The sequence below is a fragment of the Talpa occidentalis genome, unplaced genomic scaffold (assembly GCF_014898055.3).
Source record: "Talpa occidentalis isolate TD23 unplaced genomic scaffold, MPIMG_talOcc4v2.1 talOcc4.2, whole genome shotgun sequence".
Lineage (NCBI taxonomy): Eukaryota > Metazoa > Chordata > Mammalia > Eulipotyphla > Talpidae > Talpa > Talpa occidentalis.
The window spans coordinates 73555880-73844237 of record NW_023602073.1 but is presented as its reverse complement, the minus strand read 5'-3'; the positions used below and the strand labels follow the sequence as shown (position 1 = coordinate 73844237).

The following is a 288358-nucleotide window of genomic DNA, read 5'->3' as shown; positions in this document are numbered from 1 at the left end:
TCATTCCACACAGATAACTACTATATATCTCAGTTTTTAAAGTGATGAAACTGAAGAACAGAGAACTTAAGTAACTTGTTGAAACTTATGTATTTAGGAATCAGCAGGAAGAGAGTTGGACACAGATCTAGTCAACTCTGCAACTCATATTCTAAACCACTTGTTCACTGTGCAACCCCATGGGTTGAGGAGAGAAATAAGGGAATATATCAGACCAAGCCTATGCCAAATCCACAAAAGTTTCTACCTATTGTAGGCAAATTATATACACCATAAACAACTGCACAGTGTTTGTAGTAGGTACTTTACACTTATTATTTTACTTAATCTCCAAAGAACCTCTCAAACTGAACTCTATTATGCACTACTTTTACAGATGAGAAGCAGAGAGGTTAAGGCACAGGTTTAAGGCTACACAGTTTGAAAGTAACCGCAAGGTTGCCACTTACCCTACATGGTTCCACCCATCAACAAATAACACTGACACAATCAAACATGCCTTATTCTTAAACATGATCATATATTCAGAATTTAAAGAAATAGTTCATTATGAAAACAAGTAAACAAAAATGATATGATCAAAGAGACTGAAGAAAATTTTTAACAGTATCTGTAAAAATCATATTGGAAAAATAAGAGGTGTCTTCTATATGAAAAACAAATGGGCTACTAGAGGGGGAGAGGGCTTCTGTGGGGCACAGACTGGGGAGGTGTCTAATTTACTAAGGTGGAGGTCTGTGTGTGCCTTGGTGGTATATGTGGTATGGTAAAATACATCTAAAGAGGTGTGAACATAGTCTTCAATCATATACAGTATTGTCAACTCAATATTGCAGCCCACCAGGGAGAATCCCAATATGTCAACTCAATATTGCAGCCCACCAGGGAGAATCCCATATGGCGCGCAGACCTCTTCTGCCTCACCCACTGCTTCCCTTAGCAGTGTATTTCAGTCAGTCTGCCTGTTCTGCACCCCACTCTCTCTCTGCTGAATCCTCTCACACACCCCCCCCAGCATCTCTTGCCTGTACCCCAGTTCTTGTATGCATAAATAAATCTTTTTTTAAAAAAAGTCACCCCCCCAAAAAAAAGTGTGAAGGTTCAAGAGCTGACTCTGCCATGAGATCGCCTGTGTTTAAATCCAAATTTATTATAACCTGCATGACTTTGGGTAAATGATTTAACCTTCCTGTATTTTGTTATAAAATGGGATAACTGACTTGATTATTGTAAGAAAAAAGTAACATAACCCATGGGGATAAAAAGAAAAATGGGATAATTTTTAAAAGGAGGAGCATTCAAAGCACAAGAAATAGGTTTTGAAAAACAATAGTATGAGAGCACAAAAACTCCAAAGAAATAGAGAAAACAACAGTATTAAAAAATACATGGCAATAATAGAAAGTGATAGTCATTTGAAAAGTCTTAAGGACTCAACATGTAGTGAGAAGTGCCAGAAATTATCAAATAAATAAGTAAAAATATTTTCTCAGAATCCAATGATATGTTTCCAAAATGAATGAGGCCCACTGAGCAACCGGCACATTGAACGCAAAAGAATCCACAGGAGTAAATGTTATCATTAATATGAACAAAGCTAGGTAAAGAAAGAACTGAAAAAAGTCCAGAGAAAGGAAAAAAAATAAGTTCATATTTAAAATACTTTATACCAGAACAACTTCTGACTTCTCAGTGACATCAGAAACCCCAAAACAACAGAACAAGGTATTCTTTATTTTTGTACCTGAATATAAATTCTCAGAGTAGTGAGTATGAAAATTCTAGTGGATTTTCATATGGTTAGTTTTTCTTTATATATCTAACAATCTTGCCTTGATCCTATTTTCTTTGTTATGTAAAGTTTTATCTGTAATTCCTTCTTGGTTTATTGTACTTTTTCCCAATAAACTCTGTGTCCCTTTTTAATCACCACATATTGAATTCTACTTTATTATTAGTAAGGTCACCTCTGTTCTGCATTTTTGTACATTTATCTTCTAGAGATTTTGCCACCTCATGATTTTCAACAGTCTGGTTATTTCATTTTAGAAATGTGTCTTCTGAATACTGAAGAGATTTAAATATATCTGACCATACACATTTCTATCATTAACAAAAATTTAAGTATACATGATTTTTCACATACTATCCCCAACTTTCACTGTGAAATAGATGAGGAATTTAATTTTAAATTTCATAATAAAGTGTTCCCATTACATTATTATTATTTTTTTTTTTAAAGAAAAGTGTCCTTGGAAAATTTTTCAGCAGGTAAGAAAAGGTTCCCAGAATTGTTTCAGAATAATGATTCTGGAATTAATGAGGATACATTGTACATCTGAGAATTGTGATTATAGGGTGTGGCAATTCTTGCAAAGGAGCTATTGTAATAGTTTAAAGGAGAGATGATAATTTCCTGATCTAAGGCAGTTGGAGTATGGATTGAGAGATGATTAATTGGATGAAAGGTCCAAGGAGGTAAAGGTAGGAGGCTCTCCAAGATGGTCAGATTTCTATCTTGGGGAAAGATAAAAAATAAATTAAAAAAAATAATGACAAATGAGTAAGTCAAGTAAAAATTTGCCTTAGTTCTCCCTTCATCCAGTACCTGGATTCTATATAATTAGACTTTCCCCTGACTGATCCTATTACTCTGGACCCATCTTGTGATCCAACACCTCTTAGGTTTTTCTCTAATTCTCAAGTCTGAGATACTTCCTCCATTTCCTACAGTCCACTGAAAATCATGTTACCTATTAATCCCCTTATCTTAACTCCTCATTTCTATGGCTCTCTTGTTATCTCCTGCCTTGTAAGTTGACACTCTTACATGCAAAAGACAGCCCGAAACATTGGCCAACTTAGTAAGTGAAGTAATAATAACAGTCCCCCCAAAAAACACAATAGAAAAATCACAAAACCAGGTTTAGAAAAAAGTTTGACCCTAAGAAACCTGGACAGTGAGATTTGCAACACAACACCAAGTAAACAGTCAAGATTCAGTTTCTGGTGCTGCTACCATGATACTGCAGGATATGGAGACCACCACTCCAGATTTTGATGCCACTGCTGCAATTGTGAATGATATCTAAACTAATGAACATCTTTCCCTCTAGGTTAGAATTCCCTGTCAGCAGTGTTTTATTGGCTATGCCTAGGTCACCTGTGCATGTGTTGATGTCAGGCATGGAAGCAGAGACCACTACTCCCCTTTGGCTTCATTAGCAAGGGAAAGCATTATGTCCCATCTAATTATTCACAAATGCTATGATTGTATACCATGCACAGATTCTAGGCACTGTGGTACAGAAGTGAACACAATAATCAAAAATCCTTGTCCTCAAAAACTTGGAAGGCAAGGGAGCAGGAAAGCTTTAGTATGCCTTTGTCTGAAGTTTGTTTGTTTTTTTTTTTCCCCCTCCCTGATCTGTTATGAATTACTTTTGCAAAGATCCAAACTCTAGACAAAAAATGATTGACTGATTTTCTGAAATCTTCGTTACTTTAAAAATTTAGGTCAGTTTCAGCGTTAATGATACTATCTAATAAAAGATGAGTTCTAAAAGCTTGGAATGCCTGCAAGGCAGCTTAACCCCCATTTAATTCTTCAGCTCTGTACTTACCACAAGCTTAGCCTCTTCAACTCCCTACTCCATTTCTCCCTTTGATCTCATGCATTTTTTTAACTTACATAACTAAAATTTGAACCAGCCAGGGTTCTTACTCTAGGACCTTGACAGTGTTTTGCTTCTAATTTTATATGCACAGTCAAGTCCTCAAAAATTATAAAACCAGCTAAACTTTATCTATATATGTTCAAATCTAGTCTTCCCAAAGACAAATCTCCCACCTGCGAACATTTTTCATCTACTCTCTCAGTTGGGAAAAACTATATAACTGGTTTGTTAATTCAGACTAGCCAGTATTCATCACACAGACATAAAAGATGTTTTATGCAAAGGTTTCTAATATTAGCCACCTAAGTCCAAATAGGAGAAGCAAAAGAGATGGATCCTGAAGTCTATAATTAGCAACAAAATATTCCACAAAAGCAACATAATGAATTGGTCAAGTGTAAGTTAAAATGGAGCATTTCAGGTACCTAAGTGTTAGACAGTTTCTGGACTGGGCCACTCACTTGATCACCATGGATACCTTACCTATGGAGAGGCAAGTATTCCAACTCTAAAACAACTCAATTCACAAATGAATTTTGGAAAGGCAATATTTTATAATGCCACCATTTTTTTTTGTTTTAAGACTGGTTTTAATAAACTTCCCCACCCTCACTTTGCTTATGATTATTTCCAGCACATTTTAAGATTCACAAGATTTATTGAGACAACATTGAAAAATTTAATCAATGTTGATATAATTTTTTTTTTAAGTGTTAGCGTTCGTTGGTTCCTCTCAGTAAAGAGAGACTTGACTATCAAACACTTCAAAAGGAGAAAATAAGAGTTTCCCAGGTTTAGATGTCAAAATGACAGCAAAGGCTCAAACTGTGATTCAACCATGTTGCTGAAGAAAATATGAGTCTCCTAGGAAACCTACATGAACTGCAATTGTAGCACTCTTTAACTGTCAAAGATGTTTCTATACAACTCACAAATTTTTACTTTGTGGTAAAATATTACTTTGAAAATCTTTATAAGTTATTGAAAATTAAGGTAAAATGCAAAGCTAATTCATTGATTTATTCAACAAATATTCACAGAGCACCAACTTTAGATTAGGAACTCTTCTACTAGCTGAGCGTATAACAGTATAAAACCTAACCAAGTCCTTCTTCTCTGGGGGTGATTATTTTATGGGGAACAATTATTAAAGGAAAAATAAAGGATTTAGCTTATAATATCATATACTCAGGTCTGTGGAAGAAAAAATTATCATTCAAACTTTAAGGATTACCAGTCATGAGTTGGGGTGGCACATTATGTAGGATGGACTTAAAGGTGCCTCAGAGGAGGTAAACATCAGTTTAATTCCTGGAGCAGACATCCGTGCATGAAGGAGAGAGTGAGAGAGTATTAACTAGTTATCTATGAGGGAGAGGGAGTAGGACATATGTCAGCTTCATGGCAGTGACATGTTTGGCTGGTAACCCTCATAGGTACTGAGAGCCAGCTGGTAGGTGGCGTTCCAATAGAGAGGAAGAGCAGCAGGCGAGAGGCAGAAGCTTCAGCTGGAGAGGTCAGCATTCAGGACTGTGTAGGCCACAAGAAGGACTTGAATTTCTTCTACGTGAGTTCTCTCTCGCATGCGTTCTCTCTCCCTCTCTCTTTCTCCCCCCTCCACTCCCCCTTCCACCTCCCAATGGACAGGAAAGCCTGGCTTTGACTAGACTTCCTGCAATAACACAGCGCCTCAATAGAAAAGATCCAACCCAGAAAAGTCGAACTGAAAAACTGAGATAAAACCGATCTTGGTGTTACTACTTGAAACGCTACAACTAAAGTCAGTCTTTCTTTTTCTGACTTTATGTGAGCCATAAAACTCATTTTCTTTAACCTAGACTGGGCTGGGTTTTCTGTTACTTGCAACAAAAAATGTGGCAATGGATATATACTAAGTACAAAAATCTTGAAACACATATGCACATTAAATTCAATAATATATAATTTTATGTATTCAAATGTTATTCTCCTAGATAGTATACAACATGTCTTCTTACTTTGTGAATGAAGAACTATACATTAAATATATATAAAATTAAATTAACAAGTTACATCCAAAATCATGGAGAAATAGGAGCTTAGAGACAGTCTTAGGGTAGAGTATTGAAACCAGAGCTGGACATAGTGGTGACATGGGTTTATAGACTGACAGGGACTTTAGGACACAGAGTTATTGGGAAATCTGAAAGTTAGAGCCAAGCACAGTTCAACAGAAACGTGAAGTCACAAGGGCCAGATGGTAAGTCAGAATAAAATCAACAGGCAAAGGATCATAAAGACCCTCAAACCAGTGCAAGAAGGTCTAAATATGGTGCTAAGAGGGCCAGAACCAAGGGAGTGTCTAAGTGGGGGATTTGCTGCAGTGCTTTTTATAGGTCACTTTACAGTCAGCATAGGTGGAGAGGGAATTATTGAAGATACTGAATAGACATGAATACACTTGACAAAATAAAATATTCAATTATGTATCCAGGCCAAGTAAAATATTCAGAATTCAGTAGACCTTCAAATCCCCAAGGCAATATTACTTTAAAAGGAGGAATATCTTCATGTAGAAAAATACTCCCTATTGATGAAATGGTAATTCTCTATGACTGACCTGCATCTGACTCACTAAAAGCAATAAAAGTACAAGATGAAAGCTGTATTTTGACTTCTTTCCTACCTCCCCATTCCTATCCTAACAGAATGTGGTTAGCTTTGACTGCTTCACAATAAAAATAAAGATATGACATAAACTTACTTATAAATGTGTGTGGCATTATGGGAAAAGACAATATTTTAAAGGGATTGCTACCAAGAGAAATTGGAGAGCCCATTTGCCCCACAGCTACAAGTCAAGCTAGACCCAAGCCAAGTTGAGAGTCAAAAGTCCCTACCCCAGCCCTTCTCAAAGTACATGCCTGCACAGCAACAGCAGTGGCAGTCTTATTTCCACATCTCCATTGCTATGGTTCACTTTACTTTTCATGGACTTCGGCCACAAGTGGTTATAACTTTGTGTCTGCTTCAGAATCACTGCTATTTTAGCATTTTTAATAAACTTCTTGACACTAACATTTTCTTTCTTGAAACCATATTTTAGTGCAACAGTCATCTAGGATCATTTTAAAATATGGCACACTTATCATACACAAAATTTTCAAATAAATGAAAATTTATTCCACTAGCAATAACACTTTAAAAGGAATAGGATACATTTTTACAGCCTGAAAGGAGAAGGCCTCTTTTAAAAATTTTGGGGTACAGAACTGATCATGGGGGAGTAGGTGGACCAAATTGCTTAAGGCATTTTGAAAGGGAAGAGTCCAAGACAGTTAAGTCATGCTTCATACGATTCAGTAGTGAATGAGAACTGAGTGTACTATGCATGTATTCATTCATTCATTCACTCATGTATTAAGAACCAAGCAGAGATCTAGGTTCCAGGGACACAGCAGAAAACAATGCCCCTACCACATCAGCTCGCAGGTCTCCGAAAAGATAACTTGAATAGCAGCAATTCTGGCACTATTAGGACCAAACTACAGAGGAGGAGAGATGATATTAACACTCTGACCTTCCTGGCATAAGGGCTGTGTTTTGTGGTGTGATAACAGCACAGGAGTATGAATAAAAGAGTTTTAATTCTGGTACTCATTGTGGAACAACTTCATAGTGCTGGCAGGTGTTGGCCAGCAGGAATATTCCTGCTGCTACAGAAAAGCATCATCTCACTCACATGCCATGTCATCCATCCGCTTCCATGCTGCTTGAGAGCAAGGGACTAATGGCAACAGTGGATCAATTATTTTTCTGTCTGCATAGTATCTGAAAATAGTACTAACCTCCTTTTGAACTGAAGAAGCTCCTGGATTTTTTTTATTATTATTATTGTGAGTTGGTGGGCAGATGTCTGAGGAGAGAGATAATGGACTTACTGCAAATAAATAGGCCAAGGATTAAAAAGCAAACTGAAAAACTTTTAAGTGGTTATATACTTATAAAAGCAAGTGAGTTACTCAGGTTGATCCTAGAGGTTATTACTACAACATCAACTTGTGCTGTGTCGGCCACTGTATGATGAGCTACATACACATTATTTCTAACCCTCGCAGCAAGTCTGTGTGCTAGACCATGCTTTTCTTTATTTAATAACTTATATAACACACAGAGGTCTAACAGGAACAAAATGACCTTTTAAATCACTATTTCTATATCTTCCTCTTAATAAACCATTTATACTGTACATTCTTCAGCCATATAAAATAAACTATGCAAGATAAATAAAAACCTTTTTTTTAATTTTTATTGAAAAAAGATTTGGGTCTTCATTGTGAAAACTATGACTGTTAGAGTGGCATAATATAATCACATGAAGTTCAAATGTTCTTTTTTTTGCCATCATCAAAGATTTCTACCTCTGTCTATATTTTCTCTTGTGCAAGTGCCACCTTGTTTCAATCCACTTTTCATGCCCTCCAGACAAATTAACATCTTTACTTAATATAGGGTACTATCTCAATTTCAAAACATTTTAGGCAAGTCCCTCAGGTGGCTGGCTTCATATTTTCTCTGCACAATAAACGTTATGGGCAATGTGGCAGCTACTTATTTTTTTCCATCTATTTCTGAGGACATTGGTTGAAATTTTTCTAAATTCCAACCATCAATTAGATGATGTGTTATAAGGTATATTATGACACTATATATTGAGACCAATTCCAGTGAAAACACTATATATGAGGAACTGTTAAACAAGACCACTCAGAAATCAGACACTGACATCCTTACAGACAAGTTTTATATCCATATATTCTTAGAGGACTGAGACTAGCTAATCTAACTGAAATGTTACCCCAACTTAATAGATTTAGAAGATTCCATCTGAGTTTTATTTTAAAAGTTGTTTAACAAGTATATTTTAAGAATTCTCCCTGGTGGCACAAGGGGCTAAGTTTCAGCACTATGAAGCTATCTGCAGCCACCACAGCAAGAGTTTGATTCCCTGCCAAGTTGTTAACCCACATGGCAAAGCAGACCTCTCCTGTCTTGCCCGCTGCTCCCCTCAGCAGTGTATTTCAGTCAGTCTGCCTGTTCTGTTCCCCACTCTGTCTCTGTGAATCCTCTCACTCCCCACCCTGCACCTGCAGCCTGTACCCCAGTTCTTGTATGCATAAATAAATCAATCTTAAAAAAAGTATAATTTAAGATGTTATGTTTATATGCAGAGATACTAATTCTTCTGTAATATACTAGTGTAACAAATAGATTTTTTTTTATTCTCTCCATATACATTTGTGGAAAACAGTGTAATTTCAGACATTATTTATAGTTTGAGGGTATAGGTTAAACAAAGGCAATGCTCTTGATCTCAAGAAATTTACACTCTTGAGAGGAAAAAACCAATAAAATAACTTTAAAAGCTTATATTGTGATGAGGTCTATGAAGAAAATGAAAAAAAAAAAAAAAAGAGAAACTATAAAAAAAGAATTAGACCTGAGAGTTAGTAGGGAAGGCCTCTCTGACAAAGTGCACTTTAGCTCAGAACTGATTTAATTTTAAACTTTACATGTTAAACTATCACTTGATGTGAACTAAAAACTAAAAAAGGCAAATAAAAAGAATTTAAAAGACATTTGGGGGTCCTCCCTTGTGGCGCAAGGGGTTAAGTCATAGCACTATGAAGCTATTGGCAACCACTGCAGCACTTGTTCAATCCCTGGCCAAGGAGGTGACCCACTGGCACAGCAAACCTCTCCTGTTTCACCCCTTGCTCCCCTCAGCAGTATATTTTCAATAGATCTGCCTGTTCTGCTCCCCACTCTGTCTCTGGTGAATCCTCTCACTGCCCTCACCTCTGGCCTGCACCCCGGCACTTGTATGCATAAATAAATCTTAAAAGACATTTAGGTTATGAAGTAATGAAAGTTCAGGATTTACTTTTTTAAAGCAGACTTCATTGTGTTGATAAGAATTCACTGGGCATGACTGAAGAGCTCTAGTAAGTTATTACAAGAAGATACACTCTCTGCACATTAAAATGATAGAAGGGAGATAAAACACAGAAGTCTTATTAAAAATCACCTATCTATATTTTTGCCCAGGATGACCCATAGTTTCTGTTCAAAGCACCCACATATGGGAAAATAGGATTTGCCACGCTGGATTAGAACATTGCTCTATTACATGTGTAATGCTGATTCCACAAGACTCAAATTGTTCTTGCATCAGATGAAAGCAAAAACTTCTAAAACAGGTTATCATACTTGCTCTGCCTTCAACACCAGCCAAAATTCCAAATGGAGCTACACTTCAATCATTGGACTCCCATTTCCAATAGGTGATATTTTATTCATAAACTTTAAGACACCTATTCTATGAAAGTCTCTATCAGTGTTTGTAATTGTCACATCTTCCAGCTTCCCTTTTCCACCTCTAATATAATTGTCTTTTATTCAACATTTTTCTCAAATTGGGTGTCATAGAAAGTAGGGGATGCTTGGAGATAAGGAGCTAGAGAGTTTCATGAGGTGCAGTAGAAGCGACAGCTCTGCTCATTTTTTAGGCATCTCTTTACAGATTTTGTTTTTCTTTCAAAAAACCTTCTTGATATTTACTCTATTCTATTTTACAGATATTTATTTTATAGAGTGGATTTATAATGGTGTGATCACACATAGTGTGATTTGCTGTGACATTTCAGTCCATTCAGCTCCATTATCTCTTTTTTATTTAATCAAAATGATATTTAATAAAACTAGGTTTTTAGATAGTTAATTTTGTTTATAAAGCTCAAATTTTTCCAGATCCATAAACTTTAACTGATTTGTTGAGATTAAAAACTTTTGTTAACTCACAGATTAGTTGTTACTTTTTCACCGGGTACTGATTTTGCATTTTTCAGTTACATTTTTTATTAACTTATTTTTACTGATTTTTCAGTTCTTTACATAGCTATATAAATTCGGGATTACATTTTCACACATCCATACATACATATGCATCATTCACCCTCCACCAAACTTCCTGTGTCAATGTCCATTCCCCTTCATTGCCCTTTCATATCTTCCTCCACCCCCACTCCCTACCCCACTTCCCTCTGGTATCCAGAATATTCTTCACAGGGCCTAAGAATTATTATTTTTGCTGTGCTTTGCCAGTGTGTGTTCTTTGGTTATTTATACTCCATAAGTAAGTGGACAGATACCATTTGTTATCTGTCTTTTACTTTCTGATTTATTTCCCTTAGCATATTTAAAACCTTCTCTGACTGAAATGGCGTAAGAGTCTTGGTGGCCCTTACGCATGATGTCCGGAGCATGTGCAGTGTTGCGCAACACGTGCCATCAATTAAGTTTCGCTTTACCGTTTCGCCTGCTGAGAAACCAGAGGTTTTTCCTGTTAATCAAATGAGACTGGGAGGTGTGATGGGAGGAGCTACCAGGATATAAGAAGAGAACCACGAGAAGGTCAGGAGGTTACTGCGAGAGGAGCAGAGAGGAGGTCAGGGAAGGTAGAAAGACAGGGAAAAGCAAGAGAAGGTAAAGGAAAAATAAAGAAGCAACCGCCAGCATCAAGTTGCCTCAAGCCCCTCATTTCAATCCTCAGTCCTTCTCTTTTCGTGCCTACGAATCCCGCGGGTCGGGACACATATAAAGAGACAGTTGGCTATGGATAGAATCTTTCCATGCCTCATGTAGGGCCTGTATCTTTTACACCTCTCTACATCCCAACTATGTTTGCTTTACCTTCCATATTCCCTTGCACATTGTCATTGCTCAATACACATTCTTTACAGCAGTCGGTCAAATGTGACTTTTCAATTAAAGTGTTTAGAGTGTTTACATTTGTTAAAATAACCAATGTTTTTGGGTTTGTCATGTCATTTTATGTTGTACTTCTTACTTTCCTGCTTTTACTATGTCACTTTTCATTTCTATTTGCATTTATCTGCTTTGATTTTTATTACTTTTTCCCTTTTGCAGGTTTGTAAGTTATAAACTATATTTTATGTTTTAGTGCTAATTTAGAAATGTTCATATGTACATTATTAACAAATGTAAACCTAGTCAACACTTTTAGCTACAATCCAAATAATTTATGGGAACGGCAACGCTTTAACCCCTACCACTCATTCCCCCTTATATTCTAATAATTGTCATCTTAGAATTATCGTAAGTTAACTTCATAAATCAGGCATGATTATCAATTTTAACAATCAAATTTTCCTTATATTTACTCACATAGAAACCAGACTCTGCCCCCCATGCCTTCTTGTGTTTTTGGCCTTCCTTCTGGGATAATTTTCATTCTTCCTAATGTACAACTTTTAGTGTTCCCTTTAGAAATATATGTAGGTAACAAACTCATTTTTTTTTGTCTGAAAATCTTCATTTTACCGCCATTTAAAAAGTGTTTCATCCACATCTTCTTGATCCAGTCATCTATTTTTGGGCATTTGGGTTGTTTCCAAAGCTTAGCTATTGTAAATAGTGTTGCTAGAAACATAGGGTTGCAGTACTCTTTGGAATTAATGTTTCGGTGTCCTTTGGGTAAATACCTAGGAGTGGAATTGCTGGATCATATGGAAGCTCTATCTTTAGTAGGTTGAGGAATCTCCACACAGCTTTACATAGTGGTTGGACCAGTTTGCACTCCCACCAGCAGTGCAGGAGAGTTCCTTTTTCTCCACATCCTCGCTAACATTTGTTGTTGCTAGTTTTTTTATTATGTGCCATTCTCACCAGTGTGAGATGGTATCTCATGGTAGTTTTGATTTGCATTTCCCTGATTGCAAGTGATGCTGAACATTTGTTCATATGTCTGGTGGCCATTTGTATTTCCTCTTTGGAGAAGTTTCTTTTTAGCCTTTCTGCCCATTTTTTGACTAGATTATTTTCTTTGTTTTTGTTGAGTCTCATCAGCTCTTTGTAGATTTTTGTGATCAGTCCTTTATCATTAGTGTTGGGTGCAAAAATTTTCTCCCAGTTGGTGGGGTTTCTCTCCCAGTTGGTTACTGTCTCTTTTGCTGTGCAGAAGCTCTTTAATTTGATGTAGTCCCAGCTGTTTATCTTTGCCTTCACTATCACTGCATCAAGAAAATGTGGTTCATATACACAATGGAATATTACTCAGCATTCAAAAAAGATAAACACATGCAATTTGCAGCAACATGGATGGAGCTGGAAGGGATCATGTTCAGCGAAATAAGACAGAAAGAAAAAGAAAAAGAAAAATACCAGGGCCTCCCTGGTGGCACAGCGGTTGAGCGCTGGGTTGCGAAGCTGCCTGCAGCCTCTGCAGCACCGGTTTGATCCCTGGCTGCTCCCCGACCACCAGAGGAGGGTCCCACATGGCGTGCAGACCTCTCCTGCTGCGCCTGCTGCTCCCCTCAGCAGTGTACTTTGGTCCTTCTGCCTGCTCTGCCCCCCGCTCTGGCTCTGGTGAATTCTCTTACCCTCCCGTGCTTCTGACTGTGCCCAGTGCTTGTATAAATAAATAAATAAATAAACAAACAAATAAATAAATAAATCTTTAAAAAAATTAATTAAAAAAAGAGAAAAAAAAAAAGAAAGAAAAATACCGGATGGTCTCACTTATTACAGGAATCTAGAAAACCTAAATAAGGGACCGGGAAAAAGAATAACTATAAGAAAGAAAAAAATCAAAATCAACAAACAACTATGAACCAGAGACACACTTTGGGGAGGTGGTGGGGAAAGGAGTGTTGGGGTCAAAATCAGGGGTTTGCAATTGTATGGTGAATATAAAAATAAAAAAATAAATTAAAAAAAAAGTATTTCATCCAGGGCCTCCCCTGGTGGTGCAGGCGGTTGAGAGCCATGTTATGAAGCTGTCCACAGCCTCTGCAGCACTGGTTCGATCCTGGCCGGCTGGCAAGGGTCCCACATGGCACAATAGACCTCTCCTGTCTAGCCCGCTGCTCCCCTCAGCAGTGTATTTCAGTCAGTCTGCCTGTTCTGTCCCCCCTCTGTCTCTGGTGAATCCTCTCACCCTCCTGTGCATCTGTCCTGTACCCTGGTTGTTGTACAAATAAATAAATCTTTAAAAAATAAATAAAAAAGAAAAAATATTTCATCCATTATAGAACTCTAGCTTACAGGTGGTTTCTCCCAGTGTCTTAAAGTTATCATCCTCTATCTAGTCTTTAGCTTCTATTGTTTTGTAAACAGGACCCCCATCAATCTAGTTGTCTGCCCTTTGTAGGTAATCTCTCTTTTCTTTCTGTCAGCCCTTAAGATTTTTTAGTATTTGATATTCTGCAGGCTCACTCTGATGTATCTTTAGTTGGATTTCTTTGTATATCTCTTGATTGGAATTTCTTAGACTTCCTGAATTTATGGTTAGGCCTATTTAATCAATTCAGATATTTTTTTAATCATTGTCCATTTGGATATCATTTGTTCTAAATCTCTCCATTTGCTTTTTCTGGCACATGTATTAAATGACTATCAAAACTTATTATTCATGTCATTTAACTTTTTTTACTATCCTACCTCTTCAGATTTTTCCCAATATATTAATACCTTCTTCAATTGTGTTTAACATGTTATTTAACTTGTCCACGTTTTTAATCATAATTATTTAATTTTTTGTTAATTAATTCTCAAAAAAGTCAAGCTTGATCACCTCTTGTAACTTCATTATATATTTAACATTCACCTTTATGTCTTTAAATATTGTAAACATACTTATTTCTGACTTATTATTTTCCAACAGAAAATTATCTAAATTTTCTGATTTTTATTAACTTCTTGAATTTTGGGGGATAGATTCTCTAATTGCTACAGAAAGGGCTAGATTCTACAATTTGCTGCTTCTGACCACTCCTGTTCATTTGGATTTGTGCAGCTTGTGCTTTGCAACTCAAAAGGGGAGTCTCATCTGAAAAAATCATCTTGTGGCAGCTCTCCTCCCTGCCTGGCTATGACTATGCAGGTGTCTTTTTATTTCCATTTTCTAATAAACCTATCCTTTTAAATGAAAAAAAAAAATATCTAGTGAATGTGTAGGTAATAATACAGCCAAAAATTCAAGAAGTTATATGTAGATTTTTGGAGGTCACTCATATCATTCATTCATCTGTTTCTCTGTCTTGCAAATTCCAACAGGCCCATCTGCTCCAACTGCATATTCTGTCTCCTCATCTCAACAAGAGGTAAGTGGTCTGCTTGAATTCTTGAATTCAGTTCAAACACACACACACACACACACACTCTGCCATATTCCTAAAATTGCTTCCAGACAGGAAGTTAAATTATGTTGTCTCAATGTCTGAAATTAACTGGTATGTACGTATGTATGTGTGTATATGTACATACATATATGTATACATAAAACAAGTAAAGCACTGGAGATGTAGCTTTCAATCTATCTATATTTCCAATACTTTCCTTATTTAGGGCAAAAGGCAATGGTTTTCTTGCTAATTAGCCACTTTTCTAAAGTTTTATATATATATATGTTTTATATATATAAAGAGAGAGAGAGAGAGAGTCCAAGTCCATATATTTTCCACTACAAGTACTAGCCAATAAGTTAGGCATATTAACAGACAGACTCTACTACAGAGTGAAGGGACAAGATTGTCAGTTACCAGGCTAAGGGCTCCTAAAACACAATGATCAAAGAATTGTATTTAAGCCAAATTTTCACCCAAATGATTTTACATTTTTTGACTCTCATTTTTATTGTTTAACCACACTTTAATTAATCACTTTATTTTTTAGCCTCACTTCTCCCTCCTTCTGATCTGATCCCTAGCACATGGAAATTACTGTTTTATACATTGCTGGCTTGTATTTGTTCAAAAGTTTTTTATAATGTATTATTCGCAACAACTAGTTAAAACTGTTTCACTGGAGAGTATAATCCCAAATCTAGTAATTTTTTAAATCTCCCATTCATTGATGATACTTGGCTTATTCCCTTTGCCTTTAAGAGTTTATTTCTTTTTACTTATCTATTGGGCCAGATAGGATCAGTGAAGAGGAAAATGTTTTAGCCAAAACATCTTGTGAGGTGCTCTCATTACATATTTACTTAATTTTTTTTTATTATGAACTCATCTGCTTATTGCTTTGGTAAGTGCATTATTTGTTATAAATCTGCTTTGTTATCAAGGATGGTTATGTATCTTATGGGTATTTGTTAGAAACATACCTAGCTACAAAGAAAACATTTTATCCATATTCCTTAAATACTATATTCCTAATTTTTATACACTATGACAACACAAATCATTTTTTCTAGGTTAAATTCTCTCTAAAAATCTTTACATTTTCTAAATATCAGAAAATCTTATATTATTATCTAGTGATATGGATGTGGTAGGTCATAAATAGTTGTTTCTGGTAGTTTGTTGCTTTGCCTTTCCATTTTGAAGCTTTTGTGCAAAACTTGAACTTATTTTTTTTTTGTAAAAAAATTACTGTGCATGGGCTTAAATATCTATACTATGAATATAGAGAAGTTTTTCATGAAATTTGACAGGAAGGAAAGGTGAGAAGAAAGAAAATTAAGTGGAAGGGAATATGGAATCAATAGGGATTACTTTTTCAGAATGATATATATTTGAGCATGTTAAAATACTGACAGTAGTTTGCCATTAGAGAGGGAGAAATTGAAGATGCAAAAGAAACTGTGATAACAAGTAGAACATTTCCCAGAAAAAGCTGAAGAAAATGAGATATAGAGCATAAATGAAAGGATAAAACTTAGATTGCAAAACAATTAAGCAAAGGCAATTTTAAAAGACAAAGACTGGCTAGCTAACTTTAGCTTTTTTGATGGCCAACCCAGTGTTCTCTTCTGATATTCCTAGAAGCAAGAAGCTGGAAGAATCTATCTGTTATTGCTGAATTTGTGAGCAAAACTCCTCAGCAATAACCAACCAGGCAAAAGACGTCTGCTTTTCTTGCATATGTAACCTATTTCAGACACGTGAAAAATAGCCACTATTAAAGCTTTCAAATTAGTAGTTTAAAAACTCTGAAAGATGGGCCTCCCTGGTGGTGCAAGGGGTTAAGTCTCAGCACTATGAAGCTATCCGCAGCCACTGCAGCACAAATTCAATCCTGGCCAGGGAGCTGACACACATGGCACAACAGACCCCTCTGTTTCTCCCACTGCTTCCCTCAGCAGTATATTTCAGTGGATCTATCTGTTCTGTTCCCCACTCTGTCTCTGGTGAGTCCATTCACCCTCCTGCATCTCTGGCCTACACTCCAGTTCTTGTATGAATAAATAAATCTTTAAAAAATCTCTAAAAGTTTACTTAACAACTTCAATCAGCAATTTGACTTATCAAAATAATAAAAATCCATTTACTCACATAGTAAATTATTTTAAGTTATTTATATAGAAATTTCTATAAAAGAATCAGTGATATATGGGACTTTTATCCTGGCCTCAAGAGAGTTTACAAAAGAATATGGAAATGATATATACATGTCAATTACCATAAAATCAGACAGAATATGATTAGAAATGATGTATAGCAGAGGAAGCGATCAAGTGTGCATAGGTAAACAGGAAGCAGTTGCTTTGGGAAGTGATACTGATGATGGGTTTTGTCACATAAGCAGATTTCATTAGGTAAAAATAGAAGGGAATCTGGGAATGGCATTTAAACAAAATAGGGATGACCTGGAAAAGGTGGGGCAATATAAGATATTTTTGAAGAATGATCAGCATAATATTGTCTGAACTGTTCTACATGAGGTAATAGACTATATAATATGACAAAATTATGTAATTATTTACCAAACTATGGTTTACCTTAAAACATCATGATTTTATGGTGAGTCTTAATAATTAAAACTAATATTCTGATCTGAAATTTTTATAGCAGGGAAATTAAATCTTTACTTGGACATGTATTATAATTTTACTTACGAAGTTTTACTAAAATGCTCTGAATCACTATTGATGCTGTGTGTATAAGCAACCAGAAATATCGAATCACTGTCTTCCCACAAGTGCTACATTCCTACCAGGTATTTCCAAACTGTGGAAGCTTCCAATTTCTTTATAAATGTGCTCAAATTAGAAAATTTTCAAAGACAGCAACATATTTATCATGGATAAGTGAACATGATTCCATGTATATTCTACCTTCAAACTCCTCAAAACAAGTATTTATCTTGATTATCAAGGATCAAATTTTGCTTCCATTTTTATGATGAAATACCCATATTACACTTTGACATTAAAGGGAAAAAATTATCAGGGATAGTTTCTAGTCATCAAATGATCAAAACCTAATTTAGGCCTGAACTGTCTAGGCAATTCCATTGTATTTCCATAGGCATGTATGGAATACATGTATTTCCATAGGCAAATACATTCTGGCTGATGGCCACCTCTCCCCACCTAGCACCATGGGGAGGGGGCAGCCCTGGATCCCACCCCACCTCCTGGCTCCTTCCTTCCTTTATCACCAAGTTGACGAATCTGGGCTCCCTACTTCAACACTCAACATTCCCCCATTCCATTCTTCCTCCCTTCCTCTAAGATAATGAGGATAATCACACAGCCCTCAGAAGCCTGAGTCACTCCTTCAAAATAAAAATGCCTTAGTCCTCAAGTTCAGCTTTTCCTACAATAGGCCCCTCAGGTCTACTCAGGAAATCCATGAACACCTTCCTAGAATAACATTTTTGAGTGCACATGGTACATTTCTGAGTACCACGAGGAAACTAGTTATAATGAGAGTCTCTTATTAAAACAGAAGCATGGTATAATGAAATTAGGTTTACCCTGCTGTCTAGAAGAAGAAAGTTCCCAGGATAACTTCCTTTTTTAAAATTTTTATTTATTAATGCATACAAGAGCTGGCTACAGGCCAGAGATGCAAGGGGTGAGAGGATTCACCAGAAAGAGAGTGGGGAACAGAACAGGCAGACTGACTGAAATACACTGCTGAGGAAAGCAGTGGGAGAGTCAGAAGAGGTCTGCTGCGCCATGTGGGTTGCTCCCTGGCCAGCCAGGGATTGAACTCGTGCTTCAGAGGCTGCGGATTGCTTCATAGTGCTGTGATTAACCCCGTGCGCCACCAGAGAGGCCCAACCCCAGGATAACTCTCAACAGCAGAAGTGGCGTAAAGCAGAAGCAATTGCACTGGTATGTACGGGAAAATTTTTGTGTTCCCATTCCCCCATGTAGGGTAAGGTAGAGAGTATCAGGCTTTTCTGCCCTCCCACCATCAGGATAGATGATGGAACCCTACGGTCCTGAATGCATGCCTGATGGCGGGCACCTGGAATAGGGTGTGGGCATAGGTAGATGGGATTCACCTGTGCTAAGACTGGGCTTTTTAAGGGCGGTGTCATGGGGACGCCAGCAGGAGCAGAGAGAATGCCAGAGAAGGCCGGAGAGCCCATATAGAGTGAAGACTTGCTGGGGGCTGGGAGGCCTGCCATCCTCCCGGCCCCCCAGCACCCCCACCTGCTATATACCTGGTAAATCCCAATAAAAGCCTGAAAAGCCACCAAGTGCTCCAGGACTCAGACTCCTCCTTTACCTGGTCTGCTGGATCAAAAAACCTGCCCTGTGTCCATTCATTCCTGGCCTTACACCCCAACATAACCTACAGTATAATGCCAAATAGCATGTAAAACCTAAAATAACACTAACACATAGTAGGATCAGGATGTAGGATGCTTACCTTGTGTGCACAAAGCAGTTTCCAGGAAGGAGCTCAGTGGGGCGGCGCTTGCTGCTCTGGACGCAGTCGCTTCTTAAAAGGCTGCTGCTAAGGGACGCAGAGCGTGAGTTTTGCTTTTCGACTTGTGTCATAAAAGAGAAAATCCTTAGTTTTCTTTGGGCGGGGAAAAGAGGTACTAATGTAAGTCTTCAAAAATGTGAAGTACCCTAACATGAACTTTTGAAAAACTCTTGTGTATGTGTCTATGTTTCTTTATTATTAACCTTTTGAGTAGTAATATCCAGTAAGCAGTCTAATTATACCCTTTTTTTCAAAGTAATGAGGAGCGTAAATGATATTTTTTAAATACTGCAGTGACTTCAATGTATCATCAAAGTATCTACACTGCTTCTGGAGATAAAGTCACAGATATTGCTCATTCTGATTTGTTGCCTAGATTCAAAATTTATGAAACCGCTACATTTGAATCAGGTGTTGGTGAAGGGTAGATGTGCTGTTTTTCCTGACCCACATTCCTAGAATCTTAATTCACTGTGCACCCAGGTTAACCATTGCCTTAATCAAGTAAAAAGAGGAATTCCTGTGCTGTGACGGCTAAGCAGCCACAAAGTGTCTTAGGAGGAACACAAGTTTTGTAATCAGTTATATAATCAGAAACCCAAATTTCATATGGATATGGTACTTGACTAGTCCTAAATTAAGCAGGTTACTTAAATTTCCAGTCCACATTCCTACGAAGTGCAAATAAGAATAACTGCCTTCCAGGGCTACTGATTAAAGGGCTTGTTGCCTAGAACTTGCTCCTTGTAGTCAAGCCAACTTCTAGACATAGAATTGGGGTTTGCCTGGATTTCTTAAATCTCTTTAGTAGTCTGATGTCAACCACAATGACTTTTAGAACTATCCCACCACAGTATGCATAATATTACTTTCTTTTGTGCTCTCTTATTATAGTAGTTTATTTATCTCTCTCCTTTGAAACTCACCAATTCTGAAGTCAGATTGTTGCTTAAAATGTAAACAAAGGGCCTCCCTGGTAGCACAGGGGTTAAAGTCTCAGCACTATCAAGCTATTGCCAGCCACTGTGGCCTGAGTTTGATCCCTGGTCAGGGAGTCACACACATGGCACAGCAGGCTTCTCCTGTCTCCAGCTGCTCCCCTCAGCAGTGTACTTCAGTAGATCTGCCCATTCTGCTCCGAACTCTGTCTCTGGTGAACCCTCCCTCTTATCTGCTGCACCTCTGGCCGGCACTGCAGTTCTCATGTGCATAAATAAATAAAAATATATTTTTTAAAAAACAAAATGTAAAAAAAAAGTTGGAACATTTGTTATTCCATAGACAGTGTATAGTCTAGTACACCACTTTCAAAACTTTTGTGGGCATAGTCTCTACAGTTACCTCTGCCCCATCTTAATTGTTAGTAAACTTTTAATCCCACGTATGTTTCAGCTTCTTTTCCTCTCTTCACTTCTAACCCAAAAATAGAAGTTGGTCTCTTTTCTATTCTATTCTACTTTCCTGGAAAAGAATATCAATAAATCACACAGCGCATTTTGTAAGCAGGCCTGGTCAATGCTTTAGGAGGGGCTTCCTCCCCATGTCATCCTCTCCTCCCAATTCTATCTTCACGGACCTCAGAAGATTTAGGCTCTGCTAAAAATTCATTCCTGTTCTTGTGCTCAACAATTTAGCTCTTTATCACCTAATTTGTGCAAAGTTTACTTTTGTAGATCCAAAGACTCATGACTGTCTTCTCTCCCGAGAGGCCATCTCTTCCTTTAACAGCAATGAATCAGCAGAGATATTTCTGTTCCCCTTCTATGTCAGTCTCTGGAGAGTAAAGAGAAAATCAGGGAGATTATATTCTCACTGATTCAAATTTTTCAGCCCATTTTAGAAGACAGTAGAGTAAGTTTTAGTTTTAAATAATGTATTTTACTCTTACACTTGCATGACAATATAAATAATGTGGATCCTGTCTTTCTTTTGGCAGTCTTCACTCCTTGAGGAGAGTTAGGGACTTTGCAGCACTCAACTTCCTCACTGCATAGCAAGGCTCATTCCACATAGTATTTCTTGAAGAAGTGAATGATTGGCTGATTAAGGAGAGAGGATTTTCAATATTGCATAATCTCCACATATACTTAACTGATTAGTGGTCTGTGTGAGTAGTTTGTTGGATGTATAAAGTCCAAAGTAATTTACATTTCAGTATTGTGAGCTATATGAGCTCTTCAGTGAAATCATCTCTTAATATATTTAAAAGGTAAGTATGTATAGAGAACTTTAAGGGGAAACAATGAAGATATAAAATACATCACATCTTCATAGAAAGGAAAACTTACTATCCAATGTAGTATAGCAAGTGATTAAGTATATGGGATTCAGAATACAGCAAACCTAAGTGCAAATCCTAGTCCGTCACATACAAGCTGTGCAATTTTGACAAGTTACTAAGTCTCATTTTTCTCATCATTAAAATATTTATTATTTAAAAGATTTTGTAAAAATTAAGAGAAAGTTGGGATATGTAAAGCCCTTAATTTGCTCACCATGTTTGTTATATAATGAGGAAAATAATAATTTTATGTTATTTTATAACTGCCATATAATATTATTGTTATCTCAAAAAAAGTAACAATAACTAGACCACTTGTTGTTGAGGAATATTCTGGACATTAATCTAAAGTTTTCCTTAGTTTCAATTTGCAGAATCTGTTAATCCTTCTGGTAATCCTTAAAGTCAAATGAAATTTTTTATTTGCACCTCATTTCAACTACTTGAACTGTGTTCAGGTATACAAACTAAGGCCTATGGGGCATCTGTTGTTCAATGAAATAAAAAGAAAAAATGCAAAATATTCCATTATGGTATTAGGTAAAAAGGTTGTCAGAGCAATCCTAATGTAATCTAATCCATAGAGTATTTCTACACATTTTATTCTAAGTCATGAAGAGAAAATAGTTGGATTATTCATTAAGGCTATTTTCCCACCATTGGAAAATGTATAAGAAATTATTTCAATGATTCATTTGTTTTAAAATCATATCAGAAATATGTGGGAAATTTAACATTGTTATGTGAAAAAGGAGTTGATTCACTGAGTGGGTTGTGCCTTGATAACATGCTGTCCAAAATCTATCACTGCCTTTCAACATTGCTGGGATGATTTTAACTGGGACTCAGTCATCTTTTCTTTTTCAATGTTTGTGATTTCCAAGGCCATGGTGATTAGTATTTGTGAGCCTGATTGAGGTTTTTCTCATCTGCAGGATGTTAACCACCTCCACATTGTCACTTTGTACTGAAGAACTTATCAACAACTGTGTAGACCTTTTAGCTCCATATAAATTCTGAGTCTTATGAGAAATAGAACTTCATCAAAGGGCAAACAGGATTCCATGCTGTTCTCTCTCCTGACATTTATGGGTAATCAATGTCCATTTAGTTGTGTTCTCCAGTGCATGGTGTCTGCCCCATTACATAAAATGAAGAATATTTTATATGTGTGTTGATAGCATTTAGTGAGCAATTTCTGTTTTGTAAAGTTATAAGGACAATTTTTAAATACAAAAAGAGTAAAATTTGTACTTACCAATACATGTCATCCTTTCATATCAGGAACATATAAACATTCTATATTTTTAAAGAAATACAGTCTTAAGTGTCAAGTCCTTAGGATATCTCTATCAGAGTTGAAGTATAGAGGAGATGAAAGATAGGAAGGAAACTGCATTTGGAAAGTAGGAGAAAAAGCTCTGTAGGAAGCAGCTACTCCTTGTTAATAGGAGTAACTTTCTCTCTACACTTGTAGGGAGAAATGTCTGTTTTTTTTTTTTCCTCTGGAAAAACAACATTGAATTTGATTCTTATCTAGCCCAGTAGATGTCCCTAAGCCCAATAGATTCAAGTACAGAAATTCAGACAAGAATTAAAGTGCAGATTGTAAAGAATATGTGAAGAAATCTGCCTAACAACTAAATATAGAAGAAATTGATATTCCATCATGGTCCACTAACAGATAAAATATAAAACAGAGAGAGAAAACTAATGTGAGTTCACATCTCTTCACATGTTTTTTCCATAAAGTATGCACATCTTCATGTGAGTATCCAAGATATGGCAAGTGAGAATACATGAAGCTATATGTGTTAACATATGTTACGTAGTAGCCAATAGAGTTATATTTGATAATATGTAACATATTAATGAATATACCACATTACTTTGGTTTATTAATATAGTTTTATAACAGACCAGATCATTTCACATGGGATTGCTAGAATTAAATCTCCAATGGCTGCTTACAGAGTTCCTATGCACACCATCCCCACACCACCTCTCTAAAAATTATTATCTAAATATTTAGATGAAGTGCTTGGGGGGTAGAGTGATAAGAATCGGTGCATCGTGGGAATAGAAACAGGTTCAATTACAAATATTTAATTCTGTAGTCACCCGTAAATTTCATTTGGAATTGGCAAAATATAGTCATTAAAAAAGGTAAAGTCACAGAAATGAGTAGAGGTGAGTGTGTAGAGGCAAGAATAGTCAATTTATCTGTTGTTTTTATTTGTATAATATTTTATGGAGGTAACATTGTTTTACAATACTATGATTCAGAGTTGTAGGTTCACACACCTTCAGATGTATTACCACACCATATCTACCACCATGGCACCCTAGTCCTCCTCATAATTCATTGCACCTCCTCCCACATTTGCTCTTCCCCTCCAGTAACTTCAAGTCTGCAGTCAGAACCTAGAGTGTGGTTTGGGTTGGTTTTGTCCGTTTCTTCATTTTGTTTCTTTATATTCCACTCTTTAGTGAAATCATATGGTATTCATTTATTTCTTCTACATTTTGCTCAGCACAATCCCCTCCAGTTTCATCCATGTTGTTGCAATATCAAGATTTAATCTTTCTTCATATCTCAGTTGTATTCCATTATGTATTCCATTCTTCATCTGTTAATCTGCCGGTTAGGTTGTCTCCATAATTTGGTTATTATAAATAACGCTGCAATAAAATTAGAACCTCATGTATCCCTTCAAAGAAGTTCTCTGAGTAGATATCTAGAAGTTCTGAGAAAACTCCATAGTGTTGTGCACAGGGTCTATACCAGTGGACTTCCCCACCAACAGTGAAAGGAATTTCCTTTTTCTCCACATCCTGGTCAACACTTGTTTCTGGTCTTTTTTGATATAGGCCATTTTCACATTACCTGTTCTTTTAACTCTTCTCTCTGCACATTCCTCATTTACTTGTTTCTCATTCTTTCTCAATTTGAGGAATTTCCACTTTTCTAACATTGCTCATTGCAGTTTAAAGGGTAATCATTTTATTCTCTATGAACACAGGAATTCTATTCATGTTTTAAATACTTACAGTGAAAATTTGTATTTTTAATGTCCATCTTTAACTTTACCAGGACATTGTACCTGGTAATTAGCATGGAGTATTCATTTGAGAAAACTGTTGAATAAAATGAATAAAAAGCAGTGGAAGGACCTGTAGCTGAGAATCAGAAAATTTGAGATATTACTCACCTCCTCCCATTGACTTATCATTTTTTTTCCACTTCCGTTTCCTCATCTTTAGTCCACTCCTTGTCTATTTTCTTTATTTATTTTGTCATATTTCATTTTTCTTCTTATCTCAATACCTTCTTTCTCTTTTGTTTCTCCTATAGTTTCTCATTTTTTATGAGGTCTAGAAACCTTGACTCTTAAATTTACTAATAAAATTAAACTTTCTCCTTGTTCTTAAAATTTTAAGGATTGTAGAGGAATGAGTTTTGTATTTCTTTTTTCTTTTCCCTCTTCCCCAATTCACTCCATATTCCTAAGACTTACAATAAAGTATAACTAAATTGATCTCTATTTTTAAATGTAGCCACCTTGTGATTTCATTGATGAGAAAGTGATCATGAAAACTATTCCTGCTTGGTGTGCAGGAATAGTTATTGTTAGGATGTAAGGATACTCTCAATCTTGGAGGATTCCTATTCATTATAAACTAATTGTATTCCTAAACAGAAGAACTTGCCCGGAGCCAGTATAATCCTGAAGATATTTTATCTTTATAAATCAGCAAAGATCACTGATTGACAGATTTTATTTTAGCTCAAGACCTCAAAACTGAAATCAAATAGGAGTATTTAAAGAACTCCCAGGGTTGTTGTTTTCTCCCTTGCATAGACTAATTGATTTTGCTCTAATTAGTTGTTACATTCAAGTGCATGTAAAATATTTTTTTTCTTATTTGAAATAGAAAATGTTCCCTAGCCTTCATAAAAATTATTTACATTTCAAAACACAATATGGGGAATTTGTACTTTTCTATTTTAACAATCTATTTTCTTAGAGAAATAAAATTTTGTTTGATAGAGGATGCATAGCTCAAACAAAAGGAAAATTTACTTTAGATTTTGGGTCTATATACTTCAGAAAACCATTTCTCACCATAATTTCTCTATATGTTAATAACAATGAATTATATTTCTAATTTCAGAGAAAACCACACTAAATACCAGAGAGGCTGAGGATTTAACCAAGGGCAGGGAATAGAATATAGAAATTCATGATTCCTCAACATTTCTGAAAATTTTATTTATGAAATTTTATTCTTAATTCATAAAGACAATATTAAACAAGTACACCACCTTGGTGGAGGAGAGGTAAATTCCTTGTAGAGGACACATTGAAGAACACAAATCACCTTGGCATCACAATTAATGTTTACATGTAAAATCAATCCAGTTAACTGAAGAGTTAAAGAAAATTCATATTACAGTTAAACAAGTAACTGTATTTCAGAATAACAAAATTATTCGTATTGTTCAGGTTTTAGTTTTTACCGCCAGAATCCACCTTAGCTAGTTTTATCAGAAGGAGATTATAGAGTCATATTCAAGTTCAAAGAATCATTGATTTTGATATTCATTTGCTACAAACTGGCCTGAAAAGATTGTCCCAGAGTCTAATGATACCAGAACAACTTTGGCTTTGTTATTATTGAGATTCTTACTTTGCTATGAAGTCACATTATGCATTGCTAGTCCCAGAAGCACCATCCTGAACTGGCGTGATTAGGAATGTGTCACTCTTGTCAACCCCAGAATCAAGAGCCTCTGTACTACCCATGACAGCACAGTGCATTTCCCACACTGAGTCTGTTTTCTTCATTTATCTTAATTTTGAACCAAAGTTCACAAGGTTTTGTCATCACTGAAGGAAACTAGATTATCTGTCTGACCCTTTTGTGAAGGAAAGGCCAGGAAGACAGTTTTATGCACTTTATTTTGGAAAAGTGGCTGGGTTGGGAATGTTGGAAATAAATGTGGAGGGAATTCTTAGAAGTCTTTGAACATATCTGAATGATATTACCAGTAGACAACTAAAGTAATAGAAGGAAAAATTGAATACTCACCATTGATTAAGTTTTTCATGCAGATTTCCCATAGTCCATTGGTCCAAGGTGTTTGCTTGGGAAGAAGTTCTGAAGCAAACTTTATTTAAAATTGTAAAATTAGAGGCCTCCCTGGTGGTGCAAGGGTTAAAGTCTCAGCCCTAACAAGCTATCCCCAGTCACTGCAGCCTGAGTTTGATTCCCCAGCCAGGGAGTTAACCCACATGGCACAGCAGACCTCTCCTGTCTTGCTCGCTGCTCCCCTCAGCAAAGTGTTTCAGTATATCAGCCTGTTTTGCTCCCCACTGTTTCTGGTGAATCCTCTCACCTCTCCTCCCCACCTCCCACACACACCTCTGGCCTACATCCCAGTTCTTGTATGCATAAAAATAAATCTTTAAAAAAATATAATTGTAAGGTTGAAGTTGTTCCCATATTTTGGTTATAGCTGTCCTTCAAAGATTTAAAGTGGAATTAGCCGAAACAAATATTTGACAGTGATAGGATTAATAGTGCTTACTGTTTTCTTGCACTTTCTAGTTGAAATTTTGTTAGATTTAAAGAACAACACTAAACTTTATTTGCTTTACTTTAATATATAATATAGACTTATAAGCTTTTCCTTCTTTTGGTAAAACTTTATAAAGTGTTGTACTTTCCAGGTAGCTTGATTTAGAAGATATTCCTCATCAACGGATACTATTTCCTCTTGGCTAATTAATCTGATCTGTAATCTCTCCTGCTTTTTCCCTTTACTACATATTTGTTTGACTATATAAAGTTAAATAACCAGGTGAATGAGGAGAACATTTCCATCCAGAAATTTCCAATCATGGGACCATACCAACAAAATTTTGTTTTGCTTGGAGTTCTGTCCCATTTGACCAGCAAAGTTTATTTCCGAGCTTGCCTATTTGTATACTTGTGGACTATTTTGACTCTACCCTTATATTAATAAACTTGGATAAATCATTTAAACTTTATATGTTGTATTTTTCCACAGTAATAAAAATGTAAAGCTAAGAATACATAAATCTTGCCCCCTAAGAATGTTGATAGCATTTCCAAGCTAGAGCACTAGAAAGATGCTTATAAATGAAAACTGTTGCCCCTATAATGACATAATTTGAACCCTGCTGCTGAACTCTCCTTACCCAGTAAAGAATGATGTGCAAAGAGAAGGCTGTGTGGAATGATCATCTTTAATTGTAATTTACAATAACTATAGAATAAATAGCATCTGTACATGTTCTGTGTTCAAGAAATATGACATAAATATTAAACTGTACTTATTTTTGAGTTGGAGAAGACCCATTTTTGTTTCCATTAACTCTGCATCTTTTGTCCATATTTTAGATAACAGTACTCTCATTTGGGGGTTAGCCTCTTCCCCTGCTTCACCGGCGATTCTGGAGGGACTGCTAATCATTATCGCATTCCCCCAGAAAGCAGTGTGAAAATTTATTCCAAACCTAACTCATTACAGCTTTCTTCTTCTTTGTGTATAGTTATCCACCCAAGAGTTTAAGACATAATTGAAGCCAAGCCAGTAAGCATACTTCCTGAGATACATGCATGCTAAAATTGCCTTTCTTTCCCCTTGGGTAATGGTCCTCTTAAATTTGCGCATACATCAGAATCACCTGAAGGTGCACAGATTGAGAATGGGAAGACTAGGTTCAGTTTTTGAGTGAGTAGGTCTGGGGTATGACTCTAGTATTTGCCCTTCTAACAAGTTTCTGGATGTTTCTGATGCTGCTTATTCAGGGACCATAGTTTAAGAACTACTCCTCTGAAGTCATTAAGATGGAGCATAACTAAAACTACCAGGGATGACTTGCCTTGCTATGATGATAAAGTCTGCTCATTATTTTATGCTATGTAATGGGGTCAAAGTTTAAAGAAATGGAAAAATGGCAATATAGACTACAGATAAAACGCGATAGTGATGTCACCACTTAAGCTCTGGATCCGCTTAACCCTTTGTCTGGTTTGGACTCTACTATTCCCAATTATATAAATCAATAAATTCCTACCTAGATTATTTTAATATCTTTCTATTTTTTGAAAATTAAATAAAATCATATTCCGTTTCCAAGATATCAGGGAAATTTAATTTGATAGCATTGTTTAATGACCTAAGTTTTATTAAAGAAAGGTCCCAGAAAAATGTATCCTACTGGTTCTGTGTTTGATTCTATTGGAAGATGTTCTGGCATCTTTACATATAACAATATTTTAAAACAAATAAGTATTTCATATAGGTTTACCATTTTCATGTGTCACACATTGGAATATATTAGATAGTATAGCAAATCAGTGCATTGCTGACAGTTTTGCTGACAGTTTTTTTAATAGACACATAATTATTATGAATGACAATTAAAGGTGATACTTAATTTCATCAGGTTTTTCTTTGCCTGTCATTCTCAACTGGGCTGTGAAAGAGTTCATCAGCAGGATCCAGATTATGATACTATAGGGGCAGCATATTTCATTTACAAGCATACTTTCAGTGCTCTAGCTTAGAAAATATTCACAGTAAGGGAAGAATCTATCATTTAGTGTGCATTTGCTTTATCTGTGTTACTAATTCCTGAGTGACTCCAATCACAGAACCTATTCAGAAGTTAAAATTCATTTCCAGAAATAAAAGTGGAAGGACATAAGAGAGTGGTGTGGGGGAAGGGACAGAAGAATTTTGATGATCCTGCTAGGTAATTAACACAATAAGTAATGCCTTCTTTGCATAAATTCTCAATTCCCCTAAGGAGCCAAAATCAAAGTCGTTTTATCTTTTATTTTACCCCCATTTCTAAGGATCTTTTCTTTACACTTTACTGAAAAGTCCTTCATTTCTCATTAATGCTTTAAGTACAAAGCTAGTTCTGGTGATGATATAATTTTCCCCAACTCCAAATTAGGTTTCATACAGAGCATTACAAAGTCAAAAGGCAGAGCTCATGCTGTTCTTCTATTTTACTTAGTGTTTATATGAGTGAAGATGCATGCAGTTTCAAAAGTTTGTTTTTACTTTTTCCAGTTTTTAAATCAAACTTTTATAATGGACTTAGCATTTGTTGCACCAAAAATAGCAGAAGTGGTCACTTTTCATTATTTCTATCATTAGGCTTTTGAATCATGCCCAGACTTTAAAAGAATGCAGTGTTTCACTTAATAGAGAAGCTTTGTGTACACAGCCAAAGAAATTTAAGGAAAAATTCTCTGCATATTTGCATCCTACAAGGAGCTTTCAAACTCAACTTCCTGGTGCTCTGAAAAACCAGAGCATTGGTTGGTTGTTTTCCTGGGATTTTGATTAAGCAGAATCACTGTAGTTCCTGAAATAATATTGTTTGTTGAGTGTTGTTTCAACATATTAATGAGGAAAAAAGGACTCCAGCCAGTGAGGAGATAACATTATTAGAGGATATACATTTCATTCCACAGGCATTAATGATAACTAAATTTGGCCAAACATTGGAATACTCATCAAAACTTTTGATCAATTCATTAATATTGTCTGTGCTTTAAAATTGTGGTTATTCACCAGCAAATGCACATTTAGTATTTGTCTGGAACAGGCATTCCATTAAGCACAACTAAGGACACAAAAATTTCCTCTAAAGAAAATTTCAATCAGTAGTAAGAATATACACACACTATGTATACATATATATATGTGTCTCCATCCACACTCGTATACACATACAAACATATGATTTTGAGTATATTTATAAAGTGGTCTCATTTATAAGTTTCCACAAAATATGATAGGCAAGTATTCAATTAACCAATTCTTGGCAAAAATAGACCTCAACAAATTTCTATTTAAGAATCTTCCCAATTTAGAATGCAAGACTCCTACTTCTGAAGTTCCAAAAAGACTGTGTGTGCATGTGCTTATATATGAGCACATGTGTGCTGTATGTACATGTATATGATCTCACCATAGAAGACATCAGATCATTAAAACCACTGGCAACAAAAGAATTATGAGTCCCTCCTTCCCTCGGCAAAGTCTTGAGGATCCTGGAATATGTCACTTTCAATCCAAAAATTAGGTTATAAGTATTTGCTTCCTGAATCTGTCTGGCAATTAGGAACCCTTCTCCTTCCCTGACCCCTAGTAGTCAATGGAGAACAGCATGAAAACTAGAGAAGTTTCCATTTTATGCCTTTAGAGATGTCAATGCTCACAATATCTATGGTTCTAGATTTTCCAGAGCAGTCATAATGTCAAATAGATTGTCTCATTGCCTCCCAAGTACAGCTGTAGATATCTGAGCAGGCATTTTGATGCTTGGTTCAGAAAATAAGGACCCTGATTTTACAAAGAACCACTTTGAGGGCAAGCTACTTTCTTTGAGCTTCTGGTAGGACTGAATCTTGGAGAGTGAGAAAAGAGCTTCTAAGATTTGTTCATAAGATCTGTATTCTCTTCCCTCTGCCTTCACTGTTCCTAGCTCCACCAGGGTGGGGAGAAAGGTACTGTTATTAAACATTATCTTCTTCAACTGCATTCAAACCATCTCTTAAGCGAAAGACTATACTGGCAGCACATATCAAATTACTACAGCAAAAGTTCAATTAATGTTAGTATGAGTAATAGGTTAGTAGAGCATGAACAATGAAACAATGTAAGTTTAGTAACTTATTGGAGGTCTTAAAACTACTTTACCTGAAAATTCAATATCCATAATGAGGGTTGAGGCTTAGTTTTACTGTATTGCACAGAAACCTTCAACACTATATTTCACTACATTAAAATAGGAAAAATGCTATTCTGTTTCAACTATGTCATCATCTAAATCATTCTATGTTTTTAAGCACCTCTCATGCACATGTAAATAAAATATGCTAATAAACAAAAGGGCATCTTTTCTATGATGAAGTTATTTCAATTTTAAGTTAATAATTGTTTCTGAGGAAAGATATCTCAAGACATGTTAATTCATGAATCCAAAGCATAAATTAGAGTTGGCGAAATGCTAAAGTAATTTCAAATAGAAGTTATCAATGGTAATTTCAATAAGAACAAAGTTTAGCTCCTTTGAGATATATCTCTCTACTGTGAACGAAACTGTGAATTCAACATATCTACTAAAATATGTTAAAGAGAACTATACTGCAAAAGTTGAAAGTTTTAAATGCCAAAGCCACTTATAGCTTGACTTTTTGCTACCTTACTTTTTTGTCTCTGTAGGAAACTAGTAGGCTAAGAAAAGAATGGTCTATAGCCCATGGATTTCAAAAGAGAATGCTATCATCTGAAATGATAAAATAACAATGACCTGGTTGAAGAGTGTCTCTCCCTTGAAACAGTTTTCCTGAGTAAAGGCATCTAGGAACTAGCCTGTGGTGAATTTTCCAATTTCAAATATATTTTAGCGAGCTGCATGATGAAACATGCTTTTTACAACACAAAGTATATCAGTGCAGTCAGTTATTAAATCACATAGTTTGTATTTTGTGCTTTTCAATAATTTTTGCATTTTATTTGCAAATTTACTTAGTAGAGATGACCTAAGAGTACATGATATATAAGATATGACTTGAATTGATGCAACTTTTATCCTCTGATAAGTTTGGCTATTTGGAAAATGTGTTTTCTCTAAAAATTGAGTAATTATAATTACGAACAACCAACAGAAGCAATGATGACACTGAGGGGCAACATTTAGAAAGTACCCTACATAAAAGTGCTAAAATTAGAACATGAGAAAAGCTCAAAATTATTTTGAGTTAAGGTTCCAAATTAAGAAGTTGAATGAATAATATGTGATATCCTGGGATATTCTAGAAGGAAAGGGGCTGTTGTCATATTTGGGCACATTGTATATGATTGTGTATGTTACTCATCACAGAAGGATTGCTGGCCAAGGTGAGGATTGGCATTCAGGTAGTAGTTTTCCAGAATTTACTGCAGGACATCTCTGTAGACCATTTGTGGATTCTGACATGTTTAAATGGTGGACATAATACATTATATATGTTAGATTATATATAACTAGATTCTTATCCCCCTTATAATATCAGAAGAAACACAACATTGAGCCCCTGACTTTACAGGATATAAATATTACAGAGAAAGGACTACTAATGAAATGAAGAGGTATTGCCAATCTTTTTCTAACTAATGAACCTCTTACTGGCAGCATCTCTAAGGAAAAATCTCACTTTATTGTTTAAATGATATTTTAAACATTTTTATCATGTATACCAGCAAAATAATACATAACAGTGTTCAAGGTTGAAGACAGAGAACTTTTTCCCTTTTCTTTAATCACCCCCATGCTTGATGGTGTCAGATTCCTCCCTCCTTTATTGCCTTCTCTGGAAAGTAATGTTTTTGTGTTCTTTAGGAGTCCTCCTTCTGATGCAATGTCACCTGATGGTTCCTCAATTAAAACACTTCATTAAACAGTAATGTGTGAGATACTACTCTTTTTCTTCCATTTTTTTTTCTTTTGAAAGGAATAAACTTCCACCTAAAGAAAAATTAATGTCCTGAGATCAGATCATCAGAATACTCCTGAGAAGGGAATGATGGCAAAACATCATACAAAGTTCTTAGACACTACTATGAAGAAAGTGGGGCCCTCCCTGGTGGCTCCCTGGCCAGGGAGCTACCCACATGGCACAGCAGACCTCTCCTGACTTGCCCACTGCTCCCCTAAGCAGTGTATTTCAGTCAGTCTTCCTATTCTGTTCCCCACTGTCTCTGGTGAATCATCTCAACCCCCACACCTCTGGTCTGTACCCCAATTCTTGTATGTATAAATAAATCTTTTTTAAAAAAGTGGGGAAAAACCTTTCTCCACATAGATTTCCTACAGGTCAAAAGAGTTTAACAAAAATACATGACTGAATAATTGAACTTAAGACACGTTTGCCAGCCAAAAAACTGAGTTTAGGAACTAATTAATAATTGAGAAATTTCTATTTAATTACTTATTTATTTATTATTTTTATTTATAGAAGAGCCAGGGTACAGGCCAGATGTGTGGGAGGGTGAGAGGATTCACCAGAGAAAAGAGCCAGCAACAGAACAGGCAAATTGATGAAACACACTGCTGAGGGGAGCAGAGGACAAGACAGGAGAGGTCTGCTGGCTATGTGTGTTGCTCCAAGGCCGGCAGGGGTAGAACCGGCACTGCAGAGGCTGCGGACAGCTTCACAGCGCTGCACTCTACTGCCTGCGCTACCAGGGAGGCCCAAGAAATTATTCCTTTATGTAATCTTAATTTCCATTATCTACATGGAATAAAGCAAAACCATAATTTTTATGTCTACCCTTGTAGTTATCCCTTGCCCTAATTTTACTCCCCTCTTTATCTGGTAAAGGGACCCTTTCAGCTTAATTCCATAAGCTCCTCTATCAGTTGCCTTTTGGCAGAATCAGCCAATGAGAGGGATCAGGAAGGTGCAAGGAAGGGAGAATCCTCAGTGCCTCCCACTTCAGGAGGCAAACGTGGTGGCACTATTGTCTCCAACTCCTCCCAGTCAGTCATATTTCCACCTATGGCCAGGAACACAGAGTTATCACTCACCTCTTCACTTTGTGCCTTCTGTGGTAAGATGATGGCAGCTCCTGAGAGTTTCTCATCTCTGGACTGATTCCCTCTCCCTATTCCCTTCTCAGCCCTTCCACAAATTCTAGGTAGATTCAACCTTATTTACAGCAAGTATTTTCACCACAGATATTTTTATTGTATAACTAGCTGGCATTAAGCAATACTGTCATAAAAGACAACATCACAAAAGCAGACATTAATTAAATTTCTTTTTTGCTATCATCTCGCCTTTCATTAAGAAAGGTATCAGTTTCCAAACAATCTTGCATATTTGTTTTGTTTGTTTGCACACTGAACTGGAAAAGGGGGTTATCATACACAGCATGCCACAGCCTTGCTGTACTTACTGCCTTAGAACATTACTGCTTTAAAAAAAGAGAAAAACAACAATAAAAAAAAAATCCACCGGGCCTCCCCGGTGGCGCAGCGGTTGAGCGCTGGGTTGTGAAGCTGCCCGCGGCCTCTGCCGCGCCGGTTCGATCCCCGGCTGCTCCCCGGCCACTGGAGGAGGGTCCCACATGGTGCGCAGACCTCTCCTGCCGCCCGCTGCTCCCTTCAGCAGTGTACTTCGGTCCTTCTGCCTGCTCTGCTCCCGGCTCTGGCTCTGGTGAATTCTCTCACCCTCCCGCGCTTCTGACTGTACCCAGTGCTTGTATAAATAAATAAATAAATCTTTAAAAAAAAAAAAAAATCCACCACTATCCATTATATCCCCTCCATCCTTACTCTCTCTTACCCCAGCCCTTTACCTTTGATAACCTCAGTTTGGTTATCAAAATCCACTTATTTTTATTTTGTTTCATCTGTTCATCTGCTGTTTCTTAATATTACTTAGATAGGTGAAATCATCCAGTGTGTCTTTTTCCTTCTGACATACTGTGCTTTGCATAACCCTCTCAAGTTCCTTCCATTTTATTGCAAAAGGTAAAATATCATCTTTGCTTTTAGCTGAATGGTATTTCATTTTGCATATAAACCACATCTTTGTCTCATCATCTTAGGTTGCTTTCATAAGATGCATGGTTGTAACTAAGCTTTTTATTGCACTGTGAAAATCATGTACAGTTGTGTGACAGATGTTGTCAGGTGCTACTATTTCTTATTATTGTATGAATCCTGTGTAACTGTTTGTATATATCTGGACTATATTTAAATGTTCCATCACAATACCATGCTCACTAATTCACCATACCCTTAAGTCATATTTCCTGCTAAATCCCAAAATTCTGTATACAACATGTTCTCCACTATCAAATAGCAAAAAGAAGTCACCATTTTCAAGAGATTCAGGATTCACATAACCATTTCTTTTGATGGAGATAGAAAAAGTTTGATACTTTTTTAGCCTCTAACTTCAAATACTGTGTGATAAATTTGATAAGGACAGCTCAAAAGAACCAGCAGTTGTAACTATTAATAAATTAGCTAAATATTTGGTAACTAATGCTTTGAAGATGATTGTCAATTACTAGCTGCCTCTTTTATATCTGCCATAGGTTGGTAAACATTAGTTTTCATGGTTAGGAGGGATCACTGTGTTCACCAAAGCATGTGCAAAATGCCATCATCATTTCCTACTATAGTAAGTAAACTGGCTTTACATATATGTTCTCTTCTCACACTTTCAGTTAAGTTTTATCACTGTATTTATATCAAATTATTATATATAGTTATTACCCACTATTTTAAGACTGCAATGTCTACTTGTCACTGTACAGCCAAACTTGAAACCAAACTGTCCAACCCAACAGTCAACCAGTCATTTTATCTTTCATGACAAAAATGCCTTTTGGCCCATTAGCTATGCTGCAAAAATGTTTTTGGCAAAGAACATAGACAAAATCTGACATACCTCCATTAAAAATATAACTATTTCATTTTACTATATTCCTTCTGTTAGAAATATTTAGTTTTTTCCTAGTTGAATGGCAACTATCAAATTTCATGCATTTTAAGACAATTTGTGAGTGTGCATTTAAAGAACCTGGGGACATTTTGTCGTTGTTTAGAACAAAATGAGGTTACACACAAACATTGGGAAGCAGACAAGGTCATCAACCAATTTTCAGGTCTTTCCCACCTCTTTCTTACATATACATCCTAATGAAACCTGAAGAAAGAAGCATTATTCAACTAAATGGAATGACCAAGATTTAATCTAATGTCCAATATTGGGAATATTTCTTATTTTTTCCAAGAAAAGCTCTACACAGTAGCCAATTTAAACGAGACTCACAAAAAAGCACATAAATGGCATATACTTCTAAGTGAACAGGAAAAAAAGGAGACCTTAGTGCTCATGCTCATAGTAGTATCATTATGATAAACAGTGTCTTGGCTGAGTTTTTTTATGGTCAACTTTCCTCTCATATACTCTTAACATAAAATAGTAAGACCCGTGGCCTCCCCTGGTGGCGCAGCAGTTGAGCGCTAGGCTGCGAAGCTGCCCACAGTCTCTGCAGCGCTGGTTCAATCCCTGGCTGCCAGCGAGAGTCCCACATGGCACAACAGACCTCTCTTGCCATGCCTGCTGCTCCCCTCAGCAGTGTATTTCAGTCAATCTGCCTCTTCTGTTCCCCACTTTGGCTCTGGTGAATTCTCTCACCCTCCCGCACTACTGACTATACCCAATGCTTGCATAAATAAATAATCTTTAAAAAAAAATACTAAGATTCCCATACATGCAAATGAACAGGAACTCTAAAGACATGTGTACCAACTATATGATCCTCCTCATTGCTCAGTTCACGCTCAGTCTAGGAAGGACACACCTGAAGGTTGGGAAAGTCCACAGTGTAGAAGAGACCATGCTGTCATGAGTGTAGTCAATTCTATAAACATCTCATCCCTAAAGTGAGCAACGGACTAAAATGATCACTATTTTATGAAAGTTAATTCAGGCAGGAACTTTGGATGACAAGTAGAACCAAACATGTTCTTTAAAGTTGTAAATGAGAACCATCACTCAGGGGAAGCACTAACTCAGCATACCTCAGGAACATTTTTCTATTTCCATGAGTATATGTCTGGCCCAGCCAGTCTGTCTCCTTTTTAGCTTACAGTCTGTACTTATTGGACAAATACATCTTCCACCTTCCTGTGGGTTCCTATGATTTTTTTTTCATTTTTCCTCATCTTCTGGGTCCATTTCCTCATTGGCTGAGGTCATTAGAATGGTTTAAATGTATAACAACAATAAGATTGGATCAACCTAGTATCATAAGTATTTTTAAAAGTGATTTTAGTCACCTGGCACTTTAAGGCATTATCATCTATTACTTTGTTAGTCTGCAGCATGAAAGGGTTATTTTAACTTCATTTTGATACCTGTGGCAGTGACACTGTTGTTTTCCAACCCACAGCACCCCAACTGTATCATTTCAGTGGACATTAGCCTGACCTCCAACTACTAGAATCTGTTTTTCTTTGTATATTTTTCTTGATACTAGAAATGACTTCCCACCCTCATGCCAGTTCAAAGCAATCACAGAATTCACAACCCCCAAGAGCAGACTTCAACCAAAAACATCTTTCTGGAGTGCACATATCTGAGGAATGTGTGGACAGTCTCCAGTGGGATAAGAGCTTGTTGCCTGTGTGGTGCTCAGCTCAGTAAAGCTCCACCCCTCTGCCCCAACTGTCCTATATATTGTCCCACTCCCTTTTCAACATTCCCTTCTGTGTCCAAACTATTTGTACTCAAAACCTTGTCTCAGAGGCTGCTGGTAGAGAATCCTAACTGAGTCAAAACCAAATCTTTTTTTCAGTCCACTTGGGGGGACATTGGCAGGTACTAACAAGGTGAATCTCCCTCGTGTATATTTTCTAGGGGAAAACTGTGTGAACAGATGCTTCTTCTGATTAACAGAGAAAGCAATTTTAGCAACACTCCATGTTCTGTGCTCTGAAGCCTCACATTTTCAGCATGTCTGACTTATCTATTCAGGGCACCTTTGGACACAACAACATAAAAAAGTTCCACACTGAAAATTAAGATGAGAGAGTGCCCAGAAATTAAGAACATGCAAAGCCTGCCAGTGTAATTATATCTGACCATGTTCACTTAATGCTCAGCTTGCCTCTTTATTCACTGGTTCACCACTAAAGATGCCAGTGAATTATTAAAACGTTATTATATCCTTTCCCAACCATTATGATGATGCTATTTTTGTTTCTCTGACTATAGAAAACTAAAATAAAAATTAGATGCAAATTAATGCCAATTTAGCTACTTTTTAGAATCTCAAGCTGTGAACTGTGAATTGGTTGTGATAAAAGTGTATTTATTCTTTCTGACTCACAGCATCATGTTGCTGTTTTCAGGAGTAAATATGTTATCTTTCCAAATACAATTTTGCAATTGATTTTAATAGACTTTACACAAAGTATACTGTATTCCAAAAATAGGAGTGTGTGTAAATGTCAGGACTATACTCTTATAGTTAGCTGCTAAGCTTTGCCCGTTGCTTAACATTCCACATCACAGGTCTTTACACAGTATCCTAACAAGCAGTTATTTCCTATGGAGAGTTGCTTTCCTTTTGTGTTCAGATCAAGTCACCTCTAGACAAATGAAAAGAAACAAAATGTCAGGTTATCGAAAAAAGCAATTAATCTATTACCATTGCTTTTGGCAAAACAGAAGTAATGTCTGAATAAAGAAAGCATTAATTGGCTGGACAAAATCATACAGATGGTAATTTGGTGAGTTTCCATCACTTTTTGTTATCCAGAGTTCTCATTGGTCAAGGAGAAAAACAGTGATTTCCAGAAATGTTATGACCTTTTAAGATAAGTACCATCACATTGGTTGTGAACTCTCAAAGTAAAAAAAGACATTGTCATGAGAGAAAGATGAAGACATTTGGAGATCTTGAGAGGTATTTACCCACTCTACCGCCTTCTATTTGTGTTTCTATATACTCAGTAATATGAAGCAGAAACATAGAGCTTGGGGTAAAACCAGAAAACAGACACATCATAATAACAAGGTGAAGAGAAAAAGATCCCACTGTCACAGAGCACCTTACATTGCTGAATTTTAACTTAAGGGGTTAAATGCATAGTGTTGAAGAAATTTAATGGTATGCTATGGTTCATCTAAACTCATCATTTGGCCCCAAGCTGCAATAATCAACTTTTCAATGTCAGATTCATTTACTCCTCGAAGAATCCTGAAATAGCCATTCTCGCCCCATGACTTTCCCCAGGAGTTGGCAGCAATCTGTAGAAAGGGGGGGAAAAATGAGTATCATACTTAAATATTTTTTAACCCAGTATGTAAAAAACATGGTGCTTATAAGTAGCATTAAATGTCTTTGACTTACTATAAATTGTAATTATTAAGAAATTAAATATCTTCTAAATAAGAATAAAACAATTATATTATTCACTTTTTAGGTTAACACACATGAACACACATGCTGGCAACAGCCAGAATTGGAATGATACTTCTGAGTCCTCCAGAGTACAATGGTAACTTATGCATGAGGGTTTAAAGTGCCATATCAGAAGATGGCGCACAAGCTACAGTTAAAGTTACGGTGTCTTCTTTGTGAATGACTCACTTGGCCCTGGAGGGAATAAGGTAAATGGCACACTGTCCTATGTTTAGGGAGCTTATGGTCAAATGAAGATGACCAACAAAAGGCAAGCACTAAGGTGGAAATATGTACAGGGTGCAACTGAAATCAGTGGGGGGCATCTCCTTTTTGTGGATGATTCAAAGAAGTTGTGGGTGAAGTGCCACATGACATGCATAGTAAATCCTGAGCAAAAATTGACCAGGTGACAAAAGAGGGAGGGGAGATTAAGAAAAAAGGGAAACAATAAAAAGTATAAACACCAAATTATGAAACAAATTGTTATAATTAGGTCATAAAACTGAAGGAGGTTGGTAGGTTGTGAGGCCAGATGGGGAGGTAGGACATCCATACTGAGAAAATAATAGTAAAAGTGACAGCATGTTGTTGAATTGCTGCCAGCAGGAGCACTGCTAACATTATTCTGTATGGAAAGAGAAGCATGGATTGAAGGCTAAAATGACTCCCAAGATTCCAAGTGTCTCTGCTCTGTATAATCTCCTGATGCTTGTATACTTGCCTGTCATAATTGTCTCTACTTGACTGTGAGCAGGAGCTGAGAACATGCTATGTTGTGTGAATGGTCTATGTTATATGACAAAGTTGAAGAGATTTTGAAGACATGATTCAAATCTATAATCAACTGACTGTGAATTTATCAAGAGGGAGATAATTCTGCCAAACCCCATCGGGGAGTCCTTTAAAAGAGGGTCCAGAAGTCAGATGCTGTTTCTAATGGTCTTGTGGGAGAGAATCTGTGAGAACGCTATGAGGAAGTAAGCAACTGCCACTGCCTCTAGGACCTAAGAGTGGCCCCCAGTTGACAGCCAGCAAGAAAATGGGAACATGGTTCCACAATCACAAGAAATTAATTTGGATAACAACCATGTGAGCTTGGAAGACTTGGATCTCCAGAAGGAACCTTGCCCAGAAAATATTTTGATTGTATCATTGTGAGATTTGAGCAGAGAGAGAGAATCCATGTAAGTTGACTGGACTTCTGAGCCACAGAAACTGAGATAATAAAGGTATGTTGTTTTAAGCTGCCAAGTTGTTGAGCAACAACGGAATATTCATTCAGGCGCAGAATTTTATTACTGCATTTTCTGTTATTAAGATAATCATGGGTTTTCCCCTTCCTTTACTCTGATAATGTGGTAACATTGATTGATTATAATATTTAAAATAAATTTTGTAATCCTGGGATAAACCTCACATGATCATGATGAAGTATCCTTTAATATATTTCTTGATTAAAATATGTTGCTTAGAATTTTATTTATGTACATGAGAGATATAAACTTGTAATTTTCCTTTCTTGTATTACCCTTGTCAAATGTTGATATTGGTGTTTTGGTGGTTTATAAAATAAGCTGGGACTGTTTTTATTTCTCAATCCCCTAAAAGAGTTTGAGGTAAAGTTGGTTTTATTTGTTCTTTAAATATCTGAAAGAATTCACAGTGAAAGTTATTTGAGCCTACCATTTCTTTGTGAGAATGTTTTTAATACAGAGTCAACTTTTCAAAGAGTATCATAACTATTCTGATTGTCTGTTTTCATCTTGTGTGAATTTTGATAAGTTTTGTATCCCAAGTGTAGTATCTTGGGAAACATCTATATTATCAAACATATTTGATATAATGTTTTCATAAAATCCTCTATTACCTACTCAGTATCAACTGAAACTCTGCTAATGTCCTCCTCTTTCATTTCTATTCATCTCTTATTCAGAAAATATAAACACAAGCAAAATACAATTACAGTTTGCTTTTGTCCCACCTGTCTGTACACACAATTTTAGATCATATTTTCCTCTGTATACTATAATTTAGATTAAATGAATTTTAATGAATTTTAATTTTAATGAATTTTTTTAAGATCATTTATTCTCTTTGCTATTTAACCAATATGTGAGCTCTTAATTTTGGACATTGCATCACAAGTTCATGAATTTATTTTTTAATATATCAAAATCCTTGTTTGAAATTTTGCATCTTTTCATCCATATTTTAAATATGTGATCTATAATGGTGAAAACCCACATAAAGTATCATCTGTTGTTCCTATTATTAGTTTTTTTTCCTTTGGTTATTGCTCACATTTTTCTGCTTCATGTATCTCATAATTTTTAAATGGATGCTGGATATCTTGGCGTAATAATTATAGAGACTGATGCTGGGGTCATTTTTCAAAGAAATATAACCCTTTCTTCTCCCAGACAGATACAGTGACAGACTTATCACCTCCGTTTAGTCAGGAACTGAATTAGGTCAGGACTGTAGAGAAGATTTTATCAAACTTATTCCATACTTGGTTTCAAAAATACCAATGACAGTAGCTATCAAGAGTTGTCTCAGCTATTCATCTGTTGAATTCCTTCCCCAGTTTCTGCACTGCCACAGAAGATTTCATTTTGCCTTTACATCTTCCCTCCTCAGTTACTCACACTACTCCACGATTCAGTAGATATTCCTCAGGAAGAACTGTTTGAAGTTCCTCTAAATTCCACTCCACTGAGGTGTTCTTTTACGTAGAGGTGTCTCTCTGCCTATTGCAAATCCACTATGTCCAAACCTTTCAAAGACTCCCAGGACAGACAATTTTCTCCAGATTTGGCTCTCTTGTTTCTTAAAAAACATAAGCTTAGGAACTTAATTCTGTTATAGTTTGGATTTATTTTGTGGACGGAATTTATCCTTTGCTTCTATAACATTTTGGTAGTGGAAAGCATCCATTTATCTTTTTATAATAATTTACTACATCAGGGCCTCCCCAGTGGTGCAGCAGTTGAACGCTGGATTGCGAAGCTGCCCGCAGTCTCTGCAGCACCAATTCGATCCCCAGCTGCCGGGCGAGGGTCCCACATGACGCGCCGACCTCTCTTGCCACCCACTGCTCCCCTCAGCAGTGTACTTGTCAGTCTGACTGTTCTGCTCTCCACTCTGGCTCTGGTGAATTCTCTCACCCTCCCGTGCTTCTGACTGTACCCAGTGCTTGTATAAATAAATAAATAAATCTCTTTTAAAAAATAAATAATTTACTACATCATAGGACTATTTGGAAATATTTGAAAACATTCGCATTAATTGTGTGAAATAAAATGTCCATGAAATTCTCAATATTCTTGTAAAACAATCTTAGTCCCCCAACACGCAAAAAGTATAAAAGTTCTAAACACAGGGAACTTTTGTTTTCACTTCTTCCAGAAATATTCTCAATATTCTTCTAAAAAATCTTAGTTCCAAATACACAAAAAAGTATAAAAGGTCTAAAATCAGGGAACGTTTACTTTTACTTCTTCCAGAAATACTTTATCTTCATATAGAATGAGAATTAGATCTGTGGCCATTTGTCTAATTGATCTGATCCAAAATGATAATAAAATTTCTCTTATATCACCAAGAAGATTAAAGAATTAGGGGCCAGTAAGGGCCCTAAATTAAGGCCCAGGGTGCCAGGAGTACAGGAACATTCTCTCCCACCATGGTATTTACAAATCAAAAGGAATAAAATCTAGCTTCTGGAGATAGTATGTGGTGTTTATCTAGTCCTTGGAAAGATATATTTATATTCCTAGGAGTTAGGGTAAGAACAAAGGATATTTTTCAGTTTATCTTAATAGAACATTTTTTTTTCTCTTCTTCTAGGAAAGCTGGCGATTGTCTACCTTTTTTCCTGAATATAAACAGAGATATACCTTTGTTTTCTGCCTCTATAGAGAAATTCTATTGCCTATCACATCACTGCAAGACTGATGTTTGGGGAAACAATGCTGTGACATCTGGCTGTTAATTTAATTATATCAATTTACAACTCCTTTCCTTTGATTCAGGTGTCTTAATACAGGTAGCATTCCATCTCAGACCCTTCACAATTCTGATAAACAGTAAAATAGCACTTAAAATTTCATTTTAATTCAACCAATATTGTTTTATATAAAATTAAAACTTTTAATGACTAATTCTTCATGAATGCATGGATTAATAGAATTAATTTACTCAAAAAATATTTTTTAGGGCCTCCCTGTTGGTGCAGGCTGTTGAGCGCTACACTGTGAAGCTGTCCATAGACTCTGCAGCATGGATTCGATCCTGGCCGGCCAGGGAGAATCCCAAGTGGCGAAGCAGACCTCTCCTGTCTCTCCTGCTGCTCCCCCTCAGCAGTGTATTTCGTCAGTCTGCCTGTTCTGTTCCCCGCTCTGTCTCTGGTAAATCTTCTCACCCTCCCGTGCATCTGGCCTGTACCCTGGTTCTTGTATAAAAATAAATAAATCTTTAAAAAAATATATTGTTTACTCCAAATTGGTTGGAATACATTTCCAAGTTGGAATGCCTTTTGGATCTATGGGTAAGTAAGGTAGATGTGATACTGGTCGAAGATGAATATACAGTTTATTGGAGAAAAATCAACCCAAATACTGAACTTAATAAATGTACCAAATGCTCATACAATTCCTATATTCCTACCCCTTATACTAAATTATTTACCTGAAAGGGACAATAGGAATAAATCCTTTTCCTTTACCCATAGAATTGAAACTTTTCAATGAGTAGTAAGTTCAGAATAATAGTACCTAGAGAGAAAGAAATTTCGAGGACAGTGTGCATGTATGTGGTGAGTATGAGTGAATGTTTGTGTGTTATGTATATATATGTGTGTACGTATACTAAATGTGTGTGTGTGAATTTGTATGGGGCTATACTGGGAATGATGATATTGAGGGTGAAAGGATCACAGAAAGTTTTTATTTGAACTTAATATGTTCATATTCAGTTAATATGTTAAATCATAGCTTAAACATGCTACATGCTAAAAACTGCTATGTTAAATAGATTAAACAAAGAATTTGGTTTTTTTCTCTAAATATTTTATTATGAAATTGAATCACACTTCAAATTCATTTAATAAAAATTCCACGCAGAAACTTACCTGCAGGAATTCAAACAACATATCATCTTTCACACATTATAAATTTTAACTATTGAAAATTAACATTAATATTGGAAATTTTGAGCTTCATTTTAATGAGGAAGATTTTAAAATATTTAAATATGGAGAAACATCATTTTACTTAAAAATATAGTATTTCCATGTATAATCACGACAAAAGGAGTGACCCATGAATCACTCTAATGTGTACAAGTCCTAATACTTAGTGTTTTATAAATTATGGTATACTCTCTACTATGCACATTAAAATTCTATGATGAATATCATAACCTAGACTTTATTCTATTTCTGAAAAACAAGATAATATGTAAATATGTATATAAGAATATGGGACAACTTATCACTTATTTTAATCAATTGAATACTTGAAATAATATATTCTAATCTTCTCCAAACTCTTTTGTAACTTTCTATTATTTTTTTAAACTAGACATTGGTTCTTTCTCAGTAAATAAATATATAGATTGTAACTGGCAAAAGGAAAAGCTATTCCTGAGGTAAACAGATACAAAAACAATTCTTTGATTAACATATTTAATCCATAACAGCTCTTACTTAGCATATAACACTGAATAATTTTTGCTGAGTAAATATATCTATACCTAGGTAGAAATACAGATATCTAGGTTTAGATATAGATATATTATTAATTACAAAGAAATAATCTAGAGCAAAAATAATATAAAATGCAATATTGATCTACAAATACCAGAGAAGTCTAAGCATTAGTTTAAATTTAATATACATGATGCTAGAGCAAAAAGAGTTTCTGTTGATTCTTTGTAAAAATAAATACTGACTCATTTTTTTTTCACAATTTGAAATAAGAGGAAGTGAGAGAAAACTCTCATGATGATATAATTTTAAATTTTATACTGGATAAAATACTGATATTGCAATTAATAAAGCCAATATTACAGTGACTTAACGTGACCAAATAACGCAAAGCAGGGACTAGGAAAGGAGTAGAATAAGACAGTAGCATATTCACTTCACAGTAGTAATTCAGGTGCAGAGTTACATACCCAAAATTTTTCTTTCTGTCCTTGTGCTCCTCTCAGTGTGCCCCATCTACAAATAATAAAAATAATGAAAATGTTTGATTTGTATCTTGGTAAAATTATTGTCTGTATGTATTTTCTATTTTTGTTTTGCCCCCTGTTTTACTATGGAATTGTCATTATTGCCCTATAGAAATGTGGTTTCTTTTTAACTGTAGCATTATTCACTTAGAATATAATCATTTATATCCACATGGCTTGAAGTCAAACTCATTGAATGGAGATAAGTCATAAGGCTACCGGAATGTAGAGGTTTTAGGGTATGTAAGGATTCTTCTCCTCTTTATTTCTAACTCTCTGAAACTCTACCCTAAGTGGCAGAAAATGAAAATCTCTGAGGTTATGATAAGAAACCATGATGTAAATATATACAATAGTTGTGGATATGAGTTTATGTAAAATCGTCATAGATATATATTAACTTATAAAGTGGCTATGCCCTAATGTGGAATTGGTTTATAGAAATATATACATGGAAATCAAATCCCATATTACACATACTGGTCCATTTTCACTGCAGCATAAAACAGTTCATAAAGAGGTCAAAACTAAACCATCTCATTTTATCCTCTTGACTATACCCAATAAGGTAGGTATTATCATGTTCTATTATGAAAGAATAAGGCATGTTCAAGATCACAGAAGAGGAAATGATGAAGTAAGACTCCAAATACTATGCCCTCCTTAAAATGTTATATTGCTTCTTTTATCATATATTGTCCCAACTACAGTGTGTCTTGAACAGCATCAGTGTATACTGAGAAAGCATATTAACTACCACTTTCATGTGATTTGACAGATTGCAAAAACTATTCTGTCCCCTTATAATCCCATCGATCCATTCCTAACATTCTGAGTCCCAACATCAGAGTTCTTTCAAACTACATCATGGCATGTAATCACATAATGAGCATTCCTGGAGGAAGTACATATATTTTGAACATGCAGAAATTTATCTTTAACAGGGTTCAGAGCAGAATGATGGCACCATAGCATGGAAGTGTGTCTAAAAGATAAAGATTTACAGCAAAGACCTAGGGACACTCAAAGAAATATATTAACACATTTGGATCCCTTAAGATGAGAATGGGGATGGAAAAAACTGCCATCTTTCAGGTCTCTTCTGCACACAGGAAACTAGAATACTTTGTTTCAATTATTCTGAGCCGTTTAACATGTATGTTCAAACTGATGTAATTTTCAAAATTATTTAACAGTTTTATAAATGCATTGTAGCCTTGTTAAAAAACCATACCCATGTTCTCAAATACCATTATCATTCAAAAAATTTGCCAATTATAATATGTTTCCCCAAATCTTGAAAGGTCATTATGTACTTAAAATAACAGATCACATCTGAAACCTCAACCCACTAATTTTCTGCTCACTTTTCATAGCTATCATAACAACTTAAAAAAAATCTTTATTACTCAAACTTCTTTTCACTTATTCTAACTACTAGTTACTTCAGCAATTTACACAAGATCCAAAACCCAAGTCTAAATCAGAAGAAGAATCACTTAACTCCAAAATTATGCAGGTAAGAGAGAGGAAACCAAATTGAGATTCCACCACTTATAGTAAGAATGTGTGGCATGTCTTGCTTGCAGCACTAAAGAGTTTCCTAATTAAGAACTTTCAATCAAGGAAGAGGTATCCAGACATGACCAAGTTGACCCAGAAACAAAGCTTTAATGAAAAGGGAGGAGTAATTGAAAGCATAACTTGTTCCATGTCACTCAATTCCATGGAAGCTCAGCTCTCACAATTCTGGCTAAATTTGGAATTGGAGCAGGGGCAAGTCAGACTTATTAAACTGAAATTTGCAAAAAAAAATCCTGCATATTCTATAAAACAGATAAACAAAGTATAATACTAAAAATGAATAAAGATTTCTTTCCTACTTGGTAAAAATCTTACTAAGTTCTTTAACATTATAATACATAAAAGAATGAGGTAAGATTTTGTATTTCTAAGGTTATGAGTATCTTTATGTAAGTGCCTTTTGGAAAGGATGTTATTCCTCTCAGGTAACTGTACTAGACAATATCAGACTTCTTAAAACTGCGATTTTAAACTATGTCTACATAGAAAACACATTGAAACTGAATACTATTTTGCATAAGATTTTAAAGGAATATGTTTACTTTTTTCTCTTTTGGTTTTGGATGATTTTGACTTTAAGGTCCATACACCCACTGGTGATCAGATTAGACTCAGAGAATAGGATACAGTTGAAAGTACACCTTTCTTAAAGTAATATCCATGTTACCCAAACCATTATTTTAAGAAATAGCACAGAAATTCTTGGGTGCCTCATCCATTTATCTTTGCCATTAGTCAATAAAGTTATTGTTCTGTACAAAGAAGAAATATGTGTACCTTTGAGAAGCAGACGATCTAATAGGAATAAAGTTGTGGAATCAAAATCAAGGTCAAAAGTAATTTGAATTTTATAATTGTTAGCTTTATAAAAGCATGCTTTAAAAAATTTCTGTGTTACAGATGAAGAAATTAACAGTCTACACAGGGCAAATATGACTTCCTTTACAAAGTTGAGTAGGAATACTTTAAGTAGAAATGGGTGTATAGAATTTTCAGCAAAATGATAAGTGTAAAGTCATAAGAGTACCATGAAAACCTCATCTCAGTCTATTCTAGAGTAGCAGTTGGTCCAGTGTCACTGAGAACAACGAGATAAAAAGTAGGAGATAAGGTTAGAAAAGCAGATTTGGCTCACAGCTACTAAAATTGGCACTTGCAAAGTTGATGATAAAGAGTATCCAAATACAAGATATAAATGATCCAGATAGTCTGTCAGAAGGACAACTGTGCCATTAGTGTAGGGGATAAAATCCACAGAGAGGAAGTTGAAAGCTTAAGATGAGTATTATACTTAAAGCAAGAAATAATGAAATTGCAATAAGCATGCAATGTCCTTAAGGAAAATATTGTTTATTCTTTTAATAGCTGCTTCTCCAATTTCTAGAACAGTGACTATCAAGTAATTGGCCCTAAATATATATGTGTTGAGTTAGTGACTTGAATTTCACTGGCAGTGAGAATGAACAGGAGGGCAGAGATTAGAGAGCTATTTAGAGATAAAAGTGGTGGAATTTGTTGGCCAATTTATATTGACAAAAGGGGAGAAGAAAGAGTCAAGGTTAACTCCCAAATTACAAGAATGAATGACTAGTGCATGAAATGTGGTGTGACTTGAGGTGCACTTCACATTGCACAGAGATGTCTTCCTGGAGATTGGGTTGATTTATCATCACATAAGACTGTAATTACAGTATTGCTTCATCTTTTGAGTTCTTTTTACTGATGGTGGTTCTGAATATTAACCTCTAAATTTATGGCTTTTCAGGGTTTCTGACAGGTAAAACAGTATAAAAATCAAGGGAAACCAATTACTTAAAGAAATTATGAAGCAGACTTTCTGCAGAGTGAATGATTCTTCTGTGGTGAGAATTATTATTTTCTAACCGATGTCAAGAATGCATTTGCTTAGGAATTGAGTTTCTTAAACTATGTCTCATATCCATCTAAAATTCTGAAGCTGCAAGAATAAAAAATGATATATTTTATACTGATGGTAGGTTCACTACATGCTAGCAGAATTATCTAGACCAAAATGTCGCAATGCTTCTGATGATTTGTTATGTCTGACGACCCAGCATGTGCCCAATAGACTGACAACAGGGATTGAAACCTGTTTTCTTGGCAGACCAATTCTGAATTAGTAAATAAAGATCCAGACAGATAAAACAACAGCAAAGTTTCTAAACAGTAGACATGTAAAGAAATCTTATGCAGTACAGCTTACTTGCACAGGAAATTTTGGAGGAAAGCAGGGAACAAATACATAAGAAAGTCTGATATGGAACTCCAACTCTTCTTACTAAGGAAATGAAAATCAGATAGGATACAAGGGTAAAGAAATCACCAGATGAGCCTCAAGTCAATAACAATGACAAGACTTCTCTGGATATAGGAGTTTGCTTTTAAAGGTGAGACTACAAATAGACACTCAGCTCCCCTTAGACAAAAAGTTGAAACATACCAAATACCATCTTTTTCAAATACTAAATATGGTATTTTTCAATACCATATTAAAAATGGTATTCAAATGAATATATGAAGGCTTTTGTTGCCTCTCTCTCTCTCTCTCTCTCTCTCTCTATATATATATATATATATATATATATATCATATATAAAGGCTTTTGTTGCCTTATAAATGTCTACCAGACTTACTTAGTAACTTCAGTCAAAAAAAATCATGCATACTGAGTGTGGCATTGTTGAATATGATAGAGAGCTATCAGAAGGTGCTAACTAATACTAAATAAAAATGAATAAAAATAAACTCTATGGGAGAAAAAAAGAAGCCCATTTACCATCCAGCCTTCATTTTTGACTTAAACAAAATGTAAATCAAATCTGGCCTCATTGAATCTAAGACTGGTTACTTTTATTGATCTATTCTGCCAAGAAGGTACAATTTTTATCACAGACTATAGAAGCAAAAGGATATATAAAAGATTATTTTTTACATAAAAGTAGCACAAAAGATTGTGTTCCCAATTTTATTACTCATCCAACCAACACTATTTGTTGAGTTTCTCTACCATATAATTTACTCCACCCTACCCTGATGACAAGATTGTGACCCATTCATGCTCTGGTCAGAAATTTCTGCTGCAGAAATGAAGTATCTCTTTGCATTTACTTTGTCAACAGAATATACACTACCATGTGAAATGTGCTGGGGAGAGAGTAAGGCCAGTGTTATCCATCATCATCAATAACAATTAACTAGGGTAATATCTCATGAAGATATAGTGTGAGGACAAACTTCGGCCTTCTGAAGTTAGACACAGAAATGACTTTTTATCTTCTCATAAAATTTTAGCACTCAAAGGAGACTAAAAGGTTATAGTATACTGCAGGGATTGGTCAACTATCACTCATGGGCTAAATCTGGCTGACTGCCTATTTTTGTAAATAAAGTTTTATGGGATAATCAAGTTTGTTCATTTACATATTACCTATGTCTGCTAATGGCAGAGTTGAGTGATAAAGACTATGTGGCTCATCAAATTAATTTGACTCTAATCCAATTTCTTTGCTTCATAGATAAGGCAATGGAGGCCCAAATAGGTTAAGTAACATTTCAAAACTGTGTAAGTGGCTAACTTGGCACTAATATCTAAGAGACAATATAATGTAAGGTAAGAAGACAGAAGTGGGTGGAATCATTTCCACCTGTGATAAGGGAAGGCATGAGAGGCCTTGAATATTTTATAGATGATGCCAAGTAGAAAGGAGGAGAGAAGAACATGTTATCATACCAGGAGCAATCCTTGTGTATTCACAGAGAAATCATAAAAGGTTTGGATGGAAGATAGCCTCAGAAAGATAAAGCTGGTGATGGTGAATAAGATGGACTAAAATAGAAAAGTGTGGGGTTGACAGCAGGAAGAACAGTTTGGTCATTATCACAATATTCCAATCAGGGTTGTATTCATCACATCTAAACATCTCATGGGTATCAGAAGCGTAATGGATATAATTATTACAATGATGTGAAAAGAAAAGATTTAATGCATTTATTTTGGGGATTGAAATAAATCAATGTTGTCACTTACTATTATAAGTGGTATTCATTCTTCATATGAAATATTCATTTTTCTGCAACTGTTCCTTTTTTATTGTAACATAGACTTGGCCTGACCCCCTTTTTGGACATATTAAACTACAGTTGTAGTTTAACAATGTAGAGACTAAGAGCATTGATCCCCACACAATCAAAAATCTGAGTATAACATGTGACTGACTCAAATTTAACCACTAATAGCCTGCTACTGACTTGATACTTCACTGATAACAGTCAAATAATGGAAACTTTGTATATTATATGTAATATACACTGCATTCTATAATACTCTACGCTACAGAAAACATTAAGAAAATCATAAAGAGCAAATACATAAATATACTGTACTATATTTATTGATGCTATAAAATTACAACATCTGTTTATAACATTAATTATCTCTCAGGACCTATATCAACATTGTCTTAAATGATATAAAACACTGTGAATGTTATACATGTTACTGACACTAAATAGCAAAAATGAAAAGATACTGTGAAAAGGGCATTTATTCACAAGTATTCATTCATCTACTGATAATTTATGTATATATGTATATTGATGATGATATTTATTGAAAAATATTCACATGTAAGTGGGCCTATGCAATTTGAGCTTGGGTTGTTCAAGTGTCAACTGTACTCAGTAATACCCTACATATTTCTGCTCAGAGAAGACATTTAATGTTTCCATAGCAACACATAACTTTTAACAAAATCTCCAGTTCTTTCCTAAGAATTACATTTTTCTTATTTCTGGAGCATAGGACAAAAAGCCCTATCCTAGAGTCTGAAATAGGAAGGTTGCAGTGTATGTTTTCTAAAAATGTACTTGTAAAGTACTCTCTCTCAAGGTATAAACAATCCTGCACAGCCTGACAGAAGAAGTCAAAAGTTAGTGAACTTCCTACTCCTGATGTCTCCTTCACCCACCACACATCTCTGGAAATTCTTAAGCATGCACTTCATCAACCCTCCACATGAATTCTATCATATTTGGAGTTTTGAGGTCAACAGCAGTAGACTTTAGATTATAAAATAAAACTTCCAGAGAATTTATTAAGTTAAGTTTGAAATGCAGATTATAGCAGAGGTAAGAAAATTCCTTTATATAGCCTCCAAAATATGAAGTATAGACAAACATTAAAACTCACTCAGCAAGAAGGTAAAGTATACTTGGTCATCACAATTTAATATAGACAGAAGTCAAATTATGATGTTGTGCATCTGAAAGCCATATGCCATATTAAACTGATATTACTGCAATGAAAAAAATCACATCTTAGCAAAAAGGTAAAACATAATTTCCCAAATAATTGAAAGCTCTTCCTTGTTATAACACATGTCCCCATTTTTTTTAATCTAAGGAATTTTCTATAATCATCTTCCTCAACTGGATTATTTATTCATCTTTCTTGAATCTTTAATTACTAAGAAATTATGATTTACAACCACAACGACTTTACAGTTAAAGTGTATGTGACCAAATAAACATACTACTTATATGGCTTCCTTGGCAAGTAGAACCACACCACCTAAAGTTTGGAAAATTTTATCAAATTTATCAAAGAAATTGTTTCCTCCAGTAGCCAAATTTCTCTTTCCCTTCTCATCCTCATTAATCCACTTGCCTTCTCAAAGTAAAATGGGTTAAAATGTTAAATATAAAATAAATTGAAATAAGTATAAGAGTACATAATATTATAGTTAAGTACTGATGAATGCCATTAAAATGAATTAGAATCAGCTCCAAATTATAATTTTTAACATAATGCTGAGAATAGGTTCACAGAATAATGGAAAAGTTAAAGTATGAATTTTTAAAAATTAAGGTGTAAAAATGAGTAACCTTTATATAGCAGACATATATCCTTTAAGCCACACAAGACTAGTAGGAAACTATTTGTATCCCAATGAAATAGATGATAAACCAGGGATAAAAGAGATTAAATTACCTGCCTGATACCACCTAGGGAGAAGGACAGAATTATCATTCCAACCTAAGCCTAACTCCCAGACCCAATTTCTTTATGCTCTACAGAATTGCCTCAATAATCAAGATTAGTCTTTCATGATTCTATAGCAAAAAAGTGTCTTAGAGACCTTTCAAGTATCTATGTGTATACTTTGCATGTGTATGTATATACATACAAATATATGTACATATATGTTTCATGTGTATGTATATACATACAAATATATGTACACATATGTTTCATAAGCCATATATTTTTAAGAATGTCAAGAGTTTTTTAAAAATTCTTTTTTAACCAACACTCCCACCATGCTTTCACTTAAATAAAAATAAAGCTTTCCCTTTTTTCTACTATTGTTTTGTTTCACAAAAGGCCAGTTTGCAGCAATAGCAGTTATAAAGTAGAATGGACCTGGTCAGTATTTGAGATGACAAATCAATGAAAGACCAATGTCAAACAAGAGAAACAAATGGAACACAAACTGTCCTGTCAATTTGATTCAGTACTGACAGACAGGGCAGCATGATTCAATCAGCACTGAAAATAGCAGAAAAATAAAGGCCATTTATCAGAGTTTCACTGTACCTAGGTGCCTCCTCACCTCCAGTCTTCTGTGAGTTCAGCTCAAATGATCCTGAGTCTGTAGAACCTCCCAATGATTGATAGCTTTCCATCACTGCACCAGATCAGTGGCTTTTATTTTATTCATTGATGTTCTCCATATTATTTACCTCAGTATCCCCAGAACTTACCACGGTGCCTAGCACACCATCACTACTCAATAAAATTTGTTGAAATTTTAAGTCGAGGATCAGTTTAAGAGGTATCTAATTGCATTTTTTCACTTTCTAATCTGGCTCAAATATTTCGGGAAGTGAGTCAATATAATAGCCAAAAAATTCTCCTAGCTTTCATATAATTTTAACTAGTTAGGTTTATTCTCATCAAATTTAATACACAATATAAAAATATATAAATGCCAGATAAATTCACATTAGAGAAATTAATTTGACAGGACTTAAGTGGAGATACAAGATCATCCTACTGTAGTTTGCATCCACAATTATAACAGATACAACTACAAAGATTCAACAAGAAGAATCAGCTACCATTTATTCTTTCTTTTCCTGAAGACTTCAATATTGCCAAGTCCATTTTTCATTTGCTGTTTTATGTGAACTTTCAACATTTTGCACTGTTAACCTTTCCTATCTTTGTAAAACTCCCCCTCACCCAGGTCTGTGTGATTCCCTATCTGACCTCTTCTGTTTTCTTAATCAGCCTCTCCTTTATTTGAACTTTAAATGTTGGGGTCCTTCAGGTTTTGATCTATAGCCCTCCTTTCACTTCTAAGTCTTTGGTTACTATTGAAGTGCTGATCACTTTCAAATTGTTTCTCTTTGGACTCACAAAAATCTGTAGTTTCACTCTAAAAAATATGTATTTATATTTTGACATTTCTATCTGGGTATCTCCACAAATCTCAAGCACAATATATCTAAATTGAACACTTGGTTGTCCTTCTACTTCCATCTGCTCCTCTTCCATTATTCTCCATATTAGTAAATAGAATATCTATGTTACTCATGGGAGATACTTGGGATTTAGAATTGACACCATCCTTTTCAACTGCCATCCCTTCAACAAATTACAGAGTCCTATCAATTCAACAAAAATACATACTTAATATTCATTTATTCATATTGAAAACTACCAACCAAGTCCAAAGTGGTGTTATCTTGACCATGGCTTCTGATATTTCTATATTACTTTAGTATTTTCTATTCCATCTTTAATACTGTAGTTTGACTGTCTAAGCATGACAGTGATTTTTTTTAAATAAATACAAATAATGTAATTTTACTCTTGAAATTCCTTGAAAATAACTTCCCTAAAGCTTGGGAAGAGGTTCAAAATTCACCATAACTGACAAAGTTCTGCAGGCTTTGCCCTATGCCTACTTCATCACTTGTCTTTTTGTTACATTATCCATAGGTCTGTTAAAACTCTCCTAGTAACTCCCAGAAAACATCATCTCAGTGACCAAGAGGAGATAGTGAAGGAACATGTGTACATTTGTAACAACATAATATTTAAAGGAAAGTGCAAAATACTTATCTGTGGAACAGGATTCATATAGTAGTGACAAAGGCTGACTAGCTCTTAGCATCATGTTATAAGTCAAAGAGTAGAACTTGAGTAGATGTGTAAATATAGCACAGAAATGGAGCTAGGAGTTGTATACATCAATACAAAATTTAGTTCAGGATTCAGACTGGGGATTGCACAAAAATCGAGGAGATAGTGACTGAGGCTAAGAATGATCTACAACCCTATTTATTGGCAACAACAGAGTCTGGATAGGTTTCTTCTTGTTCATGAAGGATTAGAGAAATACTTCACAGAAAATGAATTTATGTATGTATATACATATGTCAAGAGATACAAAGCATCATCCAGGATACTGATCCTGTGCTTTTGGAATAAGATATAACTTCAGGAAATTATTTACTATAAGGACAGCAGAACCCTGGTTTTGAATTTGCTTCTTTGTGGATTGAAAGAAAGCTTGTCTTTCAAACTTGAGGACATGAGTAGAAAACCGATTGAGACATATGGGTAACAAGATAACAAGATACACAGCAAGTCATTATAAACAAATTGAAATGAAACCTAATGAGACAAAGTAAATTTTAATATGAGATTTCATGCCTGCATGTAAGGTTACTATTAATCAAAATCATCCTTCGGGGAAACTAAAACAAAGATAGGGCTAATTTGATAATGTTCCACAGTACCATGAAACAAGGTATCAGAAGTCTGGTGACTGACATTGTCTTCTTTAGAAAGTATTTTATGGCAATTTTCCTGTCATTTATTACACTTCCATTTTATATACAATTTATAGTTACAGATTACTTTTTAGAAGATTAATATTTTGCTGTGTTAACTTTTAAAAAAATTAGTTTTGATTTCACACTTTCAGAAACTGGATAACTCAATTTATTCTTTCACATATTCATGTATTTATTACATTTTTGCCTCCACCAAACTATACCCCTACTTCCTTCCTCCCCTGTCTCTTTCCTTGTTGTTGGATTGTGTAAATACTAATTCAATTTTAGAGATTAACCCTTTGTCAGATGTGTGGTATGTAAGCATTTTTTGCTCATCCTGTCCGTTGTCTTTTTGTTTTTGTAATGGGTTCTTTTGAAGTACAAAAGTTTTCAAGTTTATAGAGTCCCACTCACATAGTTTTGCTTTTGTTTCCCTTGCTGTTTGGGGTTCTACTTCCAAGTACATATTTGTGGGATATATCCTGTAATGTGTCTCCTATATTTTTTTTCAAGTGCTTTATGGTTTTGGTTCTTTTATCCAAGTTTTCAATCCATTTTGAGTGAATATTCATATATCATGTTAAATTTATTCATTTATTTATTTTTGATAATATTTAGCTTGTTTAGCAAGTAAAATTATTTCCATTTGCTAATGGGGCATATTTATTTTAATGAATTGATGCATTTATTAATTTAATGCAATTATTACAATCAATTTAATTAATAATTATTATTCAACATAATATATTAATTTCTTCAAATTTAGGTGTTTATATAATTTTAAATTCTTTTTAATCTGGTTTTTGGTTTCTCAGTTAAGTCATCAATAGTTAATGTTATTTTTTATATTTTGAAACTCATTTTTAAGAAGAGCTTTTGAAAAAAAATAATTTTATGTTTCCAAAACCCAATAATCTTGTTATTAATAATATGCTAACAATTCCAAATATCTTAATATCCAGTTTGGTATTTTTAAAAGTCAACCTAGTTGATATTATGAAATTATCATAAACTGCTATCAAATTCTAAAAATAATAAACTTTACTAGATCCCTTTAAAAGTAATGTTGTAAAACTTAAAATGTTCACAAATCATGTGTATTGGTGTATAAAGTCCTTGAGCCTTCACAATAGTTAATTCCAGAAATCTAAGTAGTATTACTGCTAAGAAATCCATTGACAGTAAATAACAGATCTATCAAAAAGCATTTGTTCATCTCAGCATGTATTAAAATTTTCTGATAAGTTTTTAATAGTGACTATGATAAAAACTTTTCAAAAACGCAAAATTAGGAGGATCTTCCTGAAATATTTTAAAGATAACCTATCTTGATTCAAGGACCAAAACAGAGTTAAATATTAAACACTGGATATATTAAGCTTAAAGGGGAGATAGAACAATCCATCCTTTATCTCAGTGAGTTCCAGATGTTCTGGACAGTTTAATTAGAATAAAATAAGCTTTCTCTTCAGTTGATACAATAGAATTCAGCTTCTGTATGTATAAATATATATAAGGTAATTACATTTCAAATTTCATTATTTTCCTCCATTACATAATATCATCTTGATTCCCCATAAAAATTCTTTTTTTTTATTCCAAGAGTGTTACTACATACAGAAATACAAATTGAGAGAAATTCATGAGGTACTAATTTCATGAGGTGCAATTATATTAAATGACCTATTTGCAAATACTAACACTATGGCTCAAGATTCAAATTTGAGTTTTAGAAATGTGACATATTGCGATAATTCTTGAATTTGTTGTCTATTTTACAGACCATAAAAAGTAACATTAAAGAATGTCAATATCCACTTTATTACCTTTGTAATCATAAAATAGTAAACATCATTTTAAAATACATATCTGAATATATTTATGTACAATATGTATTTACATATGAATTTAGCTATAAATATGTATTGAAAAAGTTTTATGAAGTTTCAACAAATTTAAATCTATCCAGATTTCCCCCAAGAAAATTAAGGAATGGTATTAATTAAACATTTGCATTAACTATCCAAAAAGCTCTTCCAATTATACTTCCAACACATAAAAGTTATTTTGTACTACAAACTTTTCTATAAATCTGTACTAGTTTGTTATAGTCCACTTTTAAGTGTTTATGGAAGTATAAGTATTTTAAGACCTGAATAGTATCACTGAAACTAAAATGTTCTACTAAGTTCTTCCAAACTTTAGATGATATCAAATTATGGAATGTAATTCTGTATTCCTTTCTTGGCAAAATTCATTCTGAAGTCAACAATTCACAGCAATAGTGGCTTTGCTTAACAAATTGTGAAATAAAATCGCACACTATTATATCTACATTTTAATGTACACATTGTAAATCTTCAAACTTATTAGAAAAGAAACTGATTGAATTACTAAGAATTATTCAGATGCTATCACTTGCTTATTATGACCACAATGGTTTTATTTCTACATAATCAGTTCAATTTTCTCAGGTCAGAAGTTCAGCTTTTATTCATACAGAAGTCTGAAAAACATCTATTATTTGAGAATGTCATTAAAAACATGATTCTACTTTAAAATGTCAGATATGGGGGAGATATGGTCAAATTTAAAAATTGGTCAAGTGTTTTAATTAAATAGCAGCAAATGATTCCCATTATTTTTATATTATTACTACCGATAATTAACATTTAAAGCTCCCATATATTAAGAATGGAATACCAGGTCTGTATGATCTCATTTATTTCTAACAAACACCCTTTTTTTTCCCCTTAGCTTACAAAATCTAAACAGCTAAATAAATGGCAGGAATAAGTTTTTGGCATACAGTAGGTATGTCTGGCTTCAACACAATACACTTAATACAGTGTTGTGTCTGAGTCTTATTAGGCAATATTACTATTGAAGTGACTTAAATTGAGTTTGGGTTCTACAACTAACCAGTATGTACTCTCTAGCAAATCTTTATCACTGTCCTTCTCTTCTATAGAGGCTTATTGCAGAGATAAAGTCCATGATCCTTTAAATATCTTAGACAAAGTATTTTAAATTAAAAGCACAATAAATTAAATTATTTTAATACTTGCTTTGTTTTAAATTTTTTTTTTTTACTATTTAAGCATTTTAACAAGTAAAAAAAGTGAAACAATAGTCAAATAGCTTCATCTCTGAGAGAAAAATAAATGCATGGTACTTAATTCTTTAAAAGTAAAGGAAAAAGAAATTTATGCTATTTTCTTTATAAATAAAACATATGTGGTCCAGCTTAAGTTTCTGTGAGGTTTCTTTAAATATCATTGAGAAAAATAACTGGAATAAATATTGAAAAAAAGGAAGCAATGAAACAATCTGAACACTACCTGGCATTAAAGTGGTAGGAGTTGAATAATAGATGGCAAGCACTTTAAACAGGATATTCCAGAATCAAATCATAACTAATTAATATAAGAATTTAAGGGTCTCCCTGGTGGTGCAAGGGGTTAAGACACAACCTATGAAGCTATCCGCAGCCACTGCAGCACGAGTTTGATCCTTGGACAGCGAGCAACCCACATGGCGCAGTGGACCTCTTCTGACTCACCGGCTGCTCCCCTCAGCAGTGTATTTCAGTCGATCTGCCCACTCTGTTTCCCACGCTGTCTCTAGTAAATCCTCTCACCCCTCACACCTCTGGCCTGTACCCCCAGTTCTTGGATGCATAAATAAATCTTTAAAAACAGAATTTAATAAGCAATTAAAATGCATGCTAAAGCATAAGAAAAATATGGATTATTCATTGTGTAGCTCTGGGGCTTTTAGTTCAGAGTCTAGAGGGGGAAAAAATAGATTTTCAGCCACATCACTCACCTAAATTTCTTCCAGTTATATTTTTTTTACTTAATTACTTTAAAAAGATATAACTTTGAAAATCAAGATAAAAGTACTGTCTAGGTTCCAAACCATTAAAAAGAAATTCACAAAAGCCAACTGGGGTTTAGTCAGTATTATAAAATGGTTAATGCTGCTAATGTATTATGTGGTCATGTACATCAAGATATTTAAAAACTAAAGCTCTTCTGAGGGGGCGGAGCAACATGGCAGCGAGGAGACGCTGCGAGTAAGATCTCCCATTAAAAAAAGTTAATAGGGAGGAAAAGCGGCAGGTCCCAGTGAGAACCGGGACACGGAAGATAAACGGGTGACGCCAGCAAACTACCCGAAGAAGAAAGTGGCCATAAAAGAGGACTAGAAGGGAGGGAAGCGCAGAACCCTGCTCCCCTCCCCCGCCCACAGAGGCGGCACTCTCCGACCTACAGAGAGGAGGAAACAACAAACCAAAACGGCCCACAAGAACAAACGACGCAGCAAGCGGGACTGTGCGTGGAAAGGAACTATTGCAGCCACCACAGCCCGTGAACGGGAGCTGAGGCGAACCCTGCAGGATCCGCCTCAGCGGTGAGGGAACGGCTCCGGGCGCCATTAGAGAAGAACAAAGACCCCAGGAGACGCGCACACAGCCCGGGCTGCCGGTAAGCTGGCGCTGAAAAGTGGCGCACTTGGCGCGCTTGAAAAGCAAGTGCAGACCGGGATCGCAGCTGCCCAGGTCCCCGCGCCTGCGACCTAGGCTTGCGGGGAGACGACCTAGGCTTGCGGGGAGACGCGCGGAGGTCCTCACTGACGTGAAGGTCCCTCCCTGAGTGAGCAGGAACCAGGCGCCCAGGCACGGGAGCGGTGCAAAAGGCGCCATTCCCGCGCCACTGAACTGGGCTACAGCCCGCGTCCTGGAACTGAGGGCTTTGAACTGAGACCCGGGGCACGAAAATTCGGGGCGTGGGTTCTCCAGGACGGTGGGGCACAAGGCAGACACAGCACCCCAAAGCTGTTGAGGTGTACCCTACCATTCCCGCTCTGTTCCCTGTCCCACGGGGTGGGGGGAGGCGAAAAACAGCCCCCCAAGGACAATAGGAGAGATCTCTGGCGCCACCTAGCGACCAGGGAAAAAAAAGTCACTAACACCCCATAGAACAGGAAATTTCTTAAGACTGCTTGAAAAGGGCAGAAGGCTTCTGTAGGACCCAGTGGCCAGCCAGGAAGTTATTCCACGCCAGGCCCCTTCCGACCAGCAGTCTGAGCCCACAGAGGGAGCAGGCACCCACGTCCGGGGCAGACCGGGTGCGCAGAAGAGTGTGCCTGAAACCGGAGGCACAGGGACTGCATCCCGCTTCACCATTTGAGAACAGGGACATTTCTTCAGTAAAAACTGCCTAAAACCAGCAGAAAGCTCCCCCAGAAGACAGAGATGGCTCCTGGAAGAGCCAGAGGGGAGCGGAGAAGTTCACCCAAGATGTCAGTCAGTCCGAGCAACACAGTGTCCCAACGCATACGACAAATTAGAAAACAGACAGTAGGGAGTAGAAGAACCACACGCAACCTAAAAACTCCTCAGGAAAGAAGCACACCACAAAAAGAAAACCACTCCCCAGATTGCAACGACAGCAACTTGGAAGAACTTCTGAGCCTTCCAGAAAGAGAATTTAAAATTGCCATGATTAAAAAAGTGATAGATCAGAAGAAGGAAATTGAGTCCCTAAAGAGGGAAGTAAAAGAAATGCAGGAGATCAAAGAATTATTGGAGGAACTAAAGAACTCCGGGAAAAGCAAGGAAAGCAGAATAGATGAAATGGAAGAACGAATAAGTTCTCTTGAAGACACAGAAATAAAAAGAACCAAAACAGAAAAGGAAAGAGAAGTACGAAGAAAAAGAATGAAGAAGGACTTCGGGAACTATCTGACTCCATGAGGAAAGGAAATATAAGAGTTATAGGAATCCCAGAAGGAGAGGAGAGAGATGTAGGAACAGAGAAAATATTCCAGGAGATAATTGAAGAGAACTTCCCAAATGCGAAGAAGGAGCTGAAAATTGATATACAAGAAGCAAGAAGAACACCAAACTTCCACGACGAAAGGAAAAGCACAGCAAGACACATAATAGTAAAGCTCCCAAGAATCCAGGACAAGGAAAAAATAATGAAGCTGACAAGAGGGAAGAAACAGATAACATTCAAAGGAAAACCAATCAGGCTGACATCAGACTTCTCTGAAGAAACACTACGGGCAAGGAGAGAGTGGAGGGACATAGTCAACAGACTCCAAGAAAACAGTTGCCAACCAAGAATACTCTATCCCGCAAAGCTCTCTTTCCTCCATGAAGAAAGAATATGGACCTTCCCAGACAAAGAGAAACTCCGGAATTTCATTACGAATAAACCCCCACTCCAAAAAATAATACAAGGAATCCTAAAGCCAGAACCTCAGAGGGACGAATAACAACGAAAGAAGACCAAAAAAAAAAAAAGTTATTAAAAGAATAAATAAAATCAAAGGAAAGACAAACATAATGGCAAATACAGATGCTAACATATCAATATTAACTCTAAATGTAAATGGACTAAACTCTTCAATAAAAAGACACAGAGTTGCAGCCTGGATTAAGAAACAAAACCCAACCTTTTGCTGTCTCCAGGAAACACATTTAGCTACAAAAGATAAAAATAGGCTCAAAGTCAAAGGATGGAAAACAATCCTACAAGCAAATGGGCCAAAAAAGAAAGCAGGAACAGCTATACTTATATCAGATAAAACAGACTTCAAACTCAAAAAAATAAAAAGAGACCCCAATGGTCACTACATTATGATTAAGGGACAATACTTCAAGAAGAAATAACACTCATTAACATATACTCACCAAACGAAAGAGCACCAAAATATATCAGACAACTGTTGTCCTCTCTGAAAACAGACATCAGAGAAAACACATACGTAGTGGGAGACTTCAACACACCACTATCAACAATGGATAGATCAACAAGACAAAAAATAAGTAAAGAAACTAAAGCTCTAAATAAGGACCTAGAGCATTTGGGCTTAACAGACATCTATAGAACACTAAACCCAAAAAAAACGGAGTACACATTTTTCTCAAGTGCACACGGATCATTCTCCAGGATCGATCACATACTGGGCACAAGACAAACATCAACAGATACACCAAGATTGAAATCATACCAACCATCTTTTCTGACCACGAAGGCATCAAACTAGAAATAAATCATAAAAAGAAGGCAAGGAACTATCCTACCTCATGGAGATTAAAAGCCACACTACTGGAAGACCACTGGACTAACGAGGAGATCAAAGAAGAAATTAAAAAATTCTTTGAATTGAATGACAAGGAGGACACCAATATCCTAAATGTATGGGATGCAGCAAAAGCAGTAATAAGAGGAAAATATATAGCAATAGAAGCTCACATCAAAAAACAAGAAAGAACTCAAAGAAACAACCTAATCTCGAAGCTCAAAGATCTAGAAAAAGAACAACAAAAAAACCCCAAAACCAGTAGAAGAAAAGAAATAATAAAAACCAAAGCAGAAATAAATGAAATTGAAACTAAAAAAACAATCCAAAAGATCAATGAAACCAAGAGCTGGTTCTTTGAAAAAATAAATAAAATAGACAAACCCCTAGCCAGGCTCACAAAGGAAAAAGGGAGAAAGCACAAATACACAGGATCATAAATGAAAGAGGAGAAATCACAACGGACACAGCAGAAATCAAAAGAATAATCAGTAACTACTATGTTTTTTTTTTTTTTTTTTTAATAGAGGCATGATTTTATTTATTTATTTATTTATTTTATTTGTTTGTTTTGTTTATACATGCACTGGGTACAGTCAGAAGCGCGGGAGGGTGAGAGAATTCACCAGAGCCAGAGTGGGGAGCAGAGTAGGCAGAAGGACTGAAGTACACTGCTGAGGGGAGCAGCGGGTGGCAGGAGAGGTCTGCGCACCATGTGGGATCCTCCTCCGGTGGCCGGGGAGCAGCCGGGGATCGAACCGGCGCTGCAAGAGGCCGCGGGCAGCTTCGCAACCCAGCGCTCAACCGCTGCGCCACCGGGGAGGCCCAGTAACTACTATGAACAGTTATATGGAAACAAGTTCAACAATCTAGAGGAGATGGACAAATTCCTACAACTCTACAATCACCCAAAGCTAGATAAAGAAGAAATAGAACACCTAAACAGACCAATTACAAGCAGCGAAATTGAAATGGTAATCAAAAACCTCCCCAAAAACAAAAGCCCAGGGCCTGATGGATTTACAAATGAATTCTACCAAACATTCAGAGACGAATTAGTGCCTATCCTTCACAAACTCTTCCAAAAAATTGAGAAGGAAGGGACAATACCAAACACGTTCTATGAAGCCAATATTACACTAATACCAAAACCGAATAAGGACAACACAAAAAAGGAAAACTACAGGCCAATCTCCCTAATGAACACTGATGCAAAAATCCTCAATAAAATTTTAGCTATCAGAATCCAACAATGTATCCATAAGATAATTCACCACGACCAAGTTGGATTCATTCCAGGGGCACAAGGATGGTTTAACATCCGAAAATCAATCAACGTTATCCAACACATCAACAAAAAGAAATATAAAAACCATATGATAATATCAATAGATGCTGAGAAAGCTTTCGACAAAGTGCAACACCCATTCATGATAAAAGCCCTTGAAATTCTTGGGATACAAGGAACATATCTCAACATCATAAAGGCTATCTATGACAAGCCAACAGCCAGTATCATTCTCAATGGTGAAAAGCTGAAAGCAATTCCATTAAGATCTGGAACAAGACAAGGATGTCCACTCTCACCACTGCTTTTCAATATAATACTGGACGTCCTAGCCAGAGCAATAAGACAAGAGAAAGACATCCAAGGAATCCAAATAGGAAAAGAAGAAGTCAAACTATCACTATTTGCAGATGATATGATAATATACATAGAGAACCCCAAAATCTCCACAGAAAAACTAATTCAACTCATCAATCAATTCAGTAAAGTGGCAGGATACAAAATCAACACGCAAAAGTCAGTAGCCTTCCTATACACAAACAATAAATCTGAAGAAGAAGAAATCAAAAAAACCACCCCTTTTATTATTGAAACAAAAAAAATCAAATATTTGGGAATAAATCTAACAAAAGAGGTAAAGGACCTATACAAAGAAAACTATAAAACACTGTTAAAAGAAATAGAAGAAGACACAAAGAAATGGAAAGACATCCCCTGCTCATGGATTGGAAGAATAAACATTATTAAAATGGCCATCCTACCAAAAGCAATATACAGATTCAATGCTATTCCAATCAAAATCTCAATGGCATTCTTCAAAGAAATAGAACAATTATTGATGAAATTCATATGGAATCACCAAAAACCCCGAATAGCCAAAGCTCTACTGAAAAAAAAAGAAGGAAATGGAGGCATCACACTCCCAGACTTCAAACTATACTACAAAGCCATAATCATCAAAACTGCATGGTATTGGAACAAGAACAGACATACAGACCAATGGAATCGAATAGAAAATCCAGAAATAAACCCACAGATTTATGGTCAACTAATCTTTGACAAAGGAGCAAAGACTATGCATTGGAGCAAAGAAAGTTTGTTCAATAAATGGTGCTGGGAAAACTGGGTCGCTACATGCAAAAGAATGAAGCTTGACCACTACCTCACACCATACACAAAAATCAACTCAAAATGGATTAAAGAACTAGACATAAGACCTGAAACCATAAAATACATAGAAGGAAATATAGGCGAAACACTACGGGATTTGCACATCAAAGACATCTTTACAGACACATCACCCAAAGCAGTGATAGTGAAGAGAAAGATAAACAGCTGGGACTACATCAAATTAAAGAGCTTCTGCACAGCAAAAGAGACAATAACAAAAACAAAGAGAAACCCCACCAACTGGGAGAACATTTTTGCACCCAACACTAATGATAAAGGACTGATCACAAAAATCTGCAAAGAGCTGATGAGACTCAGCAACAACAAAGAAAATAATCCAGTCAAAAAATGGGCAGAAGAGCTAAAAAGAAACTTCTCTGAAGAGGAAATGCAAATGGCCAACAGGCATATGAAAAAATGTTCAACATCACTTGTAATCAGGGAAATGCAAATCAAAACTACCATGAGATACCATCTCACACCAGTGAGAATGGCACATATTAAAAAAACTAGCAACAACAAATGTTGGCGAGGGTGTGGAGAAAAAGGAACTCTTCTGCACTGTTGGTGGGAGTGCAAACTGGTCCAACCACTATGGAGAGCTGTGTGGAGATTTCTGGACCTACTAAACATAGAGCTTCCATATGATCCAGCAATTCCACTCCTAGGTATTTACCCAAAGGACACAGAAACATCAATTCCAAAGAGCACCTGCACCCCTATGTTTATAGCAGCACTGTTTACAATAGCTAAGCTTTGGAAACAACCCAAATGCCCAAAAATAGATGACTGGATCAAGAAGATGTGGTACATATATACCATGGAATATTACTCAGCATTCAAAAAAGATAAACACATGCAATTTGCAGCAACATGGATGGCGCTGGAAGGGATCATGCTCAGTGAAATAAGCCAAAAAGAAAAAGAAAAATACCGGATGGTCTCACTCATAGCAGGAATCTAGAAAACTTAAATAAGGGACCAGGAAAATGAATATAAGAAAGTGAAAATCAAAATCAACAAAAAACTATGAACCAGAGACACTTTTTGGGGGGCGGGAGGGGAAGGATTGGGGTCAGAATGGGGTGTTTGCAATTGTATGGGGGAATATAAAAATAAAATTTAATATTAAAAAAAAAAAAAAAAAAAAAAAAAAACTAAAGCTCTTCTAAAAAGAGAAAGGATAGGAATAAGAATATACAGTAAAGGAAATGCAAAGTAATAATATGTTCACCTTTATTCTAGGTTAACTCCACTCTACTCTTCAATTGTACCAACCCTATTGCACTGTATACTCAAATGAGGTCTTCCTCCCCTGTGTTTCCAAACAGTTATCTCCCATACATTGAAAAAAAAAAAACAACAACAATGCACTTGCAACAAAATACATTTATGGAACTGTACCCATTACAGATTGTACACACTTCAAGGCCAGGTAAATAAATGTATGCATGTATTTCCCAGAACTCAGATATGCTACAGTGTGCCAGAGAAAGAAATATTTCTTTTTAAATGTTTCTCAATTTCTACTACCTTCTGCTACAAGGGAACAGAAATTGAGTAAGGAATCCAGTTTTGGAATTTCACTTCTTCAGTGGAACTTTCTTATCTCAGATTTGTTTTATCTCAAAGTAGAATGACCAGGAACTAGGATGCTGAATTGAACTATCTGCAAAGGTTTACATTGGATTCTTTGTTGAGAATATCACTTCACAAGACACAGGGCAGAGGAATGAAATGTCACATGGACATTTCTTGGAACTTATACTGTAAACTAAATGGCACTGCTGCATGTCTTATAAATTAATATAAAGATAATGAAAGAATGTGAAGCAAACTCAGAGACAGTGAAATAATCAGAGCCAGGTTGGACTCTACAAGAAGCAAAAAATGTACCACTTAATAGCACTAGAAATGATTCATACTCTTAGAATAATTTTATATTATTTATAGTATAAAATACTATAATCATATTATACTATTTATAATATATAAAGAATAAAATGAAAAGATTCTTTAGAAATTTAACTCTGAAGTCTTTTTATACAGTCTTGATGCAAGTTTCCTCAGCTAGCTAAAAAGATGATAGATGATATAGATAATAGGTAAGTAGGTTGACAGACACATAGATGCATAGAAGATATAGATACAGATAAATATGATAGGTAAAAGAGATCAAAGTTAATGACTACAAGTTAACAACCAGTATCACAACATAATTAGGCACTAACAGAAAAGCATGGATTTCAGTATAACACTGTATTCTTTATATGTAAAATTTGCTTCCTTATCATTACATGATTACTCTCTTTCTCATAAAGGTAAATGGGTCTAACAAGAAAATGGAACTAGAAAATCATTGCAATTAGAATTATTACAGACTTTAGTCCAAGGATCTTCCTACTTTCTTCAAATCCATTATTCTCCTTTTATCACTCTTAATAACCTTTCTGCCATTTTAGTAATACAGTAATATTCATATCGTAAACCCCTTGCTTTTCTGATTCTTCTTGCACCCATATGGAAAACCATCAGGATTGAATGAATTCAACTATCTACTCTTCTTTTACCCAACTGACTGATTACAAGTGCAGAAATTACCCACAAGAGGGCAAAATGGTACCACTACCGATATGTGGCTTTCTCTTTGTTTCTGGCAACTCACTTTCCTCAAATTCTAGATAACCATTGCAAACCATTTTATTCTCCTCAAATTTCTGATAATGCATTCCCTCCTGCTGCTTCTTTCCTCTACAGCTAACCTTACCTTCTACTTCTTGAAGATTTTTTAAAATAAAATTGATAGGAATTTTTCTTAACTCATCAGCCCCTTAAATGTTGAAACATATTTATGTACTGCTATCCCGTCTGCCTTCTCTCCTAATAATACCAATCTCCACCTACTCTGGTTCCTAACTTTTACAGCTTTCTAGATTTTTAGAAATCTTACACTAGCAACATTTTTGTTTCAAATTATGTTCTTGAGATAAAAAGGATTTATACCACTGTATCTGCTTTTGAGTTTATAGGTTTAAACCTTTACAGGTGTATGTTTTCACACTATACTACTACCAGTGCCCCAGTATCCTCCACCAACTCTGATTGAGCCCCCTCTGTCCCCACTCCTACCTTCCCTGTCTGGTTGCCTCAGTTTTGCAGTCATATGCCATGGGTTTATTATTGTTTAGTTTTTACTGACCCTTTGTTTTGTTTCTCTATATTCCACATATGTGTAAGACTATCCAGTATTTGTATTTATTCTTCTGTCCATATTGTCATAAATGGTAAGTGTTCATCTATTTTTATAGTTAGTATTATTCCATTGTGCATACAAACACACACAATTTTTGTGACCCATTCCTCAGTACTTGATAATTAGGCCATTACCATAACTCAGCTATTATAAATATGGCTGCAATGAACATAGGAGTGTGTCCTTCAAGTTAGTGTTTTTGTATTCTTCAGGTCAGTATATACCTGGGAGTAGAATTGCTAGGTCACATGATAGGTATTTTTAAAAATTTTTTGAAGCACTTCAAATTGTTTCCCAAAGGGGCAGGAACAGTCTAGAATCCCAAGTGTACAAATGTTCTTTTTCGCCACGTTCTCACCAACATTTGTTGTTTTTGGTCTTTTTGATATGTGCCATTCTCAAGGGTATGGATGGCATTTCATTGTGGTTTTGATTTGTATTTTCCTGATAAGTGATGCATTTTTTTCATGTTTCTCTGGCTATCTGAATATCTATATATCTTCTTTGAAGAAATGTCTATTTAGTTCTTCTGCCCATTTTTATTGGGTTGTTTTCTAAGAGTTCATTATATAATTTGGATATGAGCCCTTTGCCAAATTATATGCAAATATTTTCTTCTATTTAGTAGGGTATCTTTTTGTTTTACTGATTCTTTCACTGTCTAGAAATGTTTTAGTTCAGTGTGATCCCTTTGTTCATATGTGCTTTTGCTTATCTTGCCATTGGAGATGAATTCCTAAAGACATATCTGAAGCCAATGTTGTAGAGTATTTTGTTGGTTTTTTCTTCAATGCATTTTATAGTTTTGGGCCTCATATCCATGATTTTAATCCAATTTGAGTTAATATTCCTTTGTCATAGATAAACAGTACATCGATATACAAGCTTATGTCCAGGCTCTCAATTTTAGTATCATACTCTTTTGATGCCTATCCCTTTGAATTATAGTTTGAAGTCTGGAAAAGTGATAGCGCTATTCTTCCTCTTTTTTGTCAGGATTGTTTTGGCTATTCAGGGTCTTTTGTGGTTCCATATGAATTTTAGCATCATTTGCTCTATTTCTTTAAAGAATGTCATGACTCTCTTTTCATAGAGTCATTCTTCCCTATCAGTCATTAAATATTATATTTTCTCATGACTTAATTTCAGCCAGTCTTTTCTTATTCTGTTCAGTTTCATTCATCTTAATTCTTTTCTCTCCCATCTGCTTGAGATCAATATATCTGTCTTCTCTGACATCTATATGCATATTTAAGTCTCAAAGAGACCTTACAATTTCTATATCAGATAATGAACCTTTTCCCATTGCTGATTTTCTATTCAAAATGTACATCATGACTGCCAGATTTTCTCCTGAATATTTCTTGATCCACTCATTTCCCCCCAAGTCTTCCACCATATTATCAGGTAAGACTAATATCTTTTACTTAGATTGCTAGAATTTGTCTTTCTATATCACAATCTTTATGATTAGTGCAATGTTTTAAAAATGCAAATAAAGATCATGCCACCTTTTTATTTGAAACACTTCCATGTTTTATCTTTGTTCTTAAGATCTTTAACCAAATATTTAACATTCCTGACTAGTTTTTTTTTTTTTTTTTAACGGCCTATAAGTCCCTGCCTTCTAAAATTCAGCTAACACAATCTTTGTGTTCTTACAGTGTTTTGTATCATTCTGACCTGAGCATGCAGGGCTTTTCCATAAGCTGTCCTTTTGTTTTATTACTAATTAACCCATAAACGTCAGCTCAGACTTTTCTTCTTCCAGGACATTTTTCAGCTCTTTAAGACTATTGTATGCTTTCTTTCCATTTTCTTCCCTGCTTTTGTAAATGTAACATAGCTTTAAATTTTCATGTGTTTTTGTTTAATATCTAGTTGTAGTCTGAGGGCAAGGAATGTTTATTTTTTTCATCATGTCTATTCTCAGCACAATAACAGGAACACGATAGGTCCTCTTTTAATATTTGTTGAATATATAAAACAGAAACTTAGAAATATTTGTAATTGTCCTCAGTTATAGGTCATAAAATGTTACATCAAAATTTACAGAAATCTCCGTCATGTAATATAATCATCTCCGATGATTCACTCAAACCAGATGTCTTCACAGTCATTTATTGAATACATGCCTAATATCTGTTACTTCACAGGATTTTTAAAATGAATTGTAGGGTTATTCACTTTAATTTTTAAAAACTCTGCAAATTATCATTCACAATTGACTTGAAAAAATTCTTAATCTTTAATCTTTCCTTGGATATATAATGCTTTGTTTTCCTTTTAGCTTCCATTCGCAGTAGTGTTTCTCCGCTCCAAGTTATTATTCAATATTTATTTATGAAAATGTTGATACTGTTGACTCCAGATACACATAAAAAAAGTATAGAACCAAAATTCTGGTCTTTTAAAAATTTCATCAAATCTACCTTGACCAGGTACATATCCTAATAGCTATAAGCCAAATCGTAGAATTTTGATAAGTGCAAGCATGTAGTTTATCCATTAAATATCCCCATTACCTAAGATAATACCTGGTACCTGTTAGTACTCAAAAAAATCCTGTTAAATAAATGAACTTACAATAAAACATTATTCACAATGACAAAAATACATCCTAAAATTATCTTGTGTGTTATTATTTTTAAAATTATTTCTTATTATTCTATATCAATAAAATTATGTTCCATAAACAGGGAAGATAAAGTCAATGTTTATTGCAATCATTTCCTTTAATTTTCAAAAGCTTTTACTGCTCTATTTTTTTTTTTATTTGAGTTCTAGTGGTGAGTCCTGAAAATTAGATGCAGAATTAAATAGTATTAATGAACTACTTTATCAACTTTGAAGTGAAGAATTAAAGAAAGCTCAGAACCTTTGGCAGACAGGGACAAGGGATGAACTGTGATAGATAAGTAAATATCGAATAAGATCAGTATAGAAAGCATTACCCAAGATGAAATCTCAAATAGCATACTTTTTTATGGTAAGACACAATCACCAAAATCCTTGAATTTAACATCTCTAAATTTGAGATTCATCTTATAGACAATGGAGCTTCTTAGTTTGATGAGTAAAATATTTTCTTATCATTATTGGTATATAAAATAATGCATTACCTTAAAATATAAGGCACTTTTTATTCAATTAATGCTTTTGTAACTATACTACATACAGTAGGGATGAACAAAAGTTTTGGAAAGAGAAAAGAAATGAAATAATATTAAGAGGAAAGAGAGACATACATTTTAACTACCTATCACAATTCTACACTTTAGAGAGGGAAATATATAGTTTTAACACTTTGTGCTAAAATCACAGGTGAATGTATCTGCCTCATTACCTGAACTCCTAAACAGCAAGACTATATATTTTTTGTTTTCCTTTTTATATTCCTCAGTGCTGGTCACTTGATAGAATTTTAAATTCATTTGTTCAATCTAATTAAATATAGTAAGTGTGTCTTCTACTAGAAGGGCAGCAAACAGAATTTGTTATAATAAATTTATTAAGGTACTTCATAGAGTATATTCAGCTCTTCCATAAGGAACAATAAGTTACTTGGACTAGTTGATTACTCTCTAATTCACTGATGCACTAATTTCTAACTGCAGTAATTACCAAATCAGGAAATACTAATGAAAAAATGATTAACATCCACTGCTCCAGAGCACCTAACAATGCCCTGGTGACCTAAACTATTTCTGAAAAATAAACATTCTCAAAAGCAATTTGCCAATCAGCAGAATTAGCTCTGGTAATAGTCACACATAAAAGTTAAATTTATAAAGGTCCCAATTTTCTAGGAGTTTATATAAGTGAACACAGCCCTGCAGCTGACATACTTGAGTATGGGAAATACACAAACTCTGGCAGAATGACTAAAACTAAAGTCATTTATAACTTGTTCAAGCCTGGTATAAAAAATGTAGGATTAACATGACCAGCAAGGCTAACAGATAGTAGAGATGCTATGTGACCAGCCCAAGTGTATCAAGGAAGGCACCACAACAATGTTGGCAATTTTAGAGTTCTTGGAATGATAGTAAAAATTATTTAAATTACTGAGTGTCTGGTAGGAAAAGTTTTCCAAATCAATGTCAGCACCAGAGAACACAAAAATTGACAATGAAACATACGTATATAGGAAGAAGTTTAGAAGGAATGGGATTTTCAACCTGAAGGGAAACAGAATGAAGTGGAACTGAATTTCTAGTTACAATAGAATATAAAAAGCATTTTATTACACTGCCTTCCTGAAAAGTCACTAAGAAATTTAAAAGAGTAGAACAAAATGAAACAAAAATCTAAAATCTCAGTATCTTCTGTTTATCTTTAGTGAACCAAGTAAACAGCTATAATACAATGCAATGTAATATAACATAATATAATCCCAAATAACATCTTTGACTAATAATGGACAATTGTCCTTTGTTTTTCACCAAAGGATGAGTATGTGAATACTGAGAAACAACACTTGCCATAACATGAATAGGAAACTTTTGATAATTTTGGTAATTTTTTTCTTTTGATAAAGTAATAAAATGAAGCAAGCAAGGACAGAGTCAAGTATGTGAGTGATTGCAATGATGATCATAGAATTTTAACTAAATAAAGAAGTATAGGCTTCAAGGATAAGTGGGACAATTACATAGTGGTGGAATTGAATGAAAGAATTCACTGGCAAATTTTATGGGATGGCAAGACCCTTGACCCCAAAGTAGCAGAGGAAGTAGACTGGAAAGAGGACACGATAGAGAGTGAAATGCATAGATTTGAGATTAAATTTTTATAAAAGACAGGACAAAGACATATTTACTAGATACAGCTCTAAAGGAATTAGTCAAGGATGTTGGTAAAGTCTGACATAGACTCAAAGAAATCATACACATGGATTCTCTAAATACAGTTCAAAAAAAGACCTAAAGAAAGAAAAGAGAAAAAAATTAACATGTTTCTAGAGGTGAGAACCATTGGAGAATGAAAACCAAGTACAATATAATTGTTCAGAAATAGATGGGATAAAGAAAACTCATGCACTGAAATGATCAACATTTATAAATATTATTTAATAGACTATAGGAGACATAGAAGATCCAGCATATGTATATCATTTAAATAGTAAATATATTTAATTCAAGCATTGAAAAAGATTCACATGAATATTCAAGTAGAACAAGTCATGTCACTTGCAACCAAAAAAAAAGATATAGGAGAATATGAAGGAGCCTCAACACCAGAAGCCATGGAACAACGTCTGCATAGTTCTAAAGGTACTAAAATCCTAGGATTTTATAGCCAATTAACTTATTCTTCAATATATAGAAAACATATAATTTTCAAATATGCAGTACCAAATGATGAAGAATAAGAATAGACCAAAAAACCTGAAAAGGAGGTGTGCCACAAGACCAGAAATCTGGCTCACACAAGGAGGTGGGGGTAGAAGAGATTAGCATAGCCATCGACACAGTTATGGAAACCAAGATCCTTAGTCGCAGACAACACAGTTAAGAAAACTAAGATCCTTAAGCACCAAGGACACAGTTGCGGAAACTAGGATCCTTAGGCAGAGCTGGGATGCCTAGCTTACAAAGCATAACATCCAAGCAGTTATCTGAGGGCTAGGGTGCATACAAAGGTAAAGATATGGAGATTGAGCCCATTGTGGACTCTCCAGTTCCTTTCAAATTCTACATAGTTATCCAAAATTAGCAACCAAATTCTACATAGTTATCCAAAATTAGCAACCAGCTCACAATGAGTGAGCCCTCCCAAACAGAAGGCTATATCAGTGCAGTCTCTGCACAGACTCAGGCAGCAATTCCACTGCCCACCTGTGACTATGTAGGAGCTTCCTTTCACCAACTCTCTCCTCTGCAGGGCAGCAGCCTCCTGCCTGCCTGTGACCTGTCAAGACTGCCTGCCTGCAACCATGCAGGCCTCTCTTAGCAAACCTGTCCCTTCTGGGGGAGCTCTTCCTGCCCTATCATGACTATACAAGTGTCCTTTATTCTTCTGTCCCTTTCCCTAATAAACCTGCTCTTTAAATATAACATCTCCATCTGTGGAGAAACTCGCCTGGGAAACTCGCTGCGTGCCACTGAAACGGGAGCTCTGGTGACACCTTTCCCAGAGTGAACCTGAGGACCCCGCACTCCAAACCCACAGACTCCAAAAATCACAGAACCAAAGACCATCTATCTTAAGAGACTCTTTTGATAAAAGAAATTACTGAAAAATAAAACCCATCCAATAAAATAATGAAATTAAATGAAAAAAACAGAAAGGATGTTTATTTATAATTGACTCAGTATATACTAACATATGAACTATGGATATTATGATTTCAGAGCTGACTACAAATTGTATTATCATTTAAATGTAAAATATTAATATAACAAATATGTATGAGGAGAGAAAAGGAGCATAATGATGATAATTTTTCTCATCTTGTCTAACAAATTAATAATCTGAAGTTAAAATATAGTGTTAAAATAATTCATTTTTTAATGAATTTAGTGTTAAAATAATTCATTTTAGTGTTAAATTAATTTTTTTTCCTCAAGTGTAAAGGGTTCTTTTTGGGATCTAGACTTTCATGTTGATATTTCAAAATTCGTTTCCTTATATTAAATCATTTCATTAAATTCAGGTAAAATAACCTGAATTTTAGAATTTTTAAACATTATTATATTTTCCTTCGATTTTTGTCATCAACAGAGAGACAGAAAAAGATTTATCTGACAAGGTTTCATCTGTTAAATATAGAAGAAACAAGACCAAACCCAATTCTTTCCTGCCAGGACTCACCAAGACCCACTATCTAGCCTAAGTGCAGTTTCATCTTCTCCCAAAGGTGGAGTTCTAAATCTATCAATCTGGAACTCTGTGTACCCCTGAGGAAAGGTGGATTTGCCTGAAGTAATCTTTCTTTTGTTAATAACCTCGTTCCACCTCTTTCTAAATACAAAATCCTTCCATTTTGTACAAACCTTGCAAAGCCTCTCTACTAGCTGCCTTGGGATGCTGCCTGATTCATGATTTAATGAAGTCAAATAGATCACTAAACGTATTGGGATGAATTTTGGTTTTTTAAGATACCAAATTTTATTATAATAGAATGATTTTGCTTGGGTAGTATGATTTGAAATGACATTTTTAATATCTTCTTTTTAAGTCTAACTTTTGAAGTGAGCCTATATGCCTCTTATTAAAAAATGAGACTTGACCAAATTAAGACAAGCAAACCAAAAACTTAGAGTAATAAGACACTAACATAGTCTCTAAGGAGGAGTGAGGCTGCAGAAACCATACAGAATCTATCAAAATAGAAAACACCAGTGTTTGAAAGAATACTGAGAAACTGGTATTCTTATACATGTACACTGTAAGCTTCTGACAGCTTTTTTGCTTTTAATGTAAGTGTTTGACTTTAAACTTTTGGTTGACAAGGAATTAACTTCAAAGACATCCATCTGAATAACCATATTGTCAGCTACTGAGAGCCAGGTCACCCACCCACAAAGCTCTCTCTTTTAAAAGGGCTTTGGTTGTATTAGATAATTGACCATTTCATTTGACCACCTGCTTTCTGTTCTGTGCTTTAATTACCTTTCTTATGGCCTAAACTGACCAATAAATAGCTAACCTGACAAAGTGTAGGCACCTCATCCCTGAACCACATCAAAAGCAGAACCCCTGGTATTCATTCTCTCTCTCTCTCTCTCTCTCTCTCTCTCTCTCTCTCTCTCTCTCTCTCTCTCTCTCCTCTCTCTCTCTCTCTCTCTCTCCTCTCTCCCCTCTTTCTTTGTGATTCCTGACATACAGTATATGGTCCAGATCCTGTTAGTAATAAAACTTGTAAGGGCACATGTGAGTGTCCAGGTATTTCTCCCTAGTGGCATCACTACCCATAAACTAAGACTGACCAAAATAAGACTGCTAATGAAAACTTTAGCAAGTTTTCTTGTCACAAAAATTTTAAAACTATAACATTTCATTATCCTATGACATTATCTAGTATCTGTCTAGTCGTCATTCTCTATAGCTATATACCTAGAAATATATAAGTATACTCTGAAAGTTTGAGGGGTAATCTCTGGATGATGAAATTATCTTAACATTATTTCCTATCTGTAGATTTTCAATATCCTACATTAACATGAAATACCATCTATTTCAACTCTTACTTGCACATATTTTCACATGCCTTCAATCAAGTCATAAAATCAGTAGTTATCTAAGATAAAATGAAATGTGTCAACTACACAATTGAAATATTGAAGTATTTAAAATAAAGGAGGAGTGACTATTAAAGAGGCATCAGAGAATAATATGTTTATATACCTTAGAATACATTCAGAGTTTCAAATATTAGAAAAGAGAAGACAATTTGGTTTTAGGTGAGATGGTTTTTGTGCAGACTCAATAAAATTAAAAGAAATGCATATTCAACAGGAATGAAGTTACTGACAATATGAGAAAGTTGGAGTTTAGAATGGAAAATTGAAAAATAAGTTACCATACTGTAGGGTAAATGGTTTTTCAGGCTTTTCTGCCCTCCCATCCTTAGCATTGCCCTGCCTGATGGGGCACCCTCAGTTGTTATATAGTTGCAAACTCTCTTGTTTACTTCTGTGGGCCATGGGAGGAATACTGAGATAGTCACCTAGCCAAGCAGAAGCAGAGAAGAGGCAGGTGAGAGAAGGGGAGACAGAAGCCAGAGAATCCCAAAATGAAGACTTGCGGGGGGCTTGGAGGCCTGCCAGCCTCCTGGTCCGCCCAGCACCCCTGCCTGCCGTGTACCTGTTTGCTGCTCTACATGTAATAGCTCAATAAAAGCCTGAGAAAGCCACTGAGGGCTCCAAGACTCTCCTTTACCGGTCTGGCAGTACTTTATCTGTACTGCCCCTACAGATACCAATTTGAATTAGAGTAAGACATTTTGAGAAAAAGTTTGAAGATTAGGCAGAGCCACAATATGATCAAGAAGGCAATGGGGAAAGGTGTCTTTGGGGACCACACTAACTTTCTAAATAGGGTCTATTTGAGAAATTGCTTAATCTGGAAATGTAACCAAATTTTGAGTATGTTTCTTGCCCTTGCAGAGATAAATGCATTTTACTAACAAATTTGATCAATGTAATTGCCACAACTCTCACATAAATATAAAAAATAATCTTACATTGAATGAAAGGTGCCCCTACCCTCTCTGTACTTTATTGACTGCATTTGCAATTCCATTCAAAATCATTTCCCCAAATTGGAATACCCTCCCCTTGATTGTGCCATGTATATGAGATATTCCATAATACAATCCCCTTGCCCTTTAGATAGATACTAAGAATGCATTCACAAATAAGTGAGAGGGGATATGATCATCTTACATAATATGTTAACCTTTTTATTAGACTTTAAAGTGACCAAATAGAGTTAAGACTTAGGTAATTTTTAATTTGTATCAGAATCCCTCACATAAAGGAAAATTCTGGTACCTAAATGTACTAAACACACTTATTTTCAGATATGATTTCCAAAGACATTAAATGAAGAATTTTAATCTTACCCAGTGAGTTTGACTGCATGTGTCCGAAGCTTTCGATATTTTTCTGATTCTCCATTTGTACTGGTAATGTGTCTATATATCCCTGTCTTATAATGGAAGAAATCCTCATGGACCTTCATTATGGCTAAAATAAAATCCAATCAATTAAATGATATGATTTAAAAAATTATCTTTAAAATAATCTCCAGAAATTCTCACCAAATAATCTCTGAGTAAATTGTACAGTGTTAAGAAGGGATTTTAGAAGAGTGCATACAGTGTTATTTATTTAGCATTCTATTGCCTTCCACATTCTTTTGTAAGAGAGCTAGGGAAAAAACTGTGAAATTCTGCATGTTAGCCCAGGCAACAATTAGAAAACTACATTGCATCTACATCAAGTTAATCCATACATCATTCAAAAAATGTGAAGATGTTGCTAGTGGCTTTTCTTTTCTATAGAACCACTCACTTTATAAACTCTTCTCAACTCTAAGGACCGGGAATCAGACATCCTCATAATTGCTAAAAACACTGCCAGCTAAAGAAATATGGATGAGAGGCCATAGCAATCACCTTGAAAGTAGCTCCCTCCTTTGGTTTATGACTCCAAAACAGATGACATGAACTCACAAATATATAGCATCCTATAAATTAATGTAGTGTAATTTTACTTTTGGAAAACTGCAGCACACTTATTATACAGAATTATAACATGCATGAGGGCTTAACTGCTTGCTCTATGTCTTACTCCTGGCTCAGACTGGCAGAAGATAGGTTCTCAACACTTGTTAAATGAAAGCTGAATAATATGCATTTCAAATTTCTTAGTTAGAAATTTTCTTTGTTTTTGATTCATGATGTTAAATTCATAAACATTTTTTTTAAATAATAAATTTTATTTTTATATTCCCCATACAATTGCAGCCCCCCCCATTCTGACCCCAATCCCTCCCCTCCCGCCCCCGCCCCCCTAAAAGTGTCTCTGGTTCATAGTTTTTTGTTGATTTTGATTTTCACTTTCTTATAGTTATTCATTTTCCTGGTCCCTTATTTAAGTTTTCTAGATTCCTGCTATGAGTGAGACCATCCGGTATTTTTCTTTTTCTTTCTGGCTTATTTCGCTGAGCATGATCCCTTCACATGCTAAATTCATAAACATTTATGTCTATGACCATAAAATAAATCTAAGGTGTTCTCAATTTTAATCATTATGATCTAAATTTCTTTTGGCTAGTTAAAAGGAAGACAGAGCAAATCTGAAACAGTAGTAAAATTACTTGAAGATTCAGAGAGGATAAGTAAATTGCCCAATTGCCCATTGTTGCTTTTAAATATTTGTAAAGCAAATGTCCAAAAACTGGGTTTGAATTCAACCTTAATTTTAGATTCCTGTGCTTCTTCAAGGTTGTCATACAAACTTAATCAGTGTATGTTGATTCCCCACTCATGTTGTTGAGTCAACAGTTAAAAACTATACAACTGTAGACAAAGGATATTGTCCTCTTTTGTTTGAGGTTTTCTGTAAGATCTCTTTTTTTTAATTAAATTCAGAACATGTATAGAGTAAGTTTTGGTTTCTCAATAAAATATATGTGGTGATAAGGATCAATAATCTTCAAACACAATTTAAAAATGCATTGTTGCTATTAAATATTGAATCACTACTAGTTAGTTCAACATTCAAAAAAGCAAAACAAAAACTAGTCAATAGTTCATATGTATCAAATGTTCAAAATTTAATTTTAATTTATTTTATATTCCATGACATACATACTATGGGATTTCAGTTTTTACAACCTGAATGTCCATTTTAGGTCTCAGTTAATTTATTTTCCCATACACTTCAAGGCAATATTTAGTACAGGTAATGTAATGATATGCATTTATTCTCATATACTATGCCATTGGTATTTAACAAAATTTAATAGGTATACATATGTACTATGTATTTGAAGTTATATCTCAAAAATTAATGTCAAAGTATTGTAAGTCACTGTACTATTTTCTTATTTACTATTAGTTTGCTATTCATATCACATTTTTAAAATTGATAGTAGAAATACTTTTCTAAAACAAAAATCATACTGATTTATTTGATTGTTATATGATCAATAAAGGAAGTATAGAATGTCTCTACTAGTAAACCTTAAATTATTTTGTAATACATTGAGTAATCCATTTAAGCTGTATGTGACAAAATTTGAAACATTATGCATGATTCTTAAATATGACTGTACAATTAAAGTAGATACCACGGAATTTCAAGTTTCAATGTCCATTTGGTCCACAATCATATTGGAAAGAAAGCATTCCTTCATCAGAACATGTCATTAATATTTAAGAATTCATCTTATAAATGAAACTATTTTTTAAATAAAATGACAAGTTATATCTCTTAAAATTATACTGATCTTAGAACTATTAAACTTTCATAAATGCTAAAAGTAAACATTTTCCTTCTTTTATTATTTTTACTTGAACTAAAATGAAGTTGTTTATTAAAGGAATAAACATGACATATTTTACCCAAGCTTACCTTGAACTGGTCCATTTTGCAAGATTTCCTTCATTATCTCAGTTACCTGGAAGAAAATTGTTAATGAGCATCATTACTATAATAGCATACTGAACGTATTGTTTGGGGTGTGCTATTTCAGCACAACCAATGTAGTAGTCATACAATAAATTGTGCCTTGACCACTTACAATTTACTCCTGATCATACTTTGAAATACTCACATGTAAATTGCCACGTTGACAAGTTGCTAAAGACAAGAAGTATCCATTTGCTTTACTGATTTTTACCACTGACAGTAATCGTGGAATGGGGCGGAAATGTAGTAACTTGTTATAGCCATACACACAGGAGAAAGTAAGTTAAAATAATGTTTCATCAGTGGAGATTAGTGTCCATTTTTCTGATGACATGAGTGATCCAGATAAATGTTTTAGTGAGATTCTTCCATGTTACCTTACTATATATTACTAACCAATGTTTAAATAGCCCTCCTTTAGTAAGGAAGCTAGTTGCTGATTGAGTAATTCACTCATTCTTTCATCTGCAACTTGATCACAGAATATGTACTGGAAACTAGGATAGAAACAAATACTAATCCTGCTCCTATTTTCAAGGTATTTACATTTTCGGTGGACTAGACAGTAACACAACCAATTGCATTAGAAGACAATTAGTTCTATTATAGAGACAAGTACAAAGGGATATAATTAAGAAAGGGAAATCAAGCCCATGTAAGAGACAAGAAAACTTTGCAGAGTAAATGATGGTTTGACCTGAGTCTTGGTACATCTGTGGGAAATCTTCAGATGGAAATTGGTGGGATTAAAAATTTGGATCAGAGGAATCATCACCTGGCTAAAAGAGAAGAATGAGAGAACATGATTTATCCAGAGAGGAGACAGTAGTCCTGTATATCAGGACCCTGTGGGCAGGTGGTGGGTTAGATATTGATTAGAAATAGTCTATAAAAGCAGGTCAGAATCAAATCATGGAAGACTTGTATGTTGTGTTAATCAAGGACTATATTCTGGAAGTCACTGATGATACAGATATTCTGAAAGTGGGAAGGTATAGGTAACACCGATGCAATGGAAGACAAGTTGCCTAGGCTGTTGGCATAAAGAAATGAAATTTAAGGGAGGTTTTTATCCCGTTTTGGCTATGTCCACTTCAATTATATTGTGGAGGAAGGCAAAGAATTGATCTAATAAGCTACTGCCACAAAAAATAAAATCAGTGAAAAAATTTTATTTTAGCATTTATTTGTCAAGTAGCTAAATAATATATATGGAATAAAACATAATTTTAAAGCTCTATTTCCATGGGCATTTTAAAATTTGAACCATTCATTTATACTGTTACATTACAGAGATCAGCAATCATTCTTTATTGGAAAGTTTGAAACTCTTTCATAGATTCTTTAGGAATATCAAAGATTACACCTGAAAATATAGCATTCTTTTTAAAAGTTTTAAAAACAACAGAGCCATATATTTTTTAATTTTTTTTACAATGTTTGCTTTTTCTCAGGTGTAGCCCTCGCAGAATTTCCACCAATTCACCCGTGCACCATCACAAGGTTACTTGTGTGCTTCCTGCCCTCGCCCTGATCTCTTTCCTTCTCACTCCCCTACAGAATGTCTGATTTGTAGTTGTCTTTTTATTGTTGTGGTTTTTTTTTTTTTTGGTTATTATTATTATTTTACCCTTGGTCCCTCACTGTGTTCTCCTATATTCCTCCTATAACTGAAACCATCTGGCATTTTTCTTTTTTCATTCTTTTTTTTTTTTTAAAGATTTATTTTTATTTATTTATACAAGCACTGGGTACAGTCAGAAGCGCGGGAGGGTGAGAGAATTCACCAGAGCCAGATTAGGGAGCAGAGCAGGCAGAAGGACCGAAGTACACTGCTGAGGGGAGCAGCAGGCGGCAGGAGAGGTCTGCGAGCCATGTGGGACCCTCCTCCGGTGGCCGGGGAGCAGCCGGGAATCGAACCGGCGCTGCAGAGGCTGTGGGCAGCTTCGAAACCCAGCACTCAACCGCTGCACCACCAGGGAGGCCCTCTTTTTTCATTCTGACTTATATCACTGAGCATAATCCCTTCTAGCTCCATCCATGTTATTGCCAATGGCATAGTTTATCTTTTTTGATTGCTGCATAGTATTCCATTGTGTGTATATACCTTCTTGATCCAGTCATCTATTTTTGGGCATGCGGGTTGTTTTCATGGTTTGCCTATTATAAATAATGCTGCAATAAACATAGGGGTACAAGTATCCTTTTCTTTTTTTTTTACCCTAACAAGATTAATCAACTTTTAATATGAAATTGTATTGTTGATTTCAATGTATATGTATTTTTTATTTTATATATTTTTACATCATTCTTCATTTTTGTACAATGCATGCTTTCTCATGTCAGTTATAGACCCTGTGAAATTCCCACTACCAATTGACTCATAGTCCCTTGTGCTCTTCCCAAAGTAAGTATCCTTTTGAATTAATGTTTTTGTGACCTTTATGTATTTGAGAAAGGTAGCCATTGTAATTATTGCCATTTAGACTTACATTGGATGAGACTCTGTACGGAGGAGAACATTGGTAGATCCTATTTGATTTCTCAATGTTGTTGGGACATGGCTTTGTGGCGTGCCGTTTTCCCCGTCCATCAGATCTACTTGCCATGGCACAGCCACTGTTGGCAGCATTTTGGTCCTTGAAAAGTGGATAACATGCATGGGATACCAGTCTATGGGGAATAAGCAAAAAAAGTAAAAGTAATACTTAGGAAAGTGTCACAGTAGTCTATCCATATACAGTTTTATAATTGAACATTTATAAATTATTCTGGCTACTTACATATGTAGCCAAACTGATTACAACACAGCAATTCAATAGTGTTATACTTTTCCCTACTCTACCCTATTTCTTCATCATACGTTTTAAAATATTGCTGTGATCCATTTTAATAAGCAGTACAATCTATAGAATAGAATTTCCTGAAGTTGAAAAATGACCATTAATAAATCCTGTGGTATTATTAACAGGGGAAAAACTCTTCATTTTGCATCTATAATTATAGTGTTTGTAAGAGACAAATTTAATGTGAAAAAGATAATGAATTTTTATTATAAAGATGGACTATTCTAAATTATGTTAGATTGAGAATTAAGTTTGATTTTGTATTTACATTTTTTTAAAGTTATAGATATCATAACATAAAACTTCAATTATTATCTGTTTGCAGTTCTTGACACTTTGGGAGAAAGCATATACTATTACTTAAAGTTTAAGTATAAATTAGATTACACATTATATAGAAGATAAAATAATTTTGCTTTATGATTTTGAAACTGAAGAAAAGTACAAATGATTTTACTCCAAATCTAATGAAATTTATTGACTACAAAAGCAGATGCTAAGGAAAACAAAATAATGTAATAGGTTTAATAGATATTTGATGCTGAATTGGTGACAGATGTATCCAGTAGGATTGATTCAAGAAAATTCAATAGTATTCGAATGAGTAAGAGAATCTGAATAAGGAGCATGATGAAAACAGTCATTAGAAAGATTAAATAAGTCAAAAAAAAAATGGCATTAGCAGTGCTATGGATTCAAGGTCTCCCACAAATTTTTATGTTGAAGACTTAACTGCAAATGTCAGGTGATGGTATTTGGAGATGAGGCCTCTGGGCAACTAGCTTTAATAGGGTCATGAGGGGCCTCATGCTGGAATTAGTGCCTCTAAGAAAAGGATGAGACACTGACCACACTCTCTCTACCATGTGAGGACACAGTGAAGAGGCATACTAGGAAGATTGCTATCACCAAGAATTGAATCACCTGATACCTCCATCTTGGGCTTCTCAGCCTCCAAAACTGGGAAAATAAATGCCTGTTTCAAAACACCCAGCCTGTAGTATTTTTGTTATGCTAACCTGAGTAGACTGATGATGAAATTTAGTTGGGACTCAATAACAATTTATATTTTTAAGCTCCTAAAATACTTTAATATAAAACAGAAGTCAATTAAGTATTATCATTCCAGGAAGGTATCAATACAACTTGTCCATTCTGAGCACCACTTTATTAGGCGAAACATATGGAAAAAATTTAAGAAATTTATTGTTATCTTTTAATACTGACACTCTTTCATAGCACCTAACCATAATACTTTACGGCACATCTAGAGTACTCAGTTGTAAGAAGATGTGGTAGTACATATGTGTACTGCTAAGTTTCAGGTACAGTTTCCTTAGCTGAATAACTCAATTCCTAAATAGAAAAGCTGTTATAGTAGACATGAGGATGTTTTGAAGCTATCAGTCCAATGAAAGAAAAAATATAACCTGACTTTTCTCATCAAATGGGATAGTGACAATCCATGAGCTGAGGCAACTATAAATTAGTTATTTTAGTCATCTGATTACTACTTTAACCTATACCTGGTATTATCTATTCATCTACTTGGGTAACTGAAAGGCTCAGCAGAGATATCAGTAATCTCAATTACTCTATTCCTTCCATGGGGATTCATTAGAACCATTTAGCTCAGAACAATAAGACAATGCTTGCTTGAGCCTTCCTATGAACTCAGTTAAGTGCATACACATTTTTTAAATATTTTTCCAGTAGTTTAAAATTTCAGAAGATTCCAAAGATGACACGTATTTACATATAATACACATATTTATATAGATGCAGCGCATTTAATTTTAGAGTATTTTTGTAAAAACCTTTAAATATATTTTTCCTTATTCTAATCCCAAGCAGAACTCATAAGAATCCTAGAAACACATGTTGGGCAGCTATTTACCCACGTTTTCTCAGGTACCACCAAGCCCTATCAATGCTTCCACTGTTGCATCCATGACGGTTCTTGGCGCAGCAAGAGATCAAATTCTGAGGGGACAGGTTGGCTGTATATCGACCCTTGGACTGAATTGCTATTCGGTCAGCTGCCACACCTGTTTCAAATAGAATATTGATTACCATTCAAATGGTACCTGTTATTTTTAAGAGTTTACATAACCCCCTTTTATTGACCCTAAACAAGTCTTCAAAACCTGTAGTTAAAATTAAGGCCAAGTGACATTAGTATATGTAGTTAAAATTAAGGCCAAGTGACATTACTATATCGATGTATTACAAGTTTAACTTCATATTTTTGGTCACATTTTTTGGTACAATTTTGGTATTGTTCAATTGGCTTATCAACTTCAAGGATTTTCTACCTTTCAATTCCTTTCAAGTTCATGTACTTCTGAATCACTCATTAAGAAATATTTTTTAAAGATTTAATTTATGCATACAAGAGCTGGGTACAGGCCAGAGAGATGCAGGGGTGGTAAGAGGATTCACCAGAGACAGAGTGGGGAACAGAACAGGCAGATTGAAGTACACTCCTGAGGAGAGCAGTAAGCAAGTCAGGAGAGGTCTGCTGAGCCATATGGGTTGCTCCCTCACTGGCCAGGGATTGAACCCATGCTGCAGAGGCTGCGGATTGCTTCATAGTGTGGTGCTTAACTCCTTGCGCCACCAGGGAGGCCCTCATTAAGAAAATTTGTCAAGTGAAATTCCTTAAAGGCAAAGCCTTATCTTACATTTATGCCTCCATCATCTAGAACAGTACCTTGGTAATATATATAGTCATATCCATGACATGCACTCCATGACATGTATTAATGGATAAGTATTCTTTTTTGAAATGAATGTAAAGAAACTAAGGAAATGAGAACTAATCATGACAATATTGGAAATTCATCCATCTTTATCTGACATGTTAGAATAAATCAAGTCCTTAGTTTTAAACTGGTATCTAATTTAACTACCCAGAGGCTAATTCTTAAGCTAATCTAGATAATAAGATGCTCTCTTATAAAATATTTAGAAGCCATATAAGGTACTGTTAGGTTCATAATATTCTTGAAACCCAAAATCATAATCTTATTTCCATAGACAAAGAATTCACCTTATTCACCTTGATAGACAGATAAACTGATTTGTAAATTATTGTCTTTGAAAAACCTTAAAATATATTTCTCCTTAGCTTCATCCCAAGAAGCACTCAAATGTATCCTAGAGTAAGAACACTAGAATAAGAGAAATAATTATATATAATAATTATATATCTACTAACTCCCTATCAGCATTTGTATCATCATTTATAATTGAATCATCTTTCTGTTATAAATAATTCCCTGCCATGGTTATTAATCAGTCCATGCCTTTTCTTACTAAGCACAATGATGAACAAAAGAAGCAGCATAGTTCTATGCCCATAAAATAAACTAGTGAAACTAATCAACCAATAGGAGAAAGCTATATAAGCCATCCCACTATTCTGATAAAACAACAGTGATAAAAACATGAGAAAATTGGGTTATACCATCTTAAATATATTTATTTTTATTAACATTATAATTTTATTTGTAAAAATGTAGTTAAACTCAGGGAATGATCAAGGGTCATTTCATGTATAAAAGTGGATGCTTACAGTATGAGAACCACAGTAAAGGTGCTAAAACATGTCCAGCAAGATGATACATTATATGTTGCATGATTTTCATTAAGAAAAAATTGGTAGTTTTATGATTTTATATGCTAACTTATCAAATATGCTTCTAACTAAAGGAAACTTTGAACAGGTATTGAAAAATATTACATGTCTGATGATTGGAAAAATCTCCATGCTTTGGATTCTCACTCCATAACTCCAAGACTCATTTATCCTTCTTTACCACTTGCTCTCAGTCCTGATGCTGATGATACATTCATTGTCTTTCTGGGACCTCTGACCCTGAACACTCACATAGCACAGTTGGTAAGTCTGCTGTGACATGCATGACGTGCTAGAAGTTATCTGTTCAGAAAAGAGTTAACTCAGTAAGTTGAGGGTGTTCAAAGTCTGCACATTCCAAAGGAAATAACTGGACTTTGACCAGCTTCTGGGAGATAAACTCTGACTCTTGGAATATCCTCCTGAGAAGACTGACATGGTATACTTAGGACCTGGAGCCACACCAGATAACTCATGCTAACACTGAGGAGAGGTGAATGTCTGCTTTTATTTTCCTGGTGTCCTGGGCCAGGTTACATCAATTTCACCTCTGAAGGGGGCTGGAGACTGAATAGTTAAGATGATTCATGTCAGCATTCCATGCATATATTACAATCCCCCACAAATTAATTTGGATGCCAAGATTTAGGGAGTTTCTCTGGTTGGCATTATCTCAGATGTGTTTGACAAAGCTCTTAAGAATGGGAACAATAATTGTATGCAGGTCATGGGTTGTTATGATGACTAAATGAGATAATGTACCATATTCTCAGAACAGTGACTGATACTATCTAACAATAAAGTCTATGTAATAATAAAGTCTATGTAAGGCCTTGTTAAATAAAACTGAGGGAAAAATCAGAGTTTTAAACCTGAGAACATATATCAAGCATCAGTCTTGGCATGATAAGGTTAAAGCAAACAACTAACAGAGATGTGGAACAAAAAGAAACACACACACACACACACACACAAGATATGGAGCAGGTTGAGAGAAATTGGTTTGCTTTAGGATATAGACTTATTAAAAGTGCTACCAGTCTATCTTGTTGGGTTCTGACTTAGGGAGAAATAGGATTAAAAGTAAATGCTTACTGCCACATTCTTACACTTTATTTTGCAGATACAAAATTTATGAAACAATGGCAGAATACATGTGGCTTTGATATGGATAAAATGTTGTCCTTGTGAAATGCCTATGAGATCTATATAAATATAATAATCAAGTTATAAAAAAGCATCTTCAAAGAAGGCTCCTGTTTTTCTGCTCTGCTCTCATCTTTCCCAAACCCTCTCTCCTTGTATGATTCTGGAGCTGCCACCATTTTGGAATGAGGTGACAAGACAGTACCTAAATATTTTGTAGACCTTATTTTATAATTACTACTGATGCTGAAACATCACCGTTTCATAATTTAAGGAAAACATCGTTTCTTTTTCAGAATTATTAAGATAGTTAACAACTCTCAAAGCCATTCTGAGTGTAAGAAATTGCTATACAAAATTTTCCTCTGATTCTTGGATATCGTTATCTTATTGGCTAGCAGCTATGGCCATTTCACAGGGCATAGAATTTTATTGTTGTTGGATACCTGGTACAGTATTGTTCTTGATGTTTAATCTTTTAATTTTATATAAAGCAACAAAGTTATAACCTTTTTCTACCCATTCAATTTTCTCAAAAGTTATACTTTTTGCTCATTAAAATATCTCTACACTGGAACCCTTCAAGGTAATAATTTAGAATAATTCTGAAATGATTCATTTTAAAATAATTCATTTGCATATGCATTCTATATACATTTTTTACAGCTTTAGCATATGTAGAATTCTGTAGTGCAATTGCTTGCATATTTTAGATGTTCTACATGTGTTGAATCTGTAACTTCCCACCTCCTTCTCAGCTCCCATCTATTATTGTGCTAGAATATGTTTCATAGGAGCAAAAGACATTATACTACCTCTACTATTCTTGAGAAAATAATTCCCTATTTCATGAAAGAAAATAGAAATTATTTGTTGCTTTGACTCTCGGTGCAAGAGTTCAAAATCAAATGTGTTTTAAATGTTAGTGTCACTCTTTAAAATTTTTTTTATAATATGGTGAAAATTGTAGTCAGATTCAGAAGTCTGGGATCCAGGGTCATTTCTAAAGCTACTCAGACTTTGGGTTTAGGTAAGTTACTTCACCTATTTGCCTCTTTTATAAAACCGAAAGACTTGAATAAGGTGACCTCTAAGTTTGTTCCAGCCCCACGCATCTGTAGATTTCATCTAAATGTAAATGTTTTACATTCTAATGGCATACAATATGTCACTCTTACACAGACAGTTCTAAATCTCAGTGAAGGTTTAATCCAAATTCACTTGAAATACTTAGAAAAGGTCAAAAGTTTTAAGAACAATTCAATTCAATAAATTGTTTTCCATTCTCTTTTGGAAAACATTTATTGGATTTTACCTCTGAGACATGCTCTATTTTACTTCCTTGTTTTATTCTATCTCCAAATTTGCTGTACATCATGTATCATTCCTACCACTGCAAAATCCTTCACTTCTTCAGCTTTTAACAACTTGCCTGAATTTATTTGGCTACAAAACTATTTCCTTATATGTGTGTTTACTGCTAATTGTCTTACTCCATTTTATAGACTTTTAGCTTCATTAAAAGATAATTATTCTTATTTTCACAACTACTACCTAACATACTTTTCTAGGTCTTTAAGAGAACCTAGTTCATTCTTTTCTTAATATACTCAAAAGAATAACATCAGCCTGATTTGTCATACTGAATCCACAGGACACAAAACTATGTCTTCTGAAACCACTAAAGTGTTGTGAACCCTCTCTCCAGTGTTTTGATGAATTAGGTAGGATAGGACAAAGCTAGACTTAGTCCTGTGCCAAGGCCATCTATGAACTTTGACCTGAGGACACCAGAATGCACAATCCAAATCAGCTAGATATTCTATTTCACCACCAATGTATTTCCTAAGACATTTTCAGGAATACCAGTCTTACTTACATTTAAAGCAAAAATATTCTCACCTTGGAGGTGTGCATTAACTACATCAAGTGACATGTAATTTATCTGAGTAAATCCCCTCCCAATCATCTGAAACAGCTCAGAGATCCCCCAACACACTGAGGATATATACCAAATAGCCAAAGCAGGCAGTAGTACAAACAGATCATCACTTTAGAGGTTAGCTTAGCCAACATTATGATTCTCCAAAGGCATCATTTCTAGAATAAACTAACTGATACTATGAAGTAAAGAGATTTAAACAAAGATAGCCCCTGTCCCAAGGAGTGTCATCATTCAGAGTTGACTTTTCTAAGAGTCAATGAACTTATTTCAGAATGCTGAAATAAGTGTTTAGCCAGTTTTTGAGTACACTTTTGGAATTACCTACAAAATTCCAAGCATGGTTGAGATACTTGGTTGGCTGTTATCAAAATGTAGCCAATAACATTATATTAGGTTTTATTTAATTGCTGGAATGTATCCAACACTGCTTCAGCAGAGTTTGGAGAACAAATCAGATTTAACCCAGATATTCATTTACTGAAATTCTGAATTTATATCAACCTAATTATAAAAAAAGTATTCCTTATACTTTTGAAGTAAAGACAACACAATTTGGGAAACCACTCATATTAAAAGATCAGTTATATATTACTTTTGAGTCAGAATCTATACACTTACTTTTATCTAAAATGAGAAAAACTCAGTCTTATATTAACTCCACAATCTTATTCACATCAAATTACTTTACTAGTTAAACATACATGTGCAAGCCTTATAAGATATATAAGAATATAAAGATATATAAGAATCGTGTGTGTGTGCTCACATATTAGGATTACAGATAACATTATGAATGAGAAGGAACCTCATAATCTTCCTATTATCTGGCCTTAACTATCATACAATAAAATTTGGCATGTTTTCTTTGTTGCTCTCTTGATTCACTTTCTACTGAAAAGTAGACCCTAAAGGGCCTCCCTGGTGGTGCAAGGGGTTTAGCACAGCACTGTGAAGTTATCTGCAGCCTCTGAAGCACGAGTTTGAATGCCGGCTGGCCAGGCAGCAGCAGACCTCTCTTGTCTCGCCTTTTGCTCCCCTCAGCAGTGCATTTCAATCAGTCTGCCTGTTCTGTTCCCCATTCTCTCTGTGAATCCTCTCACCACCGGCACCTCTGACCTGTACCCCAGTTCTTGTATGCATAAATAAAATAAATCTTAAAAAAGAGTAGACCCTAAAAATAAAGACAAATTTTCAGACTGCAAATGGATTTTTCTATAATTTCAACGTTGCTGTTTTCAATTAGAATAAGATTTCTATTGACCAAATGTTAATATTTAAATATTTCAAATTTAAAGATCTTCTAATTACTGTCCCAGACTCTAGAGTTAAAGGGAGAATTTATAAGAAAGTAATTAAAATGACTTTATTACTTGCAGTAGAAAATGCCCATGATGCAGCACAATTTTTTTGATCCAGTGGGCCATGAGTCCATCCAGGCCATTTATATGAAGCAACAAAAAACTCTGGAAGATCAGTCCCTTCAGGCAAAGAAGACTAAAGAAAAAGAAGAGGCAGCTGTGTCAGCTTTTTCATACATATCCCAATCACTACTATAAGAAAATGACATACTTTTTTATACTTATAATTGCTTTTAAATAATTTTGTACATTCACTTTTTCTGAATGACATCCCAGAAAAGTATTAGCTATGTAAGATTTTTATTTCACACTGTGTTTAAAAATGACAGTTCAATGTGGGAAATCATAACATCATACAAAATTATAAGAATGACACTCAGAAAGCTCTCCTGAGTTATCACACTGCAATGATTTCAGTCAATTTTTCTGTCATCTTGAATCATATTTTTGGTCAACTATATGAAAGACCACATGGTATTATTTAAATGTGAATTCATAAATAATGTTTATTTTTATGTTCCTCCCATTTGAAAAGATATCAACTCTTCAATAGGAATTATGGCAACCATGCATCAACACACATGGTGCCCCACGGAACACCAATTTTATACCAACAATTGGGAAACAAAACTAGGATGGACTATTGATAAAACCCTGAGAACTTCAGAAAGTGTACAATGCCAAATGCACATTATCATCATGTCTTAAGGGCCCATGTTGAAGTTCTGAGTCAATTTCAGCTGCTGTCTTTTCAGGAAAGTGAATTAAATGTTAAAAACCTTGTTCTGTTCTTATTACTCAAAAAACAAATCTAAAAGACAATATACTCTGCTTTTCTCCAAACTTTTCTAATAAGTGGCAACTTTTGCTTGCATAAATAGCCAGGACTCCAACCAAATAAAGGATTGTTCTTTTTTTTTTTTTTTAAATCATTTATACATTGACACATCCACACACACACTTTTTTGAGAAAGTTTACAAAGAGTTCTAATACTCAGTGTTTCCTTTTATCCTCTCAACAGTTATATATAATATAATCATGGGAAATGTTATTCATTCTATTTTACAAATGATGAAATAAATTTCTGTAAGTTAAATGAAACCTGAATGCCCAACACCCAATTACAATTCTAGTGCAGGATTACCCACACCTCCAGATTTGTTCATGAGAGATCAATTTCTTTGTCATTTAAACCACTATGATTTTGGATATTTCCTACTCTTAGGTGAGCCTAATCATAATTAACACAGCACAATTAATAATTGACGTTAAAGTTGCTGGAAAAATACCAGGTAGAGCCAGTATACCATCAAGTATAAGAAGCATCCAATTTCAGAGGCATAAAAACCTGGAAAAAAAGTGCGTCTAGAAATTGAACTATGAAATTTCCTAAAATGAGTTTCTTAGCAACCTATTTCTGGGGAATTTAATAGGTAATTACAAGTGATGATTAATCAAACAGTTCTGAGAAACACTGGTTTTGAAAATTAAATAATTTCAGTGCTCAAAATAATCTACTTTGTAAACTACGTATCATGAGGCTCTAAGAAATGAAAATAATGCTCATAATTTTAAGTATTCATGACCCAAGGTATTTTATTTCATATAAGGTATTTTATTTCATATTATATCATTTTTATCGTGAAGCATCAGAGAACTAGTTTTTCATGGAAGATACTTTGGGAAGAAACATATAAACTAGATAGAACCAGGTTCAGAGGCCAGAAAATAGAAAGTAGGCCTCTTACATCAACACACCCTGTCACCTCAGGAATCTACTTTCAACAGTCTCAAATATTTTCTCATAGAAGAAAAAAATACATCTTCACATTTCTTTTTCAATATTATTCCTGCAGTGATCAATTCAGCCCATGATGTTGTTCAAGTCATATTCAATTATATTGTGGTGTTATGCATCAGACTGTGACGAGTTCAGAAAAATGAAGCTGAAAACTCCAAAACTTATTTGAGAGATGAGATATTCAGTCTGCCATAAAGTCAACTGAATAAAAAGTGAGGCCATTATATATTTTCCAAAGTTTACTGAAGGGTTTGGTGTAGAATTCTGAGAAGGAAGGAAAGAAACAAAAAGAAAAGAGAAGGCTGAAGAAACATAAGTAAATGTTTTGATGCCTTAATTGAGAGACAGCAAGAATAACTGGCATCCTATTCTGTGCCTGTTTTTTTTTTCCTACATAGATGAGAAGATTCTAAGATGACTTGAGGAAAATCTAGACTACACCATGACATCTGTTTTTCCTCACTGCTGCAGTAGTATCTCCTATTGTATTTTGAAAACCTGATGCAATGTGCCTTGTGTGCAAGCATGTGGAAACTGTTATCTTTGTTCAATATTATATAAAGAACATACCTATATAACTGTGTTATTCACTTTTCTAGTCAGTGTTTTGGTATCTACAGGAGCTTGTGTCTATAAAGGAGACATGGGTTATTATAATCAATCATTATTCAAATAGGATTATTCCTAATCAAATAAAAAATTCCAATAAGCTATAGAGATTGAAAGCTAGTTTAAAAAGCACTGTGATTTTTTTTTCCAAAGGATATTTCAGAAAGGAAAACCAAATTTTTCCTATTTTAACTAATAACTAGAGAAATCAATCCAGTCAGTCAAATACTATGTGTTATCTAGACAATGATAAAATATCTGAATGACTAAATAAATTTGCATTCTCACCTTTGTGATGAGTGGTTTTATGGTTATTATATAATAATATACACAAAATATTGTTATACTTTCACTTCCATAAAACCATAGGGTAAGACATTTTTCTTTGTTACTAAAGCCAATATAACACTAAAATCCTTTACACTGGGTGACTAAAGATCTTGTATTAGTAAATTATGCCGTTAACTCAAGGAAATTTTAGAACATTTTAACATACATTAATCTGGTATTATATAATACAGTATATCTAAAGGTTTTAAATGTTGTATCAGGCTTCTTAATATCTTAATAGTTTCCATATAACACCACCTTAGATGTGATGCCTATCTGTGATAACTTTTGTAATTTTATTATTCTCCATGGGGAATCAACAAGAAATATAAAATCACTTTTTAAGTAGGTCAACTACAAAAATGAACTCTTAATTGCCCAATTTCTGTTTGAAAATAATATTTTCTGTTCAAAATATTTGTAATATAATGGATATTACACAGTGTTGCTTCTTGAAGTGATTTCCAAAATACAAAAGTACTGGAAAAACCATCAGGTAGAGTTTATGATTTGATTAAATTGGATTGGATATTATTTGGAAGCATAGTAGAAGGACTTCAGATTTACCAGAAATATGTAAATTCCATTAGGCCAATAAGTCCGGAGCTACCCCTTACTTTATGTAATGAAGTGTTCCAAATGATGAAGCTTTAGGTAATTTAATCTTTACTCAAATACCTAGAATTCTGCTATTTTCCAAAGGATAATACAAGTGAGAAGAAACTTTGTCTATTACATTATATAATAACATTTGTCTAATTATCTCCAAAAGTCTAAGTTTTGTGCTAAACACTTCTCATTTACTATTTCAAGGAACTCTTCCAACTCTAATGAGGTAAGTATGATTGCTCTCAGCATTTCAGAGCAGGAAACTGAGGCAATAGGTAGTCAGGTTGAGACACAAGCCCACTGACTCCACAGCCGATGTGAAATGGTTCCTCCTGGGTGAATGCACTGCCCCAAACAAGTATCTGAACAGACTTCCACAGTGGTGTTTCTGCTGGCTTAAATGGACCTCAGTCAAAATCACTTTTTATACATCATGATAATTGGCAGTCTCCATTGTTTTCTTTCTGAGACACTGAGAAAGTTCTATTTTATCCCTGAATACACTTCTATTCCTTTCAGCACACTTTTCTCAATGTTTTGACTTGTGTTGGTGTTTCCTAAAGTGTATTCTGAGTAGTCTAAGTCCTGGAGAATGTTAGCAATCATTAAAAATGGGGAAAAAAAAATGTTACTCTGATCTCATGAATTTAGGAAACAGTAGGTCAACAAAAAGTAACTTCAAACTACTAATAACAGTATAAATCTTCAAAAGGAAGATATAATGCATCAATTTGACCCTGCTTGATTCCCAGTCTTGCAAGATTGGCAATCCATGGAACAAATGTTGAGAAATATTGGGGGAAAGAAAGGTTTAAATCATGTCACAACCTGTTTTGTACCAAGGAGACAAAAGGATCAATAAGTAGAATTTAAAGTTCCTTTGGGGAGCTACAATTCTTCTGAAGACTGACTCTTAATCAGTCCCATTGTGAGTCTATCCATACAACATATAAAGTTTCAATGGGTTGTCAGAAAATGGTTGATTCATCTAAGGGCTCTTAACATTTGTAGTGTAGAACAATTTGGAACAGAACTATCCAATCAAGAAATTACTTTGAACAATTTCAAGATAACACCTTCAGGGAATAATTAGCATGGATTGATCAGGCAGCATTGTTGACATAATTCTAAAGCAGGAGAAGTGAGTTTTTGTATGTCTATAAGAAAATGCATGGTGTAGTCAGGGCTCCCCAGCTTGCTTTCGTTCCTTTTTCCTTTTTTTTTTTTTTTCCCCTCTCATCAAATCTACTTATACTTAGAAAAAAATTTTGCTTAAACCCAGTCAGGAACAACCCCAAAAGCCTCAAATTATCTCTTTCTAAATCTCCACTATCAATGTATTTCTATTCCTCACTGATACTAATCACCTTCTACAAAAATTTGTCTGAACTGAACTAACCCATGTAGATTAAACAGATTGTTCATATTTACATGATCATGGAACTCTTTGTACAATACCTAATGATGTTCCTCTAAGTCCCACTTAGCAGGCACACATTCTGGGAATAATAACTTTAAGTAATGAAGCCAGGGAACCAATTAAGAAGGAGATGAGTTTTTTCAAGAAATTCAATCTGTCTTTCCCACCCAGGATAAAGAATTTCATTAATTCTAACTTTCACTCAGGAAATAAAATCCAGTAAAGAAATCTTTTGTGAAGATACAGCGAATTTTCTCAGCAAAATCACCCACACTGTTGGCATCAATATTAACTGCACATATTCACAGCACTCTGTGTTGAAAATAATATTTTAATAAAACAATTGTGAAAAAAAGAAGTTATCCAGAAGCATAGCCACAAAAGAATATTCATTTTCTCTGCACTCAGAGGCAATTTGATGTAGTGGGTTTTTTTCTTTGTAGTCATCAGGCTAAGAATTTACCTATTTTTAGCTCTTCCTATAGTTACCAATTCAGAACAGTTGATATTGAGTTCATGTTCATCCTAAAGACACATGTTTTAATTCTTTTTTTGTTATATGTAACCAGATATGAGGATAACTCCAACACTTAGAACCTTTTTGAACCCTTAGTCCTCGAGCTACTGGGACCCAGAAATAAGTCATTTCTTTGTCTTACCTCCTAAGTCGGTCATGGAACTTTTACGTATTAGCCGAATTTTCCTGATTACTTTTCTGGAAATACTTGGCAACTGTTTTATATTAATTATAGCACTAGGTAATTTAAATTCTCCCAAATCACTAATTATTAAGATTTTTCATTTAAATATCACCACAGTAACTTTTATGCAAACAAATCCTCAGCAGCCAATAAATGATTTAGAATTAGACATTCTTTTCCATGCTATGGGAACTGCTAACTTGGGGAAGAAATTGTACTCCATTTTCTCCTGAATATAAAACATTACAAGTCGCAAAACATTAAAACTTATAAAACAAATGTTGGACATAATCTGGAAGCAATGTATACAGACTTTCAAGTGAGTATTTCGCTGATTGGGGCACTTAATAGCAACAGAAAGAGCAATCTTTATAAAGAGGTGATTTATTTTTGTCTTGAACAGTGTTGCTTTTTTTTAATAGATGAGGACAAAAATGAAAGAAAACTGCCAGGAAAAAAAAAAAAAAGACAAAACACCGGTCAATTATACAGTTAAGGCACTACAAATCATGAATCTGAACCACACCTCTAAATATTTTATATCTTACTGAATGTAGGAAAGATCCAGCTTAGATATAAACTGATGTTTTTATTTTTTTAATAATAAATTTTATTTTTATATTCCCCATACAATTGCAGCCCCCCCATTCTGACCCCAATCCCTCCCCTCCCGCCCCCCAAAAAGTGTCTCTGGTTCATAGTTTTTTGTTGATTTTGATTTTCACTTTCTTATAGTTATTCATTTTCCTGGTCCCTTATTTAAGTTTTCTAGATTCCTGCTATGAGTGAGACCATCTGGTATCTTTCTTTTTCTTTCTGGCTTATTTCGCTGAGCATGATCCCTTCCAGCACCATCCATGTTGCTGCAAATTGCATGTGTTTATCTTTTTTGAATGCTGAGTAATATTCCATGGTATATATGTACCACATCTTCTTGATCCAGTCATCCATTTTTGGGCATTTGGGTTGTTTCCAAAGCTTAGCTATTGTAAACAGTGCTGCTATAAACATAGGGGTGCAGGTGCTCTTTGGAATTGATGTTTCTGTGTCCTTTGGGTAAATACCTAGGAGTGGAATTGCTGGATCATATGGAAGCTCTATGTTTAGTAGGTCCAGAAATCTCCACACAGCTCTCCATAGCGGTTGGATCATAAACTGATGTTTTTAGAAAATTCGTTCTACTTAAAAGATTAAAAGGATTTTTCCTATTTTGATCCTGAATTGGCCAGAACTAACTGATTCTACTGATTGTAGGGACTATTTGGGCCTGGAGGCAGCTCTTTTAAGATGTATTGGCTTTGCAATTTAAGTAATTGTGTAGTGACTTTTCACTTCTCTCAATCTCTGTGTGACTTAACCCCTCTCAAATTCAATCATCTTATCTTTAAAATATGGATAATAATAGTACCCATGCATCAAGCTGTTATGGATATTAAATGAGATAATGTATTAGAACAGCTTGTAAGAATGCTTAACACACAACTACACAATAAAGGTAGCTATTATTAACTTTTCTGATACTCCTATAATTTCGCAGGTCCTATTATCAGAATTTGAGTTGTAATAATAAATCAGGGGATTATATCTCTCAAAAGCAAAGCACATTAAACATCTAATGAGAGACCTGAGAATTTCTAACTCACCCAAGAGCAAACAACAGTCCCGCTTGCTTAAGAAGCTGAGAGCATCCAGGCAGCCAGGACCTGATGACTTCATTGCAGAGGGAAGCTGGGGAACAACTTACTCAGCCCCAGGTAATCTAATAGGTCTCGACTATCACTGTCTCAACTACAAGGTGTGTGCGCCTGAGAGACAACACATACCAGATGGTAAAGCTGCAATCCTAAGTGTAAGAAGTTTGTGATAACTGGCAGTTAGAATGCTCTTCAAGACTATTATTGGCAGATGCTGACACCTCTTTAAAATGAGGGAAAACTAATAAAATAGTACAAAGCAAAGATGTGAGGAAATTTCACAAAGGAGTTTGCTAGGTAATCAGGCAAAATTCAAAGATATCCTTTTAAGGGAAATTTTGAGGATTTTTGAGGACAAACCTTACTAATTATAGTGCACATATCTACTATTATTGGCATTTATTTCATCACCATGTGATAATAGTCAAGGAAACATTAAAAATTATTTGATGACTCATAAAATTACTAAAAATACCTAGTTAGTTGCTTAAACCCTGAGTCACCGAATTATCAATAATCTAAACATATTTCATGAAATCATTAGCAATGTAAATGAACACACATATAGACTACATCTAAATGATAATAGTGAACTTTCAAATTCTACATGAAACTTTTGAGGGCTGTAACCATTTCGGAAAATGATTTTTTTTATTTATATAAAAAAAGTTATCACTGAAAGCTCAAAACTCATTATTTCAGTTATTTTAAATTTATAAGCACATAAGCACACATTTATACATACAAACACACACACACACACACATGCCAGAGAGAGAGAGAGAGAGAATGCTTACTTTCATTTCATTCATGCTCAGAAGTGTGGGACTGGGTGGCAAAGTTCCAAGGCGATACTTGAAACCTTCTTCTAAAGTCATTCCCCAGAATTGGCTATAATTCTGGGCTGTCCATCTGCCTTACAAATGAAAGAGAAAAATATGTACAGGTTATGTAATCACTTTTACAAATGCATGTCCATGTATATAAAGTTAAGCAGAGGCAAATCTCAAATACTGGGAACTATAACTTAAGCTAGATATTTTTGTAAATCATATTTTAGTGATTTTTCTAATAGCAAAGCATATGAGACAGTTTTCCTAAATCAGGTCCATTTCGTTATTTTAATGAATCATATGAGAAATTTAAGACTATATCGATATAGACTAAATTTCAGAATATATAATCTTTACATACTCTAAAGTGGCAATAAGTCAATACATGCAATTCTTTTAAATGTTATTAAAATGCATTTTTGAAAGAAGTTTAAATGCACAGGAGTGAGGCCTCCCTGGTGGCACAAGGGGTACAAGACACAGCACTATGAAGCTATCCACAGCATGAGTTCAATCCCTCGCCAGGGGGTGATCCACATGGCACAGCAGACCTCTCCTGATTCGCCCACTGCTCCCCTCAGCAGTGTATTTCAGTATATCTGCCTATTCTGTTCCCCACTCTGTCACTGGTGAATCCTCTTACCCCCCACACCTCTGACCTGTACCCCAGTTCTTGTATGAATAAATAAATCTCTAAAAAATGTACAGGAGTGTACTTGCAGATTAAAAAGGGTAATATCTTATTTAGAACTTATATTTGAAAAGATGACTATGCTGTCACCATGAAAAAAGATGACTGTATCAGTACTAATTCATTTTATTGAAACATTTTTAAAAATATTCTATATTGAGTTAAGTGCATATATTAAATGAGTTAAGTGCTCAATAATCTGTCATTAATATAAAAAACAAAAAGTACATGTTTATCTAGAGACCAATTCTGTGTCCTTATATATAAAATGAGAAACTTTGTTTTCAAAATTTAATTTTAAAATTTGAGGGAAACCAAAATTCTCTAAGAGATGATGGGAGATGAAAAATGATAAAGATAAAACTAATTTAATCATTGCTTGTTCAAATTATCTACAATTTGAGGGCAATATATTTTCAGAATTTAAGTCACTTCTAAACTTTATCCTGTTGTGTTTATCACCAAAATTGTTTATGTGATAGGCTCTTATGAATGATTTAAGATATGATTTGATTTGCAATAATATGCCTAGCGAGTAATGCTTTTCTTTTACATGATCTGTTAGTTCATAAAACCTTAAGCAACTTTGAGTTACAATTTTAAAGTGTTATCACAGTCACTCAAGGAATTACAATAAGGAAAGCTTGAATATATTATATATTGCAGTATTATTTAAGTAAACCCCAACATTGAAATAAATTTATCCTCAAGGAACTCATACCCTACAAAGAATACAAAGATAGATCTGGCCTCAGTATGTGTCATGCATTAGCACTAAGTTAAAGAATGATCAGGGTAAAAAATTGAAACTTAACATTGCCTGAAGGAATTGTTACTTTTTGGTATAGAAAGTGATTTCTGGGGCTTTCCTGGTGGTGCAAGGGGTTAAGATGCAACCTATGAAGCTATCCGCAGCCACTGCAGCACAAGTTTGATCCCCGGCCAGGGAGCTACCCACATGGTGCAGCAGACCTCTCCTGACTTGCCCACTGCTCCCCTAAGCAGTGTATTTCAGTCAATCTGCCTGTTCTTTTCCTCACTCTGTCTCTGATTAATCCTTTCACCCCCCTGCACCTCTATCTGTACCCCAGCTCTTGTATGCATAAAAATAAAATAAATCTTTAAAAAAAAAAGTGATTTCTGTGCTCAAACTGGAAGAGAATGAGTTGAGTGGCCAGATATGGAAGAAGAAAGTGTTTATTCTAAATAATGTCAGCTGTGGGAAAAAAATGAAAGATTTGAAATTGGGTAGCACATTTAGGGAATAGCAGATAAATTAAATGCTTAAAATATGAGAGGAACCAGAAACTGCAAAGAATGTAAAAGATAAGGAAGTAAATAAGCACTTGGACTAGATTGCTTCTTAGTCTAAAGAGTATAATTCCATTTTATATGCAGTGGAGTATCATTGAGAATTTTTAATAACATGAGTGGAAGAATCAAAGCTTTGTTATAGAAGGATAACCATAAAAATATGACAGATTGAAGTTTAGTCAGACTGGAAAAGACAAAAACCACAGGTTTCAAAGTAAGCTTAATAAAGAAATGCACTAGCATAGAGCAAAGGAATGGAGGAAATGTCTTAAAAAATCTTTGAATGTGAGAATTACAAGATAATAGTGACTGAAAACAAAAAGAAAAGAATCTAATTCACTTTACATCTTCTGGTTTGGTTGACAGGATGGATGGAGGATGCCAGTAACCAAGAATAGGTCAAAAAAATAATCATTTCTGCTTGGGGTATGCTGATTTTGAGAAATGAGGTTAAAATCAAGGTCAACTTGGACCTCCCCTGGTGGCACAGGTGGTTGAGCTCCGCGCTGTGAAGCTCTCTGCAGCCTCTGCAGTGCTGGTTCGATCCCGGCCGGCTGGGGATGGTCCAACATGGCACAGCAGATCTCTCCTGTCACGCCCGCTGCTCCCCTCAATAGTGTATTCCATCAGTCTGCCTGTTCTGTTCTCTGCTCTGTCTCTGGTGAATCCTCTCACCCTCCCACACATCTGGACTGTACCCTGATTCTTGTATAAATAAATAAATAAATCTTTAAAAAATCAAGATCAACTTATCTGGTAAACTATTTTGGGGGGTTCATAAAAATCCAGTTTAGAAATGTGTTCTAGATTAAAAATGGCCACAAATGATTTGCATCAAGAGGGGCTTTATTTCCCCAACCTTAGCATGTGGCTGTCCTAGAGCTGAGTTACACCCAATAGAAATCAGTAGAATTGATGCCACATAACTTTAAAGCATAGGCCTCAAAAGAAGCCTTTGTGCAACTTCCACTCTTGCCCCATCAGAACACATCATTATGTGAAGAAGCTGAGGCTCCTCACTGGAGACCTGTTGCCCCACCAACAACCAGCCCCCAACTCCAGACATGGAAGTGAGGCCATCTTAGATAATTCAACCCCAGCTGAGGATCAAGCTGTCTGCAGACAGAGTATTCCCAGGAGAGCTGTAAAGGTCTCAGCTGAGTTCATCCCAAATTGCTGATGTGAATAACTGGAAAATGCGTGGTATTAACTTACAAAATTTTGAAGTAGTTTGCCACATAGCACACATAACTAAAATAGTTTATCTCCCTTTGTTTCATTAACTTACTGGCTATTACTTGTGCTATTAATTGGGCACTTATCGTGTGCCTTATCATTAGAAATCTTGTACAAAGTTATCACATGTTAACATCTCAGGTTGATGGTAAATTCCTTTAAGACAGATATTTACTTACGTGTATCATCACAAGTGCCATAGTAAAACATGTATTTTGTTAATTTCAATTGATTGCATTAAAATAATGCATAATGCAGGGAATAAATAAGCACTGAAATAGGTTATATAGAAAGAATAAACACTTAGATCTAAAATACTACCAACATGAGAGAAAAAAATGCTTTAAAGAAAAGAACATATATTTGTATGTAGGCTATTTTAAAAAGCACTTAATAAATAATGAATTGTATGATTCTATTTTCAAATACTTTAAACTTAAGGAACAGAATCTGAGAATTAGACCTTTATGTAAAATTCAAGGACTTCCTCTCTCCTTTCTCTGATATATAATTTTAGTTTTGTTCCATTTCTTCATAGTTTGCTTCTTACTTTGTTCTCATTTGTGTGTGTTTCCTTTAGCTCCAATGATACTTCACTTTTTTTTTTTTTTGTGGGACCCTCACCAGTGGCCGGGGATCGAACTGGCATTGCAGATGCTGCGGGCAGCCTCGCAACCCAGTGCTCAACCGCTGTGCCACCAGGGGAGGCCCGATACTTCACTTTTTATGACTTTAACATCATCTCATGTCTGCTACTAAAAGGCAAAGTCCATGCCTCCTAAATAGTCTTGAAGAGCTCTCAAAATAAACAATGAAAATTCTCCATTTCATGAAAGGCAACATTCCCAACAGCTCCTGTACTCTCACATATGCTTGCTTTCCACACTGCTTCAGATATGTTTTGTGATGGATACTGTGACAATGGAAATGTAGTTTGTTTTATTATGGCTTCTTGAAATTGTGTGCTTGTTAGGTTAAGCATTTGAAGTCTTTCAGGAACCTGATTCAGATAATGTCTCATGATGACACATACTCTTATTTTCTTTAAAAGATTTAAATATCACTTAACCACAGAGAATTGTAATTGGCTTTCCCTAGAAATAGTTAAAATGTCATCATATTATCACATAAAATATTGGTTAAACACAGGAATTGAGAAGGGCTTGAGACTATTAATATCAATAAATGTGACTTTCTATATTCCTGTCTTCCAAGAAAATGCTTTGGGTACATTGAAATTCACTGTCCCCATGGTGCTGGGAAACATACATCTCATGTAATGTAAAAAATACATTTCAGGATTATCTCACTTTTATAGTTGGTTGGCAAGAAAGCTTCTGTGAAGTCCTTTCTAGAATGTGGAAAATGCTATCAAAATCATATAGAGATTGATCAATGGTAGCAAAAAAATCCTTAGGCAGACATAGTCAGCCTATCCTTCTTCATTTCAGTTCAGTAAAGAAAATCAGTGTTAGCACCTACATCTTTATTCTTTGTGCAAGTGGAGAAGTCACTTAATTTATTAATCTGTAGAGGAGGATTAGAGTTATTTTCAATGTTTAAATGTCAGTCATCCCTATCTTTAGTTTATCAGCAAAATGGTTTGCCCTGTCTTGATTCAAGGATAAATGAAACTGGTTAGATATCAGTCATATCAGTGAAACTGTCTAGAAGGACTGGTTATTTGGGAGATTATCAAGATAAAATGCCATCCTCTTAAGGTCAGATTCTACCCAGTACAGCAGAGCATGTGATGTACTGTCAGGGCAGCAGCAGAGGGAAAAATGGTAAAAGTTAATAAATCAATTTATTTGCTTCCTAATTACATCTGAATACTTATCTAAAGTATAACTCCCTTTACTACTTATTCACACTGACACTGCTCTTCTCCAATTTAAAACCATGCTCTATATTTCTTCTTTCTTATTTTTAATTTAAAATTTTAATTGTTTAATGTTCACCTTGTGCATTCCAATCGTACATACCTTTCTCCCTTCTTGCACATTTCCCTCTTACACATTTTTTTTTAATAATGACCATTTTCAGAAGTAAATTTTGGAAATACATTATTTAAAATCTGAGGAGTAAATGGGAGTGCCACAAAGCCTAAAAACACAAGATGTCACTCACCCATAGTCTCCTTTATTGACCTGTTCAATTAATTCTGGTCGAACAAGGCACTCATGCTGGGAACACTTCCACTGCTGTCCTGAGCATTTGCTGCAGATATGAAAACACAAAGGTGATCAGCCTTGATGGAGTACATTTACAAAATAATTAATCAGACTTGCACATTGGTAAGGCACAGAATATTTTAGTATATACTTTTGATTAAGGTGAGTTGTATGATTATCTGATTCAATGAATCATAACCACTAGATATGCTCTTATCTTCTGCTCAAGGAAATCAAAATTGAAATGACCATGTATTTATTGAAGTTTGAAAATGTAAGATCATTTAGAAAGTAGATACAATTTTTTTTGCATTTTAAAACTTTCTGCAGGATAATTCTTTCATGGCAGGCTATTGTTATATGTGGATTTTGTGTTCATTTGCCTGTAGTATACAGAATGTTTATACTTTAGAAGTACATTTAAAACAGTTCTGCTGTGTGATGAAAGCTTATTGTCATGCACATAAGACTCAAACATTAAAAAATATGTATGTGATACTATGTTTCAATATTCACTAGACTGGAATGCACTTTTAAAAATCTACTAATATGTGATAAAAACCTATGGTTCTGTCTATATTTAAATATAATGTCAAACAAATATGCCCTTTATTTGAAAAATACACAAATGTTAAAATTCACTTCTATGCCACTTAAGTTCATTACCAGGAGTTGCAGTTTTCTTTAATTACTGATCCTTCTTGATAATGTTGTCCATTTCTGAAGCAACCTGTCAATATAACATGTAAACAAATGAAAATTCTCAATTGAATAAGAAAGTGCATTAACAAAAGAAGCGATCTAAATTGTACGTATTTTCAATATACACAAATATTTGGTACCAATATGATGAAACAAACCACATTTGGTTTGTGCCAAGGTTTATATATCACACTCTTCTGGGCTTGTCCCATGTGTTTTTGCTTTCACTCTCATGCTATGTTCCAATGGAAAGGATCTGTAAAGCATAAAGACTAGATTACCAAGAATAAATCATTAACTACATTCAAAAGATAGTGTTTAAATAGGTAAGTAATGAAACAGTGTTTATGTCAATTTATGATATCATTTATTTAAAAATCTAATTCTCATAAATGAATATGATTAATTGCTTATGACTGGAATAAGTGGCTCCAAGTATTGGACCAAAATGTGTAGTCATTTCATTGAATTCACTTTACAAAAATAAATTCTGGGGCCTCCTGGCTGGTGCAGCAAATTGAGCACAGCACTGTGAAGCTGTTCATAGGCTCTGCAGCATGGGTTCGATTCCCGGCAGGCCAGGGAGATTCCCACATGACGCGGCAGACATCTGTCACCCCTGCTGCTCCACTCAGCAGTGTATTTTGGTCTGTCTGCCTGTTCTGCTCCCTGCTCTATCTCTGGTGAATCCTGTCACCCTCCCATGCCTCTAGCCTGTACCCCAGTTCTTGTATAAAAATAAATAAATCTTAAAAATAAATAAATTCTATTTTTCCTTCAGGATTGAGAACAAAAATTTATAAAACCAGTAAGATTGTAACTACTTGTGTTCAAATCCAAACGTTTCTCAACTACTAACTAAAACTAATTGCTAACTTTTATTCTATATAAAATATTTAATTTTCCAAGTTATATATATAAACTATTCAAATGACAACAATGATGAGCCATCATCATATGGTAATGATCGTAAGGTATTTTCAAAATAATACCCTGGTTACAAATTAAGCCCTTTTCAAAAATATAATTTATACCAATTTAAAATTTATACTGAATTAGCAAAAGTACTAAATCCAATACTTTACATGTGAGAACATTTTTTACAGAAAAATATGATAAATCACATAAATGGCCCCTAATTAAACAAAATAAATCCTAATTTTTCATTGATAAAATCATAGGGAAAATCTACATGTTTAGGAAGTATACCAAGGAACCTGGTTTAACTACTAGTCATAGTATCTATTACAAAATCCAATTGAGTAATTAACTATTGTCTTATTCTTCAAAAATGCGTAGGAAATATTTCAAAATTACTCCTTTTCTACATGTACTAGACTTTCATATTTCAATATTTTGCCAAATGAACCTAAAATCTTTATGTATTTGTATCTATTCATCTCTTTCCTGTGGATTTTTGAAAATTCACAATCATTAGCAACTGAATTTATACTCTATTTGTAATTTAAAGAGATCCTAGAGCTTTTGGTCACTAAGGAGCAAGAGAAAATCCAAGTTTTCACTCAAAGTCAAGGGGAACACTTTCCTGACTAAAAATCAAAGCTGAGTTTTAATCACATACCATGCATTTTGCTTATCCAACATACCAATGTCATAGTCCTAAAGGATGAAAAAAACAATTATCCGTTCTCTGACCTGTACCCTAGCAAATAATTTTAAAGTCAAGATAATGCTATCACCAGGTCTAGGTTAGTACCTAGTCTTAGTGTTAGAAAAAATTCCATTTCTAGATCCTTAGACGATCTACTATAGTCAAGTTAGAGTTGACTATAAGAAACCAAGTTCACTGTAATCTCATTTGAGAATGGACCTCTTGAGCAAAAACTGTAATCAGCTACATAAGAGCCTGATCAAGGTATTTACAAAATGGAGCATTGTCTTGTAAACAACACAGAGACCAATTTTTGCCTATAATCCTTCCTGACTCCTTTGTATTCCTTATAACCACACAAAGAAGTTAGCCCTTTCAACCTCTAGATTGGGTCAACTTAAAATCCTCACGTTGTTTCCTATCAAATTTAGAAAAAAAAAATCATACTTTTTATGATGATCTGAAAGACCTTATCCTGTCTCTACCCTACTCTCTGGCTTCATCACTCTTGTTGTTTTGACTGTGTCAGGGTTCCCAGAAGAATGAAGGATTTGTATGATAATGATGAGGATGCAGAGAAGTGGAAGGATGTGATTTGGAGTTTAGCAAATATGACTTGCTCAAGGATTAAGTTTGGGGAATGAGGAACCAGAATGTCTCACTAGGGTTTTGGCTAGAGCAATACAGGGGTGGTGAAGTTATTACTGGAATAAAGAACAGCTTGTAGCAAGAAATCAAGAGTTCTACTTTGCCTATTTTATATTTAGATCAAATCTAAATTAGATTTCATAATAGAGAATTTCAAGTAGAGTAGTTTACAGAAATCCAGAGTTAAGTCCAGGCTGGAACATGAATTTGAGACAGTGACACACTTTTTTTTAAGTCTTGAGACTTAATAAGAATTCTCGTAAGCGCGTGCGGTCCAGAAATGAGCTGAAAACATTTCAGTTGACAGCCATTCAGAAGAGGAAATTGTGAAAGAGTGGGCCTCTATTGGGAAGGAGAAAGTAGAGAATTTAAGAAAAGGTAGTGTCCTAAAAAACAAGAGAATAAAGTTTTTATAAGAGTGGAAGTGGTCAACTGTGTACAGTGTTCCTGAGAGGTCAAGAAAAGGAAAATAAACATCTGAATAATGTATTTGGTAAAGTGGCAGTCTCAATAACCCACCAAGATAGATTTGGGTGAGGTAACAGAGTGATATCTTCTAGGAGTGGATTGATGAGAGATTTGGAGGCCAGAAAGCAAAATTTCTCTTTCATAAATTTTGCCATCAGAGGGAAAAAGTAAATGGGACAGTAGATGGTTAAAGAAATGGAATCAAAGGAGGGCTTCTTCAGGATCAGGAGTTATACAACCTCATTTTATAAATTGATATATGACCAAGGAAAGAAGAGGGAAAATGATACTAGGAGAGAAAAGGGGTGGGGAGGAAGGAGAAGGCAGAAAAGAGAAGACAGACAGAGCGAGGGAAGGAAGGAGGTAAAGAGAGGATTGAAAAGGGAAGACAATTACAAGGACAAAGATCTTGAAAAGGTGAGAGAAATGACATTTTAGATAATTCCGGGGAAACTCAGTAACAACCTTTGTACCTGTACATGTTGTCTTCTCTACCTATAGGTTTACTGGAACATTTTGTATTCACTTGGAAATGTCTACTGAGACGTGGGCAATGCAGATTACGTTACTCATGGCCTAGGATGGCTGTAAGTCAAAGTTAGGAAAGCAATTTTGATACTCATTTTAGATGATTTCACAGATGTGTTGAATGTCAGTTTAGTAGGAAAAGAAACAAATATATCGTTCAGATTCTTCCAACATCATCTCTCTAATGTTTTATGGATCATATGCTTTGTATATTGTTGTTCAGTACTGCACAGTAATGCTATGGCTGTATATACTGATCGTTTCTCAATTTTATATTTGCAAACAAATTTAATAAATTAAATTGAATATGATTAGTTCAATAAAAACATAAGGAGGAATTCTTGAAACATCAAATATATTAGTCTCTTTTAAGTATTACATATTTTCAAACTGTCTCCCTTTTATTGGAAAAGCCAATTAAAATATAAAACAATTTTTATTTATGAAAATGAAAGAGAGATACTCACTTTAGTGCAGTAGTATTTCAAGAGTATTTAGCAATAAAATCATATTGCAGTTAAAACAGAAAAGGCAAGAGAAAATGTTCAAGAGAAGGAATTAACTCCATGTAAACAGTAGATTGAAAGCTATGATGGTAGAGAAATAAGAAACTCTCCCTGGTGGTTTCATTTTCTCAATGAAATATGTGTGAAGCATCTCAGAGTGAGTGAGTCAATCTGGTTACCCATACAGCATCTTGATCAAAACAAAAAATATACTGACCACTGAAATTAATGGAGTTTTATAACTTTAACAGCCATTAATACAAAATGAAGCAAATCAGGTGTTTGGAAAGTGAAATCAATCTTCTATTGATTTGAGAAAAGATAGTAATATGATGTCTGTTTTTAAATACTTCACCATAATATGTTATAATATCTGTGCTGTTCCAAACTTCACTTTAGGGAAGTCAGTTATTTGCTCTACTCAAGAACCCATGGTGGGGTGGGGGGGCGGCACGGTGTCACTAGTATTCAATTTGAAGGCCAGACTCCTGGAAGCTGCTACATGTACTTTATTGTCTATCTTTTGGTGAACACTAGAGTATTAGCATAATGAATACAGGAAATGGACTTTCACTGGTAAAACTGGTGATTTGTTAATCAGCATGTTTATAAGTAATTAGTTGTTCTTACTTATCAAATTAATAGTATTCAATTTATATAAATTTAGCTAAAATATTTTAAAGCCCACATCCCACTCTTATATCCCATGGTTTAAATCTCTCTCTCTCTTTTTTTTTTTAAGATTTATTTATTTATTTATTTATTTATACATGCACTGGGTACATTCAGAAGCACAGGAGGGCGAGAGAATTCACCAGAGCCAGAGCAGGGAACAGAACAGGCAGAAGGACCGAAATACACTGCTGAGGGGAGCAGCGGGTGACACAGGAGAGGTCTGCGTGCCATGTGGGATCCTCCTCCAGAGGCCGGGGAGCAGCCGGGGATCGAACCGGGCTGCTTCGCAACCCAGCGCTCAACCGCTGCACCACCGGGAAGGCCCTTAAATATATCTCTTAAGGTCAAAACCTTTACTTTTAGACCTGGTAGAGGATTTATCTCTAAAAGACTTTGTATTCAGCCACTGAGTATAAGGGCTTCTCATTCCCTAATAGAGTCCTATTTCTCTGGTATTATATGTGTTTCTAATAAGTTTTCCATGCAAGGTAAATGTGTGTACATCTAAATGAACAAAGGTTTGAAACTTCATAAAACATATCAAGGTTGTGTGAGTTACTTTACATTGACTTATCAGTACACATTTTTGTAACTATCTGCATGTATGTAAGAATTTGTATTGTGATTTATCTCTGTTAACATGCAGATGAGAACCTTGTAAAGGAGCAAATAGCTTTAACCAGTTCAAATGTGCCAGTGGCATAATATACATTTTTACCAACAAGCTCCTCATTCTCAGATCTGCAGCCCCTATTTGTTGTCTCTTCTTCAGGTCAGTTCAAGTCAGCGGAGGACTGTTCACAACAGACCTAGTACTAGATTCTTTCTGGAAGACCTACTATTCCAAGAGATTCTGTCTGCAAAGTCCACTCTGGTTCTAGATCAAATTGTATCATTTGTTTACTGTATCTGATATTTGAAATCCTGGAAGTTAATGTCAGAGATGAGAAAAAACACAAAGAAAGAGGGTTACACTAATATGTCCTACTTCCAAATCATATAAAAGTGACATTTTTTTTAGTCCTCATGCTACTGCATACAGTTTTAAGTCACAAGTGTTAAAAAACAGTAATAGGTCCTACTTTTACTTTTTACAAAAGGAATTATTTTGTTAATCTTTATGAAAATATATGTAATTTTAAATCACTGGTTTGGGGTAGATAGATGTAGTAATAAGAATTAAACAATATTATATAACTAGATAATTTTAAAAAATATTTACTAGATTAGTGAATGAACAACATAGCTAATCAGAGGAAAGCTGCTTTATACAGGCAAAAAATCAGCTAAGTTCTACATTGCTTTCTTTTTTAGCTAATTTTGCACAATTTTTCAATATTGTATAGTGCATTTTCTTTCAACCAGCTACTTTCATAACCAAGATAAAACAAAAGAAAAAAATCACTTTCATGAGAGCAATTATAGTCTAATGTGAACTTTTTGCTGCTAACTAAAATGATTAATTGCTTCCCTCCATAATGAATGGAATAAAGACTACACCTGGAACATAAGTTCTACCTAAAACATGACCCTAAATTAAAGTCATAGCAAAATACTAGCTTTCAAGCAAAAATCGACATTGAAGAAGTAGCAATTACTCTCCTAAATGGGCTAGATGTCTCAAACTACGAATGCTCAAATACATTTTAGCACATCAAAAACACTGCAGCTTTAATATGTAATATTGAGACTCAACACCCATGAAACCAATCCTATTTATACTGAACACTTTTTATGCATTCTCACAAGAAAATAAAATCTCAAACCCTTAATAAGTCCAATCAATCCTGGCATATATCTGAGTTTTACTCACCTCTCAAACCTCATAGCATGTCACCCTCAAACTTCCCCTAGTTATTATTCCCCAGAAATGGTGGCCTTCCTGATCCTGGACCATGCCATGCTCCTATCTCACAGATCTGCAATACCTTCCTGTCATCTCTTCTTCAGGTCAGTTCATTTCTCACTAAGAACTCTCAACCAAAATGTCTTTCCTTACTGTCCCACCCCTTCCTACCCAGGCTAATGTTCTATATTATTTTATATATTACTGTTTTATTATGGTATACAGTCTCACAGCACCCTAAATGTTTCCTTTGGAGAATTCATCACAATTTGTAATTGTATGGTACATTTGCTATACCCTCTCCCACCCAACTTAATCGTCACTTAATGAGATAAGATCTGATCTTTTTCTTTTCCATTATTGCACTAAGCACACTGCCTGTACAATAGGGATACCAATGACTAACTGTTGATAAATACTAGATCGCCCATTCCTACTCAGGTATCTACCACTCTTTTAGTATAAAATAAATATTGGCTGAGCTGTTTATTGGTAAAGGCAAGGGTCTAGGATAAATGACAATTTTATGGGAATTTTAGCATAATATTTTTGTGTTTTCAGAAGAATCTCATTAATTTTACAAACAAGATACCATTATTAAGAATGAGGGAAAAGGCATCCGGATTTGAAATTAATTTTCTATTTTAAAATAAGGACACTAAATCCCTAATTTATCCTAAATTGTATTCTAACTCTAATTTCTAGTCACTATTACCCATTTACAGTAGTGTGACAGAGCTCCTATTAAGCCTGCATTTCAGCTGAGATTTGACATAATCAGTGAAAAAAATAAAATAAGTGTAAGAGTTTTATTGTTTGTCTTGTTCCAAATCTTGTTAACAGCTATTTCTCAAAATCAATACAACTATCATATAATTAAACCAATATATTCTACCATTTACCTTATGAATAATTTGTTTATCTACATAATTCTAGACTTTTACCAATACTGAAGATGATCCCCTCCTTTGATTTTAATAGTTAAAAAAATTCCCAGATTGGCAAAACAAAACTAAATAAAAACATACATGGAGAATCTTTGGTATTAGCAAGAATAGCAACTGATTTTATTTTGCTTTTTTACTAATTTTAATGACATTGCTAGACCACCGTTTCTCATGCTAGAAGTTTCATCAGTGTCATGGAGTAAGTAGTAAGTAAACATGTTACATAAATCTACTGATGGTCAGACTTTGTCTTAATGAGATTTTCTAAGAGGTCCCATTCACAAAAGCCTGAGAATCCTGATACCAATACATTTACCAAGAATGAAAAAGTAATTCTTATATAAATTGAATCAGTGCTCAAAACAAGATCCAGACCAGCATCCATGGCCATCAGACCAAAACTTTACTAAAGGTACTACTATAATGCAGGTACCATCATCAAAGTCAACACTTTAACAATCTAAAGAAGTAATTAAAGTTGGTAATCATATTCATTTTTCATTGAGAAGAAAGAGCAAGGAAGAAGGGAGTGAAGGGATGGGGACAGAAGAGAAGAGAAAAGTTTGAGAGATCTTGTTATGAACTAGGATAATGCTTAAACACTTTCCCAAATCCTACCTTCAGGATACCAAGGCTTTGTGTGAGGAGGCCATTCTTTCTCTTCACGGCAAAATGACTGGTAATCAGGACAGCAATCAGAATTTTCCCTTTCACAGAATTTATCACAGTAACATAGTGCATTCAGCTCATAGAACTGAGTGACACAGCCATCATCTCTGTCTTCACAACAACCAAAACTTCTACAGTACTTCCCTTTGAAAATGGCTCTTTTGAATCGAGCACTTTCCAAAATGGTGTCATTCCTAGTGAAACCAGCTGCTAGGTCCACTGCTCTTCTAGATAAATAGTGTTTGTCCATCCAAATTTCTGTAGTAAGATAAGAGAAGATTAAGATCTTATATCCAGTCCACATTCTCTAAAGGTCAGATTTGACTTCCACTTTCTGATATATTCAGTGTAATATATGGGGGCTTCTCCTGGGAGCCAGAATGTGAAATATTAAGGCAACCCAGCCTGAATCTTGAAACCAATCCTTTACTGGAACTGAGTATACTTCTTGTAGTTAAACATTAATCAATAATTTCAATGTTTTCCCAAGAGTGTATAAGTGTTAGAAATAGACCATTGCCATTCCTACAAAGTTAAAAATTTACAATATTTCATATCATGTACAACATTTTCATCACTACAAAATACATAAAATTTTATGCACAGAAGGTACATGGAATATTCTTTACCTCTAAAATATCTAGGTTCTTAAGTCAAAACCTCTCTGGGATAAACATAGCCCAAATTATTGGCTGTAATAACCACTGGCAAAGTGTAGGAAATTCAAAAGTCAAAAAACTATTATTCTGCTACTTGCACGGCAACTGAAATCCAGCTTCTCATGAGCTTGCCTGCTAAGAACTGTCATATCAATAACAGTTTCTCTAAATCATGCCCAGTCACACATGGGCTTGATTCCCATCTGTACTCCATTTACCCATGAGAAACATTTTGATTTCCAGGCTTAGTGGGGCCTAATTTGGCTAGAAATTACCTGAAGGTGACCTCAGTTCTCTTTATTCGAGTCCTTACTTGGCATCATTGTGGGAACCTGCAGTATCTGAAAGGCATTATAGTCAAGAAAAGTCAGTTGCTCTGTGCTTAAGAGCTGTGGGTGGAGGGAGTTGTGAAAGAAACTCAAAGGTCAAGATGTCTTTAGCATTTCTGTAGAGCTGTGCATTTACAATGAGTTTTTCTATACTGTATTTATTCATTAACTACAATAACTCCCTTTGGATTGGGGATAAATAACCAGCAGACTATGATTCAGCAAGAGTGGTTGAGTGGTCTATTAGGACTTGACAATCAGAAAACACGGACTCTGGTCCCTGAGCTACTATTTAATTGATTTTGTGACCTTGGGTTCACCATTTACTTCTCTCATCTAGTTATTTTTCTCTAAAATAAAGGTCTTCCTCTCTAAGGTTAATTCAAAATTCAACAATGGCTTTGCTCCATAAGTTGGCTAACTCACACTCTTATTTTTTTCATTACTATTTTTTAATGTTTATTATATGTTTAAATGATTTTTTACCTATGTTGGATTAAATAAAATATATTATTACAATTAATTTTACCTGCTTTTTAAAAATATTTACTTATTTAATAGAACAACTGGGGGTTTAGGCCAGAAGTGTGGGGGGTGGAGGATTCACCAGAGTGGAGAGAAAAGGTGGATTTACTGAAATACACTGCTAAGGGGAGCAGCAGACAAGACAGGAGAGGTCTGCATGCTATATGTGGGTTAGCTTCCTGACCAGAGATAGGATTCAAGTCGTAGCTGTGATATTACTGAGACTTAACCGCTAGGCCAACAGGGAGGCCCTGTTTGGTTTTTTCAAGTTTTTATTAGTTTACCTTTGATTTACTATACTGCACGTGTTCTAGAGTCTTTATACCTTATTATGTATACCTGCCACACCCGCCATCACAATTCTAGTGCCATTCACCATTATCAAATTGACTCCCCCAAGCTCCTTCCCCTTTGGTAACTACCATGATTTTCTCAGAGTCCAATAGTTATTTTTGTCTTATTCTTATTTTTTAATTTATACTCTATTTGAGTGAAATATCTCTTGGTCTTTGATTTATTTTGCTTAGCATAATCACCTCAATTTCCATCCATGTTGTCATGAATATCATTTTTTTTTTCATTTTCATATGGCACCTTCCTCTCAGGCTATAGCTCTTCATCTTTTTTGTTTTTAATTTATATCATCTTGGTGTTACTCTCTACAGTCCTGTCTCTCCAGTCCCAAAACTGCAGCCTTCACTTCTTTGCCATCCACTGAATTACTAAACTACTGTAAACTACTGTCCTACTTATTTACCCACTTTTGCCAATTACCTCCTCACCTCCATTTCCCACAGACCTGTTGTCTATTTTTATCATACATGAATCTTCTGTAGCATTTAGCACAGCATGACACACTCAGTAAGAACAGAATTCTAGTTTCACCATTGCTGAGTAGCACGTCTTTGGGAAAATGACTCACTCCATGCCTCAGTTTTCCCACCTGCACAATTTTGAAAATGTATATTACTCTATCAGTTGGGTAGAAAATTTAAATGAGATGATACACGAAGTATGAGTATGAAGCATGTCACACTTACTAAATAAATGTTAGATATCATTAATAGGCTAGTCTCCGCCTAGAAACTTTTCTTTATGCTTTCATTCTCTCCTGATTTTTTTTTTCCCCATTCTTCATAAGGCTCTCAACTTATCTTTTGACTCTTGCACTTTACTTTCTTTTCTGAATGGTCATTTAAAATGTTTCCACAAAGTTTCTTGTTCCTTTCTCTCCCTAGATCGCATACGTTATCTTCCCTCAAATCTTGAAATGCTGAATCAACTTAAAAGCCTTAGGTTTTAAAAGACCCAACACATGGTGAATCTTCACCACTTGTTCTGCCCTGACCTTAATTTAAACCACTTTATCCCTTGTATTAGTTCCTTTTATCCCTTCTATTAGTCTAGAATCACAGTAGCCTTCTTGTCATGTCAAACATGGAAGTACATTCCTGTCTTAGGGCCTTCTCACTTGCTGTTCCTTTGCCTGAAACACGCTTCCCCAGATATCCACATGGCCTAATCTCTGCAGTTTTAAGTCTTTTTTCAAATGAAACCATCTCAGAGAAGCTTTGGCCATAGCCCCTATCTCAAAATCACAGCTCCTTTCTATTCTCAGTATTTTCTAGTCCCACTCTGTGCTTATCACTAACATATTAAAATTATGTTCATTGATTTTATTTAATTTCTGTAACTCCTCTCCAGAATCTAAGCTCTACAAAATTATAGAAATTTGCCTATTTATAATTTTTAACTATTTTGTCTCTACCATTTAGAATAGTGCCTGACATATATTACACAGTCAATAAATATTTATTCAATAAATAAATGTTTTTGACAATTTGCATTTCTGATCCTGTACTAACTACTGTTGGAGATGATCCACCAGTTCCTGGAATTGTTGCTACCACAAATTTAGGAGGTTTTGTCTTAACTGAGCTCTTTAATATTGCTCATATTTTTTCTAACTTGTCTCCCATTTCCTAGTGGCAATTGTAAACCTCCTTGCTTTCCGAACTTACTCCCTCACTTTATAAAGATGACCTTTGAAGAAGTTACCAAGAAAACAAAGAGCATATGTTAATCTAACATTTTCCAGTCATCAAACCCCTAAGTCTACCTGCATTTGCAACCATGCTTCTCCTTCTTTCCAGGGTCAGAAAATGAGGGATCATCTTGTTTAACAATTCTTCAACCAAAGATTATTGTCCACACCATTTATTTTATCCCTTCACTTTTCTCTTGGTTCCTATTCGTCTTGAACTTCTCTTTCATCTAATTCCTCTGTCTGTTAGCAGGCTTGTAGCAGACACTGCTGTCACCCTGCCCACCTTCTCACCACCTTTATAATTTTAGGACAAGCTAGAAGAAATGCCAACAATTTGAGTTATTGACCAGTGCCTACTCCTCCACATCCCCTCCCTCTACTACATAACAAACCAGAAACGCTGAAGAATTAATATCCTTCCTGTATCGGAGCAGCAGACTTTAAACACCACCTACAGGAGTTGGTAAATAAGTGCTCCACTCCCCCTATTGTCAGATGAGTTATCTCTGATAGTCGCAGATACCTAGTTAACAGCCTAAGGGAACAGCAGGAACACAATTAAATACTATAGTTTACCAATGTTTGGTAAGTATAGATACACACAGTATCTCACTTCAACTAATTTGCCCTCTCTCTGTTAATAAAAGCTTTAAAAAATCCTAGAGAGGGGCCTCCCCTGGTGGCGCTGCGAGGCTGCCTTCAGCCTCTGCAGCCCCGGTTCATTCCCCGGCCGCCAGCGAGGGTCCAATAAAAAAAAAAAATCATTGAGAGAAATGTCACATTGAAGGTGACATACATAACACAAGTTCTACTACTTGTGTAATCCTTTAGACCAGTTCAACATGGGTGCTTTGCCCCCCCAGGAGTTCAACAATGTTTAGAGCCAGTATTGTTCTGACTAGAGATTAGCATGGTGCTGCAGGCATCTTAGTGGGTAGAGTCTAGGGGTTGTGAAATATCCTAGAATCCACAGGGCAGAATATATCACAAGAATTATCTGCCCAAAAGCATCAATACTGCAGTTGAGAAACCTAGATTAGACATACTATAAAATTTTAAAAGGAGCCAACAAGAACTCAAAAAAATAAAAATAAAATTGTCATTTGGATTTATGTAAAGGTTGATCAGATGGACCTCCAATAAATAGTTGCTCTGAGATAATAACTAATGACAGCAGTCTATATACACTGCGGTATTGTTTCAAAAACACTGGGTGAAGTATATGAGTAAACAGAAAGGTTAGGGTCCTCCATGTCACACCTTCTTCCAACTTGAGCATTCTCTTTGGATGAGTGATATTTTAGAGAAGAAAGGTGTTGGATTTCCTTTTCTCATGATTTATACAATCTCCACTGCACAAGGAACAATGGAAGAAACATGCAGCCTTCTGATCTTCCTTGGGAAGAATGAAGACAATAAGTTTAGTAATACAAGATGTTAACCAGATGCTGTAATTTTAGCCATGTTTATAATTGGAAGTTTCCAGGCTAAATATAAACTGGAAAGCAGCTGAGAGAGACAGAACAGGAAGATAGTTTTGCTGAAAACAATTTACCTTATTGACTTAAATTCTATCATTAGAGATTTATTTCATTAAGGGGGCCGCAAAAATGTCCTGCAGTTGACAGTACTCTTGGTGAGATAAATAATATTAGCTCACTTTTGTGGGCTTCTGGCTTAATTCCTTAATTTTTAAAGCTCTAAAATAGTCTAATGAGGTGATGAAAAGGACTGAAGGTGGCAAGAAAAGAGCCTCCCAAGGAGATTAGGGTACCATTCTTTTGCCCTGATATGGACAAGGCAGAAGTGATTGAAACCTCATAATGACAAGAGCCAAAAAAGAAACAGAAAAAAGGCAAGAAAATGCATAAAGGAAAAAGTGATAATTTACCATAGAGAAAAAGCTAATGAAAAAAAGTTATTGGAAGAAAAAGTTGCTCATATGAGATGAAAGTTTTCTTTCATGTAAGAATTCCTATTTTCAATGTTTAAGCTTGAAACAATGAGAAATGCAGAGCTTACCTCTAAAGCTAATAAAACATGTAAATTATTACATCATTTCACATGAGATACTTGAATATGAGAAATATCCTCTTAGCATGCTGCTTCTAGCAGTGTCCTGCTTTGGGTAAAAGACAATTTCATTCTTTCACTCCAAAAAAAAAAAAATACATGTTGAACTCCAAATGTATTCCAGGCGCTGCTATACTCTAAGTCTGGTAATAGTAAGTTGCCTGTTCAGCCACCATTTTTTTGTTAGCTGCAGTTCTGCATTCCTATTCCTATGCAAGGTCAGAACAACCCAGTCAATCAGTCATAGGAGCCCAAACTTACAAAGTGCCTCTCAAATCAACCAAGAGCAGAAAGCTTTATTTCTCTGGGAAGGCTATGCATCATGAGGTATGACCGGGAATGCCTGGGGGGCTGATGTCCAATGTATGACAAGGGACCCCAGAAGCTGATCAGTGGAAAGCCTTGTTATAAAATAGAAACCATGGCTGGGGAATCTAGGGCTTGATCTCAATTACAATAACCAGTCATCAAGCAGAGGAGAAGTGCCTGGGGGACAGACTCACAACCCCTGATGCTGTTATAGGGCAGCCCCGATATTGAGCGGGTTGCCTGGCTGTGGGTCCTCACCCGTGCACTTAAAAAGGATTAATACTCCACTACAGGCACACACAAAAGGTTAATGAAAGGTTTATTTACAAGGGAAAAGGAAATAAGGAAAATGTACAACTCAGGGAGAAAATAGGGAAATAAAGTCTTTAATGCGTCCTACCCGATCCGCCGACCTGGAAACCCAAAGGCACTCTCAGAGCTGGCCGGACGCTGCGAGCTGGTGGAGAGCCAAAATGGGGGACCCCCCCAAAGCCCACGTGTCTGTCTTTATACTCACTTGGCTGCTTAACCCCACCCTCAGGTCCCAGCCACCTTCCCTTTGGTGGTGATGGGATTTGGAGTTCCCAGTGTCTTTGGCTTTGGCCTGGGGTGGCGGTGGAGTCCACAAAGCCTGTATGGAATTAGCTTTAGGACATCCTTTTCCTCCTAACAATTCTATAGATGGCAGAGCACATTTTCTAATTTCACCCCTCCCTTTTTTTTTTTTGCTCTCCTTCTACTCACATCTGATGCTGTAAGATTATTCTATAAATAAAAAGGCCAGGATCTTGCTCTTCAGCAGCATTCTGCATCCTACATCTTGCTCCATGATTCCCATTTGTCTGTGCGGTGTTGTCAACACACTATTCTATGGGGAATGTACAAAGTAATAAACCTATCCCTTCAAGAACAACCTGATAGAGCCAGGGAAGTCAACTTGTAAAGAAACCATTGCTGTAAGACTGGGTAAGTGTTATCACAGGGACATTTAGAACATTTAAGATACAAAGGAGGTGGTAGTCAACACTTTCTGGTGGAATTAGGAGAGACAATACTGAATCTGAGGGCAAGTTAGGGAGAATTAGGTAGCCTCAAGGACAGTGCAGGTGGGGACCTCGGAGAATTAAGGAAGGCTTCAGAGATAAGAACAACTAGAGGAATGTAACTAATTCCACTGGGAAAAACAAACATCTCAGGACCAAGGACAACACTGTTAACGCTGACCTTGGTTTCCTTCAGGTGATAAAGGGAGGTGGAATTTGGGGAAACTGAGAGTCGTTTAATTAGGGCAGCAGACTCATGTCTGGTAGACCACTGTCCTCCCCTTTGTCAGTGTGCAGGGATATTTATGCAAGGGGGAGTTGAGAAGGGGTCAGCACTGAGACCAGTGGGTGGCAGCCTGTTTTTCTTCAATAGCTGATGTTTAACTTTCTCTTCCCTAAAATGCAGGGGTACTCATCTGGGAGACTGGGCCATCAAGATAAATCTATCAAACAAGGGGGAAGATGCAACAAATGGGGAAAGACAAACCTGTTAGATAAGGAATGTAAAGATCCCCTGCTCAGTAGCAGATTAAGTGAGACAGCCAAAAACTAACCAATCACAAAGAGACTGGTGGAGCTTTAGAATAATGAGGGAAAGAAGGTCTACATTCCCTGAGACATGACTCCACTTTGGCTTCCTTGCCCTCCTGGCCTGGTTTCATGGCCTGGGAGTCCCACTTTATTTCTGTTCCTTTTCTCCTCAATCAACTTTTCTTTCTCTAAACAAACCTGCCTCTTCTCATTTGCTTGTCTGAGAGTCTGAGAAGTTCCTGCTGCAGCTTCATGAGACACCAACTCATGGTGGTCTAGTGGCTGGGGCTCAGCGCTGCCCCTGCAGCCTGGGATCTGTTCCTGGCAGGGAGACTAGGCCTGACAATTCCGGTATCAATACTAAGAAAAAGATATCTCAATTGAATCTTAAAAAATAGGCTACCCGCATGCAAAGCAGGTAGCGTTTCTAGAGCAACTCATGGCATATTTGAAAAGCCAGGAGGGGTCAGATCATTCTGGACACTGACTGGCAACTATGAGATTTTCTGAACTTCTGATAGTTCATTATTAGTGTACAGAAATGCAACATATTTAGTATATTGATTTTGCATCCACCTTTACTGAATTCATTATTATTCTAACAGTTTTGGGGTGGAATCTTTAAGGTTTTCTATACATAATTAATACCATCTGCAAATAGAACAATTCAAGTTCTTTTCAATTTGGATGTCCTTTATTTCTTTTTCTTTCCTAATTTTTCATGCAAGGATCTCAGTTCTTAAAGAATGCTAACATGTACTGTCTTATGGAAGCACAGAACTAGACATCTGAAGGTGACCCACAGGCACCAGTCAAAACACGTGGGCTCCAGACAAGAGTATAATAAGCTCCTTTCTGGGAGATGCCAGCAAGATAGAGGGAAAAAACAAAAAATTAGGGCTTCAGAAACTGTGACAACATCTTTCTGAGAGATACTAGAGCTCTGGAATTGCAGAGAAAGAGTTAAGATGGCATTTGCGCTCCAAGATTTCTAGAAAGGTCTACAATCAGCCCTTCAAGTTGTTTTAATTAGAACACTGTTCCTCCAGGTTACAGCTATGAGAGTTAGATAATAGACCTCATTCACAGAAATACTGTTCTTTTGGGTCTGTAGGCTCTTGTTTTGCCCCAAAGATGGTAGCTTTTTAAGAACTGTTTCTCCATTGATTACAGTCCTACGGGACACATAGTACCTCCATATACCTTTCCACCCACCCGCTTCCTAACCAGATAATCATGGGGATTCCTAGGAAGCAACAGCTGCAAGCTGGGGGAAAATAAAAACAAGGAGTGGGACAGCAGATGCAAAAACTGGGTTACCAAAGCAGGAAGAATTACCCTTTGAAAGACACTGGCACTGTGGAGCACATCAGTGGCAGAATGTAAAGACACCTGCTAAAAAAGGGGAGAAAGGAACAATGTAGGAAAAATGGTACCTGCCTGCTTTAATAAAACAGAGGTAGAAAGTCAAGATGGCATTCAAAGATCTTTGTCCCCAAAGAATATTCCAACAAGATCTGGCTCTTTTTTTTTTATTATTTTTTTTTTAGCTTTTTTTTTTGATTTTTTTTTTTAATTTATACAAGAATCGGGGTATAGGCCAGATGTGCAGGAGGGTAAGAGGATTGTAGGGTAAAGAAAATATCAGGCTTTTCTGCCCTTCCGCCATCAGGATAGATGATGGATCCTTGTCCTGAATGCATGCCTGATGGTGGGCACCTGGAATAGGGTGTGGGCATAGGTAGATGGGATTCAGCTGAGCTAAGACTGTGCTTTTAAGGGCGGCGTCACGGGGGGACGCCAGCAGCAGCACCAGCACCAGCAGCAGCAGCCGCCGCAGCCGAAGCCGAAGCCGAGAAGCAGCAGAACGAACGCTAGAGAGCCCAGATAGAGTGAGGACTTGCTGGGGGCTGGGAGGCCTGCCAGCCTCCCAGCCCCCCAGCCAGCACCCCTGCCTGCCATATGCCTGGTGAACCCCAAATAAAAAACCTGCAAAACTACTGAGGACTCTGACTCCTCCTTTACCCGGTCTGCATGGGATCAGAAAACCTGCACCTGTGCCCAGTTCTGCCTCTACAATTGGCGTAAGTCGGCAAGATCCATGTAGACGGGTATTGGAGCCCTCCGAAGACCTGGAGGGACTAAGGAGAACAGACTGTTTGCCTGTGATGACGCTGGAGGCACCATGGCGGCACAGAAGGTGGATACGGTCTGGAGCTGTGGGACGAGACCTCGCAGGGAGGAGACGCCCGAGAGGACCAGGCAATGACACCGGAAAGGACCAGCCAATGACACCGGAAAGGACCAGCCAATGACCCCTGAGGCAGCAGGCCGCTGCTGACGCAGGGAGAGGCCAATGGACATGGACTGATAAACTTGGACTGACAATGCCGCCAGAAGGCGGAGGACCTTGCAGGTTGATATGTTTTGGGACCCTGGGGGTGGAACAGTTTTGTTTGTAAACCCAAGAGATGGGAATCTGGGGGTGGCCAGTGGGCCTTGATGGCCAAAAGCAGCCTGTGCATGCCCAGCAGCCAGGTGGAGGAGAAAAGCCAACTAAGAAGGCAAAAGCTGGTACTGATGATAAGTTGAGAATCCCTGAGCGGCTGTTAAGCAGCCTGGGTATGCTGAAGAACCGTGAGTCTCGTAAAATCACCTGTGGGTGATGCCCTGCTCATTCTTGAGCGAGGGTGAGAAGCTGAGGAACCTGTCCTTGGGGGACGGGTGGGGAATGTGGCTTGGGGTGGAGCCCAAGCCAAATGCAGAGTTTGGATCCCCGACCCATGTGCTTGTGCAGTGGGTTGGCCTGAGTGCAGGGGTCTGCGAGTCGCATGGGTGGCCATGAAGGCCGAGTGTTGGAGCGACTGCAGACAGAAACCCTGAGGGTTGGCGATTACCCCCAACAGAATAAAATTGCCAATCCCAGAGCTAGTGCATCCTGGGGGTGGATGCTATGTGTGCCTTGTAGCCGAGACTACAGCCAGAGAAGGCCAGGAAGCCTGACGGCTCCTGGTGTGATATAGCAGATGCCGTGTGTGATTTCCCCTCCCTCGCATGAGCAGTGCCTTCGGCAGCAGATTTGGTGGCTCATCTGCTGGTACCAATAATTGTCTTTTGCACTTGGTTGGTGCCCTGCCTGGACTTATTTGTGTTCTGTTGTATTTTGTTATGTTGTATTTTGTTATTTGATGTATTTGCTTTTGTGGGCCATGGCTGCATTGTTTGTTTGCTTAGAAAATTGTGTATATATGTATAGACTGTATGGCAGAAAACCCTGAGGGGGTGGACTGTAGGGTAAAGAAAATATCAGGCTTTTCTGCCCTTCCGCCATCAGGATAGATGATGGATCCTTGTCCTGAATGCATGCCTGATGGTGGGCACCTGGAATAGGGTGTGGGCATAGGTAGATGGGATTCAGCTGAGCTAAGACTGTGCTTTTAAGGGCGGCGTCACGGGGGGACGCCAGCAGCAGCACCAGCACCAGCAGCAGCAGCCGCCGCAGCCGAAGCCGAAGCCGAGAAGCAGCAGAACGAACGCTAGAGAGCCCAGATAGAGTGAGGACTTGCTGGGGGCTGGGAGGCCTGCCAGCCTCCCAGCCCCCCAGCCAGCACCCCTGCCTGCCATATGCCTGGTGAACCCCAAATAAAAAACCTGCAAAACTACTGAGGACTCTGACTCCTCCTTTACCCGGTCTGCATGGGATCAGAAAACCTGCACCTGTGCCCAGTCCTGCCTCTACAAGGATTCATCAGAGACAGAGCGGAGAACAGAACAGGCAGACTGATGAAATACACTGCTGAGGGGAGCAGAGGGCGAGACAGGAGAGGTCTGCTCGCCATGTGGGTTGATCAACGGCAGTTGGGGATCAAACCAGCACTGCAGAGGCTGAGGACAGCTTCACAGCACCACACACAATTGCCTGTGCCACCAGGGAGGCCCCCAGGATCTGGCTCTTTAGATCAAGTCTTCAAAATTAGCAAACCAGCAGCTTTCACAGAAAGTCTGGATGCTTTTCGAACAGCTGTTTTGGGGCTTCCCTGATGGCCTTGGGGTTAAGATCAGCGCTGTGGGGAGTTTGATCCCTACCAGGGAGCAGTAGACACATGGCGCAGTAGACCTCTCCTGTCTCACCAGCTGTCCCTCAGCAGTGTATCTCAGTAGATCTGCCTGTTGTGCTCCGCACTCTGTCTCTAGTGAATCCCCTCACACCCCTTTCCTGCATCTCTGGCCTATACCCCAGTTCTTGTAGGCAAAAATAAAAACAAGTCTTCAAAAAACAAAACAGCTGCTTCAATATGGGGCTCTGGAGCAAGAGAAATTCTCCCATGAGCCCTTTAAGAGTTGTTTCTCAGTTTGTTAGTGCACAGTAGGTCTCCAGTGCACAAATACCACTGGTTTTCAAAGACAGGTGTTTGAACTGAGGTGCAGTGCTGGGGCTCTTCTCACAAGTAAAGTCCTTGAAAGTTGGGTTGCACACTGTGAGGTATGAACCTTCTGCCCCTCTAAGAGGCCCTGGGTTTTGAGACCACCCCTTCCCGCCAAGTGGGCAGCATCCATGTGGGGTTTATGGAAAGAGAGTGTCTCTGCCTTTCTTACCACTTCCATGTAGATTTTTTCCTCTGTAGTCCAATGTGAAAGAGTGGTTCCACTAGTTTTCAGGATTTTTTGCACCCCCAAAATTGTTCCATTTGTAACTGTAGAGTCAGTGTGATCCTGGGAGGCGTTGAGAACAAAATTCTCTGCTTCCTTCTTGAACCAGAACCGTTTCTCTTCATTGGTTTTAGTATGCAAATTGGAAGGAGTTTCAAACCTTTAGAATCACCTTTAGCTTGTGTCAATCATCCTAAATTTAACTCACCAGCACACCTTCTTTGCTTAAAAGCCTTAAAAAAAAAAAAAAAGCACTCAAACCTCTTTCCCAGCCCCAGTGTTTGCACCCTGGCTACAGATTAGAATCACCTGGAAGTAAACAGTATAAAAAAATAAGAATAAGCCAGTCTCTAGGTCTTATCAAGAAATTATTATTTAAGTGGTGTGGGATGAGATCTAATCAGGCTGAAAAGCAACTAAAGGAGTCACAGAATCAAAAACTTCCATTTTTTTCAATTACATTTCCTCATTTCATGTCTCCTAATTTCAATGGTACAGGCACAGGACCTTAAAGTACTTCATGATTTGTGATATGTCCTTTGGAATTATTTTTATTAAAAAATGAGTCACTCTATACACTTGTAAAATACCCATTTCCTCTTCATTTTAAAATTTATCAAAATTATCACTACTCTCCTACGTCTTTCTTTTTGACAGCTATTTTGCACTTTTCTGGTAAGATGGGGTTAATCATAATCATAAAGCACCTCAAAATTAATACATATATGGCAGACGTCTATAATTCAAGAAGCACAATGACTGAAGTGACCTAACATTACTACTCACTCCATCCACTGGCGGTGGGCAATTTTAATTGCAGCAAAACTTCATTCACCCATTTAGAGTGCATCAACTGAATAGCTTCTGTAGCAGATATGTAATAGGCACTCAGTATGTGTTAGTTTCCCTCTATGTTATTTTCTTACTCCTCCCCTCTCTTCTCTACCATTCACCTTTGGATAATAAACACATTAGGAAGATCTTACCTAACCTTAAAATTTAATCTCTAGTGGGCTATTAACAGTCAGCAATCATATTCTTCCCTTTGAAACATAGAGGAGAGTTTGCATTCATGCGTGGGGCTTCTCAGGATATTCACATGCCGTTTACTCACAGAGATGGTGATAACAACCCATTCAAAAATGACTATGTTCAATCAGAACAGAATGTAGAAAATGAGATGGAATGTTGGGTGAAATGGATGCATGTGGATTGAGGGAGGCATGTTCAGGAAAAGGATGGGGAATCTCATATCTCATCAGAAGGGGCACCTCTTGGCATGTTATTACAGGGAGGATAAATTTTAGGTCATTTCCTTCCCACCACCAGGCAGAAACCACAGCTGACTGGAACCGCTGAGTCATTTTGAGCAGCTGTTCTGGTGAACACCAGAAGAGAGAGAACATGTTTCTATTACTACAAACAAACAAATAGGAGAATAGAGATGAACAACTCTTTCCAAAGTGTAAAATAAAATTAAAAAACAGAAGCACATCCCTTACATAATATAGAAGGATAAAAATAACACAACTGAAAGGATCTCATTTAAAATAGTATGGTCACAAAGAAAAACTATGGGATTTGGAACCAAAGGGAAAATAGCTTGGACATTTTGAATCCCAGCATTGTTCTTATCTTCGGTTATATTCCTTTTGAGATCACTTATGGCTTCCGTTGTTGTATATTTAGGGCAGGAAGGACAATGCCTAAATAAAACTGTATGCTCAGGACCCCAAGAAACTCTTCCCAAAGTTGATAAATCTCAGGGAGAGCTGAGAAATGAATGCCCAGAGGCGAGAAAGGCAGTCCACCCACCTCAACCTACAGACAAGGACAAAGCCCAAAGGGAGCAAGAAGCACCCAGAAGAGGGATCAGTTTGTTTAGTTTCTGGATGAGAAAGTTCCCCTCAACAGTCAATAACTTGAAAAAAACTTTTCAATAACTTGAAAAAAAAACCCAAAGAAAAGGTTGACACTTTGGCAACTCAGGCCTTAAGCTCTTCCAGTCCCAGCCTGCTGCCAGCACTGATAAGACCACACCTGTGAGCACAACAGAGCGGGGAGTGACTTAGAACCCACTGTCTAGACTAATAAAACTACCTTCTGGGCTTGCCGGCACAATGCAATCCAGGAAGGGACGAAGTGAACAGTTTCTGTACCCCATTTAAAGCCTGAGGCCCCACAACTCCCTTGCAGTTGTTCTTACTATGGACTTTGTCCACCCAGGGACATCTCCCTTTGTATTCTTTTATTGTCTCTAAATAAACTTTGCTTCTGCTGAAGACCTGGCTGTAATTTCACATACCATAGTCAAAAACTGAGAAACTCCTACTCCAGGAACCCCTAAACCTAACAACACTGTGACCGAGTTTAGAAATGAAATAATAAATATGGCATTCCAATATATCTTCTCACATTGTAGGTTACCTATCATTGCTTTAGACCACATTAGACTGAACCTAACTCAAGCCACTTCCTTATGCCCCTCCTGCAACATGATGCAAATCTCACACCAGTACACTTTGGTTACTGAACTTAAGTGTCTCCTTCTAGGTATCACATACATCTGAAAAGGAATAAGCAAAATTCAAGCACAATGTCAGTAGAAATCATACAGATCCTATCTTCTACTTCCATCCCCTCAAAAAAATCTGAAGTATTATGAAGTCTAGTTCAATTATATAAAAGTTGCATTAGCAAATAGCTCTCACAGCTTCTGTGTCTAAAATAGTGACATTCACATTGCTTTATAGTGATCAACAATTATGTAGTGGTGCTTAATTTAAATTTGTGGAACCAGTGAGTTCCTTTAGATAATTTTTCAAAACAACGCCTAATTGGAGTTTGAGACATCACTTCAAAAAAATACAAACTAGTTCCAGATTTTTAATGATAATTGTTTGACTTGTCTGCTCTTGTACAAGGTTGAAGTGGCTCTTCTACTTATATTCAAGCAGGGCACCCTGGTGCCTGCAATATCATGAGGTAGGGAGCGGGGAGAGAAATTAGCTTTATAATGTATAGTGATAGCGAGTTTGACTTACATAGTAAATACAGTTTTGGAGGTAAAGGTTAAAGCTTCTAGAATTCCATTGCTTTCTAAAAATAATCAAAAAAATGCCATTAGCAGGAAAGTATTATACCTACATCGTTTTAGGTAAAAAGGTGTTTAAGAATCTCAGCTCGTGCATAGTTTCATTTATTGGCTATGATGCCTGTCAAAATCTGTATTCCCGGTATACATTTTGTTTCAAATTCCTCACCCACATTTTAACTGCTTAGTAGATATGTCCACGTAAGTATATCACAGTTATCTTGCACACAATATTTCTAAAACTGAACTCACATTATGTCCTGCCGGGGACCAGCCTCCGGCAAAATGTCATGTCGGGTTCCTGAAAGGATGAGACGGCCTAGGCGACACGTTAAGGGGCTGAGTGGAACTGGATGAGGCAGTAAGGAGACACTGACACTCGATGAGGTGCAAGTATCTTCTGCTGAGAGACTCAGCAGGTCTTTATTTATTCATTTTTAGTAAGCAGAAAAAATTACATTATCATGTGTAAAGCAGAAACAATTAGAGGATTCTATTCCCATGGACTACGGGCTCCTACAGGTCTCAGCTAGATGGTAGCCTTCAAGGTTAATAGATAAAAAACCAAACCTAACACTAAAACTTATTATTTCAGCTAGACAATTACCTAATACAGTGGATAGCCGCCAGTACACCCCTATCAGTTTAAGTCTAAGCATCATAGGACTCTTCTATTCATATGGCCTTTAGCCGGAAACCAGCTGTTTCTCAGCTATCAGAATTTTTTCTGCCTAGAAACTTCTTAACACAGTTAACTTCATTTAAAAACTTTCCTAAGAAACTTCTAAATAAAAAGGAACTTCTAAAAAAGCAAAAGAAGGACTTACTCTAATAGTTATGCTGGTTTGCTTGTCAGATATGTACAATAAATCGTTTCCCATTGTCAAGTGGGCCAAATTGTTTAATAACTAATTTCCTAAACAGATAATTTTCCGTGCCAATTACTTGCAGTATACTGATACATATTATTGCCTATGTACTTTCTGATAAATTTTTCTCTTTTTATGACCAAGAACAAAAAATAAAGGGATGTTAAATCTTCAGCCCCACTGTGTGAGGCTCTTTATTTTCAGCCCCTCAGTGTGAGGCCCTTTAGCTTCGCTGCTTGCCAGTGTCTTATCTGGCTGGGGCATCAAGGCCCCCTGCAGCATCGTCCTTTTTTGCTTTCCTCCCTTTTTGCCCTCAGACACACACACACACAAACACTGGAACACAACACATAAATTCTTTCTGTGACCCACTATTAGTCAGGATAGGCTTAACTCTGCAAGAAAAAACAGTCCCCAAATCTCAAAGGCACAACATATAAAGTTTATCTCCAGCTCACAGCAAGATACCCCTCTCTTAATTGAGCCACAATCCAAAGCAGCTGTCCTTTATGGCATCACTCAGGTTTTTCAGTTGCTTTGATTCTGTGACCCTCAATATATGACCTCCCTGCTTCTTGACCAAGAAAAAGAAATGTTTTATGTTTCTATTGCTTCATCCCAGAAGTAACCTCACTTCTAACATTTCATTAAGCAGAGACAGTTACATGGTCCTTTTGCAGGACAACCCCAAAAGGAAATGGATGCTTGAGTGTGAATCCTCACCTGTGCACAAAAGAAAGACCTCAGGGTCTCCCCAGTAGTGCTGCGGGTTGAGCATAGCATTGTGAAGCTGTCCCGCAGCCTCTGCAGCGTAGGTTTGATTACCGGCCGGCCAGGGAGATACCCACATGGCCCAGCAGACCTCTCCTACCTCGCCCGCTGCACCCCTCAGCAGTGTCTTCAGTCCATCTGCCTGTTCTGCTCCCCGCTCTGTTTCTAGTGAATTCTCTCATCCTCCCGCGCCATTGAGTGTACTCCAGTTCTTGTATAAATAAATAAATCTTAAAAAAAAAAAAGAAAAAAGAAAAGACCTCAAAACAATACCCAAGGGCAGGCACACACAGAAAGATTAACAAAAGATTTAACAAGGGAAATGAAAAGAGGGCTAGGCTTAACTCTGCACAGAGGGTGAGATTAATTGGTCAATACATCCTATTAGTAACACTGCCTGAGGTGGGACCCAAGGTGCACGCTGAAGGCAGGCAAAACAAACCCCGTCCAGGCCCACATGTGTTTGATTCTATATCAGGCATGTCTGCTAAACTCTAACCTCAGTTCCCAGCAAATCCCCCTTTCACAAGAGTCAAGAAAGATTCACAGCATGATGGGAGTTGTAGTTCTCAGTGGCTGGGATCTCTTTAGCATGGAGGTGAGTGTGGAGTGCATAAAACATCAGTGGATGGAGTTCATCCAGGATATACTGTTCCCCAGCAGTCCCTCCTAACATGGCAAGCATGTTGCCCACGCACCAGAAAAAAAAAAAACAGACAATGAGAACCACATTGCATTGTCTTTAGCCAAATGCCCTCTTTCACATTCTCAGGCCAGAAATTGTAGCTTTATCCATATCATTCAACACCCTGACATTCCAATCAATAAGTGGATACTATTAACTTCGCTTTTTCTATAAATCCTTAATCAGTTCACTTATCTTTATTTCCACCTCTACTGAAAAATTCAAACTCTCATCATTTCTCTTTGATGACTGTACAACTTCCTTACAGGTGCCCTAGACTCTAGTATCTTCTCTCAAATCAATTCCCTACGCTAGTCATAGTGATCTTTTCAAATCACAAAGATAATTGTATTGATTTCACCGTCTGCTTAAAACTCTTCACTAACTCCCTATTGCTTAAAAAAAAATACACAAACTTACAAACATGATTTTTAGGGCCCTTTATTACCTAGTGTATTCTTCTCTAACTTCATCTTTTGCAAATGCATACCTTTCAGTGGCGCCACCAGAGCTCCCTTCAAATTTTAGGCACTTTTTTCTCCAGCCGCTGAAATATTGCAGACTTCTAGTTCCCAGCTGAAACGCTTTTCTGGGAATTGCCTTCAACCAAAGGATGCTGCCTTATCCAAGATCACTCCTTCACTCTTGAGGCAAATGTTATCCATTGTTAGTGGAAGATTCAAAGACCCTTCCCTTGCTTCTAGTTGTGACCAATTATAAGAGCCATCCCAATGCCAGAACTCGGGGAGGTGTAGCTCACTGTTGTAACTTCTTGTAACGGCAGGAATGGCACAGTGCAGGATCTCTAATCCAGCAGACCAGGTAAAGGAGAAGAGAGTCCTAGGGTCCTCGGTGGCTTTTGCAGGCTTTTATTGGGATTTACCAGGTACACAGCAGGTTGGCAGGCCTCCCAGCCCCCAGCAAGTCGTCATTCTATCTGGGCTCTCTGGCGTTCTCTCGTGGCCTTTTCGTGGTGGTTCTGCTTCTTTTTTGCTCTCCCATTCGTTCTGCTCTCTGTTGGCGTCTCCATGACGCTGCCTCTTATAAACCCAGCCTTAGCCCAGGTGAATCCCATCTACATATGCCCACTCCAGGTGCCCGCTATCAGGCATGCATTCAGGACCACAGGGTTCCGTCATCTATCCTAATGGCAGGAGGGCAGAAAACCTGATACTTTTTACCTTACCCTATACTTCTCCACTGGCCAATGCTGCCTCCCTAAACTCCCAAAGGGTATTGTCAATTGAAAGCACTTCCCAATAACCTACTACACTGATATCTGTCCCAGAGCCTGTCTTCTAGGGAAACTAAATGTGCCTCAAGCTCTGTGCATCAGCCATTTGAAATACTCACAGCACCTAGAATATATTATTTCTGACTCTTAGACCTCTTGTCAATGGTATATGAAGTCTGAAATGCCAATCCCACCTCCCCAATTTTGCCTGAGTGATTCTTACTTATTCTTAAGAATGCAAACAGTGGGGCCTCCCCGGTGGCGCAGCAGTTGAGTGCTGGGTTGCAAAGCTGCCCACAGCAGTGCCGGTTCAATCCCCGGCTGGAGGGCGAGGGTCCCACATGGCGCACAGACCTCTCCTGCTGCCCGCTGCTCCCCTCGGCAGTGTACCTCATCCTTCTGCCTGTTCAGCTCCCTGCTCTGGCTCTGGTGAATTCTCTCACCCTCCCGCAATTCTGACTGTATCCAGTGCTTGTATAAATAAATAAATCTTTTAAAAAAAATGTGAACAGTGCATATATATCAAAAAAGAACAGTATATTTATTTTTTTTTTAAAAAGTCAAGTCAATTAGGTACTGTATACGTGTTCCTTTCCCTCAAAAGTCGGTGCAGACTGAACAATGCAATCTTCTTATTAAACTGCATTTCACTCCCTGTGAAGTGAGGTCATGAGGACTCTCAGATGTGCAGTGCAAATGCATCTTGGCTGACACAATGAACCTACCATAAAAATCTGCGATCCCAATTATTTGGCTCTGGGCTTAATGCCAAGAATACAGACTCTTAATTCTGAACAAGTCTCTCCTGGCTCTCTGGGTTCATTAGCACCTCCTATTGATTTGGGGACCTCTGGACACTCTAAACTCTGCCTGGGGCTCTTGGAGAGAGGGCACTACCTGGATTCCTCCTGCTGCACTTCCCAATCACTTTGACCATTTAGATGTAGCAACAACTGAAAACTAGGAGTCTTCCTGGGATCTACACCTTCTCCCTTGTTCTACCTTTCTTTCCTCTCACCAACCTCAAGCCCAGTAGCTGGTTTTTTATGTCCTCTCCCCAGTATCCAGAGATCCATCTGCTCCTGGCAGAGTATACCTCTTCAATCAGCCCTTTACTTATCCTTTGATATGCTAAAGGAGAATAAAATAATTTAGAAAAGTACATCCTTTCTCACTATCTCTTCCAGAACTACTGACTTCCTAAAAATGTCAAGAAAGTCAGCTTTAAAACTCAAAACTAATCTGGCCTTTTTTTCTAAGCATTTTCTTCCATCTCCTTCTTAGGAGTCCAAAGTGGAGTTGTTCAGGTTGAACAGAAGACCTGCAAGGAGTATGCTTAAGAAGGATATGAAAATGTAGGCTTTTAATATTTGCAAAGAATTGTTCTCTATTATATATATTCACATGCTTATCACTCCAGAGTGTAAGTTCCCTATTAGTGTTTTTATTTGTCTCTTCAAATTTAGTGTCTTCCATAGAGCATAGGATATAGCAGGTACCCAAACGTTATTTGGTTGAAAGGTATTCCAAATCTCTCTAATTCCCACTTCGGGTCTATTCTGATGGTTCTCTTAACCTGAACAGCTCCATCTGTTTTTCTTTAATATGCTTGCCTGTACTCAATTTTAACTTCCGCTTGAAATTCATCCTATGAGATACCAGTATCCTCCATTTTCACCAGTAAACCATACATTAGAGAATGTACTCTAAGAAAAATAGGCTAGATTCTGGTACAGATAGTAAACATAGTGTTGTTTTTAGCATTAATTTGCACATGTGGTATATAGTCTATATACTTAGTTTTTATGTTTATTAATTATTTTTCACTTTACTAAACTGTGCCCCAGATCTTCCATTACACCAAAACTCCTAAAGACAGTCTTTTTTTTTTTTTAATTTTATATCACCAGTTTTTAACTGGTATATATTTTTTATGTACACAATTCAAAAAATAATCATAACCAACTCACAGAAATGTGTGTGTATTGCTTTATGTATGGGTAGAAACACCCACAAGTAAAGGTAGACATAAGGGAAGAAATTAGACTTTAGAGTTATAATCATCTTCAAGATACTGGACCAATTAGGGATGGAGGAACACAAGAATTTCTAAACCTGACTCAGATGCCATAACTGTAATCTTAAAAATAATAGTTCATAACTTAATGAGCTGTAATACTGAGTCAGACCACTGATCAAATATTTTACATGTACTACTTCACAGATTCTTAGATGACTACCATTAATTATTTCCATTTTACAAGTGAACTTAACGTCTAAGGACTTGTCCAAGGTCACACAGTTGCTATGTGCCTGTGTTGCAACCACCCCGGCCTGGTAGGTTCACCGTCAGTTCAGACATCTTAAAGAAACTTGGAGTCCTTGGCATATCCCCCATACATTTTGTAATAGTATGCAGGGGAAACAAGCCAGCAGGGGGACAGCAACTTGGGCCCCCTGCAAATCTCTATACCTGCGGGCTTTCTCTGGCATTCTCTTGTGGCCTCTTTCTTTCACTGACTTTGCTCATCCTCTCATAGCTGCCCTCCACTGTGCTTGTTCACTGTGTGATGCTTTCCTTATAGCCTCAGCCTCCATGCTCAGGTGTGGACACATGTATGCCCACACTATATTCCAGATGTCCTCTAACAGGCACGTGTGCCCCGTGCCCACGCTATCAAGCACCTCCTGCATTAGCACAACCAAGGCCACAGGTGATAGCCACAGATAAAAGCCTGACTAATTTCACTTACCCTACAGTGTCAAAGTCATAACTGTAATGAAGACAGTTGTGTGTAGAGCCCATAGTTTTACTCCAGTTGAACACTGGCTCCCTTCTGCATGTCTGAGTGATAATTTTGTTACTGTTCTGAAACACACTGTCCACTGAATACACTAGGTTTCAAATATGATGGAAGGATTAAGGTTGTCACACCTGAAGTTGCCCAAATGGATCCTAAGAATATAGTGTTTGAACCCCATTAGAGTCCTCTGCTCTAAACCCAGTCAACTACTTCTTAGGGCATGCTCCAACAGAAGTTTCCATAGAATGTTCCAATTTACTCTAGTGAACTGCACTCCTTTATAAGTCTAAGCTAAAGTGAACTGGAAAAACTGTATCTGAACATCATTAGACAATGGCTATACTCATTAGGAGTAAAGAACATTGCAGGAAACACATACACAATAAAATCTTTGAAAAGAGGTCATTGTTGCTAAGTGCTATTGTGGCTGCACAGATTAGCAGGCTGTGAGATTTAATATCACTATCAGTGGCTTAAACTTCTTTTGGTTTTAAGTCCCATAATATATCTTGAACTAAACTAAGCAAAAATAAGTACTTTCATAGCTGGAGAGCTTAAGTAGGCAGTGAAGGCAGGAGATCAGGTGTGTTTGGACTCAGCAGAGCCATGAGAAATTCAGATTAGTCCTTCCATCTCTATACCCCTCCATGCATTTTTTTTATTTGTCTCGTTCACTAAAAAATCACATTTCTGTATCTACCTACATCTAGCATGGACAATAACTCAGAAATGTTCTGAGATTGTCCAATACTAGCTAACTACAGAGGAGATAATACTATTTTTCTCCTATGTGGTATAGAGAAACAAAACAAAGGAACAGACAAAATTAAAACAAAACACACCATAGGAATCTGACTATAAAACGGATATCAGAGGGGAGGGGAAAAACAAGTGGGGAGCGAGCACAATGGACAACAGTGGAGGACTATGGGTGCTTTAGTGATGGGTGTGATGTGGTAACAGCACCTTTGGAAGACACCCTATAGCTTGAAATCACAAACAACATTATAAACCAATGAAGGTTACAATTAACATAACAAAAAAAGACTGTCCTTTGATTTTTACCACACAAGTACAAATTGGAACAAGAACGAGGAAAAAAGAACTTACGCTCTGAAGAATCTTGGTGGCTGTAGGGTAAGTAAAAAGTATCAGGCTTTTTAGCCCTCCTGCCATTATATGAAATGCATGCCTGATGCCGGGCACCTGGAGTAGAGTGTGGGTATGCATAGGTGGGTACACCTGGGCTGAGAGACTGGGCTTCTAAGGGCAGCGTCACGGGGACGCCAGCAGAGCGAAAGGAGCAGAGAGGCAAAGGCCATGAGAGAAGGCCAGAGAGCCCAGAGAGAGTAAAGACTTGCTGGGGACTGGGAGGCCTGCCAGCCTCCCGGCCCCCAGGCCCCCTGCCTGCCTTGTAACTGGTAAAGCAATAAAAGCCTGAAAAAGGCACTGAGGGCTCCAGGACTCTCCTTTTCCCCATGTGCCTGATCAGAGAGAAACTGCACTTTGCCATCCTGCCACTACAGTGGCAAAATAGAAAATGTATATGATACAGTGTAGGGTAAGGAAAAATGTCAGGCTTTTCTGCCCTCCCGCCATCAGGATAGATGATGGATCCTTGTCCTGAATGCATGCCTGATGGTGGGCACCTGGAGTAGCGTGTGGGCATAGGTAGATGGGATTCAGCTGAGCTAAGACTGTGCTTTTTAGGGGTGGCGTCACGGGGACACCAGCAGAAGCTGAGAAAGAAGCTGAAGAGAAGCAAAGAAGCAGAAGCAAAGAAAGCCAGAGAGCCCAGAGAGAGTGTGGATTTGCTGGAGGCTGGGAGGCCTGCCAGCCTCCCAGCCCCCCAGCACCTCTGCCTGCCATATGCCTGGTGAACCCCAATAAAAGACCTGCAAAAACCCACTGAGGACTCTGACTCTTCCTTTACCCGGACTGCATGGGATCAGAAAACCTGCACTGTGCCCGTTCCTGACTTTACATATAGTCAATCATTTATATGAAGAAAATATTAGTGGTATCAGAGCAAGAAGGAAAGGAGAAACACTAGGAATTAAAGCTCATGTACTAGAATGCAAAAGCAAGATTGACTGTAGGCAATTATGTGTGGTGATGGAATCTGAAAGACATACTTGTCACACAATTCAGAATTTCTGTTGACAATTTTACAGAAAATAGTGCCATATAAAACAGGACTTAGCTGGGTTAATAAATAGTTTGTTAGTGAACTTTGAAGCTCTGGCCACGGTTATCTGGACATGCTGGCCAGAGTTAACCTCATTCAATCATTTTTGTTTAGTGAGGCATTGGTTGGTACATATTAATCAGAATCTCAGAGTATAGATTCCAGGAAGGTTCTCAGATGTCAGTTGGAAGGGAAGGCAGTGGAATCCTCCCTTCAGAGGAGAAAATTGAGACTCAGGCAGAGCCAATGACTTTGTCACACTCACACCAACATCAACGGTAGAACCAGTGTCCTAAAAAGGCAACAAGGCTGTCAAGTGTTGGGAGACATTCCCCAGCCACAGTTAGGGCTGATCCTAAGGTAGGGTCAAGGCATCCAAAGAGGACAAGTCCATACCTGTCTCCAAAGAATAGGCCCTCTGTACCTTGGTGGGGTAAGAGGAGACTCTCCTCAAATTAGTTAATCTGAGTTAAAAGCAAGTTACCAAACAGCTCAATTCCTAACATGTTCAATTCTTAATAATTTCTAAGAAGAATCTAATTTTATTACTATAGGAAGAACTTTTGGAAAGAAACTCTCATTTCACCAAGGCCTATCTCCTCAATACAGGGATTATTGTCATTCAGTGATGGAGTCCCTCCAACACACTCCCTGTGGTGGGGACTTGTTACCTCTCTCTTCTGAAACTTTTAGTAATGCAATAAAACATGATATCATGACTCACCGTGGCACCAATTCAGTCCTATGGTTCCACACTGAATAAGCTTGAATGCAGTTAATTTCAGTTCAGGTTGATTCATAGACTACTGTCCACTCTTTCCTAAATTTATTGACCCTGTATATATTCATTGTCATACACACATGACAACTTTTCTAGAATAGAAAAAGGTCAGGAATGACCACCTCAGAGAAATATCAGAATAGAGCCCAAGAAGTGCTTCAAATTCAAATTGCTTACCTAAAGGGGGCTTGACAATAAAGAAAAGCCTGATCATATCAATGACTAAGTGGACCAGAGAAGGTGGAAGATGGGAGAAAGGAATAGGAGCAGGAAAAAGGGGCTGAAGAGCAACTGGTCATGGAAGCCCCATATCCAGAAACTGCTCCCTAGGGCAGAGAAATCCTGAACAGACAACTCAGAGTAGATGCATAATTTTTGGATTTTTTTTTTTACTGAGATTATACTAATTTGCTAGTGTTTTGTGATATTTTCACTTTCTGTAAAGGGAGAAGAAAAAAACTGGTAGATTTTTAGTTGAAATATTTGGATGCTATTTTCTGTAGATTCAAGGCATAACTAATAACTATTTTATCACCTAGTAAGGACTCTGAGGAAAGAAAATGATTTTTATTTAGGAAAATCTACAAACCATTTTGCTGGATTGGGAGCAGATCTAAAAAAGAGATATTAAAATGGTTGCATAAAAATTAAGAAGCAATCTGTGTAGCAATGCAGAGAGAAGATGGGAGAAGATCCACAAGCCCCAAGATATATGTTACAATGCTGTAAGTCCTTGTCTCCTCTAACCCTCACTGTTACCCACAAATCTCCAGAAAAATTCCACACTGATTCCAAATCTTGCAGGAGGGTATTTTTAGGTGGAGATTGTCAAGTAAACAGATTGTGACCCATACTGAGAGCACTCTAAGAGTATAGCAATAAGGAGGAAAGCAGAGCATGAATATTCTGAAGCAGTGAATTTTTGAGGTTTTAGATAAGGTTAAGAAAAATATAAATACTTGAGAATTCACAGAAATCTTGGAAAGGGCGTTGGATTTATCTTAGCAAGTAGGTGTTGTTCCAGCCAGTCTTAACTATATGTAATATTCTACATATACTAGTGAGATTAATTTAGGAAATGTGTTCTGAAACGGTGAGTAATCGCAGTAGGTTTTCTTGACTCTTCAGCAAACAACAAGGTATAGGAGCAATTTTCAACATTATAGTTGTAAAGTTCCCTAAAAGGGGTAAAGGACTGTTGGCATATCACTGAAATGCACATAATTTCTAAATCCTCATGATAGAATGTTAAGTGAAGCAGAATGTTTAAAAACAATAAAAAATGCATTAATCCTTTTATATCCTTTGTTCATTTGGGAAGGATTGCTTGAGCAGTGTGGTGCCCATAAGACTGACAGTACCAGAGCTCAGTATCAAGATGTGATCCTTCAGATTTCCTGCTCATAGGCCAAGTGAGACTTGAGCTATTAATCTGAAAAGTAAACCTTGAAAGTTTTTCAGCCAAAGCTGTTATGCTCTCTATTCACTAACTCTTTGTGATGTACCTCACAGAAGGGAATGTGTTTCCCAAAGGAGTGCTATGTACTTGGAACATGGCAGGAGTAAAGTAGAAAAATGCTTATAGAAAGAACTTCGGAGCAAAAATGACCAAAATTCAATTCCAGTCCTGCCACATCCTAACCTCATGATTTAATCTCCCTTAGCTTCAGTTTACTTTTCATTATTATTGGGGTAATTATGTCCACCTTTTCTGACTTCGGGAAGGATTAAATTAAAATGAAATAACATATGTAGATAATCTGTCTCTGGTCTTGGAATTTTCACGGGCTCTTTAATCTCAGTTGACATATGGAAGGAAAACCAAAAATAGAATATAAACTGTTCTTCAATTATTCCAATTTTCTTTCCTGTATATTGACTTGTGCTGCATTCTAAATTATTAATATTTACAACCAAAACACTGGGAATCCTTTCATCTTCTGTAAAACTCAGTAGTACATTGCCAATTCTAGATCAGTTATTATTGCTTTCATACATTTGTACTAACATATATTTTATTTAATTATATTCTCCACTCTTGAATGATACAAAAACAGTTAATATGGATTCTCTTTAGGGCTTCTTTGGTGGCCTAGGGGTTAAGTCTGAGCACTATCACTGCTATAGTTTGAGTTTATCCCAGGCTAGGGAGCTAAAGCACATGGCACAGCAGACCTCTTCTGTCTCACCCACTGCTCCCCTCAGCAGTGTTTTCCAGTATATCTGCCTATTCTGCAAATCACTCTGTCTCTGGTGAATCCACTAAACCCCGTACTTCTGGCCTACACCCCCATTCTTACACACACACACACACACACACACACACACACACACAATGTGTTCTCTTTTATTTGCTCCGATTACCTGTAAAATAAATGTAACATGTTGAACTTAACCACATAGGGCATCCCTAGTCTTCCAGCTTATCTCTCACCCTAATCAAAGGATAGGTGCTTAGCCAAAATTTGGGTAAGAGATATTATTTTAAAAAGGAGACTTCTGGCCCTCACTTCATGAATTCTGATTCAGTAACTATGGCAAGGGACTAGAAAATGACTCTTAGAAACACCCTCACCTCATTCTGATGCAAGTGGTCTTGGTTGCTCTAAAAGAAATAGTGGGGCTAACAAAGGCCCATAGTGTTGAAACAGAAATACTTGTCCCCAAGTCATACTGTCCTCAATTTCAGAATGTAGTGTCAAATTTTCAAAATGCAGTAATGAATTGCAAAGTTATTTTACTTGGAAGGAAATGATGGGAAGAAAAAAGTCTTTTCTAACACATTTTGCAGATCTTTTTCTTTCCAGCAAGAACATGTCCTCTGGACCTCCCCTGGTGGTGTGGGCGGTTGAGCGCAGCGCTGTGAAGCTGTCCACAGCCTCTAGAGCACCGGTTCGATCCTGGCCGGCCAGCGAAGTTCCCACATGTAGCAGCAGACCATTCCTGTCTCGCCCACTGCTCCCCTCAGCAGTGTGTTTCATCAGTCTGCCTGTTCTGTTCCCCACTCTGTCTCTGGTGAATCCTCTCACCCTCCCGTGAATCTGGCCTGTGCCCCGGTTCTTGTATAAATAAATAAATAAATCTTAAAAAAAAAAAAAAGAACATGTCCTCTCAACAGCCATGGTTACAATAACTATCATCTTAGGGGTAATTGTGTGCATGTGTGTGTGTTTATCAAAGATAGTCATTTATTATACAAGTTTAAAACATTAAATATTATCCATTTAAGTACACTCTACTGCTATAGAAGTTTGCTACCATGCGTAAATATAGTATTAAATGATATTTCACTTGTCTTTTTATTATCTTATGTTAAATTGAGAGGGCATTATATTGGGGAAAAGATAAAACCAAAAGGTAAAAGGTACTGCAATTTTCAACTTTTAATTTTGGAAACCCTAAAGATGTGATACCCTAAACCTCTTTTTATCCAAATTCAGGGTAGGTCCTGCTATAAAAATTACTACAGTAATTTCATATATTTCTGATAAGAGAGCAGTTCTTTTTCTGCAACTACAAATCTGTGATCAATGATAGGACTGGAAACTTGGAGAAAAACACATTTTAATTTTTTCTCTCATAGGAAAATACCATTAGTTTTGTGCAAAAAAAAAAAAATGCTGTAAAATAAATCCCTTAGATTAGTGGCTCAGAATATAATCATTTACAAAAACTTGGGTGGCATACACTCGTAAATTCTGTTGAACCCATCAAATGTTTTTATAACAGTGTAAGACAGAGTTTAAGAAAATTCACAGCATTGTCTGCCACATATTTTTCAAAATCTACTTTCTCCAACATTAAATTATTGAAATAGAAGTTTTATGTATACTTAATCTGATCATCAGGAAAAAAAAATTATGCTGCTATTCTTAATTTTCCCACAATTTCTATAATTTTTTACCTAAACTCTTATTGGGTTCCTAACTGTTATTAAGATGGGGGGAAAAAGACTATGGCTGTGACCCAAAAATAGAGTTGACAAAAATCACTGGAATTCCTGCTCTGTTGAGTGATTTAATTCAGTTCAATTTATTTGAAATACCACCTAAGCCGTGTCTCATTCCTATCATTATCCAAACATTTTACCTTTATATTAGTATTGAAATAATACATACTCTTGACTAAATAGTGCATAGTAATTTCTCTTTAGTTGAAACTCCCATTATTTTTTTCTATAAGGGTTTCTGTTCAGAATTTCTGAGTCACCCTCTGTAGCCCCCTGGAAATTTTTTCCTTTTTATATTAGTTACTAAGCTTTCTCTGCCAGTTGTATAGTTTCATTTTTTGAATGTATCCCCAGAATTTACAGTTAAGGAAAATCTGGATTTTGGTGCTTAAGTTATGTCGAATAACTCCAAATATAACCATTAAAAAGCCTTTATATGAAGACAGCAAAGTTGTTTCATTTAAGACAAAGTATTCCTAGTCAAAGAACTTGAAAATGAGAGATTCTAAAATATAGGGGTGATATAGTGTTTAATTTTACAATATACCACAATTATATGTGGTAAGTCCCCAATATGAAATATGGTGATATTTTAAACAAATTCAGTAACATTTCCTAATTATTATTTTATTATTCTAAGGTCTCTAGACTTGCTTTAAGCAAAACAATCTTTCTTATAGACCAAGTTATCCTCTCACATAGTTGATTTAATATCTAACAGATAAGCATTTCAAATCCGCAAATTCATAGCAATCTAGCTAAAGAAGAATTTTTGTTCCTTGTGTTCTAATTGCAGAACTTTCTATTTGTCAAAAAACTAAAATTCTGAAGATAATTCCTTATTAACTCAAATTTTCAATTAACTCATTCCTCCTGGATTTCACTTCAGCGACTATAAAGAACAATATTAAATAGACTTCTGATTTTTCCAAATTAAAATTTCACAAGAAAACAATGGATCCTATTGAGTATGCATAATGGAAAGTCAGAAAAACAAAAGTTTTACAGAAGAGAAAAGTCACAGTTATATGAAGGTTGATAATCAAGCTTTATAATAACTACCCAGTTTCTTTTCTTTTCACTGAATTTTAACTCTAATTTAACCTAGTGCCCTAGAATTCTCCAGTGGGAATGAACTTTAGTCACCATTGAAGCAACTGGCACTATAATGGATTCTTGTGTTGGTTTCTTCCTTTCCCTATCTCACTTCCTCACTTCTTACCAGTAAAAACTTGTTCACACTGGTGAACTCACTTCCCAAATAAACTAATGACATGAAATCATTGTCTCAGAATTTGCTCCTGATATAAGAGGCAGCCTCAATCACCATTGTATTCCATATCACCTGTTGACACCCCTTCTTCCACATATATATCCATTGTACTCTTAAGCTCCCCAGAACACTGAAATTTTAGAACCAAAAAGCAATCAGTTCTCCATGTCTTCCCCACAACCAATGCTTGCCCCTTCTGTATTAATGCTCTTAAGACTGATCTTTGTTAAGAAATTAAACAAATAGACTAAATCATGATGTTCATATGCAGCTTGTTCGGGTAGGAATAACACAGCAAGAAAATCAAATGTGTTCTCATTAGTACAAATATGATCAGAAGTCTTCAAAATGGTTCTGCTAAAAGGAGTAAAATGAATGGGAAATGTTTGCTGTGAGTACCCACATTGTAGACACATACAAGTATGTCACACACAGGTAGAGATACATGCGTTTAAGTGGTTATAATAAAATATTATATTTTTATAAGATGTGGAATTTCAGAGCATGAGTTGCTTATTACTCAGATTCTGTGCCTCATATCTCTGGGAACCAAAAAAAGAAGCAATCCATTCTTCCAAGAGTCAGAATGCTTTTATAATGATTATTTACAGAGAGGTAAAACAGCACATTTCACACATATGAACTCCTGAATGTCGGGCACTAAACCCTTGAACCAAGTGGTTACACTGTAATTAGAAAAGCAATGCATTAATGCAAGTTTAGCACAGGCAACAAAAGTTTCATTCATGAAAATGCCATGTGTTCTGACAGTATCTATTCTATTGCATTAAAATTTAAAAAAAAATTATTGGCATAATAAACAAGCTAGTTAACTCCTACTGGATCGTGTCTCATAAACTGAGAAATACTGTACTGCATTATCTCTAAAGTTTTTACAAATTTTATATTTAATTTTCAATTAATACAATGTTCTAAGATAGAAAATGTCACAGAGTATGAAGAAATAGAACTGCCTCCACTGGTTTGGTGGATAGTCACCTTTTTAAATAAAGAGAACAGTGATCCTGTTAACTTCTATGAATACCAAAAATTTTCATGAAGAACTCTGTATTCCCATTAGTGTTTATCAGTTCAAAAGAAAATTATAAGTACAAATCAAGTCAAACTTTTGCAGAAAAGTGTTTGCTATAAATGGTCTTTGTTATAAGTTTTTTTTAATAAAAAGAAAGAGAAAAATCAAAAGACCTTGTGCTAGATTTAGTATTCTCTGCTTTTTTATCTCAGTCAAATAACCGGTCTTTGGTAATAGGAAGACAAAAATACCTGACTGACAAAATCTTGCAGTGAATTATAGAGTAGAAAGTCTCTAGCATAGCCTGATGTTTCAAAACTCAGACCATCAAAGATAGAGAAGAACTTGAAGATATAAAAGGCTTCATGCATTGCAGACAGGGATAAAAATGGGTTTATCTTCTAGAGAACAGCAAGCTAGAAGGAATTAGTCACATTAAATGCATGCATACTTATGCTTAAATAATTCTAATCCTGGATACATGTTCCAAGGAAATTCTCCCAAAGGTCCCCAAAGGAGCCTATGCAAAATGTTCATCACAACCATTTCTGGAAGAGGGAGGTAATGTGAGACCACCAAGGAGCAGCAAGACAGGTGGAATGTGATATGGGCAAACCATGTGGCCACAGTCCACGGTACCATTACATAGTGAAACAATCCACGGTACCATTACAGAGTGATGTGGATACAGCTTAAATACCATATTGCAGAGCGGGAAAAAATAGCAATATATACAATGTCACTTACCTTCATTAAATACATATGCAGACAAAAACAGTGCACATCTTCCAAATACATATAAACAAAGGATATACATATAACACATAAGAATGTGTGCCCACAGCATAGAAATTGTTATAAAAGACAATCAATTGTACAATAAAAAAAATACACAGAAGGGACCAAACTTATGATAGACATCACTCTGGGAAGTGTGATCAACTCACTCTCTTATAACCAAGGTAAAAAAAAAAATGAATGATTAGACAAATGATTAAATAAATATGTTGTTTTTAGAATCAGATTGCCTGGATTTTGAATTTTGCCTATATTATTGACCACCTTACCTTTTGGAGCATGTTCTCACAAACATAAAATATGGATAAGACTACCTCATAGTTCATTGTGAAGTTTAAGTTAAATTCATGTGAAGCACTTGGTGTGGTGCCTGGCACACAAATACTAGAGATTACTATTATCATTCTACAGTGACTCACACAATTTAACAGGTTGATGGAGAAGTAGTTTTTGCTTAGAGGAGAGATGAGCAGAGAGCTTTATTAAGTTTCTGCTGCTCCTCACCACTGACAGATGAAATAATGAAAACTTTATATTTCCAAGTGCCAACTGAAAACTGACAAAGGAACAATCAAGATGGCGGGTGGAGAATGGAGGCGGAAAATTACCCTTCTGTAGGCAAATCTCTCCACTTTGCCCTGGGGTGAGTGTGGGGGTGCTGAAGCAGTGGTCTGAAGGAGTTCTGACTCACACAGAGCTGACTTCCAGGAATATACTACATCCAAGTGGTAACTACCAGCTGCAGACAGCTACCAGGAGCTCACATTCCTGAATTAATGTAGATTCTTCCTTAGTGTATATTGTCTAGACTCCCCAGCTGGGCAGAAAGCTATAAGAAGGAAACCACTTAGAGGAGACTAGGACAGACTATGGGGATGACAGCTGGGAAACCTAATATGACCAATATGGTGCGATTAGGGTGTGCATGGGGGTGAGAGCCCAGGATCATCATCACAGTGTGGGTTTGTTCTATGGTCCTTGATGCTGCCAAGATTATGAGTAGGAATTGACTGCAAAGTGGCCTTCATAGGAATCATAGGGAAGAGACAAAGAGGCAGTGATGTCTGAGATATTACAGTGACCTGAAGTTCAACATCACCGAGCTGCCCCCTCCAGTACATAGTCTCCCCTGGCAGCACAGAACCCCACCAGGACAGGAAAACAGTCCTGTTACATGAAATATCAACTTTTTCTTGTTCAAGAGCTCCCACAACGAACCCCTGAATATTAGTATTCTCTGAAAAAAAGCAGGGACTCTTTTTTTAAAGTCGGTCTTTTTTACATGCAAAAAAAAAAAAAAAAGCAAAAAAAATGCATTAACCCTGATTCAGTAACTTATATATGCATTAAATAAAACTAGTGTTGAAAAATAGTCACAACCACTCATCTATTTACCCATGAATCTTCTTTATTTGGCTGCTAAATATAGGGACACATTAGTATTGCTGTCAGCTTAATAGAAGGCATTAAAGGTACTAACAGTGGTGCAAGATGCTATAGGTAAATCTTTCCTATGCAGGGTGTTAGTAGAGAACTTCCATTATATGCCTGCAGGACACTTTTTTCAGATTCACCGCTAACTGCAGTTCATAAAGGGAACTCTGAGACTGAACAAAATAAAAATTAAATCTAGCAAGTGATTAGCACTGGCACTCCAAAAATCTTCAACACAGCCTGTGTTTTCAGTTTTCATTCCAACTTCATTGCTACAAAATAAAAGAAGATAGTTGTCAGATTGCTGGAGATAAATCTGTAAACATATGCCCCCAAACTTATACCTTATTTGGTCATAGCATTTCATAGAAAAAATGTTGTATAGTAGGAATATTTTGTGCAGTTTTACCCTCAGTGGCTGTTTTCTTGTTATAGAGTTAATGGCATAATGAAGACACACATCTGTACCTTCACTTCCCACTCTGACCTCTGGAGAGCTCAGCAGAGCAGTCAGGCCTCCTGTGAAGGGTTATGATGGATTTGAGGGGCCAGTGAAGTTAAGGAACAGCATTGCCACATCTCACCCACAACCCCTCGCTTTTCTAGCACTTGCTTCTTGCTCTCCCCTTTCTTTAGCATTGACTGGATCAGTTCCTAAATTGTAACCTCTAAAACAACGAGGTAAAGTGATCCAAGATTAGATTAAGTCCCATCTTTTACAAAATGGAACATTACAAAAGCCAGGCAAAGCAAATGAAACTCTTGCCTTTTTTTCATATATTAATTTGATTGGTTTTATAATGTAGATATGTAAGAGGGGAGCGATTCTAATAATTTATATATCTATCCAGTCTTTAGGTGTTCCAAGTTGATAGGGTTAGAGTCTGAGATAAATAAAATAAATGTAACCATCTAGAGATGGGTACTAGGAGTTTATGAAGTCAAAGAAGAAAGTATAAAAGAAAGCATCAGAGATGCAGCCAGAAGAGAAACTGAGTTCTAAACATTACTCAGATAGAATGTGACAGGATAACATGAATGGAAGGAAATGAGGATAACTTGGTGACCATTGATATTGCTTCTAAAATAGCTGGTAGAGAATAAAGATCATGTAGGCAATGCTATCATGTAGGCAACTCTCCCTGTTGTGTGCTGGCTTGGGTAAAGGGCAGAAGCAGTGGTCTTAGAGAGGGCTGTGGCTCAGAGGTGGATGTAAATGGAATGTGGGCTGTGAGCAAGGGGCAGGAAAGCAGCCTGCACCCCTGAGCATGGCAAGGCCAAGGGGCTAAAAGGGTAGAGAAACATGACCACCACATGTTATATGATTTAGGAGAAACTGCATTTCCTAGACTAGAAGAAAGGAGGTAGGGAACAAGCTATTAAAATGAGGGTAACTCTACTGATTTGTTCTGGTCATAGAATATCAACAATCAAGAAATAAGTGAGTTGCATCTTGGGTTCTCTAAAGTTTCAGAAGGAAAGGAGGAAATGATTAACTTACATTTCCTACTTTTTTTTTTTTCTAACAATAGTAACTACATTTATTTGAGTTTTCCAAATAGCTCCTTGGCCGGGGATCGAACTAGTGCTACAGTGGCTGCTGCAAGCTTCATAGGTTGCATCTTAACCCCTTGTGCCACCAGGGACGCCCAATGCTGGATATTTTATATGTGAAATACTTTACATGCCTAAAAAGAGATCTTCACCAGAAGCCTTTGATCTCACTCTAGGTAGAATGAAATTAAGGCTCAAAAAGATTAAACATCATGCCAACATTACAGCGTGTGAAATTAAACCTTAGTCAGTTCAATGTTTTCTATGTGTTTTTGTGGATACGATAGATATTCCTTTGTCCTAACCATTCTAAAACATATGTCTGACTTGTAAATGGTAAACTATCACCAGAAGTTTTTAAATACAAAATCTATGAGGAAATACCTGTAGACAGGATTACAACATTAAATAAGAACCCCAAAATACTCTTCAAATACTAGCTTTTCTTAATTAAATCAGATAAAGAGGAATAGGTAGTTCATCCTCTGACATCACGCTGGCAAACTCAGCACAATTTCTCAGGTCTTCCTGAACCCACTGGCAGATCAATGTCATTTTTGGCACCTGTATTCAATAGCTAGTTTGAAAGGATGCACTATGCTATGAGAGGTATAACCATGGTTTTCAACATTTTGTGAAGTTTTTACTTTTCTTTCCCAATATCAATATAGGTAAGAGCTAAATCACTTGGGAAGAACAAAGGCTGACATTAAAGAAAGATGAAGGTCACTAATAAAATAAACAAAAAATTCTTATTATCAACTTAGCATACTGGCAGTTAAGGCTCAGAAATTTATCATATTTCCAACTGAATAACTTACTTATTTTAGAAACAAGAAAATATAAATAAGAAAGAAAAAGAAATGCAGAAGATCATAATTTTAAAGGGAACCTAATTCTATTTTTTTTTTTTTTTAGAGTTAGCTTTGGGTAATAAGTGATATAGTGTTGTGAAACTTTAATCCATTATTACAGCAAGCATTTTTTTCTTTAAAAGAATGTGCTGTGTAAATTGATTTTTCATTCCCTTTTAATACAAAACCAACTCTGCAAACTCTTTTCTGCCAAATGAAAGCAAAATGATCTACATAGATGTTCTTATAAATATGAAACCAGACTTTATGCTTCCAGAACAAAATGCTATTTCCAGAAAATACTTCCAATCATATTAATTGCTCCAAGTTTATTTTTCCTGGAAGAACTTTTAATGTATTTTGTACATCTATGTAACTATTAACATTGGAATAAAAACACAAGAACTACTATAAAAATTCATTATTCATAAGCCTGAAGCTGTAAAACGTTTGGTAGCAAGGTCCTGGGAAGGCAAGATAATAGAGAATGCAGGTATAATGGATTCTAGGGGGCAACAGTGAGCAAAGGCCCCTGCCCAAAGGCACAACATTAAATCAAGGGACAAGAACATTTCACTTATAATCAGGGAAATGCAAATCAAAACCACAATGAGATACCACCTTACACCAGTGAGAATGGCACACATTAAAAAAACAGGAAACAACAAATGATGGTGAGGATGTAGAGGAAAAGAAACTCTCCTACACTGCTGGTGGGAATGCAAACTGGCCCAACCAGTATGGAAAGCTATGTGGAGGTTCCTCAAACTGCTAAAAATGGAGCTACCAGATTACCCAGCAATTCCACTCCTAGGCATCTACCCAAAGAACACAAAAACATTAATTCAAAAGGATTCTTGCACCCTTATGTTTATTGCAGCACTATTTACAATAGGTAAGATAAGAAAACAACCCAAATGCCCAAAAATAGATGACTGGATCAAAAAGATGTGGTGTATATACACGATGGAATATTACTCAGCAATCAAAAATGATAAACTCATGCCATTTGCAGCAACATGGATGGAGCTAGAAGGGGTCTAGTGAACTAAGCCAGAAGAAAAAAATATATATTGGATGGTTTTCACTTATAGGAAGAATACAGAGGAACCAAATAAGGGATCAGGAAAAAATAATTATAATAATAACAATAATAAATAAATAATAGCAGACAATAAATCAGAGACATTCTGCAAGAAAGGGAGAGGCAGAGGGATGAAACAGGGGAGGGAAAGGCACAAGGGACTATGGTGATGGTTCATGGGTGAATTGGGGGTGGGAATTTTATGGGGATACACTTGAGAGGAGGATGTATACAGCATACATTGTACAAAAAATGAACAATGATGTAAAAAAATTTATGTAATAATAAAAATAACATTTACTGTCACATAACCTGAGCTTCAAATAGTTGTTAACCCTTATCTTAGGATTTTGTTTGTTTATCTTGAGTGTCTAACACACAGAGGAATGTAAGTCCTTCCAGCTTTTGGCTTCTGCTGGGTTTTACCAGGACTCAGTACTACAAGAGTCACCATTATCTATTGAGTTGACTTTAAAGCAGAGGTCCCAATATTGTCAAACTCCCACCTCACCTCCAATAAATTCAACTGAGTTCCTAGAGGAGAAACATAAACAAAACTTGTTTCTTTTAATCTCCTCCGTCAAAGTCAAACTCTCTCAGATTTCAGGGCTGCCCCTTGGTGCCAAGTGTAAGGACAAAAAGAAATTAAAAACAAGAGGTTTAATATTTAATATTCCTTATTGAAAACTAGGGAAGAGATTCTCCCTCCCTCCTTGTTCTTAGAGTCTTTACTTTAAAAAGATTCTCATTGTAAACAGGTTCTCATTGCTTTAAAAAGGATATAAATGCTTTTGTCAACTAGAAGGGCATTTTGTCAGCATTATCACCCAGGAAAATTTCTCAGGACTTGAGAGTTTTCCTTTGAGTGTAAACCTCCAAGGAATACAACACACTTCTCTCCTAGTTTCTGAGGGTAAGAGCCTACCTAACTTTACTTCATACCAGACTCCAAGTTATAAAATTGCCTCCTGTCATAAAGATATGGAAGTTTGTATTTCCTCAGTGTAAAACCAATTAACTAACACAGATGGACACATTAGTTACCAGGTGATTTAGGATGAACTATATGTGATAAGTGATATTGTCAAATCTTCTTACTTGGGATTGAAATAAATTAACGTTTATCTGGGGAACATGTATGTAATGGGTTTTATCTGCTTCAGCAATATGAAAGGTGAGATTTCTTCTTGTCTTAGCAATCTCTTTTTTAAAAAACGATTTATTTATTTATGCACACAAGAACTGGGGTACAAGCCAGAGGTGTAGGGGGGTGAGAGGATTCACCAGAGACAGAGTGGGGAACAGAACAGGCAGGCTGACTGAAATACACTGCTGAGGGGAGCAGCAGGCGAGACAGGAGGGGTCTGCGCAACCATGTGGGTCAGCTCGGCCTGGGATCGAACTTGTGCTGCAGTGGCTACAGATAGCTTCATAGTGCTGTACTTAACCCCTTGCGCCACCAGGGAGGCCCATGTTTTCTTTCTCTACTAGCTTTGTGAAGAGAGATTCTGGATTGGCAGAATGGTTCCTTTAAAAAAAAATCACATTTCCCCAGCAGAGATCAGGGGCTTACAATATAGGCAGGTCATTTTGATGGAGTCCCCTTTAGCCAACTCTGGAGCAGGAAAGTCCTCTTTATTTCTTTTCTACTTGGATGGCTCAGAAAGGTATTCCACTCAGCTGCCATATTATGTATCTTTAAAAGACAAATTTATCCTGCCCTTCCAGCCAGGTGTCTATCAAAGATTTGAATCTTCTTTCAATCAGCATTTAGTAATATCCAGATTGCATGTTTTTGCATGAGATTACAACCTTGAACTCTGCAATCCAAGATTTACAAATTTTGATTTTCGGAAATATTTATGGGAAATTGCTTGAAGGGAAAAGAGTAGACCTATTCCTCACAATAATTTCATTTTTAAATTTGAATCAAATCAGAAGACAAATGTGGCTTCTAAGAACAAGTCACTTATTATAACTTTTCTGTGTTCCCATCTGGAGAATAATAAGAGGGGAATGAGATGCTGTCTCATAAAATTAGAACTTTAAGTGTCAATGGAAGTTCTGGAATTCAATATAAGGTGGCCACGGAAAGCTTATATGGACCACAGACAGAAATCTGTCACCTGGCTAGCAGAATTGTTATCTTGCAAACTCTTAAATGTTCATCAAAAATCTGTGAAGAAACAAGAAAATGGAAGACTTTGCCTGCTATGTAGTTTATGGGCAACTAGTAACTAATAAGCTCTCCACTTAATAACAGTGGATCTGAAAGGCCAGAATCACATTCATCTGATCTTTTTTTTTAAATCAATTGACTTGTAAGTTAAAAATAAAATAGGGGTCCTCCATGGTGGTATAAGGGGTTAAGTCTCAGCACTACGCAGCCACTGCAGCATGAGTTCTATGCCCAGCCAGGGAGATAACCCACATGGAGCAGCAGACCTCTGTCTCACCCGCTGCATCCCTCAGTAGTGTATTTCAGTGGATCTGGCTGTTCTGCTCCCTACTCTGTGTCTGGTGAATCCTCTCACGCCTCTCCCACCTCTCTGGCCTGCACCCCAGCCCTTGTATGCACAAATAAATAAATCTTTAAAAAAAATAGGGCTAGCAAGTGATGTAAGGAGTGACAGGTATATTTATATCTCATCCCCCAGTATGACTTTCACAATTAAACCCATACAAAAAGAAGTGGGGTAGAGAGTGTTTGTGGTTCAAAGAACTGCTGAATTTGCAAGATATTATAAATACAATCAGAAATAATTGTGCTACTAGAATTTAATTTGTTTTTAAGTAACTACTCTGGAACTATCTCAGGCAAGGAGTTTGCTCTAAGTTAGATTCTCTTTGTTTCTCTCTCTCTCTGTCTCACTCACATGCACACACACACACACACACACAGGCGCACACATGTGCCTACTTGGATATTACTGCATTTTTATGAACAACTAAAATCTGTGAAAGAGACCTTTGGAAAATTGATCAGCCACCTGACCACCTTGGTCAAATTGATTATGTGTTCATATGGGTGTTTAGCAATGACCAATTTTTTTTTTTTTTTTTGTGGGACCCTCGCCGGTGGCCGGGGATCAAACTGGTGCTGCAGAGGCTGCGGGCAGCCTCGCAACCCAGCACTCAATCGCTGCACCACCAGGGGAGGCCCAGCCAATATTTTTTAAGTGTCATGGAAAGCTAAAGAAGAGAGTCTTTAGAATTCACAAGCCCCCAGATTCAGCTTGCAACAAATGTTCCAGCCTAAGTATTTTTCAAAACTTGCATGGAATATCAAACAAAATAGAAACAAGTAATCAGTTTATTATGGAAATTATAGTGAATCTCAAAATATCTTTTAAAAGAAATATACCACAGACTAAAGCATGTTAAACCTTTATGATATTAAACCAAAATATATGAACCTAATTTTTATTAGTTCAGAGCATTCACTGAAATAAGTTTTTCATTCCTTTTTTACACAACACCATTCATTTTACCCCCTTGATCTTTCTCCCTCTCTTCGCTATCTTATCCTCAGAAACATCAATGTCTGCTAGTTTGTTCTGCTATTTTGTTTCGTTAGCTCATCCACTTTGCTTTCTTATAGTACTCATATTTGTGAAATCATCCAACATTTGTCTTTATTGTTCTGATTTACTTCATTTCACTTAATACCTCTCAAGTTCATTCCCTTTTGTCATAAATGGTAACATGTCACCTTTTCTTACAGCTGAATAGTATTCCACTGTACATCCATTCCACAATTTGCTTGTATGAGTCTAACATTTTTACCTTCTAATTTTTGCTTCCAAGATTGAATGAATGATTTTACTGATTTTTCCAGACCATCAAAAAAGGAGCTAGAATTTGAGGATCTGAATTTTGTTGTGCATTTGAATCATCTGGGGAGATTTTAAATAATGCCAATGCCGTTACCCACTTCCAGAAATTCTTAATTTAATTTGCCTGGAGTGGAATGCTTCCATTGGGGCTTTTGTAAGTTATGCCAGGTCATTTCAATGCTCAGCTAGAGTGGAAAACCATAGAGCTAAATAAGTGGGCTTGGTGGTTTGAATTAATTCTTTAAAAGTGCCTTAGGAATAATGTAAGTTATGAAAATCATGGACAAACCAATTCAAGTAAATCTAAGGTTTATTTGTAGTTAAATGAATTACCTAGTTAATTTAAGAACCTATTATCCATAAATAGCATGATTGAATACAAGATGTGGGATGAAAACACAAAACTGCTGTCTTTAGGAAATGAAAGAAAAAAAACCACAGGGCAAATTCTAAGATCCAAAAAGGTCCTACCACAATTCTTTATTTGCACTGGATTGGTAACTGGAATTGTTTACTCATTAGCTAATATAGTCATAAGGCCAGAATTGTTTTATAAAAATACTTCTTTTTCTTGGTTGATGTTTCACAGGTAAATAACAAAGAGAGTACTTGGGGAAAAATACTGTTCAATGTTAAAATTAAGACCACACTTAAGGAATTGCAAAATTAAATTAGATTATTCTAAAATGGGCCATTAATAAGACATAAAATACAACAAAATGGAAGCATAAAAATAGCCTTTTTCTTAATTATTTACTTGTTTTATAATGCATTAACTCACTGTCTCTTACAAACATTATACTTCAAACTTTAGTTTATTTTATGGTGTTTTTATCTATCCAAAATGTAAGGTTGAAATCACTATTTGACAATCTTATTTACTATCTCAATTTTAAATTTTGTGTCTAGAATTGTGATGATTGGTGCAAAAATTATGCAATACCACATCCACCTGTTCTTTCTAGCAACACATCCTTTCATATTACCTAAGACTCAGAAATTCTTAGTTCACATTTATTATTTGAACTGGTCATTTAAATAAATAACTGATGTTCTGGGCCTCCCTGGTGGCGCAGGTGGTTGAGTGCCACGCTGTGAAGCTGTCCGCAGCCTCTGCAGCGCAGGTTCTATCCCGGCAGGCCGGCCAGCAAGGGCCCCGTGTGATGCGGCAGACCTCTCCTGTCTCACCCCCTGCTCCCCTCAGCAGTGTATTTTGTCAGTCTGCCTGTTCTGTTCCCCGCTCTGTCTCTGGTGAATCCTCTCACCCTCCCGTGCATCTGGCCTGTACCCTAGCTCTTGTATAAATAAAATAAATCTTTTAAAAAAAAAGACAAGATTAAAAAAAAGAATTTATAAAAAAAATAACTAAATAAATAAATAACTGATGTTCTATTATAGTATAGAAATACTCTTGTGTATATATAGTCTATATGAAGAGCCAAAATTAGTACATTTGAAATAAAAACATTTGATTATATATTTTTTATATTTATCTAAAATGTGCAAATGTATTCTACCATCCTGCTATTCTTGGAGAGAGATATATATATATATAATATATGTATATTTTTGATATATATATATTTGTCCAATTTTTCATGATTATAAAAGCTGCTCTTATCACATGGAAAAAATTAACACATTGGACAAGGAATTAATATCCTTAATATGTAAAGATAGTTTATACCTCAAGAAGAAAAATATTGCCATATCAGCAAATAAATGCAACAACATGATACAAAAACAAATAGGATAAACTAACAGAAAATATAGACAATTCTAAATGCAAATAAATATGAAAAATAATTTCCCCCTTTAAATGGTCAAATATTTAAAAATAGCAGTTTGAAGGGGAGAAAAATATGGATAGTGTAGATATTTGGATAGAGATCTGGATAAAGTATAGTAGAGTGTTTAAGAGTACAGGCTCCAAACAGGGAGAACTGGATGCAATTCTGATTGAGCAGATATTTCCCAGTTATTTGGCTATAAATAATAACTGATTTCCCTCAGTCTTAGTTTCCTCAGTTGTAATATGGAAATAATAACTGTACCTGAATTTTTTGAAAATTAAGTAAAATACAGAAAATACATAAGTCTTTTAATATATAGTAATCTCTTAATAAATTGGAAGCTATAACTCTTAGTTATGGCAAGAATAGATGAAACTAGGTATTATAAGAGGTACCTGGGAGGGTAAATTGCTATAATTTTTCAAGAATGTAATTTGGCTATAAGTATCCAAAGTGTTCCCTAAGTCCATACTCATTGAATCATCAGGATGATTTTTAAGAAATCAGAGATTTGGTCAAAGATACAAATGCACACCTATTCATAATACACATTTATACTTGAATGACAAATGTTACAGGAGAAAGCCATATAGATATTAAATTATAGAGGTTTCAAACTGCAGAAATAAGAATATACATTCATGAAAAGTAGATTCCATGCCATAAATTGTGGGAAATATGTGTTGGGGAGAAAAATATAGATGGAGGGGAGTTTATTATTCCTAATTCTCTTCCATTATGCTGTGTTTTTCTAACTTTGGAGGCTACCAAATTGAGCATCCCTCATTCGTGGGAGTGCCTGAAATGAATGTATGAGCTCACTCTTTTCTTAAAGATAACTCCTTTATAAACTATATTTTTTTCCCTGCTCACATTTACCACTTTGTCTGATGAAGAAAACATCATTCAATTATTCTTGCCCTTGATTAACACAAAATTAAAAATTTCTTTACAGAACTTTCTTATCACTTTTGTAATAACAGATAAGAAATATCTCTTATAAGAGGTTTCAAAATTATATTTTTTATCTTTCAGCCCCAAAATTGTAGAAGTGGCCAAACATGCAGGGAACATAGTGACTATATCTGAGTTAATTTTCCTTTGCCTACATGCTACTCACTTCGCAAAATTCACTCGGGGATCAAGGTAGGTGCTCGGTGAGTTAAAGAGAATTCCTACAATGAGCTGAAATTGAGGTACTGAGCTCTCTGATTCAGAAGATACCCCAGAGGTATTATGGGGCATCCTTTGACCTTCTAGAGAAAAAAGGACAAGTTTGATATTTGAATCCAAAGAGGAAATCACAAGGCCAGACAATCTGAGGAAGAGATGGTTTGTGATCAAAGTGCTGTCCACAAGGGAAATTTTATACCACTGTCCATACTGACAAATTCCAAGAATTTACCCATTTAACTACCTTCTGTTTCTGAACAACACAGAGTAGTCCAGGTAGTTCTTTCTTTTTTTAAAAATAAGGCATAATTGGCTAAGTGTGGTATGGTGATATGTACCTTCAGGGTATGATCCCATACCTCTAAGTCATACACAGGATTGTAAACCAATGTTACCTCAATAAAAATAAATTATGCATGACTTTATACTATTTTCTAAAATAAGTCTGGTTCACATCCTAATATCATATGGAAATGGGTAACAATGTTCAACTATATCTTACATTTACCTCTTTGGAAGCAAGAGTTTCATGTTCAGGAATAGTCACCATTGGATTACTCAGCTTCACAGAAAAGATGCCCAGGACATGATCAGAGGTAGGAGTGGGAAGAAATAAATGTTCAAATGTCATCAAAATAAATAAACAATGTAATAAGCATATTTTGCTGATCATAATAAATTCTAACAAGTATAACTATTAAGATTTAATTGTTATGAAACACTAAGAAACATATTCTTAACACAAAAATGTTTGGCAGATGGTGAACATTGAGCATGTGATCACATATTATTTATCTTTGTGTTCTACACAACCTCTAACAGTGCTTGGCAAATAGCATGGACAGTTATTAAATGTTTATTGATTGAATGTATTGTTAAAACACATTGACAGGCATCATAACGAGAAAATGGGGTTATATATATATGTTTCAGTTCTTACAATAGCTTGAAATAAAAAATTCCCAAAACAAGACATACCATGCTCAGATCCACGGAATCAGTGGATCTATAGAAAGTAAAGCATGGTGCATTATTGTAAATATTAATAATCTCAATACACAGGGATTTCATAAACAGTGCAACCTAACCAGGCAATGTTTTATGGTTTACAATACAGTGACACTTTAACAGAAGGGAGCTTATTTTGCTTAGCTAGGATTTTTTTTTTTTATTGTGTGCATGTGCTGGGCACTAGACACACAATTAAACTTATTTAGAAGAAATTCATAGATATAGAGGAGGAGACAGACAGTGTGAAGGACACACACAAAGAGAAGGAAAGAGTAATCATTTGCAATAAATATGTTTTTAATCTTCCCCTCCTTTTTAAACTATCTCTTCTCTCTCCAACTTTAGGGTATCTATAATGTCTGTTTTGCCAGGAATGTTCTCTGTTTTTGCTATTGTCTTAGGAAAACCAGGGTTATGTAAATGGCTAACCTTCTTTCACTTTCAGTAAGGTACAGATTTGGCCAATTAATCAATTAAAATTATGAAGTAGCTCCACATATTCCAGTGCAATTCAGTGGATCCCAGCATTTTAGCTTGTTCTAGAGGACACCAAAAGTGGAGGATGGGATGGCCAAGAGTTCCCTCCTCATATTTCCTCAGGCTTCCCTCTGTTCTAGCAGATTTTAAAGAATGGAATCTGATTTTACTTAAAGCAACAGCTTCACCAAACACCAGCCATTACACTGTGTTCCCAACTATGAATTCCTTTGGGTATCATAATATCAGGATTCCTTCTAGCTGCTTGAGATCATGGCTTTAAATAGGAGGTATGATTTTGCCCCGGAGCCAAGTAGAAATCTAAATTGCATTCCTGAAATCAGCCAAAGCACCACTTTCTCCCGTTTATCAGATACCTCTGAGATCCTAACCCTGGCTTAGGTTCAGACTCCGTGAACTGCTTCAAACTTCAGATACAGGTGGGTTTTAGGGACAGCAGACTCTTTAGAATACCGAGGCTAAGTGGCATGATAATTATATGAATGATCACAGTGTGTACAAAGTCAAATTTTCATTCACCTAATTTCCTAAAATAGTATAAATATCCTAAAATTTGAAAATGTTGAAACATTCCCAAAGAAATGTTCAACTGAGATTGAAAAGCAATTAATTACACATGTACTTTTACAAACTATCCCTTCTTTTCAATGTAGGTATTTACTCATTTGAATCCATTTCATTTTAATCTTTAATTTCAAAAGCTTTGTGTTAATTACCATAATCACCAAAAGAGAATAGAAAATGATTCTAATTAATTGGTAATCCCTAAATAATTTATATTTGACTTTGGAATGCTTTCTTCTATTTATAATCTCTTATCACAGTAAATTTATCCTTTTATATTTTTGTCCTGAGATTGAAAAAATATACACATTATATTAATATCATGAAAATTGATGGATTTAATCATAAGAATTTATTATGCTCTTACATGATACATTATTATATGTATTAGCTGATTTACTTTTCACAGTCCCCTGTGAGGTGAGTACTAATATTACTCTGTTTCACATATAAGGAAATTAAAGCACTGAGAGACAGCATAACTTATTCAGAAATGGTAAGTAGCAGAGCCATGAATGAAACCCAGGGTGATAGCCTCCAGAATCTTCTTGCAAAGTCAGTGTGAAGTGGTGATATGCCACTGAAAGACAGCGCAAGAAAGGGGAGGGGAAGGCAAGGGCAGGGAGGTATACCATTTTGCTGAAGAAAAACCAAGTACTGAAGGCAAGAATGTCCCGTTCAGAGATAGGAAGCAGTTCAGAAGTGGCTGTTGTAGCTCTAAAAGGTCATACAGGAGACACATGCTTACATGTCAGGTGATGGATCTGGGCTTCATTCTCTAGGCAGTAGGAAGCCACTTTAAGCTAGAAAGGGGCATGTGCGATCAGATTTTCATATTGAAAAACATCACTGTGATTGATGTGCAAAATATGGATGGCAAGGGACAGGGGAGGCTATTTAAGGGGATATGTGTGTGGGAGGCCAGGGGGGAGAGAGAGAGAGAGAGAGAGAATAAGGAAGATTTAAATTAAAGCATTGTCTTGAGAACTGAATAGATGAGTTTTTCTCAGTGACTTTTAGATCCCTACTCTGTAGGAAGACTGAAAAATGAAGAGACACTGATTATTTTGTTGATTAGGGAAGAAAATTTGGGAAATGACAGAGATAAATAATATTGAATGTCAATAGATCTGCTGAATGCAAATATTTGGTAATGGATGTGGGCTAGAGATGTTAAGTGGCTAGAACAAAACAATATGGTATGAAAATGAAAATCCTCTCACAGGCAGGATGGACGAGATGAATGAAAATACTAAGATGAATTCTATCTAGGTGAGCTGCTATCCAAAGAGAACACAAATACTGAAGGACTAAGCCACCCAAGCTTCCTTACTAAGTGGTAAGTTTTCTGGAGAACAAAATTACTATTTTTTTATCAAAAAGAAATGAAAACCTGGGAAAGTTTCTAATTTTATCATCAGAGAACCTGGAAGGTTTAATGTGATGGAAAGCTCAGGTGAAACAAGAAAATTCCAAAAATTTATCCTGGATGCAAGTACTAGTCCTGATCATGTATAACTGATAAATTAAACCTTTGCTCACTCACCATCATGGGCTAATCAGAAAGTAGTTTTTGAAAAAAAAAATGTTCAGTTGGTTTTTATTACTCTCTTGCTCCTAGCTGCCACCAAACTAATAAAAATCTTTGTGGATTGTTCGTTACCAGTGTGGGGCATCCTTAAAAATGTCACTGCTTCTCTCAAAGGTAATGTGAACATCTCTCACAGACAGATGGATTTCCCTCAAACCAATTGTAGAAATGAGAACATTTCTATCAGAGATCAGATTTTCATATCTAAAATCATCACTGTGATTGATGTGCAAAATATGGATGGCAAGGGACAGTTGGAGGTTATTTAAGGGCTTATTTAAGGCTATATATATATATACATACATACATATATACATACATATATATACATACACATACATATATATACATACACACACACACACAGAGAGAGAGAGAAGGTGGGGAGAGAGAGAGAGAGAAACCAAAAAGACAATATGTAAAACATGGTTAAACCACTTAATTATGTTTTTAATCTACCTGAGAAATAGAACCCAAATTTCTAGCTTTTGTGAAACCACTCTCCCTTCTGTGAGAAGATGAAGTAGGTTTTCTTATTTGCCAGAAATTATGAAACTGAGGAATGTAAGAAATGTTAACACTTGAAAATCGCCTCGGGTGCTACACATGTTATTCAGAATTCACTTTGGAATTGCTTTTTGCTGAGTGGCATCCTCATATAAACTTCCTTCACTTCACTTGTCTTCAGAAAGCTGTAGCTTCTACTTCTGTCTTCCCACCTAGAATTGTGAACTCATTCAGCTGGAGCATAACCTTCTTAAGAACATCTCTCAAAAAATAGACATGACAAAATAGACATAAAATAGTGTGTTCCATAAGTCTAATGTCATTATGAGACCAGAAGCTACTGAAAGGCATGTGGATTATGGTTAATTTGTCTTCAGGTCTTCTTTGTCTGTCTTAAGACCCTCTCAGCACAAGGTACATACTAAATAAGTACTTACTGATTAAACTAATGAAAAAAAAAGAATAAATGATATACAGAAGGAGTTTTCTGACTTGCAAAATAAAAGAACTGTGAGTTAGTGAATAATTAGAAGTGTTTACTGCATTTCCATATAAGAGTTTGTATCCTGGAGAACTTTGAACTAGAACATGTGTGTTCTGTTTGATTCTTACAATTTTTTTGCTGGAAAAAATAATTGAATTTAGTTGTCCATGTTTGAATTCTTAGCTTCCACATGCAAGTTTAAAGTTCTGCTTCTCTTGAACTCTTAACGGGCCTTGCATTACTAGACTGGCAATCATCTAGATTTATACAGCAATATTTCCCCTTCAGTGAAGCTAAAGGTCTCTATGTCAACACAGTACCTATCACTTCCAATAAGAGGAGGTCAAGAGTTTGAGGTCAGCAATTTTCATATCTATATCTGGTTTCACTCATCTTGGGGATCTACCTGACAGAAAAAAATCTGAGTATTTAATTCCTGATTTACAATATATCTGAACACACAAAAGTACCTGGGGAATTTAATAAATTTCTGTTTCTAACAGTAGGTCTAGAGGGGGATGATGCCAGTGCTACCCCTGGTTGATTGGTGAAGCCATTGGTGACATTTTTGTATGAACTGCTGTAATTAATGTTTTAAATATTTGTCTGTTCACTACTGTAATTAACTATGTTCGAAATGACCTAAACAATTAAGTTATACTGCAGTTGTATAATTAAATAATCTATCACAGATGTTTTTCATTACATACCTGCTATGGTGCCAGGCATTTTGTAGATGTTAGGGAGATAATAGTGAACGGAAAGATATCAGAGACTAGAGTATAGTGGGAGAGACAAATATTCATTATATCATCAGGATAGAGAAATATGCCCAAAATAATATGTTATGAAGTAAAAGTTCAGAGTACCATTGGGGTTCAGAACAGATAAATCTGACCTAGTCTAGAAGGATGAAGGAATCTCTTCCCAAGGGACTGAAATCAAAATACTAAGTTCTTCTGATAGGATAAGAGGTTTGGAGGTCTACAGGGTCAGCAGCTGAAATGAAATTACTCAGAGTTAGGCTGATTACAATATAGGGAGAAAATCCAATGAATTTGGGCAAAATGAGTAAGTGAGAGAATGCCAGGAAGTGCAGGCAGTGAAATACGGTGCAGGGAATTTGCACACAACAACCGCATTACAGAAACAAAGGAACAAGCTCTTGAAAGTATTCTAAATGAATGAAAGCTGTTAAATATAAATTTATGTCATTTTCCAAAAAGACTGAAAGTTGAAAACAGGGTCCAAACAGTCAGACACCAAACATGAGTTGACTGATTCTATTGCTTGAGACTCTGTGCCTGGGAACAAAATAGGGGGAGTGCTGTGAGATTTTCTTTATGGAGGCACTCCATCATACTGGCTGTGAAGAATAAGCTGTTTTTGATGACCATCAGAACCAAGCTACTGTTATCAGAAAGAAATTTGCTCAAAAGCCCTAAGATTTTATCTGCATTAGCCTGAATTTTTTAAATTACATGAAGACGTCAGTTGCTTAAATATTCATTGTTGGAATTTAAAGGCACTGTATCTATTTTTGATGATCCCCAAAGGTTTCTGTGCCACTAACTCACTAAGTCTCTATGTGACCTGAAGAACATCATTTGGTTTCTGGGCTTCATTTTCTTCCTCTTTAAAATCTGGGCCCTAACTAGCTGAATTCTAGTTCCTTTTCTACTTAGATAATTCAATGAGTGTGTGATGGTTAAGCAAAAATCTGATAAATGATAAATGATAGTTGATAAATGATACTGTCTCAGAACAAAAGGTTCTCCCTTTTTGGAATCTTGGGGAATGAGTCACAGCCAAGGTAAAAATTATGCCTTTATCAGTGGTAAAATTGAATTCTCCACACAATCTTACCTGGCATTCTTATTATAAGTTGTCAATTACACCTCTTGCTCTTTGTATGAACTTTTATTAACACTGATAAGTCTTATAATATTCTTTTCATAACGCTGAGTATTTCTGTATTCTTACATGGGAACTGGTACATGTTTAACTGTTTTATAAACCGACAGAAAACTCATTGTGTAGAGCTCATCAATAATATCATTAGATTGGGGTCTAAGTTCTAGTAAGTCTATCTGATAGTCTAATACCTAATTAAAACGCAAAAGAAATTCCCTTCTCTGCTCCACATAATACATCTTTTGAAATATGACTGAAATTGCCAAGTTATACTATTTTAACTCTTGGTCTTTCCTCTCACATTCCAGGAGGCACAAACACAGGACATGTCAGAATTCTCTCCTTAAAAGACCATTCTCTAAAAGATAGCACAAAAAAAAAAATGCCCCCCATCTCCCCCCCATATACTACACCTTCAGCCTGTGTTGAAAACAATGCCACATCTTTCTGTTTACTGACATTTGTCATCTAGAACTTTTTCAACCAGAAAAGCACCTCCCTAAGGGGATTAACAACACCATTCACTTCCCAGGTTGTAATGAAAAGGGAGCAAATCTGTATTCCTGCACCATTCTAGGCCTCAAAATAATTTCCAGAAACTAAAAGTGGAGTTGACAAGGAAGCATATTTGCTTTCTTTTCTCTATCCTTTAAGGGCACAATTAGTTATTTAGTTCCACAGCAAAAACATCATTTTCAATTGTTTTCAATACCATGCTAACTCTAGTACAATCATAAACCAAATGTCTTTTTCTTCACAGAAGATAGCACTGGTAGAATTTTTTCTCCTCCAGTTCTGTCTCTACTATAGAAATTAAGGGGCATTAGCCATTTTATTGCAACGTAATATATACTAGGAAATAAACAACTCTGCATGAAGACTCAACTTCCAAACATTTTTCAATTCCTGTCCTGCCTAAATCCCATGCCAGCTGTTCCTAGTTAAAAACCAGTTCTACAAAGTTGCAAGAAACACATCCTGGAACTCAGGAAAGTATCAACAGATATCAACAAATATATCACAAAAAAATTCTAAGAATATTTTTTAAAGAGGCAGAACAGGTCTGGGGGCTATCCCTGCCACCTCCACTCCACTCCATACCAGAACTCACTGAGCTGTTTCCTAAGACGACATTCCCAGCATCATCTTTGAGAACATGAGCATGAGGGGTTGGAGAGGGAAAGGGAATGTGAAGAATTAGTAAGCAGATGGGCTGAGCACTGTAGGTTTAGGGAACCTGAAGGGCTATGGTGCCTACCAACCTACCTCCCTGCACTGGACCCATGCCACTGCCACTGTGTGCTTGTTTCAAACTACATTTCAGGAGTGATGTAAGTTCTTCCTAACAGTCTTCCCATATCTGTTATACACCTTTAAGTTGCCAGTATACCTCCTGTCCCTGCCCCGCTCCAGCCTTGCCCAATTATATCATGCTGCCAGCCACTGCAACTTGGTCTAAGATTGCAGCCATTCTGAGGGATACCAATAGTCTTGGCTCTCTGAGGTGTGTTCGTCTAGGATTCTGCTCTGGAGAATCTGTCTTCTTTTTACTCCCAGCTATGATTCTGCTAGAATCACATCCTAATAACCAGGGTAGCAGTTTATTCAAACTTAAAACCGTAAGTTAAGAAGGGTATTCACTGGCTGCTAAGAAGTCAATAGAAAAACTATATTTTGTTATGTTAGCAGGTTTCAACCACTTCGTAGAGTGAGACCTTTTTTAATATTCAGATTAAGATGCTTTGAATACTACCACATTTGCTTAAATTTGTATCATGTAGAATTTGACAAACTGTTAAAATGTCATTCAGCTATGGAAGCATAAAATATATCCTCAGCATTCTAGGCCTCAGAATATTCGCCAGTTAAAGGCTCACTTTAAAAAGATTATTGGATCAAGGACTCAAATAAAAAAGGAAATAAATTCAGGGGGATACAGCAATAAATATAGGAAGGTAGAGTAATAAAACACCCTGAGTGAGTATGTCATTGCCATTCAAAAAAAGTCATGAAACATTACGGAGCAAAAAGAAAGAAATTATAGCCGAACATGTCAGAAATTAAAATCTTAAATTAGATAATATCAGTGTGATGGGATGTAATAGAAGGAGCCAAATGGATTTATCTTAAAAGGAGAAGATATTGATACTGATGGGGTATATAAATATGAATGTGGGTCCAAAGGTAAGGGCAATCACAACAACAAAATAGAATGAGTAAATTTTGAAATAGTCAATTAAAACCATGTCACTTGAATGGAAAACTGGAAAGAAGAGATAAGTAATTACAGTAATGGAAAATGGAAAATAATGTAGCAGAATTAAGTCATCTAGTGATATAATCTTGTACATTAAAAGAAGTCCCTCAAGATGAAAAAAGATTCAAGATAAGAGAATGTGTGGTCAAACAAACATCAAGACGTGTGAAAGTTGAAAATAAAAGATAAAAATATCTGTCCAATATGATCCAAAATAAAAACTGGAATAGCTAATCTAATAGAAGTCAAGAAAAAAATGTATAAGGGACAAGAAAAGATATTACATAGTGGTAAAAAAAAAATTATAAAACAACAACAGAGAGGAAATGATGATCATAAGTATATATTCCTAATACTAAGGCCTCAAAATATTAAGATTTTCTAATGGTTGGCCTTTAATTCTTTGAGAGCAAGCAGTGGCCTTACACTTCACTTGAATGCCTCAATAGAGCTAAGAAAGTGCTCCAGTGTCAAATGGAGCTAGATGAATACTTTCAAACAACCAAAGGTGTCCAACCCCACATACCTATCGTTCTTCAATAGAAGACATGTCTATTTGATTCTCAGAACATATAGATTGTATGATTTATTGAATGTAAATAGGTATCATCAAGTGATGACTGTACATGAAATTTCATTTATATTTTAATCAGTCACACTTGGGTAAACTTTAACAAATTTAGCAATCCGAAAGAACTTCATGTTCCTGTCTTAACGAAAGTAATAAAACATTAGTCGTATTAAGCAAGATGAAGCAACATAGAAAAATTTGCCATGAAGTTCCAAACAGACTCCTTGACTACGTAAACACCACATGAGATATATGGATGTGTGGCATGGAGTAAGTTAAAGGATAAAAGAAATCAAAGCAACAAGATGAACAATTAGTTGTAAGCATGTGAAACTGGTAACACTTATGTTTCATGTGGATCAACATCATATAAAAAAAGACATTCTAAAAGTTATATTATTAAAAAGATTATGAACTGTGCTCAAGGTAAACAAAACATACATTTTAGAGAATCAGTTGGAAATGATAAATGTCTCCATCACTACTTTCATTTTATTTCCTAAATTTCTGGGACCCCATCTGTCTCATTCTATAGACCACTGCCCTCAGCTACAAGGAGCACCTTAGAGTTAGTTACTTGACTCCTTTTCCCCACATGCGTGCTCAGACTGACTGACTGATAAAGGGCATCACAGTTCAGCTCTTTTGCATCAGAGGTGGATCACTTTGAAGTTCATGTTCCAGAGCCCACTTCCTCTGACACTGGCCTTGGCCAAGATCACCTTTGCTCAGATCTCTGCCTTTCCAATTTGTATTCCCTCCCTCTCTCACAGGATGTTTCTCTGGAGAGCATGCCCTCAATCAATCACAAACACCTGAACCCCTGTCTCAGGCTCTGCTTCTAAGGAACCTGATCTAAGATGCCACGCTACGGGCAGAGGCCAGTGGCAGCTGAGTGTGGTGAAATACAAGAAGCTCATTTTTCCTTAGTGCCGCCACCTCAACAAGGTGCAAGCTGATATTAGTTTATTTTCTTTATGTCTCTAAAACATAAGCATAGTCAATAAAGTCTAAACCCAGCATGTTGTTTTACAAAAACTTAAACACCTTCTTTCTTCCTATATACTGTGCTCACTAATAAAACTATCCAGTCTGCCACACTCTCTTGAATTAGCAAATTTTTCATTTTTAAGAGAGTGTTACTTCAAAAAAGTATTACAATGAAAAACTTCAGCTAGATGACAACAAATGAGTTCAGGGACAAATATACAAGAAATTCCTTTCAGTTTCCTGGAAGAAACTTAAAAGTCAATGGTTTGTGATTAAATTAAGAATGACTGCCCAAGGCCTCCCCGGTGGCACAGCGGGTTGAGCACAGCACTGTGAAGCTGTCCGCAGCCTCTGCAGCACAGTTCAATTCCCGGCTGACCTGGGAGAAACCCACGTGGCGCAACAGACCACTTCTGTCTCACCTGCTGCTCCCCTCAAGCAGTGTACTTCTGTCAGTCTGCCTTTTCTGCTCCCCGCTCTGTCTCTAGTGAGTCCTCTCACCCTCCTGAACCTCTGGCCTATACCCTAGTTCTTGTATGAATAAAATTTAAAAAAAAAAAGAATGACTGCTCATCATCATCAAAACCTGAACATGCTTGGTTTCAAATGCCCGCCTGACATGAAGGTATCTGTTGTGTTCAAATGTTCTTTTTGCCCTCTAGTGGAGAACCTAACTAAATTGATTGATACTTCATGTTTCAGCACCAATTTCTTAAAATACCTGCTCACTGGCATTCATTTTGTAATATTCAAAGCCCAATTAATTTGTATTTAGTCATTGTGAACAGAATGTTCTGATGAACGTATTATTCAGGTTTATTCATTTTGAAAGCAATTTGGCATAGGCAAAATGTCCATATTTTAGTTTCCTGAAACATTTCAAAATACTAAAATCAATTTTAAGTTTATAAAGCTCCTTTCTTATTCTACCCACTTCAAAGATTTACTATTCTACAGCATATTGATAGTTACCCAATTACCATTAACTATAAAATGCTCAGAAAAGTTTTAGAATTGAGAGTAAGGCAGTTTACCTCTGTGAAGACAGAAAATAAATCACCTTGGCTTATATATACACACAAAAAGAGTACACACCACAGCTAGAAGGATTTCTAATTATGTGAACAAAACAGCTATCACTAATGAGGAAGACAAAAGGAAGTTTTGTCTCCAAAATGCAAGATGCAATCAATAAACATGATTGCCTCAGTATTTTCTCAGAGTATTAGATGTATAATAGTTGTCTTACCCATTAACCTTTGGAAGGGTGGCTGTCAGAAGGAGGCTGGAGCCTGGAGGTGAAAGGCATTGTGCAGTTAATGATATTATCAGGCTCTGCCAGCAACTCATGCTGTGCTGGGATGTGTCTTACATTTCCTCATTTGTAGGATGAGTCCCAATGGAGCCGATGGCCTCAGTGATTTGTTACGGTCCAGAGGAGTATGGTGTTGTCATTTGACCAGGTAGAAATCTGTGGTTCCAGGATGGTGTTGGTAAGAGTGGTGATGCTACTTCACTGATATGTTTTTTGAGGGAGTGAACCATGATGGGAGGTGGTTCTTAAGAAAAATTGCTCAAGTTCCAGCTTTTAAGCTAGTTTTGTGGGCTCCTAAACAAGTTATTTATATTTTCTGAGTTTTAAGCTTCTTCAAAAGTAAGATAAAGGGGGTAAAACATATTTTATGATGGTTTTGAAATTTTAGTAAAATACTATCTGTAGAGTATACTGACATGTTGTGTACTTTTTCTAAATTTGAATTTCTTTCTCACAAAATTTCAGTGACCCTTCAACACATTCTCTGTTTTCTTCTCACAAATTTATATAATCCATACATTTGGGGATATAAAACCTCTCTAGCAGTCTTCTTGCTGATTTCAAACTAAAGTGCTAATTTCAGTTGCTTCTTTGACATTCTAACTTGCTTTCATTTCCTCAGCCTTGCCCTGTATCTTCTCTTTTCTGGTTTGAAACCTCCAGTTCTATTCCCTCTAACTGGAAGGTCCTTCCAGTTCCCAGCCTTTGCTTCTTGTCAGAACACTATTTCCTCATTAATCCTTAGTTAGGTCTGATTCATCCAACCACATCAGGACTTCTGTTATAGGTAATATTAACTACTTAATTGTCTTATGCATGGCGGTTGTCATAATTATCAAGTAATGATATCTTTATTGTTTTCTTTTTAATTTCTATTTTGTTAAGAATCAGTTACTGACATAGACCCCTTACATTTCTGTTTTCTTGATTTCCAGTGGCTTTGCCCCTAAGGAATACTCAATAAATATTTGTGACATGAATAAATAACTATGATTTGTCAACTTTCATACACCAGGGTTCCACACTTCATGTAAAAATGTGGTTGAACGCTGGGTTGCGAAGCTGCCCGCGGTCTCTGCGGCGCCGGTTCAATGCCCGGCTGCTCCCTGGCCACTGGAGGAGGGTCCCACATGGCGCACAGACCTCTCCTGCCGCCCGCTGCTCCCCTCAGCAGTGTACTTCTGTCCTTCTGCCTGTTCTGTTCCCCACTCTGGCTCTGGTGAATTCTCTCACCCTCCCGTGCTTCTGACTGTACCCAGTGCATGTATAAACAAACAAATAAATAAATAAAACATGCCTCTATATATTAAAAAAAAAATAATAAAAAAAAATATAAAAATTAAAAAGGTGCAAAGCCTGTGCTCTTTGTTATTGGTAGGGAATTAGGCTATTAGTTGACAAGGTCTTTGTAACTTTGAACCATATTTCTCAAAATTAATTTTCTCATTTTGAAGATATGTACAATATGTAAACTACTTATCTCAAAGGGATATTGCTTTATTCTTGAAATATATTGTAAAAGATTTTCTAAATATTTAAAACTTACATCAGAAAAATAATTTTTTATTTCAAAGCTACTGCATCTTTGAACCAGTTGGTGAAAGTTAAAATTACTTAAAAATTTTTCTTCTCCATATTAAATGATAATCTGCTTTAAGTTCTGTTAATTGAATTCTATTAAAATGACAGAAGAAACCTCAAGAAAAATATCTCCTTTCAGAGGAGCTACTAAAAAATTAACCTATGTTGGAAATATGTCTATAATCTTAACATTTTTAATTCATTTACTGGATTCCTGTAGATTTACATAGTCAATTCTCTGAGTAGCTATGCAATGATAATTTCAGTTAAGATAGTCTCAATAATAGTAACAAGATAAAATCTACAAGTTGCTTGAATTTGAAAATAAACAAAAAGGCCAAAAAAATGAAGAGAATGAAAATGAATGAGAAAGGTCAAAATTTATAGGGTGAAATATCAAAGTGGGTTAAAGAAATGCTCCTCACAGCCTGGGAAGCAGGCTACCATCTAATATGGAGGAACATGTCTCTCCTGCCCATTCTGGACTAAAGTTTCTCTCCTTTCTGTGCACCCCCCCCTTATTCACAGAATACATATTACTATAAAGCTTTATCAATGGTCTAAAAGTCAGCGCCAACTCCTACTATGATGTGGAAAAAAAGGAAACAGGAGACAAGAGTTGGGCTGTCTATTACCATTGTTAATTTTTTGCCCTCCTCTGTCCTAAATGCATATTTCTCACTCATAATGTACTTTGTTAGGTGCTTTTCCTCACTATTCTACTAGATGTATCCCTGTTGGCTCTTATAAATAAAGTAATCCTTTATATAGAAAAGATAGAAATAATGGATGAGATTGAACTGAAATTATGTCCATTTTGCTCACTTGTCTCTCACTTTTCCATCAAAAGACAAGTTAAAGTTTTCTCTTTTTTCTTAATCTATAATCTCAAGAGTAGCTTCTTGGAGTAGAGGTTAATAAAACCTGATCAATAAATATTCTGTTGATATACCATAAAGATAAAATACATTTCAAGTTAAATGATTCACCTTTCTTAGCAAATACATACTTCTAAAGAATTATTATATTTTAAACACTTATAAAAAACACTTTAATTTCTTTAAAAGTAAATCACAGCAAAGTACATGTTGGCAGCTGTGGTTTTTTTTTTTTCAAAGAGAAATGATTTTTAATAATTGAAGCAGTGCACTGAAAAAATATGTACCTTCTGATTCACTAAAGCCATGAATACCAGGTGTATAAACATGCACCCCTATTGTAAATGCTAAAAGCATATGGGGAAAACTTTGATTAAGAACTCAACCTAAAATTTTTATAGTCTACTCTAATAAAAAATTAATGACTTAAGCTAATACAGATACTATTTAAGAGTTGTGTTTCCTTTACTTACATGTAGTTTTATGAAGAAAAAAATCAATTAGAATTAAACATCTATAAACATGTCAATATAAAAAAATTCCCTTAAAGTTATTTTACACAATTAAGTTCATATAGTTTTTAAAAAAGATTATTTCAGACAAAGCCTCCTTTCCTTAGAGAAAGTCAGGAAGGTCTTACTATACAGATTAACTCAGAGGCACTAACCAGGAACGTCCAGACCGATTGGTTTTAGAATTCTACTTTTGGGAGAGCATGACATTAGTTTAGGTATAACATTTTAATGGGGTCCGGCCTAAATAACTCAATTTTGGTCTGGTTGTTTCTTTTCCTAACATTATTTTACAGGTAAGAAAAGTAAAGCAAGAGTTTGAATTACTTTCCAAATATAGGCATAAGATAATTCCTTTTATCAACAAAAGTAATTCTACTACTGATGTTTTCTTACAAATAGTCTGCAGATGAACTTTGAGTTGCGTTTCACTATATATAAAGTAATAGGTATACTTACAGATCAAACTGGACACTTCTTAAAATTAGAAAGGGTATTAAAAATAAATTGAAGTCATATAAAGTTTAATATATACGTTGATAGAAATGATTTATTACATATAGACATATAAAACATTCTTTCCAAAAAACTATCTTAAAAAATTACCCTTCCAAAAAAATATATTTGTATACTTAAAAATAAAATTTCCAGGACAGGTCAAGACTTATGGTCATCCTACACAGGAATACAGGTTTTCTTCTATTTTCGTGAGAGATCGTAAAGTCTTCCCCTGACCTCCAACAATAACAATAGCCTGTTTGAGTGTTCAGGGCTGGCAGGATTTCTAGGCAGGAAGAATAGAAGAAAAATATAACTCAGATCCTGAAAGGAAAGCTACACTGGAAAGGATTTTTCAAGAGGTTATTCAAGAGGATAAGCACTAAAAAATTAAAGTTGAAAGTGCCAGGCAAAGCTAGAACAAGCCCTTGCATAGAAAATGTACATTAGAATTTACTAGCCATGGAATCCAAAGGAGGATTGTGTATGTCAAGACACCAGTCATACTTATCTCTTTCATTGAAACAGACTAGAAATAAGATGGTAAATGATCACAATCAAGGCAGAAGGATAATGTGCTTTCACAAATTCAAAGAGAAATAAAATTGAACAGTCACAAATAGTGTAAATTTTGAAAACTAAAAGAGAAGATATCCACAAAATGGTTGTAAATTTCTCCTAGGACTTCAAATTTGTTTCTCTGTCAATAAAGACGCTGTTCTTTCACTATAAACACAGCCTTCCTGAATAGGAAATCCCAGTCCCTTCTTCTACCAGCAGATCATTAAAGCTGACCCAAGGGTGGAGGCTCTGTTTTGCTCCCAGTTCTATTCATAGGCTGGTCATGTGTTTTCCCCTTTTTGTTGCCAGTACAAACTGGCACAGTAGAGACCCCAGAGAAACCATGAGAAGAGATGACGTTTCATCTACCGTGGCCAGTAGTTGTGCTACATATAAAGGAGAAAATATGGATGGCATAAGAAGTGAAGAAAAAAATACAAAAAAAAAAAAAAAAAAAAACCCTAAATACTCCAGTTGGAAAGTGAAAGTAAACTAGAAGAATTAGAATCTGGCACTGAGTTAAAAAGATAAGATTATAGAAGTAGAAGATTATAAAAGTAGAAGATGGAAGAAATGAGGCAAAGAATGAAGACAGGAATAAAAGTTAAGGAGAGGACAACCTTTTCTATGTATGTATTTCATATACATATTAATTTTCTCACTTGAGGGCCAAGAAGTCTTTGAAATTCCCATGGCAAAGAACCGTGTGCTGCTAGGAAGGGTAATCTTTCTAAATGAAGTGAATTCTCAAAAATGAGGGTGAATCCCATTAGGACTTGACTTAGATATCAACAGATGTATCATATATGGCACTTAAGTACCTTGAAGATAAAAAATTTGAAAGCATTGCAAATGAGGGAAATTGGCAGAATGACTCAGGATGCAACCCCACACATCCTGGTACACATTTCCTTTGTATCCTATATACTATGCAGTAGCCATACGCTAACCAAAACATAACACATTCAAAATAAATAAGATACTCTTGAGCTTTGATGCCAAAGTTTTGATTTGCAGTTTCTAAATCAAAATCAAAATTTAAATCTAAATCTAAATTTAATTAGATCCTAGACAGAAGAGTTGGAAATATATATAACATAAATATTTGACCTGCCTTTGTCATCTCTTGATTTTACATTTTAACACTAGAATCTGAGCTGCAAACTACATGCCTCTGTTTCTGTTTGTCTGGAGGCTCTTTCTGGGGACAAGTGTTCTCCTTAGTAGAAACAGACACCAACTAAAGACTGCAGGATCACCCTCCCCTACTCAGATGGCCTAACTCTGAGTTACCCACAGTGATAATTTGCTTCTTGACAGCCCCTTTAATAGATTAATTTTCTTTCAGTTCCCCTTTCTCCTAACTGGTGTTTCCTGAGCAACCTCCCAAATGAATTCCTCAGATGAAGGAAAACCCAAAGATACAACTGATCCTCATAATTCTCAGTAGTTTTAGTGTATAAAGTCACTGCAAACATGAAATTACCAAATACTGAAGCATTGCTCCAAGGGGAAATACAGGGTTCGTTTCCCTGTGAATCAATCACATATAACTTTGTTTTATGTGTGTTCTTTTTACAGTTACTTTATTTAATATATATCATTAATTCCTTAACACATAACTCATAGCCAGTGTCACTATAACTCATACCTACCTAAAGGAAGCTTACCTAATATATGTATTTTTCTTTAAAAGGCAACCCCTGCCTTCTGACACTTAGAAAACTAGACAGCACCTCAGCACTATACTTAGGGCCATTGTAAATAACAAATCACCTACACACAAAAAATCAAAACACATGGTAGCAAGTAGAGTTCGAGAAGTGTGATTGCTTATAACCTATTGAAATAAATTGCAGGGGCCAAGATGGAACCAATCCTGCCAAATGCCATGTCAGCAAATTGATTTTTATCTTCCTATAAATGCTCTGCTTCACCAGAAAAGAAAAGCAGTCAACCCACAAACATCAATTCAACTCTGGGCTCTAAACTCATTTTTTTCCCCGTGATTTTTGTAAGTAAGTATACATGTAAGCCAATCATGCCATTTCTGCCTTAGAGCTTCTAATGGTCAATAAAACTTATTCTCGCCCAAAATCCCATTGGGAAGAGTTTAGTTCATGACTTCGGAGGCACTCTACTCCCCCAGTCTATGGATATTATTCCCTTGAATACCTGTTTCCAGACTGCAAGTAATAATGTTTTCAGGTGCATGCTCTAGGGATTTAGAAGTATCTGATCTATAGCCAGTGAGGCCATGCCATGGATGCAGCAATATGTTTTACTATTGATGGTCATATACCAGGAAGAACTGAGGACATCCCTGTGTGTGCCAGAGTACACATAAATAGAGGAAGATCAGATGCCTCCTGCCTCCATGTTACCCATCCTACCTGTGCATTTGTGTTGAGACACTCCATGAGCTCCCTGGAATTAGATGCAGCCATCAACATAAGATACTTCAGTTGACTAAAAATGTTTTGAATGCATTGATAAATCTGTAAATTGAGTCCTATTTGCTGCTTAAAATAAATTATCCTAGGGAATAATAGGTAGAGGGGGTTGAATGGATAGGGGTAGATGGTAACTAAATCTTTGGTGGAGACTTTGGTGTAGTATATATACTTTTGTTGATGTCTGAAGCTATATTCCTGAAACTTACACAGTGTTGTAAGCCAATGTCCCCTCAATTTAAAAAAGGAAGTATGATGCAATTCCAACAAATTGAATTTTATCTTACTGAAATGAAGTAGGTAATTTCTTTTTCAAAATTATATCAATATAAGTTTTAAATATTTCAAAATAAATAAATGTAATCCTAAATATTCTTACATCTTAAGTGTAGAAATTGAAAATTCTAAGATTTACTTATCATTAACCCATATTTATTGCTATATCTTTAATGTGAGCATACGTAGAGTAGTAAGCATGTCACATCGTAGATAGACAAACAATCACGACAAATAAAAGTAAGATAACTGGTAATATGTGTGAAATGCCTAAACACAGGTATGGATTACAGAAGTTGAAAGGTTAAAAATATCACTGTGAATTATGATGCATGGAGAAACTTCAGAGAGGAGGAGAGATAATTTAACTAGGTTACATAGTATGAGAATCCATAAGTGAGGAGAAAAGGAGGTATTTTATATAGGGAGAAAGCATGAGCTAGTTGAACAGTAAGAAATTCCCAAAGCATGCCTGGGGGAAAATAAGTAGATTGGCTTAAATAAAGTAGAATAATTAAAGAGTAGTGGGAGATCATAGTATGGCAGTCATAACAAAAGAAGAATCCATTCAACTAGATGAATGACTATAAGAAAAAATCATGAAGATGAATCAAGTTTTGAGTTTGGGGAATGAGAATAGTGTTATAATGACAGAAGTAGGGAAAACAGGACAGAACTAGTTTGAGGCAAAGTGAATGATGAGTGTGAGGTGACAAGGTGCCACCAGGGGAACTGACAAGCCAAGAATTGAAAGTAGATAACTGGATCTCAGAGGAGAAGCAGAAGTAGAAATGTAGATTTGAAGATTACCAGTTTTAAAATAATCTCTGTAGCCTGTGAGTGGGAGACTATTTGCAATGAGGCAATTAGAGAGATGAGGAGGAGAGGAAGACGTGTCAACAAAGAATGCAAAGTAGGAGCAGTCAGGGAGTTGGATGTACATATTATCCCAAGAACAGAGTGAGGAGAGAGATTCAAAAGTGAATGATCAACTGTGTCAGCTGCCAAAAAAGATAAAAGAGACAGAGGACTTAGCAAATTCAGTGAATTTGCTCACAAGCAGTTTATCCTTGAGAAAGCCATTTGAGTACAGTAGTTGAGGTAAGGCAGAAAGCTTTTAAGAATGGGTTAAAAACTGAGTTTATATAGAGATAAGGGAGATAATGGATGTTGATCACTTTAGAGAGAGAAAGTCTTAAAATTGCCAGGTTTGCAGTGTCAACCAGGGGAAAGGATAAGGAAGTATTCAGAAGTATTCAATTTGTTTTACTTTTTGAGGTTTCTGCATATAAAAAGGGAGCATCCATAGGAGAAATGCAAATGAAGATTTGCATTTGGGAAGGAGTCTCAAAGGCTTATTTATAATAAAATCCAATGTTTATCTTCTTTTTAAGTTTTAGGAATTATTCTATGTGCTTTATACCTATTAGCACAATGTATTCTCATAATACTCAAATAAGGTAAGTACTGTTATCACCCACTTTACAAATGAATAAATAAACTAAGTCATGAGGGAACTAAATGACACTCAGCATCACCATTTGGCAGGAATGAACTCAGATAGACCAAAAAAAAAAAAAAATGATGATGATCTTATCCACTGGGCTATATTACTTCCTAGAATTAAAGAAGGAAGTAGGAGTAATGACTTCCTTTATGAGACATGGGGGGGGGAAGACAGGATATGCTGGTTTATTCCTAGATGAAAAAGAAAGTACTTTAGCACCATCACATATGATATAAGCTCATATGCTAGAGTTCTATCTCAAAGGTAAGTTCTATCTCAACAGGAATCGGGGTAAGGATTTAGGACATATGGAGTATGGAAAGATTTAGAAGAGAGGAGCACATACTACAACAGAATTTAATAGAAGGCAAAAACCTGTTCAACACCTTCTATAGCCCTATTTCATGAGGGTACCTGGAAGGTAGTTATGTCACATTCAGTGTGGCTTTCCAGTGGGGAGAATGGGAAGAATTGAGCTTGGAAATGAGTCCACTGGGTAAAACTGTAAAGTCAGACGTGGTGATGGTATAGAGTATCAGAAAAAAATTTACTTTGCGGCAGATAATGTTTTACAATTCCAGGGAAGAACCTCATTTGAGTAAAAAAAGACAAGTCTTGATAATTTCCCATGCCACTAGTCCAATATTTTCAATGCAAGATTTGTAAACATAGAAATCAAATTGGTTAATTCATATATTTTGATAGGAGTAATTGATATATAAGACTAAGTAATTAAATCTTCCATCAAGAAAGTTTTGCCTTATATCATAACGATGATGATGATGATGATTTCAGATATGAATGTTCCTTTATTCAACATCTACGTATCTGTCTAAAAGACAAAATCTATAATGAAGATTGTGTAGGATGAAAATAGTTGTCCAATCTCAAATGGTTCTTTAGGCTCTGACCAAGCAAAGGCTAAATGTGGATGAAATTCTCTATTCTTGCTTAATGTTTCCAGAAAACTCACCAAAATATCAAAACAGTGAGTTATTTAAGGTAGTTAATATCTATAAAGTACAATTTATAAGAAAAGCATTGTTATTATTAGAATTATTAAATACATCTCATAGATATTGGAAAGTATTAAATCAGGGGGAATTTCAAATGATATAGCAGTATTTTAAATATAATACTTTCTCTGAAATACTTCCTTTTTTCTAGGCTAAAAATAAGAAATAATCAAAGGTCACAAAAATGTCACCCTGAACTTTGCCCAAAAATATATGTATTTGGAAAATGGACATTTTAAAAGTTTAATTCACAATAGACCATGTTAAATATAAAAAGTTAATTTTTCCTCAGTGTTCATTTTTTTAGATAATTGCATTTCAACTGAACATTTTGTTCAAATAAACATTTCAGGGTCTAAGGAATATTGCTTAGCTACCTCTGGAACATATGGCCTTGATCAGTTTCCAGGAACAGAGGTGTACTTCTTTAGATATAGAAAATTTACCAAAGAAAATCTTTTAAACAAGATTTTGGGTTTTTGCAACAAATAGTTGTAGGGTCAAAGTAGTCCTCTCAGGAAATTTTCTTAAAGTCTACTAGCCTGGATGGCGTATGGTAACATTCTGAAGAACAAAAGGTACTTACACATGTTTCCCATATGCTAGTGACTGCTCGCTAACAGAAACTTATGATTGCATTCCAAAGTCAACTATAAATATATTTTGACCTGTTTTATGAAAATACATAAATATTTTCAGGTACTGAACATTTCATTACTTTTAATAAATCCCATTATTATACATTACAAGGCATAGGCATTTTTTATTGAAATGTTAATATTACTTTACTGATACCTTCAGACATTAAGTATTTCTTGGACTGCAAATATAAGTGCCTTCTTATCAAGGCATTGTAGTATAAGGAAGCTTTTTAAGAACACTGAACTAAGATTATAAGATAAATTAATAATGATAAATATTAACCTTTTAAGGTTTTGGAACATTTCTTGGGATTTCCAGCTTGGGTTAGAACATGAAACAATAAGGGACATGAATTAGGAAATGATTTTAAAAGCCAAAATTAATAATTTTCCAAGGTCAATTATTATCTCTTTTTAAGGGCATGTGCCTTTAGAAAAATATTTAAAATTTTTAATATATTTAGGTACTAAATATTCTTAATGTGTTTCCCTCACATGAAAGCTTTAAAGGTGAAGCTAAGGAAAAGTTCACAGCACACGATGATTCCCATTTCAGCAAGGAATTCTCACCTTATTATATGCGTTGTGACTAAACAGGGTATGAGAACTCTCCTGTTCATCACTCAGTGAGAAGGACAAGTGACTGAAGGGTCCTGGGGTAAGACAGTCAGCATGGGAGAGGGTCTGAGGAAGCAGCAGGGACTTAGCAGGAGGATAGAGTCTAGTCTGATATAAAGGATGGAGAGAAACAGGCTTGTGGGAGACTGTCACCTCCTGGGAAGAAGAAAGGCATAAAGAGTATGTTAGTTAGCAAAAATAAAACTCAACTTGGAATTAAGACTCAATATTATAGATGGATGTCTAACTCCCTTACCAGTAAGAAGAAAAACTCTCCTCACACTTGGGTCGCTCATGAGACACCGGCTTTCATAGCACAATGTGTGTCTCTCAATAATTCCTGTCAGTCTCCCACAGCTAGCCTCTTCTGCAGAACGAGCACCTGCAGAGTGTCTCCAGAAGGGTGCTAAAGTTTGTTATTTTTGAAAGTGTTGAGAGGAGAAATGTGGATGGAGGTGAGAGCTCATCACAATGGGAGTAGAATGGAATTAGAAACATCTTCACAGAAGATGTAAGTAACAGTGGAAGTTAATTTAAAGGTGCTTGGGATTTGGTTGGAAGAAATTAGGGGAGCAAGGGGAGGGCATTGCAGAGGATATTGACTTGTGGGCAGGGGGCAGAGGTATGGGCTTCATTCCTGGTATAGTAAGTTGTTAATTTGGGGTCAGGGAGAGGTGAGTCTGGAGAGAATGAATGAGGCCTTCATTCCAGGTAGGGTATCCCTTTGAAGAGAAACTGGAAGTAAATAGATGAGTTTATATATGAAGAGGACAATGAATGAGGCCTTAAGTAGAGTGAGTCTTTAACCAGGAAAGGGGATTAAAGTGAAAGACTTGTGATAGTAGGAGCTAGGAGATGAGGTTGTGAATTAAGTGAATGAAGCATGGAAACCACAGAGTGGAAGTTTTAAACCTACAGAGAAAATAGAATAGGGTATATAGGACATATTTGTGTGTGTATAGTGTAGAGTACCCTTCTTGCACTATTAATATACATGCATATATATATGAAAGAAAAGGATTACATTTTATAGATATATATAAGCAATCCATACTTCTGAAATTTTCATGTAAAGATAGGAATTGACAACGTTTATCCTACAGTAAAATCCGTTCGCACATGAAAGTTTTAACATGAAACCTGTTTTATTCACCTTTGTGACCTCAGAGTCAAGATAATATAGCAAATGTTAAATGCACTAGTGATTGAATTTTCAAAGGAATATGGTATTTTCTATGAGGTTAATAAAGTACTCTGTTACTCAATTATTTCTTTGCTCCATAAGCAATGAATGAATATATTTGGTTTTGTGTGAAATATAATTTTAGTGTAAAATAATATGCATTGTTCAAAATGACATCAATTAATAGGTAAACTTTTAGAATTGTACAATTAATATATTTTCATGAAAGCTGAATTCACTTTGTCAAAACCATGTATTTTTAAGTCATTGCTAGGTTTTCTAAAACTTATATTGAAGATGGCAATTTTTTTTAAAGAAGGGGGTTAAAATTTACTTTAAAACTTTTGAAAAATTTTAAGCTTGTGAGAAAGTCACAATGCTAGGGCTTTTAAGTTTGTATGAGTGAGGTCTTCTAATACTAATTACCTTGAAGGGTGACTAAATGGATTTTATTTTTACCAGTCTCTTATTTGTACTTAAAGTGTTCATTTTACATATCAAGCAAATAAATTCAATTAGCACACACATACCTCTAGCACACACTAGTTATTAAAAAGATAACATCCTATATTATATAACATGCATGGTTTTCTTTTTTCCATTGACTCCACTTTTGCAAATTTCTATATCGTAAATGAAAGCCATAGATTTCCTACTGAGACACGTTACTGAGATCTCTCATTGTAATTGTTGCTCAGTTGATTCTCCTGGATGTTCCAAGTATATTATATAAAATATCATCACACCTAACATAACTAACATTAAATTGACTAATATTGAATTGACGATTATTAGCTATGACCATGTTACTGTGCAACTTTAAAAGAATGCAAGCAGTATTTACCCATTAACAATGATTTCAGATTGAAATATATTCTAATTTTATTTCTCAATAAAACATTTTATTATGTTATTAACAACTAATTTCATTCTTAATCAATGTGCAAGTGATTAATAAAAAAGTTGAGTAAAAAGCACAAGACTAGTTGTGCTAGGAAAAGGAGGCCTTGTTATTCACAGTTGAGGTGCCTAGGAAAAGACAAACAGAACTGTCTTTATTTTATATTATAGCTTCAGTTTATATTTCTTTATATATAAGGTTTTATTTATAAAGTTCAAGAACCCATTCAGAGGGTTGATGCATGGGAAGCAGAAGGTTCCCCGCATGGGGAAATGGGGTGGGGTCAAGTTGTCATCCATCAGTAGGAGAACATCTGCAAAGGGTCTCTTCATGCCTCTGTGTTCTCTGTTGCCAACCATTTCTCAGGAGTTTGACAAACCAGTGCAACTGTAGGGTCAGATTACGTTAATTATTCCAGGCAACTGGGCACGGAGCCCAGAGAAGAGAGCAGAGTTTTATCTGGTCTGGGGCAGGTCAAGGAGAATTAAGAATTTTGGCAAGACTCCCATGAGCATATTTGGTTGACATATAGAACAAAGGTGAATGAGTCTCCGTAGTGGTGCTTCAACATGTATGTCATTTGGGGCACCTGTTCCAACCTGTACCAGTTGTCTTTTATGCCTGTACAAGTTATTATTCTGCAACTATTTTCACCATCATCCAGGGCATCTTCTTTGACTATCTCTTATATTCAGCCTATTTCCTGCATCCCATGTCATTCTTTTGCTTCGTTCCTATCAAATTTACAGGAAACTGATGTAACTTCCTGGGAAAATGGAGTATTGTGAGCAAATTTTTAACATCTTCCATGTTAAGAATTTTGTTCATCCCTTACAATTAATTTTTTGGATATAGAATTCTAAACTGTAAATTATTTCTTTAAGAAGTTTTTTTAAAGCCAATATAACTATACTGTTTCTACTTTATACATATTTTTCAAAACTTTTTTTATATCTATGATTGTTACAGTTTTTATTTTCCAATTATCTTTTGTCAATTCTTTAACATTTCTTTCTTTTTTTGCTCTACTTATGCAAATGAAATTTTACTGTTTTTTTAATTTTCCAAATTGAATGTTTGATAGATATATTTTTATTCTCTTATTAAACCTATGGAATGTTTTTCCATTTTCTTCTTCCAAAGACCATTTTAACTGTACTCTAATATACAAAAATTTCTTCTTTTCAGCTAGAAAATTTATTTCAAATTTCCTTTGAATCAAAAATTGTTGAAAACTGAATTTTTCAATAATGTCAAAAATGATTTGTGTTTGTTATTAATTTATAAATTTTTTATGATCAGAAACATTTGTGTATATTATTTCTGTCTCAGAAATTAATAAGCTTTTCTTTTGGCCTAGTATTTAGCCAAACTTATAGAATGACTTCACAAATATTAAAAAAAAAATGTTCTGCAGCAGGATACAGCTATGTCTATATTAATTTGATTTACTTTAAATTGTCTGTACCTATTTTTCACATAATCTATAAAAAATTGAAAAATGAATTAAGTATTTTACCATTAACATATGTTTATTTTTTTCTCATCCTATCTCTTGCCTTTGCTTATGAATGGTGATGTTATACTTGACACTTTAACAACTGTATTTTCCCTATAAATTTTATCCCTTCCCATATAAGGGACTCTTATTTGTCTTGCTTAAAGAAAATCTTTCTTCTGAATTCAATCTGCCCATTGTGAATGTTATAACCTCTCCTTTCTTTTTGGGTCTGGCCGCAGGAATACCTTTTCTCAACTGTTCTCAATCACTGAGTATACTGTCTCAGCTTAGAGATTGATTTTGTTTGTTATTCAATCTGGGAGATGTCTCTTTTCCCAATTTACATTTTATTTATCTCCACAGTAAATAAATCTTCCTTGGACCAGATGTTTCTCAAAGAGTTCCATCGGAGGAAGAGATGACTAGAAAGGATTGTTTAAGTGCTCCAAAGATAGAAATTTTGGGGTGGGAGGCATTTTAGCTGTTATCTCATAAGGAATGAAGATTGTCAGCTGTCCAGTGGTTCATAGAGCAGTTTGTCTGAGTCTAGGCTGCCACACAGAGAAACTCCTACAATATACATTGAATCTGTGGAATTCAAAATATAGCCTCTCTTTTCAGAATAAAAATCAAGTCAGGGGACCTACTGTTGCCAACCTACACACCCACATAAAGACAAGTGATCTGAGGTTTGTATATTAAGGTGTAACCCACACATTATTGGAGAGTGTTTGCTGACTACACTCTGCAGTCACTGTAGTCTCACTTCATTTCTTCCCAAATGCACATTTGCTCATTCTATCCATTGCTTTGAGCTCAAAAATGTCACTTTGAATGAATTTCAGTTCAACATTCAATTATTTTCTATGTATTATTCCACAGTGTTTAAGCATAAAGAGCCCATACATCCCCAATTAAATTGGGGCTTTAATTTTTCCTGTAAGATTTCTCAAATGAGATATCATTTATTTTGACAATATTTTAAACATTGTTAATATTGAGTACCCCCATCTTTAAGCATTACTGAAAATTGCCTAACATCACCACATCTTAAATGCCTACTTTGTTAATGTCTTATAATTATGATGCCATAATACAACATTAGCTACAACTCAAGACAAAAAATATTAATGTAGGCCAAGGTATAATAATAATGAAAGCAGAAATAAAATCTTATTTCAAATAGTTTTAACAATTTCTAAATTTTGCATACTTCTTGTCAAGTTCAGGTAAGTTATCAACATTTATGACTATGATTGATATTAAACTTACACTAGACATAGGTATTATGTCTGCCATTTTTTGTTTTTATTTATTATTATTATTATATTAGCATTTATAGTCAATTAAGACTAATTTCCAGGAGATTTTTAAATATAGCCATTTGCTTATTTAATGAATATTATTTTAGTTAAAAGTTCTTAAAGTTACATATGTCCAACTGAATACATGAACTGCAACATGGTGCAACAGGCTTAAGAAATAACCAAATGAGGCTTCTCTGCCCATGCACCAACTTGGAGATACTTTCTCAGGAAATATACATGAGATTAGAAGATATGTATGAATTGTGACTGTCTATCCCTCAGCCTACAAAGAAAACTAATGTAAACTCTTACAAATCATCAGATTTTAAAAATCTTTCTTATTATTTTAGGTCATCAGTTGATCAAATTTTTCCATAATGGTCCAGTTTAAAGTGTAGGCTCTGCAAATGATATACTTGGTCACAATTATTCAAGACTACAATGGTAGCATGAAAGCAGTCTTAGACAATACATAAATGAATAGGCATAGTTGTATGCCAATAAAACTTTATTTATAAAAACAGGTGGTGGGCCAGATTTGACACACAGGCCATGGTTTATAAGCCATATTTCATGAGTTTTAAAAAACACATAAATAAAAAAAAATTTGTCATGTTTGACCTGTATACCATATCCCACCCTAATGACTTACTATGAGGTTGGTTCATATTACTTTGGAGATTATTATTCTAAACAATTCCTGAAAACAAACATCATTCTAACCTGCTGTAATGTTTAGTATTTTTTGTTTATTTTTTGAAGTAAGGACAGGATTCATAAAAATGTCATACATATCTATCAGTGAGTAATGTAGCAATTATTTGAGAGAAAATGCTTTACACTGATTTTCATTTACTTGAGAAGTCTTCCTCAATATAAAATACTTATAAAAATATTTTTTTCTTCAAAACAAAACAACCCTCATTAAGAGTTTGATTTTTAAAAAGAAATGATCTTGATAGATTATAGGATCATACCCTATAATACTCAAGCAGAAGAACTTATGAAGCAAATAATATCTTTCGTTTATTAGAGAAAAATTTGTATCTAATTATTCAGAAAATAAATTAATTTGTTTATTTAAAGAACTGAAGATACTACAAAATTAAGTATTCAAGAGACATCAGAAAATTAATGCTACTGTCACATAAGAGGGCATTCACCACTCTAGATAAAATCCACTTTCTACTCAGCCATCAAGTCAAACTGTTTAACTTCAAAAGCTGTTTTTGTTGCAACACCAAAGGGCATTTTAAGGCACTATGGACTCTTCATTAAAGTCTGCACATCTGAGATTCTTTTGTTCCAACCTGACATTTTAAAGGTAACTCCTTTCCTGTGGTTTGGAAGTGAAGGGTGAAAATTCACTTCTCTTTGCTCCTGCTGTCCCTCTTCACACTGCCTACAGTTATCGCTGCTTTTGGAAACTCAGAGCACTACTGGGTGAAAATGGTAACGCCTTTAACTCCATCCTCTCTCCCTGCACTCCATGCCTTTGGTAAAACAACACTTATTTTTAAATGCAGCACTTATTTTCAATTTCCTTTCCAGCCTGGAGATTACAACGATTTAAAATCAGAACTATAGCATTTCTGTTATAGTTTTTTATTTTAAAAACACTGTATTTATAAAGATGTTATTTAGCATTTCTTAAAAATTGACTCCTTCATCCAAAGATATCTTAACATTCTATCACAGAAATCCCATATTGTTAAGAAATAAGAGATTCCAATTGTCCACATTTCATTAAGATCGAATTAAAATGAATTTGGCCTCTTAATTTTGAACATATGGCATAACTTCTTGCTTATCAGCCTTAATTTTGAAGAATCCATACACATTTTTAAAACAGACACATTTAAAGCAATGTTTTTCATGTTTTGAAATCTGATTTGAACCAAAAAATTTGACTTGTGAAGTGTGAAAAAAGGTAGCATATGCTTAGTTATTTCAAATAGCCTATATAAAAAAGTGTTTTTTAAATCAATATGTACATTGGAAGACAGCCTTTGGATTATTTAGTGCTTAACACTCATAGAGCAAAAAAATTCAGAGAGCAAATGACATTGATAACCATGAAGATTTGGAGACATGTTCAAAGAAAAAGAAAAACATCCCATAATCAATAACCGTGGGCACTGGAGGGTTAAAATACTGAATTTTATGTTTTCTACACATACAATTTAATCCTTTGCTCACCCCTCCCATTCCCACCCTAGGTATATTTGGTGGAGATGAGTGATTTATATTGAAGTCAAAAAGAAACATAGAAAAGGGCCTTTTGTAATTTCTCATTGTCAAGGCAGGAAGGGGAGAAGGAAGAAGACATATTCAGTGACCATTTGGCAGGAAATCAATTTCCTCTTCCAAAATTATAATGATTCTAAAATAGACTACAATAAGTATTTAAATTTGCATTCTTTTTAAAGTGCTCAGAACCCTTTCACAGTGACTATTTCATTTAAGCATGAATGGGTATTAGATTGGGTACCATTAGAAATAGAATTGGTAGTCCCATTTTTCTAGGATTAAAGTCAAGTTCAGAGTTGACCAACATGGGGGGCCATGTCACACAAGCTCTGGGTTCTTCCCATTGCATTCTGTCCTCACATTTCTCTTATTTGCAGGTAATAGGAAAGTTACAGAACCACAGGTTCCAGTAACTAGCAGTCAGCCTAGGGTGCCTGACCACATTCAATGGCTAGGAGACTGGCTGTGGAATGTACTGCCTGGGGGTAAAGTGGGCAGTTTAGAGTGAGGAAGTACAGAAGATGCTGTTCATGGCAGAATAGATGAAGAAGAGCAGAAAGGAATCAGGGGTGAAGTTTGAGAATATTTAGAACTCACTAGAATCTAAGTTCCATGGGGGCAGGGACATTATCTGCTTTATTACAGATAAATTGATTATATCTGGCACAAATGTGAAGTGGCTAAATAATAAGAGAAGGCAAGGGAGTTAGCATGGAGAGCAGGAGTGACACCATCTATCAGGAACTCAAAGCGCTACTCAGCACTGCAGAGGCCACGTGACCAGAAACACTGTTTTCAGTTCATCCTTCCCCATAGTCCTGTGCTCTGTAGTCTGTCCACCAACACAGGCAGCTACAGCTCAATTCCATCTTCATGTCTCAGGGTAAGAATTTTGGTGGTGATAGTTAAAACTGAATTTCAAAGAGAAAGAAGAGAGATAATTTTTGAATTTTGAGTTTCAAGATTAGTTTGGGAAACCCAGAACAGAGGTAATACTTTGAAAGAGGAAGTCATTTGGTTTTAATAGCCTAGGAACAAAGACATCACACTTTTGGAAGAATACAGAATCAGCAAGAGTGAGAACCTGAAAAGTGTGCTGAGAGTGAAAATAGAGGAGTAAGGAGGTCATAAGTGACCTGTGAGTGGCTGAAAAAGGCCCCTCAGTCCCATGATCACAATTGAACTGGGTCCTGGAGCAGAGTTGCTAGTGGTTAAAGTAATCCCTTGGAGATACGGAGAATCAGAGATTAAAGAGGACATGTGTGCTGGAATTCCAAGTAAAACTGGACAAAATGACAAGAGTCACAGGTTTTCCAGTGACGAGCCTGCATGGGACCCACAGAATAGAAAAGACTGCTGGGTGTATCTAGGGAAGAAAAATAAAAAGTTCTGAGAGGGGTCATTTTGAGAGTAAAAGGAACTTTTGGAGACTGACTGGATTTTAAATTGGTAAAAGATTCCTTGCGCATAATTACTATTCTGTTTCACAAAATGGTAGAAAGTGTCTTGAGTATAAGTTGCTTAAAAAAAAACTGTTATTTGACTGATACTGCAGATGTTTGACTTACTGTGAGGAAACAGGATCTTTCTATCTCCTTTATAAAAGCATGAAGAAAATGAACTGTTAAGCTCTTCACTTATCTGTTCTTTAGCACTTATTTTAGGAACTTCCCTATCTTTGCTAAAACAACTAGGACTGTATCTTGGTTTTGAGAGGTGACATTACAAAAAGGAGATACCCTGAACACAAATAGGGGCTAATCTGTACTTTATTGATAGTAAATACATTTAGATATTTAAACTTGAAAACCTACTTTTACTACTTAGAAATTCTCAATAGGCTATGTACATGCAAAATAGATTTTATCTCATTGTTACAAATTTCATGTTAAAGATTTGTATATTCAGGTGTATTAAACACAGCATTCATATCATTCCTGTTAAAGTAGTGTTATAATTTTAAAGAAATATTACCTTACAGTATTTTTTAAAGATTTATTTATTTATGCATACAAGAATGGGAGTATAGGCCAGAGGTACAGGTGGTGAGAGGATTCACCAGAGACAGAGTGGGGAGCAGAACAGGCAGACTGACTGAAATACACTGCTGAGGGGTGCAGCAGGCGAGTCAAGAGAGGTCTGTTGCACCATGCGGGTAGCTCCCTGGCTGGGGATCAAGCTCCATGCTGCAGTGGCTGGGTTAGCTTCACAGATTGCATCTTAACCCCACCAGGGTTGCCCACCAGGGAGGCCCTCTTACAGTTTTTAATACTCTGAGGTTTTTTTCCTTTGAATCCATTACTCTCTTAACAAGGAATTTCAGTTAAAAGGCTGATATTCTGCAACAAATTATGTTTCTTATACAGTTCCTGCCACCCTGTCCAGCAACATCTACCAAAGAGTGATAGTAAAGCCAAACTAATCCTCAAAATATATTGTGAGGATTATCACAGGGTCTTTTGTGATCATGAAACAAATGGATCAAATTTGGGTGTCTCCTGCACTTGAAGAATGGAGAAACAGGAAATCTCAAAACCAGAAAAGACTTCCAAAAACAGAAAAGACTTGCAAAGCCATCTTTACTTTCATTGCAAGAAGCATTTTCATTTAAATTTTAGGTTGCCAGGCCTCCCTGGTGGTGCAAGGGGTTAAGACACAACCTATGAAGCTGTCAGCAGCCACTGCAGCACGAGTTTGATCCCCGGCCAGGCCAGGGAACAACCCACATGGCAAAGCAGACCTCTACTGACTCGCCTGCTGCTCCCCTCAGCAGTGTACTGCTGTCAATCTGCCTGTTCTGTTCCCTACTCTATCTCTGGTGAATCCTCTCACTGCCCCCACACCTCTGGCCTGTACCCCAGCTCTTGAATGCATAAATGAATAAATCTTTAAAAAAATAAATAAATAAATTTTAGGTTGCCTACTCAGCCTTCCTATTCAGGATATTTGCAACAGAAATGAATGCAAGTTTACCATTGTAGAAAAATAAAGTAATTTAAGAAGTAAAAACCAGGACTCTTATAAAAGGTATGAAATATGTATATATCTTTCATATAAACACATGCATACACATACACACACGCACATATACAATCTTGAAAAAAAAAAAAAACTCCCCTGTAAGGGTTTTCAGTTTAAGAGAAAGTGGCAATAAATGTTATTGATGCTTTTTTAATTCTCTGCAATAGATAGTAAATAGGAGGCATTTTTTTAAAGGAAGGAAACCTTTAAAAAAAGAAAAAAGTTTCCCTGTCCAAAAATTTTCAACCCAAAAGGAAAACAAAACCATTGTCACTTTATGGGAATGGGTATTATATATCATGATTTTGACCTAAATTATAAGATTCTCTCTCTCTCCAAAATTATGACCCAAGTAATACTTGTTCTTTTTCCCTCTATTGGTATCAATTAAGGATGAGAATTGTCAGAGGGCTCCAATAATATTTAAAGACATAAACACAGAAATTCAGGGTATAAGGAAACCTTCAAAAGTACTTTGCACAATGCCCTCACTTTGCAGATGTATGATATAGTTCTGCACTGAGAATGACTTACTGCAACAGCATACAAGAACTATCACAAGAATGCCTGACTTCAAAAAATTTCTCTTTTAGTTGATTGTCCTGAAACCAAATGCTTGGGGAAATTCAAGGGGAGGGAAATGTCATAGTATTCTTGCAGCTGAAGTGAGTCAAGACATGGTCTAATCCAGGGTTTCTCAAGTCCAGATAACATTTTAGATTGAATAATTCTTTGTTATGGCAGACTGTCCCATACATTGTAGGATGTTTAAGAGCATCCCTGGCTTCCACCCCCTAGATGCCAGCATTTCCTTCTCTTGTCACAACTACCTAAAATAGTAGGGGTAAAGTCACCTTGGTTAAGTACCACTGGCCTAGTCCAATCCCTTCATTTCATTAGAGGTACAGGTTTCACCAGTGCACTGGGTAAATCTGGTAAGCCACACAATCATTACTAGAACTCAAATTTCAGTGCTCTTTCTGCAAAACCAAGTTGCCCTACTTTTACTTTGGTTCAATTATACATCAAAATGAATAAAATCAACAGATTCTGCCTAAATGTGCATTCTAAAATTGGGAAGTAAAACTAATCTGACCCTTCAATACCCTGCAAAGACAAGTCCTTTGACCAAATACAATTTACTAGGACCTAACACTTCTCAGGAAATTTTAGCCAAAGATTGAGACTAACAGCTCATTTTTTTTTAACTTATCCAATGGAATAAATACATATTCTTGATTTTTACTTGAGCAGGCAAAAAAATGCTAAGCTCCCCCTTTATTTTGATCAAAATAAGGGGGGTGCAATTTTATGGGGAATATAACCAAAATGAAAATGCATACATTGTACAAAAATGAAAAAAAGATGTAAGAATTATATAAAATATTAAAAAATAAAATCTCAATTATGCCATATAATTAAAATGTTTTCAAGCACTCTATGGACTCATCGAAGTTATGTATCAGATCTGGTCTTGTGGTTCTAACATCAACCTTTGTCATATTCCTGAAACCATTTCTGCCTCCAGATTTCTATATTTTCTTCAGAATTCTCTGAACTGTCCATGATGTCCTCATGTGAAATTCTGCCTTTTCATTGATTTCTATAATACAAAACAATCTCAGTCATGATTTTTTCACTTAAGAATATATATTGTATGATTTGAAAAAAAAAGCTAAGCTGCCTCAACTCTGCTAGACAGTAAGTAAGAATTCATTTCCTGATAAATTTTTGTGTTTTTTTTTTTTACCAATTATTTTCTATTTTCAGGGGTAAGTAAGTAATTAAAAAATATTGAATGTCTAAATAGCCATAAGACAAATTGATATTTGGATAACTGTCTACCATATATTAAATTTCACCTAGGGATGTCTGTACTTGGAAATTAGAATCTTATTTTGAAAAATTCTAAACATCTACCTTTTTTTGCTTCCCTAAGGAATCACCAGTTTTGAATTTATAAATTTACTATGGAGCCTTTCCATGCAGCTTTTGACATAAAGAAATACTTATTTGGGGGGCCTCCCCGGTGGTGCAGCAGGTTAAGCACAACACTGTAAAGCTGTCCGCAGCCTCTGCAGCACTGGTTCGATCCCTGGTCAGCCAGAGAGCTACCCACATGGCACAGCAGACCTCTCCTGTTGCGCCCTCAGCCATGTTTTTGGTCTGTCTGCCTGTTCTGCTCCCCACTCTGGGGAATCCTCTCACCCTCCCGCACTTCTGGCCTATACCCCAGTTCTTGTATAAATAAATAAATCTTTTTAAAAAAGAAATATTCATTTTTTGATTAATTTGCTTATTTTTTCCAGGTATTTATTTTAAACTGTCTGCTTTGCTACCTTGCTTTCATTTTTCCACAGACTGGACTTCTAAGCTGTCTGTTTTTTTTTTTTTTAAAGGGATTAATAAAAAATTTATTTACCAATTTTCCCACCTGCTTCGTTTACTCCTGTGCATTCTTTTGGTTGCTCTTCTCACTTAGATTTATGGTTTTCCATCTAAATTACCAGCATTCAGTTCTTTTATCTTGGAATGCAGAGAAATGAGAGTTCCCAACTCTTCTTATCTTCAAACTTGTATTGTGACCTTCACATTTGTCATAATTTAAAGTCTGTCCAATCTCACCCACACTTTAAAATATGTAATAATCTCTCCAATGTATAGAGTTTATAACATGAGTTTCAAATATGGGAAAGTCAGATGAAACAATATTCCCCCTTAATTCTGTCCAAAACAATTTTTTTATACAGTGCTATACAGCTTTAAGAAGGAAATGATGTATATCTATTATGGGTTGAATTACTAATTTAAAAAAATTAAGAAAATATTTTATATAACTGAGGTGAGCAATTGCTTTTCATATTAAATTGGAAATCTTCAGTGGAAAAAAAATCACCTTTTATCTAATTAGACACATTAAACAATGAAAAAGCAATAAATTTTCAAACTCATAAAGAACCAAACAAACTAAAAAACCATTTATCTCTTTGGTATCTTCATTCTCAACAGTGAATTGATTTTCTGAGCCTCTATGTCTTCTCGATGCCCATACATCCAGTCAATTCTGTTAATTATTTCCCAACTCTGCCTTTAGTTATCAATAGAATTATGCTTCAAAGCACATCACCAGCACATCCATATGTGAAATGTGTGTATATTTTTTAGTAATTCAAAAGAACCATAAACTGATAAAATAATGGCTGTAAAGGTAATTTCAGAAAGACATAAGCTTCATTCTGAAGAGTTTTTGTTAAAAAAAAAAAAAAACTCATTCGATATAATAAGATGTTTCCTGGCCCATGCCATTTTGATATAAAAATTGTTGATTAATAAGTCTCAATTACTTGATTATGCATTTTGGTTTCAAACTTTGCTTTTAGTGCTCAGAGGCTGCCTCCAGGCAAAATTTCAATTCATTATCAGTTCAAAAGGCTGCCCAGTTGTACCTTCTTAAGCTACAGTAAATACATTTCCATCTGGTCTCATCCTCTTTAGTATCTGACATTTTGTAATAGAGAGCTTTGAAATCATATTTTATGGCAGTGAAGCTGCTTGGGGAAATTTATTGACTTAACAATCCCATCCAACATCTCCTGTCATGTGGAACAGCCCCCAGTACAAGGCAGATTAGTGAATGAGAGCTACTTCAATTTGGCCCAACAGTCTGGCTAAAGAATTTTCCATTACATGGGTGGGTGAGATTAACTGAATTTGGAACCATTCGATTTATTCTGTAGCACTAGTATAAAAGAACACAATAGTGACTAGGACTGAATTTGAGTATGCTCTCTTCTATTGCCATTCTGATGAAGTAGCAATGCTGAGATTATAAATTGTTATTACTCAATTTATTTTTTAAATAGATCTAAGTGTTTACATTTGTGAGCTGTATTTGGTATCTGCCTCCATTGTAGATTCTGAACACAATAAGCGTGTAGTTAGTATAAATATATAGAGACAGTTAATAATTTATGCATGCTCCCAGTGTGCCAGGACCCCAAGTGTCTATTAAATTTTCCCACTCATGCAAGGTCAATGAATAAGACCAGGGAAACTATGGAATTTTCTTTTAAATGCTAGGCTAGCCTTCTTTTAATAATGACAACCTGCAAACCTAATTCTCATTAATTCCCATGTACCACACGAAAGTTGGGATATACATAAAATAAATTGGTTGAGAGAAAATATAAATATGATTATGTCTGAGGCACTGACAACTGCAAAAGAGCTCAAATTTTCAACAAATTATCTGCAAATACACAGATTTATATTACACAAAAACAAATTTAAACTCACTGGCTAGTCAAGAAAGGCATTGAAAAAAACACATATATTTGCAGTTCCTTTTAATGAGAAGAATTTCCTACACTTGACAGTGGAATTTATTATTTCAAATGCCTATAAACTATGATAAATTAACTGGATATTCTACAAGGAATCCTGCTTAAAATAAAGTGCATAAATTTGAAGTTATACTTACAAAAGAACAAAATTATTATTTTACAGCATTAGATCATATTTTAAAGAATGTAAGTCACTTGGATAATATGTGAAATTTATTGTAATTGTTGGCATTTTGTCACATAGGCTACATTATTTTTATGAAAATTTATAATTCTATTAAAACATCACATTAAGCTTTTAAAATTCTAGCATCATGTAAGCAATAGATATTTAATTAGCATTTTTGTTAATGATGGAATATCTTTTTCTAACAGGAATTTCCATTTCTGTTATGTGTGGAATTAATTAAGGCAACCTTATATATCAATAAGATTTCTCTCTTCAATTTAAATTGAGAACTACATTTTATTCCATAAAATGAAAATAGCCTCTAGTTACCATTTTTAATGATATTAGCAGCTTCTAAAATAATTTAACTTATCAAATTTATAGCAGATGCCACAAGTTGTATACAAACAAAATATTTTCCTGTCCACTTAATGAATAAAAGCTAGAGCAAATCATGAAAATCATTTGTAATGAACTTTTTTCAAGGTTGCATAGAAATTTCAGAGACCCAGACAGGGTTAGCGTTAGCTTTTAAGTAACCTGAATTTTATAGCTTGAAAGAAGCCTTAATAGATACCAGACGAATGTGTCCTTTTACTCATTCTGAAACTGAAATGTAGAGCCATGAAATGACTTGCTCAGTGATATAGAGCTAGGTACAACATCCCTTATATTTTCAAAATATGATTGCAAATATGAGCATATATTTGCAAAAACATTAATTATTATTTCAAACTAAAATTTAAAAAGGTCATATCACATCATAGTCCTCCATAAGAACACTAGATTTTATTATAGATTACCAAATATGGTGATATTACATGTCCCAGTTATATACAGAACAGTTTATTTTCTGGATATTTGCTTTCATTGATTTTCCATGTAATAATATTGAGATTTAAAATATAGAAACCATAGCTATTTGTTCTATTCAGATAGGACAAATAAGGAAGTAAAGTCTCACTTTTAAAAATTTTTGAAGCTTATATTGCATAAATGTATATTTTCATATTTTCCCCAAATATGTAATAAAGTACCTTTAACAAGCATCCACTATATCATCACCAACATATAGGATACATAAGGGAAGATAGTATAACTTTCCACATGGAAGCCAAATGAATAGCAAAGCTTTAAGTAATTTGTTTCACTAACTAGTATTGCTCAACCTAGGAGATCACATCATCTCGACTATACTAAAAGAAACCCAACAATGAAACTTTTATCAAATGTACTAATATATCCATAATATTTTTAGTAAAATACTTTAGCTTTTTCAAAAGGAAACAGGACTTTAGAAATAAAAATATAGCACTTATATGACCCATCCAACCAGTAATTTCACAATGTCTTTAAGTAGTGTCTTAATTCCCCCAAATAATAGCAGCACTACATAGAAAATTTTTAGACAGAAATTCAAATAAAGACATTTTATTATGCAAGAAATGGATTTTTATTACTAAATATAGTCCAAAAATGAACATATTCTTGCAAACTATATTCATTGAGACATCTATTTTTTTATATAGTGTTTGATCAAAATATGAAAGGTTTTCCCTTGTATATGCTCACCTGCTCAGAAAAGAAGTCACTGCTATCTTCCAAATATTTACTGAAAGGGTTGGGCTCATAGATTTCTTCCTCCTTTTTCAGGAATATTTTGGATTTTACTGGTACAGGGCGAATTACTCCAGGCTTAGTCTTCATGAAAATACAATTGATTTTTCATAAAATAAAGAAATAAGCAATATAAGAATGAGTAAGTATGTGTATTATTAAGTCACTCAAATGTTCTCAGAAAGGTCAGTAATTTTTTTTAAATTTTACAATGGTTTATAAATATATAAAATAGTCCCTAAATCTAAAAATTTCTAACTAATATGTTTTAGCTATTGCAGCAATCAATTCATAACGATCCACTAGGAAGATGTTCAAAATACAAAAACTTCATTTATCTAGCCAAACCTGTTTTATATACTTGCCAGTACATTCAATCAATAAACATTTCATTTGACAAATATTTATTAAGCCTGTCCTCTGTGCCAGGCAGCATTCTCATTCTAGGGAGAATAAAGTTGAATTTGGTGTTGAACTGGGTCACCAGAAGTCCTGTCCATATTATATGTGAAACCAGGGATAACCTTCTGAGTTAAGGGAGTGAAGGGTGGGTACCAAACATATGTTCTCCCCCAAGAATATGGAAGAGAGACCTTAACTGCTCTTCCATCATGTTCAGAGATTGAAATTATGTCAACTTGGGAGCTATGAGAAAGTCTTAATTTTCCCCTTAAAAAGAGATCTATGAGATCAAGAAAAAAAGAGCGAAGTATGTGGCAAGCCAGACTGGAGAGGAGAAATACTTAAGGATTTTCCAGAATTGAGTTCAAAAACATCCCTAGTGCCCAGCTGAATTATTTGTCCTAAGGTTGCTTAAGAATCCTTTTCGTTAACACTTGATCCCCTTCTAAATTTCTCCTTGAGTGTGATTCAAACTCCATTATTTCTAAAACTTACAAACAAGAGTTTAGCTTATAAAAGAGCCATTCAAGATTCATAAACTTGCATACGAATGTCATTTGGATAAGAGATGAGAGGAGAGGGGAAAAGAAAGGACGGAAAAAGAGGGCAAGGGAAAAAGAAAAATCTAGGAATGAGAGAAATCTAGTTTGGGGCAATTTCAAAATAATGTTTCAAAACACCAACATCTTGTTACACTGTAATATGTCACAACATGATTGATAAGTTTACAAAAAACCATCCCAAACAACAATTCAATAAAAAAGTTGTGACACATTTTCTGCTTAAACATTTTGCTATAATCATTCTTCTTAACTCCATTTCTTTTCAAAAAATAGTAAATTAGCTCTCCTCCATCAGTGCTGATACTCACAAGTTTAAGCCTTAAGGGAGTACATCTATCTCTCTGCTCTATAAACCACCTGATATATTTTGAGTCTTGAATAAATGCTGCTCTGAAATACTTTCTTTCAATCAATATTTTCCCAGTTGTCTTTCACATATATTTGCCAACTGGGGAAATACAGATTGAAGAAAATCTCTATCTCCCCCAGGCTGAGAAATATCTCCCACTTAAACTGATTTCTCTCAAGGGCTAAAAACAAGCAAGTAACATCCAATTATGCGTGAAGTCACATAGCTGAGTACATGTATGAGCACAGTATGCCTCCAGTAAACTCAGCACAAGAACAAAGCCCAGTCAGGCACCTGTAATAAGGATGATTCCTGATATCTGTGTCATAATTCTATGTTGTCAGACTAGCTGTCACTCTTTCCCTTTGACTTTTCCGTTTTATTTATCCTTCCTTCTGCTTTATTCCTGCACATTCTCTTTCTCTCCTGCTTCTTTGTGACTCAGGAAATCAATATAGCAAGTCCAGTTCTCAAATCCTACCAGGTTTTAAAACCAACATGGAACTTTAGGATCTAAGTTTGTGACATTATGCAGAAAGGAAAAAGAGAAGAGAGAAGAAATCTAACCAGGAGGATTTAATATGCTAAGGGAATACCTGTGCTTGAGAAGTACAATTACCTGGTTCCTGTATTGCTAGCAGGCAGATGTTTTGGATTCTCCTAGCCTAAAGCATATTATCTCTCTTGGGATTATCGCCCATTAGAGTGAGACTAGACACAAAGAGACTCTTTTGGATGGTAAAATATCACATACGTTTAGTGTCAGAATCATCAGAATCAGTTGCAGATTCTTATTTGTTTATCTACCAGCCTTCATGTTCCTTAGTTCCTATGAATTTCCTGTATTTGGTGGTTACCTGACAAATTTGACAATGATTCTTTCCCTATCTGCCAGGTTTTCCACATGCTATTTTCTTGGATTCTATGTCCCTATGCTTGGTCTGCCTGAGTCTTCTTCATTCTGATTTGCTTAATTGGCCTTGATACCATTGCCTTGATCCTTATATCACCTCTTTTCATAGACATGATTTACCATTGTATATTAATGCATTATTACTCAGTAGTCAATATTTAATAGATATGGAAGCCAAATCTACACTATGTGTAGTTTGCCTTTGACATTTGGTTTCCATCCTATAAACTTGAATCATACCCTCCATACCAAACTGTCCCTTAGCCTTTGGTCAAATTGGAAATTGAAACATGGTACACTTTGTGCATTCTCCATAAGCCATGGTACATGGATAAACAGCATTCTTGGAAGTCTCCACAACTTCCCCATGCTTTGAGATCAACTTCAAAAACAATGGAGATTCATTACAACTAATGACACCATTATTTCCCATAGACCCAAATTCCTTAGCTTCTATATGGGATCAGGCACTATATTCAATTTTTTTGATAGATGATCTCATTGATTCCTTAGAAACAGCAGTGAGACTTAGAAAGAATAATTTGCATGCCAAAATTATGTAGTTAATATGTAAAGAAATCAAGATGTAATTCCAGGTCTGGCCTGATCACTAAACCCATGATTTTAGTTATTTCTATGCTTTATTCAAAGAAAGAGAAAACATAAAAATCTGAAATGATTTTTAAACACCTATTCTCTATAACTGCTTCTGTTAAATCAATAACAAAGCCCTAGTATTTTTTGTATTTTTGATTCCATTTATATTTATTTTATTTCCATTGCCAATTTTTAGACATATCCTTCCTTTTGGCCAGTTAAATAATTCTGCATTAATTTTACCTTTTACTAAACTTACTAAATCAATATTTTTCTTTCTTTACATGTGGCACACATTCTTTCAAAAGAGCATTCCTGGAACATGGTGGAATCTACTGTTTATCCACTCAGTATATACATCTATAATTCCTCCTTTCTCCTACACACATACACACATGCCACACACACACACAATACCTCATCTTCTAAGGGAGTCTGTAGTGTGTGTGAGACATCAGACTGCATATTGATGTCTTTCTAAATCTGGTCAAAAATCCATGAAGCAGCATGATATTGATGTTGAGAGAGTATCAAGGACATGGATTATAGTTTTTGCATTTGTCTATTGTTAGTAGACTATATGACCTTGAAAAATCCATTCAACCTGTATGAAACTTCTGTTAAAGGATTAATTCAAATCTGTGATTAGAACATAAATTCTTGCCCCCTCAGGAATCTTACCACATAAATTTGTTGAATAAGAACTGTTCTAGATATTCAATCCATCACACAAACAAGAATCTCAAAGTGCCTTTCAGAAAATTTATTAAAAAGAGTATGTGAAACAACTATCCTATTACTTATTACTGGACAGAGAAAGCTATCCTTGAATAGTTAATTTGCTCTCTGCTCTCCTTAATACCTTGTTTCTCAATGTCAAATGGTCATATAAAGACTAAATTGCAACACAAAGTAAACTAATGGCTTTACTCAAATAAGATGTTTGCTAGCACCTTGTGTACAGAATGGGATCTGTATATCAGCAGCATCAGCACTTGCAAACCTGTTAGAAATACCAGATCTCAGGCCTTCCCCAGACATACTGAATGAGAATCTTCATTTTAATATACTCTCTAGGTGATTCACATGCATATTAAAAAATGAAGGCAACGCAACTAGAATTTATCCACTAAATATCATGCTACCCACCTACATACAGAGCTTCCTGGTCTGCCATCCCAGAGATATCTGATTAACCTTGAACTTCTAACACCAGACTAAAGAAGAGGCTTTAGAACAGACTGCCATTTACTGATTTCTAATCTACATAGCATCCTTGCTAGAGCCTCCTGATACCTTTAGAATTCAAGTGGACTTTGGTTCTTAAATTCTGACAAATCTAATTGCTAAGTCTGTGTCTTTGATGGTGAACTACTATAAGACTGTTATGTCCAGGAATAGTATGACTAAACTAATCCAAAGAGGCTCTTCTTTCATATTAACCTGCTATAGAATCTGCCATAGAATCTTTCATATTAATCTGCAATAGAATAACTACATGAAATCCATGAATGTGGGCCTCCCCTGGTGGCGCAGCAGTTGAGCGCTGGGCTGCGAAGCTGTCCGCAGCCTCTGCAGGGCCAGTTGATCCCTAGCCACTGGCGAGGGTCCCACATGGCGTGCAGACCTCTCCTGCAGCCTGCTGCTCCCTTCAGCAGTGTACTTCGTCCGTCTGCTTGTTCTGCTCCCCGCTCTGGCTCTGGTGAATTCTCTCACCCTCCCGCACATCTGACTGCACCCAGTGCTTGCATAAATAAATAAATAAATCTTAAAAAAAAATCCATGAATGTCATTCTTATAATGTCAGGAAAATTCAACTTCATTATATTCTTTCCAGTCTAAATGAAGAAATAAAAACAGGTAATGACTGTCCTTGTACAGCGGGCCCATATAGAACAATAACAAAGTTCTCAAAAATGTAAATTTCAATTCATTGTGAAGAACTACCAAGAACTGATTTACACTGGATGTAAGAGCTTTGAAAAGTAGCAAAGAAAACAACAGTTATTTTGGACCTCTAAAGCATACTTTTATCAGGCAGTCTCTGAAGTCATTTTGCCAGTTGAAACCTAGTCTATGTCAGGAAGTATTATGTCTACAGACATGAGTAAGACATAACTCTTGTTCTTAGAAGATGGACAATTCAGTTGAATAAATCACAGAACAATCACAATAAAAGTCATGTCATTAGATTCCTCCAAAGTTACCTAATATCTCATCTTCTCACCTAGACTAGAAGTCAAAACCTTTACAGTGCCTGCAAAGTAAGCCCACAAGGACCTAATCTTTCCTACTCCAACCAGCTTCTCCCTTTCTAGTCTTCCCTGCTGCTACTGTTCCTCTTACCCCTATTTTATCCCCTCTAGCCTATTTTCATTTTCCTTTCATAAGGAGTTTTCTCATTAGTTTTTTGCTTTATTTAGAACTCTTTTCTCCATTTCCGGGAGCCTCTCTAAATTTTTCAACTTGTTGTTCAAATGGCACCTTATCAGACAAGATCTTCCCTAATGGCCGATGTCAAATAACACCACCTACCTTCCCTTACTTGCCTTATTTTTTCCATAATGCTTATTACATCTGACATCAGTTTATATGCTCACTGTCTTGCTTTTTACACTAGAAATAAACTCTACAATGCCATAAATCGTTATTTAATTCATTGTTGTATCTCCCATACCTAGAATTCTGTCTAGAACCTAGTTGATGTTAAATACATATTAGAAGATTGAATAAACTAAAACAGAATTCAAGCTACAATGCAATATGAAGGCTTTAAGGGGCACTGATTGCCAGCCTGATTTCTCCTATTACTTTTCCTGGATTGACTTTTCTGACTACAATACTATAGGCCAGGAAGAGGGGACTTTCCAGGATAAAAGATCCATCAGCCTTTAATCAATAGAGGAGAGGAAGAAGAAAGTGGACTGGTAAGTTCACCCTTCAGGTAGAAGCCTGAAGTTATCACCTTTGAAAGATACAGGAAGGCAAGCCCAGACACTACCACAGTGCTTGACAAGACCCTCTCCAATTTTTTTTAAGGTTGTCCCTCCTGTTTGCTTAAGGTGAAAGCAATTAAGCTCTTAACAATAACATCAATGATGTCATCTTTTGGGGAGAATTTAAGAATGGAATTAGAATGAGGACATCGCATCTAACTCTACTGTTAGTTTTGAGGCTGAAAAATGTTCAAGAAATAGAGTGTACAGATTCTGAGGCCTGAGGGTCAGTTTTAATGGCTTGTGAGGCACTGGTCAGAGCCTGTTATTCATTTGTGTTTATAACCCATCAATTATACAGTTATACTTGAACATTGCTACTTGGGGCGCTGTAAAAATAGGCAATGTTTCTGTCCTTTGGAACTTATAATCATAATTCCATGACAACAAGTTGGTATTGCCTCTGGCTGAAGGCCAATGTTGAAATTAACTGCCAGCATTGACCGAGAGAATCCCCATTACTAATTTTAAAATCATGGCTTCTTAGAGCAACATCTTTCTTAAATTAATAACTTCAACTAGTGGACTGACACTTGTAATTGCTTTTGACTACAGTTGTAAGCTCTGGGGTGGTGTGCTGAGGGAACAAAAGAAATATATTACAGAGTCCCAGTTTTTAAGGGTTTATTTTTACAGTTAGGAAGAAATAGGACATGGAATAATAAGGCAAAAAATAAAGCACAGCATATGGAAACTACTTTGAGCCTGGTTAGGAATTTTACTGATTTGAGTCAGAGTTTGTGACAATGTCATAGATATTTCTTCTAGTCATTTTCTTCAGACTTGTCTTCATTCTCCAGTATTAGTTTTTTCTAGAGTTTCTTTGGCAACAAGCTCATAGAAACTAAAAAATATTCTACCAGTCAAGATTGCTAACAAAGGTAATATTCTCTAAATTGCTTAGCTGATTCATGCATTCAATTAATAAATGTTTATAAGCTCTAATTTTTTTTTACACAAATATTAATTCTTGGGGAAAATACTTAAGTTTTTGTTCCTCCCCCAAAGAAATATCCCAAATTTCAAAACACTATAGAGCAGAGTAAAACTTTCAAGATTAAGGTAAAAAATCCAGACCATTATACCACTCATTGGCCTTGGGACTGTTGACATGGCATTGTAAATATCTGGACTTCAGTTTTTTTCACAATAGTGGTGAAAATAGCAATTCCTTTCATTCTAACTTTATTGATGATTATTGAGGATCTAGTGAGATATAAGATGGAAATTTATATGGAAAAAACCAGAAGAAAAGGGATTTGAAGGAAAAAAAGAACGTATTTTTGCATTTATAATATAGTATTGATATTAACTTGTCTATACCATTTAAGGAAATATCTACCTTCTTGCAAATAATACTTTTTGCCGCTGAAATAATTTTTTTTTAATTTCTATGACAGTTATATAAAATAAATATACATAGAATTTCAATAATTATAAACTACATCCAATCACTTAAGAAATACTTTGTGGAAGGTACATCACACCAATGAGTCAGATTGAAACATTTCAATGGTTAAAGAAAAGACAATGGCATGACTCAGGCCTGAGGAGGCGTACATGATAAATGCTGTAGCCCTTAAGTATGTTGTGTCAAGGAAAAAAATCTAGTCAAGGACAAACCACGTTTATGCTTAAGAAGACATTGGTTCTACACAAAGGCTCTCAGGGCTACATTTTCTGAACAACAGGGACCTCAAGGGCCCTCAGGAAAATGAGTCATGCACCACTAAAGCAGGACACATCAGCTGGCATTCAGAACTAGGAACAAAGTTTCTGTAAGTTTAAGCACTCTTCCTTACAATGTTCCAATAAGCTGCATTCTGCTTTTGCCTGTATATTGCCATATGACTTATTTTTTAAATCTATTGTTTTGTACTCTCTATATTCAGCTTTCTTTCCTTTATGGACAACCATGAGCATTTAACATGGCATGGAATTGGACCTCTCTGGTGGCGCAAGTGGTTAAGACGCAACCTATGAAGCAGTCCGCAGCCTCTGTAGCACAAGTTCAATCCCCTGGCTGGTCAGGGAGCAACCCACATGGCATAGCAAAACTCTCCTGTCTCGACTGCTATTCCCCTCAGCAGTGTATTTCAGTGGATCTGCCTGTTCTGTTCCCCACTCTGTCTCTGGTGAGTCCTCTCCACCCCTCTCCCCTCCACACCTCTGGCCTGTGCCCCTGTTCTTGTATGCATAAATAAATCTCAAAAAAAAATGGCATGAAATTTAAAAAGCAAAAGATAAGTGTCTTCTAAACCAAGATCCCCTACCTTTGGGTAAGAAAGACCATCTCGTACAGCCCTATCTATTTTCATATCCAGAGGAAACAGGACCCAATCACTTCTGTTAAGATTGTGATGATTCACTTCAAAAAAGTGAGACAACTGTGTGCTAAACCAACTAAATCCATCCTTTCCTTTCATTCTGTTTACTATTTAAGGGGAACACTAATCACCAGTGCCTAATCTTAATACCCTAACCAACCTCACCCTGTCTCCTCTTCTTTAGTAAGGGATCACATCTTCACAGACGGTACAAAATTGCTAGCACAAAGTCCAACACAGGAGGGACCTAATGAAAGCCACACTTTCCTAGAGGCTCAGTGTCTCAACTCCTTCATCAGCTGTTTCATATCCTCCATGAACTATCTAAAATCTAATGATTCCAGAACACAGACATCCACTAACTCTATGCTTTGAATCAATTTCAAATCAGTTTGTGTTTTTAGCTGTAAAAATGGCTGCTCATATTATCTCTTAATAATTGAGCTATTTTGCGTGCAATAATTACACCTCTCCTATGTACAGAGCTAAATTGGCAAGTTTACATACTATGATAAACGAGCCTTAAAATAACCCTTTCAGGCTGACAGTGTAGTTATTCTAACCTCTGTTTCATAGATGAGTATTTCCAACATCCTCATCTCTAAGTTCCTTTTTTTAAGGATTTATTTTTATTTATTTATTTATTTATATATTCAAGAACTGGGGTACAGGCCAGATGCACGGGAGGGTGAGAGGATTCACCAGAAACAGAGTGGGGAGCATAACAGGCAGACTGACTAAAATGCACTGCTGAGGGGAGCAGCGGGGGAGACAGAAGACATCTGCTGCGCCATGTGGGATTCTCACTGGCCGGCAGGGATCAAATCCGTGCTGCAGCGGCTGCAGACAGCTTCACAGTGCTGCGTTCAACCCCCTGCGCCACCAGGGAGGCCCTCTAAGTTCCTTTCCAGTTTTGATATACTGAGATGTTACTTAATAGAAAATAACCGGGACACATATTGGGGGACACAGATTGGTGAAATAGCTTCATAGCGTTCCCTGAGCTATTTTCCCTGAGTCCAGAACTAAAACCTTGATTTCAAGAATTAAACAATAGAAATAATGTAAGAGCAAGGAGCATGGTCATGCTTCCTTACTTCCTTCCAATGTTGAATTGGTAAAGTTGTAATAAAAACAAGGAAAATGTAAGCCAAGTTAAAAAGAAAGAACTATGAAAAGCAATATATCCTCAAAAAGACAAACCTCAAAAGCAAAATGACTTCATGTACTAAAACTTGAGCTACCACGGCAATTTGTCATATATTTTTACTTCAGCCAACCATATTTTCACTTCAACCAACTATACTTCTCCCCTAAAATGAGTCAAAAATTTTAACTAACTATTCATTGTATATAAAGTGTACACAGTTTCTCATGTAATTTAACTATAATCTATCATAAGCTCCCCAGAATTTTTACATGCTATATACATTTGCACATACACATAAACAAAAAGCAATGTATGTATTATAGTTATAGGTAGATCTATGAGCTATATCTATAACTATAATACATACATAAAATAAGAATTTCTTCATATATGACATGAATATGTGTATAGGTTATACACACATACATGAACATTACATACCATAGTTTTCTTTTTCAAAGACATTCTTATTTTCAGAATTTAATCCTGAGGTGAGCAGATGATGGCAAGTATTGTAAATTTAGTCACAAAAATGAAAAAAATTACAATTTCATTCATAACATGTTACTTAAGAATAAAAATATTCTAAAGAACCAAATGTTATATAATATCCCATGTATACAATTATTTTTACTCTATTCCACTGCCAGATAATGTAAATACCATGTTACTGTCATGAAATAGATATTAAAGTGATTGAATTGAATAATTGTATCATTCCAGTAGATGTTCTTTTTGTGTGTGATAAGTTTTCATGACAATAATCCCTTCACAAACCTACCTATATCTTAAGGGAATTTCAGGATTAAAACTTAATTTAAGACTTTGGGCCTCCCCAGTGGCGCAGTGGTTGAGCGCTGGGTTGTGAAGCTGCCCGCAGCCTCTGCAATGCTGGTTCGATCCCCGGCTACTCCCCGGCCACCAGAGGAGGGTCCCACATGGCGCTCAGACCTCTCCTGCTGCCCCCTGCTCTCCTCAGCAGTGTACTTTGGTCCTTCTGCCTGTTCTGCTCCCCGCTGTGGCTCTGGTGAATTCTCTCACCCTCCCGCGCTTCTGACTGTACCCAGTGCTTGTATAAATAAATAAATAAATCTTTAAAAAAAAAAAAAAAGACTTAGTTAAAAATTTCTTGAATTCTCTAGAGAAAAGGTCTATAGTAAATACAGAGAAATTATCATCAAAGTCAGTCAAAATAACATTTTGTAATTTTTCCTAGAGAACACAAACACGAAATTATTTTCCTAGGTAAGAGACTATTTATGAGTTGTTTTTATTTATCTCATTTTGTGAAATAATTATGTATTTGCCTATTTGAAATCATATCTTAAAATATTAAGCCAAAATATTAACACCAATATGCCCAAGGAGTTTGATTGAATCAGTCTTATTTTATGAGCCAACTAGGCTTTTCTAATATTTCAGTGTTAACAAATAAAATTATTGGCATTTTGGCAATTTTAAGATGATTTGTAGGCTATGAATGCAGGGCACCAAAATTACTGCTTAAAAGAGGGAGGGAAAGTCAGCACTAAATAGTGAGCTATATATGTACATATATGTATATATAAGTCTGATAATATATATGTACACACACATTTACATATGATTAAATTACATTTATTTATCCAATATCTAAAATCTGTTTTTGTCTATAATGCTGAGTAAAATTTTGTGTAAGGAAATAAAAAAAAGTATTTTCCCACATTACTCTCAAAAGACAAGCATGTCATCGTTTTCAATATTAAAATAGTTGTAGTAATATTTCCATATTTAAAGTGGGAAACTGCTTTGCTGCATTGTTATTGCAGTGCTTGTTTCCATGGCAACACCTTCACTTCACTGTGTTAATAATCATAGACTCAGTGCTGGAGGGGCTTGGTAAGTATTAACAGAATGCTCTCATTGTTCAATTTGGGGATCAGGCCTCAGACTCCCAAATTCACAACTTGCCACTGTCAGCCTAGTAGTTAGTGTCAGAGAAGGAAGTTAAAGGTGGGTCTTCTGACTGCAAATTTCAGTACTCTTTCAAGTAGACAGGACAGCCTGCCACACTGTTCTAAATCAATTGACACTAAAATTCCATACAAACACATATATACATATGCAGACACATCCCATATCTATAACATATATGTAAACACCAACATAATCAAGTGATTTGAGTCCATCTCTTTCAATAGATAAACTAGACTTTTCTGACTTTTAAGTATTAACAAATAAAATTTTAAAAATATATTATCATTTTGGCATGAGAAACAAGATGAGATTTTCGCTATGACTATAGAACACCAAAACTGTTGCTTAGAAAGGGTAAAAATCAGTACTAAACAATCATTTATCTTTTTAATGTTTCCAATTGCTTTCCTAGAATTTTTCATTGAATTTACTAAAGGTGTCTGCACAAGAATTTGTCATTATAAATTAAAAGATATAAAGAAAAACTTCAACAATACATAGGCAATTCATTTCATGTTTCAATTTGCTAACCACTGTAAGAATAAGAAATACAATACACTAAGAGAAAAAGCAAATTTATTTAATCCAATTTTTATCTATAAATGAGAGTCTAGAGTTTAGATCTGTGTTGTCCAACACAGTGGGCACTAACCCACCATAGAGGCCCTTGAAATGTGGCTATTCTGAATTGAAATATGCTGTAAACATAAAATACACAGTAGATTTCAAAGACTGTGTCCTAAAAATAAAATTTAAAACATCTTAATTATAAACTGATTATGTTGAAGAGATTTATTATTTAATAAACTATATTATTGGAGCTAATATGATTTGTTTCCTTCCATTTTTTTAACATGAGTAGTAGACAAAATTTTTCCTTCCCCCTTCCTCCTAGAAAATTTTAAATTGTATATGAGGCTTGTATTAGTGGTTCACATTGTATTTCTACTAATCATCATTGGCCTCAGCCATTCACACACTAACCTTACTAATTGAAATATTTCATTTTCCATTTCCACAAGTTCAAAACTACCCTACATTATCAACAATGACCCTCTCTCCTCGAACCCTTTTCTGGTGTCTCCCCTCAAGAAGTGAGCTTTCCTCTAAATTCCACAGCATCTTGCTTGTGACCCACCCATTTTACTCTAATGAGATAGCAGGGTACAAGTTACTGGAAAATACGGTCTGTGGATGGTTTCAGGAAATTTCTAACCCACAACACAACTACCGTAGAGCTTCAGTAAAGTATCAGCGAATTTTTATTAGACAGGTGACTAAACTTATTTATAGTGGATTTATTTTCAATTCACCTCCATTAAGATAAAACTGAGATAAAATCAAAATTTTCTAAAGTAGATCTATGACTTAGTAAGAGGATACGTACCAGTTGAGTCTCAGATACTGTGGATGATAATGAGGAGAGGTTTGCCTGCAAAATTATAAACATGGTATTTATTTAGTAAAATTTGAAATGTGTAAAAGAATAATCAATGGTTTTAAGTATTTTGGAGTTTTTTAGTATTAAAATAAACAAGTCAATTCTAAGAATTTGAAAACTACAAAGTAAAAGGAAAAATATTTACTAACAAAAATTATTTTTAACATTACTGATACATTCCTAACAATATTTTCCTGTACATTTTTATTAAGTTCATTTAATAGTGAATGTTTTATGTGCTGAGATATAAAAATATATCAAAACAAGCACAACCACAAGACATCAGAAATACTTCAAGATGACGTAATACTTCACGCCTGTCTACTTCATACTTTATTTAAGCATATCGGCCTTGGGCCTCCCTGGTGGCGTAAGGGATTTAGATGCAACCTATGAAGCTATCCACAGCCACTGCAGCGCAAGTTTGATTCCCGGCCAGGAAGCTACCCACATGGCACAGCAGACCTCTTCTGACTTGCCCGCTGCTGCCCTCACCAGTGTGTTTTGGTCAATGTGCCTGTTCTGTTCCCCACTCTGTCTCTGGTGAATCCTCTCACCCCCCACACCTCTGGCCTGTATCCTGGTTCTTGTATGCATAAATAATCTTTAAATAAAATAAAATTAAAAAACACATCAGCCTTGTATATTTATATTTATTTATAGCAAATTGAAACATATAACAGATTTTTTTCCTTAAAGAATATTTAAAAAAAAAAGTTTTCATGATTTGGGAAAGAAAATGATTTGTTTTTATTAAATTGTTTTTAAGTTAAAGAGGGAACATATTGTTCCTTCCTCCTTAGTTCTGAATTTGACTTCATCTAGATTGTTTCCTTTTTACTAGTGTAAGTAGTAAAACTCTTGGACATTGACTGAAAATGTTAGTATTTTGTTTTTTATGAAAATTCAATAGACATAGAATTATAGGGTAATATGTATTATTTCTCAGTCTTTCAAAGATATTGTCACATTAGAATCTTCACTCTAGTTCCTGTTACCAGAGTCAGTCTAAATGTCACATTGTGGTGATCATCTGCCTTCACATTTAGTTAGCTTTTAAGATTTTTCACCATGACATACAGTTATTTCATCATGATGTATTTGAGTGTGGATGAGTTTCTGTGTGTTCTTTTTTGGAGACTTGGTGTTTTCCTATATTTTGAGTATGCCTATCTTTCTTCAATTCTGGGAAATCCTCCATGAACAGCTCTTCAAATGTTGCCTTATTTTCATTATATCTAATATGTTCTTAGGGTAAATATAATTCTTTTAAATATAATTCATCTCAATCCATCTTCCATTTCTACAAACTTTCCTTTTGTACTTTTCATTTCTTTATTCTGCTTGCTGGTTTGTTCCCACATATAAACCTGCTAATTAACATATTTTTCAACTCTATACTAGTGCATCTAACACAGCAAAAGCATTTTTTATTTTAATGACTTTCACTTTTAGCAATTCTATTTGGTTATTTTTCAGATTCTTTTATGTTATCTATAACAACTTTTAATTATTTCAACACTAAATAGATTCATAAATTCTTTCCAGACTTTTCTACAATTCCCCCATTATTAAATCTCCTGCCACTCATTTCTGCTGGCTCTTTCTCATGCCTCTCCCCTGTAATGTCCTTTATTCATCTTATTGTTTTTCATTCTTGATTTGGAGCTTTTCAGTCAAGGTAACTTTGGTGATAATTTCCATAGATGTCCTGGTGGGAAAACCATCTCTATAGTACCATTCACTTTTGCCCTTGTGGGAGGCCTTGAAATTTTCCTTGCTTCTGTGGCAGAAGCATTTTATTTCATTACTATGATCTTCCTAAACTTCAAGGGTGGCAGATCCCCACATCTGTATTTTCATAGATTTGGATTCATTTTCTCATACATAACTCTTTTACCACCCAAAAGTACAGGGTAGAGATGGTACAAGAATTTATCTGTTATTCTGTTTCATGCTTATTGGCCTATGTGATCTTCTAGGCTCCTGAATGTATACAAGGAAATTCTTTACAAATCTTAGACTGCTATGTAGTAAAAATCAAAACCTAAGCTCTTGGAAAGATGAATGCAGTGTAACTTCACTCATGATGCACACAAAAAAAACAAACAACAACAAACCCTTAGACTCTGATGCCAGAATGGTGGCTACCAAAGGAGGGGGAGAGGGTGGAACAGAGATATCTACAGTTGCCACAGTGGGAAATGGAATATTTGAAACCTACACTGTGTTGTAAACCAATTTATCTCAAAAAAAATTAATAGAATAAAAAAAGATAATTCAGAAAGTCATAATCACAACAAGAAAATAAAGCAAGGTAATCAAAAAAAAAAAAAAAGAAGAAGAAGCTAAGCTTTTGGTTACTTGCACCAAAGTTCTGATGCACCTGTTCCACCACAGGGTTAGCTCCTTAACACCCCCTCCTGGATCTACATTTTTGGCACTCAGAAGTTTTTGTTTTTGTTTATCTCTTTAGTCTTTATGTATTTTTTGTAGTTATGTTTTGTTAGGCATTTCTGCATTTAAATGGGAGGTTGAGCTCCACATTAGTTCAGCCTTCAACATTGAGGGGATGTAGTCAACATACAGATGCACAATTATAAATACACTCGGATAAATATGATAAAACTGTGCTTCTAAAATATTTCTATTTTTGGAAATTGCAGATAATGTCAGGGCCCATTATAGACATGCCAGTATTGTTTTTACTTTCTGAGACATGAGCAATGTAGTATGAGAGTGATAAGGTACTAGTTCTTATAGGATACCCAAGTACACAGGGGTTGTGATGCCCAACAGGTGACAAGGCACATGGAGTCTTTCCCACACTGTATCCAGAGTTGTTTTCTGCTCTTCCATTCATGCCATTCTTCACAAGAACTGTCAGTGATGCTGTATTTCCTGGTTGCTAGGTGGCAGCAGGGTATGGTAGCTAAGTGCTCCACATCTCTAACTGTTGCGGACCAGGTCAGTATGAAATGTGGTTTATGGTTATTCTGTGCTGCAGAAAACTGCCCATCAGAATGTCCATCTCAGTAGTTTTTCAGAACACCTAGGATTTCATTTTTTTTAAGATTTATTTATTTTGCATACAAGAACTGGGGTACAGGCCAGGGGTGTGGGGGAGAGAGGATTCACCAGAGAGAGAGTGGGGATCAGAACAGGCAGATATACTGAAATACACTGCTCAGGGGAGCAGTGGGCAAGACAGGAGACATCTTCTGTGCCATGTGGGTAGTATTCTGGCCCGTCGGGGATCGAACTCGTGCTGCAGAGGCTGCGGATATCTTCACAGTGCTGTGCTTAACCCCTTGCGCTACCAGGGAGGCCCATAGGATTTCATTTTTAGCATGGGTAATTATTTCTTCTACAACCTTAGTTTTTAACCTTTAATTAATTTTTCATAATTGCATTGATGAAAGAATCCTCTATGAATTCTCCTTTAAATTAATAGCTTCCATTAAAATATATTGAATTAATGTGAGACTCTTCAATGAAATAAAACAGTAAAATTTTTATCTCAAAAATGATAGGAAACTATACTTATCAACACTCGCATATTTAAAAGTTGCTAGGAAAGCATAAATTAAAAATTATACATTAAAAAATTATTACAAGAAAAAAGTTTTGTAACTATATATAATGATGGATGTTTACTTGACATAACTCTGGTGATTTCTTCACAATGGACACAAATATTATTTTGCACACCTAAAGTGATCATGCTGTATGTCAATTATACCTCAATAAAAAACAATTATAAGAAAAGTTTGCACTTCAAAAAAAGTACTTGTATAATTTAACTACATTGCCAATATCTTCCCGTATATTATCATTACTGCTAAATGATACCAAATAATCACAAGGAAAAAAGATAAAATTCTCAAGCAAATACACTATTTAAATTAGGAAAACTCCCAAGTAACCAGTCTCCATAAGACCACAAAATTCATTTACTGGGAATCATATCACAATAATAAGACACCTTAGACATCCCAGCAGATTTTTATTTCATCTAAAATAATTAACTTCTTATCACTATTGTGATATGTATTCCCAGAGAAAGGACAAAATCAAATGCAAACTCAGGATGGAGTAGATATTTAAAAAGTCACTGGGGATTTTCCTTCCAAAAATAAATTAATAATAATAATAATAATAATAATAATAATGATGATGATGATGATGATGGCTTATGTGAATTATCACAAATATAATCAGGTTCTTTCAACCAATTCAATCATTTCAAACTCTTTGAGAAGCCTTCATATGCTTGCCTAATGCATGTTAATTTTTTATTTAATATTATGGCTTCAGTTTTGTTATCAGTAGCAAAACACTTATTTTCCAAAAGTGAAGAATGTTTGGTGAGCTGAGACTGCAACAGTAACTGGAGTAGGTGCTATATTTGATCAATTGCCCAAGAGTCAATTACATTAAGATAGAAAAGAAACGAGGTAAATGAAATTGAGTTTATAAAATTAAATTTGGAATTGAATTTAAATGGCACAAAATTTTTAATAATTTATATCTGTCTATGTTAATATCATGAAAAACAACATGAGAGATGAGTGTAAGGATGGCTCTGTGTCAAACAAAAATCCCAGAATCTATATTCTATAGCCTTTGATATTAATTTAATAACAAAAGAAATAAAAGAGGGGAGTGGGAGCTATCCAGTATATTATCATAAAATAAAAACTAGCAGAACTCTCAAAAATTGTGAAGTTCAAAATTTCTTCAAAAAAAAAAAAAAAAACAAACAAACCTGTGAGTCAAGTTATAAGGAAAGCAAAGACTAAGCAGAGAAATGAGGATTTGAAATCCACTGAAAATTAAATTACTTCATAAGGCCACTACTGTGCCAAAGCAGCTTTGGAGAAACAATTTTCCTTTTCCAATGACTTGATTCCAAAAGCAAGTAAAATATAATCAAGCTCCTTGGTCACTGCCTAGAGTTAATTTTCCTTGCAATCTGCAGCTCTCCGCCATTCTTGACAAATATCCTTTTAGCTGGCATCTATCTAGCAGAATCTGGGATAAAATCAAGTTGTATTAGATAAAAAGTGTTACATAGTTGTTTTTGTCATCTGTTCTCTGTGCTTCCACCACTTTGGACATGCTTTCTTCCCTTTCAGCAATCACATCCCTAAATATCACATGCAGTTCAACACCATTAAAATGTTTCTCTTCTGTCTCTTCCTTGTTGACACTACCTGCCCTGATTTTTGTTCCATAGTACTCTAATTAGTGATAATATGTTAAATGAATTATGTTATTTCTCCAGGGCAAGACTGATCTACAAAAAGGCAAAAGGAAACACTCAAAATATTAACTGAGCACCTAATAATCACTGAGTGTTAAACTTGGCATTGAGGAGGTATAAAATTATAAAATCATCATACATTTTCTTCTTCTTAACCTAGAGAGTGTCCCTGTTATTTGTATATAAGGCACCACTCAAGAGAATGAATACAGTGGTAAGAATTTTAGACATATGCCTTCAAGATATATTATTGAATCGTACTTTTATGGTTGCATCCTGTTTTATACTATTGATAGACCTTACCATGTATGAATATCTCACTAAAGTGTATTTTATAAGTTAGTATTCTATCCCCAAAGATCTAAATACAAAACATAGATTGGAAATATTTAGATAGCTTAACTCTTTAGCCAGAGAATGATGATTACAATTTTTTCCTAAATATATTTAGTAGGTAGAATAAGAAGGCAGAGTGACCAGTGACAGTGACAGTTTATATGTGCAAGTGAACCGATAAAAGATCAAGGGAAAGTCAGGCTGAAAGACAGCACCTTCAATTTTGAAGTCTACAATGAGGAGGAGGAGGTTAAAAGGCACAAAGTGAGCCCCATTAAATCTTTTCTCTTCCTCCTCATTTAGCAGAATCCTGATAATCCTCTTCCTCTCTCTTTTCACACACACACATACACACACACACCTCAGAAATATTTCTTAACAATAACAAAAAGAAATGAGAATGGTGGAAAGAGTAGAATTTCTTGCTAAGATGTTCACAACTCTTTCCATATTCATTAAATCTCTAGTCGTGCCCTATGATAGCACATATAGACCCAGGTCTGGAATGAAGTAGACTGAAGTCACCTCTTACCTAAGATCCAGGACATTAGCATACAATGCCTGAGACACACTCAGCACAGCAACAAGGGAATGTGTGTGTTAGCTAAACTGGAGATGACCTTTATTTGAAAATCTGTGTATATAGTGGAGCATATTCTTAATAAAGTTGAAAACATTTTTAATATATTGTGATATTTTGAAAGCAATATGCTTCCATTGTAATAAAATCATTCCATCCCTCAGCTCATTAAAATGATATCTTACCTATACACAATGTAACATCTAATAAACGTCTCCATTATTTCTCTGACACTTGAAAGTACTCATAAAATACAAAGAGTTTGTGCAATAAGTTATCAATAGAATGTGATTCTAAGGTTTCACTTTGATAAATAAGAGGCTCAATTATTTGTCTTATTTGCTGAGGTTGCTCTTTACTAAGAAAACATATTGTGGTTCCGAATTTCATGAATGAAATAAATTTATCCAGATAGTAATTAATGAAGAATATATATTTCTAAAGTATAATACAAAGGGAAAATGACATTGCCCTCCTAAGAGGATAAAATGAAAATAGAATGAAATAGAAATTTATATAGCAAATTGATTCCTTACAGGAGGGAAATAAACTGCTTAAAAAGAGTATTATAAGAAATAATCAGGGCCTCGCCAGTGGCGCAGCGGTTGAGCGCTGGGTGGCGAAGCTGCCCGCAGCCTCTGCGTCACCAGTTCAATCCCTGGCTGCTCCCCAGCCACTGGAGGAGGGTCTCACATGGCATGCAGACCTCTCCTGCCGCCCACTGCTCCCCTCAGCAGTGTACTTCGGTCCTTCTGCCTGCTCTGCTCCCCGCTCTGGCTCTGGTGGATTCTCTCACCCTCCAGTGCTTCTGACTGTACCCAGAGCTTGTATAAATAAACAAATAAATCTTAAAAAAAAAAAGAAATAATCACTCATATATTACTTGATAAATATTTAAACATTAGTGAATGATTTAAAACCTTAGAAATATAATAAAACATTATCCTTTACATGTCATCAAATATGAAATTATTCATTCAAAGGTTAGGTTGAAAGTTACTGGGCATGAGGAAATGATTTAGTCCCAAAAGTATGAATGAAATGCTAAAGGAAGAAAGCGTACCCCTAGCTACCATAGGTGCATACTATTATCAACTGTAGGGGTTTTGACATGAGGAAGACTGATTTGGAGTTTGTATGTGCTATGCGTTCCACAACTTGACTTCCTCCTTTGCAAAATGAATATTTTAATTAAATTTTAATTATTAATTTAATTATTAATAAAAATAACCGCTTCATAGAACTACTGAATGGTTTAGCTTAGATAGTTGAAACTTATTTGCATGATAAGAGCTAAAAATTTCAGTTACTATTATTGTTGAGTTTGGCATCCGATTAAAAAAAGTAGGTGAAATATTGATGATAAACTAATATAATCAATCCTGCAAGTAAACTGAGGGGGAAGGAACACTACTACTCAATATATTGTTAGCCTCATTGAAATTCTATTACACTTAAGTGAACCTCAATTAAAGAACTTTAAAATTACTGAATTCTAGTATGTCATGAAGTGAAATATATCTTGGATTTACCTAATTTGTATTGATGGCGCTTTTACTACATCTTGCTCATGCTAAAAGCAGACTGTGAAATGTAGCAATATGTGTAATAAAGAATAATAAACCAATCATTTTGCTTGGAATCCTTTCAATGTGGGAAAGAGCATTTCATCAAAGGTCCAATCAATCAGAATCATACAATTGCTCATTATGTAAGTAAACCAACATGATCATCCCAGTAAAACTGAAAATCAAGTGAGCAGTCTGATATACTGAAGAGTAGCAAGTTTATTTTATTTTTTTTAAGATTTATTTATTTATGCATACAAGAACTAGGGAGCAGGCCACAGGTGTGGTGGGGTGAGAGGATACACCAGAGACAGAGTGGGGAACAGAACACGCAGATGGACTGAAATACACTGCTGAGGGGAACAGTGAGCGAGTGAGGAGAGGTCTGCTGTGCCATGTGGGTAGCTCCCTGACCAGCTGGGAATCGAACATGTGCAGCAGTGGCATCGGACAGCTTTATAAGTTGCGTCTCAACCACTTGTGCCATCAGGGAGGCCCTAGCAGGTTTATTTTAATATCAATCAGTTCTCTGGCCAGTTTCCTCTAACAGCTATAAGAAAATATCTTGCTTATTTAATATTTTAGTTGTTTTCTGTATCTTCCATTACCATCTACTCCACTGTATGCTTCAGAAATGGGGTTCTTGCTGTTATGTTCAGCCTTCTCTTCCCAGTGACTACTTGTAAGTATTGGGACATGATAGACACTCAAGTTATTAGCTAGATCAACACAAGTAGAAAATTGAAAAACAGCACCAGAAAATACTGACTAGATCATCTACTAGTCATGATTCATTCACTATGTACTATACTTTTAAAGAACCCCTCAAAAATAAGGATTTTGTTCTGTTGCTAATACATTAAGAATATCCTCAAGTATAATAAAATTTTTAATTATTTTATTTTTGGCTCTAACTTAAGTCTTCCCTTCTTTTCTTCTGTGATACAGAAGTTGGTAAGCTGTGTGATCCTTGCTTATGAGTCTAATCTAAGACCCTCTACAAAGTAAGGACACATTGAGTACTAATTTGTATTTACTGTGAAGATCCCTATTTTCTTCAAAGTTTTGAAGACAGACAATGGAATGTTGAAAGGTGAAAGTCTGTAGACTTCTCAGATTCACCTTTGAGTGTCCATGGAAGAGAGAGGGGGAAACATATAGTAATAGAAAATTAAGTGAGTGAAAATTATTCAGTTCACATTTAATTTGAGGTATCTCATAGCTCAGACAATATGATTATTAAAGTTTCTCAAATAAAATACTACAAGGCCATTCTTTTTTAAAAACTCAGGAAAAATTATTCACATAAGATGAAGACTTATAGGGCCTCCCTGGTGGTGCATGCAGTTGAGTGCCACACTGTGAAGCTGTCTGCTGCCTCTGCAGAGCGGGTTCGATCCTGGTCAGCCAGGGAGAATCCCACATGGCGCAGCAGACCTCTCCTGGCTCGCCCGCTGCTCCCCTCAGCAGTGTGTTTCAGTCAATCTGCCTGTTCTGTTCCCCACTCTGTCTCTGGTGAATCCGCTCACCCTCCCGCACATCTGGCCTGTACCCTGGTTCTTGTATAAATAAATAAATCTTTAAAAATAAAAAAGATCAAGACTTACAGTTAATGTCAAGTCTACTCTAAAATTTCACTTTCCCCCTAAAAAATAATGTATCAGATATCACTTATTAAATGCAACAACTGCAGCCAAATATTAACAATTGTGACTTATCTATGATTTGCAACCAAAGAACTGGCTTTTTCCTTTCATCATTAAATTGTCCCTTACAAGTCTTCTAAAAAAAAAAGAAATACATTTGAGGTATCGCCAATAATTCAAATATCATGTTATGACAGAAAGTAAAAAACGAAGCTTCTCAGTCAAGAAACCAAATTTAACCAAAGTCAAGTTTCTTTTCTGAAACAGAGTTTGTATTTGTTCTAGTCTATATAAATCTGTTTGATGATTCAGTGTTAACTTTGAATGACTCAGATGATTTCACAAACTTTGGGGAAACTGTTAACCTACTTTCATTAAGTCTGATAAGTGATTAAAGAATAATTTGAGGTAGCCTCTGATGATAGAGATTGAAGCAACCCCTTTGGAATTATTCTAATTGCTATCAAATTACCTGCCCCAGGGAGTTTAGGAAGCATAGTTCCAATACACCTTATTGTATGTAAATGAATCTAAGTCAGAGACACTTTGGTGAAATGTAGGAATAGGTGATAAAAGGAACAAGAACAAAATATCTCACTACTTTGTCTTGATCTGATTTTATAGAATGTATTAGTCACAGAATATGTAGAAACTTCTTTTGGGCATTTTTTTTTCTTGTTCCCAACTAAAGAACCAAGGAATTCACCTTAAACCATCGTGCTTCTAGTCTTCCCAATATAGGTAGAAGAAGAGAAGGGTGATGGCATGGATGATGAGAAAAGCAAGGGGAACAAAAGAGAAATAAAGGGATAACTATAATTTTTATAGTATGAGGACTATACTAAGAACTTATCATACATTAACGAAAATAAATCTGACACCAAGCAAATACTAGTATTCCAATAGTATAGATGAAAAACCTAAGGCACAGAGAGGTTAACCAATTGTCCAAGATCAGAAAATTAGAGATATAAATTTGGATATAGCCTTCTAAATGCCTCTACTCTTTCTAAGTGGCATATCAAATGGATTCCAACAATAACAAAAAATAACAGTGAAGCTTCTAGGAAATGCTCTAAGCAATGTTTCTACTAATACCCTCTAGATATCATTTCCTACATGTGATAACATTCAGTAATATCTAGTTCATTATTTGCCTTAGGGAAATTCAAATAAAGGCAGAAATGTATAAGCTTTAATACTATTTTGCAAAATATACATGGAATGATTATTTACTCATAATGATGATGGTAATGATAATGAAAATCACATATTAGAAAAAATATTACATATAATTCAAAAAAGTAGTCTATTAGTTTGTTTTAAAGAAAATCTAAGTACTTGTTAGGAGACAATCTTGTATCTACTAGAATATGTTTGGTCAGAAGCAGGAGTTGATAATATAAAGAAAAAGTAGGGATAGAATGAGTCTGTGTGTGTGTGTGTGTGTGTGTGTGTGTGTGCGTGTATGTATGTGCCCGTGCATGTAGGGAATTAGAGTCATCTCTCTCCTATTAATTGAATCAAGTGTGTGAGTTTGTATCTACATATTCATTATTAACTATTTTTGCTCATAACTGGAAATTGGTTTATTTAGTAATAATTTAAATGAAGAAAGTAAACTAATCAAAGTCAACTAAACTGGTAATTCCACTAGAAACAGATAAATCTTAATGTTTCAAATACATGAGTTGACTCATAATAAGCACAATAAACCAATAACAAATGAAAATGTCAAATAAGCTTTGATAATTAGAAAGACAGAGAGCAGAAATGGATTTCTATTTTATTTAGCTGAACTAATCAAGCTAGACTTCACTTTAGAAGGAACTTATTCAATAAACTCAGCTGATATAACCTGATTTTCCACATCTGAAACAATCATACCATCTTATCCCTTAACACTTAAGGAAAAAAAAACAAGTAATTTAATTTAAATGACTGTATAATTGAGTTTCCTTGGAAGCATACACATGCACCATTAAAAAGGCAGTATGTATAATTATGAAGAGACTTACATATTTAGTTTCTCGACCAGCTGCTCTCGGAAGAGTTGTTGGCATCTGTATGAAAATAAAAATAATTTTACTATGAAGTAATCAAGAAAATACTAAACAATTCAACTTCTGAGATAAGTGTTTGCTATGCTTTTTCTAACAAGATTTTCTATTACTCTTTCATTTTGATATAAAATCTCCTGTTCTTTTGAAAATTATTTCATTAAAATATAGCACTTCATTATTTTTTCACTGTTGTTATTGATAAGCTTGTTGGTAAATTTCCCTTTACTTCTTGATGATGTTCATTCTTGAATCATAATAATTTCTCATGTAATTTTTAGATATTTCAAAATTCATATAAAAGTTTCTATCCTCTCAATTATTTGAGCAGCTCAACTCCAAGGATATTCTTATACAACTCACTTCAATAACTTCCAGGACCATTCCTAGACTTAGTCTTCACAGATAAAATGGGATACATCAGAAATTTCTAACATCATTCCACTTTCATAACTCTACCTCCTATGTACCATCACCATTGTTCAGGAACCTACCAGCAACATTTCTCCAGCCTCATTGGGTCTTCAAAATCATTGACTCTTACAAGTTCCATTTAGCCTTCACTATCTCTTAGCTTGCACAAATTTCATATTCTTAATCATTTTAATATCTTAATTTATTTTACCTTTCTCTCTCCTTATGAAACTTACCTGCCAAGACAACAACAACAAAACTTTGAATAGACCTAACAATCTATTTTTTTCTCAAAACATTACTGGAGAAACTCAACCTAGCTAATTGATTTCATTATAAATTAATGATTGCCAACTTTCAACAGGTACTCAGTACTGCCTTGCAAGGCCCCAATTTTTCTCTTCTGTGCATACTTTCCCACTTTGTGAAATGAAGTGACTATTAGAGTCATCCATCTATTCAACAAATGTGCACTGTGTATACTATGTGCTAAGAGTGGTCCTACACCTTTGAAATTTATAAATAAGCAAAGGAAACAAAGATGGGCTGTCCCTGGGGAACTTATATATAGCAGGCGAGAAAACAGGGAATAAAATAATTACTTAATTATACCACACATTAGGTGATAAATACAATGAAAATGATTAGAAATAATTTTAAACCTAATGTAATATATTCTTGTAGAGGAAATTGTCTTTGCTTTTGTAAAACACCTGTATTTTAAGGCCACTCAGCTGCTGAAATGGCAGGAATTCTACAAGCTTCAGATAGGATGGTCAATACAGAGGTGATATTTAGCAAAGATTTGAAGAAAATTGGGGAGTTGGCTATGTGGATGTCTACATAAAGAGCATTCCAGCAAGTTAGAACCAGTGCAGAATTTGAAGAGTGGATTTCCACCTCTGAGAATGGTACCTAGGAAACTCAAAGTAGTCCTTCAATGAAAAGTAATAACAAATCTAAGCAAAATATTATAAATATTTTATTAAAAACATTGATGATAACAATATAGTGAAGAATTTGGGAACAAGTTCAGGAGAGGATGTCAGTCCAAAAAGAGGAATCAAGGTTTTGGGACTCTTTCGACCTGGAAAGGTTTGTAAATAATGATGAGTTGCTTGAGAAGCTGATCTAAACTTTTGACAGTCTCAAAGGCTTAGGGACATAAAAGTCAGACAGCAGGACCTGCCAAGAATAAATTGAGTCACAACATTAGAAGATTTCACATGATCTTCACTCAGCCTCAAATCATTGCAAATAATGGTTTAGAAAATATGACCTAACAGCCTCAAATTAAATTAAGGTAGTCTTTCTTTGCTAGTATTTTCGGTGTTTGACAAGAATCAAAAACTTTCTACAGGAAGATAATGTCATATGAGTTAAGTAATTTCTACAAATTAATTTTCCATTGGAATATCCAATAAACAGATTCAGATACACAAAGAGGTAGGACAACGTCAATGAAAATGAGCAATAACAGCAAACAACCAAAAAAGTCCACAAAAAATCCAGAAATTTGTTTTTTAGAACCAGACAAAAACACAACCATATTTTACCATATATATACATATATATATATACATATATATGCATACATATATTTGATATAAAAGTTGATCTTGCAATTTTTACAGGGAAATAAAAACTGTAAAAAGTGATACTGCTGATTTGAAAAAAAAGTAAATGCACTAAGGCATGAGCAAGCCTGGTATATTCAAGGCACAGCAAGGAGGTAAGCAGGGCAGGGGTGGAATAATGGATGGAGAATAGTAGCGGTCAGATCATAGAGTTCTTTCCAGGGTTTTGTATGAACCTTGGCTCATATTCTGAAAGCAATGTATAGGCACTGCTGGTTTAAGCAGAGGAGAGTCATAGTCTGATTTATGTTTTAAAGGAATCTCTGTTTAATATGTTAAGAATGGATTAAAGTTAGGCAAGGGTACCAGTAATGTCAGCTCAGTAATACCAAAGGTATGAAATAATCATATTCTACATATATTTTGAGTCTACAGAAACGGGATTTCTATTAGAAGAGATGGGAAATGAGAGAGGAGAGTAACAGAACTTGACACCAATTTTTCTGTTGCTAAGCAAACAAAAGGTTGGAATTCTATCCATGGAAATAGTAATGCAGAGTATGGTATAGATAGTTTTTATAGAAAAAAAGCTAGATTTCATTTTTAAGCTATGGTATAGATAGTTTTTATAGAAAAAAAGCTAGATTTCATTTTTAAGGTATTTCTGAGAATCTAAATGGAAATGAAACATAGGTAGTTGGGGTCTGGCATTTGGGAGAGAATCCTGGACTAGAGATAAATATTTGAGAGTTGTCAGCTTACGCTTCATTTTCAAAATAATGAAACTGGTGAGAACAACAATGGAAGAACGTAGAGAGAAACGAGAAGTCCCAGGATTGAGCTCTAGAGCATCCAAAGTTAACAGTTTGGGAAGAATTGTATGAACCAGTGAAGAGACCAAGAAATACAATCACAAGTGAGGCAGGAGAAGTTGGGAGTGTCCTAGAAGGCGCAGAAGAAAAGTACCAAGGGCTGGGGGCTGCCTTTACCCTCCAGTTCTGTGGCTATGTCAGCTTAGAGCAAGACTGGGTTTATAACAATGGGGAGGGCTTCAGAACTTTAGAAAAAGTTGCTTGGGCAGCCTAGTGCGGACAAGTCTGAATGGAATAGATTTAGGAGGGACTGAAAAGAAAAGCAAAATAATATATTTTCTTCAACTTTTTCTTTGTCAGACTCATCCTTATTATACTGTCCCTCTTTGTTAATAATTTTAAAACCTCTTCATTGAAAACTGTTAGTTATGAAATAGCTAAAGATGATAGTTATAAAATGATCAATTTTCCACCATCAACAAAAATATATTTGTATCTGTACCTGTCATTGCCTTCGTTTTCTGTCCTGTTACAATCAAGGCATTTCCAGCATCTTATCAAATGATGCTAACTTGAATTAGCCTCTAGGTTCTATGTTCCTATGAAGGACTTTTGTCCTTTCTTTCTTGCTTTCTTGCTTTCTTTCTAAGATTTATTTATTTATACAAGAACCGGGGTACAGTCAGAGGCACGGGAGGGTGAGAGGATTCACCAGAGACAGAGTGGGGAACAGAACAGGCAGACAGACTGAAGACATTGCTGAGGGGAGTGGCGGGCAAGGCAGGAGAGGTCTGCTGAGCCATGTGGTAATCTCCCTGGCCAGCCGGGAATCGATCCCGCGCTGCAGAGGCTGCGGGCAGCTTCATAGTGTGGCGCTCAACCCGCTGCGCCACCGGGGAGGCCCTGTCCTTCTTTCTTTTGAATAATCAACATCACCTTCTCTACTGAATCAACCGCCCAGCATACTAATTTGCTCCCTAGTCATTTTCAGTTTTAAAAGGTAGACAAAAATATTTTTCCCTAACTCCACTACTGATCCAATTTCATAGGACAACATAGTTGTTTTTGTTTGTTTAGCAAACTCTTCTTTCTCACCTCACAACATTTTCAACATGAGAGATATGGTGAGCAGATGGGTAAAGTAAAGGAGTAACTTGGAGAATGGTGAAAAAAAAGTGACAAATTCAGTATAATAAGAGTTCTGAGAGAAAAAAAAATTGGGAAAAAAATGACTATAAATGATCTTTAATGAAAGAGGAAGAAAATATTGAAGACTTCATATTAAAAAGTCATGGAAACTATCAATTCAGACACATAAAAATAAAAATACTTCACAGTGTGTGAAAAATTATCAAAACATAGTTAAAAATGAAATTCTAAAAGATGCAGTACCAAAAGCTGACAATAGATCTGAAATATCCAGGAGGGGAGGGAGAGTAAGAGGAGAAGGGGTAAAACAGGAGGAGAGGAAATCACAACGGACTATGGTGGACAAAGGACTATGGGCGCTTTGGAGGTGAGAAAACTTTGGTGACCACAACTGAAGGGAGAAATTCTATATTGTGAAAAAATAAGCACAGATGTAAAATAATAAGTCATTAATAAGAAAAAAAGAAAGCAGCGCCTTATGAGATAATTACCAGTTACAAAGGGGAACAGTGAGTTTACAGTGGAAAAACCAGGCTAACTCTACCTCAAACAAGTGAAAAAATGTTAACAATATAATAAGAAGACAGAGCAAGCCCATTCATTCACCTTTTTGATCTGACGCACTGAGAAAATCATTTCTGTGGTATTCTTGTGAAAGTGTGTCACCTCAATCTAATCGTGAGAAAGCATTAGACTATACAGAATGGATGAAATTCATAAGCATGCTGTCTCTGAACTGAATACTTCTCAACTTCTATTCAAACTCCTAACTTTTCCAGTAAAATATAAATTATCAAAAATTGACCTAAAAAGACACATCAGAATTTTATAAATTAACAAAGAACTAGCTAGATATTGGCTATTCAGCTAATAAAGTAGCCTCTCTTTTGAGTTAATAGTTACATGGATGACTGGTATGGAACTTTAAAGGACAGGGTTACACTTTATTTTCAACAGTGTAAAGGTCAGAAAACACAAAGACCGGGCAATGTCAGCTTGTCACATAACACTTAATTGTAAGAAGGCTTCTGAATTGGATCTTGAGCCAGGAAAATGTTATTTGTCAGAAAACAGGCAAAATTCTAATGTAGATTCATTAAAATAATTATTTAATGTCAATTTATTATTTAATATTAATTTCCTTGTTTCAATAATTATACCATGTTATGTATAATGCTAATGTTTACACAAGCAGTGTAAAAGTTTTATGGGGAGGGGCTTTCCTGGTGGCACAAAAGAGGTTAAGTCTCAGCACTACCAAGCTATTGCCAGTCAGTGCAGCAAGAGTTCGACTCCTGTCCAGGGAGTTAACCGACAAGGCACAGCAGACCTCTCCTGTCTCACCCACTACTCCCCTCAGCAGTGTATTTCAATAACACACCTGTACTGCCCTCTACTCAGTCTCTGGTGAATTCTCTCATTTCCCGCACCTCTGGTCTACACCACAGTTCTTGTATGCTTACATAAATAAAAATAAATCTTTTTTAAAAAATTATAAAAAAAACTTTTATGCTCAGTGATATAAGCCAGAAGGAAAAAAGAAAAATAATGGATGGTTTCACTTATAGCAGGAATATAGGGGAACCCAATAAAACATCAATGTAAAAAAATAATAACAGTATAAAACACAACAAAGCAAAAAAGGGACAATTATAAATCAGAGATATCCTGCAGGGGAGGAGGAGGGAGAGGGATCAGAGGGAAGGAGGAGCACATGGGACTGAGGTGATGGTGCACGGGTACACTGGAGAAGGAAACTCTATGGGGACTACACCTGAGGGGGTGGGGGAGCAAATATTGTTTAAAAATGGACAATGATGTAAAAAAATAAATTATTAATATAAAAAATAATATTAAATACTGTCATAAGCTTTAAAAAAAAGGTTTTATGGGGACTCTGATATTCTTTTGTAAGTCCAAAATTGTTTCAAAATACAAACCTTAAAAGGCAAAGAGTAAACATTGCTCATGCTATAAACTTTTAAAAAAAATCCCATTTTCATCTTCCCTGATACTAAAAATTAAAAAAGAAAACTGAAGACCATTCCTTTCTGAAATAAAATAAGTGTGCAAACTGTAAAAAAAAAAAAAAGTAAAAGGATTATAGCAACACTTTATAATAATCACTAAGTAGCAAAAGGACAAATATCGTGCTGACAAAACACTCCACAAATATGTTGTTAAAGAAAAAAACCTGGGGGAGAGGAGATACTAAAGAAAGATGACCTATAATTTTAGGTCTAACAAAACTATAATTTGAAAGAGTAAAATAAAACTATTCTTGGGGACATAGACTATAGAATTAACATTAACATAGGCCATAAAATTAACATAAATGACCTTTATGAGTAGGTTTTCAGCAAGATTCCAATAAAAAGAAAAACAATCCTAGGCAAAACATATCAATGTGTGAGAAATAAGGATCTAAGAAAATAAGAGACCAAGAAAAAAATATAATTATAGAAATTCAGATACAAAGCCAAAAGAACAATAATTTGTGTGTGTGTGTGTGTATCAAAAATAAGTGGAAAGTGAAAAATGCTCTATTACTTATCTAATTTTGGGAAAGATATTTGTAAGCTTTAAAATTAACAAAGAATAATTATTCTTTAATTTGTATGTTACTATGAAAATTAACAAAAATATAAAGTAATATTTTCAAAATTTTCTAGCTAGTAAATGTGAAAAATACCCAAAGAAAAGCAGGAAAAGCAAAAAGAAAAGCACTTTAAATAAAAATAATAGACATTTGTCCTCATATAACAGGAATTACAATCATTGTAAATGACTTAGGGGCCCAGAAAAATAGAATATCAACTTAAGTATAAATGTGAAATACAGAAATGTGCTATCCTCAAAGAAAATTTGACAAGAAGGTAACTACTTATTAAAGAAAGTAAAATAACAGAAAATAAAAAAAAATGTAATAGGAAAAACTATAGACATAACTGGGAAAAAAATTTAAAATTACCCATATATTACCAATATAAAATCACTGTTTTCATACTAGATTTAAAAAGGATGATATGTAAGTTAGTAAAAGTTATAAAAATAAGGACCTCCCTGGTGGTGCAAGGGGTGAAGACACAACCTATGAAGCTGTCTGCAGCCTGTGCAGCACGAGTTTGATCCCTGGCTGGCGAGGGAGCTACCCACATGGTGCATCAGACCTCTCCTGTCTCGCCCGCTGCTCCCCTCAGCAGTATATTTCAGTCAGTCTGCCTGTTCTGCTCCCCACTTCTGTTTCTGGTGAATCCTCTTACCCCCCACACCTCTGGCCTGTACCCCAGCTCTTGTATGCATAAATAAATCTTTAAAAAAAGTTATATAAATAAAAACATGAGAATGAACACCAACACATAAACATCAGTAATGGAGTTTCAAAATTTGCAAACCAAATCTAATCAACAGTTCTCCAGCCTTATCGTTCTTTTCCTCTTGGCAGCAATCACCACAATATATTCTCTGAAGCTCTCCTCTCAGATCTCTGTGAGGCCACACTGCTCTGAATTTCCTCTTACCACATGGCCTTTTTATTCTTTTCCTGGGCGCCTCCCTACCCGTTTATCAGACCAACACAGTTTTATTCTTGCACAGGGCATTGACAATATCAGCAAACCAGCCAGCCCCAGATTTCTCTACTAGCTCCAGACACAGAGGTTCAAGGTCTTCTTGATACTCACCTCCAGCTCATCCTGTTCAAGATAAGCATAATAGCAGGTATGACCCTCTTCCCTCCACCACTCTGCACCACATTTGTGACTAATGCTCAAGGCAAGGGCCTGAGTTCATCCTTATTTCTTTCTTTTGCCACTCACATCCACACCTGCAAGTCTGAAATCTCTCTCAAAACCATCTGCTTCTCTTCACTTCCTCTGAACATACCCCAAATCGGGCACCAACACTGACTGTCCCTCTAAGCTCAGTACTTTCTCACAGCAGCCATCATAAAAATTTCAATGGTTCCATATGATTTGCCCCACATTTTTATGTCTTCCCATTTTTCTTGGACTCAAAACTTCATGCGACAGGGCCTCCCCTGGTGGCGCAAGCAGTTGAGCGCAGCATTATGAAGCTGCCTGCAGCCTCTGCAGTGCCGGTTCAATCCCCAGCCACCAGTGAGGGTCCCACATGGTGCGCAGACCTCTCCTGCCATGCCCGCTGCTCCCCTCAGCAGTGTATTTCGTCAGTTTGCCTGTTCTGTTCCCCACTCTGTCTCTGGTGAATCCTCTCACCAAGCCCCCCCCCACCCGTGAATCTGGCCTGTACCCCGATTCTTATGTAAATAAATAAAAATCTTTAAAAAAAAAAACTTCATACCACAGCATATAAGTATTTAAATTACTGTTGCTAACCGACTCTCTCATTCTTTCACACAGTTTACTCCTGGGACACTACAGTACAACCGCACTGGCCTTCATCTTCCCGTACACCAGCTCTCTCCTGCCTGGGGAAGTTTTGCACATAGTTACTCCTCTGCCAGGAAGCTTTGCTCTCTGATCGTTCTATGGGTGGATTCCATTGTTGGTCCATTGTTGTTCTCAGCTTAGATTCTGCTTTCTGAGCTCTTATCAAGCCTATGCCCCGTAGCACTCAGCTTTGCTCATCCTGTGCCTATAGTTCCAGGTCCTAGTTGGCACTTAATAATAACAATTTTTTAATAATATAATTGTTCTAAATTTAGTGGCTTAGAATAATGTTTGTTTAACACTATTAGGATTACATATTTATTCAATAAATATATTTCTTAAATGAATCTGTAATAATAAATAATATAAATTCCTTGAGTCCTGTACATAACTTAAATTCTATTCCTATTAAGTAATAAAATATATGGTATTTTTATGTGTTCAACAAATGAAATAAGAAAAAATAGTTTTTAATATTTACATAATATCTCTGACATATCAAAGTTTTATATTTATATACTTAAAAGACAGACTATATAACAAAATAGACCACAAACGCTATAACTATCAATTTTTAGGTCCTCTCTGCCAAAACATAATTTCTTAATGTTGATGATAATTGGTTATTATGTTTTCATGTCATTATTAATGGATATTTATCTATAATGTCCCAATTGAAAATTAAAATTAATTACCTTGTAGCTTGTACATTTAGAACTTACTCAATATACACAATGTCTAATTTATTGAACACATACAAAAAGTATTTACACTAAATATAAAAGAGGAAATAAGGCTGACCAAAAAAAAAAAAAAAAAAAAAAAGAATCCTAACAATTATCTATAAAGGAAAACTACAACCATTTTGAAATTTGGTGTGAGCACTGAATATTCCGAAAAATAATTTGGAGAAATGTAATATTTAATTTTTTAATTTATTTATATGTTTTTTACATTGTCATTCATTCTCCTCTCAGGTGTACTCCTCATAAAATTCCCACCACCAAGATACCCATGAACCATCTCTTATGCTCTTCCCTCCCCTGTTTTGATCCCTCCCCTGTTTTATTTTTTTATTTATTTATTTATTTTTTTTTTTTTTTTTTATAGAGGCATGCTTTATTTATTTGTTTGCTGGCTTGTTTGTTTGTTTTGTTTATACATGCACTGGGTACAGTCAGAAGTGCGGGAGGGCGAGAGAATTCACCAGAGCCAGAGCGGGGAGCAGAGCAGGCAGAAGGACCGAAGTACACTGCTGAGGGGAGCAGCGGGCGGCAGGAGAGGTCTGCACGCCATGTGGGACCCTCCTCTGGTGGCTGGGGAGCAGCCGGGGATCGAACCGGCGCCGCAGAGGCCGCGCGCAGCTTCGCAACCCAGCGCTCAACTGCTGCGCCACCGGGGAGGCCCCCTCCCCTGTTTTGATGTAATATTTTATCTCAATAAATGAAAATGGCTACATTACAGGAAGGAAATATTTAAGTATTCAATTTTGACAATAACAACTTAGTAGGATTCTAATCACCTAAAATAGCCAGGTTTCTGTCCATCCAAGTGAAAGAACAATGAAAAATTCAATCAACAAAAAGGAAAAAATTCAGAAATGTTGCCTGCATTTAAGATCCTAGACTAATCCTAAGATCTCAGTCTAATTCCTTTTCCACTGCTATGTTACTGTGAATTATATAGGCTGAAGCTACAATGTGAGATGAAAATAAGCCACAAATTTTACATGTAGTTTCAGATAGCTTAAAATGACAACATATAACAACATAGCCTAATAAGCTGGCTTTCAAACTGTTTTGAATTTAACCCACAGTTAAATATGTTTTATTCTGCAAGCTCATATCCACAAAACTGCATATCTACATGTAAACAAACTGAAACAAATGTCAGCAATACCTCTGCACTGCCTGGGACAGTCTGCTATTTGACATTCTTACTATTCTATTTTTTAATTGTTGTTTGCTAACAAAAATAATGCTGGTTTCTATCCACTAAAGCAATTTCCCAATTCACTAACCAGCCATTGGCCTGTGGTTTTAAAATCATTGATCTAGTAACTCTCATGGCCCAGCAAATGATATTATTTAATATATTAAATATATACGTACTTTGTTTGTGTCAGAACTCAACAATGTCTGGAGGGAGCTTGAAGGAGAATGCTGGAAAGTAAGAAAAAAAAAAAAGGATAAGGCTGTGATATGTAACATTTAAGTAGAGGGAAATGAAGAGAAGCAAAGCAAATGTTTGAATTGCACACTCTAGTCTAAGGCATTACCATAGACAAGGAATCCTGTAAGACCTTATCAATGGTAGCACAGAGCTCTTCAGTTTGCTGCCTGAGCTGTGCAGGGAAACACAACTGGAAGAATTGAAACCAGGTACTGAGTTAGCAATGAGTTTTGGGACTGTATTTCAAAAGCAGGGGTAATCTAACGCTATTACCTCCAGAGGTGGGTCTAGTGTGCTGTCCCTGGAGCTGCTTTCTGTCTTGACTGGTTCATCCAGTGCCTAGTGATAAATGAGACAGTTTTGATGTGAGGCTTTTACTCAAATATGAATGTAGTAGAAAAGTCTATTCAAAGCAAGTCCTGTATATCTCAATATTTCCAAGAAAAAAAAATTGAAATCATTTAATGAGCTAGTCTCTGACCTGGAGGCATTTTTCACATTTGTGCAATTTCTCCTGTGGAATTAATGTCTTGAACATAAAGTTTTGTAGTAAAGAAATGAAGCTGAGCTTTTAAACAGGCAAAATATTGCCCAGAACTTGGCCTTCTTATGCATTCAGATGAGCCTTTGCAAGTTGAAAGAATTACCTTGGGAAGTTACACAAAGAAAGAACAATGATGTAGCCTTTTCTCAAAATATTCTCAAAACATTACAAAAAATACTAGAGAAAATGTTTCAGAGTCAGTTTACACAAAGTATAAATATAAAAGAAAAAAATCACCTCATTTTTAATCATTTATCTCCAAAAATCTTGGCTACCTTATCCATCAGACTTGGCTTCAAATAACATTTATCGACTTTCACAATAAAACATGGTTTATTAAATATGATGTATGTCATATATATAAATGGAAAAAAGAAAATAACCCTCAATATTGTGTATACACGATATTGCAACTAGAAGTCAAATACAAAGTAAAAAAAGTAAAATATATAAAATGGAAACCAGTGTGTTTTCCTCCTTCCTTGTTTCTTCTACTTCCACATGACAGACAGCTCATCAATTTTGTATCTATCATGTCTTTAATTTTTTCAACATACATACACACATATATCACAAAACAATACATAAGGTTGTTTTATGCAATTCTTAGTTTCATGTAAGTATAATTTATGCTTCTAGAACATGTTTTTTTGGGGGAAGAGGGTTTAATTTATATATATATATTAATTTATATATATATATATATAAAAGACCATTGCATACAAAGCAGGGTCACATAGGAGTGGCTCAGGAGCAGAGTCAACAATCAGGGGTGGTGTATACACATTAAATAGGTGCAAGTTTTTGTATGTCATTCATTTATGTATATATATCAATTTATCAATCACCATCCCTGATTGTTGACTCTCTTCCTGAGCCACTCCCATGTGACCCTGCATTGTATGCAATGGTCTTCTTTCCTGGGCTGGAGTACATGTGACTAATAAATCTAACACAGATGTTGGCCACATCTGCCTAGTGTCAGGTGTTATGTATTAAGCAATACTGATAGGGAGGGAGTATGTTTGTTTATAAGCCTGACAGAATTTATATGTTCAAATGATCATTCATTTTTCCCTTGAAAGTAATGTCTTTTAGGAAATGGTCACTTATGCCAGCTAGTCCACAGAGCTTATCACATTTTTTTAAGATTTATTATTTATACAAGAACCGGGGTAAAGGCCAGATGTGTGGGAGAGTGAGAGGATTCGCCAGAGACAGAGTGGGGAACAGAACAGGCAGATTGACTAAAAATACACTGCTGAGGGGAACAGCGGGCAAGACAGGAGAGGTCTGCTACCCCATGTGGGTAGCTCTCTGGCTGGCCAGGATCGAACCTGCGCTGCAGAGGCTACAGACAGCTTCACAGTGCTGTGCTCAACTGGCTGCACCACTGGGGAGGCCCGCTTGTCACATTTTTATAACCTCTTCTGTAATTGCTTTTAAAAATCACCAACAGGATAAATAAGAGGGACCATTTCAGAGAAAAACTATCTGATCACCAATTAGGAATTCTCCTTATGAAATTTTCTGTTCCCAAATATTCATTTCTCATGATTGATCTTAATTTTAGAAGATGCAGGGGGAAAGCACAGAAAATTTTTATTGTAAAGAAAGGTAATCTTAAGTCTTTCCAATAGGTTATCATACCCAATTTTTAAATTTGGATTTAGGTTAGAGAAATGGATTTGGCGGGGTGGAAATCCTACACGGTATTTTCCTCTGGGAGTTATTGAACTGAAAAAATGGTGAAATCTTATCCTTTAGATGTTGCTCTCCTGGAGTCTTAGGGGTTTATCACATGCATGACAACGCTAGCATCTGGACATGCTGCCCATTGGTCAAGATAAATAGCTCTGAATTTGTTTTAACACTGGTTCTCTTGGAAGAAAATGAGTTCTGGTGAGTAATATGTAGATACTATGATTCCATAGTAAGTTTGACACTTTCTAACCAGGATATGGCTATATCAAAATTATAATGATGGAATGGAGAACAGAAGGTACATATGAATAAGAGGAACTGGCTGCCTATAATCCTAATACTATAGATAACATACGACAATATAGAACTGAGTCAGTTTTGTGTATTTGTATATAAGCCTGCCAGAACCTATATATTCAAATGATCATTCATTTATCTCTTGAAAGTAACGTCTTTTAGGAACCAACTACTGACTCTAAGTAGTCCACAAGTGCTTACCACATTTTTATAACCTCATCTGTAGTTGCTTTTAGAAATCATGGTACATATTTTTTTTTAATAACTTTAATTGTGGTAGATAGTCAAACCTTGAAAGTGGGTTAGAACTAATATCTTTTAAAATGTGCTGCTTTAAAATACCAACAATTGATGATCAAATTAAAATAAACATGTCTAGAAAATAGATTGAACCACACACGTATTTATATTTGTAACTAATTTTCAGTTGGATACAGCAATTTGATGTGACTCAACTCAAATATAAAGTTGAGTTCATAAAAATGTCAAGGAAATCCCAAAGGGTTAATAACAAAATCAAGCTGAAATTCAGAAAGTTTTGGTTGTTCTGAAGATATTAAATTCACTGATGACAGGAATTGGGATTTACAGTTAATTTGGCACTGAGTCATATGAAGAAATGGAATGGCCCCCATCAGAAAGTCAAGATCCTTGAAAGTTATAATCTTTTGTTTTTTAGTATTTATCTATTTATTGTTAGACTGTATAATTTTAATTGCAGTAACACTGGTTTGCAACACTGTGTATGATTTAGGAGTACAGGTTCACACTTATTCAGAGATATGTTCCTACACTACACCTACTACCAAAGCATCAATAATCCTCCACCACAGCACATGCACCACCACCCGCTTTCTTCCTCTCCCAACACGCTCCCTCTTCAGTAGCCTCAATTCTGCAGTTAGATTTTGAGGGTCCATTTGGTCAAGTTTTATTTGTTCCTTTGTTTTGTTTCTTTTTATTCCACATTGAGTGACATTATCTGGCATTTCCTTTCTCCTACTGACTTCTCTTGCTTAGCATTATCCCTTCCAGTTACATGCACATTGTCACAATCAGCAAGATTCAAAACTTTCCCATATTATAATTAAATTTGTTTATCATCAAAGATCTGAGCATGTGATCTGTGTTAGCACAATATGCAGATATGTTTTCAGCCCAAATCAAAATAGGGTTGATTTGTGGGAACTTCTTAGAGGCAAAAACAACTTTCATTATTTAAAATAATGAATTTACTTAAAGAGTGAAAAAGCAATCCATCCATGAATCTTGGAAAATTAAAGAAGAAAACTCATATTAGATCAATTAGATCAGTAATGCTGAAGCTTGGAAATAGGATAATACTCACACTGCACTGAAATATGGAGGGGAGATGATTTTGAGTTTAAGTAGCCTTGAAATTTACCAGAATTGATTTTTGTAATTGAGACACTATCAAATATATCACTATGATCCACTCCTTCAAGCAGCCAGAAAAGGTACTTTTTTCCTCAGTAATTTAAAATGTATTAAAAGAAAATCTTTTAAATCTTTATTAACAAGAATTCTGACCATATTGCTTTTTGACAATGTAGTCAGCAAGACTGTATTAATGTTTCCTTAGATTTATTACTTTTGAGTGAAGTTCCCTCAAAATATTTTCCAATGAAATTTTTTTTATAAAAACCTGCATTTCCTATCCAAAGGATGCTAACCAATGAAGCATAAACAGGACATGCTTTAAATCCTATTTTTAAAGAATCAGCTAATGTAAGTTATCAGACACATTATTATTAAAAGAAGTTATATTTTATTCAGAACAAGCAACTGAGGGGCCCTCATTTTGTAAAGAGACATAGTAAATATGACATTTAATATAAAATAGTGTCAGAACTCAGCAATCACGTTATAATTAAGAAACAAGGATTATTAACTAGGGCTGTAAATCAAAGTCTTTATGAGCTTATATGCCAAAAACTTTAATGGGTATTCCCACTCAAATGAAGCATCTCTGATATTATTGCAAATACTTTTTAGTAGATTTGAATTAGTCTAACCTGCTCTTATTTGAAATAGGATTAGTTCTAAAAATCTGAAGATGGGGTTAATTAGTCACACTCTAATAGGGTTAGAAAGCAAAGCACTTCAAAGGAAGAATACTCTAAAAGAGTTTATAAAATTTTTGTGATATCTGCACTGTCTGACTGCATTTATGATATCTGCACTATTTGTGTTGGAATTCAAAAACTTCATGGCTCAGTTACTATATTTTAGTAATGATCAAACTAACCCTTTCTCCAAAATGATTCATGCTAAACTTAAATGCTACTGTACTTTGATAATTTGATCTTCTAGAATAAATTCTAGAACAAATTCTATGATAACTATAAAATCTTTGCTTTTTATTCAGTTGTTACTAAAAAACCTTTTGGAGGGCTAGGGATATTCTCAGCAAAATAAATCTAACTTTGATTATCGAGTTGGAGACTCAGGTCTTAATAGCATTCATAGCTGACGGGAAAAATGCTGTGTAGGTCAAAGAAGGTTTCAGTAGTATAGCTTCCTAAAGAAATATGAATGCTTATCATTAAAGTATTTTTTATGATTGATTTAAAATTTTCAAGAATTGAGGAAATTTAATTGTCATTTTTAATGTCAAGATCTGGAGAGTTAAATATCTGTTTCTCCCATATGTTTTGGCAAACCATGAAAGCCAGCTTCAAACTCATTCATCAAGGCTCAGTGGCAGGAGAATTTATACTTTCCCTTAAGTTAATCAAGATATCAGAAGGGTGTTCCTTTTGTTCATCCAGCACTTGCTCCACTATAATTCTTAGTTGTTTCAGTTATTCAAGAAATTGGGCTGGTGTGTGATTCCTCACTCACTCAGATCTTCTCAGAGCTAAGTCATTTCCAATTCCCTTTAATTGTTCTTCACTAAAAAAAAAATAAATTAAAAATAAAAACTTTTTTTGCCCTAATTTAATGAAAAATAAGTATATTTTAGAAAGTAATTAAACAAGTGTCTTAGATAGGACTTCAAAATCATCATCTCTTACTCAACATTTCCTTGCAGTTAGCTGATGTCACTGTGGCATAATAAGCAGAGAAAGGCTATGGGATAATCATATCCCATTTGAGGTCCAATTCAGTAATTTACTAGCCTTATTGCTTTCAAAACACTTGACATATTCAAGCATCAAAATCTTTAGTGTTGCAAGGATGATATAGCATTTAGCTCAGTGTCTGACACTCTACACAGTATGACAGCCATCTTGATTGTTTTCTCTGTCAAAAGGCACTAGGATTGTAAGACTAAAACCTACTTACTTCTCTTCTAGCAGAAGGTCCTCTCTATCTTTTCTAGGAAAGTGTAATGAATAAACTTATTCTACCATGAAGAAAAACTCTTAATTATCATTGTTCTAATTGCCACACATTAGGCCCCTTTATTTTTATAATCCTTTGAGCAAAACTTGACCTGAAAATCCTATGAGATAAAATTGGAATTTTAGAGACCAATCCAGTTACAAACTAAATGAATTCATTCAATAAAAATTTAACAAAAACCACTATGGTCTCTCAATGAACTTAAAAAAAAAAAACAAATATACATAATTAAATATGATTTGTTAAGTATTTAAAAGAGATAGTGCTTGGCAGATGACAGCCTGAGGAGAACCAATTAGTGTGGATTTAGGTTCTGGGCACTTCTCCACAGCTAAAGAAACTGGGGACAAATTCATTTCTTGTACCAAGCTAAATTAAGAGATGTCTCTATAGTATAAACCACATGCTAAGAGCGACCAGATTTTGCTAAATTTCTGAGACAAGCAGAGATCTTAAAATAGTCTCACCCAAAGACATATGTTTGATCAGATTGGGATTTACCAATTCATAATTTAAAAAATTAAACTAGCAACTTAGAATAGTTTCAAAAACTGACAAGATATCGCGAATCTTTAACTTTCATTTTTATAGCACATTTTTTATTATTGTGTTCAAAGTGACTGTTTTACCCTCTTCCTTCAACCAGAAAAAATGTAACTGTCATTTGAATAACTAATGCTATAATTTATATTTTCTATTTACAAAATTGAACTACACTAGAATTTTTCTTTCCAACACATAGTTTATGAGTTTAATGTATACTGAATGTGTCAGAAAGTAATGCTATTTGTTAGGAAAATGTTACTTAAGTCCAGCCTTCATTTTACCCTAAGGAGCTCTTGTGAGCAAGGGAACAAAGAACATAAATTGCTTTCAAGGAAATAATTTATACTGTCACAGAGAAATATTAACCTCTTGTGAGACAACAAAGATGCAAATTATTTGATTTCATGGTTTTCCTTTTTCTTTTTCTTAATATAAAATTGCTCAATAAAAATAATAATCCATTTATTTAGATTAACATAAATTTTCAGTTATTTTTTTTTTACTTATTGCTTTTAGACACCTATGTTTTGAAGAAAAGATAATTAGTAAGAGAAAGATATCTTTGAAAAAAAAACATTTTCTGAAAAGGATAGCAATATGCACATCAAGACTAAAAATTAATATCCGTATCAAAATTATCTCCTCTACAGAGATCAATATTGTTGAACCTACTAGAACAAGAACCATGGATAGTCACAAATGCAAGTTGATCTGATTACTTTGTCCCTGCATTATATTCACTTGTATTTCATCCTCATTTAAATCTTGGAGAAGATGATTATTGGCAGGAGATTAAACCAAAGACTCTGAAGTTAACACATTAAAATATGATGCATTGCATCTATCTCTTTCTGTAAGCCTTAGTTAAGACAAAGTAAAAAAAAAAAAAATGTTTTCCTGCTAAACCTTCAGAGGGAGAAAAAAATTATAGGATATGGAATAAACTATAAATTTAAGTTTTGAGGCAGACAATAAATTACGGAAGTACCAAAACCTTATGTTCCCTGCCAATAAAATGTACTGTTCTGAAAATTATGGGCTTCATCTAAGTGTGATTAAAGCTGAAACCAATCCAGTGATTCAATGATAGCTTAATGTCCCATTTCAAGGGATGTCTGTATTTCAATTGGAGAAAATCTTGCTTTTAAAATAGTATTTTTAAGAGTGATTCTGGTTCCTTATTAGTTATACTACATGCTATAAAACAGAAAGTGGCATAAAATCCCCACCCTGGGGGCTTTACAAGAGTGACTGAACTACTGAACTATCTAAGACTTGAATGTGTCAGTTCTAACTTAAAGGCATTCCATAGCATAGACCCAAACAGAACAATATAATGATACTGTAGAATCACTCTACCCTTTATTTATGATGTTCTATATGATATTAAAAGGATCTCAGAAAAGTTTCATTGATTTGAAACATTTTAGAATGTTAATTCTTCTCAAAATAGATGAGTTCCTGACTATTATAGTCTTAATTTTCCCATTTGATTCAGAAATAAATCCCTTTGATTTCAATGGCAAAGGATGAGTTCTATTGTACGAACAGATGGCTAAAAAGGACTAATTTACCAGATTTATTTTTTAAAACTACAAGATGAAAGGAGCAACATAATATCATTCAAGAAATACTGAAAATGGAAATGAATACTCATAAAATCTTGGGATAAGACTTCTGTTATTTAAAAATTCTTATAATGTGTAACTTCTCTTCAAGGAACACAAAACAATGGAAAGCCACTAAAAAATGTTATAAAATTATACAAAGTATGTAAAGAAAAAATCAACAACATGTCTTATCTTGTGAATTTCAAACAATTAAAATATTTATAATCCAAAAGCAATTTATCTTATTCAAGAGATAACTTGAACAAGTTGTCTTATACTTATACTATGCTTACAATAATCAATCCTCCCTAGAATAACATTATTCTAAATTAGACATCATGATAGTTGCATTTTGTATCACTAAAAATGAAAACAATAATTTCCTAGAGTATGCTTTATTCAAAATTAAAAATACAAAACCTCTCCTATATGAACTTGAACTTGGTGAATCATATCTATATATATCAGTACTACCATATACATTTACAAAATGGGTTTGTGTGAAATTGGAAATTAAGCTAATGATTATTTTTAAGGACTAAAACAAAATAGATTATAATCTCGAAAATCCATTTAATTAACAGAGAGCATAGCTGGTCGATAGAGATTCTGAACCAATAAAGACATCCAATCTTATCTCAGAAATTTTTCAAGAAACATTATCTCTCATTTTTCTAAATAGAAAAATATAGTGGTACCATACAATTAAGGGAGAGTAGACCCAGATAGGTGATACAAGCACATTGGAAAGACCGTATAACACAGTGGACCCCCTAGACTCCTTTTTGCCAGGGTTCTGAGGAAGCAAGTTTCTCCCATTTCTGTGAAAGCAGACACCTATAGCCAGATTTCAGAAATGTCCATCTGAAATAAGCAGAGAGTCTGTGTAGGATAATATTGCCACTATAATTCAACATTATGATCTTAGTTAGTAGGATACAGAGAAACTGTCACCTTCCATAGCCTCCTGAAATCTCCTAAAATCAGTGCTTGAGGCACAACACATTTTTAAATGAGCTTTAAAAGGAAGAAATTCAGAAGAAAAGCTAAGAAATAGCAGCAGGGAAATCTGCAGACTGGTGACTCTCCAGTTCAAAGCATTCAAATATAAAGAGCATAGGTTTTGGGCCACATGTAGATAATTTGGAATTACCAGAGACACATGCTATAAAAGATGTTACCTGTTAATGTTCACCTATAAGATATTTAACATTTCCCACTAATAATTCTTAATTTTATGCAAAACATTATACCAAGGTTTTATTCCCTAGATCATGCTAAAAGAACAAGAATCTAGATTGATAAATGTTCAAAATACCACCTGGCTGGCAAACATTAACATTTTGACAAATGATAATAACAGTATTTGAAACACTATAATTACACATAACAAAACTGGGATCTATGCACTAAGCAATAAATTGCCTAAATAAATATCACAAAAATAGTATATGAAATGAATTATTTCATAGATTTGGTAACTGATTTCACTCCGTTTCTGATATGATCCTCCATTTAGTTTTCATCTGAGCATATGTAATGTGCTTATTAAATAAGAGTCTTTAATTTACCTACTGAAACAGAATTTTATAATTTTATAATTAATGACTCTCACTAGCAAAGCAAAAATGCCCTGGACCCATATGAAAGCAGCTGGGTCATTGGAGGGATCTCAAGTCTTCCTCTCACTCATGAGGCATTTTCAGTGACTGCCAAGAATGGATAAAAGGGTTGGTCCAGAACGGAATTTAAGAAGCTAAATTGGATACTCAGTTAACATATTTTTACCCTGTGGAAGCCACTACTAGTAACCACTTGATCAAAGTAGCCAGATGCCCACACATAACTCCATTTTACCTCCATTCTGCATCAATGTGAATAGAGATGGAAGTTCTTGAATGTAACCACATTTTGAAATAATAAAGGATGGGACTGTATTCTAATCTGAATCAAATTTTCTAGGACTGTGTGTGAGTAACTGGACAACTGGAGGATCATATCCAGCCTCTAATGATAAATGAATGATTTCTCCAATTTTGTTTACCAAGATGCTTTCATCATGCCATTCTAAACTAAGAGCAGCATTTAATATTAGTAAAAGCAAAACTTTAAAACAGCAAACTTTCCAAAAGAAATTTTAGAAAACATAACAAAACTAATATTAGAAACATAAAATTTACTCTGCTTTTGAGCCAACACTGACCTTCTGCTCCAAAAGAAATATGTTTGTAGGGATTGCTGCAAAAGCCTTGTAGCTTGACTTGGTCTTGTATTGCTAGAATGGGTAACCAGAAAGCAAGAGTAGAGATGAAAAGGGGAAGGATACAACATAATTTTAGATGAGTTCTACCAAGTTAAATGACATGTTATTAAATGAAGAAAAAATATTATGCTTGAACAACTTGTTTTTGACAGAAAAAAAATTAGCTCACCATGTTAATATTTTATTAGAATGAAAAGCAAAGAAATATCACAGTGAAATATCAGTATAGCGATTAAAAGCAATTATACGCTATATAGTTTCAGAACTTTAAAATATCAATAGGTACAAAGTTACATGTAATTTTCTCATTAGCAGCATTTCCTCATAGGAGTACCATTTTATTAATGTGGGTTCTTATTGATTCTCAAAGGAAAGTGGTTCATTTTATAGTGCCATAATTAACAATTATTATGCCAATAAATTTAATTGAATGTTGTTACATTCTCTTACATCATTCATAAAAATAGACTATGTAAAATTCAGCATCAATTTCTTTAACAAGCAACAAACTATTCAACAATTTGAGTAGAAGTAACATTAACAATTTAATTCCAAATGGAAAAACTAGAAGACCACACTAGAGCTTAAATTTTTTTTTAAAAACATAATTTTTAAAAAAATATCTCTATACTTTCTAATACAGTGATGATGAATCGAATGATAAATTCCTTTCTAAGTAAAACTCAGAGTAATATAGTTTAGTTTTATGTGGTTTTTGGAGGAGAGGTTTGAGCTTGAGGATGTTGTAGACATCAAGATAATGCGTACAATCAAAAACCCAGTTTTGGAAGCAACCTGTGCCCATCAGTTGATGAATGGATAAAGAAAACATGGTGTGTGATCTGAAGAGGTAATGAACTTATGCTTCCAAATTATATACAATGTTGTGAACCACTGTTGCTTCAATAAAAATAGTGTAATTAAAAGGAAAAAAGGTGGAGGAGTGAAAATATAAAATGCAACTTGACTAAGTTAAGAATAAGCAGCATCAACAATCTAAATAATTGTAGACTTTAAAATTTACATTATTAATGTCTCTGCATTTTGTAAACAATATGAATGTTAGCAGCCATCTATGAAGAAATTGAAAATGCTTTTACTTTTCCTCCTTGTTTATTGTACTGTGACTATTTTCCTTTCAAAAAGTGTGATGAGAAAATATAGGTTCAACAAAATGACTCAAGGTAGACTTTTTCATTCATTTATGATCATTCATTTATGATTCATTTATCCTGTCAATAAAATATGCCAACAAGTTTTTTTTAAAAAAAAAAAAGAGAATGTGGTGTATATGCAATGAGCTACAATTCAGTCACAAAAAAATAATGAAATCTTTCTACTTGCAACAACATGGATGGATCTTAAGGATGTAATATTAAGTGAAATGTGTCAGACAGAGAAAAACAAATATCATATGATGTGTGAAATCTTTTTTAAAAAATCTCAAAAGATACAGAGAATGGACTGGTAATTAGCAGAGGCAGAGGTTGGGGGGTGGAGGAAAAAATGGGTGAAGGGAATGAAAAGATGAAAACATCCAGTTACAAGATGAGGAAGTCATATTATAGTGGCTTTATATTAATAATATTGCATTGCTCATTTCAATGTTGCTAAGAGGGTATATCTTTTATTTTATTGAAATTTTATTTTACATCATTGTTTATATTTTGGGAATATAGGACCTTCCCCTATCAAGTGTTATTGCCCCACCACCATAAACACACCTGTTACCAAAGCACCGGTGGCCCACCACCTTAGTCCCTCCCCACCTTGTTCTCTCCCTCCCCTCACCCCTCTGGATTCCTCAGTTCTATAATCAGTTTTCCAGGGTTAGTTTTTAAGTTTGGCTTTAAGATTTAAAAGTTTGGCTTTTAAGATTTAAAAGTTCTCATCAGAAGAATACAAATGTGGAACTATGTATGGACATAAATGCTCACTAGACTTTTTGTGGGAATCATTTCATATTATATGCAAATACCAAATTATTATGTTATACATTTGAAACTAATATAATGTTATATATTGATTACACCTTAACAAAATTTTTTTAAAAAGTAAAGCCCATTTCTGTCCTAGGTCCCAAGTCACTTAACTAAGTTCATGGCTCCTATCATCTCAAAAGCCTGTGTCTAGGGCAGATTCTTTTAGTCCAACGACAGCAGGAAATTTGCATGAACTGTTTCAGTCCCGTGGAAAACAGACCAAAGTGTCTACAGAAAAGACAGGGTAATCAAATCAAATCAAACCTTGAGTTTTATAGATCTAACCTTCACTCAACTGGTATGCAGAAAGTAAGAGGCTGGCACATCTGGTTCAACCCCTTCATTCAAGATATGAATCTCTTTGATCCTCTGTTTAGTTACCTACCTCTTACTACTTACCTACCTTTCAAGGCAGAACACTGAGAACTAAGTGTTAGAATTGTTACAAAATGTTCCCTTATATTGAGCCAAAACATGCTCCCTGACAACTTACAACAATGATCTTATTTCTCCAGTTCCTGGAATCATGACACATACTAAGATCTCTCTTTTGTATGAAAGCTATACCTCTGTTTTACCTTTCCCTTCCATGCTGATCCTCAACTGAAGAATGTCACTTTCTTCATTACTCTCCGCTGTCAATATCCCTTTGAGCTTTGAAATGGTGTGTGTTTAACTAGAAGTGTTTTTAACACAAAGTAAAATATAGTCATTACTTTCATGATATTAAAAATAAAATCAATTAAAGCAATAAAGACAATAATAATTGGGGTTATTTCCTTCACTTTGTGGAAAGCTTGGAATATATAGGAGCACAAGATTAGGGTCATTTCATAGTGTTGGATCACAGTGAATATGCTATCACCTAAAATTGAGAATCTTTTCATCTTTTTTTAAGCATTTGTTGAAGTTGATCTCCATCCTTTAATTATGCTTTATTTCCTCTAGAACCAATAATAGTAATTTAGGCATTATTTCTATCCACTATCACCTGTTTAATTTGGTTTGTTGTTTTGAAAAGTTTTTACATTATTTCATGAACCATTATTTCATGTTTTTCTTCATTCAAATAATATTCAAAGAATGTGGAGCCCCTTGACACTGGGATATGAAAACCTGATGGGTTTATTTGCATATATAAATCCCATAAATTTATTTGGATGTGATGGATCAACTAATGAATCTGTTCAAAAGATTTATTGAGTATCCAACATGTTCTCTAATAATAGAGATTAGCAGTATGAGTCCCTACTTTCTAAGGTTATGTCCTAATGAACAGAGAAAAATAATAAACAAATAAATAAGCAAGCAAAAGAAAATCCATTCGGAGATAAATAATGCACCAAAAAACTAATGTAATAGAGTGGTTTGGGCAGTTCAAGCCCAAACACATAGAAATATGTCATTAAGCTTTTCATATTTCTCCTTGATCACAATATGATATATATCACAGAAGTTAGAATTTGGAAGGTATTCATAAATATCTGTTGGTTGAAGAAAATGTCTGACTCCCAATAATAACTCTTTTTGTAAACATTTACAAACTAAGAAAGTAAGCCCTAATTTTCAAAATTTACCTTCCTTGCTTCGTGTCTGAAAAATATAATAAATGGCTCACATATTTTTTTCTGATAAAATTCATTTCCTATAATTTGCATTGGTTACAAAACTAGAAATTTCATCAGTTTTGAGATACAATTTATCTAGACGAAGAGATACGAACTTATTTAGAGCAGCTAGATGTTCTTTCTAGTTCCTCATCTATCTTAGATGTTATGCATCTCTAAGACATATGTCTTAGTCTGAAAACCTTTCTTCAGTCTGAAAACCATTCCTTTGCCATGAAAGATACCTTGACTTCACTATATTTTCTCGGGTTCTCTTGGCAATATACACTCAATACAATTAATGGACTTCTTTATTCTAATTTGGAACATATTTATTCCACAGCTGTCCAAGACTTCCAGGTGTTAGACCAAATACACTGGTTTCTTTTTTTGCTTTAAAATTACCTACTCAAGGTAATTACAACTTGAATCACAGACTATACTATATAGGCTTGAATGAGCAGCTAATAATTAAAGGTAGAAATGACTAGCCAGTTATTCAACCCAGTAAAATATTATTGACACCTATTATAACTTATGTTTTCAGTCAATATTCAATAAATATTCCTTAAATACCTACTCAGTGACAAGTACGGGGCAAAAGTTTAGGTTTAGAAAAGCAAATGGCATTTTAGTATATAAATTTGTAAGAGCTAATCCTATTTATAAATCAATACTAGATGTTTCAACATAAATACTGGATGTGAAGGTCAGAAAGAACATATCCTTTTTCTTCAGAAAACAGTTCCCACCTCTCTTCTATTCCCTATTGCTGATTGCTAAAATTCAACAACCAACTCCAGTAATAAAGACCCATAAGGTTACAAAGCAACTGTTTGTTGCCTTGAAATCAGGGGTTTGACTCCTGGTTATATTGCACCTAAAATGCAGATGAATGGTAGAATCCAAGATAGCAAATAAGGAAGTTTTGGTAAACAGTCACCTTACCACCATGGCTACCTTCTTTTTTCCGGAAGCATCCAGAAAGCAACTCAATGATCATGCTTGTACCGCCCAAGTCAAAAATCTCACCGGTATTTTCCCTGAGATGAAAGTTCAAGCCAAGCCCACTTCACAGAAAGAGATTGCTTAGGTGGTCCTGATAACTGAAGTGGGGAGAGGGTGTCTAAATCTGGCTACAGACTATGACCCAACAGAGTTGATGAAAGAGGTAGCCCCTAGAATACTTCACTGAACAACCACCTCCCAAAAACCCATCTCCATGGCCAGTTTTGTTTTTTGTTTTTTGTTTTTTTTTTGGGGGGGGGCATTCCTACTATTCTAAATTTATCAGATTTATTTCTTTGTATTACAATACTTTGTCTTCCCTAATAGACTGACAGGTCTTTTAGAGGAAAGATTTATATTATTTCTATCAATTAACACCAACCTGGCACAGAACAGATATTCAATAAATATTTGCTGACTTAAAGAGTACTTAATTAAAGATTACAATAAGATATATGATTTATTTATAAGTTAATTCCTCATTTGTTGTTCAAGTCCTAGACAAGAGTCCCCTTCCAAACAAGTCCCAAAAGCATTTCCAATGTTATTTCTAAAGCCATCTTCCTTCAAAGAAATGAACCTCCAAAAATTTGAACTCATGTTTATTTTTTCCTTTGAAAACTCTTCTCTTTAAGTTAAACTTCTCAAGCACCCTCAATTAAAATGCAAATACTTGCCAAAGACTAAAGGAAAAGTTTTTGTCAAAATCTTCTGACACTTGCTGCTAGGTGTCAATTCAGACCCTGTGAATCATTGCTAAGATCAATTCAGAAAGGCTAGCTGGAGAGAAGAAAAGGGGATGGGATACTGAATTAATACAGCAAAGGAAGTGAGGGAGAGCAGAAATGGGAAAATCATGAAAATTCTGGAATCCCCAGAAAGGCACCATTAACTGTGTAGCAGGGATAGAGTGAAAGATTTTATTTATTTTTATGTTTTTAAAGATTTGTTTATTTATGCAAAGAAGAGCTAGGGTACAGGCCAGAGTTGTAAGGGGTGAGAGGATCCACCAGAGACAGAGTAGGAAACAGAACAGACTGAAATACACTTCTGAGGGGAGCAGCAGGTGAGACAGGAGAGGTCTACCTCGCCATGTGGGTTGCTCCCTGGTTGGCCAGGAATCAAACTTGTGCTGCAGAGACTGCAGATTGCATCATAGTGCAGTGCTTAACCCCTTATGCCATGAGGGAGGCCCCAGAGTAAAAGATTTTAAAGCAAAAAGAGATAAAGGAAAAATAAAGGCACAGAAGTTCTATCAAAGACTTAGAGGTAGCTTATAAGACCCCACAAGACTCAGCTCAAAGTCACTTACACCTTCCTCTGACAACCTCAACTTCCCCTCACACCACTATTGTCACAATGCCCCACCCTCCCAGTCCCTTGTCTGCTCTCTATAGCTGCCGAGACCTCTCTGGTTTCAGAGATTTTTCCTGACTATATTCTCTGAAGGTGTATAAGTAGATGTCACCTCATTGGATGTCAGATTCTCAAAGAAATTTATTTTGACCACCAATATATACTTATGACACCATTCCTTACCCTGCTACACTTTCCTCCTTATCACTTATCACCTTATAAGACCCAGGAAAATTTACATGGAAAGCGGGGGAGGTATGGTATTGTTGATTGTATCTCTTTCTCCTTTGAGTGGGCATTTTTGCATATTTTATTTGTTGCACTAGCCTCATGGATTTGGAAAGTGCCTTATACATAATAAGCACTCAACATATTTATTGAATGAGCAAGTGAATGAATGAGTTATTGAACTCAGTTTACCTATCTTAGCTCATGGGGCTATTTACCATATTGCTCATATCCCAGATTACATGCAGATCAGTTGAAATGGAGAAATTCACACAAGTTGCCAATGTGACATTTTGAATTGTTCTGTTGCCTTAAAGGAATGAAAGTTCATGAATAAAACACCAATGATAAAAATTCATGAAATATAAAAATGCTCCCAACAGAGCCTCTAAACAAACTATGTCCAAATAGCTTTTGGGTCTGGGCAAGCACACCTGCCACTGGGGGGCCACATAATTAGAAAAGAGCTTCAGAGCATCTTCAGTGACTGGCAAGTTGCATGGAATGGCCAAGCCAAATTCTGAAATGGCACTTCATGGTAACTCACTAGAAGAAAAATTTTAAATGATTTTATAAATAAAAGCAAAACACATTGGGAACCCAGATACAACACCGTGGATTAAATTTGTAGTATTTTAGACTTTTCCAAGAGGGAGAAAAAAAGTCTCAGAAAAGATGATGATCAAAGGCAGCCTAGTAACATTCAGGAGATGCCCATCCTGTCTAGGGTCATGATTATAATGTAAAATCATTTTTTGAGCTACATCTGAAATTAAAACATATCAATTATATCAAACGAATGCAAAGAGATTCAGAAATTTGAGATTCTATCTATGGAAAAGAAACATCAAACATGCTTTTTACCTGAGACTAGCTCAGCATATTCCAGCTGTTCCATTTTATTAATATCAAAGTACAGTAGGGCCCAGTCTTTGAACTAATATCTTTCAAGCATTCATGTTTTAATTTGATGACCATCTATATTCTAGGACCTCTTTCCATTTGGGAGCTGGCACTGAGAAAAACTGATCTAAATCTGAAGCTCTTTGACTTCAAAGCGAGCCCTGTGCTCGGATTAGCACCATACTGGAAGTAGCAAGTCAAGAAACAATCCATGAACGCATCTAATTTTTTTATATCACTAAGCTTTTGTCTATTTTCTCCTATCAATCCATAAAATAATCTTAGCAATGTAAATAAAACAAGTCAAACATCAAAAGAAACTAGGATATGATCTATCTATTCCAGCATCAATTTAATGAATTTTTATACTAAAATCAAAATTCTTGCAAATAATACTCTGCAATAAATAAAACATAGGCTGATTTTTACCTGAGCAATACCTGACATAATAGGAAGAAAAAAGAGGGAAATGAATATGACAAAGAACGGCATGTCTCAGAGCAGCTATTTTTGCAGGAGTTATCATAAATTTTGCCTCTTATAAGAAAAATGTTTCCATTCAAAGGAACAGATAAAAGTAGATAAATTATAATCATATTTCATATTTTCCTGATCACTAAATATATCATCATTTCTATAGCTTTTGAAAGCATGTCTAAGCTAGCATTTTACTAACTTGAAAATAAAGAAATTACACAATAAAGCAAAAACTGATATTTCTTCAATATTAGGAGCAGTGAGTAGCTGGGGAAGAACAGGTCTTCAACAAATAGAACTTGACTTCATCAAAAACCCTGGGCTCCCCTTTTTCCAGCTTTCAAAAAAAAAAAAAGGACAAAACAAGAACAAAGCAGAGTAAACCACAGACAGAAACATTTTAAAGGAGCCTCTGGCATAAAATCACTTTTCACAAAGGTTATGAAAAATAGAATTGTATGGGAGAATGATTTTTAAAATTGTTAGTAACTTTAGAAAAAAGAAATTATTAGGTCAACTGTATTTTTTTTGTACTATATCATAAACTATTTCCATAACCACACATAGGTATTGAAATGATAATGACCAGGTCATTTTACCTCAAATATAGAAGATTTTCAAATTTACAATTACAAAAAAATTTAGATTTTTCTCCAACCCATTTTCTTTGAAAGTTTGAAATACAAGGGCTTAACAATCTCTAAAAAGTTACATTTTTAAATGACCCTAACATCATATATATTGAGAATTTGGGTAATTATTACATAATAATGATGCTCTCCTTCATAAAAATTATTAAATAAGGGTTAAAGTGATCATAGGAGTAATTACTTTGTTGCAATAAATCATAGTAACAAAGAATATGGCTTCAAGAAATCATAGACTTAAATTAATATAAATGTCAGCTCTGGCAGTACATGATATATGACCTATTCATTGAATTTAAATTTCTTGGTGTGTCAAATGGATATAGAAATATTACCAAACTCACAGAAATTAAATGAAAAATTAATTTAATTTTTAACTATTTTATAATAACTACTTCTATAATTCACTTTTGTAATTCACATCTGTGACTTTAATTGTCATTACTATCATCACTACTTGATACAGACCATCGTATGTCTCCATATGTTGTTCTCTGAGATCATCTATATATTTGGTCAGGTTGCTTACCATTTCTGAAATTATAACTTCCTTTACCATATTACATAATATTTCTATTATATTAAACTCAGGCAATAATTATCTAATAATGTATAAAACACTATGTTAATGTTGCCTTATACTTATTTTCTAGCCTTATTGGATATTTAATAGTGCTATACAATTTTTCCACATTATGTGTATTTGTTTCTGCTAAATAAAATTACTTTTAAGACAAAATATCTCTCTTACTTCCCTTAAAAAAATTCCCAGAAAACCTAATAGACCGTAGGTATTTGATGCAAGCATGTATAGTTGAATTGTATTGCACAATCATTAAGAAGAATATGTGGGTTATTTTATCTTGCCCATCTTAAGTTCACTATCTCAACATGACAGAGTTGATCACAGTCTCCATGGTGTTTGGAAGCTCTAAAATCTGTTTATCCATATACTGTATTGAACATCCCCCTCCCTTGCTAATAGAGTCACTTTCATAATTTTATTTTATTTATACAAGAATTATCAAATTCTGGGGATATAAGGTCCACATCCTGAATTACTTGAGAATAGTCGGGAAGTCAACATTCTCTACGGCAGTTTCTTTTTCTCAAGACAAACGAATTCTCTAGGCCACTCCTTCAAATGCTTCCCTTCTATTGCTAAAATAAATGCCTGTTTCACATTAACATAAATACTGGTTTCACATTCTTGCTCAGTGGGTTGCTTCAAAGCATTTAAAAGCCAACTTTTCTCCTCTCTTAATTCTATTTCCTGATACACAGCTGTTTATCCTTCCTGTATTTCCTAATTACAAAGTATTTAGTGTTTATAATAAACCAAATAATTTTCACAAATTTATATTATTTTCAGTCTGATGTGTATTTAGCTAAATTCATATTTGGTTTAGTTTGTGGTTTGGGGAGCAATAAAGAAGTCATCATCATAAAAGTGGAGGAAAATAAATAATAATTAATAAATGCAGGCAAAAAGAAATAGAAAATTTTCAAATTGGCTTGGCCAAGACCTAAGATAATATTTCATTTTATACTAATCTCGTCTACTCTTCCTTCAGTATAGGATATATTGATGGATGTTAGGGTCTTATTAAATAATAAAAAAGGTGTCATATTCCCAAGTCTAAACAAGCTGCCTGGGATCGATGGTAATCAATGAGATAACTCATATTGTACCTACCAAAAAAAAAGATCATTGGAGACATAGATATAAGAAGTTGCCCAGAGGAGTACTTGTAAAATCAAAGGGTCTTACAGAACCATGTGCTTTAATTCATCTCCAAACAAACCAAATCCTACCCCCCTTGTATTTTTCCTTCTTTGTAGGAACAGAATGAATATCACAAATACTGATTTTTCCCCTGGAAAAAAGATTCTTCCATATTTCAAAATAAGCATGCACCATGCAGCATGCAAAAAGTACCTTAGGTTTCTTATTTTCAGGGTCTGTTGACAGGGACAATGTATAAGGTGAAATCAGCTCCTTGGTTCTTGAGAGAGAGTTGGGAGGTGATGGGGTTGTAACAGTTGACCTGTGGTTAGATATTGAGCTTTCAGACTTCCCAAGTCTTGAAGGCAAACTACCACTGCCACAATTTGCGTGCAGTGCTGAGGGACTGAGCTGGAGCACCTGGGTAGGTAGATTAGCACAAGGGAGAGAAGAAGACCCCAAATTGTGGAGCGAAGCAGAACTAGCACTGGAGACAGGGGGTGAAGGAAGAATTGAAGGAGTCTCCCTCTGGCCAAATAGCTGTGGTGATGTTTTCTTGGATCTGTTTATGAGATTTGAAAGCATTGGGGAAGGATGGAAACTTTTCTCTGGTGAGGAGTTCATGGCTCCTTGGTTAGTGGGAGGAGGTACAGAAGAGAATTCAGAGGAGGCTGATGTAGAAGGATGCATGTGAGTACTCTTGTTTTTTTCTGGACCTGTGAGGTCAGCATCTTGTTTGCCCTTTGAAGAAAGAGGAGATAAGCTTGGTGGTATGGGGGGAAGACCTGCAGGACTCGATATATTGGTTTGTAGCAGGGAGAGTGTTGGACTGCTCTTCAAAGAAGTGGGTGACAGAATTTTCTCTACATTCAAAGAAAGAAGGCTGTCAGTGGCATGTTTTGTGGGAGTAGGGTCAAGTACCTGAGAAAAGGGAGCAGATTTGGTGAAAAGGGGCAAGTGAAAGAATTGCTGGTTATGTTCAGAAAACTGGTTTTCTTCTTGCTCCGGAGACCTGGCTCTCAGGGAGCAACTTGAGAGAGATTTTTTAGGTGTGTGGGGGGCTTGCTTTATTTTTTGATCAAGTGTGAGTGTGGAAGAAGCCAGGGAGTTGAGAGAGAATGTAGGACAGGATGCAGGGGAAAAGGGCCTCTGGTGAGATGGGTTTGACTTGAGGATTGCAGTGAGAAGGGAAAGTCGGGAGGGCACCTGGGATTTCGCTCCTGATTTTGAGAGATTTCCAGTAGATGACGTTTGGCTACAGATAGTGGAAGAAGAGCCATGGAAAGAGGAGGTAAATGGCTTTGGACTTGGAGAAAGTGAATGCATGACAATACGGACTGGTATGTACAAGGCTGAATTCGACTTGAGAGAAGCACTGGAGGATGGTAAAGAAGAAGATATTCTAGGACTCTCTCTGGAGCTAAGTACATCTGAAGTTAAATCTGTTGATTTCTTCAGAACTTCAGACTTCAGTCCAGGACTTTGAGCTGCTGTACTTGAACTGGATAAATTAGAACCTGATAATTGAGTAGAGTGGGGAAACTCTGACGTTGAAGAGGTGCCCTTCAATGCAAAATAAGGTGAAGAGTGAGCGGAAGTTTGAAAATACGTAGCTGTTTCTTCTACCAGGGCCCCACTGACATCCAGTCTCCTAGTGTGGAACTCCTCTAGGACAGAGGCTCCGTCGAGGTTAACTGGGTCAGGTGGTGTTTTCAGATTAGTTGAAGAAACAAAGGAGAAAGCAGGTGCTTTACAGGCAAGCTGCTCAGAGGTAGTGGGAGAAGTTGACTAGAGGAAAAAGAAATAGACAGATTTAATAGGACATTAGTTGTGAAATTATCAACTGATTCTTGTTAATTGTGTGTTTATGTTAAAACACAATTTATACAAAAGGAAGCACCTTAAATCTCCACAAACATGAAAGGAATCCTGCTCTGCTAATGAGTCATTGCTTTAAATTTGAAATAAAATATGAATAGACTATGAAGTATTATACACATCACCTTATATATTTCACAGAATGAAAGACAACGTGAAATTTTATATTTATGTTTCCATTTGGAAAATAAATCATTGACGAAATCTTAGTCATCTTAATCTAGAATTGTGTGATTACAAAAGACTTAAAATCACCAACACCATAAATTTCAAAATTCACTTTAGAAAATAGATTTTCTTTTGTTGTAAGAATATAAACAATAATAACAATAATGGCCACAATCCTTAAAAAATGTAACAAACTTCAAGTTTTTAAAATCCTAAACCCTTGGATTGCTCCTACCTATTTTAACCTGAAAAAAAAGGCTCAGATTTCAAAAGATGCATCACCCACCAACAGCATTCATGGTGAAATTGAAAGAGTGAAAGTAAAGTTCAATATATAGATCTTTGTTTACCATATATTTTCCAAAGTACTTCCAGAATGAACATTTAAATAATGATTTAAGTTCTCCTGGGAGAATCAGGTATTTTTTTTTTATTTCAAAAGAAGCAAAATGTAATATGCCGGAAATGATGCAACCCACAAATCCCACATCAAATAAAAAGAAAAAAGTTATATTATTTCCCATGAGAGACTAAGAAAAACCTGTGAAATAACAGGGTGTATGCATTCTCACACTATTTTAAAAATCATCCAGCACTTTAAACAAATACTGAAATTATGATTCCAGAACCAAGTCTTTTAAACAGATATCCTTCAAAATTGTTGATTTGATTTTATCTGTCCACTAGAGAAAAATACTTGAGTCTAGAAAAGAATTAAGGGAATATGAGCTATTCAAAATATTAATGACATATATTATTAATAACTTAAATGCAAATATACTGCATGTATTAACTGTATTAATATATAGGATATATGCAGTACATTATATTGCAGAGAAAATGTATATGAACATACCAATTAAACATGGGAAAAACTTGATTTACAAATACAGTAATAGATATTTCTTGATTTTGCTTTAGAACATGTTGAGATGTCCATAAGACACAATGCAAGATTTTCATACTTTATAGCTTTGAGTTCTAAAAATATTTGAAGCTGATCAATTTAAACAACTCATCCAGACTTCTAAGTGTCTGAGTAAACATACTTAAAATAGACCTTGCTTGGGCCTCCCCTGGTGGCGCAGCAGTTGAGCGCTGGGCTGCGAGGCTGCCCGCAACCTCTGTAGCGCCGGTTCGTTCCCTGGCCGCCGGCGAGGGTCCCACCCAAAAAAAAAACCTTTCTTTCTATATGTAATAAGTTCATTCACATGCTTATTTGCAGCACAGAATTCCTGCCACAGAAAACACTGGCATAAGCCAGAATACCCCAAAATCAAGGATAATTGAAAGTCCAACAGAATTTAATCAAATTGAAAAAGAAATCTTAAAGAAATCTTGTTTAAGTTATACCTAGAAACAGCTCTGCTTAGCTAATGTTATATGACTAATGCATTTGATTAATCATAAATGAAAGAGCTTCTCTAATTGTTTCCAATGACAGGTCCTTCCTCACAGAAGGAATAAAGAAATTTCAAGACCATGCATAGTATATTTATATGTTATACAACAGCTGTTTGGTAAAGAATATTGCAAATTTATAGTAAGAACAAAAAAATTCTATTACCTTTTCAGTCCTGTTGTTTCTAAATAATTTCAACTTAACATGAGAAATATTAACTCATCCTGATTATCTACAAAATTATCATTGTTAAAATCATAGGGCTGTAATTTTAGAGGATAAAACTATGCACTCCAACTTTCTCAAGATTATGACTGCTAGTTACAAAATATTCTGCTACATTGAGACATATTTTATGTAATATAATTCAGAATTTTATTGATTTTAATAATTGTTTATTGGAGAACTTCTAAAAGAAAGACTGAATGTTACTGTTTATATTAATCTACATATCATTTTATTCTATTTTTCTATGTACTATATTAATAAGTATTTGCAATATATTAATTTCTAATTGTAATACATCCAGATAGTTTATTAATTTATACTAATATAAAAATATGGCATCATATTTTCAGAAAATTCATAGGAGTTAGGAATACATTTTTTTACAAAAAAGATTGATTTTCCTAAATTCTTCTCATTGAGAATTATTTTAAAGAGGGGCTAAAGACATGAATAACTTTAAGAAGAAACAAAAAATGAATACCTGTCAAGTAGCTCAGAATAGGTCCTTCACTGAACAATTTTTCCTGTAAATCCCTTACCTGAGATAATAAATTTCTCTTCTGATGGCTACAAAATATTTCCATTCCTTCATTCTCTTCCACTAACAACACTTACACTATTTGCTAGTTTTTGTTACTCTAATCCCTTCTCTCTCAAGCCTATTCTTGTCTGCTCCACCACTTCTCTCATCCTTTTTGATTTCTTTGCTTCAAACACCTCTTAGGAGCTATGTTTTCTAACCCCTAGGCCTCTTTGGAATCCTTGAGCCACCTTATCACATTCCTCTGAGTTATTCTCAAATTGCTTTTCTCCTAAAAACCCAATCCTGACCTCTGGAATATATTCACAATACTCTAGGTAACAAGCAAACCCATCAAGTGCCACAGTGCTTCTAGAGCTAGTCCCCTTAATGCTGCTATAAAAAAATTTTAACACAACTCTGATGTGATTGGCAGGGTCACTGCACTTGATTTACAGAGATTTGTTCTATGCAAGCATGTGAGTTGAGAGTGACATAGAACTTGCCTGTTTCTATGCAGAAAGAACACCTTTCCTTAAATCACATATCATCTGGGTAAGGAATTATAGATTAGTGTCACCAAAAATTTAGGGTTTATAGTCCTAACTGGGTCCTCTACATCTCAGCTTTTTTGGTTGGTTGGTTGTATTTTTCCTCTCTTTTACTTGAACCTCAGTTTCCTCTCTTGTTGTTTTTTTTTTTCCTCTTTCTATTTTACCTTTATTTTTTAAACCATCTGAATTTGTAACTTTATTAAATAATAGATTTTTAATACCATGCTTAGTTATTTTATAATTATTGGACTGTTCTTTCTGGGAACTTAGCCTTGAGATTATAGACTACAATATAACCTTGGCATATTGTCAAAATTGAAGGTCATATTAAATAAAAACTACAGCACTAAGAGTCAACTACCTGTGGAAAGTAACAGTTATTTAGTGTCACTCATATGGTAGAGTGACACTATAAGATAGGTGTTATTAGCTCTAGTTTATATATTCTTTTATTTTAATCAAATTTGAATGTTTTGATATTAGTTTACATAGCTATATAATTTTGGAGTACAGCTTCATACCTCAACATCATATACTCCCACAATACAATGATGGAAACAACATGATCTCTTCTGTTCTAAACAACAGGTCTTCTAAAAAGTTAACACTCTGTACACATACTATCTATTTATCACTTTTCTCATTGTACTCAACAGACAAACTAGATTCGTTTTCTCCAATGAAAATTTTGATTACCAAGAAACCAAATTTTTCTAGATCTACCTTCATTGTGTTTCCTTTATTCTATAAGAAAATGAAGCTTTTCATTTTTTTAAATGTAACTTTCCTGTGTACTTTGAATCACAGGAGCTCTTGCCTTGTAGGAATTTCATTCCTTAAGTTCTCCCTCATATACTACGTACCCATAATTTTTCTATTTCTTTCTATTTCTCTCATCCTAGCATAAATATAAATTAGATCAAGCTTAAAAAGTATAATAATAAATGTCATGGAGTGGATTGTAAAATTGCCTACAGTTCTCTACTCTTTGTACTGAAGAAGCAAAGTCCTATTCTTCATCTTTTAATCTCAGCTGGTCATATGATTTTTTTGTCCAATGGGGCATTCATAAACACAGTAACCACCTCCCCCATCCAAAAGAAATTTTTTCCATTCCCAGCACATGCCTAAAACTTCAGATAGTACCAGATCAAAAATATACCATTTTTCCTATACACATGTACTTATGATAAAGTTTAATTTATAATTGCATAAGCACAGCAAAAGATGACCAACAATAATAATAGAACAATTATAATAATACACTCTAATAAAAGTTATGTGAATGTGGTCTCTCTCAAAATATATTATTGTATGTAACTGAAGCTGTGGAAAACAAAATCATGGATAAGAAGGGACTCACGTATCAAACAAGCAATAAAGGCTTGAAAAGCATTTGTGCACTGGAGCTTACTGACTAGCTCAGTGCAGAACATTGCATGAGGTGAGTGAGCCTGGGCTTGTCTACTAGAGGATGAAAGACCATATCACAACTAACCAGACACCAGAAGCTAACCAAGTACCAGTTACCAACCCAGCAATCAAATGCTGGGTTGTGAATGCATCAGTGAACCATTGCAAAGATCCACTGGGCCTCTCCCAAATTTGTAGAGGCACACAGGCAAATTTTTGAGCTAAATAAATGATTGTTCTTTGAAAAGGCAAAGTTTTGGCATGGTTTGTTAAACAGCAGTGGCTAACTTATGAAGATATGTGCACAGGCATATACCACGATGTCAGCAGGCCCTGATTTTCCTTGCACCAGACCTGTGCTGATCTCCTCTCAGTCACATCTATTCCATACAGTCACTCTATTGATTTCTTCGCTTGTTGTGTGTGGTCCACACACCATCCGGGGACTTCCCAAAACATCATGCCCTTGTATATACCCCTCTTAAATATGTGACTTGTGTAATAGAAACTGGTATAGAAGAAGGGGTTTTGCAGATGTGATTAAGACACCTAATCAAGTGACTTTAAGTTCACTTAACAGGTGTAAATAAAATCTATGGGCATCTAACAGGTATGTACCTAAGCAAGTGAGCTCTTTAAAAGAGGACAAAAGAGTACATCAAAGTAGCAGTGACTCCTTTTCTCATTAGGTGGCTTTAAGAAGCAAGCTGCCATGAATTCTACAGCCTCAAACACTGAATTCTGCTATTAACAGAATTCTGCTATTAACATGAGGATCTTACAAGCAGATCCTTCCCTAGTAGATGAGAATGCAACCTAACTGACACCTTGTCTTCAATCTGTAAGATCCTGCACAAAGACTCAGATCAGTTGTGCCAAGACCTCTACCCTATAGAAACCAAAAGAAAATAAATAGTTATTTTTGAAGTCACTAGTTTGTTATAATCTACTATGTAGCAATAGAAAACTAATACACCATCTCTAACCTATTAAGAGTTTTTACCCCCTGCTCTACCACAGAAACTATTATTGCCACTGGCTAGATGACAATTTTTCCTTAACCCAATAGATACTTCAATTCCTTATCTTTTCTTATTTCTCCAGAGAATCTCTTATTTCCAATTTCTCCCTCCTTTATCTGTGGCCTCCATTTCATTACTCTCTCCTGGTATATTTCCTATCTTTTGATGAGACCTTTTCATATGCCTTGCCTTCTTCCATCCGCTTCTTGTTTTAGTTTTTTTATTATTTTTTTTTTCTTACATGGCTGTAGTCCCCATAGTTCTCTGACCACCCTATCACCTATAAACCATCACCACATTCCCTGTGTTCATCCTTCCCTTTTTCCGTCCCCCTCCCGCCTTCTCCCTTGCTATATGCCTCAGTTCTATGGTCAGCTTGCTAGTTCTGAATTTTCCTTCATCTTTCATTGATTTTCTCTATATTCCGCATGCAAGTGTGACCATTGGTATTTATCTTTTTCCTTCTGACTAATGGCATCTAGCATAATCTTACTCAGCGATCAAAAAAAGACACTCATTGTCATTCTTCTACCCTCTTCTATGATGATACTACTTTGACTATTCCCACGGTCTGAGTGGGGCTCCCTCTCTCCCTTAATGTCATCCATGGTTCTTGGAAATTGAAACTTCAAGAGAAAAGTAAAAAACCCAACCCTCCAATGACATTTTGTTCAGTTTCAGATTGGTATATTTCCCCCATTAATGTTCTCACAAAAGGATGTGGAATGAAAACAATGTTATCTGAGGACCTGCTGTACTTCTAAAGCCTACACCCCGAGTGTCTAATGCCTGACATATTACCTTCACGAAGGAATGAAGAAATAAAGTGTATAGTGGATGTAGGAACAGAAGGAAACAGAGCTGGGAGGTAGTGTCTCACTGAGGGTTTCATCACCTGCCTTAGTGACTGTAGTTCCTTCCTCTGTCCCAGAACCTGGATCCTGGGCAGTGGAGGTGGGCAGGGACAGGGGACAAGAGTTACTCTGATTTTCAATTTAGTCTTTATCTCACCAGCAAAAAAAAAAAAAAAAAAAAGTCCTAACATCAGTCAGTTCAGGAGACTCTCCCTTTTAAAGGAGTTTGGTTTTGTCAAAGCAGTTTGATTTTCATAAATGCTTCCTCCGCCCTGTGGAGTAATGGAACAAATGATTTCCCCCAGAAGAAACAGCAGGCCATCCATCAGAAGTCAGAGGGACTCTGCCAGCAACAAAGCAGAACCTAGGGCCTCCCACTGAGTCAGAAAAATCCTCCTACGTGTGCCCGCATCACTCATGAAAGATTGAAGAGAAGTTGCAGGTAGGAATCATACTCATCTGAGGTAAGTAGTGAAATGGGGAGGTGGCAGAGGGAAAATCACTAGAAAAAGATTGCTAAAAAATAAATCGCTTGGTCACACATACCACATCAATTAAAAGAAAAAGCACCTGTCAGTTTTTAAGCATTCTACTGTCTCAAGGAAATTACATGATCAAGAAGGTTCACCCAGAATACAAGTTACTTCTTGATTCACCTCATCTCCTTGTGCAAGGTGCACTCACTTTTTTTCTTCATTGTCAGGCCCCACGTTCTGCTCTGCACATAGTTAGAAAGTCAACCAGCTGATGGTCATTACTTCCTGGCCTCTTACTGATCTTAACAAACTTGCCATTTTCCAGGAAAACTGTATTGAACTTGAAGCAAGTGTTCCCAGCAGTTAGCAGAAACCAACATGGAAGGTTAGCCCCCCAGCTTTTTGTCAGTTTCAATCTCTAAATTCCTAAGGCTAAAAGCGATGGATATTTGTTTTAATAAATAACAGACAGAGCAGTCGCACTTCTGCCTGGTACTTTTAGGCAGGAGTCCCCGGTTTTCTTACACACTCTTTTGTGGTTCCTCTCAGCTGTAGATTCTCATCAAGGAGTCTCTATAATGATGTCCATTCCCCCTATTCAGATGACAGGATGATGTGAAAAGGAGGCAATTTGTTCACTTATTCATTCTTTCACCAGACACTTTGTAAGTACCTACAGAGTTCCAGGTAGGAGCAGGCAGTGTTAAGAGATGGGAACCAATGGTGAGAACAGTTTTTGTCATCACAGCATTCACAAATATACAGGGGTGAGAGACACGTTTAAAAAGTGTTGTGATACAATGTGTGGGCATCATCATATTTGTGTATATCATTATAAAATTGAGACTTGGGGGGTATAAATAAAGAAGGTTTCTATATCTAATACTCCATCCAAATACCTTATTGTAGTTCCTTTTGCATGGACCCATGAAATCTATTTAATAAATATGTGTGCTGATCAAATTTTCCAGAATTTCATGTAAGAACCTCTTTTGACTCCAGTCAATTTTTATCTCATTTTCCATGTCCTCTCCTCAGTTCTTACATTTAATCTACTTTTGATCAAATAAGTAAAAACCAAACTCTACACATGATCCTTACCCTGTGCCCCAAAACATGCCGTCATGTCACACTTCTTAATAAATAATTTGTTGGGAAGCTGCCATGGGCTAGGCACTGTTTGAAGCACTTTACATATATTATTTTACTTAATCATCACAAGAAAGGGTAATATCATCATCACCTCATATTACAAATGTGGAAACAAAGAATTTTAATTTCAGGTAACTTGCCCAGAGAAACATGGCCATAAATTGCCTGTTTCATTTCTGTTTTCTCATACTATCCCTCCAACACATGACCTCCCTTTCCTTACCTCCTACCCATTTCTCAATTTAATTTCTCTCCCTATCACCCCATTCACATAATATCCATTAAGATCCCCAAATGCCCTCCTAAACTTCCAGATTTAATAGATTTTTAGGACCCCACTTTATTTGACTTTGTTTATATTTTTCTAGATATCATGCTTATATTATATAAAAAATAACTTGTTTTATTTATTTGGCCCTGTTACAGACTACTCTTTAGATTGGAAGTCCCTTTCACTGTCATTGCACAAAACCCTTCTCTCCAACTTCTTTGTTCTCCTCTGCATCTCTTTCACTGAATTCTCTTCTCTCACAGTTTGATATTTTCTGACTTTCATAATTATATTGTCTTGTTCCATATTTTTTCTCCAGGGGTAAATATCTCCTTTCTCATTACTTCAACTTAAGTAGTAAATATCTCCAGTCTCATCTCTTCTGTGGCCCAGATTCAGAGTTCCACCTGCATCTACCCACCACTGTACAGTGTGACCAGGTATTTAAAAGTCAACATAAGATGTTTTATTTTTTCCTACCCCTTCTCAAGACTAGTTATTCTTTCCTCAGTTAATGATGTCAACATTCAACTAATTCCCTCAGCTCTGCATTTCATCCATATTTAATTTTTCCATATATTGTCAATGAACAAATCCATTTAATTCTCCCTCATAAACATCTCTTCTTATTCCCACTGTTACTGCCTTAGCTCTAAACTTTATCACAGATCTTTCAGACAAATTGCCCTGTGTATATATGTGTATAGTCTCCTCTCTTTTACTCTAGTATTATCTCGTAGTAACATAATTCTTGGACTTTGATACCAACATTTAAGAAGCCAACATTTAAATCATTACTATTTTTTCCTAAATTTTATTTGAGAAGAATTTGATTCAACAGATTATTTTATGTAGCATTTTAATTTTGACTTATACTTTAAAATTTTAAATTGTTTGGTGATTTATTTAAAAAGATTTATTTATTTATGTATACTAGAACTGGGGTACAGGCCAGAGGTGCAGGAGGGTGAGAGGATTCACCAGAGACAGAGCGGGGAGCAGAACATGCAGACTGACTGAAATACACTGCTGAGGGGAGCAGCAGGCAAGACAGAAGAGGTCTGCTGCGCCATGTGGGTTGCTACCTGGCCAGCCGGGGATCGAACTCCTGCTGTAGAGGTTGTGGACAGCTTCATAGGTTGTGTCTTCAGCCCTTGCGCCACCAGGGAGGCCCTGTTTGGTGATTTTTTAAACATGCTTTTCCTTTAACATACTACTTCAATGAACAAAATTTCAACCCAATGACTTTTCTGATATGTATGTTTCTTTTTCCTCTCAAATTTTATTGATTTACCATTCATTTCCATATCTATATTGACTATGTCAAGATAATAGTCAACTCAAAGAATAAAATGTTTAATAAAAATGGATTTAACATGGACTTTATATTTAAGTACCTGACAATATGCTAGGCAAAGATAAGGCATGAACCTAAATATCTATAATACCTGTTGGAATATTCTAAAGGATATATGGAAAAAGCTACCAGAATTATATTGAGGGAGAGTTAGCCTTCACTGAGGAAACCAAAGGAGACCTCACAAAGGAGTCAATAACTGGGCAAAGACTTCAGGATGTGAACTTCAAATTATTTGCTTTTTTACATATTTTTTGAACATCAACTCTGTACAAGACACTGTACTGAGTACTAGCGATGCAGAAAGAAACAAAGACAGACCTTGAGTTCAAGTTGGTCTCTGTCTAATGAGGAAGAAAAATAAAATCAATAATTACAACCTGTTAAAAGGAATTATAGTAAGGATTTTGTACAAAAGCTATAAAACTACAAGGAAAATGACAAAGATAGAAAGGACAACTGACTCTTCTCCTAAGAGACTATCTCTAGGAAGAGGTGCTACTTAAGTTGAACTGAGAGTATCAACTAGTCTAAACCAAAATGGTGGCAAGTTTGGGAAAGAAAAAGGCATAACATACAGAGGAATCAAGAGCTCAATGATGGAAAGGTAAGTGTGTACTTTTGTGATGATTCAAAAGAACTAAAGAAGAAAGGTGCATAATATATATAGAAAAAAAAAAAACATTTTGACCAGTTTATTGAAAGGTTAAAGGCCAGGCTGAGAACTGAAGACATTTTTAAGAACAGTAAAGTATGCTGACTGATGATGCTGATTTAAAGATAGTTCAATACATTTTTACCAGGAAGAAGAGAAATTTGCTTAATTAACTGCATTGCACCAAGTAATCAAATCATGGGGTGTTCTTTAGAACCCCATTTCTACCACTGCCTGCATTAAACTTCTCATAGCATCTCTTTGGAGGGGTTCTAGTCATTTCTTTTTAGTTTACATTTGTGAATAACAGTCATCTATTTTTATTTCATCTTATATGTATTTCATGATGATCTATTATTAATCACTCAAGTGAATTATTACAGAAAATGGAAACAGAAACAATTGCTATTCCCAAACATTTCAGGATCCAGTATTCCTCCATCAGTGATAGTCATGACTTCAAGGCACTACTAATGACTTAGGTTAAACTTTGCCTATTCATTGGGAGTTCTGATGACATACACTATGGCGCACTTCTATAGAATATGTTTCGGAAAAAAATTCCAAACTGGATGTTCAGTCTCAGTTTGACCTGCGTATATTAGGTCACATGAAAGCACAATAAATGGCTAACTCAGAAGGTAAACATATTAATTGAAGAAGAGTAAATAAAAATAATTAAGAATATCTTTTTATATAGTTGGTATCATTACACCTACATGTCGATCAAACAATCTTCCCCCGACTATGGAAACTTTGACATCTTCAACTTAGCTATTGCATCATCTTTCCTGAGACAAGAAATAAATGCCTAAGCCTATCACTGCTTACTGATAATACATTTAATTATATGAATAGAATATTCCAAAAAAATCACAGAGAATACATTTCAAGATAAGTGTTTCAGACCAGTAGACATGAGTACGGGTACCCCAATGAGAGTCTTCTATCACTAAAAAGCAATATGAAGATATCAAATGTTTGATGATAACACCCATCACAGTATCAGGAAAAATCAGGAAAGACTGAAGAAATAAAGATGGGATTGGGATGCCTCTACAATCTTGCAAGTCCTAATAGCACTGAAAGGCCAACTCACCAATACAAATGTTCTCCCAACTAATTTGGAATGCTTGCAAATGCCTGGGCTAGCAGATCCCAAACAGGTCATACTGGTATTGACTCATACCCATTGTCAAAAAGAGATCCACATCCACTATCTACCCCCAAAACCAGCTACTGCATTCTTAACATACTACATAAGCCTTGTCAAAGTCATCTTATAATTTTACTAAAACAAACACCCAATCAATGTCAAAGTCTTATTTTTTTCCTTCAAAAATGCCTCTCTCCCGATAGCCCCCCTTCCTCTCCTTCCATCACAGTTATGGGTCTTTTCCTACCACACTACAGGCTCACCACCTTCAAAGAACCATTCAGCCATCCTGCTAGGTTTTAGGGTGAGATCTTCTGATTTCAGAGGTCATCCTATCCTGGTGAATTCCTGGACCACAATAGTTATTTTCCTTAAGACACAGAGAGGAAGAGAATTATTTTCCCTACATACTCGTATTTCCCAGTGCGTTCCTTTACTAGTTTGAAAGTAAATATCTAATATCTAATATCCTTTTGATATCATTTCACTGAATCCTTCTCATATCTGAAATGTGCTTCCTGATGCACCTAGCTCACCAAATACTCTCCTAAGAAACTTCCAATATTAACCTTCGCCAAGATTGAGTCAAAAGAATGAGGTAATATTCCTCCAATTCCACTCATTAAATGATTTACTTTTTTTCTTCAGCCAACTCACAGTATAACTGTACAATCCTTTCTGTCTTATGAGTATATTCTATATATACACTCTGATGATTTATGATCTTGTGATTTTGGTTTAACATTTTTTTTGAGAGTTTTTATATCACTTGAATAGGAAGGCCTTTTCAGACAGTCTCCAACAACAAGGATTATGTTAACAATTATTTTTTCCTATGACAAGAGCAAAAACCTACCTGCTTTTGCTGAGAGGGCATCCCAGGAGGAATTTCAGGATGTGATGGAGCCTGGTGGTCTACACCCCGAGTTTTGGGGCGAACTACATCAGAGGCCAAACTGGAGGAGATTGGCAGAGACTTGGGCCGAGTAACTGTTGTGCCCATTCCCACTGAGGGACCTTGTTCAGCTTTCTTGGTTGTAGCTTCATCTTCCCCTTCAGAGTCCACAATAAAGACATATTCAGCTTTGAAGAGGTCACTTTGCTGCATTCCTTGAGATTTGTCTGCTTTGAAACCTCTTTCTTGTGAAATCTTTCCACTGACCTCTGAAGGATAAATCAGTGTCCCTCTGTCTCTCTCTGGTTGACTCCCAGCATTCAAGGTCAAGTACTCATTGGAATTAGACTGAAATAAATGTAAAGACATAAGAGTATTGATGTTGGTATGATAAATGCTTCTTATTTGCATGTACACATAAAAAAGTTAACTTGCATAAATATACAGATTCAATGCAATCCCAATAAAAATATCAAAGGCATGGTTCAAAGACCTGGAGCAAAACTACTGGAATTCATATGGAATCACAAAGACTCTGAATAGCAAACATAATCTTGACAAAGAAGAAAGAAAATGGAGGGATTATACTCCCAGGCCTCAAACTGTATTACAAAGCCACTATAATTAAAACAACCTTCTACTAGAATAAAGACAGACATACGAACCAATGGAACAGAACTGAGAGTCTAGCAATAAACTCACATATTTATGGATAGTTAATCTATGATAAAGGAGTCAAAAGCATGTACTGGAACAAGGATAGAATCTTCAATAAATGGTGCTGGGAAAACTGGGTAGCAGCATGCAGAATAAAACTAGACCACAGTCTCACAATATACACCAAAATCAACTCAAAATGAATCAGACTTGGATGTAAAAAACTGAAACAATAAAATACATAGAAGAAAACATAGGCAAACATTTCATGACACAAGCTGTAGTGATGCCTTTAGGGGTACATCCCTAATAGCAAAGAAAACACAAGAGAACATATATAGCTGGGACTACATCAAACTAAAGAACTTATGTACAGCAAAAGAAACCATAACTATCAATGAAAAGACACCCTACTGAATGGAAAAATTATTTGCACACCATACATCTGACAATGGACTGATATCTAAAATATACAAAGAACTACACTATGATTACTTTCTTCTCTTAAATTGAACATTTCTCTGAAGTAGAAGTTAAAGAAGACACTAAAGAAATTAAATTTCAACTATGGTAGTCAATTTAATGTTTGCTAATGTGTGTGTGTTGTGTATATGTAGCTATCAAACCATTGATGAAATATAACTAAACTAAGGAGTTGATTTTACATATCCATTCCAGATTTTTTTCAGCTAATGATGATCCAATCAAGATAAAACACAAATTGTCTCTGATTGGAGATAATAACTATACAGTAACAAAAATACAAATTGGAAAGAAATTTTAATGAAAAACAAAAGGATTCAAAGTCAGACTACATATTAGGTAAAGTAACAAAATAAATAAAATGGCCTATTTTGAACTTAATTTTAGAAACATTTATTAATTATCTAAAATAATCCCCTTCCCTCATAACCTATCATTCTCATTCCTTTATTTTAATGTATTTCTTTACAGCATTTATTACCACCTGAGATTCCAGTATAGACTTTTCACTTTTTTCATTGTCTGCCTCCCCAAGAACAACTTACATGAGTCAAATTTATTCACTCAGAATCCAATCCCGCGACTGCTAAATACACAGTGTATTCAGCAAATTATTGACAAATATATGAATGAACAAGGAATTCTTTACCTTTTCTATTATAATATTGAACTGTTTTAAAAATAGAAAGGAAAATCTTTCAGTTATAGTTATGTGTGTATCATAGCAATCAGCAGATGAATGTCATCATCCTAGGATATTTTGGAGGTTTGCGCCCAAGAATGATTCACCTATCTACTGTCCCAAATACTTAGAGCACCTATTAACAATGGATTCCATTAATATTGATATATGTAGTTGAGTACTATTAGAGAAAAACTTCCTGTAAGTGACTTATTCAGGAAATCAGGATTTCTCTGAAATAATTTGTCCCCACTAGTCTTTGAAATTACTTAATAGCATTGAAAAATCCTAGGATGACACATGTATTACCACTTGCTAGATAAGATATGTTCACATAAACAAGGTGAATCAGATTAATTGACCCCCTGCCAGCTGGTTCAAAAACAGCACAAAGTTCCCCTAAATCACATTTTATTTATTATAAGACAGCATTAAAACACATTTTTTTAAATTTTATTTTTAAAATTTATTTTTCATCAAGATAATATTTGGATACCCCCATCAGGTATTGCCACCATAGTTTACCCATCACCAAATCACCCAAAACCCATCACCACAGTCCACTGAGCTTCCTCCCCTCCTTGTTCTTATCTCTCCCCTTCCACTTGCCCTCTCTGAGTAGTAAAGAAAAAAATATTTTTTAGCTAAATGTCATTATTCTAACACAAGTCAATTTCAGGTTTGCTTACTTATTTGTTTAAATTGCATTTCCTGTCTTGACCTCATTTTAAAGAGGCATAATAGGAGATAAATATAATTTTACAACCTATTTTATCACTCGATATTTTAAGGTTAACATTGTCATGGATTATATAATTACTGCAATTATAGCTTTGTCGATGTGATGTATTACCCTATTCTTATCTTTTCTCTTATTGTAAGATAATAGGCTCTTTTTATTTTCCCCTAATTACTTTCCTGCATACAAGTTTTCTTCTTTTGTGTTATTTCCTTGGGATACTTTTATAAGAGCTATATTAATGAAAGGCTATAAGGAGTTTTATGATTATAGACAATGGCTTTCTATTAAAATTATACAAATTTGCAAAACTAGTAGCAAAGTATAAGCATGCCAGTATCTCCACAACTGCCCTAACATCTGGGTATTACATTTTTTTAACACTGCTAACTTACTGCATTCAAAATAACATCTCACTGTTTCATATTTTTGTTCAAGATAAATGCAAACTTTTCAAAAATTTGCTTTTAGTATTTTAAGATACATTTGGGAGAAGGAGAGAAGCCAGGAGGTAGAATGTGTCATGTGACTAGCAAACAATCAGATGCCAACTCAAAAGGATTAAGGCAACCTATTAGAGAGAACCTGGGATTTGGTAACATTTAAGTTCCTACACATAATGATATTTTTAGCCAACCTTAGATTTCAGTCGTCTCACATTAGGCAGAGGAAATAAACATTCATACAAATTTCTGAATCATTATTTATGGATAATTTAATATTAATGGCTTGATATAAAAAAAGAATAAAAATAATCCTACCCTATTTACAGTTTCTGGATTCTTATCACTTGGTTCCTCAGGAATTTTAACAAGGAATTTAGAGGTGTCAGTCAACTGAGTGTGGGTTGGTAGTCTTCTGACAGTGGGGACAAATGTGAAGATCAGAGGTTTGGCTTCAGAATCACCAGGCGAGACCTATGAGACATGTAATAAATTAGATGTTCAGTCTTGTCAAAGGTTTATCTTCACTCTATATAACATGACGTTTATCTCATTTATTTTGATAAATTGCCTATCGTACAGTTATCATGTGTATGGTTGCCAAAGAAAACAGCTATAAAAATAGTCCCAGTGTATCCCTTTTTTATGATACCATATTATCAGACCAAGCAATTCAACCCAAGGAAGATCCTGTTGTAGGGGAGGGCAATGTAACAGCAGGGCTAAAAGTTGATCTGCTGGAATATTACCAGTCATCTCGACCTCAGTAGACCCATCACAAACACAGCATCTGGTCTGTTTCAAAATTGACTTTTACCCATTTAACCCCAGATTGGGAGGTTCAATTTGACTCATATTTATCAACCAAGCAAGAAACTTGCAATATTTATCATTAAAGAGAATGCCAAAATATGGATTTTAAATTGAAAGTATGCTTTACTGGCTATCAGGATAGTCACACCTGCTCTCAAGGATATACCTTTTTCTCCAATCATTTTTTATTCATTCAAAACTGATTTTAAGTATTGACTATGTGGCAGGCACTCGGGATTTTGTGATACAATGACAAATAGGAAAGAATCAATAGACCACTCACAAGTAGGAAAAGGGTTTGCACAGAATACTAACAGAAAAGTGATGTGGGGTGCTTTCCCAACTTGGAAATCTCTGTGAAAGGCAACACCTGACATTCAAGTCTCAGTGAAAAACAAGATAAGGATATCACAGACTGAGAAAACCACAGTAAAAGCATGGGAAAAAAGCAGCAGTGGAGGCTGGATAAAGCATGGATTTTGTCCAATTAACAACAGAGAATTATTAAAGCACTATAACTATACACTGGGAACTGTCATAGTCACATTAGAATTTTAGATAGATTAAAAAAAAGAATTTTAGATAGATAATTCTGGTTTTTAATGACATAAGACTAGAGACAAGGTCAGAAAGCCAAGAGCAATCATTTAGAACTAAATAGGAAAGGAGAAAAAGAAGATGGCACTGCTGCAGATTTTCCTTTCATATTTGAATTAGATGTAACAAGAAAGGTTAAGAGTGGTTAGAGAGGAGCAGATTCAAAGCAATGCCTTAGTTGTTGGTGTTATGTGGAAGATTCAAACATAACTACAAACTCAGGAAAAGAACCACTAGAGAGGGCCTCCCTGGTGGCACAAGGGATTAAGCACAGCACTGTGAAGCTATTTGCAGCCTCTTCAGCACCAGTTCGATCCCCGGCTGGCCAGGGAGCTACCCACATAGTGCAGTAGCAGTCTCACCTGCTGCTCCCCTTAGCAGTATATTTCAGTCAGTCTGCCTGTTCTGTTCCCCACTCTGTCTGGTGATTCCTTTGGGCCCCACACCTCTGGCCTGTACCCCAGTTCTTGCATGTATAAATGAATAAGTCTTAAAAAAAAATAAAGAACCACTAGAGAGTAAAATAAAGCAAAGACCGAGAGAAAGCAGGCAAACTAAATTAAGGGAACAAGACAAGGAACATGGCCTCCTTTTTGACCAATGAAATTTAACTAAGACAAAGAAAAGCTCATGAACATGGTGGAGTGGGGGAAAGGTGAGTGTTAGTTAGAGTTACACCACCCCTCTGCCACATTCATGCCTCTGTCACAGGAAATATGATAGGTCCTACCAAGACCCCATGGCACTCTCCCTTCTGCTGGGCCACCTTTCTATGTCTGGACCCCTAAAGCCTTGTGGTGGCATGCCTTTCACCTGGTTACATCAGTCCCTGTGAGAAACATAAGTCTCTGAGTCATCCTTCAATTTCTGTCCTATGCACATGCCTAGTTTTTTCCCCCACTTGTACCCTGTTCCAACTCTTGAAACCTTTTCATTGTACACTTTCTGGGATTCAGTCAAACATCCTCCATATCCTTAACCTCTTCTCTAAAAATTTTTCTAGTAACTAAACCTGGTTGCCTCTGAAGGACTCTGTCTCACAAGAATTTCTCTCAGTGGCCACTGTGTTATCTCACACTGGAAGTCGGCCTGGAAATAGAAGTACCTTCATTCTTGTTCTTCCTGCTTCTGGACCATTCTTCCCTCTTATCTAAAAACTTCTACTTTAATTCTCATGTCACCAGGTTACAGCACTTCATATCTCTCCTTGTCACAGTTATCTGTTCTTTCTTTAAAGATTCCATAACCCGTTTCATTTCACTCTAACTCTATGATTTTTATAAATACCCAATATAATATTCCACAGACAGATTTTCCACTATTGTGTATCCTTGAACTCTCCTCTTCCTTGCCTCTCACATTCATAGTCTAGTCCAATGGCCACATCCCCTCCATATAGTTTTTTTTCTTCTTGTTCACTCCTTTTCTTTCTGTACAAGTCCCTCTAGGACTCCAACTCCAACATTTAGCAGACCTCACCTGCATGAAAATCTCTAAATCCTTCCAAAATTATGTTTTCCTGTACTTCTTTATTTTCATAAGTATCAATGACTGATTTGACCACAATTACTCACATGCCAACCCTTCAAATGCTTTGTCCTCTTTCATATCACTATTCTCATTTGTGTGAGTCACAGCCCTCAATAAATGTAACCCCCACCTAGCACCTACCCTACCCTACTCCTGCAGAGGTAAATGTGACTGGGGGAAATCAAACAATCATACTTACTGGTTTAACTTCAAATATATGACAGGCTTAAGCAGGCCACTCAAAGCTCCTCTATAATCATATGATAACTCCATAGCCTATTCACTGCCCCACTCACCTAGAAATTATATGTGTTTTCCTCTTTCTCCAAACCCTTAATAACTTCTTTTTCATTCTTATTCTGAGCTGATGACTTTATTTCTCATTTTACTAAGATCACTGAAGTAATCAGAAGAGAATTTCTAAGATAGCCATGAGTATATCTACTTATTCACCTGTATCTTTATGTTTTTGTGTGGTCTTCAGTCCTGCTACTATGCTTCTCCTAAAATGAACTCTCATTTGAACTTGTTTATTTCACTTACTTCCATTGATTCAAGGTCTAATCAAATACCTACTGAATGTCAGGCTCTAATCAACGGACTGATAATATAAGAGTGAACAAAAATCTCTACCCTAAATAAATTTACATTCCAGTGGAAAGAGACCATAAACATAATAATATGTCAAAAATAGAGTATTTTCAATAATATTAAGTATTATGAACACTGGCTATAAGGCTATTGCAATAACCTATGAAGAGAGAACATTAAGTCAAACAGGATGCTACAATAATAGTGATAAGTGTTAAGATTTTGGTTACACTGTAAAGGAAAAACAGAATTTGCTGAAAAAATTAGATGTGAAATATGATAGAGAGATGAGTCAAGATTAATACAATTTTTTTAGCCGAATGACTGTAAGAAATGATATTATTTACTAGATTGGGGGAAACCACAGGTAAAGCTGGTTTGAGAATAAAGATAAAATTTGATATGTCCAATATTCATCTAAGTAGAAATGTGGATATAGAAGTCAAGTTTACAGAAAAGCTAGTACTAAAGATAAAATTATTAGGATTGTTAACCTATGCATGGTATTTTAACCACCAGGCAAGATGAGATCACCAAGGAGAATAAGCACAAATGAAAAGAAAAGGAGCCCAACTAAACCCTTCAAATGCTAACATTAAGTGATACAGTAACCATGAAGAAGTAGCAAAGGTGACATGGGATTTTAAGAAACACAGACAAATCTAGAACATCACGAACAGCAACAGGGAAGAATCTTGACCACAAACAGATAAAAGGATTGACAGACTACCCTGCGGCCCAGCACAAATATAAATCTATGAATTTATAGTGAAACCGTTAGTTTGGTTATTTGATATACTCTCCCAGGACACTCAACTTCCTATCAAAGAACAGAGAAAGTGCAACTTCTATAAAGTAGCATTTATAGAACTGATGTTTGGAGATCATTTTGACAGAGGTATTACCAGGGTAAGGAAATTGAGGCTAACTGATGAGAGTAGGACAAATTGTCAATCATGGGGTTCAGTTTGGATAGGTGAGGAATCAGAACTTTCAGAGCCAAGAGACTAGATTTCTCCTGATTTGATAGTCTGATGAGTGCTTGAAAGAAGAGCTTGGGGTCCTCGTATGGTATGTGAAAGCTTGGGATTAGAAGTCTGGTGATTCTAGGTAAGTATTTAGGTGTAGTCTTCGGCCCTCAGTTGAGAATCTGGGATGAAGAACAAGAAGGGCACTGAGTTTGTGAAAGTCAAAGAATGTGAAGTAAGAATGTTAAGAGGGCCATCCTTACTAAAAGGAAAAAAACAGACAGAAAGCTATGCTGGGTGACAAAATGGTCAGACTGGAAAGAGACTGATAGCACTATGGCATAATAAGAGAGTAGGGTCGGGGGTACCTGGAACAAACCATCTAGGGCTAAATTATTAAATGGATATTTTCTTTGTATACACAAAATCAAAGAGAACTATATTTCATCATAAGAGATTTCATCCAAATCACAGAACTCCCTGAATAACTTTGGACCACCAATTATATGGTATAACTTTCTAGTAACTAAGAAAAACTAAAACACCTACGCTTTCTAGAAACAATGCATATTTTATAAGTAATATTGAATATGTATTATATATGTATATAAAATACATATACCTATGTATAACATATACAAACTCTTCAAGTTCACTGTAATTTTTTAACATTCTCTTCTGTTTATAAATAATGCATTTCCCCTCTGTAGTCAAGTCATAATTTCCAGGTTACAGTTTACTATCAGAAAATAATAACACTTTTTGTATGAAGCAACATTAGATCCCTTATGAGATTTGGCAAACTAGTCTTATCAGCAACATACAACATACATTTTAGAGGAGTTATCCTCTATGGAGATTTCTTTATATGGCTGACCTCTTTAATATCATGATGGATAGAGAAGGGTTCTAGCAACGAAATCATTGAGAGCACGTCAGCTATTTCATTATAGAATTTCATTTGGGCAGAAAGTTAAGATAATTCTTTCAAAGAAGAGGTAAGATTAAACCTCATTGCAGTTTCTGTAGGCCTGACCCCATGTCCCCACATGATAACCACAGATTTTAGGTTCTCTTGAAATGAAATTTATACATGTAAGACTTGAGCATAAATGCCCCATGGTGATGAAATATATATAACTATCATTAGAGGTGGTGACTTTGCCTTCTAAAGCCTATACAATAATAAAAATCTGCTTCTCTAAAAGTCTTGCACAATTTGTTGAATTCAATAGAATTTTTATCTCTAAAATACAAATAGATCTTTACTATTGACACATCATTAACTATCGCTTTTTTAAAGGTGAAGAGCTATAATTTTAGTGAATAATATAGAAATGAAGTTTGACCAAAACTGATGCACCAATGAATAAGGTGTGCTTTCATAACAATGCTCTCAAAGGAATTTCTAAATATTACCCCATGTTGACAAGAAAAGCAACTGAAAATAAGTAATATTATTTCCTACTTCATTGTTACATTTTCCCACAGAAACATCCATCTCCTACAGAAAAGTTCTTCAGTATTAGGACAATTTTTATTTTATTTAGTTAAACCAATACATGATGACATTCAAGAGTAACATAAAACAGAGAATCTAACAGGACTAAAGATTTATTCTTCTTCCTAAGCTACTCTTAGAGAACAAGATCAGGGATAAATTCCTGCCTACACATATATCCTCAGAACAACAACCACAAAAGGGGCAACAGTTTGGCATTTGCTTTTAAGCTGGCAGGACAGTGTTAGCAGGCAGTTCTTTTCCTCACCTTTACCCTAGTATCCTTTTATCATACCAAGGATGTACAGAATTTTTTTTTGCACAGAATTCCATTTGGAAAAAGATTCAAAATTTATAGTAGCTACATTGTGCAGCAGTTTTGAAGAGCCACGTGTTATCCAACCGACCTCTGATTCCCTTGTTTCACAAGGGGAAAAAAGAACCACTGCACATTTGTTCCAGAGGCACCCAGAAATGAATTGCTATGGTGATGAAAAATCACTTTCCACACAAAGCAGAAACAGATGCATGTTAATACCATTGCATTTGTTAAATGCCAATTAACACTTTCAGTTGTCGATGCCGTTTAAAAACACTTCTTAGTTTCTATCCTTTGGAAACTGTTTTAATAATAGAAATTAGACTTTAAAAGAATTGAATATGGTTTGAAAGGCTCCAAATCTCTGAGACTGTCACCTTTTCACCAGGCAGCTGAAAAATAATTTTTAAAAATGGGTTTCCCCTATGTCGTGCAGGCTATAGCTCCCTTGCTCAGTTTGGAGCTGCAATGCCTTCGTTCGTTCTATTTCCCTGAAAGTTCTCTTCCGATGTTGACACCCACGCTTGCAGATGGCCACTAGCCTCCTGTTGAGAAGAGGCATTACAGGGTGTCTTAGCATTAACACTACACCAAGAGCAGTCCTGGGCATTTTCTTTGGTTTTCTAGTAAGCAGTTTTGCCTTTATCTGCTCGCCCTTTCCACTAACCGCAGATAACATTGCATTTTGAAATACAGTTAAATTTATCTACACCCGGGCAGCTCTCCCTCAAGCCCTCTTACAGCCAACACCACAGTGCGCAGCCTTTAAAAGTTGTTGAAAGCATTAAGCAAAGACTTCCTTTTACCTGGGGTGTGGTCTGAGAGCTTCCTGCTAAGATGCACGAGTTCATTTGGAAGTAATTGTTCCCGCAGTCACTCGGAAGCCCCCGTTCTGGAAGCATTGATTCATCACATAAGGGAGTGAGCAAACCAATGACTGAGGTGGGAAGGGAGCTTCTCACTAAAACAACACACACACTCACCCACCAAAAAAAAAAAAAAAAAAAAGGAATTCTAAAAAGAGGTAAAGTGGAATCCTCCCTGAGTTAAAACTGTTGTCAGCTCTAAAGAGCAGATTTATGTTTCCACAATTTTTAGACTTGGAACTTTATAAGAGGTCATATTGACTGTTGAAATGGAGCCAGTAAAAATGAAAAAAAAAAAATGCAACCTATATGTGTTTGCCCTCTTTTCTTTTCACGCATGTATTCCAATTATACATTCTGGGAAAAGAAGAGAGGAGCCAGATTGTGAGCGGAGAGAAGGCTGATTGAAGGGCCCAAGCATCTGTCAATCTCAGTGATCAGTTGGACACACTTGCAGAGAACATTTAGAGATAGAAATACATGCAAACACTGTGTCTAAATAAAGAACTGGAAACCACAGTGATATTTAAAAAAAAATCAATAGCTTTAATTTTTGGTCCTTGGCATATAAATAGCAAGTAATGATACAGGAGCATCTGTAGTGACTGAAGTTTTGCTATTAAACAAATTAGCTCCAGATTAAAGCTTGGAATCAAACAGTTCTCAAAACAAAATTCCATTCCAAGGTTCCTGGAAGACAGCAAGTGTCCTGTCGATAGAGAAATAAATCTCAAATTTTACACATGACAATGATAGAAGTCTTGAGCTTTCTGTATCTCTATTTTCTAAGTATTGATTTTTCCCCCAAACTGTAGTATCTATATTTGTGCTTTGGTAATGAAAGATGTTCTATTCCAAGGACTGGTTATAGACCTAAGGCTTTTCCAGAAAGAAAAATTTTCATTTTAGGGATCTAGAAGATGCCTCTTAATATTTCCAGTCTTTCAAAAGCCTGAATTTAGGAAAATAAAATAATTACAAAAGGTGCTTCTATTAGCACCCAAGGGCAAACTATTCCAAATACTTTCTGACCTAGAAATGATAAAAATTTCTAAGTCTAAGTGTTATGTTATACCACAAAACAAATTATGTGCCTTCTTTTATGCTATGTACAATTATGGATACCTAAAAAAAAAAATCTTCCTTTAATTAGAGCTTACAGTCCAATTGAATATATAAAATAGGTCTGTACACAGAAATACATTCATCCACAATAGAGATACAATACAAAAAAAAAGTCCAATAATGTAGTTCTCAAACTTTACATATAAGCTACCGGAGAGCTTATTTAAATGCAGTATCTTATATTGGGTGGGAGATTCAGATTCACATTTCCAAAAAGCTCCCTTGTGATGCCTTGCTTTGGGGCTGTGACACTTTGAATAGCAAATACTTTGAAGAATTTTTGGAGTAATGGGACCATAGCCACCTGGAGTAATTCAAGGAAAAAGTGTCATATGGGTTGCACTTAGAGGGATGAGGGGATGGGAACATACGAAGGTGGAATTGAAAAGCATTCATTTCAAGCACAGAGAAGAGCCCGAAAGGAGGCAGCTATCAGGCCAGCAGTAAGCAGCAGGTAGCAGGTGCAGTCTTAAAGGTGGGGCCCTGGAGTCAGACTGTTCACTGGTCTGGGATCTAGAAGGAGTTAGCCAGTCTTTCAAAAACTCAGTCCTCTGGTCTGTGAAATGTGGGTGGGAGCTGTACTTATTTCATAGGGTTTTTGTGAGAATTGCAGTTAAATTCAGTATGTAAAGACAATTCCATGTCATACAAATGTTTAAAATTTCCAGCTCCTTTAAATGCCTTTGTTTCTAATTTTGGAAAATAATATAAATGAGAACAAAAAGGTGAAGACTAGAAAAGCAGATCTAAATCACCAAAAACTTTGAATTAAGGTATTTCTTGATGTTACTTATTGGGGAATAGAAATGGAGTAAATACACAATCTCCAAATATCAAAGGGTGGCAGTAATATATCCTAGAGACCACTCATCTCAAAGTTCTAGAGTATAAGCTCCTGAGGGAAAAGAAACCCGGTCCTTTGCCAATGGTTCAATCAGTTTTTTATTCTATGTGGATTTAAACAACTATGAGTCTCTTCTTTTCCTGTATCTTGATCTTTTCCTTCTACCATTACCTCCCCCAAACATAAAGCAGTATTTATGCATGTTGGCAAAAACTTGGCAGAGGAAGTATGATTCTTCCTTGAGTCGTTTTACCACATGATAAATTAACCCATTACTTTATGATTTTGCTCTTTTGCTCTGTGTCATATTGGCAACTTTTTCTTTCTTTTGTTTTGTTAATAATTATCTTACAGGCTGTGTTTTATGTTGATAGAAGTCATAATTTTTAACTTAAAAAATTACACATGTACATTGTCACCAATTCTGTTTAACTTAGTACTAGAGATTTTGGCCAGAGGTATCAAACACACACAGGAAGTAAAAAGGATCCAAGTCAGAAAAGAAATGAAACTATCAGTATTCACAGATGACATAATAGTATGTACAGAAAAATCCTAAAGACTTCATCAAAGAGTTACTAGGCATAATAAAAAAAATGTGGCAAACTAGCAGATTACAAAATGAACATGAAAAAAACCAGAGGATTTTTGCATACCAAAAAAAAAAGAAAAGAAATAAAAGAAGAAATCAAGACTATATCCCATTTATAATTGCTTTGAAAAAAATTAAATGCCTGCCAATAGACCTAGGGATGTTAAAAAATCTATGCAAATAAGAACATTCAGATGTTACTAATGGAGTTAGCAATATAAGAGATGGAAGAATAACCCATGCTTATGAATGGGAAGAATCAATATGAGTATTCTATCCAAAGTGATTTATGAATTTAATGTAATCCCCATCAAAGTATCAGCAATATTCTTCAAAGAAATTGAACAAAAAATATTGAAATTTATATGGAACCACCAAAGAACTCCAGTTGCAAAAGCAGCCCTGAGAAAAAGAGAAACAGAGGTATTGCATTACCTGACTTCATACAAAAGCAACAGTATTCAAAACAACATGGTATTATCTTAGAAATGGCTATATGCATCAGTGGGATAGACTCAAAAGCCCCAAAAACTAATCCATATACATGTAGCATCTAATCTACTCTAAAATAGGGGAAGGACAGTATTTTGAGAATGGTTCACTTATAGCAGGAATATAGGGGAACCAAATAAGACATCAATATAAAAAAATAATAACAGTACAAAACACAAGAAAGCAAAAAGGGACAATTATAAACTGGAGACATCCTGCAGGGGAGGAGGAGGGAGCAGGATCCGAGGGAGGGAGGGAAGAGCACAGGGGACTGAGGTGATGGTGCAGGGGTGCATTGGTGAGGGAAACTCAATGGGGACAACACCTGAGGGGTTGGGGGGAAGCAAATATTGTTCAAAAATGAATAATGATATAAAAAATAAAAAAATAAAATTTAAAAAATATATACTTTGGAAAAAAAAAATTTTGCTGGAAAGGCCTCCCTGGTGGTGCTCCTGTCTCACCCGCTGCTCCCCAAGGCAGTGTATTTCATCAGTCTGCCTGTTCTGTTCTTTGCTCTGTCTCTAGTGAATCCTCTCACCCTCCCATGCATCTGGCCTATACCCTCCTCTTGTATAAATAAATAAATCTTAAAAAAAAAAAAAAGAATGGTGCCAGAAAAACTGGGATGCCACACATAAAATAACAAAGTTGCATCACTCCCTAACCCCATGTACAATGGTAAAGTCCAAATGGATTAAATTTAAGATATAACAACTACAGCAGTAAAATTCATTGTTATTTGTTGAAAAGGTAATACATGCTATTACACAAAAGTGAAATATATAGTACTGTACAAATATTTACGTTTATATTTATTTTGCCATAAGCAAAATATGAACGTTAACTATGAATGTTACTGAACATATCCATCTATACATATGTACATATTCTCTAAAATCAAACAAAAAGTGGTTCCGTATCTTCTTTTCACTTAATGAACTATATTTAAAATAAAACGGGGAGGCTAGTTTCTTTAAAAAGAACTCAAAATAAATAAATAAAAATTAAAAACAAAAACATAATGACTATGCATTTTAACAGCATGTTTCAGCCATCTGGTAATAACTACATATAGCCTAAAAAACACATGTATTTAGAACAATTTCTATAGAAACCACCCTCATTTGAATAGAAAATGATGGCATCTGATCAAAATCAGGGCCCAGCCTTAGATGATGAAGAGCAGATAAGTTACCTACACAGGGTGACAGTAGGTATTGGGGGAGAATCTATCCTTCCATTACAACCACTTTTCCTAGCGACAAGAAGATCGCCTAGGGACTGGCAGAGACCCTGAAATATTTTGTGAACACAAACCTTTAAAGTTTTCTCTTCTACTTAGGAACACCAACTTCTCTGCTGAATATTTTTTATCAAAAAGAAAATAAAGCTAAACTCCTGCTATGAGTGATAACCAAGATGAAAATGTATACTTTGTGCAAAAATGAAAAATGATGTAAAAAATATATAAAATTAAAAAATAATAATAATAAATAATAATAAAAGAAAAAAAGAAAATCTCGTCAAATTTTATAATAAACAAATACAATCCAAAATTCTCTTTAAATCTATTGATGACCACAGAAAGTATTCTTGACCCATGTTACTAAACAGCTATTACTGTAATACCTTCCAGCCAAAAGACTCTTAAGATAGCATTTTTAAAATAAATAATATAGAACAAAAAGTCTCTCTTCCTGACATGAAATACAGGTTTGAGCAAAGAACTGAGTAGTCCACAAAAGCTTGCCAGGAAACATGTAAGTAATTACAGAGATCCAGCTGCCTGGGCTATTTGGACATCCATTTGTCCGTTCTTAGGCCTTGTGTTAGATAGAAGACGGTATTAAATATCCCACATATCTTAATAAATAACTGGTGATGCGAGGCACTATTCTCAGCTCTGGAAGTCATCAAAATAAAGAGGAGTTATATTTTATCCTCAATATGATTATAGTCTCATGAAAGATAGACCTTCATGAAAGTGAAAGATGGTATGTTGAATGTAATCTACATGGGAAAGAGATAGTAGGCTGTCCTCAGGGAGATTTCACTCAGCTTCTCCACTCAGTTTCCAGTACACTTCTCATTCTGTCTTGGCCTTGGGTAGTATTTTTCCTTAGATGATAGGAATCACCAGGTGACTGGAAGCCTGTCGCTTGGGAATGGATCCCCAACAGGATCGCCCCAATTCAAAGATTCAAAATTAAATGTATGCTATTTAAATTGAATTCTGACATCACATCAAAGATGCATGAGATTCCATCACAGTCTAAGTTTGGAGTCATGTGTTAAATATCTGTCCTGACCACATCTGGATTGCTTCCAATCCTGCCATTGCTACTTATGAATTCTTTCTCTTTGCGTATACTCTCCTTGTTAATTCAAATAAAAGAGAAATTCCAAGTATTGAAAAAATCTGGCATCTAGAGTGAGACTTTATGATATAATTAGATACTGAGAAGAAATTAATAAATCCTAATCCATTAGAATTTGAAAGGGAGGGCTTCCCTGGTGGCACAAGGGGTTAAGTACCACACTATGAGGCAATGCGCAGTCTCTACAGCACGAGTTTGATCCCTGCCCGGCCAGGCAGCAACCCACATGGTGCAGCAGACCTCTCCTGACTCGCCCGCTGCTTCCCTCAGCAATGTACTTCAGTCAATCTGCCTGTTCTGTTCCCCACTCTGTCTCTGGTGAATACTCTCACCGCCCCCCCATCTCTGGCCTATACATAAAAGCTCTTGTATGCATAAATAAATCTTTAAAAAAAATTCGAAAGGGAAATAGAGATAGTGATAAGACACATTTATTCACCAGGAATAAATGTCTGGGATCACTGTCTCCATTGAGAATCACTCTTTAGTTCATCTTCTGGCACATCTTTTTCTCGTGGCCCTCTTCCTACCCCTGGAAACTCCTCCTCTCTTTATGCCAACTGATCCTTCAGCTTAGAAGTAGCCCAGAAGTCACTGCTTGGGTAATCTCATCCAGTCTCATAACTTTAAATAGCATGTAAAGTCAATGAATTTCGAATTTATTTCCCCAGCCAGGATGGTTTCCCTGGATATTACACTGAAATATTTAACTAATCTCTTCACTTGGATATCTCACAGATAATCTAAAATTCAATCATTTACCAAAACTAAATCATTTACCTTTCTCCTGACATTGTACCCACAATCTCCCCCAATTTTTCCCTCCTCAGTAGATAGTATCTTCCTATTTGTCATGGTCTAGGCCAAAAAAAAAAGGGCTTATATTGATTTTTTTCTTGGGTTCTCATAATCCAATATCAATACATCAGTATATAATCTGTTGGCTCTCCCTTCAAAATAAATCCAGAAAAGTACTACTTCTAACACAGTTGCAGCATAACCTGCCACCATCTACTTTCTGAATCATTACCCCCTAACTCTTCTCCCTGCTTCCAGTTCATCGCCTTAGTGGATGCACTGATAAATCATTGCAATCTCCCTCACACTAAAGGGCTATTTCTCGGGTGCTGGAAGTGCTGTGACAATGCTTGGCTGTCAGTCCTCTCCAGGAACTGCTCTTATCTGAATAAATCTCTGTGACCAAAGTCACTCTCAGGAGCAGCCTGCATCCAGTGGCAGCTTGATGGATCCATAGAAAGTGCTGACACTCATGTTCTACTTTGGAAGAACTTTGGAAGGTAATTCTAATTTCAGAGCTCTTCATGAGGTCAGTTAGGCATTTTTTGAGACCCCAGTGCAGCCTAGTTTCTCAGCTTTCCTTAATCCTGCTTCATTCCCATTTCCCACAGAAGTCGTTCCTGTGAATTTTCTCATGACAAGCTCCATCTCCTAGTGGGCTTCCTGGGAACCTGATCTGTCATATTTTCTACAGCTATTTTCTGCATAGTAGTAAGACTGAAGTCTTCAAAACAGAAGTCATGCATGCCCCCATCTTTGTTCAATCCCTCCACTGGTTTGCCTTGTCACCTGAAGGATAAGTAAGTCAAAGTCCTTAAAATGGCTTTCATTGTCATGTGATGTGTTCCCCACTAGTCCCCTCACCTACGGCCTCAGCTCTAGCCACAATGACTTTCATGCATTCCTACCACACGTTAATCCCACTAGCTGGAATGTTCCTCCCAAAGTTATTATTATTCCTCATGTGTCTGCTCAAATATCACTTTAACAGCAAAGCATTCCTTCCCACCCTATTTAAAATTGCAACACAAATTCTAGGCCTTTGCCAACACTAATCCACTTAGGCCATGTTAATTTTCTCCAGAGTACTGACCCACCTCTAATACTTGTTTATTATCTGATTCCCTTCATTCGGTTTTAAACTCTATGAGGATAAAGACATTATTTTGATCACTGCCATTTGTCTAGCACCTAGTGGCATGTATAAACATTCAAAACATTTTGTTCAATGAGCTTCTTGATTGACAATGATTTTTATTTGTAGATACTTCTGTAACTTCTTTTCTTCTAATGAAAAGGGAAATCTGGTAAACTTTGAATTGACTGTCCAGAAGAAAAATAGTCAGCCTGATCTCATTTCTCAGTTCCACTAGGACAATTATTGCTGGGGTCCACAGGTCCTTACTACTAAGAAACAAAATTATAAGGGCTAGAGGAGGTGGAAAGATGGGAGAGGTGGCAGTCAGCTTCCTCCTGGACTCCTACATAACTTGCCTTTAGCAAGAAACAAATCTATAGAATGTCTAGATCACTGTCTAGATCAGAAGCAGACAAAATAGGTCCTGACCTCAGAATTTCCACCAAATACTTGTAAGGTTTTAGATGAGTCATTTAATTTCTCGGACAATTTGCTTATAAAACAAGATCCTAAGTCAGTGTAATCCAATATTCATTCTTTCTGTTACCAACCTTGCAAGATGAATAGTAGCAAAGGGGTTCTGTGATCAAATAAATTTCAGAATCAGTCCATTCCATATACTTCTTTTAATGAGGTTTCATAAGCAAGAGACCATTCTTACATTTATTTGCCATCAGAAACCCTTGTTTGCCTACAGCACACAATCATCCCACTCAATAGTCCCTAGAGATTCCTTCCTGCTGTGATACCTGATTATTGTATGAAGAGAGTTTGCTCAAAAAAAAAAAAAATAGTTCCCACAAAGTTGCTAAAAGGCTTTATTCATAATCTGGACTTAGAAGAGACCATGGTGAAATAGATGGATATCTGCAGACATTCTATGAGTTAGAGAAGAAGGATGAGGGTGCATATTCCAAGTCTACCAACTACAAACTCACTTGTGCCAACAGTTCATGGTCAACATTTTCAGTGGGACAGGAATATGAGTTGAACAAATGAATGATGAACTGACTAGGATATTTCAAAACATATCCAAAGAGGTAGTAATAAATTTGGGAGTAAAGCATATTATTTAATTAAAATGGGGGCTTCCCTGGTGGCACAGCAGTTGAGCGCTGGGTTACAAAGCTGCCCACAGCCTCTGCAATGCTGATTCAATCCCCGGCTGCTCCCCGACCACTGGAGGAGCATCCCACATGGCGCGCAGACCTCTCCTGCCACCCGCTGCTCCCCTCAGCAGTGTACTTCGGTCCTTCTGCCTGTTCTGCTCCCTGCTCTGGCTCTGGTGAATTCTCTCACCCTCCTGCACTTCTGACTGTACCCAGTGCTTGTATAAGTAAATAAATAAATCTTTAAAAAAAAAGAAATGTTTAAAATGCTCAGCAACTCCATAGTGAACCATTTTTGTATACAGCATAAGAAAAATTTAAATTCTGATGCAGAACACAGTTCATAATATCTTATTTGTAAATGGACAGAGTAATACTAACATCTTCAGAGGTTACATCATTATTTTGTAGAGGAACATGATGAAGTAATACTTATTCCAATATAACTATTGGCATGATATGATTTATATCCATTTTATTTAAAAAAAGAGGAAAGCAATAGCATCCTATTTTATGTTCCAGATATATTTAGACATGAAGCATGCCCTCAGAAAACCTTCATCACATTCTACAGATTAAAATTTTTTTATCTGTATTATTCAGTTTTGACAATGATGAAAACTCTGTTTGGAAGTGTTATTAAAATGGCTCTAACATAAAAATGTTTAATTGATTATTTAAAAAGCTCTGAGCACTTTACAGCCAGACACTACCCACCAGAGCAAGTCATGAATCACCCACCACACAAAGTATCATGTCAGAAAAGAGCAATATCCAATATTTTTTCATGAGAGTCCCATATAAGCTTCTAGAAGCAATTGCATTTTACATTAGCTTCCTCATACTTGCACAACATAAAGAAAAGGGTAAATGAAAGTGTAGACTTTTCCATATCAAGAATAAAAATGTACTAACTGTATCTAGTTTGTATATGATCTTAATCCATCATTTGTTTTCATTTGTGACTCATGACTCATAAGAATTAGTGAAGCCAGGTGCCAGAAAGCCAGTTTTTATCAGTTTTGTCTTGGGCTACCTAACGTTGGTTGGAACAATAAAGCAGAGAACATTACAAAAGTAGAACCAATTACATTTTCAATATAATAGAGAGAAGATGGACTTTAGGTCAAAGTGCTGCTGTGACACCCCACCACTCTCTGCCATTTATTAGCTATGTGACCCAAGGAAGATTTTAGATCTTTCTGTGTTTCATTGATTTATGACCATAAAAGTTATCAACCTCAGACATTCTGAAGCATGAGTGAGGAGGGACCACTATTAGTAAATACTTTAAGAAAGTAGACATAAAGTGAGAATATTTTGAGAAAATCAAGACATAATCACCTACTTATTGGTAACACCTCAATATCGTTGTGAGATCAAAACACGCAATATAATATGCTATATGGGAAATTTGAAAATATATGTGTTCAACAGCAGCTATTTTTTCCTTCTTATAAATAGAAATTGGGCATTGTTTAGAAATGGGACACTATGAGGGGTTTATCGCATTATAGTTTCAAAAATGGTGCAAGTTGAGTGACTGACACCCTACTTACTCTGCCTGGAATGCTTTCCAGAGACCCTCTCCATCATTCATTCCTCTTCACCTGTGGAGTTCTAAGTAACTAAGAGATTCCACAGTAAATCATTTTCATTTACATCATGAGGGCAAGACAATATACTTCTTAAATTGAAAGCACAAAACAATTCCGCAGCTAGTCAACATTACAACCTTCAGGACACACAATTATATTTCCCTAATTGCTTACCTATTAGTTCTCCTAAAACAGCCTGAAACAAACCTCCCAGCATGAACCTCATTCCTTTTGAGTTATTTCTGTTGACAGATGAATTGAAAATATATGAACAATCATGAAACCATGATGACTCTGGGACAGCACCAACACTATGGACATGAGTTTCACAGGCACTCAGAAAAGCAACTTTCCTGGGAAGAGGAAACTGAGTCATGTTGACCCACAGAAACTCAACTCCTCCTCCCTGACTCTGCTAGAAAAACGCTGGCCTTGGCGCTGGGTATGTTGTTGTAACATCACCTGAGGAAAGTGATCCTATACCTTTAAATTATATACAGTGTTGTAAACCAACGTAACCTTAATAAAAAATAAAGACACTAGCCCTTTGCCCAGAAAATTGAGAGTTGAGGCATGAATCCCTCAGGAGGTTATGTTGGTTTATATTGTTGTTAGTATCTGGGGACCACCCCTCTTTGGGTGTTATGGCCATATTGCACCAACCACCAGAGCACACATGATCTACCACCTTAGTTCAGAAGCCTTTCCTAACCCCAGAAGTTGCCTGTGGCAATGACTTTCCTGCATTGAGTGGCTTAACTTTCCTAACACCAAAACCAATGCCTAAAGAAATTTCCCTTTTCCTTGGGTTAGGTACAACCTCCTGTTGCACACAATTTACAACTTGTCCTTCACTGAATTTACTGCAATTAAAATTATATGATTATATAGTGAATTCTTTAGTATGTAGCTTCCCTATTAGAACATACACATCAGAACAACGTGAAATTTCTATTTTGTTCCCAGCTGTGCCCTTAGCACCTAAAATAGTGCCTGTCACATAACAGGGGATCAATAAATGTCCATTAAACGAATGAATGTTTATGTACAGTTATGATAGTTGTACAAAAGATTCAAAAAAAAAATCAAGAGAGATTTCTGTCTTCACAAATTATACAGTCTCAGGGTCCAGAGAGAAATAAGAGTGATTTAATCACTGTATAATTTTTGTTACCTTGAAGATAGAGCGTGTATAAAAATAACAACTCACACTGAATGCCAAAGCTGTGGATGCTGTAGGAATGTCTGTATAGAATCAGTAAACGAAGGGCTGGGGTCCAGTGATAAAAAATGGGGAAAGCATCCTTGGACCAGATTACTCTGCCCACTCTTGTCAACCATGGTCTGTCACCCTGGCTACTCAAACACTGTTCCCACTGCTCCTGAGCACAAATTTTAGCCTACATACATACAAATATCATCTCATGAGTTGTATTCAATGCTGCTCTAGATAGTTAATATACATCATCTTTGTATTTCTCACAAAAAGCAAACCAGAGAATTATTTTATCCATTAGACAAGAAAATCAAGACACAGGGAAGATAAATGACTTGCTTAACCAGCATATGATGCACTTGGATATGAACTCGGCTAGAACCAGGTTAGTGCTGATTCTGATTTGCTGATTGTTTCTACCAGTCCTTTCATGTAAAAAAGATGATGTTACAGGTCACATAACAATGCAAAGGTTACTTTTTGAAACAGAGTTCCTACCCAGGAAAACTGGCCACTAATGAATTATTTTCCCTAGCCTCCAGTATTCGTTCCAAAAATGTGACTATATATTCTGATTTTTCTACCTTTCATAGCTATTAGCTGTCTCTATGTCATTTTCAACTATAAAAGCAATGCCTGGTACTATCAAAGAATATGTTATAATGTTAATGGTATGCATGCTAAAGTTACATAAATTTCAATATGGATAGTACAACATAAACACAGATTTTGTTGAAAAACTAAATATGCTTATAGGTATCACATTATATTTAGAAAATAATATTTACCTTTAAAAACATCTGCAGTAATATGGAAACTCTAATTTATGTTTTATACAATTTATTAATTCTACTAATGGAAACAATGAAAATTGAAGTGAGGATCGTATTCATATGATTATGATTTGATCATAATCAAATCAGAGAGCTATCTATAACTAGCTGATGAATCAATGTAAATTACTTAAATTTCATAAACTTTACTTTCTTCATCTATAAAATGGGCATAATAAAAATATCCATATCTCATACGAATGCAAAATTTAATGAGATGATGTCTAAGACCTTATGTTGTATTGCCTGCAAATTGTATGCACGCAAAATAAATGTTAATTTATTTTCTTTTTTTCTAGGAAAAAGGGAAATTCTGAGATTTCACAAAAATCTCTGATGGATATGATTGCTAGAAAATTATCATGTTTACTTGTGCAATTTCCTTCTTTTCTCCCCCTTAATGTTTTCACTCTAAATTAAAAGAGACATCTTGAATTTTTTCTGCCATCATCCTTAATATCCTTTACAAACCTGTGATTGCTAAAAACCCACGACTGCTAAAAACCTGATTCACCAGAAGTGACACACAATCAGCAGCAAGTTAATAAATCTAATATTTACTTCATATCCTCCAGAATCAATCACTAGTTAGACTGAAGGGTTGTCTTGAATTAAGGTGCATATACATTTGTGAAAGACTGAATGAAGACTTGCAGATGACTCAGATTACATGGGGACAAATTTTTCTTTCAATTTCAGCTTTGACGCTTAGTGATTTTCACCCAGGGAAAAATCAGTTGGTGGTTAGGGGGTGCCAATGCATTCCCACAGATCAGGAGGTGTCCTGGGTCCACTGTAGTTAGGCAGTCTTCAAGAGAGTGAGTGATACCCTCTGGGTCACCACTGCATCACTGGTTCTCCAAATTATTTTTTA

The 288358-nt window shown here is 35.6% G+C and overlaps 2 protein-coding genes across 3 annotated transcripts; both read right to left on the bottom strand.

Annotated features, from left to right (window-relative positions):
* Positions 1-39248: 39248 nt before the first annotated feature.
* Positions 39249-129872, bottom strand: TINAG (tubulointerstitial nephritis antigen). 2 transcript variants are annotated; one of them, XM_054698876.1, is made up of 13 exons: positions 129823-129872; positions 115245-115310; positions 114260-114568; positions 106376-106439; positions 105666-105755; positions 100259-100373; positions 92309-92432; positions 86105-86255; positions 83854-84034; positions 81305-81350; positions 78787-78910; positions 45898-45943; positions 39249-39563 (listed from the first exon to the last, which is right to left on the bottom strand). In XM_054698876.1, exons 3-13 carry the CDS (start codon positions 114558-114560, stop codon positions 39429-39431), a joined length of 1377 nt encoding a protein of 458 aa, XP_054554851.1. In that variant the 5' UTR covers positions 114561-114568; positions 115245-115310; positions 129823-129872; the 3' UTR covers positions 39249-39428. The 2 variants fall into 2 exon arrangements, with proteins under 2 accessions (XP_054554851.1, XP_037375773.1); XM_037519876.1 differs by lacking the exons at positions 115245-115310; positions 129823-129872 and having other exon boundaries at positions 114260-114758.
* A 17484-nt stretch (positions 129873-147356) lies between these two features.
* On the bottom strand, positions 147357-275428 carry MLIP (muscular LMNA interacting protein). Its single transcript, XM_054698874.1, has 14 exons — positions 275299-275428; positions 268492-268647; positions 265131-265517; positions 260264-260277; positions 251382-252951; positions 241175-241246; positions 231175-231240; positions 231008-231091; positions 230841-230891; positions 220327-220371; positions 208859-208903; positions 196174-196302; positions 158192-158245; positions 147357-147661 (listed from the first exon to the last, which is right to left on the bottom strand). Exons 1-14 carry the CDS (start codon positions 275392-275394, stop codon positions 147656-147658), a joined length of 2775 nt encoding a protein of 924 aa, XP_054554849.1. The 5' UTR covers positions 275395-275428; the 3' UTR covers positions 147357-147655.
* Positions 275429-288358: the final 12930 nt, after the last annotated feature.

What these genes read in the sequence shown, in the direction of transcription:
- TINAG (XM_037519876.1), bottom strand. Translation starts at nt 114,614, where the DNA reads ATGTGGACTGGATATAAGATCTTAATCTTCTCTTATCTTACTACAGAA. An exon ending in AAAGCCTTGGTATCCTGAAG is followed by an intron (nt 106,440 to 114,259) that starts GTAGGATTTGGG and finishes TTATATTGACAG; the next exon opens with GTTGCTTCAGAAATGGACAA. An exon ending in CGTACAGAGTCTCATCCAAT is followed by an intron (nt 81,351 to 83,853) that starts GTAAGTCTAAAT and finishes ATTTTCTTCCAG; the next exon opens with GTAACTGAGATAATGAAGGA.
- MLIP (XM_054698874.1), bottom strand. Translation starts at nt 275,394, where the DNA reads ATGCTTCCAGAACGGGGGCTTCCGAGTGACTGCGGGAACAATTACTTC. An exon ending in GCTCTCAGACCACACCCCAG is followed by an intron (nt 268,648 to 275,298) that starts GTAAAAGGAAGT and finishes CATGTCTCATAG; the next exon opens with GTCTCGCCTGGTGATTCTGA. An exon ending in CAGTATCTGAGACTCAACTG is followed by an intron (nt 196,303 to 208,858) that starts GTACGTATCCTC and finishes ATTTTCATGAAG; the next exon opens with ACTAAGCCTGGAGTAATTCG.